The 243,793-nt window shown below is 40.5% G+C and overlaps 10 protein-coding genes across 16 annotated transcripts in view; 3 read left to right on the top strand and 7 right to left on the bottom strand.

Moving 5' to 3' along the window:
* The first annotated feature begins 250 nt into the window (after window positions 1–250).
* Window positions 251–68,303, top strand: tanc1b (tetratricopeptide repeat, ankyrin repeat and coiled-coil containing 1b). Its single transcript, XM_070914005.1, has 25 exons — window positions 251–296; window positions 9,799–9,903; window positions 22,824–22,957; window positions 25,479–25,668; window positions 28,578–28,738; window positions 28,790–28,904; window positions 39,598–39,720; window positions 41,996–42,277; window positions 42,507–42,661; window positions 46,948–47,179; window positions 47,807–47,973; window positions 49,531–50,138; window positions 51,833–51,941; window positions 52,147–52,269; window positions 55,204–55,440; window positions 55,659–55,844; window positions 56,596–56,674; window positions 61,514–61,647; window positions 61,899–62,022; window positions 62,152–62,327; window positions 62,537–62,669; window positions 63,587–63,678; window positions 64,236–64,382; window positions 65,344–65,444; window positions 65,554–68,303. Exons 1-25 carry the CDS (start codon window positions 263–265, stop codon window positions 67,154–67,156), a joined length of 5,550 nt encoding a protein of 1,849 aa, XP_070770106.1. The 5' UTR covers window positions 251–262; the 3' UTR covers window positions 67,157–68,303.
* Window positions 68,304–69,152: 849 nt separating this feature from the next.
* On the bottom strand, window positions 69,153–82,175 carry LOC139292780 (WD repeat, SAM and U-box domain-containing protein 1-like). 6 transcript variants are annotated; one of them, XM_070915157.1, is made up of 11 exons: window positions 81,778–82,175; window positions 80,705–80,892; window positions 80,201–80,287; window positions 78,622–78,715; window positions 78,091–78,133; window positions 77,886–77,977; window positions 77,407–77,504; window positions 76,806–76,832; window positions 73,471–73,647; window positions 69,397–69,531; window positions 69,153–69,304 (listed from the first exon to the last, which is right to left on the bottom strand). In XM_070915157.1, the coding sequence occupies exons 1-11, from the start codon at window positions 82,173–82,175 to the stop codon at window positions 69,153–69,155; spliced, it is 1,491 nt and encodes a 496-aa protein (XP_070771258.1). The 6 variants fall into 6 exon arrangements, with proteins under 6 accessions (XP_070771258.1, XP_070771260.1, XP_070771261.1 ...); XM_070915159.1 differs by having other exon boundaries at window positions 76,806–76,835; window positions 77,371–77,504; window positions 77,886–77,926; window positions 78,100–78,133; XM_070915160.1 differs by lacking the exon at window positions 76,806–76,832 and adding an exon at window positions 73,920–73,931 and having other exon boundaries at window positions 77,371–77,504; window positions 77,886–77,926; window positions 78,100–78,133.
* Window positions 82,176–83,990: 1,815 nt separating this feature from the next.
* Window positions 83,991–124,909, bottom strand: LOC139292094 (bromodomain adjacent to zinc finger domain protein 2B). Its single transcript, XM_070914250.1, has 38 exons — window positions 124,874–124,909; window positions 106,117–106,278; window positions 103,681–103,866; window positions 102,774–102,905; window positions 102,351–102,544; window positions 102,001–102,225; window positions 101,123–101,674; window positions 99,718–100,342; window positions 99,237–99,527; window positions 98,954–98,959; window positions 98,160–98,220; window positions 96,969–97,077; window positions 96,723–96,824; window positions 96,054–96,264; window positions 95,497–95,589; window positions 95,359–95,420; window positions 95,028–95,093; window positions 94,188–94,253; window positions 93,740–93,784; window positions 93,475–93,507; window positions 92,417–92,482; window positions 92,010–92,150; window positions 90,668–90,922; window positions 90,036–90,259; window positions 89,429–89,503; window positions 89,037–89,271; window positions 88,865–88,927; window positions 88,633–88,777; window positions 87,878–88,548; window positions 87,461–87,737; window positions 87,093–87,248; window positions 86,766–86,920; window positions 86,450–86,655; window positions 86,041–86,176; window positions 85,496–85,642; window positions 84,964–85,277; window positions 84,591–84,734; window positions 83,991–84,452 (listed from the first exon to the last, which is right to left on the bottom strand). The coding sequence occupies exons 2-38, from the start codon at window positions 106,274–106,276 to the stop codon at window positions 84,305–84,307; spliced, it is 6,777 nt and encodes a 2,258-aa protein (XP_070770351.1). The 5' UTR covers window positions 106,277–106,278; window positions 124,874–124,909; the 3' UTR covers window positions 83,991–84,304.
* A 12,706-nt stretch (window positions 124,910–137,615) lies between these two features.
* On the bottom strand, window positions 137,616–141,697 carry cd302 (CD302 molecule). The gene is made up of 6 exons (XM_070914768.1): window positions 141,552–141,697; window positions 140,483–140,608; window positions 140,261–140,371; window positions 139,434–139,616; window positions 139,248–139,268; window positions 137,616–139,140 (listed from the first exon to the last, which is right to left on the bottom strand). The coding sequence occupies exons 1-6, from the start codon at window positions 141,640–141,642 to the stop codon at window positions 138,938–138,940; spliced, it is 735 nt and encodes a 244-aa protein (XP_070770869.1). The 5' UTR covers window positions 141,643–141,697; the 3' UTR covers window positions 137,616–138,937.
* Window positions 141,698–144,764: 3,067 nt separating this feature from the next.
* On the bottom strand, window positions 144,765–163,147 carry LOC139291957 (RNA-binding motif, single-stranded-interacting protein 1). 2 transcript variants are annotated; one of them, XM_070914044.1, is made up of 13 exons: window positions 162,964–163,147; window positions 158,675–158,853; window positions 156,648–156,706; window positions 155,446–155,537; window positions 151,821–151,978; window positions 150,826–150,905; window positions 150,113–150,228; window positions 149,686–149,735; window positions 149,503–149,590; window positions 149,162–149,212; window positions 148,385–148,495; window positions 147,436–147,516; window positions 144,765–147,311 (listed from the first exon to the last, which is right to left on the bottom strand). In XM_070914044.1, the coding sequence occupies exons 1-13, from the start codon at window positions 163,012–163,014 to the stop codon at window positions 147,240–147,242; spliced, it is 1,188 nt and encodes a 395-aa protein (XP_070770145.1). In that variant the 5' UTR covers window positions 163,015–163,147; the 3' UTR covers window positions 144,765–147,239. The 2 variants fall into 2 exon arrangements, with proteins under 2 accessions (XP_070770145.1, XP_070770146.1); XM_070914045.1 differs by having other exon boundaries at window positions 147,448–147,516.
* An 11,719-nt stretch (window positions 163,148–174,866) lies between these two features.
* Window positions 174,867–179,683, top strand: tank (TRAF family member-associated NFKB activator). The gene is made up of 8 exons (XM_070915094.1): window positions 174,867–174,985; window positions 175,961–176,102; window positions 176,274–176,382; window positions 176,570–176,640; window positions 177,392–177,450; window positions 177,560–177,678; window positions 178,221–178,618; window positions 179,265–179,683. The coding sequence occupies exons 2-8, from the start codon at window positions 176,004–176,006 to the stop codon at window positions 179,433–179,435; spliced, it is 1,026 nt and encodes a 341-aa protein (XP_070771195.1). The 5' UTR covers window positions 174,867–174,985; window positions 175,961–176,003; the 3' UTR covers window positions 179,436–179,683.
* A 14,646-nt stretch (window positions 179,684–194,329) lies between these two features.
* LOC139291950 (sodium-driven chloride bicarbonate exchanger-like) lies at window positions 194,330–222,549 on the top strand. The gene is given in 32 exon segments (XM_070914027.1): window positions 194,330–194,988; window positions 195,258–195,412; window positions 195,627–195,748; window positions 196,009–196,167; window positions 196,523–196,584; window positions 197,396–198,181; window positions 201,268–201,298; window positions 201,300–201,396; window positions 202,955–203,019; window positions 207,961–208,042; window positions 210,109–210,261; window positions 210,392–210,530; window positions 211,042–211,202; window positions 211,446–211,631; window positions 212,917–213,005; window positions 214,432–214,589; window positions 214,755–214,842; window positions 215,480–215,626; window positions 215,737–215,840; window positions 216,739–216,913; window positions 217,077–217,210; window positions 217,528–217,773; window positions 217,924–218,029; window positions 218,390–218,551; window positions 218,840–218,953; window positions 219,078–219,239; window positions 219,343–219,594; window positions 219,833–219,901; window positions 221,353–221,526; window positions 222,054–222,173; window positions 222,277–222,341; window positions 222,474–222,549. Coding segments are annotated over 32 exon segments (5,280 nt in total). The 5' UTR covers window positions 194,330–194,347.
* Window positions 222,550–226,197: 3,648 nt separating this feature from the next.
* Window positions 226,198–227,747, bottom strand: gcgb (glucagon b). Its single transcript, XM_070914850.1, has 3 exons — window positions 227,653–227,747; window positions 226,558–226,713; window positions 226,198–226,318 (listed from the first exon to the last, which is right to left on the bottom strand). Exons 1-3 carry the CDS (start codon window positions 227,745–227,747, stop codon window positions 226,198–226,200), a joined length of 372 nt encoding a protein of 123 aa, XP_070770951.1.
* An 886-nt stretch (window positions 227,748–228,633) lies between these two features.
* Window positions 228,634–237,505, bottom strand: fap (fibroblast activation protein, alpha). Its single transcript, XM_070914472.1, has 26 exons — window positions 237,494–237,505; window positions 237,202–237,283; window positions 236,650–236,739; window positions 236,473–236,567; window positions 236,303–236,377; window positions 235,646–235,698; window positions 235,362–235,434; window positions 235,002–235,122; window positions 234,764–234,918; window positions 233,953–234,050; window positions 233,726–233,855; window positions 233,520–233,558; window positions 233,330–233,428; window positions 233,184–233,254; window positions 233,038–233,091; window positions 232,642–232,766; window positions 232,447–232,497; window positions 231,737–231,835; window positions 231,022–231,091; window positions 230,744–230,938; window positions 230,516–230,570; window positions 230,336–230,435; window positions 229,663–229,721; window positions 229,448–229,520; window positions 229,206–229,279; window positions 228,634–228,990 (listed from the first exon to the last, which is right to left on the bottom strand). Exons 1-26 carry the CDS (start codon window positions 237,494–237,496, stop codon window positions 228,889–228,891), a joined length of 2,241 nt encoding a protein of 746 aa, XP_070770573.1. The 5' UTR covers window positions 237,497–237,505; the 3' UTR covers window positions 228,634–228,888.
* A 785-nt stretch (window positions 237,506–238,290) lies between these two features.
* ifih1 (interferon induced with helicase C domain 1) overlaps window positions 238,291–243,793 on the bottom strand; it is a 10,090-nt gene continuing 4,587 nt past the window's right edge. Inside the window, exons 6-16 of the mRNA XM_070914231.1 lie at window positions 243,496–243,706; window positions 242,166–242,383; window positions 241,482–241,583; window positions 241,223–241,346; window positions 240,921–241,136; window positions 240,167–240,427; window positions 239,912–240,057; window positions 239,651–239,812; window positions 239,365–239,558; window positions 239,153–239,246; window positions 238,291–238,831 (exon numbers count right to left, since the gene is read on the bottom strand). Coding sequence (XP_070770332.1) covers window positions 238,610–238,831; window positions 239,153–239,246; window positions 239,365–239,558; window positions 239,651–239,812; window positions 239,912–240,057; window positions 240,167–240,427; window positions 240,921–241,136; window positions 241,223–241,346; window positions 241,482–241,583; window positions 242,166–242,383; window positions 243,496–243,706 — 1,950 coding nt within the window. The 3' untranslated portion in view covers window positions 238,291–238,609. The remainder of the gene's footprint in view (window positions 238,832–239,152; window positions 239,247–239,364; window positions 239,559–239,650; window positions 239,813–239,911; window positions 240,058–240,166; window positions 240,428–240,920; window positions 241,137–241,222; window positions 241,347–241,481; window positions 241,584–242,165; window positions 242,384–243,495; window positions 243,707–243,793) is intronic.

Here is a 243,793-nt window from a genome sequence, read left to right as displayed (position 1 = left end):
ACAACGAAATAGGTAGCAAAATGTAAGGACTCTGCTCTTTCTTATGACATTACATGAGGTAATAACAACTTTGTGGTTCCCCTCAACAGGTGATGTCCACAGCCACAGTGCCCAAAGACGATTCCCACCTGAGGGAAACCCTCAACCCCAGGGGCCTGGCAGCGGTCACCCTAATGTCCCAGATGATGTTTTCAGATTAAGCCTTGCCAAGGGAGTGTCCATGTCTCTTCCATCCTCACCTCTTCTGCCACGACAGTCCTACATGATGCCCTTACGCCCTAGCAAGAGATCACCAGGTACTGTTTGTACTTATATTTGAGCTTTTCTTTATGATTCCTGATTTTGTTGCCATTGAGTAAAATACTCTCAGAACAGAAATCTTCTGTACCATACACCATCATGGGTAATAACTGCAAAAATGTAGGTTATTCCGATTCTTTGTACACTATTTCAGTCTCGTAATGGGTAATTGTTGAACATCTGACAGCACTCCAGGAATGACAGTCCCTCTACAGCCTTAAAACACTGCTGCTGCAGCTTTCAACTTAGTCCTCTCTGAAACATGTCAAACTATTCTGAGTAATTGTTACTCTTGGAAGAATAAAAGTCATACGGAAGATAGGTGGATAAAGTATAATATATAATGATAGCTAGACCTTTCTGGATCCCAGCAGTTAGACTGTAACAGAATGTTTTTGTCACTTCATCCTTGTATTTGATCACCTTGTGTTGATGTAGAGGTCCCTACAACTGCACCGTGTGTTTACTCTTTAGTGACTGGTAATGGGCATGTGTTTACACTGGATCTAATTGTCAGTCCTCCCGGGCTCCTTCGATCCACCATGTTGAGAACATGCTTGTCAGCAGCTGTGGGGTGCTTCAAAGCAGGGGATACCTTTTGTAGCTGAACTTGTCTCAACCTGAGTCTTTGTATTCTGGAGACTTGGCAAAGAGGAGAGAAATCCTTTCAGTGGTCAATGTGGCCCCACTCACATGTGGCACTCATCTGTGGGCTATCTAGCCCTTGTTTAGAGTGGTTACAGCTTTGATCTCTTCAGTGTAAAGATGAATTGGTGGGAAGGGGGTAGTATGGTTTAATCCTAATGCAAACTTGCATCATTCAAGTTTACATCTCTGTTAAGGAATTGTCATTTAGCCGTTTAAAATTTGGGTGCAAGTTGTTGTGTTTCACTTAGTTTTAGTTTGTTTTAAATGAGTTTACTTATATAGAACACCATATTCCAATTTCAGTTACAGATTAGGATGATTATATTGTGTTTGTTTCAGTGTTTTACTCCTCAAACCTGATTTTCTCTGCACCTCTTCCACAATTCTCGTCACATAATTCAAACCTAATATTGGAGTTGCAGGCTTGAAATCGTGATGCAGTACATTATGCAAATGTTCAGTGGAAAACCAGATACATAATTGCACGTATGCTTTGTCCCTAGTTTATAAACAAGAAGTAAAACAAAAGGCAATACAGTTTTGAATAGCCAAGTAGAGTTTCCGCCCCCACTCAAGTTAAAACAAATCTATTCAACTATCTTAGGTGAGGCAGGATTTGTGATGACTGTTTTAAACCCATCAAAGAGAGCGCTGATGAAATGTACATTTAGTGACATGAAGGGAGGGACAAGAGAGGGAGAGAGATGAAGAGAGAGAAGAGGCTGGGTTTGTGAAGGTGAAAAGGGCCCTGGAGACAGGGGAAGGGGAACACTCATTACAGGCATATTCCCACTTGGGGTGCTCTGAGGCATGGAAAAAGGGACAAAATGGACTGACAAGATAGGATGCTATGGAGGACAACCAGGGAGAGAGGGTTGGGGGATGGTTTGTAGGCTCTCCTCCACTGTCCTCACAGGTAACTGTGAAAACCCATAGGGGGAGAGTTCACACCTCCAGTTAATAAACACATACTGCAGGAAATGTCTCAGCTCTGCGACGAAAACAACATGGGTCATAATGCTGCATTTTCTCTTCTTGCTGAGCCCTAGAAACCACACAGTATACTCAATTTGATACTCATCTCTGTTGAAATGTTTTCCTCTACCGAACATTGGATGGAATCGAGACAGTTCATTGCCATAATGCAAATGTTCTGCTAACAAAACAAAATTGTTAATGAGATTAGTTCATTTTGATTCACCTCGGACTTCTAGCAGGAAAGCTGGAATTATTGGTACCATTTCAACACAATCATGGGGTAAAGTTCACAAGGGTGCTGGCTTTGGTGGCTGGTCCTATTAAACCAGAGCCAGTATGTATAAAGCCGCTAATACTTTGTTCTTAAGCAGGCCAATATTATGAAAATATAAGTTTGCTGGTATTTTTTGGATAAAAAATAAATACCATGTGTAAATGTTTAAGTGTTATGATTTGATCTCGGCTCCTAATTAAGAGACCTTGAAAGGTGTTCTCACCCAGTTACGATTTACCAGCAGATTGTTGCATCATGCAGACAGTTGTGGAGACCATGGACTTAACAACAAAGAAAAGATGTTTTGGAAATGTATGCTGTCCTGGGAGTTGATAAAAGATACTGGGCCTACCCAATTACAAACACAACACAAAAAGGTTGAAGTCGTCATGTTCGAGACATGTTCAATGTGAACATAGTCAATTCAGTTTGGGTAATTCTTCCTAATGTATGCAATAATGATGTATATAATTGATTAAAATTGATATATCAATGTGTGAAAACACATTCGAATTCAAAGTTTTAAGTCTTTTAAGTCTTAAGAACATTTCCATAAAGGTTTGTATACCAACCCAGGTTTTTTGTCAGCTAGTCCTGTCAACTACTTTAGTTATTTACTGAAGTCATACTACCCTCATTTAATTATACCTACAGCACATCCATCAATGCATTCTTTCACACGCCTATTTGCTCTCCTTCCCATCCAGCCATCGGTGATGCCTTTTGAGGGGAAGTGGTTTCACAGATTCAGACAGCATTTTGTGGCTTTGCTTCATTTCCTGACACATTGGATAATCTATCACAGTTTCGAAGGCTCTGACTTGGTGGTTGTTCTTTTCATGAAAACTTCACAGGGGACAACAGAGAAACATTGAGCTAATTAGGAGTGTGACGGATGCCTGAGCCGCAAAGTCCTGGTGGCGTTGGAGTGCCACAGCTTTGATCAGCTAAGCCCAGAGCTTAACCATGAAACACAGCACCCTGGCATGTGTTGAATAGCACCTAGGCTTTATAGTCTTAATAGTTTACAGGCACCCTGAAGGCTCAGGGAGGGACATTTACTGCAAGAATGTTGCCTGGATGGACCCATCTTGCTCCGACCCTGTGCAGGTCAAAGATCAGGTTTTAAAAAACTTTAACCTTGATCTTAAGTGGGTTGGACATAGTTGATGACACAGTAAATGGGGTTTTCAGGTCCTTTTCAACAGTTCGAAAATCTGTGTGCTCCACCTCTGGCGGTCTCCTGGGTATCTACACAGTGACCTCCTCTGGTTGTAATAGGTTACTGTGCCATTGTGGGATTAAAAGCATCTGTTGTACTCAAGGTTGCATTGCTTGGTGAGTCGCATGTATGTAAAGATGATGCTTTTGCATCTGTTGAATGAGCACTTTGGACCTCACCTCTCTAAAACTATACAACCATACACTTTATACAACAACACTGCATCCCTGAAATATGAGCCCTATAACAGCGTGGTGTGAATGACACTAGGCAATCAATCAGATATTTTAGAATATAAGATCTCAGTGACAGTGGATCTCCTTCTAAGAGTATAAAGAGTGGCGGATACAGAGGTGATTCTGGTGCTGCCACTGTATGTACATTAGATGTGTGACCTTTCTGTAGTCACATGACAAAACGATGTTTTGCCTCTGTGCCAACCTGCAATGGATCATAAAACAGCAGTTCATATGAATTTATTGCTGTCATGGGCAGTGTATAATTTGAATTGGTGTATCTGCAATGAGGCCACAGAAGGAATGGTCTCTGGTAGGCTGCTGTGTATATTGAAAGGAGTTAAGTGCATTTTCTATTGATGGGAGCTTTATCTTTCCGTGGTACAGAGGCTGATTAATTTATCGATCAGCCAAGCAGGTCTGCAAATCACCACCAGGGAGTACAGTTCACTATTGTGACATGATCTCCATATCAAAGAATGTGGAAATGCTTCAAGAGCTTTTTTTCTGTCTTCCAGGCAGGGTGGGGTCACCACCCTGCCTGGAAGAAGATGCTCTTTAATTGGTTAAAACAAACTATTGTGTTTGGACACTTTTGGACCCAATAGACCAACCTGAAAAAATGATCTGCAGGTGACGACTTTCACTGACAGTGGTCTGATGCCGTGACCTCTTTGTTGCTTATCTCCTCTTTATCTCTGTTTTGTGGCAGCAGCCCCACTGTTCACACAGAGCACATTGAATGTTATACATCAGTAGTGTTTAAGCCACTGTACAGTCTTTACAGTGTTGTTTTTGTTGTGGTTATTAAGTACCATAGCCATTAAGTAAAATGTCTGCGTTCTGTGAGATTTATTTTGGAGCACGGGTTAAAGCTTTAGAGGATATTATCACAACAGACCACATAAAACAACACAGAAAGTCATTTTGGTGAAACACTTCAGGATCTCTCTGTGGATTTGTGTGTTTTCACAAAGCCTCATGGTCATAGAGCAGTCATTAACAGCATGTACAAGTTCAAGGACAGTGTCTGCTCAGGCTGAAACCACCTCCTCTAACAGAGACTTATGTCATAGGATTCAAAATGATATAATTCCTTATAACTGTAACTAATTTTCTTCAATCATTTTTCATCCAGACACCTTTCTCCTTAGCAATATTGACTTTGAAATGTTCTTGCCAAATCATTGTTTGATTTAAAACAAGTCATATTATCATACAATATCCTGTGTGAATACAGTGTTCATCCACTAGCATTCTTCCTCTACATTGCCACATGAGTGCAATTCATTTTGCAGTTCTGTCAAGAGGATAGGAACTTCAGCTCTCCTGAAGTCAACTCTGGGGTACTGACAGTAACCAGATAGCCCTGAGGGAATATTGATGCCTTTCTGAGAGCTGAGCTGTAAAAGAGCTTGTGATGCTACAGGAACCCTTTGAAAGGTTCCTCTGATGAGCGCCCAGTGAAAAGTTCTATCCAGTTCTCCACTTCACTGCGCTTCACTACACTCCAGCTTTGGCTCCTTATCACATGCAGTCCCCTTTTTCATGTGCAGTGGAATCCAGATTCACCTACTGCCCAACACTGTCATTGCTTCTCCAGTCAGTCAGTAGAACCTGAATGCTCATATGATAAAGTGGTGTATCACACTGGATTGTAAATGGTTAGGGGAAAGGTGTATTTACTTTACATTGCTGTAGTTATTTTTGTAGGCTTTTGAAAATGTATGACCATGTGAACAGAGGAGAATGATACATAATTCATACCAGCTTGTGAAACAGCATGCGTGAGATTAGTTGTGACTATTAAATATGTAGTCTCATTGTTGTACACTGCAGAGATTGCATTAACCATGAGAATGGCAATATGTCAGGCTGTTAATAGGGAATGAATCAGAAAATAACTTTTCACAAAGCGTTTCACAAAGTTCACAAAGCACTATGCCTGTAATACTTTCTCCGCTGTACCAATCTTTTCGCCATTATGGTTGCACAATAGCTATCACCAAAACCTTGTATCTGTTCGTTAAACGTTCAATAAATAACACTGGTAGCTGAGTTTGACATGCAGCACTCCAGAATACCAATCTCATCCATCGTTTTTTGCCAGAATATGTTATTTTTCACTTTGAGTTGAAGAATGACATTTTGAAACATAAAGAGGGCTGTTGTGAGACTTTGCTTTCATTCTTTTGGCCGCACAAAGAGGACACACTGACTTATTGAAAAGTTGAAATGTGAAGAAGTCAAGAGTCCATCTTGAAGAATGTTCGGAAAACTCCTTGATCACTTCCTGACCACGAACAATCCTCTCTTTCACTGGCATTGACTTGGACATTGTAAGTCGTTGCTCATAGGTATTCGAGTGTTTTGGTATGTGTATGTGTGTGTGCATGTGCCTGCTGATTGATAGCTGGCTGGTCATGGATTCCTGAATCTCACAGTGAATACCGGTGAATAAAGAGTCCTCTGCAGTCACAGCTCGCCTGGCTGCTTTACCCTAGAGATACTCTCTTTTCTCTTGTTTTTCTTCCTTAACCCAACTCCTCCCCTACCTTCTGTTTGTTTGCTTTTCTTCTCACCTATTTAACATATGTATTTACATAGATACACATTTACACATATATTTACTGTACATTGATGGTGAGAAGCGGATGTTTTCAACCAGAATAGTACAGAGTGTGTGCATGAACATACAGTATCATGTGAACCTCATGTGCCGTCTTTGTTTCGATGTAATTTAAGCCCTTGTCTCATCCGTCACTCCCTTATTTGGAAGGTATTCCATGCTTTGCAGTCACTCATAATAAGTGTGTTAGAGGAGTAATAGAAACATTTGAGTTTACTGAGACAAGGATGCAGCATGTGACAAGATCTTGCACGTCTCCCAAACCATCAGAGGACTGTTGAGCAAAGACAAACTGCAGCCTAACTGAGAGGGGAGTTTTGTGGATGGCACAACATTGATCAGAGCAACACAACAGTTTTTAGATAAACTCTAAATCAACGATCCCTCATATAGTACATATTAATACAGCATATTTAACAACTGAATAGTAAACTTTGTGATAACTATCTATACAAACACAAATACAGCAAAAAATATATTAAACATGAATATGAAAATAAGGATCAAGTACTGTAACCCTAATAGCAGCCTGCTCTAATGGGAACTTTCTTCATTTCTTATTTTTTGGTGCTGCAATCCCAAAAACTACTCTTAGCCAGCCCAGCATCTTTCTTTCTCTCTCTTATTCAAGCCCAATATACTTTTGAACCAGTCTTCTAGCTTTCCCTTGCTCTAATGAGCTCTTGCCTGCTTCTTAGAGGACATGAGAAGAGAATGAGATATTTCTCGTTTGTCCTCTCTGCATGGGTTCCGTTCATAATACTGAGATTTAATGCATTTTAATTTGTTGAGTCTGGCTCCGAGATAGAATGTGGAGATGTGACCAAGTTGATAGTTGGGTGAAAATCCTCACATTTGTCCATCTCATTATCATTTCCTCCATGGTTCTTTTATAAAATTTGGGAAATTAAAGTTGCTGAGATTGTCCTACATATATTATTGTTAATTGCGTACCAAGTAATGTGCATGTGATTAGATTGACATTCTGGATTTTGCATCTAGTGTGATAACAGTGAGAGCCCATCAAATTTCTGCCTCTCTCTCATTGTCCTTCAAGGGACGCATGTCTGACACTTCCATTTCTGCGACCTTTTCATGCCTGTTATAAACTGCAATTGCTTATTCGTCAGTGCTTCCATCTAGAAGGGCAGAACGGTAATGACACCCTGTTAAATCCTGAGATGAGATTTTGAATGGAAAAGAAACCCCTGTGTGCTTCATCTGTCATGTGCTGATGTTGAGTCACCAGAGTCTTATTGAAGGACCTTTTGCCTCCTTGCTGTATCATCAGCCCTCAGATGTGGCCTAAAATTACCCTTGATAGCAGGCCACATGTTTGTTATTTCATGTGTGGATCCTGTGTTCCTCTGGGCACTTTGTCTAAACCGAATCTGAACTTAAGCATATGGTTTAAATTACTCAAACTATGCCCCCTGTTGTTTTTAGAGGAAATACACTCAACGGAACATATTTAGCACTGCGCTTTTGGTCCAAGATATTTACCTGAACTAAGTGTGTCTCACACACAGCCCTCTCTGTCTCTGTAGTCCCCCTTTAATTGGAGCCGTGTGACTCCCCGGTAATGGGTTGTGCCTGACCATCCGCACATGAATGGAGGTTTTCAGGACAGACTCTTTAGCTTTGTCTGCCAAATAGCAGGCGGACTTGGATTACTTTTGTAGATGCTTCACTGGATCAGTCCCCTTCAGGCTTAGACCTCATCTATTATCACAAATCAAATAGTGTGGTACATCATACGTGTTGGAAATATAATCTTTAGAGTGCTTTTAACACCTTAATCACCTTTTAAAACTATGTTTCACTACGTACCACGACTACTGCTTCCTGCTCCTCTAATGGACAACTGCATTTGGTTTTTGGGCTTTTACTGTGAATTCTTCGGCTGGCTTTATATCATGACTTCTGCTAACAAGCAAAAGAAGTTGCGGAGGCAGAAGCTCTTCTCGGGTATCAAAAGCACTGTTCATCACTATGCATTTCAAGTCGCATATCCATAGATGGCACTGTGCATCAAGTTGACTTTGACTCTCATGCTTGGTTTGTTGCAATGACACTTCCAGAGCACTTCCTCTCACATGGCTGCTGCTGTAACCCCCTCCTACCCTCTCACTAACGCTGCTTAGTATCTGGGGCCAAGATTGCAGCTGTGGTTTAAAAAAAAATGTTCCATCTGATTCAGAGGATTTCTTTTTTTCTTTAGGTGGGACTGAGACTGGTTATCAAATGTGGTAATAGGAAATGGCTATCTCTACTCTCCCATCTAATCTTTATGTTATGACTGGGGTTACACATACAGTCATCTGATAACAGGAGTCTGGAGGAGGAGGAAGAGGTTTGGATTGGGTTACAGTAGGTCAGGGTTGGAGGAGCATGGAGGAGTGGTGCAAGGGGAGACATGCTGTTGCTGTTCTCTATGGATTCTTGAATCTAAATTATACAGTCTCCTCCTGGTTTCAGATTATTTTCTGCAGTTTCATTTTTGCTTTTGTGGACTCTGGAATGCATTTCTTTTTTACAATTGTGGGATAGATGTAGAGGACTTGAAATGTGCACAGCTAGTTGCTTTGGAGATGTTTGTTTCATGGCTTAGTATTTAGTCTAGTGTCTTTGCTGGATCTCCTGCATGTATAAACAATTACATTGCCACTCTTAGGGAAGATTAGTAGGCCTTTGCTACCACTCAAAGAAAGAATGTTTTGTCTATTTAGGGCAGATTAAAAGGCAATTTTTACAGATTGTTGTAGACAACTGGGGCAAATCTTTTAGCAGGCACAAATGTGTCTCTAGTGGAGTGAGAGACTGAGTATGTCAATGGTCTGTCTTAAAGTTCAGCACAGTGAGCAAGCACTCTGTGTGGAGCTGTGGGATTTTCTAATTCTGTCACGGTGTGAGCAGAGGGAACAGCTAACCTCGACTCCTCACTAACGACAAAGACAGTCCTCAGAGGACTGTACCGCTGTCCCAGATACATCATCGGACTTACACCAGGACCTCAATCTATCCATATGTATCCTTGAGGGTATGCATTCAAGGGACTGCTCACAGATCAACATGCAGAAAAACTCTGTTTTGCCGATCCCCAGCAGAGCATATGTGTGTTTAAACACTCATTTTTTAAAGTTCACTAAGAGGCTAATTGTTGTGGTTTCCTGCTGTAGTTTACATTCCCAGAGCTGGCAAGCTGTGTTTTACTGGGAGTCTCCAGCCATGCAGACAATATTCTGGGTTGTCAGACAGACCAGAGCTGCTATCAGCGCAGGGAGCTGTCAGAGAGAGAGAGAGAGAGAGAGAGAGAGAGAGTGTGTGTGTGTAAGTGAGAGAGTTTATGTGTGCTACAGAGTGCAGCCAAGCCTGTCCAACTAAGACACCACCGCCTCTCATCTCTAGTCCCATCTGGAACACGTTAATCCAGCGAGAACTCTCTCTCTCTCTCTCTCTCTCTCTCTCTCTCTCTGTCATTCTCCCTGTATCTTCGGTTTCGTGCTACCAGGTCCAATCAGGAAGCCCAAATATGTGGAGAGTCCTCGTGTTCCTTCTGATGCCATCGTTTCAGCGCTGAGGAAGGTGGCCGATAACAAGGAGTCCTCGCACAATGGTGAGTTTTGCTTTTCGTTCACTTGTGTATATGGCTGCTTGTGTTTTTGGAGACATTGGAAACAGTTAGACTTTAGCAAACTGGCTTAAGAGTGAGTAACGTACATGTTGTCAGCTGGAATTCACAACTTTGCCCTCATACTGTGATCAGTCTTCATAGCTGTATGTGTGTTTTGTGTTATATATCATTGTGTGTGTCCATGGGGTTGGGGAGAGGTCTCTGTAATTTAAGGGTAGCATCAGTTCCTGCATGAGTGGTCCATGTAAGTACCAGTGCGTTTGAGCGGTGTTCCTTCATGTAGCCCCTTTTACAAACACACAATAGTCTTGTGTTTATTTTAAAATGTGTGTTTAGATTACAGTGAAGTCAGTTTTCCACTGTGTGGGGATTCATTGTCTGACCAAAGCACTGGCTTAATTTTCTCAGTAATTGCACATGTTAACATGTGCGCTTCTGCGAGGTGTGCCTTTAGTGGTATTGCTGCCGACTCTCTCCTGTGTTTAAGTGTGTAGGGGTAATGTTCCACTAAGTGCTCTGTTGTGATTTCCAGCAGAGCAGGACGGGCTCAAATTCCTCCCATTGGCTCAAGTGGAGTTGTAGGATGCGTTATCTTTAGCAAAAGGCAACACAGAAAGCGGTGCCCTCTGATTATACATGGCTCACATACACAGACAGTAGTAACCCACCCAGTGCAGCCTATTCACTATTGACTGCTACATACCAAGCGCGAGGGTGTGTCTGACATTCAGCTGGCACAGAGCAATGTTTCGGCTCAGAGCGAGCTACCGGCAGATTGCAGACGCCAGATAAATGTTATCTCATGACAGCTGGTGTACTGGCACTGTTAGTAAGCTAATTTTATGAGCTGTATAGTCAAAAAAAAGTTTTGAGAGACCTGGTTGGGATTTTTTGAACAGAAATGGGTAGAATCTAGTTTGGTTCGCCATGGTACAATATTTCTGAGTATGAATGCAAACCTACTGGTTGCACGAACAACACCCCTCTACCCCTTCTCACCATCACTCAACACCTTTCTACCATTCCCCAATGCATTTCCTCCCTCTGCAAACCTGAAATCCCCCTTGAAGCATGCGTACAAAAACATGCACATTCACATGCCCGTGCTGTCTCACCTAAGCTTTCCCCCCTCCATCTTGCTTCACAACACAGAGAAAAGAAAAATAATGCTCAAGGTGAGTGTACTTAATGTTAACGAAACTACTCGTGTTTACAGAAGGAATCTTGTTGTGGTTGTTTTAACCTTGTGTACTCAGTGCTGCCTCTTTTCTAATTTCACTCTAGGCTAAAATTATTCTTCAGGCAATATAAACAGGCCTAACTGCATTACAAGTATGTGACAGATCTACTGACCAAGCCTCCAGAGAATCTTTTTGCTACCACCAAGTGTAGATAACCATCCAACTGCTTCAGTCCAGAGTACACAAACTGAGCTCAGATTATAAATTGAATTTTGCATTATGTTATTCTACTGGTCTACTCTACAGTTACAGATCTGGTCAATTTATGACAAATAAGAAATGACATCTCAGTCTCTAGGAGTCGAACCCAGCTTAATGTAGGACATTTTTATTGCTCATAACTGTTGGAACAACAGCAAAAGTCAGTCAGTCTCTCCATGAGCAGCTCCAGGCATTTAAAACATTTTAGTTTATATTGCAACTTTGGTAGTGACTTGTACATGTTCCCAAATATTGACTCAGCACTCATAGAACAGATGAAATAACCAAGCTGTTTATAAGGTCAGACAGCTACTTACTTGTGGCCTTCATTGCTGCCATGTACAGTTATTTAATAACTATAAGCAGATAAGCCTGGAGAAACTATCAACCTCCTTCTTCCCACAGCCATAGTTATCAGGTAAAATAAGTTTACTGCTAAGAAATTACAGGAATGAGCAAACCCAATCAACTAATTATGTACAATTAGGTGCTATATAAATTCTAGACTAATGATGGTTAATTGTGATTGCCCAGCTGTAGTAGGACAAGGCCCCATGCACAGCTGACAGGCTTTTGAGCAGAGCTACACATGCTATGCCTCTCCTTTTCTCTCCCATGTGGACAATTTCACACATATAGGATGTGCATTTTTATTTGAAGTTACACCATACTGTTACATCGACTAGATTCCTTTCTATTAATGTGTGTCACATGTCGCTTGTGACAAGGATGTATCCAGGGTTCTTTTGTCAATAAAGAGAGCATCTTTCAGCCTGTGTTGTCTCCTACTTCAGAGAGGGTAAACAATGCTGGCTTTTTTTTTGTTGCTAACTGCTCAGACAGGACGAGATGGTTGTTTGACATTGCAGCTTTTGTAACAAGGTCAGCGTCAGCATGGAATGTTGATCCAGTGCCGGAAGAATCTGAGTCGGAAAATCCATTGGAAGTTTTCCTGCATGAGAACTGTGTGACATTTAGGCCCCAAGTAAAGTGAGTTCTCAGGAGTTGCAAAGGGGCTTTTTGTTGGGTGTTGTGCTGAAGGATGCCTCTCTGGGATATCAAAAAGCCACGCTTCACATCAATAGTCACATTTTGAGTGCAACTGAGGCTTTTTGTGGTATTTTTAGGCAGTGCACACAATGATTTGTCTAAAATAGTGAATGTCAGATCTTTTTGCAGTATCATTTTTGCATGTGTGTTTCATTTTGGCCATCCTCAGATATGATTAAAGCTTGCATGTGGCATTGTAATGTATTCATTTGTTCTTCTTTTGGGTTGGACTGTCAGCTTTCTAGTGATCTCTGTTGTGGATGAGCACAATGGGCTGTAGGCTAAGAAATAAAACGCGTGTTTGACCTCCAGTGTAACCATCTCACATAGCTCTGTCATTGAAGAAGGATAGAGTTTCTTGTGCATGTGTGTGAATGCAACGTGTATTTCTATTTTGTCTATGTGTCCGCAAGTATATATATGTTTGTTTATGTATGTGTGTGTGTTTGCATGCATGAGTGCATTTGCAACAGGCGGCCCGAAGTCCGCCTGTCAAAATTGTTTCAGCTGTTGTCACAGAGCTCTGTTTCTGTCAATCAAGACTGAACCTCAGGTCCCCTCCTCTCCCACAATTATGCTTCTCTCTTACACCCCCCATGTTACAACTGCAGTGAGACCCGGGTCCAAGCACTTAACACCTGTCTCTTCATGTACTGATTATCTTGTCAGTGCTGAACCTACGGCCCAACTTATATTGTTAAGTATTCTGTGAATTTACACCACTTAAATCTGGCTGTGGTATTGCTTTCACTTCTCTATTGTAACTGTACTGGTACTAATCTGACCTTTCATTGTCATTTCCTGTACAATTCATTTGTTAACACCTTTTGGAGAACATGCCCTCCTTTGTGCTATTCATGGCACTCCCAATGTGACAGTGACAATAATAGTCTTTAAATGTAGGCATCTGTAACTGTCAAATGTGTCGTTTTGGCAAAATGTAGGGCTTAAAAAGGACTAGCCCTGTCAGAATACAGAACTTAATAGATTCAGCCTCACGTCAGTCCATAAGTGTATGTGGCAATGTGTAAATGTGGTCTGATATTTTTCTTAATCCCTGATATGTAAAACATCTCATCAAAGATAAGTAATAGATCTCACAGCCACAGCTGGGGTCCTGGCAGGCTGCATGCAATTAATGTTCGCAAATGTAGGAAACCATGGGGTCACTGGTGACTTCTTTATACACTACAATTTCAATTTACCAATTTAAAATAGTACAGCTAATATCAGATTATTCTTATTTTCTTAGTATGATACTGTATGTGGGTGGTGTGGAAGTGAAATGAATGCAATGGCATAAACAGTTTTACAAACTGCATGTATTGTGTACAATTTATCAAGCCCAATTGTATAATCAAGACCCATTGTTTCCAGTTTATAGAATTTATGATGATAGCCTTCATTCACAGCCTTCATTCACCATCTACCATTTAGGAAAGCAGGGCCTTTGATGTATGAGTGTGATTTTGTTTTTGGCTGTAGTTGGTAGTTTTGTCCCTTTTCTATGACATATATTCCCTCTTTCTATCAACAGCTGGAAGCTGAGACTTTGTATGTTGTCTGTCTTTTCCCTTGTTTAATGAAGAAGCTTCATTAATCTATGATGTTCATCTCTTGGGGATCCACACAGCATAGCCACTGTGCCCCACAGGGCTGAATCGCTGCATGAAGAAGCTTTAGCTCTGCTGGTCAAATGGTTAATGAAATGCCATCTGTATCTACCATTACAACAACAACAATAACAGCTAGATGGTGTCAAGCTGAGATGTCAGTCAAAACTATGATTACTATCACGTTGCCATCCCCACCCTCCAAACCTCATTTTACTGATTATCAACAGTCTCACCTCAGTATGCTGTTAAGTCTCATTGGACACTCTATCTGTGCTCGCAGCAAAGGACATTTGTGGTTTTAACATTGGAATGTGCAATAATGTGCTTCGGGGGGTCACGTCACCTAGTACCTCTGTACTCAAAGGGGGATGCAGGATGCATGTTCTCATCGAGGGTTCATTAAACGGGCTCCACTGTTGTGGTAATGAAACTCCAGCTGCTAATGAGCACCGGCTGGATTGTTTTCTCGGCAGGGAGAGAGCCAAGACAGCTCTGTGGAGCCAGTCTGTCCCCCTCCTTCTTCTGCTCCTCCTCCTTCCGTCTTCAGTCTTCTATCCCTGCACCACACGGCTGCTATTTCACACCTGCTCATAAACTTCCTCAGGCAGCAGATAATGATGTTGTTTTGTTTTTGCCTCCATTTGCTGTACAATTACTGGAATAACAAAAAGCGGCACCAGCTACATCCCTGGTTTTTCCATATCTGCAGGATAGTGTAAGATAGAGAGGACTATAAGATACTGTATATAGCACAGGGAGTTAATTCTGTCTTCCATCCAGATAAATGCAGTCATTTTATCTTATGTATACTGACAAAGTTGCTGTCGCCCTACTGTCACAGTTTTATCATGCTTGCCACAGGATCATAAATAATGTCAGTTCCATTGCATCTTAAAGTGATAAAGTTGTGCCGTGCAAGTTTAGAGCCAGTGTTGCTCTCACAGATAAAGTCATGAAGTCCAATCGTATGGGACTAATTAATAAACTGGGTTAATCAAGTTGAGAGTAGTTAATGAGAGCCATGAGAACAATGCTGCTGATTGACGGCACTCATCATTCCTGGATGGCATTTTATCCACTGCAAAATTACAGGGGGTGGGTCATACTAGACGAATCATTACCAAGCCTGTTTTCCTTCTCATCAAATCATTTACATTGAGGCAGTTTACAGCCTTAAAAAAAGCTTACCTATAGCTCAACAATCCATTTACTGAGCTTGCATGGTCAGCAAGCTTTTTAGTTTTTTCTTTTTACGCACAGGCTACCAATTAGGACTGTGTGTCAGTGTTGAGGGTTGTTATCCATCCAGTTAGCCAAAGACTTCATTCTGCCTTTACACTCCAGAGAACTTCTGCAGAGTTTATTAAATAAACAACAGAAATGGGTAGGTTTAAGTTGTCACATGCATTTCCATGCATGAGAAATGATAATTGAATGTGAATTTTCCATATATGTGGTTGTGTTGCTGTGAAATGGCCGCACAAGATATGTGTCCTAATCCAGTGATGCTGCATTGAATATATATTAACTCATTATAGGGCATTGGTGCCTTTACAGCCAATATAACTAATCTGTCATCTAGTCATTATAGTTTTGACTGGAAACAATCAATTGGGATTATTAGACTGTTGGGGAGGTCTGCTTACTTGTTACAGCACTCCACTGTTCCAATGACACATTATTGGACTGTGATAACATAAAATGGCTAGTTGTCATTTGGTGTAATGTGGCAGCTGCATTTGGTCCACCTCCAACCAGAGAGTTTGCTAGCCTCCATCGAACACACACAAACTGGTAAAGGCAGACAGAGTAATGGACAGATGCCTTCAAACCCATTTACAATCTTGTAATCTGTAGTAATGGAGTGAATTGTGAGTTGACTAGAACCCAATCGATTTTTTTAGGCTGATACTGATATCAATATTTGAATGTAAAAAATCTGGTAACAATATATTAGCTGATATAATTATTGTTATTATTTTTTTTTACATAAATGTTTTTAAAAAAAAAAGGATCCTTTAAAGGCAGAATGAGTAGGATTTGTCGGTTGCAGTTTGTAAACACAACATTCAAAGTTGGCCCCTCTTCCCCAGCTTATAGCTTCCTCTTCGATGCGTGCTTACGATCTGGCACCTGGTCGCTACGTTTTTATAGTCCTGCCATCACATCCTGCGTGCTGTTATTGGCTTGGGGCTACACACCCACTGCCCAAAGGCTGACGCCCAGAAAGACTTCTAGGTATATTTCGTATATCAGCTTCTACGCCAAGTCTAAATAGCAGAACACCAGCTGACCATAGCCCCAGTTTGTGCCTCACTCATAGCTGCTGGTAGTGTTAGCGTTAGCAAGCCTGATGAATGCCGTTGTACTTGAACAAGATGTTTTCCTCCTCAGTGACAGTAAACACAACCCATGAGCTCAATAACTGTGCTATATTCATAGCTTAAAAAGATATTTAGGGCTGACTTACAGTTATGTTAACCATGACAAACAAACTCTCTCAAAGGGACATTGCTTCTAGTGACTGTCAAAGCTTCGCCGGACTCCCTGTCTTTCCAGCAGAGCTAGCTAGCTAGCTGCTCATGGCGGGTGAGCTCTAATTGCCAGCTCTATGTTGCCACACTGAGCTGGGGTCGGTGAGTCTCCCAGTGTCCCCTGCCCCTCCGTGTCACACACGTAGATACAGTAAGTCTACAGTATACATTTTTATGTGAATACATGTGTGTGACTGACCTGCTGTGCCCCAGGTAAAAAAGCCAGTGTACATTAGCATGAAACTAAAGCAGACCTAATCTCTGAACACTGCGAGGGAGGCCAGCAGGTCTGGCTGGTATTCAGACCACTGTCAGGTTATCTTGACAGGTAGACCACTTGCAGTCAGAAGTGCTCCACTGCTGATAGCATTTTAATTCACTAAACCATAGCAGCTCTCTTTCATGCTTCCCTTTTCAGGAATGCGTGACAGCTTGAGAAAACTGATAAACCCCATACCGACGTCTGTCTTTTGACCATGTTGACAGTTTTTTTCTGATTTGGAGTGGATTGGAAAGTCCTTTGTCTAATGTATGAAGTTATCAATTAAAAATGAGACACACCATTGTGGTTCTTGACCTGGGGATGAGTTCTATCTTTCATTGTTGTATTTATCTGTCTCCGATTGAACAAACTGTTATGACAGAGGAAGTAGAGAACAAAACCCAGGGATATAGTTGCCACACTAGAATAGGATGGTTGTCAGATTCATTTTCCTCAAGTGTACCATGCCATCGGTTTAATGTAGTATTGTTCTAGTTGACAATTTTCTTCTCTATTTATTGGAAGAGATGTACAGTACTGTAACACTTATATGGCCTTGAGCCCAGATTACCACTGAATAGGAGACATGCACCATAGTAACATCAAGTATAGTCTGCACTGAATGGACTGTATAGCCATTACTGCCATAAAAAGCCCAAACACCGACCGTGTTTCATAGAAAATCCTTAAGGGAGGAAAACAATGACTAGTAAAGCTAACTGGTAAACTGTCTCATATTTCCACAGACTAATACCATCCAGCACCTACAGCATGTTGTCATCAGTTACAGTGATTACATTGATATCGGCAATGTCATATTGCAGCCAATGGCTGCTCAATAAAGCTTTAGATGCGATTAGATCAGTGTAAGAGCAGTGGTGGCCCTCGCAGGTTGGAGCATAGAGCTTATGACTGAAAGGTAGCCGATTTCCACAACCAGGTTGGAGAAATCTGGCAGGAAAGCGAAAAAGCAGCATGTGTCCGTCCCTCAGTACCACAGCTGAGGTGCCCCGGAGCAAGAGACACTTAACCAACAACAGATAAGACTGGCCTACAGATAAGACAGGTGGTTGGGCAGCTTCTAGGAATGAAAATAAAGGTAAAACAAAAGATACCAGTATTTACTTCACATGAGCCAGATCTACTTAATTTCTTTTCTGCCTGTCGTGTTTACTATGACTTTAAGGTATTTGGCTGTCAACAGACAGTAAAATGGGAAGGAGTGATTAATAGGCTATCATAACATTCATTAAAGAAACTGGTCCCAGGGTTAACCATTTAGCTGTACTAGACAATTTCCCTGTTGTGTCATGTGTATAAACAGAATGAATAGTGAGTCACACAGTCCAAATCCATTCGGAAGTGGCTGTCAAGCTAAGGCCACAGTAGTGTAATTAATAATCCAGCAGTACAACCATAAGCTTAAAACAGGCTTGTCCATGTACTGCATGTGCTATGCTTTTTATTCATAAATGCATGAGCACAGAGCACTGTGAAAGATTTGCTTGCAAAGTGAAGGTTTTGTGTCTAGCAGTGGGTGCAGTCGCAGTGCATCTAATTTGTGTTGTTGGAACAGTGTACTGGTTTGCAGAGATACCACTGGCTGTAGATGTTGTTATTGATGTGGCCCGAGGGCCTCAGTTTTGGCTTGTAAGTGCCATGTGCGTCACATATGTCAGCCTTTCTTTCTGTCATTGTGTATGTCAGATGCCTAGAGGTCCATCACAGCCCAAGCACAGTTCCAGGGCTACTGATTGGTCCTCAGAGGCAGGTGAGTTTAAGTGGTTTTGAGGAACCAGTGATGTAGCGGTCCTGTCAGGGAAGAAGGGAAGAAGCAACAAATTGGATTAGTTTCTACATTGTATTACATTCTAGCCAGAGCAGGTACAAATACAGCACTCTTTTTTTTTGTACTTCTACTTCTATATTTTTCCTCAACATCAAGTGGATGGCGTAAAAATCTCTTAAAGAATGTTAAAGTCTCACAGTGTGTGATTCTGCATAGTTTAGTCTTCGCAAATCCATAATGTTTTTAGAACTAAAAGCCATGCCTTTGACAGACTCTCGCAATGAAAAACATCCTGTCACTGTCTGCTAATGTACGATAGCCATAAATATGTGATGTGTAAGGTGCCCCTTTTAAAGACCTGGGACCAATTCCCATTATTGGTACCCGTCTACTAAAAATTGATGAAGCATGCAATTTGTTGTTGTGTACTTCAAATTACTATTGACCCACAACTGGCACTCAACATAGATCATTTCTGTGCACAGTTGAATTTAACATGCTTAACATAAATCTCAGTTATACTCCTCTGTCACCTTCTGATTTTACTCAAAAGTGATTTAGATTATAGTAGCTCATGAACTCTTCTTTATTCTTTTGTTGTGAAATAGATTTGTTTGTTGTATTGATGTATGTGTGTACATTGACAGCATCTACAGGACCTCAAACCTTAATGACAGAAAATCTAACAAAGATGTCAAAAGTAAGGCCAAAGAGCCACAGCATTTAACGTTTACATTCAAAACATTGTTAAAGCCAACAAAAAACATTTTTGAAGATTGCTACTTGTATGTGTTCTTGGTTATTAAGATTTGTGCATGTTGTGGTGGGTGACAGATGACAATTGAATGTGATTTTCCTTTTTACTTGATTATAGAGCTGAGTGAAGACTTAACAAGATGTATGCTATAATCCAGTGACCCTGAATCTATCAAATCGTTGTTGTCGGCATTCAGGCCTCAATATTGTCTTTGCACCAGTGGTCTTAAAAGGCTCCTCTCAAGCATTTAAATGAGCAGGGTGACATTCCCTGTAAAGAATTGATTTTCAATGTATGGTCTGTTTTACTGCACAGTATATGCAATGGAGAAAAGGTGATGCAAGTATAGCAGCCAATGTGTATTAGGTTAGCATTCAATACTACATAGACAAAAGCTTCAAATTATTCAGTGTGGAACCTTTAGGCCTATTTTATTATTTTTGTGTTTCCTTTCAGGCCTATACAATATTTCAGTTTCTCAAAATGAAAGCAAAGTACTGTTCTTAGAGACGGTGCAACTGGCTTAAAGTCAGTGCCAACATAAAACACACACTAACATCAGAAACCAGGCAACCCAGTGGGCAGATGTGTCAAAGGGTTAACATAAATATTCTGCTCAATTTCAATTTAGAGGTATGTGCTCGTCTGGCATCACTTACAAGTATCTTGTCTAACACATTTTGTTCTTGGCTGAAGGACATAGACTAACATGTGCCAGCCATAACGGCTAATTCTGTTTTGTACAGAAGCCTTTGATAAATTGCTGGCATGGTTTATTCTTCCTTCATGAAACTGCTCTGGTAGTTAAAGTAGACCAGCTGCATGCATTTTAGTCATGACCAGCATACGTTTTCAAGGGAATTCAAGAACCGTTTGGTGTTCTTAAATTAGTGGTGGATGAGTTCTCACCACTTGTGCAATCGGCTTGATTAAGCATGCTTTGTATGTCTGGATAAAAATTAAGCTACTTTTCAAAGACAAGACAGCCAGTCGAGCTGTTGAAATGGGTAGTAGTGGGATCTGTTGCTGAAGTAAGTAGCTCAGGTGGGATACTAGGGTTAGGGTTAGTGGTTCGATCCCTGGCTTCTCCTATTGACATGTGAAGCATCCTTGAGCAAGATGTTGAATGAGTGTAGTAGTTATAGGGATGGTGTGTCTATAATATCCACATGCTTTGCCATTTATTGTCTCCTTGTTTCAATGAGCTGTTTCTGACTACAGCAGCAGTGATATTCACCTCATGTGTTACAAAAAGCCTTCCTCAACAAAGCAACAAAGCAGAGAGATATGACTTGTGGTGTGTATTATGTAACAAATATGCAACTTAAAAATATGGTCTGCCAGTGAGATCATTGTACTGAATAAGGCACAGTAAAGTCCAAGATGGCATATAATATGTCTTTTTCCATATTGGGAGTACAGCTCTATAATATTGCCCTCACTGCTGCCATTGGTGGCTGGTTTAACATTGCATACTGTCCTTACCAGACCGTTGACCTATGACGTTCCTTCATTATTGTTGCAATATAACTTCCTCTGGACAAGTGGCTAGAAAGTATTAACCCTTGCCAAGACAGTAGATGAATAGATTTCCTACTGTATATGATTAAATATGCATTCTTTCAGAAGGGCTCTATGTGGTGCATGACTTTATGAGTGGAAGTTATTAGGTTAGCACTTATGGTCCATGGTTGGTTTGGATTTCCGTACACCAACTCAACCACCATCATTCTTCCTATTCCTTCCCCTTAACATCATGTTCATAGAAGAAACTGACTGATAGTTTGGAGTTATTTTCTTGATTGTATTCTAGGGCTATCCCAAATACCAATTTTGGAGATTTGAGGTGAAGGGGCATTTTCATATGATGACATCCAGTAAGATGTTGTATACTGTCAGATTTCAGGACTGCAAGTGCCCCCAGTGCTAGCACTTGAAATATGATATATTAGCATGTTTGCTGCTGTCTTCAAAGTAGTGCCTTGCACCATAAAGGCACTCAAAACTGTTACAGGGCAAAAACAAGGCTTATTTTCCAAGTAGATGGTCTCTCATGGAGGGATGGAGAGCAGTCTTTTTAATGATTTCTCTCAAGGGAGTCTCCCTTTATTGGTGTATGCTATACATTTTCACCACCATTTCAAGCATTTCCCACTCTTATCCAGTTTTGTCTTCTATAGTGGGTGTTATTTGATGAATTATCCAACCTTCTGAGTAAAAGAATAGCAATTATGATTTAGTATTTAGTATTTACATTCACAATAAAGGAGAACACATTATCTGTATATGGGCATCTCCATGCCAAATATGTATATATATATATGTGTGTGTGTGTGTGTGTGGTGGCGGCGGCTTGATTTTGACTTCATTGGGGCTTGGCAGTACATTGTGCCATTGGACTTGTTTGTATTTAATCAGATTCACTGCCAGCATTATTAATAACTGTGGAAGAAAGAGGGTAAAGGAGAAACTGAAGGAGGAAGGAGGAGAAGGTGCTGACAGAGAGCTGTATAATAAGCTTTTGTACCTTGGACATCTGCCCCCCTCTCTCCCTCTGTCTCTCTCCGTCCGTCTGTCGGTCAGACTGTCTGTTCACTCTCAGGGAATGTTGTGACTCTACCTTAATTAATTTGCCACATCCACATTTGAGTTGCATTCTACATTCATGGTGGTGTTGCAGCACAAGTACATGTTGTTGCACAAAGTGTCTTATTTGTCTCCAGTGTTTTTTGGGAGGGTTTTAATACGTTAATATGCAGACACAGAAAATAGATTGCAAGTGGTCTCTGCCTTGTTGATGGCACCCCAACCTTGAAATTGCACTCTAAACAAGTATTATGCCTTGAGAGTGAAGACTGCAGACAGTTTAAGTTGTGTTGGAGAAAGCCCATGTCCACTCATTGATATTCAGAGGCTCTATGAGTGAGAGCTGTAAACAACCAGAAAGCAGTGGAATTGGCACTCGAGGCGTGTTGCAGGACACACACACACACACACACACACACACACACACACACACACACAGTCTCTGCTTTCTTGACAATGCTAGACATTCACATGTATTCAGACTCTTAGAACACCCTCACCCTCACCCTCTCTCTCTCTCTCTCTCTCTCTCTCTCACACTCTCTCTCTCTCTCTCTCTCTCTCTCTCTCTCTCTCTCTCTCTCTCTCTCTCTCACTCACACTCACACACACACACACACACACACAAGCCATAGCCCCACCACCCTCCCTCCCTCTCTCTCACTCTCTTGCTCTTCTTTCCTCCCCCTCTCCGGGTCTGCACCACATCAGCAGCAGCTGGAGAGTGCAGCATAGCATTTCAGAGCAGAGCCGAGGAGGGCAGGGCAGGCAGAGTGGCCCTGTGTGGGCCATCCAGTGGAGAGAGGGAATCTGCCCGCTAACGCTGAGCATTTCTCTCCCTCTCCCTCTCTCTCCCTCTTCTCTAGAGCTGCAAGCAGAGAAAAAGCCAAGCTCCTCCTCCCCTGCCACTCAAGAACTGATGACAAGGCTGGGCTTTTTACTAGGAGAAGGGATCCCGGGTACGGCACGCATACCTATGGACGACAAGAATGAAAAGAAGGTATTTCATTTTCTCCCTCCCCTCCAACTCCCTCCCTCTTCCAACAGCAGCTGCTGCCGCTGCTGCAGCACACAGATAGAGAGGCAGAGGAGAGAGGGAAGGGATGAAAGCAGGAGGGAGTTGTGACAGTGTAACAGAAGAATGGATATTTTTTTTGTTGCAGCTTGATTAATTTTTTCCCCTGCGAATTATCTTTGGATGGGGATTTAGGAGGCACCTCGGGGAATAATTTGTTTGGGACAACAAACAACGGTAACTGTCAAAGTGTTTTGTTTGAAATGTTAAAGATGATCTAAAGAAAGTAACCGCATATTTAAAATTGACGGCATGCTGTTTTATTTCAGTGCAAGCTCTCCAGTGTGGTGTGCGAGTCTCCCAGTAACTTGAGTGCTATTCCAGGGGCTCTTGAGTATGTAACAAGAGTGTCTGAGCCCAGGTCCAGAAATAGAGTTATGTTAGGTCTGAGCCTCAGTTTGTTTGGCTCTACTAATTAAGCTGGGGCTGTGTGAAGAGAAGAGCAAGCACGCTGTGCTTCCCTCATTCATCTCTTGTCTTGGACACGTTTTAACACTGAACCTGCAATTCTAGGAACGTGAAAGAGACTTACAAAGTAATTTATGACTCATGTTCATTCATTGAGATGTCAAAAAAGAAGACGAGCATTATGGAAGCGTAATGGTTTTAACTTTGTGTGTAAGTGTGTGTTTTCAGAGCTCAGTTGGGGAGGAGCACCTCATCTGCCAGCAATTCTCTTTTCCTCCATACTGCTGTTTTACAACATGTCTTTAACTCGGCATGTTGTTTTTTGTTCTGTCTTACAGTAAATTATTAAATGTCAGGAAGCTGTTTTGGCTCTTACTGTGTATTTGTTAGGTGGCATAAGCTCTGGGCTGCAGCTTTAGGCTGGAAATTGCAGGATAAAAACAACTGGCAAAAAAACAGGTGGGACTTAGAAATAGGAAATGTTATGTAGTTAACATTAGCATTCCACAAGTTGTTAATGATGCCTTAAGCCGTGCAGTGCCCCTCCTGTTCTGCTGTTTGTATTCTTTCAGCATGCCGCTGTACAAACATGTAGACCTTTAAACAGTCAGTACATCTTGAACGAGAGGTTAGTCCCACTTCTGCCTCAAATTTGCTAAGCATTGGTGAGTCTTATTGTTTTGTGAGTTCAGTTGCGTTGAACAAGAGTATATATTTTGCAGAAGAAAAATACTGCAGTAATGTTTTAAGCAGGATAAAGATTTCCATTATTTGACAGGTTCACTTATAATCACTATGTATGTACAGTAAGCACTGTAGTTGTTCCAGTTGAGAGTAAAGATTTTAGTGCTATACCAATATGCAGTATTTGAAAGAGGCTTAAAAAAGGGTTAGGAATGTTTGAGTTCAGGTATAATAGTTAGAAATTGTTTGTAATAGTTTGCTGGGATTTTAATTGGAGTTTGAGAAAAGCCTTGTAGTAAGGGGCTGCTTGAGAAGCCAACTGTGGGTGAAAGTCCCCCAGGCAACAAAATATCTTCTAAGAAGTTGGTGTATTGAGGATGAGGGTTGATTTGATTTGACCTGGGTTTGTAACAGTGGTTTTTAATTGGAGTGTTTTATGTGGAAACAAGTAGTAATTGATTATATGTACAAGCATGTTTACCAAGGTCCCAAAGAGACAGGATTATGGAACATCATGGAGCCATGTTATAGACATTTATGTTTGCTTTGTCTGTACCAATGGCACTGTGCCTGCTAAAGAAATTGCCCCTTGGTGAAAAATAAAGTTTAATGAATGTATTTGACTTAATGTGAATGAAGCATAATGAGGGAGGTGTTCGTTCAAAACTTACTGAGTGATAATCAGGCTCAGTCTCTGCTATGTGAATTTCAGGCTGTGGTTCCTCTTACAGTGTGACAAGGATGACCTTCTTGAGCTACAGTATATTGTGTGAAATCAGAATACAGTTGAAGGAAGATGGGGAAACAGGACAAACCAGCTTTAATTTGGAGTTGTATGGTTGTCAGTTAGCTCAAACAAAGATTCAGCTGCTCTATGGTTGTCAGACAGGCTTGATGACATGAGAAAGGTGTCTATTGTGTCACAACAAAGTAGAGACTTCTTCCCTGTGAAATTGTCTTCAGGCTTATTTTGGTTCCTCCAGACATATGAGTGTGTAATTTTCGAGCCTTGCTCCATTTACAGTGCCTATGCCCTTCGGCTTGTGTGTCATGCTTACGTGTGAAAGGCTTGTTTATTTGTGAGAGAATTTTTTGCATTGCTTTCATACGATCCAGGTCAAATAGGCAATGAACTTAGATCAAATCATTCTTTACAGTTTTCTCAATTCTCCTTCCAACTAAGGTTGGAAAATTATTTTTTGTTGTATTTATTGCTGCTCATGCTGAAAAAATGTGAACATGTTGCCAGCTGACAGTTTATATTGAGTTTACTCCATACTTCATTGACATATGTGATTAGTAGAGCACATTCTTGGTGTACCTTAACCCTTTTTTCTATTCCCCTTCTCCTCAGTGCTCTGTGACTAGCCAGGGTATCAGCCCCTGCTCTACACTGACCAGCAGCACGGCATCTCCCAGCACTGACAGCCCATGTTCCACGCTCAACAGCACGACCAGCCGCCCCCCTCTCAGCCGCTCCAGCCCCTGCGGGACCATCACAAGCCCCAGCTCCACGCTTGAGAGCAAAGACAGTGGGATCATAGGTGAGAAATAACCAACTCCTTCATCGCACCCAAATAGCAACTTGTATGGTGCAGGAAAAACTTGTGAGACAGCACCCATGTCACCCTGTCAAGTTTTTGCACTATAGAGGTATTATATTTTACGTGCAAGTCCCCTTTCTGTTTGTTTTTATGCAAATGCGCGACCATGTGGTCAGTGCAATATGCATTCTTATGTTGTTGGCTGTGGTAATGAGCAAATGAATGTAATAACGGGCCAAAAGAGCAGCAAAACAGACTGCTGGTTAGCAAACATGGATGTAAACACATTTTTATAAAAATCAGCTTTGTAAATGTTTTATGAGGAAGCAAATGCATTCAACACATTTCTCAGGTCTCAAGGGTTCACATGTTTTTGTGAGTAACACTTTTATTTGTTAACAAGAAAACTCCACAGGGCTAGCAGCTTAAAGCTAGCCACATGTGGAAATGGTAGAAATGTTTTACTGTTGTACTGCTTTTGTATGTGAGGCACTTAACTTAAATTGTACAGGATGATGCAAAACTAAACCGTTCAACAGACATTAAGCATGCTATAGAGTGTCTGTCACATAACCATTTACTGCAGTTAAAAGCCACCTGTGGAGGCTTTGAAAAAATGGTCAGTAACCACGCTAGGAATGCCAGTGATGAGCCAAGTCAGCAGCAGATCTATTGGGAAACTGGGCACAGTGTTTCAATAGCTTAGTTAGGGGTGTGAGTAGCCCACCTCAGAGTAATGACAAAAATGTCAGCTTACCAGTGGCTACATGAGTTACTGGGTTTGATAAAAACATAGGTAATGACTCAGGGTCTGCTGACCTCAAAGTAATCTTTTTTTTTTTTTAATTTTGGGCATTTATCCTGCACAATACAACCATCAGTACAGATTCTTCAGCACATATTATTATCACTTATGACAGTATTTCCCAGGATTTTTTTCTGGGTCTGAACAGCATTTGTGTCAGCTTGTATTCATCCTCTGTGTGTTATTGGGTTTTTATAGAGCTGTTCCGGCAAGAGAGAGCATTGAGGTGACAGTTGCCACAGTTTGACGTTGTATTGTGTCTGTATCTCGAGTAATAGCCCTGTAAGACATCTGGGGATTTACACAAGCTGACAGGAATATGATGTAGTTTATATGATATATTAATCTGTCTGCGGTTTCTACTCTCAAAGCTTTCAGTGGCTCTACAAATGTTAGAAATTCATTCTGAATATGGCTTTTGAATATTTGTAGTGAGGATTCAATAGAAAATTGTAACTGCATGATCCTGCAGTTATCCTCAGTTGAACTGAAATCATTTCTGAAGGCACTGGTAGATTTGGGGGAAAGAGTTTGCAGCTGGGAATAAGGTTTAACCTTTTCCTTATCTTTGTATGGTGACTGATTTAGATAATTGTAACTGCAGCAGAAAAGCAATGTGCGCTGAAGCCAGATATAACACAACAATTTGGATTTCCAATACTGCAGAGTTGACATAACTGATTACCATGAGTCAGTCATTCTGTCCCCCCAGAGCAATATCATAGCTAGCTGCTAAATAATTTATGGAAGCTCTGATATAGTATCTTCCAGCATGGAGCATCGACATGCTGCCACCCAGGATGAGACATACAGTCACATCGCATGTGTTGTAGTCTATCTCATTGTAAAGCTACTTTGCTTGTGTCAAATCAAAATGTATTTTGTGAGAGAATGACACAACGTGACGGTGGTCTACAACATCCCACCCACCCGCCTTGATAAGACTGGACATGGAAAAGAACAAAGCTATGTTGTGTCCACAAGTCAGATTTCAGCCTGTGATTAATGTTCCCTGTTCTTTGAAGTTTGACTGATTTCAAAAGCACATTCATTTGGCTTTGTCCTGCGTTAAAAGCTTCTCGGTAGAATTGGGGAGACTTTGCAATGTCCTAACATTTACAGAACAGCTCCCAGAGGAGTTTCTGTACAAGGTGCCTAGAGAAGGACTTGTAACAGCCCTTTAGCAATGACCATAACTAGCTTTTCATGTGGTAAAATGACATGCTCGCCATAGGTTTATATAAATAAATAATAATGTATTCTTTGCCAGCGAGTATAGTTCAACCAAGTAAGCAATCACTGCAACCTCCTCTTCACTGCGATGACTGCTAATGCCATGCTCAGAGCAAGGCTAGACGTGACTGGTGTCATGAATTACTTCATATTTGCCCAGGTAAACAGCACAGGAGCCATAAGGTCCAGGAAGTGTTACATTCATTTAAGTGATGTTGCAACGTGCTGCGGCATTATGAAATCCAGATTAGGAGTGTGTGATGCAAACACAGACAGCTGGCCTGTCAGTTCCAGGCCTGACTGTACTGATGTTTCTCTGTCCAGCTGCGTCATTCTCCGCTCATCTTTTAGGATTGTATTAGAGGGCTGGGTTGGCCTGTCGTGTTAGCAAAACACTTGTCTGAACTCAAAAACACCAGTTTTCAACACTATTCCTTCACTCTACATTTTTTATACATTTAAGTCTGAATTTAGTTTCATGGCACCGTATCCAGTCGCTGTTTACACGGTGTGACATTGGATCCTTCAACTGATGATCCTTTAAAAGAACAAAAGACATTTGACGAGTCTGGGCTCAGGAAATTAATTCAACAAATCCATGCCATCGTGTATTTCCATTTTTCATTAGTGCAAGCAGACTCTCAGTTAATATAAAATCAGGTGGTGAATAGTGTTGATAAGGGTAATGAGGAAAGGCAGGGAGTTATTCAAAGTTAAAAGTTCCATTACAGCTCAGTATCTCACTAGCGATAAAGACAGATAAACGTTTCATAGCTCACAAAGAACATTACTCTCACATTTCTTGCCTCTTTCTCTCACCTTACCTCCCTCACTTTCTCTATTTCCCTCTCTGTTTTTCATCTCTTCTCAGCCACCATCACTAGTTCTTCGGAGAATGATGACCGCAGTGGCTCCAGCCTGGAGTGGAGTAAGGATGGCAGCCTGAGAGGCAGCGGGCGCCATGGGCTGGCACAGAGTGTGCGGGCTGATACCTGCTCTCCGGTGGCTGAAGAAGACTCCAACAGTGCCACTGCAACACCAGCCGACACCCCATCCAGGACAGGCCAGCAGCAGCAGCAGCAGTCCAACACATCAGCAGGGGCACCACAGCCTCCAAGTCACTCACCTGAGGGACCCATTCCATACCCACCACAGATATCTTCTTCCCTCATGATGCCGAGGCCGAACTCTGTAGCAGGTAAGAGCCCTTTGTTTTTGAGCTCTGGACAGCTGGACATCTGGATATCTGGATCTGTATACCTTTCCTCAGTGACTGTGTGTGTTCATTTAGCATTATGTGAAACATTTTACTTGAGCTTTCTTCTTGTAGCCTTGTAACCTTTTGTTATGCTGGCTGTAAAACTGTGTCTCTGGGCTTGCATTGCCAGTCAGTCTAAGATTGTCTGATATGACCTGTGCCTGAGGCTGAGTGGTTGGGTTGTGTTGTGTGGTGTCACTTCTAGTCCAAGCAAGTGACAGATATAGACAGGAAAAAGCATGTGTAGATGTAGAGGGAATGAGAAGTTTGTGTTTTTCAGAAGCCAGGTTGTGCGTTTCAAAGAGGAATGGAGTATCAAGGCAGAAGTTTGGGATTAGGCAGCTGTTGCATGTTGTGCCTCGGCCCTGCCTGCCATGTCGGACTTAAATACAAGCCACTGTCTGGCTGATCTGTTCTGCATTCCTGCCCTGGGACCTCCCTGTTATGGCTCAGCTTGCCATATCCACACAGCTGTCACAGTTGTTGATATCCTTCGCTACCCCCTTTTTCACCCTCTCTCTTTCCCCCCTTTTCTATTCCCAGATCTCCCTCACACTATCTCCCTCTGTCTTCGATGTTGCTGCTTTTGACCTTGGCCCTGTTGTTGTAGCTCACACAGCCATACGTTTTAAATCTTCCTTTAAAATTAAAGTCCAAAGACCAAGTTGATGCAAAGGCCAGCAAAAATCAAGCCTTCACTGAATGCCATGGTTGAACTACTATTTGAAAACTATTATTTTCAGCTATGTTAAAAGAAGGACAGTTGTTGGATTTTAATATGTAAGTGAACTGCGCAATCACCAGCATTGTATTCTGCAGCTCTACGTACACATCACATGCCGCATGGAGTAAGATAATACTTCATACCAGGGTAACATGCTGCACATGCTTTTTGTCAGGCTGACTAGACACCAGAAATAACAGCAATATAAACATCAGGGACGTGGGTTAAATGTTTGATTGTTATAGCGGTTGCAGACTAGAGCGTGATTAGTATGCAAAAGGGAAAGTACCTTAAATCAAATGAAAAAAGCACTCTTCTAAGGAAGGTTAAGATTGTACGGAGATGAGGGTAACGCAGGTTGTGGAGCAGATGAACTGCATGTCACATTGCTTTGTACAAGCCAACGATTCCATTGGTGAGGCGAAATCACAGGAAATTGTAAAAGCAGGGGCAGAAGCACAAAACCGTAAGTGGACTTAGGTCAGACCAGTGGCCAAGACGAAGATGACTCAAAGTAAAAAAAACCTATAAGACTGAGACGACAAATAAAAGACCAGAATCCCGACAGAGCTCAGACAGAGTAGTATATCCATCAACATGTGAATATTCGTTTTTGGCTGGGAGATGATGTCCTTGGGTCATATTGTGTTGCTTGGTAATATGACAGGGTGAAAAGAGTGTTTTACCTATTTCACCTGGATGCTGCCAATGTGTTGAAGTTCAAATGCTTTACTGCTCCTGCAAAAATATGCCTCCCTTGGGTTCGACCTCGATGGAATATAGTAAATGATGACTCCCACCCTTTGCACAGTGAATTTCAGCTTCTTCCTTCTGGACGGAGGTTTGTAGTTCCAAGGAGTAGAACAAAGCGGTATAGAAATAGCTTTGTTCCTGCAGCCATCACTCAGAAGTCATAGCAATATTGCTAGTGCTTATTTATTTTAGTGGTCTTTCTATGCGTTATTTTTCTCTTTTTAAGTCCTCATTACTTGAATACTTTTATCAAGTTTGTCTATTGTCTGTGTTGTTTGTAAAATGCGTGCCAAGATGGATGCCTTGTCTACTGCAAACCAAATCTACCTACAGGTACAAATAAAGTAACCTGACTCTTTACTCATGTCTACTGCCAACTCTCATCTAGCTCAGGTTCCTATTGAGTTCAAATGAACAGTTGTAAATCGCCTTGGACGAAAGCATCTGCCAAATCAATGTAATGCAATGTAAAGGTGCCATGGTTGTCTCAAAGCCATTACAAAATACATAAAGTAGCCCACTTATCCGCTGAAGGTAGTCTGCTGATTTTGTTTGACAAAATGGTCCCTGCTGTGTTCCCACTAAGAGTGGGTACAAGAGATAGAAGCAGAACAAATAGTACATGGTTGGTGCATAGCCTGCTCTCAGACAGTGTACACGCCATAGGTTATGTATGTATTTCACACAGTGTGCCCTGCTTTTGCACGTTACTTTGACAGTGTTTCTACAGCCCACAGTTGAATCTGTGCCCACACAGTAAAAATAAAGTGGTACATGGCATTGTGCTGAACATGCCTGTTCAGTGGCCATTCTATTATCCCATTAATCCATATCCTTTTACATCTCATCATTATTTTGCCACTGACATAAACCTGAATGGCACTGACACACACAGGCTCATAAAGCTAACAGACCAGGACATGCTTGACTGTTTGTGTGTTGGCTTGCGTGTGAGCCACAGTGTGCTCATCTCCCCGTGTGTTCTAAGAGTTTATGGGCTGATGTCATTGTTATGCAGCGTTGCCCTCTATAGACCTGCAGAATTCACACCTCAGATTTTACGCTGTGTGGCAAAGCGCTGGGAGAGGACATCAAGGACATGGTGAGACAACTTCATTTATACCCCAAACCAATCTGTGATGGTGTCAGGGTGTGCCAGGGACAGTGCCTCTTTTCAGGTGATGCTCAAGGAAACTGTATTCAATAAAAAAAATGATTCTAAAGAAGCAATTACTGAAGCAGGAAGGAGCCATATGGAGGAAATACCATTGTACAAAACAAACAAAAGTACATTCATCATTAGTGCATTCACTCCATGTGCCAGAACTTGGTGACTATTTTACGTTGTGTGCCTCTGTATGCTGGATAACTGATAGCTGAGTTGTCTGCTGTAAATCTGCCTTCACTTTGTTAGATAAACATTAAGTAAAGACATGAAGATCCAACATAAAAAGAAATATAATGGCTGATTTTTGTTTGCTTAAAAATACTGATGCAAAACTTCAGATACAATGAATCCCCCAGTCTCTTAAAGATGCAGGGCGCTGAAGATACTGACTCACTTTTTATGACACACTGCTGCTACCTAGCTACCTAATGATCTATGTGGTACTGTAAGCTAACATGACATATCAAACAAAAGACACAGCCAGTAGGTTGTCATCATTGGGCTTTGAGTAAATATCTTTATTCATTCAGTAGACTTTCATTCCTCTGAGAGTCAGCCCCTCCAGGTCTGAGACCATTGAAAACGGTGGATTGGTTGAGAGCGACTTCTGCTCTAAATAAGGTCAAGGCCACAGGTGTATTTGTGTGGAGTGGGCAGTGATGCAGACATAGTGCTGGACTGTTACGGTGAAGAGGGAGCTAGGTATGAAGGCAAAGCTCTCACATTCAAACCGGCACCTATGGTCATGAGCATAGTAGACGAAGAAGAAAGTTTGGACAGCCTGGCTTAGCCTGTTGACACCTTGACCCTGATATATGGTGGAAAATGGAGGGATGGATAGATGGATTTCCCTTGTGGTCAACATAGAGATCTATTTTCCACTGAAAGTAGATAATAATAAACCCTCACTGTTTTGTTGTGGCATCATTTAGCAACGCATGCCCAGGTAGCATTGAAATATCGATGTCACTAAAACAGTTAAGAAACACAAAGTTGCAGAGAGTTGCAGCACAAAGGCCAAATATTCTCAGAGGCAAAGTGGATTTTGTCCATGTGCCTCATGCCAATCAATGGGTGTATAGCTGGGCCTCTAGAATGTTAGCTATGTACGTCGAAGGAATGTCCGCTTATTGCCGGGAAGTGTCATTTGCACTGTCTTTGTGAACACACACACACACACACCCACTCAGCTTGTCCCTGGGCTACTGTGGGAACCTGCATGTGCTGTGGCAAGTTGCTTGCACCACCTGTCATCGCCGACAGAGCTGGATTCAGATGCCTCTTTGGGAGCAGTCTGTAATTATATCATTAGTTGGTAGTCTAAGGAACACCATTGGCCACCATTCTTTATAGAAATATATTTTCTGCCATATTGTAAGGCAGCATTAAAAAGCTGTCACAATGGCAACCCCAACAGGCACCACAGACATTTATCATCCATTTAATATAAAAATATACTGAAAATACAGACTTTTTAAAGGTCAGAGCTGACCAAATATAAGGTGTGTTTGTGATACATAGAAAGCCCAAGATATGTGATTGGCTTTTTACCTTGGGCTTCTTTGTGTTTTCAGTGAACCTGTATGGGGAGAAAATGGTTTTCTCATGTCCTTGCAGCAAACAATCTCTAAGCATTTAACCTCCCTTCATAGTGCAGTGGTCTGTCTACAGCCCTCTATTAATAGCCTGCTGAGACAGTTCTCCTCAAACAAATTACCTTGTTTTAGCTAGGGATGTCTTAACAATGATTCAGTTTGATTCACAATATCTGATTCAAGACCAGTTCTTTCTTTTCAATATGGTGCAATTCAATTCAGTAACTATCAGTCAAATTTGTATAACCATCAAATATGTGTGCAACAATGCATGTCAGACTAGCTGAAAAGTTTGCAACAGCATCACTCTGTAAAAGCGAAGAGAGTAAAACAGGTTTTTCCCCCCTGATTATTTCACTAAATATTTTATTAAATTGCAGTACACCACTCACACTAACACTCACATCTTAAGCCTGCTTCCCTAAAATGGTGCTGTCAATCAATGGTAAAGACTGAATATCTTTTTGTACCTTTGTAATCGGTATCTTTTTGTATGAAAACAATGTCTGCCACATTTTGTGTGAGAAATTGTTTAAATGTGTTTGATGATCTTAGTGTGGACAGTGTTGACCTCACATTTCATTCTGAGCAGTAGCATTAGGCAGCAAGGTAGTTTGCTCCATGGCTCTTGGTGTCTCATATCTTGCAATCCAGCATTGTAGAACATGCAAATGAATCTTGCAATTGATGTAATGTTGGATTTAGCCTGTAAGATCTTTTCTTCACGTGCCTGGTCAACACATTAACAACACTAACCTTTTTGTCCACACTGATGCTTTAAAATGTCAGATGTTGCAGCACCTACCGACCTTCAAATTTTACTTCATATGTCTTGCCTTCTTTGCCATCCTTACTTTTCATTATACTTAGGTAATAACAATTCTATTTTTGAGTCATTCATGTGAAGCTTTTTGAAAAGGCTTACAGAGTCAAAGGGCCATATTAGTTCTGGCCACTGGAATTCCATGGTTTTGAAATCTTAGCTTGAGCTGCTTGTGGTCGGGTTGCTCAGACAGGGAGATTGAGTCAGGGTCACTGTGGCTCAGGAATAGTGCTACACTGCATCTGTGGTGAGCTTTGTGGACTTAGCCACGCTGAGGTACAGTACAGTAGAAAGTCTTCTGTTCTTCTAGCAAAACTCATGCTCTGTGATAACTTTGCCGATGATAATGGATCTAAGATCCTTAGTTAGACAGTGTCTTGACTTAAGGCTATAGGCTATAATTGACAAGCAACTTCAAGGATATGTTGTGCCTCTATCTTGGAGAACAGTGACAAGGTAAGGTTTGAGTGCAGCTCACATCTGTGTTTTATTAGAGGGACTGATCTCATCTCCACCTGGTCCATGTGAACACAATCTGTTACTCAACGATGTTTGCAAAGGTCAGACAGTAATTTTCTCAAATTAAAAAATCATGTCTCTCAAACTGCTGCAGTACTGCAGCATGAAGTCAAGCTATGGCTTTTTAAATTTGATATGCTGTAGTCTCTCTGTAGTACAAAGCAGGAAGGCATGATGTAACTGTTTTATCTTAAATGCTGTTAGTTCATGTGTTCCCTGGTAGATTTCGAGACAATATTGTCTGCTGTAATTTGGACAATGTCAACTTGTTTTTGTCAGTGTTTTGTAATGTCTTCATGTAGTCATGGAACTCTCTTCTGCTTCTGGCTTTATGTAGACATTGGTCTGTTTAGTTTAGAGATTGAAAAGAAAGCAAGAAGAAAACAGATAACCCATTAATTTCCTGCAGTTCTCCGAAAAGGTCACAGTGACATCTTTTAAAATGTCCATTCTCAGAGAATTGTTGGTACCTCTATGTAGCAGCAGGAGACATAGAGAGATGCAGAGATCAATCTGCAATCAGTTTTTAAGCCATTTAAAATTCTGCAAAGTGGGTCTCCATTTACAGATCAGAACCTGCCCAATGCCGAATCTCAAAGGGACAGTGTGTTAGCTAACTACCCTCTGCCCCCACAGAACCATCTGGTTAAGTTTGATTGACAGCCCACGATTGAGAATTATATAATAACTGTTGAGGAACTATGCAACTGTTACGGCAGCATGGATATCGTAATGTCCAAGGTCTCTTTTCTTCTTGAAGTTTTTGCACTGAAATATTGCCCATGCTATTGTTTGTGCTTTTCCAGTGTAGAAAACCCATTTCAAAGCCACTCTCTCTTTATTGTCTATTGTCTGCTTTGTGCAGTGCAGTCTCTTTCGTGAGTGTGTGATTTTTAGCGACGCTAGCAGCCTGACTCTAGGGATGGCTCTGTGAGCCAGTTGGTTGGTTTGTCTACCGCTTTGGTCCAGACTGAAATATTTCAACAAATACTGGATGGAAATCCATGAAAAAAAATTTCATGACAGGTTCCTCTCAGGATGAATTGGTGATCATTTATTTTTTTATGCAGCGCCATCATCAGATCAAAATGTAAATTTGTCCAATAGTTTGTTTTATAATCAAATACTTTTAAAACAAACAAACAAAAAAAACTAATGGCATTCTTTCAGCCTCAGCTGTGCTTTGTTGTTAGCACTAATTAGCAATTGATAGCATGCTAACATGCCAGACTAAGATGCCGGACTTGGTAAATATACCTATAAATATACCCTCTGAAGCACCTGTGTTTCTAAGTACAGCCTGACAGAGCTGCTAGCATGGCTATAGACAACAGCATTTTTCTTTGGAATAGATGGAACTTGTTAAGTCAGCATCATACTTGTATCACGTCACGTTGTGGAGTTCTTGTCAAACCTCGGTAGCAAGCTGCTTCTATGATCTGATAATATTTGGTTTGATTTTTCATCAGCCACCAACTGGCCACCGACCACTGTGAGTCTGTGGTTTTCGTTACACTGAGTGGAATCTCTCAAATAGCTTGTACTCCAAGGATGTGTACTTCTCCCAGCAAGCTTCACCATTCAAAAGGTTTGTTCAGGTTTACGTTATAGATGGTTATGGTTGCAGTACGGCCAATATATTCAAAGAATCCCTGACAAAGGTCTATGAGGGTGTGTGTGTGTGTGTGTGAATTTCTGCATCTTTTTCCACCTTTGATCAAGAAAGTGGACCATAGCAGCTAGAGGAATTTTATAGTTTCCTTGGTAACAATCCACATTTGCGTTTAGGCCACTTAAGATCCCACTTTGTCATCTTAAGCTAAAGGAATTCTGACTGAACAGGTCAGAGAAGGGCTGGACCTAGAGATGATGTTAAGGTATTTAGTACTGACAGTTCACCGCCACCTTCTGAAACACAGTCATGACTAATAGGGATGGGTGGGTGATAATTAAGTATTATTTTTTTAACTGATTGTGTCTCTATATCATGTTATAGTATCAAGATTTCCCATAATTACCCTAACCCATCTCTAACATTTTTTTTTAAAGATATGGCCTAATAAGTTTTAATACATTTTTGAATATTTTGGTAAATATTATAACAAATTGATATCAAGATTATGCTAAGATAATTATCACAGTAATAATTTGTCCCTATCGCCCCCACACTTACTACGGTGGGAATCAGATTTCCATCTCTGTTCTAGCAACTGAACAGTTTGCCTTGCATTTTAGAGAGAATTTGCTTCCAGCCTTACTCTAAGAAACCGTCACACAATGGTTACAATAAATTCCTGCAACTTGAAAAGGCAAGAAATTGGGCAAGTTGATGGGACTACTGATTGCATCCACTGGTAAAGAGGAGAGTGGAGTCAAGCCAGGGAGATAACAGGGGAGGGGGGGCAGTGGTTGGAGCAGAGGAGCTCAGCCCTCTCTTACCTGTTCTGTCATGGGACAAACACAACTGAAGGTTTTCAAAGGGCAGACCTGCCTGAGGAAAAAATCCCATTTTCATCAGAATACAATCTGACACATTTGTGCAGCTTCAAAGTCACTGCAAGCGCAGACTTCAAGGTATCATATGTACGTTTTATCAATGAGTAGCGATGTGTAAGAAAAGGAAGGAATCTGGAGACTGAGGGTGGAAAAGGAACTGAAGAGGGGGTGGAGGGATATGAAATCTTCCTGTGGGAATTCTGGCCTTGAAAGAATTGTGGATATCAAGAGATATGACTGGTGCCGGTTGCATCGTCACAGACAGGAGTGAAAAAGTGTATGCATTTAAGCTACTTAAGCAAGTTAAACTGAGTATTGCCTTCAGTCTTTGCTTATTGGACCCATGGGCAAAAAGATGTGCCTCGTGTAGGATGAGGTTCAGTGTGGCTTTTGCATCGTTCTCCACTTCAGAAACCTGAAAGAAATCAGAGGAGACCTCTTCATGTACTCTACGTGTCAGTATTGGGCTTTAGTGGCAATTTGCTGCATAGAGATGATTTTCTGTCCATGTTCTCTCTCTCCTCCTCTGTTCACACATCTCCCTTGCCCCCACCACCACCACCACAGTATTCGTGTCATGTTCTTTCATGTAATTCTACTGCTTTTTCTCCTTTTTTCGTGCTTTTCTTTTATCCCTCACCCAACTCCAGCCAGGATCATTGATTAATACTACAGTAGCTGCCCATTACAACCTGTAATCAGCTACTGGAGACTAAATCTGTCTATTTTCTATTTATATTTCCTCTAATTCACTCCCTTTTCACCCTCTGCTGCTTGCTTTTCAGGTTGTGTGTGTGTGTGTGTGTGTGTGTGTGTGTGTGTGTGTGTGCGTGTGCGTGCATATGCTTACAGCACATGGACAGAGGTGTATGCATTTGTGTAGCGAGTGTTGGGAGGGCGCCACTCTGGAAAGCGTTGCATTCATTTAGCGAGTGCCTAATGCTGTGGATGCTGTGACTGGCTGTGCGCTAGAGAGGGGGCAGCCAAGCCCACTGCTCAGCAGCTGAATGCTGTCAGTGTGCCTGCATGGGAGCGCTGGGGCAGAGGAATCGCTTTTGTGCCCTCGGTGAGCTCATCCTCTGGGAGCACTCTCCAGAGATTTAGCTGAGGGTCTGCACCCTGCCTACTTGCCTGTATGCCTGCCCCAGTATATTCCATACTGGGGACAAGGGGAGGGCTTTGAGAATTCCCACTGTCCTTCCTGGCTCTGCTGTTGGATGTAAGTAGCTGTTCAGTTTAGCTTTAGAATCAGGTTTGCTCAAGTATTAGTGCTGTATTGCTCTGCACTCAGTGACATCAGATTATGTGTTCACCTTGGTTGATTTCTTTACTTTGTTCGTTGTAAGTTAGACTTTGTCCATTATAGTTAATAGTGAAAACACCATCCACTGCAGTAAAAGTAACCATGAGGGCCTTCTTTTATTCCAGTCAAAGTTGGATTGATGGCAGCTTCCTTAGCTCTGTTGTCAGCAGACGGGTTTTAATTAGTGGGACATTCCAGAGAGTAAGTTAGCGACCAAGTGAGGGCAGAGAGCGAGTGAAGAGAAGAGTTGAGTGTTTGTGACAGTCTCTCCCAGCTGAGGCTGATAAAGTACAAAGCAGAGGCTTTGATTCTGCTCTTCAACAGGGCCAAGAGAGCATGGATCACCATGGTGATAGCACTGTTGAACAGTGAACAGCAATTGGAAGAGAGACCTTGTCGCCCTAGTGCACATCTTTATTATGTTTATAGACTGTGTCTCATAATTCAACCAGGAAGTTGAATAGCTTTGTAAGCACTGGCTCATCAAGTAGTTAATCTACTGAGTTAACTTTCTGAAGGAGACATCCTCCACTTTGGGGTTGAAAACATCTCTTGCTCTCCTACTTCGCCGCCATTTGCTAAAAAATGATTAACAGAATCTGAACGTCACTTCAAACATCCACATTTTTTTTCTGGGTCTATTTTAAGAGGTTGAAAGATTAACCTATAGTAAAATCCTCTTATTTTCTTTGTTGGAAAGTGTTCTCTAATGCCTTATATAGTTTGGCCCTGTTCATGAATGATTGTTGGTTTGCAAATCTTGAGGTCTGTTCTGTATTATGGTGCCGAAATTATAGTAAGTAAGTAGATTCTCAGTAATGAGTCATTTTAAGCAATATGGCAGTGAACCTGTAAAGTGGAACATTTCTATAGCTTTCTCCGATTGGTTATTGGACTTTTATGAAAGGCAAAGGTAATTGGTCCTCTCTGTACACCTCAGCGGGGATGTCTGTGGGGAGAGACCTCTTACTGCTATATTGTGTGTAGCTGTCAGCTCAAATCAAAGAAAAGGGGAGCATTTTTGTCTTGACTTAGGGATACTGGTATCTGCACACACTGCCTCAAGGAAGCTACAAATGTCAGAGCGCACTGGCTTGCCTCTTCTTCACTCATTGTCTCTCAGGGATGCCAAACGTGCCACTAAATTTTATCTTGTGTGTGTTTCTGTCTTACTCTTAGTCAGTGTGACAAATACACTCAAGAAGTGCCTACTTGACATTCTCTTTATTTCTATCTCTGTCTCTGTCTACAGCGACCAGTTCCACAAAGCTGGAAGACCTGAGCTTTCTTGATGAACAGCGCAACACCCCCCTGCGGACATCCATTCGCCTACCCTGGCATAACACAGGAGGAAGGCCACCTCAGGACTCTAAAGGTGGCTACACTGTGTTTGCATTATTGCTGTAGATAGGCATGAGGCTACCAGGGAATGGTGGAAAAACACATCAGCTAATACATATACCAGTCAGTTCACTTATTTTTAGATATTAGTGACAGTAACATCAAATATGTGAAAGCTCACATGGCTAACACTCCGACTGTAATGATAGTGGGATATACAGCACAATATAAAGTGCAGTATTTGGACAGTGAGATGTTTTTCATTGTTATGGCTCCGCTCCACTCCACTAGATTTCAAATAAAACAGTGAAAATTGCTGTGTTTCAGCTTTAATGTGTTCACATCCATATTAGGTTAACAGTGTAGGAATTGTAGCTCTTTATGCTATTTAGAGCTATGTATAAAAGATACTACAGTTAATACACGGTTCATCCGAGGTGGATGTTAACACCCTCAAATTAAAGCTAAAAGTCTGCACTTTATCTTCATAGTCATTGTTAAATTTCAATTGCAGTGTGCATAAGTGCAGAGCCACAAATAAAACTGTCCAAATACTTACTGTATGCACTGCACAGATTTATATTAATGCTGTACTATCAAAAAGCATGTTTCCTGCACGCATTCAGTTAAAATCATGCAACGTTTCCTTGGTTCCCCAGCCGCTATCTGTGGTATATGTTTTGAAACCTCTGCCTCACTGAGAGAAATCCCACAGAGTGAATATTTGATGAGAACATGAATAATTTAATATGACATCATTAGATACTGAAACTATTTAACCCTCGTTTGAAAACGTCCTCTTCCTTTCCCACACCTCCTTAAACATGACGTTGATACAGAAGCATCATGTCAGTGGATTCATTTTTAAATCCCTGCGGAATAAAATTCAGTACTGAGGAATAGTCCATGTCTTTTTTTTTTTTGTTCTGCACTGTATGTATGCATGTATTTAGATTTCTGTTATTGCCAGGGCCTGCTGACAGTTGCATGCTGCTTAATGTTACAGTCTTATGTGTATATAACTGTTCTAGACTTAAGTGAGTGAAGAAATTAGATATGGTTTGTTGTCTTGTTGTAGACGTGGGTGTTTGTGCAGAGGACACCGCCATAGCCCACACAATAGGTCAGGTCGAAAGTCTGCCAACAGCTTACCAACAGAATGTTCTATAAATATGTTGATTAATAAACCTCAAAACTGTACAAAAACCTCTGTATAGATGACTGTGTTATGTAAAGGCTTATAACCTATTTAGATAAATCATTTTTGAAAAAGAAAAACACACATTGCATTCTTTGTCCTATTAAGTTAAAATTGTTACTGAGAAACTTAGAAGTCCTGCCAACCATCTTTCCAAAGTAGAATTATGAAATAGATGTTCTCCTTTTCAAGCAGCCAGTACTTTTGATTTATTACAAGTATTTGTTCCTTATAAAAATAACTTTTAGACATAAAGTAAGTAATCCATCATGGTGATATAGTTATTGGCATGTGGTATTAAGTTGGGCACAGGGACTCATTGTTAAAACATTAAGCCATTCTTAAGCCAAGGCTATGGTTCTTTTCAAAAGGAGTAGGTATTTGGCCAGTATGAAAGTAAGCAGAAATATTATTTTAGTAGTAGTCATAATAGCAGTAAGTTTAACTAGCAACAGTGGTATGAATAATAGCTATAAAAGCAGTAATAGAAGTATCAGTAGTTAGTATACTAGTATTAGTAGAGAAGATCAGAGCTTTAAAAGAGTTCCCGAAGTGTTCTTAGATCAAATTAGTACTGAAGTGGACCAGATAGAAAGTCCTCTTTCAAGCCCACTTACTTTGTGATTCCACTTAAATTGGCATTCATCCAAGCTAAAGCAGACAATGAAAAAAGACAGTTTCCAGACTAAAATGTTCAGGATTTTGATGTACGTGACCCACTCTGGAAAAGTAATACTACAGATAGATTAAGTATTCCTTAAAAACTGGTATACAGTATGGCAATATACGCAGGTTTGTCTGTGAAGGATGGAAGATGAATTTATTCTGGAATAAATTAAGGGTGAACTACAACCCAGCATCAGTTTGAAGCTTTTTCACCCGCAGAAAGGCCCGATGTTGTCATTGCATGGTTGTGTTATTGGCTCATCATTCAGAGGCTGCAGAAGAGCTTACAGTGACATGGTTGATGTTTCAACATGAAAACATTGTCTTACTGACAGAAAGTGGGATTAATTCCAAAAGCAAACTGGTTTGATGTCTAAATTTCTCAGACACTCCATATTTTTTTTACAAACTAATTATTATTTTTTCCCTTATCCCCTTTCTTCAGCTCGTTTTGCTCCATACAAACCTGTGGACATCATGCTCAAGCCGTTGCTGTTTGAGGTGCCCAGCATCACCACAGACTCTGTGTTCGTGGGTCGAGATTGGCTCTTTCAGCAGTTGGAAGATGTCCTGAAGGCCAGCGAGTCCACCGAGAACCACGGCGCTGTAGTGGTGGGCAGCGTGGGTTATGGGAAGACGGCCATTATCTCCCGGCTAGTAGCGCTGAGCTGCCACGGAGGCCGCATGCGTCAGATCGCCTCCAACAGTCCCAGTGCCTCCCCTAAAAGTAATCCATTTTAATATCTGCCCTTGGATGTGAGCACTATATTAGCTGCTAGTTTTTAGCTATTGTTATTATATTTTCTATGTAATATTAGCTTGCAGAGTGAAGAATTGAAGTGAGGATATATCCACTGACAATATTAACTCAAACATCCTCACTTGCAAACACATTAGTCTGTATTTATTTAATGTCTACATGCATATGTGATAAAGTGTGTGTCTTTGTCTTCCAGGTGGTGGGGGTCCAAGCACAGACCTTCCTCTCAGCCAGCCCCCACAGCCCACTCCACCTTCCAGTGCTACCAACACGCTGCGGACCAACAGCTGCCCGGGGACCCCCGAGATGCAGCGACGTAGGGAGGAGGCTGTCAAACGCCTGGCTGCAAAGGTACAACTTTTCTAATTAATGCTGTACCTCAGCATTCAAGAGAAATCAAAGAAACCTGAATGTTGAGAAAAAGATTGTCTCACTTCAATATTATGGCAGTCGGCTTCATTAAAAAAAAAAGCTCTGATAACAATTGTCACCTGAGAGCGAAGTTCTGATAATGAATCAATCATTATTTAAACAAATGCACAGGTATCCGCTGTCTCTGATGAATATTAATTGATATACTGTGTCTACTTTTTTGGACAGTATGCTGTATATTTACCCTTCTTGCAGTTCCCCGTGTGTTCTTGTTATTCTCTTTTATTACAAAGATGTTCATGGTGTGCAGAGTTGCTTTTAGTATGTATGAGATGTGCTGCAGAAACCTGATACCAGCTCTGCTCAGTTGATTTATGTTTATATGATTTATGGTTGTTTATGTTCATTTGTTTGATATTCAGCCTCTGAAATATGGATGGTCTTCAGCAATCTGCTGAGATTATGACAGACAGTGCCTCCATTGGTCTTTCAGAGACCTTTAATATCACAGGCTTCTTTGATTTGAGAAGCAGTGAGCTTAGTTAACGAGTTGGCCTTGAAAGGCAACTTCAATATTTATGTCCGCTGCATCTCAGCACCGCAGTGTGAAGATAGAAAACTTGGTCTCAGGTCTTTAGGATGCCCTTTTAGCTCACAGATGGGAGGCATTTGCGTTGTGTAGGTTGAAAACTACCACAGGGTCTTTCTCTGCGTTGCCATGGGAACACACTAACAGGAAAGTCAGAACTTTTTCTTATACTGCAGTCAGATCAGCTGTCTGATGTAAAGACTCTGATTAGTCTTTTTTTACATCTGTTGGAGAGGTTACATTTTAGCTGCTTTCATTGAACAGTGCTTCAAGTTGCAACGCGTTAGATAGGCTAGACATCAAACATTTGGGGGGGGGGGTTGCATTTTAAGCCTGGACAGCCAACAGTAGAGTGATGACAGGAAATGAGAGGAGAGAGGGATTGGAAATGACAGGTAACAAAGGTCTGCAGCCAGCGTGCACCCCGTATCCAATATATTTAAACTAAATCTACAAATGGCTTTATTGCTAACATTTAGTAATTAAGAGTTATTAGGGCACCAAGCAACAAATGGACATCTAGTAATTGTTATTATTCCCCACTCTATGTGAAAGTCTGCATATTTGGGATAGCTTTAGCTAAGAACAGCTACATACTTCTAAGCATTTGGCCGTGAACTGATCACTTTAATCAAAGCCTCAGTATTAACAGCATTTAACAGCGAACAGGGATTTTTTAAAATATAAAACTTGGTTTGTTATTGTAGCAAGTGAACAGTTAAACATTTCTGCACTTTAGTCAGCAACACAGTCATCATTATTGTAGACCACTTGTCTGTGACAGAGTTGGCAAAAAGACACAAACAGGAGTTGGACCATATTTCTGCGATGCTTTCTCTGATTATGAAGAAAATTGTTCAGTGGGCAGACAAGTCAGCACTGTACCTGTCTGAAATGTTCTCTACTTAATGCACTTTGGCTTGGTTTGTGGAATTGCTGCTCGCAGCTGTCTTTTGGTTTCATAATTATTAGCTCCACATCTTTGGATTCTGCTATTAAAACTGTAATGGTGGTGTTTCTTTGACCAGTTTAATCATCAAATCTTACATTTTTGTATTCAACATCATGAAGTAATTTCAGTGGCAGAAACTTCTCTTTTTGACTTCTGCACGTTTAGTGACTATGGGTTGTTAGCTCGGTTGATGGGTGACAGTTTTATAATAGGACTCCGTCACTGAGCCTGCTTTGTCCTCATTTTTAATGCTACTGATTACATCCTGGTGTCCCTGTAACACCTTTGTAGTGAAATGGGGCATGAGACAACTACTGTGCAGTTTGCCTCTGCTACTGGGAACTCTAAAGTTCATGCACCAGACAGCTGACTTTATGCCGCTGAGGCTCATCTAAATGTCTATGAAACCCAAGCAATATCCCTCAAGCCAATTATTGTGTAAAGTGTTTCCAACAGGCGCTCTCACAGGGGCTCTGTTCCTGTGATGTGTGAGTACTGATGCAACACTGAGCAGCTTCTGTCAAATTCTGTCAGTTCATTTTAATCATTGATTTAAATCTGGTCTCATAACAGGGGCACTGAGGCCATTACATTTTATGGTTTATCGCAAGTTTTATGTCTCACTCCTGTGACAGAGGTGCATTTTTCAGGCATTGTTTCTCAACAATAAATTCATTGTTATGCGAACAGATGAAGTACTGCAGGTGCACTGCAGAATGTTGCATCATAATTTGTTGAGATTCTTATTGCTCATTGATGAGGCAGTCGTCTCCATGACTTGTACGCTAACTATTACTGCAGTCTCTTTGTCAGGCACCTATACAGAGTTATTGTGTTTATACAAACAGCAGGTAACTTTAATTTACTGTATTCACTGAACATAATGTCACAGCCTCCATGTGTTGCTTTGTTATCGTGTCTTTCCAACAAACCCTCAAATTGTGTGACACATAAAATGCCCCAAGAGATAAATGTTCCACTCTGTTTTCTCGTTTGACTGTAATATTGAAGGTAAACCACCACATCACAGCCCTGTTCCTTGTGTGTAATTAATCACAGGTGATTTGACTGGTGAGTCATCATGGCTTAAAAAACTGTATCAAATCCCCCAGTGTTGTGTAATATTTAGTCATCTTTTTTGAAGGGATATATGAATCAGTTGCCGTGTTATTCTTTGGGTTTAATTTAGTTCCTGTTCGCTCACTTTTATGTATTTTTATGATGACATGTAGAGCAAATTTAATGGCAGTCCAAGGCTGTTGTTTTCTTCACTTTGCCGTTGCTGGTGCGTTTAGATTTGGAGTTGCCTACTTTTCTGACAGACTACCCTGCTGTATCCAGAGCACACATCTGGATACAACTAGTCGGTATTGTAGTGATAAATAGAGTTGAAATGTACCATAGACAAAGCTCCAACCCCTGAGCTTTTGTTCCCTTAAATTGCAATTATAGTCCCCTCTTTGAGCACCGCCGTCACAAGGCTTTAAATTGATGTAGAAAGTTTACGGTTTCATTGTTCCTACCTTGCCTTGTTTCAGACCTCTAAATCACTGTCAACATCTTTGTTATTTCAGTGAAATGGCAATTCAGTCTGATTTTCAGGCTATTTTCCTCTCACATTTTAGCCAAACCTCATCATGGTAGTTCAGTATACATTATAGCTGAATATAAGATTTGCCCCATTAGAGTACTAGCAGGTTGTTTCCCAAAGCTGCCAGACCAGAATGTGTTCCTGCAGTGGTATGCACATCCAGGCGATTGCCATGATTCAGTAGGAAGGATTTGAGTCATACATCACATGTAATTACAGTATGAGTCCAAGAAGATGCTGCAGCAAAACAATTTGTCTGTTTGTCTCTCTACCTCCCCTACCTAACAACTCACTTTGGACCAATCCTTCTGTGCCACCTCAACAGATATGGCTTTACTGCAGCTAGAATGCTTATGGTGGATTTATTAGTCGATTTCAAATGAGGAAATATATATATAATATATAATAATATATAATACATTTTCAGATGTCACTGTGGTATGGCTTAGAAGAAAAGTAGGCTTTAGTCAGTGGCTTTTCCAGAAGCTGGTCATCATTGTTGATGGAGCAAAAGGCAGCAGCTGTAGAGGTAGAGCCAGCAGAGGAACAGGTCACCTGCCCCTCCTGCTGCCCCTGGAAGTGTGTCAGCTCCTCCAGGTTGGACTGTAATTAGAACAAAGTCATACATCCCTAGGGCATCTCTCTTTCCTTATTCCCCATGCCTGTCCATCCTTTTCCCTTTTAAATCAGACCTCCTTTGAACACTGCAGCAACCTGTTCAGACGCATGAAGATCCTTCTTTTAGAACTCCACCTGGGATCCACTGCCTACTTTTTATAGTAGAGTTTATCTGAGGTGGTCAGCCATTGCCCAGTTACTTAATTGTCCCTTCTGAGGTATATAAAGTGATGTTCTCATCATGATTGAAGAGATAATATGTGGCTTTATGGAGGATATGAATATAAAAAGGCATCAGACTCAATACTGTATCCATAGAATGGGGTTTTTATTCAACAATCAAGGCTGTTGGTTTTTGCAAATGATTTGAGGTTATTGAATGTTCCCAGCTTTTTATATTTTTCATTACTTAAGGCCAAAACTAATTTACGCTTTTCATTCAATACTCGTGTTTTTAATTATGTGTGAAATAACCCTGCCTTTATCTGTTTTTCTTCCTTCCCTTTGTGTTGCAGGTGGTGGCATATCACTACTGCCAGGCGGATAACACGTACACTTGCCTGGTACCAGAGTTTGTACATAGTATTGCTGCCCTGCTGTGCAGAGCACACCAGCTCAGTGCGTACCGGGAGCTGTTGCTGAAAGAGCCCCACCTCCAGAGCATGCTCAGTCTGCGCTCCTGTGTGCAGGACCCAATGGCCGCTTTCCGGAGGGGGGTCCTTGAGCCACTCGCCAACCTTCGTAAAGGTAAAACACCATTGTATAATATTTCATGTTTGTAAGCTTCTTCTGTTGTGACTTTATTTTCTTGTTTACTGTTTTATTCTTTAACAGCCTTGTGTTACTCCGCAGTACTCCAGGAAATGTATAGTATAGAAAACAATCTGTAGATGGCACAACACGATGACAGAACTGTCATATATACATATACCTATAAAGTGTCAAATTACTGTAATGTAATGTAACTGAAGTGTTAATTTAATTAGCTATGTCATGAAGAGACACTTCAGCTTGCAAACATTATAGGAATGTTTAATAAGACTAATACAAGCTTGTGATGATACCAAAGAATCAGGAAGTAACTCAGCCAGCTGAAAGTATTCACCGTTTTCTTTACAGAGCAAATGTAACTTGACATTTCAGTAGGGAGTGAAGTGGGAGCAGTGGCTTTGTAGTTGATGAATCTAAGTAAAAGCCCTCACCACTCACTCTCACCGCACCACTGAGAGGGAGAGAGGGTGTAGTTACTGCGTTGAAACAAAGCACCTCTCTGTACAATCACCACGGGGCAGTTTAGATGAGCTAATACTGTTATGAGCTGCACCTCACTGCACATCATCTTACCTTTGTTGGTTGTTGTGCGTGTGTTTCCAGAGCGGAAGATTCCAGAGGAGGACCACATCATCTTGATAGACGGGCTGAACGAAGCAGAGTTCCATAAGCCAGACTACGGAGACACCATTGCCTCCTTCATCACCAAGATCATTGCCAAGTTCCCCCCCTGGCTTAAACTGGTGGTCACTGTCCGGGTCAATTTACTGGTAAGGAAGATATATTGGGGTGAGCTTGTCTTACATATGTATATACACAACATATATTTTCTTGGAATATGACAGAATGAATCGTCGTCATTCAGACTCATTAAAGATTTCAAATTATCTGTCTTGTGTTAAGGGAGATTAGTTTATTACAGTAGGTTAGCTAGCAATTGTAGTATAAACATCCAATCTGCTGTCACTTCTTGATACTCTGACTGCCATCAAACCCTGTGGATTTTGACAAGTGTCAGAGTTTTCCTGAGCTGCTTTTCCTTGTCACGCTCTACTCTCTACAGAGTCATTTCTGTCAAGCGTATCCAGGAACATTCATGAAGGAATATGAGTATCAGTGACCCGGGGATCAAGACTGCGTGGCAGGGAAGAAGCAGTCAGTCACTTTGAGCTGACTAGCTTGGAGGGAAAGTGACACTAGGTCAACCAGTTACAGAGATGTGCCGGGCCCATGTTGAACTCACACTGGCAATAGCTGAGGCTTTGACATGAGCCACATGACGGCTGATTGTCTTTGCTGGGACAAAGCGCTAAGCTTGGGATAATGTTGTGATAGCTGACTGACATGACCAGAACTCAAGTTATTAATGCTCAGGCAGAAGCCAGGCCGAGGTACTGTCCATCAGTATGCAGTGCACTACAAACCAAGCTAATCCATTTGTTTTTAGTCTGCGACTGTGCCACAATTAATATTCGGTTTTGGAAGGTCACATAATACTCTCCTCTATGACAGCCATGAACAAATATTACTCAGTTTGCAACCACAGCATCATATTTGTGTGAAGAAGAAGTGTTATGGTATTGTTTTGCACTTTGAGCAAACAAATAGGATTTCACAGAGGAGGAAGGGTTCAGGATATTGGCCTTTGCTTGCGAGACTAATATCTGGCATACCTGTGAGGTGTTGCTAGCACTTACATACACCTCGTGGATTATGATCATTGCATTTCAGGGACTCTGTGCATGTGTGGAGATATGTGTTTGTGTGTCTGTTTGCTGTACCTTGTCATGGTGAGGAAGAGGGAAGTGTTATCTCACTGAGGCAATGTTTCTCTAGCCTTAGACAGGCAGAGGATTGGAGGATTAAGGTGCATTGATTTCTCCAACCCCCAGGACATAGATTGAAATGTGAGCTCTGGCTCAGACCTCTGCTAGAAGTGTTCCTGTTGCCCCACACCACCATGCCATCTATCCCCTGCCTCATAGCCACATTTACAACAGTAACAAGTGTCTGCCTTGGCCTGATAGCTCAGCGTGGTCGCTCCTGTGCTGCTCAAAGACAGTCCTCCGATAGTAAACGAATAAGCAGAATGTCAGGTCTCAGGATGCATGCTTTTAGCCATAATCTTTCTATATGTCTGTTGTGGTAATAAGCAATACAATTTATATTGCAGAGACTATTGTTATTCGGGTATTCAGACCCAAAGATTTGATTGGTACATTTTCTTATTAACGTAGGCTAATATTCAGTGAGAAGGAAATCACACAGCAGGCTCCTCAAATATAACTTAGATGTCACTGACTGTCTTTACCTTGCGTCTTCCATAGGAGATCACCAGCCTTCTGCCATTCTCCCAGATCTCCCTTGATGACTTTAACGACAACAAAGAGATAAGCAACGACCTCAATGCATATATCCAGTACCGCATCAATGGCAGCAAGGATATCATGAACAATATTAGCCTGAATGGCAAGGCTGACCCCATTACAGTTGGCAAGCTCAGTAGCCACCTGATCTCACGCAGCCAGGGTTCCTACCTGTATCTCAAACTCACCCTGGATCTGTTCGAGAGGGGCCACTTGGTGATCAAGAGTGCCAGCTACAAAGTGGTGCCCGTCTCACTGGCTGAGCTCTACCAGTTACAGTGCAACATGAAGTTCATGACCAATTCGGCCTTTGAGCGCTCACTGCCCATCCTCAACGTGGCGCTTGCCTCGCTGCACCCCATGACTGATGAGCAGCTGTTCCAGGCCATCAATGCCAGTTTCATCCAAGGGGAGCTGCAGTGGGAGGACTTCCAACAACGCATGGAGTTGCTCTCATGCTTCCTCATCAAACGGCGGGACAAGACGCGTATGTTTTGCCATCCCTCCTTCAGAGAGTGGCTGGTGTGGAGAGCTGATGGAGAGAGTACGGACTTCCTCTGTGACCCCAGGTCAGTCTTCTGCTTTGTAAGCAAATGCAGTAACTCAGCGGCTCTCCCTTAAGGGCTACTCTTTCAGGCATGACAAGTCTGAGTTGCATCTAGAAAATATTCTTGTAACGCGTCACAATTAGACCTCAAACAATCTGTTGGAAAGCACAAATTAAGCCATGATGATAATTACACGGCAATAGTCAAATAAATTTAAATAAGAACGTTGGAGGCTTTTAATCAAAATGTTCTTCCAGTGGTTTTGAGACTGTGTGGCAGACAGCACTCTAATGTTCACTTTGCACATAAGTGAACTAACATGATGGACTTTGTGTAAGTACAATATTCGAACCGATAAGTGCAACATGACTCATTTCTAAGTCAGGGGTTCAAGTTCAAGATGTTCCAGGTATTAACTGTAATCACAATAACCCACTATTTATAATGTAGTTGCTGTACTGCTACTTTTTATTTTGTGCTAGCAATTAGCAATTCACGAGGACCCTACTGACATACAGAGATCCCTGCCGCAGGCAGAATAACTGAATTTCCTTTGAAAAACAAAAGCTTACAAGTTATATTTATTCTTTATTCTGGAGCTCTGGCTGTTGGTAGCAATACAGTGGCTGCCACCCTAATTTGAAATAGCTGGATGTCAAAAATCTATGGGATTCATTTGTAAAAGCTATGTTATTAGTGTGCATTCCTACCAATATGTCTCTGTTAACTAAAAACATATATTACAAATGTCCTTGGGAAATAAGTTGTTTGGAAAACTGCGAATACCTTTTTTTAATTTGCAGATTAGTTTAGTTGGCCTAAATATTTTACATAATGTATGTAGTCATGTGAATCTACCTTGTATTTCACTTGAGCTGGAATACATTTCCACATGAGACTTCAATCTGCAGAAAAAGATCATCGCTTCCTGCCGTGCCCTTCTTGCCCTGTGAGACAAGCTTATCTGCTTTAGTAGTGCTACCTAATTGTAATTCTGGAGCTCCATCACCCACTTTACAGACTTCAGTCATTCACACTTAATACGTTGGATGACGTCACTTTGGCTGGCTTTTTTTCCTCCCTGTTGCTTGTCAGTATCACCTCAGCTCACACAGTGGTGTCTCTAAATGGACCAGTGGTGTCTCTAAATGGACCAGAGCCGAGCTTCATATTCTGGTCATTCACAGCCTTCCAACTCCGTCATTAAAAAAAACAAAGGCTCTGGCATAGGGAATGCACATGCAGACAAAAGCTTGCAGCACTGCCTCTCTGTTTGTGCCTGGGCACGAATAGAGAGAATTTTAACCAGATCAAAGTGATCTGCAGTCATGCATGTCCTTTTAATGAAGTTCTGCATTAATTAAAACGCCAGAGTGGAGAACCCAATGGTTTTACACTCTTCCTCCAGCGTTAAGTTTTATACCTAATTCACAGTACAAAGGTGCTAAGGTGCTCTTCATGACCACAATGAACAAGTAGTTTCATGTTAAGTGAGGCAGATGAACACCAAATGCATCAGCAGATTTACATATGGCAAAAAAAATTACCATCCAAGGTTTGTCCTGAAGCAGAAGACCAGATGAGAGTATATTATGGAAACATTTTATGAACATTATGTTTTGCACAACAAAAGGAAAACTCATGTCTCCAAGCCTTTTTGTTGTCATTCTGTTTTTTAACTGTCCTTGTATCCCCTCTGTCGTTTGCTCACCCAGGACTGGCCATGCTCTTATGGCTTTCATGCTTTCCCGTCAAGAGGGGAAACTGAATCGTCAGCAGACCATGGAGCTGGGACACCACATCCTCAAAGCACACATCTTCAAGGTATAGCTATCTATCAGCCATCCCTACTTGGAATCTCATGGTGTTCACTCTCAGTATAGTTCACCAGGGGATAAGCCATGGGATGTGAAGAGAAACACTGACGGCTTGTGCAGCTCAAGTTCAAGTTCATTCACTTTACCTATGTATTTGTGTCTTTGTGCATTCATATATCCACTGGTGTGTGTTTGTGTGTGTGTGTGTGCAGGGCCTGAGTAAGAAAACAGGTGTGTCATCCAGTGTGCTGCAGGCTTTGTGGATTAGCTGCAGTGCCGACGGCCTTTCTGCAGCCTTGGCCTCCCTGAGGAATCTCTACACGCCCAACGTCAAGGTAAAGATGTTCCCCAGCTCTTCTCTAGCTCTTGCGTGACCTGAAACAATCAGCCCCATTAGCTAATCAGATGATGAAAATGGTTATTAATTGATGATAATAGCAAACTTGAATGCAGAGGTTTGCTTTCTCAGTTTTATACCAGTATAAATTGAATCATCTCTGGTTTTTCTATTCTATTCAGAGAAAATAAGCAATTTGCAGACATCACTTCCCAATCTGGTAACTTATGATGGACACTTACTATTTTTCACTTCACAGTAGTTCATTGATACATCAAGAAGTCAATAGATTGCTTGATAATTAAAAAAATCAAACTCTCAAATCACACGTCACGATGATGATTAGTATACAAAGTATTATGAGTGACATCTGACATCCTCAAATGTCCCTCCTAAATGCTTTTGTAACTCCACAGATGGCAATTAAGTGGTGAATTATTATAAATGCCACGCTCTGCTCCTTACGATGAGTGTGAGCTCAGCGCAAACTAACAATGGAAACCACCATGAAAAGCAGTATAAAGGCGCTTATCGGCCTGGACTGATGCATCTTGTTTCTTGCCATTTCCTCGATCCATGACAAAGCAAACACTATTAATAGGCAGGCAAAAGTGTAAATGAATACACAAGTAATTAGAGTCAGAGTCAGTTACGTCATTTAAATGGATTGTAAAAATATAAAAGCTTAAACTTTCTCCTTCACTTCCAAACCGGCCTATTTTTTTCCGGTTTTATTAGTCCTAGCTCTTCTACACACAAAGCATTTGCAATTTTCCTCACATTTCCCATTTTCTCACAACAATAATTCACATTTTTCTCACATGACCCTCTTTTGACATTTCTTGCAATGTGTCCCATTTTATTCTTCCTTATATGATAATGATTAGAACATGTCTCAGTATGTTCAGCACAATGATAGATCTAGGGTGTGTGTGTCTTATGTTAGCCATGAATATAGACTAGAGCAAATGACTAGAGCAAATAGACTAGAGCAAATGAAAAGAGTGTGTCAGTGATAAAAGACCGTCTGTGTTACGTTAGTTAATTAACAAAGTTTGGCAGAACGGCACTATCACATTGAAGCCAACCGCTTATTTGAACACAACAAGAAGTTATTTGAAAAAGGCAGATACATTCAGTTTGCATCTTTGGCCAAGTGTAATATAATTTATATCTTGTCAGATGCTTATTTCACACAGTGATGAGCCATTTATGTATCAGATATTACCCTGACCCTGTCTTATTCTCATATAAGCAAAATGGAAAATTAAAAATCTTTGCAGGAAATTTGGAAGTAGATATTGATGAAACGTGTGCCAGGAGGAAGAAAATGGGAAACGTGAGGAGTTAAAAGGTCAGCACAAGATGAAAGAGGGACAGAAAGTCAAAAAGGACAAACTTTTTTCTTCTTTGTTTTTTTACTATAAATATAAATTATTGAACTTACTGCACTTTTGGCTCCTGGGATAGTCTATTAATGGTTTGTTGATTCTGAAACTCCATACAGGGAAGGTGCCTTTATCAAGGATTTGACAAACAAAAGGCCAAGTTAAAGTTAGCAGCAGTAGAGCTTGTTAAACTTCAAAGATTAATATTATCTTAAATTAAGAGAATTGCCTGTGTACTTTCCGGTTTTCTGTTGAGAGGGAAAAAATCGTTAGCCTTTCCTGGAAAGGCCATTATGTCGCAATGATGTATTCTAGCTTGAAGCTAAATTATCCTACTTTTTTCTCTTAGCGTCTCAGTGGTGTTCCATCACTTGTTGTCATCCTCATTGTCTATTTGCCAGTAATTGTGTGTAAGTGTAACATCACTCAAAGAGACATTTACAGAATGACCTTGTTCTGTCCTCTGGGAAAAACCAAGAATCGCTACTAATTTATTCCACAGCGGATCCAACAAATAACATACATTTTCATTTCCTGTTGTCGGATACTTGTTTGGCTTCGTGGCTCTGTTTGACTATGCATTTATTATTGATTTCCTCATCATGGAAGAGAATAACACACTTAATAATTGCATTCAGCAGAATGTGACCACTTCATTTGCTGTCTGACCTTTGCTTGGAGAAGAATCTCAAGATTAGGCTGAAGCAATATGAGCTTCTGCACTGAAATGAGTTACAAGGGTAAAATCAAAAGTATCTTAAATTCTTAGATCTATATTCTTCTCGTTTAAATTAGTCGTTGACCACCGTGTTCACAAATCCTTGAAAGTCGTAAATTGGAAAAATGTATGAGTTTAGAAAATAGTTTGATCTCCACATCGTATTTGACCTCCATCATTACAAACTCGTGTATTGATCAACTTTACTTATTCTGGTCAAGATCCAGTTTTTTAGATGTCTGTAATGCTCTTGTGTAATGTTGTGAAATAGTGTGGAATATTTTACTTTATCTACCTTTGAAGGTACTTTAGAGAGGTTTTAAGAGGAATAATGAGTGCATAAGGATTCACAGGATTATATTCTTCATTCTGTACACACGACATCTAGTGTGTCTGGGGAAGAGGGATCCCCTCCTCTGTTGTCTTTCTGAGGTTTCTTCCATTTCTTTTTTTTCGGGGGGGTTCACTGATCCGAATTGAGGGTCTAAGGACAGAGGGTGTTGTCCTTAAATGTGTGATTCGTGATATTCGGCTATATATAAAAATGGACTTGACTTGGTTAAATATAGTCAGATTTTTCACCCTGAAATTACAGCACGCAGCATGTTGATGTGGCTTTTTTCCCCTCATTTTGCCAATTACATTAATCTTTAATTCAGATAAAAGGAAACATTCAAAAACATCTTTTATTGTCTTTTTACATAAGAGGGCTTATAAATGCAATAAAATGGAATGGTTTACAGATAATATGAGCACAGATGGGAACATTTTGATAACATTGTTCCAAACCAGCTGTCTCTGTTTGCGTTTTCATTTGTACAATCAGGTGAGCCGTCTGCTGATGCTGGGTGGGGCGAACGTGAATTACCGCACAGAGGTCCTGAACAACGCGCCAGTGCTTTGCGTCCAGTGCCACCTCGGTCACCAGGAAATAGCTTCCCTGCTGCTCGAGTTCGGGGCCAGCGTAGACGTGGTGTCTGAAAATGGCATGAACCCCCTCTGCTTCTCAGCCGCTGCAGGACACTTGGGACTAGTCATGCTGCTCTGCAAGAGGGGGGCCAAGGTGAGGAGACTCTTGGTCTATAAATAAAGATGAGTTAGAAATATGGAAGTTGTGATCATACAAACTGAAGCCATGTCTACCTGCACAGACTTTGCTCTGCTGCATTTATGCAGCACATAACTTGAAGCTTTTTAAACATACAGTACATTTACCCCAGGTGTTGGGAATATTTCCTGTGTTTTGGTGCGACAAAACTAACCCTGTTGTATTTCCACCAGGTTGATAATGTAGATAAGAGTGGCCAGTGTGCGCTGGTCCATGCCGCTCTCCGAGGACACCCAGAGATTATCCAGTACCTGCTGGAGCTAGAATGGAGTGCTGAGGGGCAGCAGCAGGACTGCGCTCTGAAGAACAAAGCTCTGCAGCAGGCTTTGATAGCAGCCTCCAGCATGGGACACACACAGGTCTGACTGACACACATGCACATAATTTACTTTGCACAAAATCAGCCTCACCAGTCCCCCCTACACAGTAAAAATGACCAATGAACCTGAGGATATGATAAAGAAAGTCCTCTTTATGAAACCGTAACTCACTACTACTACACTGCATATTGCAAAAATGCAATCCACATTGAATTCTGAAGGTTTTTCGATGCTTCACAGCAGAACAACACTTATTATTTCCTGTGTGTTTTCACAACGACGATCCACAAAAGAATTTCAGCGAGCAGAGGGAACAATAGATCAAATCAGAGCACATCTTGTTCCTCCGTGATGATGACTTAAAGTTTGAAGTGTTATTCGGCCTTGTGTGTCTGAAGGCAGGAGTCAGGGATCAATCACGGTGCAGTGCCTTCAGCTGCTCAGGTGCAATGCAGGCTCAAGGTTTATTTTGGCTTTCTCATTAGTTGGAATGGGATCCCGAGGCCTGGCTTAGAATAACAGAACTGGGCCAAGCTAAGCTGTCAACCCACATGTAGAAGTAGACCCCGTTAAAGTTGAAGTATTAATCAGACTGGACACATGACCTCACACAGTGGTTTAGGGAGCAGTGGTTCTGTGATTAATTTATAATAATTTGCTCAGGCAGCAGTATCACATTTTTTTGTTGTTATTCAGCTACAAAATTAGCATGTTGTATAACCTCTTGAAGGTTTATTTGATATCTTATGCTGAAACAGTATGCCATTAATCTAAGTTTCTTTTTTGGCAGGTTGTGAGGGGCTTGCTGGAGTTGAATAATGAGCACGCTGTGCAAATTGATAGCCACGACACTCTGTGGGGAGAGACAGGTATGTTTTCATCCATCTTTTTGCATTACGTGGCTCTGTTGTATTATCACCTGCTGTTTTAGCATTCTGGACCTCACCGCTGTAATTGCATGCTGAAGTGGAAGGTCCTGTATCTCTCTCCTGCACAATAATGCTCTCTGTTTGATGTAGATGTCACTCATCCCAAATGTGTACATTTTTACGGCTCTTCCAACTTTCCCTGTGCTGTTCTTTCTGGTGAAAGCATTACTTACTATGGGATCATGTGGGTTTCTACTTAGAGTTTGGTCAACACAGCATTTCCTCTGAACAATAATTTTCCAGGATTTGAGCTTCAGTATGCCCTTGGTGTTCCATGTTAAGATACTGCCAACAGTTTAGACATTTTGAAGTTACTCCACCATCTGTTGTATACATTCCTGGCCACGTTTAGGTACACCAGGGGTATTGCTGTAGAATTACGTATTGATTATAACCAACCAAAATTCTTACATTTTGCTGTTGATACAAGTTTTTCTTTCTGAGAAGGTTTTTTGGACTGCTGGTAAGTTTGTGCATCTGCCATCTGATTAAAGTTGAGTGATGACAGAAAGTGTGAGACAGAGTTTGCTAATCAGGAGTAGATGTTGTGGACAATGGCTGTAGTTAATGGCCTGCAGGAGGTGTCTGTCAGGTGTAAAACTGGTTACATGAAAGCTGAAAAAAGTAGTCGAAAGCTGGTTTCACAGGAATAAGTATTCTGGAAGGGTCCAGGCATCTTTTTAGCCATTGCAGAGGTGATGTCATAAGAATATTTATTAGCCCTTTTGCTTTGTTTTCTGGTTACCGGTTTAAGTACTAAAATATTTATATAAAAATATTTCTGCAGTATTTCTTGTGATTTTCAGTGTAGAAGGTTTTGAAATGTTGGACACATTTGAAATGTTGTCTCTCATCTTCAACGGTAGCTTTTGCTCTGAGAGTTTAGTGATCCAGAGCTATAAATGTTCGAATCGCACCCCCTCTTATTTGACAACGGTGTTTGATGCTTCTTCTTTTTGTGTACAATCATACTAGAATAGATTAAAAAAAAGGAGGATTTTAATAATAGTCTCTTTGTGTGTCTGTCTCACTTGTAAGCCAGCAGGATTTAGCTCAAAAAGTTTGGTGCTACAGGAATGTAGGTCAGCCTATTAGTGGAGAGAGACTGTCCACAGTGTGGTTAACTGGTGCTTGTGCCCTGCTAAATGACTGCAGGACTTCAGACCTTATTGCAGTCCTGGAACAAAGAGTTGTTGCTCTAAAATATTATTACATATGGTGCAGTCGAAACAACCTATCTTCTCGTTGTTGAAAACGTAATACATTTGTCCAAAGCTTTGGGTGGTATTACTAAACCTGATATATAGTCTAGATTCCAGCCCAGGGTACTTTGGACATGACTATTGCTGTGAATAATAATAATAATAATAATACTCTCATAAACATTGGAGCCACCTGTAGCTGCTGCAGTATTTAAACCTCAGCTCCATTTACAAAGTGGATGTTAAATCTCAGCCAGCACCCTTCTAAAGTAATGAAATATCTCAGGTAGCAATAGGAAGGCTCTGAGTTATGGCACCACTGATTTAATGAGGCTCATCTGCATTTAGGAAAAATAGGTTAGTAAACACAATTATGACTATAATGTTGATTTTTGTTCACTGGGTCGTGCTTGAAAAAAAAAGAGGCATTTTCTGCAGCCATATAATTAATATTTATAGGTGAACTAGAGATAGAGATGCCGCGTTGTAGTGGAGTTCACTACAGACAGTAAAAATGACTCAGCTTATGCAAACAACAGAAATGATTAGCACTGAGAGATATATTAAATCTCGGTTTCACCTCTAATCCCTTTTCTGCCATTCATGGCGCAGATTTAATAATGCGACCTGGTAGCAGCCGGTGATCTGATGCAGAGAACAGCAAAACTGACAAAAGCTCCTGAAGTATCCCCTTTTAGAACTGGCCGTTCATGCTTGCTTCTGAAAACAATTCTCCGATAACAACCTTCTCTGTGAAAATGTATTTCATATTTAAAATTCAATGGAATATTACATCTCTATGCAAATAGGCCCACTGTCTCCCGTGTTTAAATATAGGCAGATTGGATTGCACATCTGGGCAAGCTCCATCTTTTAAAATCCCCTCTTAGGATGCAAACCTCTTTCCCGTTATGCAAAGAAAGGTAATTTAACTGCACACAATCATTCTCATTGTTGTCAGCACACAGCGGCAGGTTTGGCTCAAGGCAAATGTACAAATTCTTGTGTTGCAGAAGTGTAATCTTCTGTAAATCACACATCATTTCATGATATATTCTGTTGTTGTGGCACAATGTGCACAGATGAGTATATATCATTCTCTGGCATTTTGTGAGGCATCATAAACATAAATAAATATATAACATCTTCTGACTAATGCAGTAGCCAGTGGGTACTTTTGTGTGTATTATTCAGTAGTCAGTAGTTCTTTTATTTGAGTCAGGATTTAAAATCATTTTGGAATTAAGCGTTCATTCAAGGCTCTGCTGTTATTTTCCACATGTACAAAGAATACAAGTTCATACTGTACAATAAGAGCGCAGCAGGAGCTAACCCAGGCAGCTATTTGTGGGTTCACTCAGGTGCCTGGGGAAAATATGCTCTTTATTCTCGCATCAAGTGACAAACACCTGCATATTTCACTGTGTGTGCGTTGTGCACTGTGTTTACTGTTTTCTGAGGAGAAGATATTTGTCTATGGGTTTTACTTATCAGCATTTTGTAGAAAAGATTCAAAACAACACTGATTTAAACAGGAAGTAAATTCTCCGTTCTCTTTATGAGCTGCAGGAAATGTTGCTCCTTTCTTGTCACTAATTTCATTCTTTCAGTTACATGTAAAAGAAAACTTTTCAGACAGTAGAATTAAAATTTTGTTCACGGAGGTGGAGGTGAATGCCTGTGTGCTCAGTAGAAATGCATTTCTTATGTAACTGTGCATCTGCTGTCCCCAGGCAAAGCAAACTTGCCATTTTACAAATAACAATCAATGCCTCAGTGTTGGCTTTTAGAAATTGCCTGCAACCTTTTGAAATAGACATTTTGTCGATAATTGAATCATTCTTAATTGAGTTGTTTATGAATTCTACCCTGAGAGTAGCTTAAGCAACTATAACATCAGCAAGCACTATGGTTAGAAATGATTACATAGAACCAATAGTAAAATGCTTCCAGGTTGTTTATCTGCAAAACTTTGGTTAAAATGCCAGGTCACGGAGCACCTCCTCAGCCAAATGGTTACAGCACATGCCACATGGCCACATGGCTGCAACCGTGTTGTTGCATGCCACACACACACACACACACACACACACACACACACACTTCTGCCTCTTCACTGTTGCTGCCTAATAAAGGTATAAATGCAAAAACAAATAATCTTCAAAAAGAAAGTCACAACCTCTTTGTTGTTGTTGGTGTTTCTCCTGCCTGGTTGTGGATGAGGACGTCATCATGTGTTTACTTTTTAAATCTGTTTTATCAGACAGTGATTTAGAGTCTCCTCCTCAAGGCAGCTTTGTAGGAGGGCTAGAGGAGTAGGCAGAGCAGAACGCTGATGAATAGCTTACAATACACAAGATAAGATTAAGTAAGGCACGACTTATTGAATGAGTAAATAATTAACAATACTGAAGCAGTAAATGAAGTTAGAAAAGGAGCGTTGAGATGTTTTAGTATTAAGAAAAGTGTTTGAAATACTCTGAAGAATTGAATAAATGCTATTAACTTGGCATGAGGACATGGGACTTTTAAGTTTAAAATGAGGCGTCACTTTCAAACATCAACACAGCTGTTGACCGTACGTTCAGTGTAAACCAGGATCATCCCAGGTGCTGCTAATGTTGCTCCCTGGAGCACAAACAGAGCCTAAATTTAGCTGCTCAGAGTCATTGTTCTTTTACCGAGCTGTGTGTGAGGATATCCATATTTTGAGCAGATGGAGGGCGGGGTTGTTTGGCTCTGATGGCTGTTCATCCAGATGGACGATGTCAGTCAGATATGGAGGCTCAGCGGCACCTTAAATCTGAATGTGAGAGCAGAGCTGTTCCCGATTCTTATAGTGGATCACGCTTCGTTTTGACAACCAGCGTTCATTTAAGACCGACCCATCTGCTGCCATACGCAAGCAGCCGCCGATTAACTGTAAGCATCGAACATTTGAAGAATCTGTCTTTGCTTTCTTCACAGACCTGAATAGAAAAACACACATTAATATATTTTATTTTTGTTAGATGTGAATTAGACGCAGTTAATTCCAGTTCATCGTGATCCGAAAAAGAGACAAAATATAAACAAGAATGGGTGTTAAACAGAATTGTTTGACTTTGTTGTCTAATGTTTGTCTGCTGATGCATAAAAATACTGAATTCTCATCTCTCTGTACAAGACTCGGGGAGCTCGAGGCAGGAATTTAATGAGTTTAATAAGCATAACATAATTGTCTGTTTTTAAACTCAATTATCACCAAATATTAGCCTGCATTTCTCTACTCATCTTTGTTCTGTGAGGAATATGAGGGATTCTGGGATTGCAAACACTATTTATATCCAAGCCTTTCCTTTTTCCACATACTTGTGGGTTACTAAAGAGTCGGGATGTTGCTCATGAACAGTACAAGTCTCTGTGTACTGTGCATGTTATCATGTTCACTAATCTTCCTGCTATTCAGTGTCCTCTCTGGCTTGGTGTTGTTAAGAGGGAGGGTTTAAATTCCACTCTTATCTCACTACTTTACTGTATCCTTACCTTAAGTCAGACGTACATCAATCCTAACGTGTGTGTGTCCTCCTCTCTTTAGCCTTGACGGCAGCAGCAGGCCGGGGAAAGATGGAGGTTTGCAGTTTCCTGTTGGAGCAGGGGGCGGTGGTGCAGCAGGTCAACCGGCGGGGGGTGTCTCCTCTCTTCTGCGCCGTCAGACAGGGACACTGGCAGGTGAGACATACTGAGTGGCTCTATTGTCCCAGACAAAACGATCTCTCTGTAACTACAGCAACCACGCTGCTTCAAGCTACAATTACACCTCAACATTTTCTTCTTCTGACTCTTAAAACACTGTGTGGTATTTTGTTGTTGCTCTCCGGGTCATGGTCTCTGCTAAAAGAACAAACTAAAGTTTTGTGTGAGCTCTGTGTGCCTGGATGGGTTTGAGGTCTGTTCTCTGACAGTTTTTGTCTGTTTCCCAGATCGCAGAGCTGCTGTTGCAGCACGGTGCCGACATTAACGTCAGCGACAAGCAGGGCAGGACCCTACTCATGGTGGCTTCCTGCGAGGGTCACCTGAGCACCGTAGAGTTTCTGCTTTCTAAAGGTGAGCCCAAGCAACATCAGTCTCATTCACCAAGAAATGACAAGGCTGTGGATGCTCATTAGCTGGATGTATTCATTTAACAGTGTGAGTTAATATGAAGTGTTTAATGACTAATTGTTTGTCTTCAAGGTGCATCTTTGACGTCGATGGACAAGGAGGGACTGACACCCCTGAGCTGGGCATGTTTAAAAGGACATAAGAACGTAGTACAGTTTTTGGTGGAGAAAGGTGCGGTCATCGACCACACGGACAAAAATGGACGAACTCCGCTGGACCTCGCTGCCTTCTACGGAGACGCAGAGATTGTAAGTGAAATGAGTTTCTGTTTGTTGAAAACATCCCAGCACACACAGCACAGTGAACTCACAGCCACGTGCATAACAACACCTCATTCAGCCTTAACTGAGAGCATCCCTGTGCCATTATTGAACACGTACCGTTCTGCTTTAGGGTTAGGGTTACGGCGCTCAACTGTTCAACACAGTGTTTTTTAACTGTTGGCGCTCTCACGTAGGTCCAGTATTTGGTGGAAAGAGGAGCGGTGATAGAGCATGTGGACTACAGTGGGATGAGGCCTCTGGACAGGGCCATAGGCTGCAGGAACACATCGGTGGTGGTGACTCTGCTGAAGAAAGGGGCCAAGCTGGGTAAGCAGTGGTTATTTATTACCCACATGTACATGTATGTAGCTTTGTGTGTAGACACTCAGCGCTGTCAGTTTGTAGAACAAGTCTTAGTCAGCTGTTACTCCTGTGGTCTCTAGAAACTGTCCGTGGTCTGCGGAGCTCTGTCACGTCTCAGTAAACACTGAGAGACTCTCAGTGTTTTGTTTTGTCTCTGTGTCGAGCTTGTTTCTGTCCTGCTCAGTATCTCATGGTGCTAAGAATAAGCTCAAGCTAATTTTGTGGAATGTTGTGGAAAAACCCTGTTTCCATTCCTGCTTTTCACTCACTGTTCAGAGTGTGTGTGTGGGTGTGTGTGTGTGTGGGTGGGTGTGCGCTCACTTTTCCTGGTATGTCAGTGCACGTGTGTGTGTCCTTCCTCTTCTCCCTTGTGTGCTGCTTGGCTAATTTAAGAATGTGACTTATCACCTAAATGACATTCATAGAGCTATCTGGGTCTGCGGCTTATCTGCAGAGCACTCTGCTGTCTCAGAGTAAAAAAAAAGAAATGGTAATGGGCAGAACCTTTAAATGTTCTTTCTGCACAGTTAACAGTCTGCATGCATTTACTGCTGAAAATACAAGGCCATTTCAAGTTGAGTGACACATAATTTTATATTGTCACACTACACTTTATAACACTTTTTCCTTTCACTACAAATAACTACCCTTGCTGTTGCATGACCTCTTTTCTCTTCGCTCTCTTCCCTCCTAACTCTTTCTTAACTGCCTTCAATAAAAACTAAGGCAACAGAACGTCTCCTTACGATCGATCAGGTACAATCTTTAGGTAACTTTACCTTGTACCAATTTCCAGAGAATACAGTGACCATATGTTGGCACCAGTAACACCGACGTAACACGTCTCCCTCGACTTCTCTCTTTCCCCTCTCCGCCTACAGGGAACGCTGCCTGGGCCATGGCTACTTCCAAGCCTGACATCCTGATCATTCTTCTTCAGAAGCTGATGGAGGAGGGAAACCTACTTTACAAGGTACAACTGGCAAAGAAAGAGCACTTTCCTGTATTAATGAAATGTTTCATTTCACTAAACTGCCCAGCTGTACTCAAAGGCACAAAGGAGTTATTATCAGATGATGGCTTTTTTTTTATAAAGAAATGAAAAAAGCACTGAACAATATAATTTAGTTCAACATAACAATAAAATGATTTCCATAGTTTTGTAGCTCAGTTAAATGCAGAAAATGTAGTAGATGTGTTTGTTCTGCACCGCTTACCAGAGGAGCCGTGATCGATGCCTGACATTTAACAGATTGAGCTTTGTGGCAGAAAGGACAAGCTTGGCAGGTGGTGTGTGTGTGTGTGTGTGTGTGTGTGTGTGTGTGTGTGTGTGTGTGTGTGTGTGTGTGTGTGTGTGTGTGTGTGTGTGTGTGAGATTGATGAGAAGGGAGGGCTCGAGCCAGAGAACAGCTATTGTGGGAGTATCTGGTGAATACCTTGCCCTGCTTCTCACCCCCCACCCCACCCCACATTTTCCTTCTGGTTCTGTCTTCTTCCTCACTGCATGTTTGCCCTCCATGTGTCCTCCAGAAAGGGAAGATGAAAGAAGCAGCCCAGAGGTACCAGTACGCCCTGAGGAAGTTTCCTAGAGAAGGCTTTGGCGATGACCTGAAGGCATTCAAAGACCTGAGGGTCTCTCTGTACCTCAATCTCTCCCGCTGTCGCAGGAAAACCAACGTAAGCCTCTTAAAAGACACTCCACTTTTTTCCCCTTTGTTCCTCAGCCAGCGCTGTATTTTTAGCATGATCCTTTAATGACTTTAAAAACGGCGTTTCACTCTCCAGATTTTTATTTGTCAGTGTAGTGAATATAATATAAATCTGGGAAGTATCCCCAATTGTTTTGAAAATGTTATCGACAAAGAGATAAATCTGTGACTAGTACTCCAGCATGTGAAATGATTTGAGCATGTGTGGGCAGGAGAAGCTTGTTAGTGTTCAGATGGTAACGGGGAGGAAGCTGAACGCGTACTGGGCAGCAGCCTCAATCTACTCAAATCTTCTTGTGAAACAATTTCAGCTCCCGCATGTGCCAGCCTGTCTGCTCAGTGTTAGTGTGCCGAGCAGTTGTGCCGTTTTCCTGTTGCAGTTTTCGCCCAATGTTTTAACAGAATGATGAATTTAAATGACTTAAAAATTACATTGAAGCAAACATGAGGAGAGCGGTCATTTTGAAGTCTTTCTGGATAATTGTTTCTGCAGAAAAAGCTCTTCATAAAAGTTTGTTTACATAAGTCTTAGTCTAGTCATGCGTCTAGCAGGAAGACTTTTGTAGCGGCTGTCACCAGCTGTTGATGTGATTACATGCCTCAAGCAAGCAGGAGATATGAGCAAAACGGGCACCATGAGGTTGTCTGTTGTGTGTTTCTACAATGCCCGGGGTGCCTGCCAGGTATTTTATCACTTCACACAGGGGGCAGAAGTGTTGGAGAGATGTCGCATGGGTCAAATTTATCCATTACTTAGTTTGAAAATGCTGTGTAATGTCCCCAAAGCAAGAAACAAGATACAACCAGCAACAAGGACGGAACATGTATACTGTGTATTTTAAAATGTTCATTTCTGTGATATACTTAGCCACATGTGCTTGAATATGAACTGGTTGACTGTAATTTATTGATTTGGCTCCTTTTTGTAGGATTTTGGGATGGCTGAGGAGTTTGCAACAAAAGCACTGGAGCTGAAACCCAAATCCTATGAGGCCTACTACGCCCGTGCAAGAGCTAAAAGAAGCAGCAGGTAAACTATTCAGGACAGCTCCAGGCCAGCTTCTGTGGTTGTTATTGGTGGTGAATTATGTGGTCTGGATCTGGCAAAGATCTCTTTTCATTTTCTCTCCCATCCACAGGCAGTTTACTGCGGCCTTGGCTGACCTGCACGAAGCAGCCAAGCTGTGCCCCAACAACCGGGAAATCCGTCGTTTGCTGGCTCGAGTGGAGGAGGAGTGTAAGCAGATGCAGCGTACCCAGACGAAAGGAGGCCTCGCTGGGGCTGCAGCTGCTTCCAGTCAGGCGTCAGGAGGCCACGAGTCTGACCAGGAGCAAGACGAAGGGCAGGAGGACCCTTCAGAGCACAGCCTCGCCAGGAGCTTGGAAGGACAAAGAGGCATCCTGGAAGAGGAGGAAGAGGAGGACGAGGCCTCGCTGCATGACAGGACAACTGATGCCTGCTGGTCGCAGAACAGTTATTCCTACAACAGAGTCTTACCCTCCGAGCCTGTCAGCAACAGTATGGGACATCAGAGTCAGAGCCTGAGCCCTGGTTCACCCCCAGGCCCTGGCAGGCTTCCCCCCCACCGGTACCCTCGAGAGCACCGGGAGGCGCTGGCCCAACAAGGCCTGGTCCTGCAGCCCAGCAAGCAGGCCCAGATAGTCAAGACCAACCAACACATGAGCTCCATGCAGGCTGGAGGAGGGGCCCTGGGGGGCCGCGCAGCAGGGCCCAAATCTCAGTATGCTCCCTCCAGTCCCTTACCCAGCCGACACATGTCCAGTATGTTGAAGCCGGGCCCAGGCATCGACATCAGCCCTCTGCCGCCCCCCGCTGACGAGCCTGTATACGGGAACCGCATGTCGCTGGCGGCTGCCTCCATCTCCATAGGTCACAGTTGTGAAAACGAGAGCCTCCATTCCTCCCAGGCTTCCTACTCATCCTGCAGTAGCTCTAAGGGGCTGGGGCAAGACAGGCTCTCTGCCCACTCTGCATCCTCCCTGGATGGGTTGGCCTGCTCTGGTCCTGGACCCCAGGGGAACCACACTGACCCAGGAAAAGAAGGGATGTGTGGTGCAGTGGGATCGCAGGGAGGAGGCAGCAGCATGCGTGTGTCCAGCTCCACCAGCAGCCTGGCGTCCAGCAGCAGTCTGTCAGACAGCGGCAAGCTGGGACCTGATGTCCGCACCAAGATCTCTGACAAAACAAAGCACAGCCAACAGGCCAGCTCTGCAACGGAGTACAAACCCAGACCCTTCATGGGCATAACTGACAAGAAAGCACGCTTTCAGCAACAGCTCCAACAGCAGCAGCAAATTCTACAACAGCAGCAGCACCACGGCCTGCAAAGTCACCAGAGCCTGCAGTCTGCCGGCCGCAGCTGGCTGAACCACTCGTCCGACGGTCTGGTGTGTCACAACATGTCAGCGATGGGCCTGCTGCCTGTCGACTGTGAGCTGCCTTACGCCAAAACAGTGAGCACTTACCAGGAGCAGCACAAACCTCCACCACCTCAGGGTGCCATGGCGATGAGTAGCTTACAAAACGGCATGCACGCCGTGGAATTCAAAGAGAAGTTCTGCCAAGCCGCCAACTGTTACAAAGAGTCCAAGCCAGCGCTGGCTATGCAGCACACTTTCATGGACAGTAAGCCCAAGCAGCCTGGCCTAGCCCGAGATAATCCTGCCATCCACGTAGCTTCAATGAAACCAAAGCGATCGTTTATAGAGTCGAATGTGTAGAGATGTTTGTTTTATCTCTCATACAGTCCACAACGCACACACATACAAAAATCTATAGTGAGAAAGAGTTTAAATTTTTTTAACCAACCCCAAACAGAATACAGTCTCTCTGTTAAGCCTTGTAAGAAGTACAGTATGCAAGCGGCTTGTTTTCCTGTGTGAATACAGACTGCAGGCGGTGTACCGAATGCTCCAGATTTTTCTCCTCCCAACCTGTCGCTTGTGGCTGTCAGCTTCTGTTACATGACAACATGTCCGCCGTCATTCAGCCAAGCTGGAGACATTGCACTGAAGGAAGTATCTGGACATGTACTGTACAGTCCTCATCAACGTAACGGTGGCAGTAAGCACTTTATACACACTTAGGCCGCCCAAGTGCTTAAACAACATATTCAGTTACAGCTTAATGTTATTACAGAAGAGTTTTGAGAGAGTGAAATGGGGTTTGAACTGTGTTCATGACGTCCATGGTGCTGAGAGAGGAGACATAAGGAAGAGGAAGTGAAGGTGTAAGAAAGTCTAAAGGACGGGCATTCCTGTGTTTTACGAAGGATGTTATAGATCCTCATGTTGTGTATATTATATAAATATGTACTTTTCCTTCTTTTCAGTGAAGGTCTATGTTAAGTGTATTGACAAGTTCAGACTTGTGTATTTTGAGTTTTATGCACAATGTTGTTCAAATGGTGTTAAAGGTTCTAAAAAAAAAAAGCATTTGTTAAATGTGTTTGTACATTATATAAATCACCATTAACATTGAATTGAAATCCTTTCTGTATCGGCTTGTTGTTGCTGTCTAGTTTAATTTATTTACAGCGCCAATGGCTTGGTTAATTGTAAAAGCAATATATTTTATATAGTTATTTTTGCACAGCTACTAAGACATTTTATGATTCTCAATGATGTTGAGTTTAAGCGCATGCTACAATTGCAGTTTATATTACAGAGTCAAAAAAAAATCTATGAAAACAGAAATGGTTTTGGGGCACAGTGCCATCAGCTCTATTTTAATATGTACGTTAAATGCAATTGTTGCCATGTTTTCAGTATTGTGAGCTTTATTAGCTGTGATCACATACTGTAATAGAACATTACTGCCATAGCCACCATGGGAGAGAGAAATAAAGACCCACTGAGGAAAACACAAGCAGGTCTGCTGGCTTTTATTCTCAAACACAAGACTGCCTGAGTTAAGAGGACTTTTAACATCAACAGGTGTGTAAACATTGTACAGCTGTTTGGTCACTGCCAAAGGTAACGCAACGTATCAATACATTTTTCTGAACAGTGGCCACAAATGGCAATTACAGGACAACAGCACATTAAATGTACATTAATATCTGGCGAGGTACGGTGCATTGACTTTTTGTTTTTAATTTGGGATAAAAGCCTTGAAATAACTGTAAAATGTTAAAATGTAGCGCAAAAGTAGGGAATAGTCATTCAGTTACACTGAAATATCTAAAGTTTGCTAGAAGTAGCAAACAGCCACCGTTCGCTACTGGTCACAAGGATGAAGCAGCATTAGATGTTTTCCTGAATTCAATTGTCTGAATCCCAATAATTAAAGCGAGCTTTTGTCACTTTTAGCTGAACAGCAGACAAAGTAATGTCAGGTACACAGCAATATCTATCTTTGCTAACAGTAGCCACCCTGAGTGTAATGAACAGTGGTGCGTTTAATTTCCTATGAAGTCAACTTTTTATTTGTGAGAAGAAGAAGCTGTTGTTTCTACATTCAAGTGTTGCTTTAAGTGATAATATATCAGATCAAATATACAGTATATTGCCTTTCATTGGCAGGTATGCAGATATTTTGGTAAACAGGACTAATTATTTACAGAGTAAATATCCACTGACTTATCTGAGATCTCACGTTCTGATTATTTTGTGGTACCCGGAACAGTAATTACTTCTTTCATAATAAGAGCACTTGTTATCAGATGAGAACTTCCTATTTAATGATGAAGTACTTAGTTTAGTTGGACTCTGCTGTCTACTGGCTCGACTTCCATCGTGTTATTGCCATCTTCAGAGATCTGTTTGGGGTGAGGAGCGTGGTCAGTAGGGGCAGGTTCGTCATGGGGCTGGTTTTGTTCTTGCCCCTGATCCAGCTCTCAATGGATTCTCTCTCATAGGAATACCCATCTGTGGAGTAGACACACATTTTGACACCTTATACACACTGAGATAATAGTGTATGTAGACAAAAACGTACAGAAAGAATCGTGCTGTCTAACCTGCAGCAATGACTGGATCCTTCATCAGCTCTCTGGTGATTGGACACAGAAACTCATCTGGGGCCTCTGAACCGCTCTGCTCCGCCTTCAGGGCCTCAATTTTCCTGAGGAGACGACCGCGGAGGCCCACGGACTCTGAGAAACCAACACACTGCTCAGTATGCTGCTCAGTACGACTGGTAAATTACACCACATGCAGTGCAATTTCATGTGACACTTGAAACTTAGTGAAGCAAAGATTGTTTGTATCCCACCTTGAACCACTGATTGATCACCAAAGACTTAGATTTTAGTTGGTTTATGTGAAATACTATCTCATGTTATTCCACTAATGTTTTCTGTGAAACTGAATCAATGAGGCAAAAGACACTCGACAAACACAGGAATAAATCTGAACCTCGTTTCAATCAATCTGTGCTGAGACACCAAGAGCCAGGCACACTCACTGTGTGATGATGGCTTCACAACTCAGGCATGGTGTCTCTCCCCTGAGGAGTTTGTGTGGGTTGTAGTCCAAAAGCTGCCTTTCCAACCAAAGTACCCAGAACTTTTAGTCCCAGGATTTACTTTTCAAGAAAAACCTTCCTTCAGCCAGTTGTTGTCTGCGTTCCAATGCGATCTAAAAACCCTTGAAGATCAGGCAAATTAGTCCCCACCCGCCCACCGAGCAGGGATTTTTGGGGGGTAAAATAATGTCCCCGGAACATTAACTTAAATTTAGACCCTGGTCCCTGTAATGGAAACGCACGAGTTCCTCCAAAGGTTCCTCGTCCCTAGGGAAAGTTCCTGCGGTGGTAACTCAGCTAAAGTTAACATCTCTCATTCTTCTACTCCAGAATAACTCCAAAGGGCCCAGAAGAAGAAAATCACTCTGCACACGGCTGCACGTCGCACTGACAGCACCTTTTGAATTTGTCAAGTTCACCACCAGCTACAATGTTGGGAGGACTTTTACAGCCACACATGATTAGTGATGTGTCCAGTGCCACGGAGGGGCAGGTCTCATACAGGCAGAGGTAAAGTGATACAGTGAGTGAGGGCAGTTGCAACTGCAGGGTTTTTAAATTGTTTAATTAGCCTAAGAAATAAGAGGTTTTTTTCAACCCACAATCATTAAGTTTCTCTTAACGAGGCAGAGTCTTAACTCCCTCATGTTGCTAAAAACCCCAGATTCCCCAAAAGAAAACGTCTCAGACATGAGCTCAGTGTCCTGTAGCTACGGTCCTGGATGAGGGAATGAGAAACAAAGTGTGTCTGAGCTGTATCGAGGTTCGTCATTGACTCACATGCTTAATAAACCATCTGGTTCTAGCTTACAGTTAATGACTTTGGAAATGATGTCAAGAAAGTCAGACCGAAAAGGACGATTTTTGGAACTCGTGATAAAAACGATGGCTTCAAGTTGCATCTGATGACTGTGTGAATGTAACACACGTGGCAGAGATTTCTGGATGGATTTTATGTCGTTTTGTTTTAGAATAACTTAGTCTGTATAGTAGTTTGAATTGAATGAAACTCTTCCTCCTATATGTCATGATGTATAAGGGAAGAAAGAAATTTTGTCCATTTCTAGGACACAGCAGCCTCCAACACACACACAATCAGCCACTGAGGACCGGCTAGTTCTCTTACTGCAGCAAATTACTTGCTGCGAGTCCATCTTCATTTTGCACTCAGAGAGGAGCACATTCAAGTGCACTGTGGCTACTTCTTATCATGAACTCGGTGCCTTGAAAACCCTGCATTCAAGGTTTAAAGTGAAAACAGGCGGACGCAGCAGCGAAGGCCCGCTGTCGCAATCACAAATAATTTGGATCCTGCGGGAAAAGTGATAGCGCTTAATCAAAATGTCTTCTCTCGGTGAAACACGCTGAACCCATTAAGTCCTCTGATTCATCCAATACTTCTGAATAGAAAAACTGCTTAACAACTCTATAGGGTTTAAGAGTTCCCACATTTTTCATGGGATCACAAGCCATTAGTACTATACTGTCCACTTTACATTTAGATTGATAATTTGATGAGACGTTACAATAAAACTGCAGAATGAGGCTGTCTCCACAAAGATACACAGAATTATATCCGAGAGGAACTTCTTTTTTTTCCTCCCTTTACTCAAAGATTCATGAATATTTCATCAAGTAAAGTGCGCTGGAATCTAATTTGCTGCGTGTGTGTCTATTCACACGCACACATTTACACGCACACATGCATGGAGAGTGGTAGTTGTTGGTTTCACAGCCCAAAAAAGGACAGGAAATGTGGCAATCGGCAGTTTCCTCTGTCCTCGTTTTGTGGTAATGATGAAAGCTGTCCTCCATACTAAACGCATGGCAAAGAGATGCTCAGTCTATAGGACATGTTGCGCATAACTGAGCAGCAAGGGGAGGGAAGTTGGCTTTACTGTTGTGTTGTTTTTTTTTTACTGAGTCTACTGCTGTCCAATTAAAGCAAACACAACAACGGCCAGAAGAGCGTTTTTACTGTGATTAAGGGTGGGACTGTTACGCAGCTAGTTACATAATTACAGTCGGCATCACGGTATCCATGCAGCACGTGAACTGTCTGCTTAATTCCCCTCAAAACTGTGTGTGTGTGTAAATAAGGATTAAAAGATCATGCTTAGCTGAAACTACCAGTATTGAAATACTAACTAGAAAGCACGCATACCTCCACCAAGGACACCCACTCCAAGGTTAACAATAACCTAAATGTGTTATTTCAACAGACAGTAATTCAGTTTTAATCTGCAGTGAGGGTGTGTGCGCCTCGTGCATATTTCTGACCAGGTGTACGTGCGGGTTTTCTACAGAGAGCTGTGTGTGATATGGTAATGCTGAATTGAAAATAAGGTGAGAGATCAAATCTAATAAATAAAACATTCCTTTAGGTTTTTAGTCAATTTCACTAATTGTGTTTGGTTATATATTCTACACATGGATCATAACATGTCAATCAAAGGTGCATTCATACATTAATTATATGATTTCACTGTGTTAATGTACTTCTTATTCTAACCTTTATATCCACAGATTGTCTGTCTGATGGTTAATGATGATGATTGAAGTATCACTGCCAAGGACGGGTGAATTAATGATAATACTGGTGCCATAAATAGGCATGTACGTCAATGGTCGTACGTAATGATGGCTGCTCTGGTATTTGCTGATGCCACATAGACACGTGACATAGATCAGTGAAACAGTGTTTTTTCTTTGCCATTCTTTTCATTGGCAGGTCTAAAAAGTGCTGGTTGGAAGTCGGGCTTATGCACGAGCTCCCGGTTTTTAACAATAAGATTTATAAAACAGGACGACGCAAAGAGAGCCTACACAAATGTTTGTCTTTCTTCCCCCTACAAGCACCTCTAAAGCTCACTAATAACACATTATGTCACATTTGTTTAATTCGTCCAAAAACTGAAATGTAAAAACTGGTCTCTGACAGATATAAGAGTGGTATCATTCGACCTGCAAGGACGTGAAAAAGCTTATGTCCCAAAAATGTTAAACTATTCCTTTAAAACATAACTAACTGCTAACATTTGTACATTGTTTGCTTCCTGTTTACTGCACACACTGGTGTCTGCAGTGTGTCCATCCACTCCAGGGAGAAATGTTTTTTTGTTTTCGGGCTGCAGTTCGTACAGTGACTTTCCACACTGAGACCTTGGACGACCCTGAGTGGACTAATCTTATTTTCAGAGGGATTATCATTGTTTGTGACGTAAAGGTCATTCTGTGGGGTGCTGTCCTCACAGCGTGATTTGTGATTGTATAAGCAGATAGAAATGCTGCCGCTTCACGTCCCTAAATCAGATCACTGTTTGGGGAGAGTTTTGTGTGTGTGTGTGTGTGTGTGTGTGTGTGTGTGTGTGTGTGTGTGTGTGTGTGTCGGGGGGGGCATAAATCAGAACATCGATAAAAAGCGGCTTATATCATGCTATCCAATTCAAGCTTGTCATGTTTTAGGATCAAACGGTAAATCCCCACAAAAATACTGAATCCCAGTGTCCCTGTGAGTGTGTGTGTGCTGTACTCTTTTATGTGTGAGTGTTTTATATTCCATCCTCACCAATTCCCAGCTCTGCGGCCGTTTCCTTGTTCAGCTGGCTGAGCTCTGGTCCGTCGATGTTGTTGGCTTTAAAGATGCTGACGAGCTCCTGCAGTCCTTCCTCACACAGCCAAGTCTGCACATCCTCCTCCGACCAATCAGCAACCAGCAGCCTGGAGTGACCCGGCAACTTCCTTCCTGCAAAACACACAACAGGAAGGGAGGAAGTGCTCTGCTATTATACTCCCGTCTCCTGCAACAGAACTTATCTGATGCAAACAAACAATTTCCCTCACACTCCACAGAAAAGGACACACTCCCTTGGTGCTTATCTGGAAGTGACAATTACTTTCCTGCACACACACACACACACACACACACACACACACAGATCCCTGATCTACCAAAGAAAAGAAAATTAAACCCAGGGTTGTGTTACTTCAGACTGTGCCAGCATACAGCTCATCAACCTTCACACGACACTATGTGAGCGAGCAGCCGTCATTTATCATACGAGGCCGAGATAAAGTGGCCTGTTGTGTGCCGGCCCCGTTAATGACACCTCACAGCAGCCTCACGGTACCCATCGCCCATCATTAGCCATGTGAAGGATAACCCTGAAGGCCGGGAGGCTAAACGATACCCAATCGATCTCTTCCACAAAAGATTGTGGTCCTGAATGCCAACAGGGCCGGCACTCAACAGGCCATTTTATCTTGACCTCGTAGGCCAAAATGCGTTTTGATAATCCTCCTATTGTAACTGTGGCTGCACTACATTCTGGTCTACTGAGGCTTCAGAGAAACTCAAATTCATCTCTTTGTGTTGGGTTGTTGAATGGCATGACAGCATGTCTAGACATAAGGACTAGCTCATGGTTTAATATTTACTATTAAACCTTGAGCTGATACTAAACCTTCCATTTACTGTTGATGTTTCAGATAGATGCAAACAAGACTAATGACGAAGCTAACATGCTGATGTTTAGCAGGCAATGTTTACCATCTTAGATTAGCAGGCACTAAAGACAAAGTACATCTGAGGCTGAAGGGAACAGATATTTGATCATAAACTTAAGTATTGGACAAATTAAAATGTGGCGCTAAATGAAAAGTGATTACAATTTGGGATGTAAATGTCATGACAGTCAACAGTTGTTGAGACATTTCACTCAAAACCACAAATGTCAGGTGATCACCAAACTCATTAGGGATTCTTCATATGGGAACCAGAATATCTGTGCTGAATTTTATGGCAATCCATCCAATTAGATATTTCAGTCTGAAAGAACACTGCCATCCCTAGAGCCAAATGTGTTGCTATTGCCCTACATTGCAGCTGAACTGGAAATATCCATAATTGTCAACATGGAGCCAGTTATCTATTAAAAAAATAAAAAAAACACCCAGAACTAAAATTGCAATGTCGTGTTAAAGTGATTTTCCTTTTTTGGGCAAGAGTAAAACTATACAAACAAAAAAACCCTGCCCCAAGCACAGTCTCACTGAGTGGAAATATCCACTTATTGGGTCTGCCCAGCAGCGAGCAGAGTAACACCACCTCCTCTCTGTGTGTGGAGTCTCCCAGTCTAGGAGGCTGAGTCATGGAAACACTGTGCCAAAAGCATGAAAACCTCACAGAGTTTCACTGCAGACTGGGACCGCTCACACTGCAGTGTTTAATTACTTGGACAGATGCACATATGAAGCTCTCATCACCACCTCCATTATTTACAGGAGAAGTCTGGCGATAGTCAATATCTTTTTTTATTGACAACAAATCACATGAAAAGACCAAAACCAACAATGAAGTGATTCTACTAACAAGTATTGTCTGTGCAGATAAAGCCTGATAGCTTATTCCTCTGTGCCATGGACCTCAATTATTGTCCAAAAACTATAAAAACACATTACATTTGCGCTGAGTGACATGCTCCTTCATTGCCATGAACAGTTACTGTCAATGCCTCACATAACTTCCTGCTGCTGTGAATACTCACTAGCATGCCTGATGTGTATTAATCCGTAGCTGAAAATAGTCCCCAACAAATAAACTATTTACTTCTATTTGAGTAACTTTACAAACGCCGGCGTTTTCAACCACTGTGGCTGATTAGACCTTTAGTCAGGTTGAAGCTGGGTGAACTGGGAATCACTTGATGTCACCAAACTCTGCACACTAGTAAGAATGATAACAGGGTAGGCTGTCCTAACAGATGCAACAAAACAGGAGAGTAAAGTCTATAAAGCCAAGAGGGCTAATTAAACGACATAAATGAAAACACCTGTGTGGGTGGTCTATGGTTGTTAAGGGGTTTTTAATCAAATTTTGGGCCATTCGGTCATATCTTACACTGTAATTTTTTATTCTGTTTTACTCCATTTTAGCTTATTTCTAAATCTTATTCTTCTTATATTGCCTTGTCTTAAAGCCTTTCTATATCTTATATAAAGCTGTTGAAAGGTACTATACAAATAAACTTGCCTAAAGAGCTAATACAGCTAGCGGCTCTGTGTCGCTGTGCTTTGGCTCAGCAGCGCCAGCATGCTGACATGCTGACATGCTCACAGTGACAATGCTAACATGTTTAGCAAATATAATGTTTACCATGGTCACCATCTCAGTTAAGCATGTTAGCATGCTAACACTTGCTAATCAGCACTTAATAGAAAGTACAGCTGTTGCTAATGGGAATATCATTAGCTTTGCAAGTATTTAGTCTTAAATCAAAGTATTTTTCCTCTAAATCCTGAGGGGGGAATGAATGTCTGCACCAAATTTCACGGCAGTCCATCTATGGATGAGATATTTCCGTCTGGACCAAAGTGGTGGGCCAACAGACCGACATTGCCATTAATACAGTCAGCCAGCATGGCTAAAAACTACAGTGCCCATTGGGTTTAAGAAATTACTGAGCCTCTTTTGAAAATGAAACTATATATTTGTGAGTGAGTCATTTTTTAATATGGTTTTGGTCTTTTCATGGGATTTACTGACATTAAGAAAAATAATGAATAATGCCACCCTTATCCTTTAAAGCCAGGCAGTCGCTATTTCACTTTATTTCTTTGGATCCCCATTAGCTTCACCAAAGCACCTTTTTTGACGATATACAGTATACACACAGGACAAAGACAATCACAAGAAAAGCTTTCCATCACAAAACACCACAACAACAGCTCAAAAGAAAAGACGTTTTCAGTGGATCAAGACATTAAAGTATCTCAACAGGTGTGCTAGACTCTAATATCTGAACCATCCACACATACACAGAAAGTACATATTAAAACAGAACAGCTCAAAGAATGAATAACTGAAGATTTCTAAGGGCAAAACAGAGTGATGCATTCATTTACCTTGGCACACTGTCTGCCTTGATTCAGCTGCTGCAGAAAAAAAACATAAAAAGGAATAACTTTAAAATGTGGAAAGAGAAACAAGATTAAAGGAAAGGTGAGACAGCGAGAGAGAGAAAGGTAGAGGCAAAAAAAAGATGGAATTTGCTTTGTCAACATCAACCTGACTAATGGCAGATGGAGAGCTGCCCTGATGATGCTTCAAGGCCTGCAGATGTCTGGTGATTGCACCTTTTCATTTAGCATTCCAAATGTTTTCTTTCATGTTGGGTGAAACCTTTTTTTAAAGAGGATTCACCTCCATAACAACAGCAGCTCTCTGAGGCTCAGTGGTAGTTTGCCCTGCTGCACCAATAAACATCAATCACAATTCCTCCTATAGACATCGCAGCCAGACAGCAATACACATGTAATAGGAGCTTCTCTGGCTGGATATCTCCCAAAACACTCTTTTGGGAGCCTTCGGCGCTCCAAATGGCTTCTGGGCTCTGAAGCGCTGCTAACAGTCTGTTTAAAAAAAAAAGAAAAAGAAAAGAGGAGTGATTGTGCATTTGTAGGCGCCAACCTAAACAATTCTCCGTTAAGTATTTACCAGTTGTGCTGACTCCATCTCCTATTCTCCACACGTTTACGCTTCTGTCCATGGAGCCGGTTGCAATCCACGGCATGGTGGGAGACAGAGCAACGGCCGTCACGTACCTGAGAGGAAGAGGAAGAGGAGCAGAAATGTGAATAACAGACTGCATCTGGCACAGGAAGAGATTGGCTTTAAAAGTCAGGTTCCCTCTACCTTTAAAAAAATATATATATATATATATATCCAGTCTTAGATCGTACAGTATCTTAAATCCTTTCAAGCACTTCAAAGCGCTTGGCTGGTGCCTACCTGCGGTGCCACTTCAATGACTGTCTGGAAAACAGCGCTGGAGAATATGCTATTGCATCACTGCACCCAGTGCTTCTGGGAAGAACTAATCAGGCAAAAATTACATGTTTGAATCTGAAACACTGGGACTCCTATTCTGCTGTTTGTCTGATAGCTGAAGAGATTGCGTGGCGGCGGGAGGTCAGGTTATTTACCTGTCGTGCTGTTTCAAAGTGTAGAGCTGGGCTCCCAGGTTCTGTAAACAAATTACAAACAAACATGGACATAACAAGAATGTTTGGCTTCTCTGTGTTTACAGCGGCTGTGATTTATTGTTTAGAAATCTCCTCTGCCACAGTTAACTGAAGCAGCAAAGCTAAACAAAAGAAAAAACTACATTTTAAGTGGTTTTTTTTGTACTTTACTTACTGCATTATAAACTGCAACACTTTTATCCACTGAACTGTTGAATAATCAGAGAGTAAACAAAGTCAGCTGCATTTGCAGAATCTATATGCATGCATTTGCATTTTATAATAATAATAAAAGAAAACGTGTCCTTGCCAAACAACACACACACACACACACACACACACACCATTCAAAAGTGCTACAATCAGAGCACAGATTAACCACACGGAGGCCAGAAACAGCAGGAGGACCCTAACCGAAGCTTAAAGACAATAAAAGACACTCCTCCTGTGGCCAACTGAGGGAACAGCAGGATGAGAGCTCAGCAATTTCAAACATGAAGGAGAGATTAATTTAAAGTTAATGAGCAAATGACTTCACAGCAAATAATAAAACAAATCACATTATGAAACATTTGCCTGACAGGCACAAAAGTCAATATTCAGTTGCCAGCGCAGAAGGTGTTTATTAGTTCTGCTCACACATGTGAAGACAAGAAGAAGTGATTTGTGTGAGTGTGTGTTTGTGTGTGTGTCTTACCCCGAGACCACCAGCTCTCCGTCAGAAGAGAAAGCACAAGACAGAACTGGAGCCGACTGGCTGGTGAGAGTGTGAAGCAGCTTCATGACACAGACTCAGGTTCAACAACACACACACACACACACACACACACACACACACAAGGTTAGAGCTCAAAACAAAATTGTATTTGTTACCAACCTCCTTTGTCCATTATTGACAAAAAATGTGAAAAATTCAGTCTGAAACTGAACACACACACACACACTTCAAAGTGCATCATCGTCTGTATCTGCACTCAAAACTTTTTGTCAATAACTCTCTTCCCTCTCGCTGGCTTGCAGCTGTGCCACCTGCTGACAGCTGCTTGGAAACAAAAGATTTTCTTTTTTGGCAATAAACCTGAGACATTCACAGCCTGAGACGCAAACACACGTCTGAGAGCAGAGCAATAATTCACTGTGCAATAATGTGCCAAAACTAATCGGTCTGTGGCAGCATTTAAATGATCAGCCTGTAAACACATGTGTTATATTAAACCTCTCTCTTCTCATTATAGGAAAAAAATACTGTTTTCAGACTGTGGGAGGCTCATTTGTTATTTGCATGCATATTCATGATGTGATGTGAAACACCTTTTTGCAAAACGGCAAAAAACATTATTAAACCTGACAGAATTGGATTGACCACTTGAGACAAGCAAATGTGATGTGTGATTGAGAGGCATCAACATGCGCTGCTGGGTGGAAGGAAAAGGCCTCAAAACTGACAACTTGATGGATTTGACCCAGAGCCACCAAATGGACCCGGAATAAGACCATTTCCTCTGGATATAGAGCCATATAGAGCGATGGGCTGCTCCACAAAGTAAGAAGGGACTAGAAAAATGTTACAGTGGTCCCAGCTTCTGAATTGTCCCCTTGCTTCTCTGAATCATCAACACTTAAATCTCTATCCCATAAAGTGGTGGAAGAGGGGTTCAAGCATGCAGTCCTCTGGCAAAGATAAATGCTCATTTCAGAGAGGTAAGCTCAGAGAAAAACCCCATTTACAAGACATGAAACTGAGCTGCTCGGAGATGAAAAATCCCCATGCACCTCAGCGGGTCACCATGAGGGACCCGTCATATCCTCCCCAGGAACGGCTGTAACCACGGCAACACATCTTAGGAACTAACAACATGGCGTGTTCACACATACACACACACACACACACACAAACGAAAATACAGTCTGTAGTCTGGTTACGCAATCTATGAACATACACAAAATGTTCTTTCTGCTGTTGATTGTACAAGATGTCACAGAGGATATATGCACCTGATTTCCTCCCAACTCTTCTCCACACACACACAGTCCTCTGCTACTGCTGTATTTCAGCAGAACGTCTTAAAGTGATCCATTATTAATGAGTCAGTCTGCAGCTGATTTATTCCACACACTAATAAAATTCCTCTATTCTGCAGAGAGATTTCAAGGTTAAAACAGTCAGCAGCCTCTCTCTCTCTCTCTCTCTCTCTCTCTCTCTCTCTCTCTCTCTCTCATGGGCGATGGAGTGAGAGAGCTTTCAGTCGAGGAAGCGGGCAGAGGGGTCGGCCTACCTGCTCCTTCACGCTGGGAAACAATCCATATTTTCAGCAGGCTGTCCTGGCCACAGGAGGCCAGTCGAAGCTCCACACAGCAGCCATCTGCAGAACAAAAACAGCTACATTCCTCCTTCTTCCTGAACGTTCATGCTCGACCGAGTTTAATAACAAAAGAAAACAAATATGCCTGTTTGTGAAGTGCAACAACATGTGGCATAAACATATTGTTTGGATTAAAGCCAGATTTCCATAACAAAAATATGCTTTTTTTTTATTCCCCATACTTAGCAAAGAGCAAACAGTGTACAATTTTGATTCAAGCCGTTTCTGTTTATTCTAACTACTGTTATTTTCATCATCAATCTATCAGTGTAATTTCTCCTATTCCATTCACCTCCATTGTTTTGGATTGGCAGCATGAATCTGCCTGTCTAGTCACCACTAGTCATAAGTGAATATAAATGAAAAAAGTGTATATATTTGTGATTTGGCTGAACTGGCCCTTTAAAAAGCACTCACCAACTTTAAACTGGGGTGCAAAGCTGCAGCAGGTGACTCCCAGGTCATGAGCGTCCTTCTCAGCATGCAGGAGGTTGATGTCCACATCCCAGAGTTTGAGGTCTCCGTGGGTGCAGCCGGTCACAAACATCTGGCCAAAGGGAGAGAAGCAGCAGGCCACGACACTGGCCTCGCTTACTGCACTGCATCTGTAATAGACGATGTTGGGATAGACTGAGCAGAAAGTTTACCAGAAAAGGTTTAAAATAAACAAGGAGCAGGACGTAGAATGTAGCTCTTTGAAATTAATTTGGATGAGGTTTTAGACTCATTTTTAATGAGATTCGTTTAAACCACCTGTGGGAGTCTCAATTAGAGAGCCACAGCATGCCTGCGGGTGCTTTTAAAAGCTGTGACAGATCACAGAAATCACATCTTTTCTTGTGGAATCAAAGGATTAAAAGACACATTATTCACAAATGCTCCTCCCAGAGTGTGTTATTGAGTCTGATGCTCCTGTCAGTAGGTGCTTGTCTGGCTGGTTGTGCTCTTTGATCTTCATTAGTCCCACGTGTCTCTACTGTTAAACCTGCCTTAATGTAGACTAGTGCTAGTAACTCTTTATTTAGACAACTGGTTCAGTTAACTCAAGACTAGGCTAAACTTTTTTCTATTTCTTATTTTTATATTTTGTACATACCTTTAGTTCTAAATTATGCTATTTTTCTACTCTTGAATGGGAGCACCGGTACTGTACAATTCCCCCCCCCCCCCCCCCGGGGATCAATAAAGTATTTCTGATTCTGATTCTGATAAATGTAGGATTAATCCAAACCATGTCTAAGATAGCCAAACCAAGCATTTGCTGGTTCCAGCTTCTCACATGTGAGGATGGGATGCTTTTATTCGTAATATGTTAAAGCAAACTGATTTATCTTTGGGTTTTGGACGGCTGGTTGGATTTGTATTGGAGTATTTGCTTTGATAATTGCTTACAGTAGTCATCCTTCAGAAAGGAGTGTCACTTTAAGAATTGGAAACTGGCCCTTGGTTGCTCTAAGTGTTGATGTGATTTACTCTGGGTCACACTGTACCTGCGTAATGCCTTGGAGGGGAAGTCCCAGAGGGCCACGGTGCCATCGCAGGCCCCTGCCAGCAGCAGGGAGGAGTCCGGTGCCAGCGCGCACACTCGGAGCGGACTGCGGCCCGGGTGCTGCAGCACCGCGGCCGGCTCACCTGTCTCCGAGCTCCACACGATGGTGGACCCGTCTGTGGAGCAGCTGAGCAGGTAGCGGCCGCACGAGCTGAAGCGGCAGCAGTGAACCCCGTAGCCGTGTCCCGCGAGAGGAGAGAAAGGAAGCTCCGAGAAGTCAGCGGTGCTATAAACACGGACAGTCTTATCCCCGGAGGAGGTCGCCAGGAGGGACGGAGAGAAGGCACAGCAGCTGACCTCGTCCGTGTGGTGTCGGAGAGTGCAAATTACTGACACCATCGTGCGACAGAGAGGTTTGTCGGCTCTGCTGAGGGAGCCACAAGGTGGCGCCAAATACTCAAATACTCAAATATCCGCCTGAGAAACGGCAGAGAGGAGTGACACCTGACTGGAGGAGTAACGTTTATTTAAATACTGAAACGGCACAAACGGTTGCTCCTCATGTGTCGTCGTTTCTCTTAAAAAGCACTTCCTCTTCCAGCAGCTATAAAGTCTGTCAAGCACAACTTTTATCAGTCACATGACGCTGAGTTATTGAGTTACACAATGATCATAGTCGAGTTTTTCTCTCTTTTGTTATGTAATGTCAGTTTTAGTAGATTTATTATAATTGCCTCTAAAATCACACAATATAAAGATATTCTACAAGTAAGAGTCCATTCAAAGCATTAAGTACCATCAGCTAAGTTTAAAAGTAAAAGTACTCAAATTAAAATAAAAATGAGAAATATAACACTGGATTATGAGTCATAATACAGTTATAGTTCTATTATTGGATTATAATTATTTACAAATGAATGGGAATGCAGCTGATTGAGGTGGAGCTCATGTTAACTGCTTTGCTCTGTTGTGTAGTTTTATCTTTAACAATACTTGTGTTTTATTTGTTAATCATGTTTTGTATGTACATTTGAATCTGCAAAGTACCTAGTAACCGTGAATGTAGTGGAGTAAAATAGTTCCCTCTGTAGTGGAGTAGGAGTATAAAACAGCAACATATGGAAATACTAAAGTACAAGTACCCCAAACTTGAGTACAGTACTTGGGTAAATGTACTTCCACTACTGGCACTGAATAAAATCAAATCATTCTTTAACTTCTATCAGACCATTTTACTTCAGTGTTAAACCAAATAAAAATGTTTCAAATGAAATCCATGATTCAAAAATGCATTATTAAAAATATACTTAATCTGAACTTAATAATAATAATAATAATAATAATAATAATAATAATAATGAGCTTTAATAGGGGAGATAATGAGGGCCTAAGAGTGTTATTTTTGAAAAACAGGTTTATTTTATCTGTGCCACACACCCACTATTTAAAAATAATATTCCCACAAAAGTTGCTACTCATTTCACAATATTCATAATAAAATACAGTTACTTCAAGTCCTCTGACTTCAGCTTCAGTCTTGAGACGCCTCCAGTGGACCGTGACACTGTCCGACTCCCAGCTGGATTAAAGCCCAGTGCAAGTCTCACGTCTGTCTACAGGACGTGTGAAGGAAATGCTTGGAGATGAAAACACACTATATGCACCACATCAATTCTTTTCAGAGGAAAAAAAAACCTCGACAGAGTTTAACATTTTGTGTAAGGGTTTCCTACAGTATATTGTGCAGGACACACATACAGTACGCACACTGACAAATAGAAAAAAACAACAACACACTCCTCCACACACTGTTTAGAGGTCAGAGGCCAGGCACTACAATACTGAGGAGACCACAGTATTTCAAGTGGATATTCAGCACAGGCAGAGTACAGTATAAGACATATGAAGTGCTACAATCATCCTTATGCATTAACAATATCTTTAACTGTACTGTGTGAACTGTACACTCTATACATGTTAGAAATACAACTTGTAAATAGTGACAGTGATACCTCCTTGTATTTCACACAAAATAACAGTAGTGCTGCTGGCACCCTATAGTCAAAAAGCTGTAAACAATTATTCTTTTGATTGGGCTTGTTCAAGAGTCCATAAAACAATATTTAGATTTTTTTTAAAGCTGTGTGCCATTTCCTGCTTTTTCTTAGAAAAGACTAACTGTAACATAAATACTTAAGAAAATAAATACACACATATACACTACGCTAAAGTACTGATGATTAAAAAAAAAAAGAGAGAATGACCTATCTACGGTGGAAATCTGTGTTTCCCAAATACAATATTGAGTCCAGGAATCAGTGCATTTTGATACAGAAAACAGTATTGCACTTTTGGATATTAAAACCATGAAGTGTCTTTTCTCAGCAAAAGAATTTGTCCTTTCACATTGCACATCAGTGTTATTATAACTTTGTATTGATTTAGTGTCGCAGGCCTCCAACACTAAAGATGAAGTCTGATATGTAGAGTAGCGTCGACAGCCCTCACTGGATTACTTTTTTTTTTTTTTATTCCAGCAGTTCAGTCCATCGTTTGTCAAAAAATCTCCTCATGCTGTGGCCAGCCTGTCCAATCTCTGAATCGTCTTCATTAAATTTTTCACAGTTCTCAAAAACCAGGTTCACGTCAATGATGAAAGTCTCCAAATTCAAGTATCTGTAATTATTAGAAAAGGGTTTTAATTTATATGCAGCGTCCAAATCAAAAATAGAAAATCATGAAATGAAAAGAGCACATGCACATCAAAACAAAACATCTGTCTATCTTAAAACACTGAACATAACACAAACATACTGGTTGTTGGTGAGCTTTTCTCTGATGGTGGAAAAGTCCATCGGCTTCTTGATGACCTTCCTGTATCCAGGGACAGCTTTGTGGTTGACCGGCGTGAGGAAGGGCCAAGCGTCCTGATGGGCCTCCAGCTCAGCCAGCAGCACTCTGGAGAGAACAAGCAGCAAACAAAGCTGAGCACTTCACACCACAAATAAAATTTGATTTACTTTCACTCTAGTTTCACCACTTGATTTTAGGGTTTGATATGACATGCAATGACGGTAAATGGATGTTTTGATTGTCATAGATTCATGACTGCACAAGGGTTTTTAACAATGAGAAGATGAAGTAAATGCTGCTAGGTCCTAGGCATGCAGTGTGTGTTCATGCGTACCGGCACATCGCCAGCCCATTCGTGTTGTTGTCTTTGGCCGTTTTGGCTTTTTTTGCACAAGAGACAGGGCTGTCATGCCTGGCCTGGGAGCTGGGCGGGCTGTCGTCTCCTTTCCTCTTCTTGAACTCCTTGGTACCTTTCTTTGGCAGGCTGTTGCTGCTGGCAGCCTCCTCTTTGATGAGCTCTCCTACCGCAGATGGCTTACTATTTCGTTTTACCTCACTGCCTTTCTTCCCTCCTCCAGCTGTTCGGCTCTGTTGCTTCCTGCTCCGAGGGGATTGACCACTTTCCTGAATGACAGAACGCACAGAAGACTGGTGTAGAGACGCACACAACGTATCATATTCAAATCAGAATCAGAATCAGAAATACTTTATTGATCCCCAGGGGGAAATTAAACAGTACTGGTGCTCCCATTCAAGTAGAAAGTAGCATAAATTTAGAAATAAGAGTATGTACAAAAATATAAAAAACAGAAATCAATTAATTTGGGTGTGTACATGGGATACAGTCTCAGGGCATGCTGGTGTACCTTCGCTACACAAGTGGGACAAAACCAGTCGCCGTCAGGTACTGTAGTGATCCTGGGTTTGTGGCAGTATGTGTGGCAGCCTTTGTCACAGCCATCACAGAGTAAGAGCAGTTCTTCATTATCACCCTTTTGACAGAGCTGGCAGTGCTGGAAACACCAAACATATGTAGTTCAAACTGATATACAGTACCTCACTATGAAAACTAGTGATTTATGCTTTTCTGTGCAGCCAGGCATATTGAATGATGTTGATTTGTTACTGATTGGGCTATTATCTGATGTGGTTGTTGGCTGGTAATGATGTATTGTAAATTGATGCAGCTGACACACCTTTCCCTCCTTTTCACCTTTAAAGGGACACAAGCTGTGCAGATTTATTGTGTTATCCTTGATTCGTTTCAAGAGGCTCATGTATTTTTAAATGATAATGCATATAGTAGTTTTTCATGAAATGGAATGAGAAGCCCTGCAGCCTTAAAGATTGATCTTCATGAAGAAGGACATCTTTAGTGTGAGCTATAAAACAATATAAACAATTCACTAACCACTTTCATGATGGATCGTTCCCAAGCAATGGATTTCCGCAGCTGCTGAATGCAGAGTGACAGCTGAGCTGAGCTGCGGACTTCACCGAGGGCTTTATGCCACAACCTCATCCCCGGAGCCACTTCCTCCTCACTGCTTAGAGGTCACAGAAAGGGAGACTGCAGCATAACTGTACAGCATTCACACACACAGTCTGTACCATTATCCCACTGAATGATAACAGTCATAAACATCAACCAGTGAAAAAGTAAGTAAAGAGGGAAACAGTCTTTGGTGTTACACACAGTGAGCAGTTAAGCATCTCTAGAATGAGTGGGATGAACCTTCACCATCACCACGAGAGGATGAACACTGATATTATCCACTCTGAACTGAAAGTTTGTACTTAAGGGTCTCTTCCTTCCCTACCTTCGCTCGATGTTCCTCTCCAGCTCTGCCAGCCTGATGACAGCAATATCAAGCGGGTTGTTGGGCCGCCGCACCACGGTGCCAGGAAGTTCCTCCTGGCTGGTTTCCCTCTGTCCCTTCTTCTCTGGAGTAGGGGAAGGGAAGAGCTTGTGCTCATGATAGACCAGATCCTCCCTCTCTGACTGGGGCTCAGGATGCATCCAGCCCTGAAGAACACATGGTGAAATATGGCCATCGCAACACAGTTATTAACATCAAGACAAAGTGAAGACACAGGAGCCTATCTGAGAACATACTGGTGAAAAAGTAGCAGTACCTTGACCTGCAGGCTGGCAGAGATGACTTTCCTCTCAAGATGTTCGACCTGCTGCAGCAGGCTGATGTCCACCTCCATGGCCTGCTCTTCAACACACCAACTCTCCACTGTCTCCTCACTCACCTCCTGCTTCTCCAGCTCTGCCACATCAATCGCTGCCACCACAGATACATACAAAAAGTACAGCAAATTACCATCTACTGAAAGCAATCTCATGAAATGTAAGGCAACCAAGTGCCACATCACAAGAGGTCAAATAACAATACTTTCATATCACAGCGTGTGTTGACTCTTGACTTAAAGAGAGCAGAGGAAATGTGAACCAACCATCTTTGCTATTGGCGCAGAGCTGGGTCATATACTCCATATGTTTTTGGATCTGTTTCTGCAAGACCTTCTCTCTGGTTCCTCGGCTATGGAGGGCCTTGACCAGACTGTGCAGTTCCTCCATGTCTGACACCCTCCACCAGCCACAAAGCATCTCTGCCAACACACACACACACACACACACACACACACACACACACACACACATTTAAAAACTAATATCACATAATTGTTTAATTTTAGCAACATAGGGATGCTGTATAACTGACTGATGGCCATCACAGCATGTATTCCAGTGCTGTCTGGGTAGTGAGTGTCTTTAGTCCAGCATATTTCACTTGTGCATACTGGCAGCGAGCCATTCTTACCCTCGGGAATAGGCTGAGGACTAGGATAGTCCTGGGTCTTGGCCACCTCCGCAGCAGGGAATGAGGCACAAGCGGGCTTGTCACTCAGGGGCTCTGGAGTCTCACTCTTGTTGACAGAGTTGTTATTTGCCAGAAAGAAGACCCTGTTCCTGCTACCCTCTGCATGCTGGGAGGCCAGATCCAGCATGCGGGGTAAAGAAGTACCAGAGAAGGGCAGGCTGGGACTGGACACGTCACATAGCGTCACTCTGCTCTGATGAATGCCAGACTTTACTTGCTGAAAGGAAAAACACATACTGATCAGACCACTTTTATGGTCATGTAATACGGATTAATACTTGCAACACGTGTCAGTGTTCTAAAAAATATGAAATAATTGTGTCTGAGACGGAGACAGCATTTTTGTTATTCACCGACCTGAAGGACAGATGACATGTTATTGATCCCAGCAGGAGCGCTGGAGCTGGATGTAGCTCGGGGATTAGGGGAGAGGGAGGAGGGGGATTTGGAGCTGATGGTCTGAAGAGGAGAGGAGGAGGCTGGGGGGCTGGAGCCAGAGGTGACAGAAGATTCATCGCAAGGAGAGCGAGGCAAGAGGCTAAACCACTGGTTACTCTTTTCCGTCAGAGTCTTGGAGAGCTGGTCGTCATGGAGGATAGATAGGGGGCTGCAGGTTACCCAGGGGCTGCTTTTGAGCTGGGGGGAACTAAGCAGAGTTGGCACTGAAGTATCGCTTTTATCTGTCAGTCCCTGCTGAGAAGTGGCTGTCTGAGAGGAGGGATATGAGGGATAAGATGCAGTGGCAGGGATTTCAGCAGAATGACTCTTGTGAGAATAGAGGTCTGAATCTTGAGCCATTTTGGCGACTTCAAGGAGTTTGCTGAGCTTAGAGAAGGAGCCGGGTTTCTGGAGGAAGAGATTGAGACTGTCTTTGTCCTGCTGGCTCTCTGGTGTGGATGTATCACCGTGTGTGCTCGACGCCGGGCTGGAGACCACTGGCTTCTTTGTCTCTTCCAGCGGCTCTTCTTTTACCCTGATCACCTTAACAGTCCTCTGTCTTTTCTTCTCTCTCTCCACCTCTTCATAACCTGAGTAACATGAAAGGTAACGTCAGCTCGGGCAAAGTGCACAAAAAAACCCAAACATCTCAGCTTATCAGTTTTGGTTTGCACCTTCACCGCTCTCCATGCCTTCCACAAAGATGGCGCCACACTGCGGAAGGACCCAGTAACGTCTCTTGTAGCGATCCTGTCCAATCGTCATGGAGCGCAGCAAGTGAGATGAGTCAAATAACTTCCGTCTGATCTGACACTGTTGCTAAAGAGAACAAAAAGTACATTTATTATATCCATTGGTGAGCTGATCCTGTGAAAACAAAAATAGTGTCATAGTTGTTTAATTTACCTTGTATGTTTTGTCTATCTGTTTCTCCAGCTCCTCCATGCTGGCGGAGTGTACACTGTTGTCCTAGATGAAAAGATCTCATTAGTGTGAGACCAGTAGACCAGCTGACATTTACTATAACAAACACTGATTTAGCTGCTGGCTCCAGCAAAAGCATCATGCTGTCACTGACCTCCTCCTCACATATCTCTGCTTTCTTCCCTTTCTTTCCCCCTGATTCTTCTTCCTCCTCCTCCTCCTCCTCCCCTTGGTCCTCACTGTCGTCGTCCTCGTCCTCTTCCTCCTCACTGTCGCCTTCTTTCCTCTTGCATTTGTTTCTGGCAGTGGGGATGACAAAGGTGTGGCTGTCCTCTCCGCCCACGCTGCTGTCTCTCTTCCCTGTCTTCTTGGCATGGATGTTCCTCAGTCTTTGAGGACAAACAGGGAGTCAGCAGTTAGCTTGTGGAGTAAACGATCATGTGCAGTTCAGATTGTTTCAGCATCGCCCTCTCATTCACTAACACAAAATGTTGAAGTGTAAGCACAGAATCTTCCAATAACAGCTTAGACGATGCATATACTCACTTGCGAAGCTTTCCCTCGACAACCCACTTATCCTTCCTCAGGTTGGTCATGTGATCTATGTTTTTGTCGATCTCACTGTAAAGTATCAGACGATATTGAAACAGATGTTTTCTCTCACCTTTTTGTATAATGAAAAGAACATGGTGCATTTGTGCCACACTGCAATGTGCATCAGATATGTTTCAAAGTGTTACCAGTACTAATGAAAAATTGATGACACGCAGTTTGATGCAACCTTGTGAAACTGTCTATCAGACCGCGATTTGTCATATTCCTTTTGATACTTCTTTTATGCCATTAAAATTGAAGCCTCCATGAATAAAACAAGCCAAGACTTCCCACTCTCAGGCACAGAGATTAACTTGTTTGCTTCAGGCACATAAGGAACACTTTTTTTTTTTTTTACAGCTCTGATTCATTTTCACAGGCCAACAATGATTTATCTAACGCAAACGTATCAAAGCCTTAAAATGACCAGGATTTATTTTAGTGGTAGTTTAGTTTACCATGAATAGTCAAGTAGAATTACTGCCATACAAACACACTGAGAGTTTGCTTTATTTGTTAAACAGCTAAATCAAAGGACAAAATGAGGCCGGACCCTCACCTGATCACAGCCTTACTGCAGCACAGCTCATTAACCAGGAATGCCAGCATGGAGGCCTTCTGTGCCGGGCTGTGGGCCTGAAAAGCCTTGGTCCTGAGGCTGAGGGCCAGAGCAGCCAGCTCTGTCTGCTCACAGTGACCCTCCATGTAGATCTGCAGGATCTCAGACACATTGTCTCGGTTGATCCCCACATTAGTCAGGTGGTCCCCCAAGGCAGTCTTATTCTGAAAGAAAAAGTGTTTAAAAAAGTTTAGTCACAGTGTTTAACAAACAAATGCTTATTTTTCTTACCAAGTAAGTTAAAACCAGAATTCCTTTTCATATACTGTAGCCCACGAGGGCAGAGCACAGGTGAAGGGTATAGCCCAGAAGAGCACAACAGGAGTCCTTTTGAGGTTTTTCTAAGTAAAGAAAGTAACGTTAAGTGCTTAAGTGACCCCTGGTATGAGCCTGGGACACATCTAGGATTATTATGAAACATGCTTGATGTTTAAGATGACAGTCTTGCTATCTCTTGTCCTTGTATGCTCATCTCACTCAGTGTACACACAGCCTCTTAATATGAAGAGATATAATAATGTAATGTAAAATCACATGATTACCCAGCACAGTATGGCTTTCAATACTCTCACCTTGTGACCTGCAGGTATACCAGGATCACACACGGCTGCAGAGAGCAGGCTCACCAGCAGGTCCTGCACCTTGCCCATACTGTCTCCAATGTTGAGCAACCCCTCTTGAAGGTCACTTAGGTTGAGCATGTTTGGATTTATGTCTAACCTCAGGACCTTCCCAAAGCTGCGTAGAAACTGCAATACCATCAGGCAGTCAGAGAAGGTACTTCCTGGTAAGACCAGACCCGGGATCCGGGACAACTCTGGAAGTGGCTGAGGAGAAATACAAGAAACAAGATTCGAAAAATAAAATACATTATATTTATCATCTCTCAACCATTTGTATCTAGAATCTACATTAAAACAATCAGCTTACTATCACCTGAAGAATATATTAAGAATAAAAGGACATGTGTCTCAGCAGGATTCAGAAAAACCTGTCCATGCGTTTCTCTTCAGTAGGCTCAACTACTGTAACGCTGTCTTTACTGGTCTTCTGATTCAGAGAGTTGCGGCTAAAGTCTTCACTCAGACCAGGAGAGACCACATCACTCCAGTTCTCAGATCTTTACACTGGCTTCCTGTTTGTCAAAGAATTTGACAAGCACTGAATGGTTTAATTTCTGATCTGCTGCTCTGTTATGAACCGTCCAGACTCAGCCCGTCTGGTTCAGGTCTGTTCAATGTCCACAGACTCAAAACTAAACATGGAGAAGCAGCATTCAGTTTTTATGCACCACATATGCGGAACAAACTCCAAGAAACCCTGAGATCAGCTCCAATCCTCAGGTCTTTCTTTTGTTGACCACTTCTTCTTCTTTTTATTAAGTTAAAGTTGGGACTACTTATTCATATCTTGCACTGCACTGTAATTCTTATTCTACTGTTTGATTTGTCTTATTCTACTTTAGCTTCATCTTATCTTTTTTGTTTTACTCTTTTTAAAATACTATTCATGTGTGTCTTTTTAGATATATTTTACAGTGTTTCTCACAGTACTGGTGTTACTTGTTTCAGACTAGTTTATCTGTTAACTGCTGTTACAGAAATGTATGTACAGTCATCAGTAATACTCTGGTTGGTGTTTTGGCATCAGTAGCCACTTGGTGGCAGTATTTTGACCTACACCTGCTTTCTCTTTAATCAATTCCAGATGCTTTCAGTGATATTACACATCTATTTTGGTAGATCTGATAGTGAAACAATGAAACCACAAATTTGTCAAAAGCATTTCTAATCTCCATGCCTATAGCTCCTACAGTGATTATAATGATTGATTTCCACACACACTCCACAGATGGAGACTATCCATGATGGACTCTCATTTTCATCTACCAGCAGCTCCCCAGTGCGTGAATACCTTATGATCTGCTAAACACATGTCTTCATTTGGCTTTTTCAGCTCCTTCGCTTTTTCCAGTTCCAGCCTTCTGAGCTCCAGTTTCCTCTCCTTGTTTAACCGCTTCTCATCCTTCTTCTCTTTCTTCAGACGCTCTTTCTCCTACAGCCAAGAGAAAGAGAAAGTATTAATAATACTGCAGCAGATGTTTGTGCTTTCGCTCAGAATTACAGAGGGTGGACACAATAAAAAACACAAACTATGACCTCAATGACCACATTTGTACATTTATGTTAGTATGTCCCACCACTACAGACTGCAGCACGCGCACATGAAATTACTAAACAAAAGAAAACACAATAAAACAGTGTAGCAGAACAGGGGAGCAGGGATGACCAGAAACAAAGAGCAGATCAGGTGTCACCCACCTCTGCCTTCTTACGGGCCTCTACAGCCTTCATGAGCATCATGTGCTGCCTGCGTCTTTCCCTCTCCTGGCAAAGCACAGACATAAAGTTTCTAATCTATTCACAGTGCCTACTGTTTTTTTGAAAAGAAAAGGGCTCATATATGCAACACAGTATGAACTCCGAGACATGCACAGTAGAAGAGGAAACACACATCACCCATTTGTTACAATCATCACACAATCAAAATGTTGCACTTTGTAAAAACACAAAACAGTTAAACCACATGGAACAAGATGATAGACTAGATTGCGGGTAGTGATGCATACACACAAAGCATAAGCTCCAAGTTAGAAACAGCCATTATTAATATGAGCATGTTGGCAAGCGGCAGACTGAAAGGTACACGCCAAAAGCTTTAAAACTATAAGCAGAAAATAATAAGTGTTACGGGGACAAGCACAACACTGAATTTATAATCAACTGATGTACAATGTCGTATGAAACTATCAAGACATCCATCCATGCTATCATTGCCTCCCTTACAGTTAAGATATATGTCGTGAGAATAATCACGCAAATGAACAACCATGATAAAACATTTAAATCTCAAATTAATAAGCTAAAAAGATAAGAATAATGTTTCCATTAACTCAGTGGTATAAATCACTGGCAAGAGTACACACTGTATATTGACGTTTCTCAGGTGATTGAATGGATTAGACGGCTGGCTCACATGCTGTAGAGTAACAGGATTTTGTGTACCTACATTTAAGCAATCCAAAAGAAAAACAATGTCATAGGTAGTTGGTGTGCGTTCAGGCTATCAGCATGCTTTGCATCCTGTTATATTTCCTGTGGAGTTACAGCCTTTCTGATCATATCGGGCGGATAAAGGATGTGTTTTCTCTGAGAGACAAAGAGCGCAGACGTATGCAGTGCACCGTTCTGGAAAAGCCATGCGGAAAGGATGACTAGTATGACTGCAGCCAATGCTACACTTTACGCATTACTATGATGGCAACCATTTATCACAACACGTTCACAATATGTTGTTAAATGTACAGAAACAAACATACCCATACCATATCTAGTCTATGCCTCTCCAACTCCTGGTAGAAAGAGTTGGCAAAGTATTAAGAAATAGAAAATCACACAAGAAAATCAATGCAAGAAAAATCCAACCAATGGTAAGCTAAAGTAAACATACAACCAAGAACCCCAAAGCGCAATTTGACAGGATATATTGTACAAAATAATTCCATTAGGCTACTGAAAATAATCATTAGTTAGAGAACAGTAAGAATGGCTTTGGTGTAATGTGGTTGTGGACAAGAAACCTACCTGGTGCTTCAGTATGACAGCCTGCAGTCTTCGAATCTCCTTCTCCTTTAAGAAGAAAAGAGGAACTCAATTAGAAACCAAAACATACACATAAAAACATACACGTCTGGCCTTGTTGAACAACATCATGCTAAAGTTCCAGGCCGCTAGTCTTCATTGGTTGAGCTAATATGAAACTTGTTTCAGATACATGTAGAGTGCGAGGAGGTGATCCAAACTCTTTTTATCATAGTGATTACCCGAAGTAAGGAAAATCTCTTCTGCACTGACAAGCAGTACAAATGGAGCAAAAACATTGTAGTGCAGACATACAGGGGCAAAAGATTGAGAGTCAGGGGCATGAGATTTGTGGCAGTTGAACAATCAGACTGACTTATGTTTTAAGCAGTTTGAAACTAGAAGCAACAGTTTACAATCACAGTTTGTTCTTTAATATCATGGTACTCACCTTGTTTCGCTTCTCAGCCTCCATTATTTTGGCATTGGCTGCTTCTTCTTTCTTCCTTCTTTTTGCCTGTACATGCAAACCAGGTTATGATATTAAAACACATACGTACTCTATACACCAGATTGTGTAAACATTGAATTTGATTGAATAAACATTTCATTGGGGCAGCAAATTCTGATGAATGAAAATTAGCCAAGATAAATTAAATCAATTAAAATCATCAAATGAAAATAAAGTAAAGGACTAGGCAAATTATCTTAAATGTATAAAATACATATAAGAATCTAAATAGAGCCAGTGGCTCACTGATAAAGTCAAATCTAACATATTGAAATCTTGAGCAATGAGATGATTATTTCGTCCCATTAACACTGAAAGACAAAGTGGCTGTAGTTATTATGAAACACCAGCAGGCAGTGAGAATAAATTAAGCAAAATTTCTATCAGTAATTATAGCCCCAACAAAATCCTGTTAAGAGCCGCTTGCCAAGCGTGTCAACTGAAATTTGATTTATAAAAAGCTAAAATACTTCACAGCTTCTATTAGTGAGGGAATGCTAAATAGGTATTTCACCTAGCCATGGTAAACTCTGGGCCACCTCTTACTTAATGAAATACTGTATTTTGTATTAAGCTCCATCACGGTCTGAGGAGATTTTCATATTCAATGGCACTTTTGCAAAAAACCAATTAAGCATTAGTCACATGTACTCACTAGATGTGACGAAAAGTGGGACCACATAATTTAGGAATAGCCTTTGGTTGGTTTTTTTAAAAAATCCTATCAACAGCAGAAAGGAAGTGTTTTAGAATGTTTCTGCAATAACTTTCAGGACGAACCTCGAGAATTTGCTGTGCACGGACTTCTTTCTCCATACGAATTTGCTGAATGCGCTTGATCTTCTCCTGGTAAAAGGATGAGGGCAAGATCAAATAAATTAACTGTTAAGTCATGCATGTTATAGAGTGGTGGGGGGGGGTGAAGAAGTATAGTGGGTCTATGCAGATGAGGAAGGTGCAGCATTTTGAAGGATAGCAACTTCCTTGTAGAAAGCAATTCAACTAAAAACATTTTCACCTTGGAGCACACAAACTGTGCTCCAAGCAGCTGCACACAGTCATGAAGCTTTGCATGGAAAATTAAACAATGCACTCAAAGTAAAATCCTTACTTGCTGTTTAAGAATCTTCATCTGCTCCCTCTTTTTCCGCCTCTCCTCTGCAGCCATTATTGCTGGAAGACACAAACAAATTAGGCTTGCACACAGCGTTATGACGCAGTGTTAAGAGACTAGACAGCAGCTGTTTACCTCGTTGCTTCCTTGCCTCCTTGGCTGCTTGCGCCATGGCCTGCTTCTCAAGTCTTCTCATCATTTTGATCTGAGCAGCCTGTCGAGCTATTTCTAGAACATGATGAAATGTGTTACTGAAATCACAGACCCTATTGAGGTAAAAACTTTCATGAAAAACTGACCCGCGGATACTCTTAGTAAGTGCCTGGAGTTTTTGCAACGACCTACTGTCTTTGCAATAATGGCAATATGGCCTTTTAAGAAACCAATATTGCTGCCTCTTTTAAGATGGTTTGTACTATGTGATTCTAGAAAGAATCATTTTTAGCTTGATTTTGAGGAAATGACACAAAAACATTCATCACTATTAACATCTACATAGCTGTTGAACTTCTTTGATGTAGATCTAGAAATATCATGAAGTGACATCACTTTATCTCCAGTTAAAAAAACGATAAATGTACCAAACCACTGTGTAAATAACTGATGCAATATGAAACCAATTGTTGTTGGTGTTTAATGTTTGATTTTCTTGACCCGGGGGCCGCTGACAGTTTTCTAAGATGTAAACTGACCTTGAGCCTCCAGTTTGCGTAGCAGCTTGGCATCGCTGACATCTTGAAAGTTATTTTCACCAATATTAAGAGGATGAGAATTCCATTGTCTGGCCCCAGTGCCATCACCTATCGGCTGGTGCTCAGACTTTGTGCAACGGCTGCGCCTCCCATCCATCGCTATGATACTGGGAGCAATCTCCTCCTCTGCCAGCAAGAACCACTGAAAACCCTGGGTTATTGGATGCAGAAGGAAGACATTCAAAACCAACAAAGTTTGTTACAGTGAGGTTGAGGCTCTGTAGGGAACACTTTTCCTGCATTTAGACAACAGCAGACTGTTTCTCATGCTTAAAATGTATGTGTGGGTGTTTCATCTCTCTTTAACCCCGTGTTTTCAAAACAAACACAGATGTGGGCATTGTAATTTCTCTCAGTGAAATTTCATGAATTACAAATTGCAGCTTTAAGGTGGGCATAGATCACACGACTACAATGATAGATTGAAATATATATTACATTATATATTATTTTACTTTTCCATCTATGATTAAATGACATATTTCTGCAGAATCAATGTTGACATCCTTCAGTGAAGAAACTGATGATGAATTCTAGATAATTACTACACCATGATGAAAGGTCGTGTGACAGTTGTGTTGTGGAGGTAAAAGAAGTAGAAACATTTACCTCTGGTCCTTCTCTGGCTTCATAGAAGTCCCCAACTTTAATTTTTGTACTGAAGCTGAAGTTATCCCGTGAGATTTCAGTTATTCCATTCCGTAGTAAATACTGCAGAAAAAAAGAATAATGCAAATCTATTAAAGCACTGATAAGAACTTTCAGCCATATTAACAAGTCCAATCACCACACGTCATCCTTTACAATTACATAATGTCATGACTAAGCATTTAAAGCTACACACTGTAGAGTTACCTTCATTACATCAGGATACTGACGCAGCTTCTTCCCACATGGAGCAAAGTAAGCAACCTCTCCTTGTAGACGACCTGCCACAGTCCTGATTCGGGTCTCTCTTTGCCACCTGAGGAACAAAGACATGTGTTAATTAATATATTAATATATATATTATATTAATATATATTAATATATAGTTTATAAGCTGAATGTTTTGCTCAAAATTCCCTCCTGCAGAGTAATAATATTGTTCTAGTGTCAAGTGTTGGGACAGATACATATCATGCTCTCATTCACAACAGCAAGCAAGGAAGGAGATACGCTATGTAAATGATGTCTGTACAGCTGTGTATTGGGTAGTCTGTGGCCTTGTCGTCCTCTGACCCTTTCAGTAATCACACTCCTGACTGGCCATGGGCCAAGTGGGGCAACCCCTCAGTTCCCATGAGCTCCGCTGGAGAGCAGCCATGGCTTACAGAAAAAGACATGCAGGCTGTTGTCCCAGACAGAGCAGGGGCTGATATACAGCCTTGTGGCCTCTGTTTCCTGTGAACCTGCTGATGAAAAACATCCCTAGAAGATGAAAGGCACTCTGATCCAAGACTGCAGAAGTTGTGGGCAGGGAGCTGCTAATGTTGCATGTCTGTGTTGAAGCTGGATGCAATTAACCCCTTGATGCTGAACTGCTGGGCCTCATTTCATTTCCGGCCCACTATGACCTCCTGCTCAAGACTTGAGTTTTTAAAAGGCCCCTAACAGATAGGCTAGGATGTTTTTTGTGGTCAACTCCTACGTAGCTCTTGATGAAAAAGCCACTGTCCTCAAATCAGGATCTCCAGCTGTGCTTATATATTCACACTTTTACACGTGGATCTGCCCCAACTACAGGCGATAAATATCTTGTTTATGGCGCAATGACAGTACTTGTTGAGCGAACTGTGTTTCTTATTCATTTTCAAGTTGAATTCAATTTTTATAAAAGATGATTAATTGTCTGTATGTGGCAAACCCGGAGATATGATAATATTTGCCATGGGTGCCTTTTAGGAAAGGTCACTTGTCAGCCTTCAGTGAGCTGACATTTTACTATGACACCAATTGCATAAGCACAAACAATGCAGGAAGTATAATAGTAAGGACAAATTGAACATAGTCAGACCATCAAACCTTTATGATATGAAGGTATGAATTGCTTGCACAACATCTCACCCAAACTCAAGAGGCAACCGCAGAACTCTCTCGTCCGTTACTCTCTTCCTCTTCCCTGATCCTAGAAAACAGGAGAAATGACTCAGCGCTTTTCACACCCGCAGGGACCTGAGAAAATCCACAAACCTGCCATGTTTACAGATATATCCACTATACAGAATAAGGAGGGGGGTATATTACTGCAAAAAAAAAAATCAAAAACCTCCAACCCAGACGCTGTTAGACATATCAATTGATTGTGGATAGTTGTTCTATATATTAAATAGGAAACTTTACTTCACATGACTTCTCTTAAATAACCATACGACCAAGGTCAATGGAGTGCAGCACAGAGTTCACCCTATATGCATGGACATCAACATAAAATATTAGACAAACAATATTCAGACCTTTGGACACATTAGAGAAGTGCCAAACACAGAAACAGAGCTTGTACAGTGACAGCCCTCACTGCCTCAATGACAGTTCAGTGGTTGTAGTATTGCTAGTGTAAAATACACTGATAAATTCCTTCTTTTATAAATGTAAACATTTATAAATGTGTCTTTAAGATCATGAAGAGTAATTCACGGCTGTGAGATGATTCTTCCATTACTCCATTGCAGGACTGAATTGAACAATAAATGAATATTTTCCCCATTATGGGCAGAATCTGGCTCTGTTAGTAACGTAATATGCTCCGTGACTCATCCAGTATCAGATGTATAAAGCATAAGCCTGGGTCATTAAAGCAAAAGCTGCTGGGGACCATCAAAACAATGACAACCAATTTCTTCCAGAGAGCTCATTTTAACCTGGAACTACTGAGAAATATATACCCATGTTTTCATACTGGAAAACCTTTTCCGCTGAACGGTTGGATAGTCTGAAGGAGGGAGCACAAAAAAGCCTGGACCAGCAACAAAATAGAGAGGGGGGAAAATAAACGCCAAGCAGACCTTGGTCATAATCCTGCTTTGTTATCTGACTGAGTAACACTTGTGAATCACACATTCAAGTATCTTATTAAATTGTGCATTGAAGTTGTATGGTAGATTGTGGCTGTATTTGGTCTTTCAGCAAACACAGATTTGTTACCTGTGGCAAACGTGAAGGATGGCGATAGGGAGCTGTGGTTACTCAGTGCCCCTGAGCTGATCACTGCTGTGGGGGCGAGGAGGCTACTAGGTAAACTGGGAGGCTTGATGATCTGCAGGTTGAGCAGGGAGCAGTTGGCTGAGAGGGTCGAGGAGGACTTGTGAGAAGATGAGGACGCTTTAGCGAGTTTCAGAGGAGTCCTTTCTGCATCGCTATCTGCTTCTGTGTCTCCACGCTCCTTCATATCATCCTCAGAGCCATCAGAGTCGCTTTCCAGATTGCTCTCCGACTCTGCAGGGGATTCCAGAGTGAAACAGAGAGAGAGAGAAAAATTTTACCCTAATTAGCATTCATCTCACAACCAAACCATACAGAGCACTGCTAATTTCTAGAAGAAGTCTCATCTAACTGCTTATATCTGCAATAACATGCTATCAATGGCATGTCTTTATTAAATTAAAGACAGGTGTGTTTAATCTACCTGACAGGCTACTGCCAGAATCTTCATCCCCAATGTCCTCTTCATCATCTTCATCATCGTCATCATAGTCATCCCCTAAAGAGTCGTCTGAGTCCTTGCTGCTGTGGATATCAGACTCACTGCTTCTGACCAAGTCTACAGGTGGACAGGATGAGTTGGTTTTAGAGAGGCTCTTTCCTGCATAAAGAGACTTGGGAGTCTTAGCCTTCCTTGGTCTGCGAGCAAGACCCGATGAGGCAGAACACTTAAGTGGGGAAGCAGAGCTGCCCGACATCTCCTTGGTGCCAGTGCTCAAGTTGATGGGCATGAGATAGGGAGGGCTGGCGGCTGCCAGGAGGGGTCTGCGACTGGGGGTGCTGCTCTGGCTGCGGGGTTTAGCGATGAGGGCCAAGGGGGCATCCTGAACTGCGCTGTGGATCACTCCATTAGGCTGGTGGTTCAGGAACAGATTGGCATCATTGCTGTGTGGGAGAGACAGTAAATGACTGCTCAATGTATCTGACGAATATTTATGCGGTGTCTGCAACGATGAAGAGGATGCTGAATTTTTGTGACTTTTATACCAGTTCTTGGTCTTAGGTCGCAGAGAGAAAGCTTGCTTCACAGACTCCTTGGAATGGAGGGGCTTCATAGATAAAAATGAAAATGAAAAGGGAAACAAAGAAAAAAAGGAAGTAATTACACAAACTGTCACTCACATTACATTGCTGTGGGCTGTGAATGAAGGAATTTAAGGTGTAATAAGAGACAAGGACAATGAAGAGCAGGCTCAAGCCTGTCAACAACAGCAAAGAAAAAAAAGGCTGCTGTGTAAAATATTTTCAAATTGTTTGGCTTAGTGCCATTGTGCGACTTTAGCTGTCATCTTGTATTTGTTGCTACTGTCATACTCTGGCAATCAAAAGCCTGTATTTAATGTACCACCATCATATGAATTAAAACCCTCTTGTTATAGACTGCTACATTTTCCCTCCTTTTCAAAATAGTGACAATAAGAGAGTCCTTTAAAAGAGACCGATTTCTCCCTCTTGATAACAAACATCCCAAAGCATAACAGAGCTAATTGCTTGTCAATTTTGTGAAGTATTCCCAGTAGAGCTAAATGCATTGTCACATCTAGTCATGTAGCGGTCAGACTCACATGCAGTATAATAAAAGCCCTGATAATAGTCTATAAGCATTTCTTTTCTGATGCCCACTGAGAACTCACTGATTTTTATTTATTTCTTGAAAGAAACAATGATGGACAATGAATAAAAACAGAGCTCCTTCTATCGCAAAAGAGGATGAGAAATACATTTATGTTTCATTACAGTAATTTGCTTTTTGTACCATAGGCAGATGTCAGGGGGGGAAAAAGAAAATCACCTTCAATGCAGCAATGTAAATACCAAATATAACTCACCTGTTTCAATTTAAAACTGTTCAAGTGTAACGATCTGTCATCCAGAAGGTTTGTTGGTGGTTTGGGTAAAGAAGAGAGGGATAGAGGCTTGGGTGACGAACACAGAGACAGGGGCTTCAAAGGGGGACAGAGAGCAAGAGGTTTGGGAGAGGAAGAGACGGAGCTAGGCTTTGGTGAGGACGAATGAGAGAAGTGCTTTGGTGACGTGGAAGGAGGTAAGTGTTTGGGGGAGTTGGAGAAGGACATGGGGTTGGGCGAGGAGCCGGAGGGCAGAGGAGAGGCCTCCCTGTGGGACTCTCCTTGGGGACTGTTGCCGGCTGCCGACCCTGTGGCCTGGATGACACTGATGTGCTGCTGGCCTTCCTCTTCTGCAGTCCTGGAGCTCTGGAGGAACAGAGCTGCGGACTGTGGCCGGCCAGCAGGATGAGAAGAGGACTGGAGGCGGTACGAGGAAGTCAAAGGAACGATGTCACGAAGACTGTCTAGAGCTGCATTTCCATCAGCAATGCAAGGTCTCTTCTTTTTACTTTCGGAAGTGTTCTGTGTCAGCCGCTGAGTAGGAGGATGAGGAAAAACGGGGAGAAGACAGCATGTCATGTCAGCTCCTACTGAGAGAGTCTCACAGTGGCAGCTCTGTCAGCTAGCACATACATCCAGTTTGCCACCCACCACCATGGCTGCTTCTGACAATCCCAACTAACATTTACTAAACAGAGAGGAGTTTTACACAGGAACACTTTCACTTTCGTACCATCCTAGGAAAAAATGCTTTCATGTGTTATTCTGAAAAGAAACTAAAAAAAGGAATATTTTTTTTCTTTGTCAAGCTTTTTAAAATGTTACTGACAAATTTTATATTTAAACACAGAGACACTTACCTTGACCTTCCTTTTCACCCGACTGTCTTTTTCTGAATCAGAGTCCTCGCTGTCATTGCTCTGATCATCCTCATCTTCGTCATTGTCCTCCTCCTCCTCCTCCTCCTCCTCCTCCATGTCATCAGGGTCACTGCTGCTCTCCTCACCATCACTGGAGCTATCTGACAATGATCCCGATTGGCTGCCACTCATGCTGGAGGTCTCTAGCAGTCTTTTGTTGGGTTTCTAAATAATACGAAAAATTTGCATTTGTTAATCAAGTAAAACAGGAGAAAGGAACGACGGAACAGTGAAGTGAGTTTTCATGCAGGCGTATTGTACTGTAGTGCTTGTGCAAATACAATATTAACCTTTTCTTTTGCTTGCTGAACGGTCTTCTGGTGCAGTTGGCCCAGGTCCTGGCTGCTCTTTTGACTTCGACTACTGTTGGCTTTAGTTTTCTCCGTATTTCCCTTTGTTGGAAATGAACTGGTGTTCACAGCAGAGTTCCCAGTAGGAGAAGAAGCACTCCTACCATTCACTGTTCCAATTACGCCTACAGAAACTGGCAATGTGCATTTCTTTAGATGGATACTCATGAGAACAAGCAATATGAGTCAAACACATTAGAAGGACAACAAGTCTCATAATGTTAACAATGTCAGCATTTTAATATTTAACAAAAATATGTTTATGGAATAAATATACTGTGCAGAGCCTCTTTGCTTTGCCTTAAACTACTATGTATGTGCTACTACATGTTTGACCTTAGGTAGGAGTGAGCTCTTTTTTACCTGAGGTACGTGACTGCAAATGAACGGGATCGTGACTCTTGAAGGTTGATGCAAATACAGGATGCAGACCCAGAAGAGGATGGAAGAAGGCTGCTGCTCCTCTGCTATGTGCCTCAGATGGCCGCCACCATTCTGGAGTGGGGGAGCGATACTGTACAGTTAGGCACAACTAGCCACTTTATCTAGATATGCAGAGAATCCAATCTGCCAACATGTTAAAAGAGCATGTTTTATCCAACCTGTTGACAGTACTAATCACTCTGTTCAAAATATAGTTTTGCATTGATAACAAGCGCATTCCACCGACTGTGATATCATCCCTTTATACTCAGAGAGGAAAAGTTACATTAAGTTAAGGTCATCTGGTGGAAGAGCTGCAAAGATTCACCTCATCTACTAGACATGTCACAGCTGCAACTGTTCCCCAAGAGAAGCATTCCTCTGAAACAGCATCTGCTTTCTAAAACGTGCATTTACTTTGAGGTGAGGGTGATATCACTATCACAAAAGCATATAATCAGATATCACTGAGAAAATAATTATTTTTGACATAAAAATTATATGTCAAAATCAAATTTTTTTTGTGGGAAGATTATAGTGAAGTTTCACATTTTACCTCCTCATTAGAATAAAGGATGAAAACATAAGGTAATGCTTAATGTTGCATGTTCTTGCTTTGAGAGAAGAAGGTTGCATTTTATGAACAAGGCAAATACATAAAGACTTACAGTATACGATTGTCCTCACCATTTAAAAATTATACAGTACTTTACTAAAGATATAATCCAGGAAGACCCCAAAATAATCTCCATGACAGGCTTGAAAAACATTAATTTCACCATGAAGAAAAATGTTCTCCTCATGTACATTAAGAAAATAAAAAAACATGCACCTTGAGCTTCTCTACCTGGAAATGTACCAAACTGGGAGTGAGCAGCCAAGGCAGACAAACCCAGACTTCCTAGGCCTCCAAACTCAGATCGGCCTGAACTTGATGTGTAGAGCCCAAAAGCTGGATGGCTGACTAAAGGAAAACCATTGGAGCTGCCAGACATATTTAAACGTCCATCCCCCGTTATCTGGTGCAAATGACCTAGAGAAGAAAGGACACAGTAAGAAGAATGCTTAAAATATATTCTATTGATTAACATATGAATTCATCAGTTAATCTTGCTATCTAGACAGACAGTCTATCTAGATATTCTATTTACATATACAGTACATGTACAGTGCACAACAATGGATTTAACACATCATGTTTTAATTATTCATTTCTAATCTCATCAATAGTTAATACCATTATACCATTAGGGACGACTTAGGACCGTATTTTATACTTCAAAAGAAAAAAAAAGAGTAAAACTGAAGATAAAGCTGTGGGTTCTGCTTGATCTGTTCGAAATTGATTCAGCAAATAACAGACACAGTCATCTGATGAGTCTGAAAATCCATTCATAGTGATAATCATGAATGATTCAGGGTCTGGCACCCCCACTCATATTTAACAAATTAGAACAAACCACATTATTACTGGATTACCACTGTTAGATGTATACAACAATAACTCCAGCAAAAAAGGAAAAAAAGGACACCTAATAATTAAATAAATAAATAAATAAATAACTAAAAAAAAGACTGAGCTACTGATGCCAAGTTGACCTGTTCCTTTTACAACAGCTAAGGCAAATATATCCAGTATTTCTATCAGAGAAACCAGTCTAGCCCTATTAACTAGAGTTAATACCTAATTTTCATTAAGAACCAGTTGATTTGTTCTGTGAAATGCAAAGCCAACTAGGCTAAACGCTGTGTTCGGTTCTATGCTGTCCTACTGCAGAGACAGGACATCATCAGCTGGTAACTTAACTTAAATTATTAACCCCATCTGGCCAATAAATTTTATGTTCTTTTGTCTGTAACTGCTTATATATCAAAACTATACCCCCTAACTGCAATCTAAACTAATTAACTGAAAAGGCGCTTTTGTATAATGTGCTCCTTAAACCACATCAGCTTTATTCTTTAAGAGTCAGCTACTGTTTTGGCCACTGCTTTATATAATGTACTTCTGCTTTACTGGAACAATGAAATCTTTCACCAACTTCTTTAAAATAACCTGGTCATGCCTTTTCTCAGATGCCAATATGGAATCAGACACTTGTTCTTACTGTGTTTAATTAACTAGGAGGTGCTGCATAAAAACGTTTCACCTCACCTAGTTAAAGCAATTAGAAAGCTTTTAAATACATATGAAAGAGTATGATTCTATTCAAAGGGGTGTTACCATCACTGGTTGTGTAATATCTTTCTTCTACTTCCCACAGGGGATAAGAAATCTCTTAAAAGAACTCAATTTACTTGATACTCTTAACAGCAATGTGACTACAGAGGTGCCAATGTGCTTTCAGCATTTAGTGTTCAGTCTAAAATAAATTACCTGGGAAATTTCTGTGCACGTTCGGTGTGGGGGTCTGAAAATGAATAATTTATGAGAATGTCTCTAATGTGTTCTTCATTGTGATAGCATGGCAAAAAAACACTACTTTTTGGGGCATCTTATCATGAAGGAAAAGAAAAAAATAATCACAAACTGCGGTATGTAAATTTGCACATTATTTTGTGGTCAGGGGTAATCTGACAGCTTATGCATCACTGCTGCTCAATGCATAATGACTTTGACCACAATTAGTATTCAGAGAAAACAAGAGGATGTTGGCGGCTGCATGCACACTGTGAGGCTGACAGACGTGTCAAATCACGCGGGACAAACTGGAGCTAAAGGTTGTCAAAAGACATCCACAAGGGCGTACAAAGCTTTTTAATTGTTGGCATTCATTAATTCAACAGCCTTTCCATTCCTATCAAAATTGTCTGTTACATGTTAAGACTGGGAGAAGGTGTCTTAAGCCCCCTTATTGTTGCACAATTTTAATTCAGTGTTTTCCACAAAATATATTTGGACAGCCCCTCCAAATAGATTTGGCTCTTCTTAATTTTTTCCTCTCAAAAGTTTGTGTGGAAGCGTAGTCATAAAGAATAATAATAAATGTAGACCGATTGTAAAGTCAGTCAGAGTGGCGCATTAATTTACATTTATTAATATCTTGTGAATTTAAGGCTGTTTTGTGGGTGAACATTAATGCTGTTTGCAGCACTGCGCACTCGGACCTTAACCTACTGAAAATCATTTCTCAACCTCGTCTAAAATTTGGCCAGAATGATAAAATACATCAACTTAAAACAAAATGACACATCAAAACAAGTAACCGAGTCATATTTGATCTTGTGCCTTAACTTTGTGCACATCTAAGTAGTGTGTGGGAGTGTGTGTGTGTGTACGTACCACAGGTGGTGAGAGGGGAGCTGCCCTCAGGGCTAGGGTCCGGTCTGCACTTGGTGGAGGGTGTCTGGGGTGGAGCAGGGGAGGAGCTGGCTGAAGAGGAGGCCATGTGAAGGGAGGACGGGGCTGATGATGGGGAGGCCAGCCGCTCTCCAAACTCCATATCTGTCAAACACAATCCAGTCAACACTTAGAGATGCAAGAAGAGAAAAGAAGGGGGCGAAAAAACAGCCCACTCACGCCACACACACCCCACTGAGACTGACACACATCTGAATAACCGTCACAACAACACTGGATTTCAACCCCTGACGTCTCAATGTGTCGGACTCAGAGTCTCTGAGATGGCCTTTGTGAAAGCAACATGTTTCCCTATATTAGTACAAATAAGGCGGGCGATAATTCAATAGTATTGTTTATTGACTTTGAGAGGTATTGAATTGTGATGGTATGATTAATGCTGGAATGATTTGTCAACTACTTAATCAACAGAAAATGAATTGTCCACTATGCAATTGTTTCAGTCATTTATCAAGCACAAATGCCGAACATTTGCTGGTTTAAGCTTCTTAAATGTTACGTTTTTCTCTGTTTCATATTATCGTAAATTAAATATCTTTGGTTTTTGAACTTCTGCAATCTGAGTAAATGGTCAATCAATTGATTGTACAATAAAGTAAATAATACAATAATCAACAATAATCTTCATTTGCAGCCCTAGATAAGATAATACTGTGTCATTATTGTACAAAACTAAATGAATGAGTACATTGTAATTAAAAACTAATAATGAATTTTTGGAGGTCTTGTTTTATACATTTAAAAAGAGTTTTATCTAATGTAAAGCATGACAGTGGAACACTGATTGTAATCGCAATGAACATCAAGATAATTATTTTATATGTGATTTTGCATTCAGTTGCCTTAATATTCACAAATATATAGTACAGAGTGATAGAGTGACACACACACAATAAAACACAGCTAAAACAACATGCACACATTAGACACACACACACACACAAGGTGCTGGTGACAACTCAATCAGATCAAAGATCAGGTCTTCACAGCTCTTTAATGTAAAACTGCAGCCATAAGCGCTGTGATCTGTCTAATGAAGGAGTATGCCTTAATCGAGTCCATACAGATGCATAAACAGAAGCTATAATTAGTCTCCACCATTTTCTGATGACTCTCAGACCACTTCCCATCATCCAAATCACGCCACAGAGATTCTAGCACAACTATACTCTTTCATCAGCACCACATATTCTGGATTGTCCATTATTTATACCACTTCACATCCCACTGATCACGAAAGCCCACATCTGAAATCCATCTGAACACACGCTTTCCAGATTCTGTTTTACAGCCTGCCTTTGTTATAGTGTTGTACATTACCCCAACAATTTCTAGATCTCCCCAGTGATTCTCCTCTGCATGAGAAAACAGGAGCAGCTGATTAATTTGAGGAAACAAAGCTAACCCTCTGAATATCAAGTATCATCCCTCACCAGGAGCAGCACTGATGAGACGTAAATGACATGAAAGCTGCAGCCATGCTTCACTGGAAAGGCCACTGTTTCCTGCGGTTGTGTGAGTGGGAGTTTGTGAAGAACAAAAGGTGCTTTCATATTTAAAATGGGAAATTAAAAAAGAAAAAAACAGTCTGCATCATTTTGACATTGCTACATCACACGTCACCTGTCATGTCCAGTATGCTAATGAAAATCAAAAACCTTAACTGTGTTTCAATTATGAATCTGTAAAAATAAAATGTTCAACAGTGTGGCAAAGATTTTGTCAGGGATTAAAGGAAAAATGTGTCACTAATAAATTCTGCACACTTTAAATTTTAGTGTTGATTTACTTCTTCATTTTACAGTGATATGCTGCAGATATGATCTCTTACTGGGTAATTCTTTTCTACTGCATAATTAAACTGGCATTTCCTATCAATATGAAGACCTGTGGAATAACGTCTGACGTAGCCTTTCCTTTATAAATGTTAAAAACTGATGACAGTTGACTTCACTTCAATCCTGGTATTGCAAACAAATAAAAATATATGAGCAAAAAGCCAAACTGCTCTGTAGGGAAAGAGTGTTTTGGAGCATTTACAAAGCCCATCCTGACTTCCTTACTAGAAATTAAAAAGGGTTTAACAAGCAAATCAGCCTGAATTTATAGGTAATAAACATAAAAACCACAGAGGCAGCAAGTACAGTATTCTGGGTGTTTTACAACCTACATAAACATTTTTAATGAATTTGATGGATGCATGTCCACCAGCTTGAGCTAATGTACGCATGTGAGGTGAAAGATGCTCTTTGAAGCAGCAGGAAGCAGGTCCTATGAAAGCACATACATGCTAATATACTGGAGATGATTCACAGAACAAATGACTCTGATTGAGGCAAAGTCATGTTCACATATATGTTTTCACAAGCTTCATAATGCATCTGAGTAAAAATGTCTCTCAACAAGTAAACGATGAATGTATCAACAGAATTAGATTTGAATGAGACAAAACACCATCCATCATTTCAATGTAGGCTGCTATAACTACTCAAATAATAATACAAACACTCTGCAAGTGTGATGCAGTACCTCAAACTTTCGCGTTAAAACAACACTTTCATACAGTTTGTACTTTGTGCACTTGCGTATTCCTACTCAAGGTCATGGGCAGCTGGAGCCTATCCCAGCATGCACTGGTACAATGGGCAGTAGGTAGGGAGATCTGACTGCCAGTCCATCACAGGTGTAAGGGCACACTCACACCAACAGACTATTTTAGGAGTCTCCAAATCTCTTAGCATGCATGTCTTTGTAATGTAAAGGGAAACTGAAACACCAACAGCAGACATGTGCAAGTAGGCTACAAGGAGAATAAACCCTGGATCAAACACAGGAACTTCCTGCTGTGAAGAGGCAAAGCTAATCAACTAAGCCGACATGTTGCCTTGGATACAAAAAAACAGAAATCATACAGCTGGTCTCAGAGCTAAGCTTACAAAACCACTGATTTAAAAAGTGTGCACTTCTGCTGTTATCTGCTACCTATTTGAATCTTTTTTGTTTTGTTGATGTTATTCTGAAAGCCTTCAGGAAGTTTTCAGTACTTTATTAGCTTTAATAAATAGTTTGAAATTTTGGGAAAAATGCATATTCTTTTGCCAAGAATTGGATGAGAAGACTGATACCACTCTCATGTCTGTACAGCTGAATGAAGCTACAGCCAGTAGCCAGTTAGCATAGCTAATTAGGGCTGCAATTAACAATTACTTTCTTTATCGATCAATCTCAAGATAATTTTCGCAATTAATTGCTTGGTCGACTAATCAACTAATTGACTTACACTGCAAGGTCTGCCTACTAGCATGCGCACAGCTGAGAACAATGTGTTGTTTTTATACTTTGGTATCTGTACAGATTAAACAAACAAGATATAACGTATTAATTCGTGAGCTTTAGAGGTGCTGGTAGGCTGATTTTGTCACCTTTGGACAGAGCCAGGCTAGCAGTTTTCCCCTGTTTCCAGTCTTTATGGAAAGCTAACCTGTTGGTGGATATAGCCTTATATTTACCATAAAGATATGAGAATGGTATCAATCTCATCTAACTATTTTTACTTTTAAACTGAATGCTGAAGTAAAAAATTAAAAACAATGCAAAAGAACAGTTTTGACCCAACTGTGATGAATAAACTAGCACACATTATGTAAATTGGAGAGTTTATCTTTCTGTCTGTGTATTTACTCTTTCCAGCTGTGTCTTTGTGTGTGTGTGTGTGTGTGTGTGTGTGTGTGTGTGTGTGTGTGTGTGTGTGTGTGTGTGTGTGTGATGAAGCTGTGCATATTTCACATAGCGTTGTTATGTTTTGGATGCACGTAAGCATTTGTTTTCCATTGTGTGTTCCTCCTTGTCCATGTTATCTTCTTGCACAATAACAGATGGCTGATGCTAACAATGATAATCCAGTAACAGAGTCATCAGCATGGATCAGCAGTATTTGGAGTGCAAACACAGTGTCTTTCAGCTAATGGAAGGTACATGCAAGCCACAGAAAGAGATGTAACAGAGTATCTTGACACTGTTCTAAGATGATAGAGAGCTGCATCACTCAAAAGGTCCTCTGTCTGCTCTTCATTAATATGTGATGGAAGTGAAGTGATGAAAATAAAGACTAAAAAAAAAAGAGAAAACAAACATGTCAAGTTCTGACATTCCTGGAGGCCTGCTAATTAGCATTACATCACAATGTTAAATCCACCTCCTCAGACATTAACATCTCCCTGATTGATTCTATAGATGGCTGCTTTGACACCAGCTGTAGTCTCCCAAACCTCACAATCACCGCTGGTGTCCATCATCCCACTAAACACAATTAATTCCTTCTGCTACAATGGAAAAATAGCAACACCACTCACTGTTTGGCCTCAGTGATTTTCTGGATGGGAGGAAATAAATGGATGTAAAAAGCACAGGGACAGAAACCTTCCCAGTGGTTGACAGCAGTAAAGCAAAAAAATGAAAAGCCATTCACTCCCCCACTTGCCGTTCTCTCTTTGAGGTCACCCAGCAGGCCAGCTGAAATGAAGACAATGATTTGTGAAGCCCCCCCCCCCCCGACTCATCCCCATTTGTGTGTGCACAAGATGAGCAGGATGAGAGCTGACTGTGGGGCAGGTTCTTATGGTCAAAGAATGACAGAAAATTGAGTGTGGGGTCACTGCAGCTAGGTGCATAACAAGTTCAGCGGTACACCCACAGTTCAGTCGAAATACCATGCTCCTATAAGTTTCAATCAGCTCTTCATTCAGTCCATGTCTTCTGATAACAAGTTATTGTTCTTGGCCCTGACTCCTACTCTACCTGGAAAGTGATGAAGTGGTCTGTCTGACCCATCCCACCAGCTAAGGAAGGAAACTTCAGACTGACCTGCATCAGGGGCGAAACTACAGTAACACACAGCATTACTCACAGTCAGGCAGAAGGGAGATTTCAAGGCCAACTCATGCCTGCGATGAGGTTTATGTGCCCTCTAAAAACATTTTCTTTGTTTCTGTGGAAGTATTTTCAAATAGAGTGTTTACATAATAGGGTGACACTACAAAGTAGGTAACATTTGAGTGTTTTCATTTCAAGTCGTTGAAGTGGTGACTTTGAGCTCAATGTATTTAAACCTCAGCAATCCTGTTCACCTCACAGTAGCAAAGCAACTAAATTAGTGCTGAAATGACTTGATTTTATCAACAGAAAAATTATCAACGCCAATTTTACATTTAAGTCATTTAGCAAGAAAAGAACTGAACACCCTCAGGTTCAAGCTTGTCAAATGCGAGGATGCTTTTCTATAACATTGTAAACTGAATATTTTTCTAGGGTTTCTACAAATAAAGGAGGAACACAGCATGGTGTTCAAGTACAGCATGCCGTCGTGAGATCAGAGTGATTACAAAGGAAAAAACATGGCATTGCTACACAATCAATACTCTGCATTAAGGGCTGGTTTACCATTCCTCCCAGGTTTGCTCTTAGCGAGGGCCCCTTTTTTATGACCATGCTGGGAGACAAAAGAACCCATGTGCTTTGCAGAGCTTGTGTTCATGAGTGTGGGTAAGGATGGTTGTTCAGATGAAGCTACTGGATGTAGGTTGTAAATAAGGAGCAATCTATGGAGGTCTATGGAGCGACTGGTTGACAACCCCGACTATTACTGTTGGGTGGCAGATGGCAGAGTAGTGTTACACTGGGAGGCCTCTGGGATGCTCTGTGACACTGATACAGTGAGAGTCCCACTGTCACTAAATGGGATCCATAGCAAAGCCTGCTCTAGTGATACTAAACACCTTCAGACACCAACTATTCACTGATTTGCCCGTCTCAGCCATGGTCTTTTATGCATCAGTGTAATCACATCTTTGACCTCCTATGCAAGAACACACATGCTGCGAGCCCAGTGAAGAGATCCACCTGGGCTCATACAGACAGGATAATAATCCATTTTTGCTCCTGAGAATTACCACCACAACACAAAGCTTAGGTATTCTTTTATCATCATTCTTCAACACACCCATCTTTTAGGGAGACCTTCACGCCAAAAACTGTATTTCTGTTTGTATCGACTGCTTCAAACAAGTATTGAATGCTACCATGAATATAGTGGAAAGGTTGGTAGTTAAGGAGGCAGATGGACTCTGATGAATGATGTTAGGCCTCAGTATGACAAATGTTTCAAGACACACATTTGTCCTTCACAGCAGTGTTAGCAGGGTTTGCAGTTTGCATGTGGATCATTTTCATGAGGAGTGATCTGGGGGTGGGATGTGGCGCCTGGAAACAGGAGTCCCACATGTTCGGCACAGACTGACATCCATCATGAACACGTTCTTAGAGCTCCTGCCTACTGCTGCCCCATCAGCAGCAGGCATTAGCCATAAATTGTGTGGCTCAGCCTGCAGTTTTTAATTAGACACATACAGAGAAGGAGGAAGAGAGGGGGTAGAGAGGGGGTAGAGAGCGGGAAAAGGACAAGTCATTTCATGCATCTCCCAATCAGCTGCTATTAATTTGTTGTTGTTGGCTTAGAAAATGCAGGTGGTACAGGGAGAATGGCATCCACTGGATGGCATTTTCATTGTTAAGGCATTGCTAAAGCAGCACATTTTCCAGTAGAATGCTAGACTTCATATAAATGAACCCTTAACTGTAAAAATGAGAGCTACTGTAGACCTGTTCATGGCCTAATATGCAGCCAGTTGCTAGTATTTGCATTGTTTTCTAAAAGGGAGGTGGAAAGGCAAGCCAACACTTGTTAAAGATAATCACACGTACACCATAGTATTATCATTACACAACTTCCCACTACACTCTCCTTGTTTACTCCTTCATCATTTGTTCACCATCATTTGCTGAAGGCATCTTTATAATGAGTATTTGTTTCTCAAAAGGAAAAGTGAAAAACTATTGCTCAGTGGGGCATAAAATGAGGATGCTAAATTTATGACAATGTGAATTTCTTGCGTCCACAAGCTTCTATGGTTTGGAATTATTTTTTGCACAGTTTGCGGAACACAGATTAGACATACAATAATGTATTTCAGAGGCAAAAAGAAAAGGTTTCTGCTTTTAGATGGGAACAATTTGCACATACAGGTCTTGACTTTAAAATACTATAACAAGAGCAGGCAAAAAGTTTATCACTGTCAAGGGGAGCTTCTTCAATTAGATGATTGAAAACCTTTGCCATTTCAAAAATATTTACATGCCACTAATAAGAAAACAAACATAATAACGCTTGTTTACTTAGTCCAGACTTCACACTTTTATTTGTTAAAATGCTTTCTGGCACAAATTAAGTGTTCATGTGTATAAAAATATATAAATATAGAAAACATAATTTGCATCATTTCACCTTGCAACTTCAATTATTCACAGAAAGCAAGGAAGTAATGCAGTTAGGCTGTGACTCAAAATGTTAAAGAAATTCAGCAGGTGAACCTCAGTTTACCTCAGTTTAATATTATGGGGGTGTGAAAGGTGTGCATTTGCATGTAAACAGGAGAAAAACAGCTTGAATATAAATCAGGCACAATCATAGCTACATAGCACAATCAGGAAGCATAGCTACAAATTTAACATGAGAGTAGGACGCTGGTGCAAAGGTTATCTGTCACTCTGCACTGTTAAATAACACAGAACAAAAGTAGCTTCTACTAGTTTAGATTCAACTGTAAAAGAAGACAAAGACATCCTTGTGACATTATGATTATTTCTTATTTGCTTGTTAGACAAACAAGCTGTGATGAGGCCATTGGGTGGACTATGCCATAGAATTAAATTATGGCAAAAAGCTACCTGCAGTGTGTTATCAATCAAGTATCTGTTAGTTGACTGTAGGTGGAAGGTGGTGAGGTGTGATACTGGCTATGTATCATGCCAGAGACAGTGAGGGTGAAAAGTCCAAGGCTCTGATAGTCTTTAAAGCTCCACACTGCAGTGTCAATAACACCCTCATGCTTTAGATGATCAAAGAAACAGCATTTATGTACAGGAAAACATGGGGCCTAACAGGGCTTTTAACCCATTTCTCCCCACTGTCAAAGTCCAAGATGAAATAAAAGGCAGCCAGGATCAAGGTAAACATGGCTATCGCGGCTTTTTCATTCCTAGCTCCTCTCTCTCACTCTCCAAAGAGCACAACATAAATCACATGGCAACCGTAATGGGAAGAGGGACTGCGGTGTGCCAAATGAAGCAATAAAACAGATCCCGAGTGTCCCTTTCAAAGCATTAGTCACACAGTGTCCATATGTCCACTGCTTTATTGAAGCAGACGATGCTGGTTACATTCAAACAAACACCTGTGCACACACTGAATGTCCTAAATGAAGGTCAATAATATAGGAAAAGTGAGATGATCAGAAATTTTAACCTCATAATTTGGCACTGCAGCCATACAGCGAGATAATGTCAGGCTGCTAAAAAGGGAACACACTTTTCAATAGCTGGACTCCTAATGGAGATGCATGATGCATGACACGTCCCATCTCTAGACCAGTCACTTTGATGTGGAGAACCATGGGACTATACTCCCATAACAAATTCTTGGAACACAAAGAAACAACAAGGGCCCTCACAGGACTGAGCAAGCATGATTAAGACAACATGTAAAATGATACACTGATAGAAGACCTTCCAGCTTCGACACAATTTTCAGACCCAGAAGTGAGGTCTGCAGAATCGCAGATACAGCTGCACTCCTGGTGAAGTCTGGCAATTACTGAACCATCAGTTTCCCAGCTTCTCCTACAGTATTTTGTCTTAATATCATTAAGAGTTGTCAGTGATGATGCGTGAGTAGCTCAGCTAAGCACCTCACACTAACCTTCCAGTTCAGGCCTAAGTTTTAGGAAATATGAAATTAGTCTCAACATAAAACATTCCCCTGCTCATTTGTTTGCAGCACACAAGGCTGATCTTCACTTTTATATTGCATGTCAATCAAAGCCTTGTCATATCATTTGCTGTGAATGTGGCAGTGAAAATACATAATAAAAGGCATTACATATAGCCTGTAGAAAAAAGAGGAAATGAAATGAAATGAATTGAACACATTTAAAATGGTGTACTTTATAGGTTACACCTGTAGACAAGCTGTCACTGGGTGACAGGTTTTCCTGGCAGCCAATTGGAAGCCATTCACTGTGAAACAGAAACAATTACCTCCTCAAGGTGCACTATGCAACAAAGTTGTCCACACCACAGCTGCACCTGTCTTGTCAATTCTACATTTGTTAAGTTTGGAAATTAAATTCAGTGCATTGGGCAGCAAAAGGGAATGATTTGAGACACTGCAGAGAATTCCCTTTGGAACCAATATACAGGATAAAGGAGACTTCAGTATGTAGATTTCAGAAATTTTTTCTTGGTATGCAAACTGTGGTTTTCAAGAGAGCTCAAAGACACAGTCCTGATTTCACAGTTCATAACAGAGTTTCTAAACATTAAAAGTGAGCAGGGAGAAAATTTTGGGACTGGGGGGCACTATTTGGCACAGTAACAAAATGAGGGAGTGCATCTTTAAACAGTAACATAAGGCAACATAAGCTAGTGAAACATTGAACCGATTTCCTAAATGTGAGAAATTTGCATTTATAATCAAGAGAGGAGATATTCTTATGAAACGTCTCCATCACCAGCGGCGAAACAACATTAGGTGTAACAGGATTAATAACTCCCGCCTGGATAGAGCTGCCTTGAATAACACAGGTCTGATTGGAACAACCTGATTAAAAAATGCAAGCTAGCGCAAAAAAAACACTGAATGCTGAAGATGATTTTCATCTTTTTCTAAAACAGCATTCTGAAAAACATCACTTTGCACAATTTGTACAGTCGACTAACAGTTTCTGAAAGTCTAATCAGTGTACAGCTGGCCACACTACAGTACACTGAAATACAAAACTGTTTCACATATGCAACATGCATGCACACATAATTGTTTATGATAGGAGAGCCAGGTTTCCCTCAAAGGAGACCTGAACTCCACTAATTGTAAAAACAATACACAAAAAACATCTGTTTTTGAATAACAACATTTCTACTGAGGTTATTGACCGTCTTCTGCTTCACTCAGTTTTAATTTGGTCGTACTTAGAGAGATGAATGACGAATGAATGAATGAATTTCACCAGAGCTTTGTATTAGAATATTTCCATTATCGCTAAATCTGTCGACGATTTTGTCAATCTGTTAATCAGCCTAACAATAGTGGCTTTGGCTCAGTTACTAAGACTGTGGCAAATGAAGAAATTCTGCAAGTTTCATTTAGCTCAGCAGTTTTGTTTTTCCCCAAATGCATAGTAAAATGAAACCACTAAGGCAGTACAATTGCAAAAACTAGCTTGCTTCCCTGTGATAAAGTCTATTGCTACATTTCCTGTTATAATACAGCAACCTTATACTTGACAGAGCACAAACAGAAAAGGAGAACAATAAAAGAAATAAAAGTTAAATGTTTAACAGATTACTTGAAAAATGACATTTGCGTTGAACCCAATAAATGTTTTTTTGCATTACTGCATATTTTAGGCTAAATATGGTTGTGATGTAAATTCAAAAATATTGACCCACTTTCACACATGCACTTTTTCATAATGCTGTGGCAATTCTGCATTTTTACCTTTATCTGTGCAGAGGCTGCAGAAGAGCCACAGGATGAACACTTTGGCTCATAGACAGTCCCTGTTGACACTCTGCTTCTGTTCGTCATTAAATCAAAGGTTATCAGAGACTGAAGTGTGAAAGGCAAATATCTAACAGTTTTGCCATCCAGAGCTCTTTGTTCTTGGCGCCAGGACGTAACCGTGTTTCACATCATAATTTTAGGAAAGTAATAGGTGAAGGTTATAAAATTAAATAGGGCATTTCATTATTTAAATATGCTAATTCTTAAGGGATAAAACGCAGGACAATGCCTTTGAGATGAGGAAGAAGGAAAAAAAGTCTTATTTTAATAGTGCTCAAAAACACCTGAAATTCAATGGAGAGTTAATACTAAGCGCACGGTATATGCAGCTGTGGCTTCAATAGATATGGGAGAGTCACTTGGGATACTCAGACTATTTTTATTTTGATGAATGTGTGGGGAAAATAACTAATTTCCTGTCTGCCTCTGAGCCATCTTCACAAAAAGAGCTTCTTCTCCGCTGTTAAATGAATATTTCCATCTCCTGCTTGCACTACTTCAGACACTGTGTACTCTATAGTATCATGCTAATCAGTGCTAACAATGACTATAAAAAGGTACTGAACAACACCGACCACTTGAAGTAACCAATAAATGGACATTTTAATAGATATGAAATATTATTGTACCAGAGATCACTATGGCTACAACCTTGGCCACAGAGTTTGGGTTAACAATGCTTCATTCCTAAAAACAACAAATCAGGGTAAATGTGGATTATGTCAGGGAATATATAGGACGTGCACTGAACATGCTTATAGTTCAGGACTACTGCTACTTCACTTCAAGGCATTCAAATTCAGAATAGCCATATACTATGATACTGCTGAGAGAATTGGCTTTAAATGAATGATGACAATGTGCAAATTGAAACCCAAACAAGGTAAATGCAGGCAGCAGTGCCTTCTACAAATGTAGCAACTGCAATGAGTGAAGGGACAGAGCAGTCCCTTTGTTCTTTAGACTTTTTCTTGGGAATCCCTGTCATTTGCAGACCTGTCAGTGCTAACGTATGGACATTACGTAGACTGTAAAGACACACACACACACACACACACACTAGTGTCTGACACTGATATGTATTTGAGAGTTTAATAAAATTAGATGATATATTAACTTTCCCAGGGAACTGAAAAACCTTTAGTGCATTTTGACCACAGAACCTAGTTCCAGTTGTAGTTTTTGTAATCCATAATTCCTGCTCCCAAAAAGTCCCTTCTCTTGAGCAAGTACTCTCTGACAGGACAGGAGCTATAAGGGTGGAGTTAAACTGAAATGACACAAACCACAAAACTACGCACAAAAACTGAGGTCAGCATTAGGTTTACTATTAGGACTAGGGACGGAAATTTCTTTGATTTATTTTTATAGTTTCAATGTGGTTGTGTACTAAAGCAGAAAAACAACCAGAAAAAAACATTAAGCAAATCATGGCAACGCTTGGAGAAGGTGCTGCTGTTTCTCAATCTCACTTTCTACCGCTGATTAAGGAACAACATAGAGACGCAGACATTCCTAACAGATAGATGGCAATAAAACCACCTACCTTCTCTCCCTAACAACACAATGCTATGACCATTAGTGTCACAAAAACAGCACAACCCCATTCTGGTCACAATACATCTGCACTGTCAGGTTAGATACTGATGCAAAATACAGCAAGAAATATTGATTCAAAAATCTAAAATCAACAGAGATCATCATGTTTGCTGCCATATCTTGCTGAAACATTTCACCATATTGTTATAACCTGAGGGGGAACCTAAAGGCACCTAATTTATCTGCCTGTGGCATTTTTGTTTTTAAATTGTTTTAAAACAGCCCTGCTGTCAGAACAGTACAAGATCAACCTGGCATAGACCAAACTAATATCGATACACATGTACTTTCACTTAAGTAGGTTACCACCTGTAAGCCCAATGAGGCACAGCATCTGTCCTTGCTAATATTGTCATTGCAGGGCAGCTGTATGAGGATGGCGTGAAACAGAACACCTTGCACTCACACAGACCCTTACTAATAGAAAATTCTTCACACAGTTCCTGTTAGTGAAACTCGACAAGCTCTGCCCTCTGAAAGCTGTGTGCAGCCAGGCCTGAAAGAGGAGAGGAAGGCTGAATGGCATCCTCCTTAAAGACAGACACATAACTTGCTTGTATGGATAGTTTCATCACAACGGTCTCAAGTGTATAGGACGCGGACCTTTAGCAGGCACAGAACATTCAAAATCAGATTTCCCACCACATATACCGAAACATGCTTTTAATTATTTGAATACGGAGAGAAGAACACATACAATGATACCTTTACCTTTACAATGATATGTATGGCTACAGCTTTTTTCCCATATATACCATTGACCTAACTGACAGATTACCAGTAACCCAGAAAATTTATATGGATATTTATGGTTAATGTTAATCAAACATTAGAGTTGGACAGATTTAATCAAAATTCTATATAACATTTTGGTTGTAAGGAAATAAAACAACACAATATTAGGAATGAATGAAGATCAATACATTGTATAAATATCAATATAGTGAATAATCAATCTGGAGTAGGAGAGCAACACTTCACTTTTTCTGAAGGATGCCACTCAAATCCAAACATTTTCTCCTGAATATTAAGGCTACGTGAATACAATATTCATTTTACTGCAGGAGGACAGTCAGTGCATAACAATGAGATCTGCTAATGAAATCAACCATCAAGCTGAAATACATACATATTAAACGGGGGTCTCAATGTCATTTGCCTTTTGCATCGTTTGTTCATTTTCCTCATTTTTCCCCAGGTTCATTCAATATTTAGTTTCAAGTTAGATTTGTTTCCAGTCAAGAATAATGACTGCATATCACGGTTTTATTCTGTGTGCCTGTGTTATCTGTGAAATGAGAAGAGCCATTACCAAATTAATATTATTTGCATAAACATTTTCACCTTCGCAAATTATTTATTTTGAGTAGTTAATGAAAACCATTTGCCAAATTGAAGCCGTGCGATACATCTACACTCCTGAGGAATCTCTTCCATTAACAACGTTGTTTAAAGAACTGGTGGAACTCAGTCAAATCAATTACAATAATTCTGTAACAACATAAAATAAATGGAGCTAAACAACTGCCACGTATTGGTTTTCTATGCGATAATCCTACATTGATTTATTTTCTACCGTGCTTAAAAAGGTACAAAAACTTGCTTGTTCACAAACTACAATTTGCTTCCTCATTATGCACTAACAACAGACACCAGTTTCGTGATTACACATGCAGTCTCTCCCTAAAAAATTGACATTTAAATCCTTTTCCACTAGCTTAGTAAACAATGCAAGTGAGATAATTGATCATGTGCTAGGGGATCTCTGTAAGCGGCAGAAGGTCACCGCCCGCCAGCAAAGCTGATAGGGAAAATGGCGCTGGTGCTCTTGAGCTGCCATTTTTCTTCCCTGACAAAGACTCCATCTGCCACCAAGCCATTTGCAGCCTCCGAGTCAGAATATCAATGATTTCCAACCAGTCTACAACTCAGCGACCACCTTGGTGTCACCTCTACACCCGTCAGAGCGCTGACACCACAGATCCTCTCTGCGAAGGTCCTGTAGACTGCCAACAAAACTCTCATACAGCTAAGTGGCATTTATGCTGCTCAAGAACGGTAAGCATTTCATTAGTATTAGACATTTTGAGATCTATGATCAAGCAGCTGCAAGGCTTGAAATTAGTAGCAACATCAAGCCCACCAAAAATGACAAAGACAGCCTACTTTGGAAGCTTTTTTCCAAGAGACACCGCGGGATCTTTATTTTGTGATGCACTATGTTGCTGTGAACTGATGAAAAATCCCTGTTGTGCAATGGAGACTTAATGCAAACAATAAAGAAGGAAGAGCAGACAGCTGGCCATGACCACCCAAGAAAATTCAATTTTCCTCAATGCCATCTGCACACTTCAGAGACGCCCTTGCAGGCCTTCAGTCTTCCAACAAGCTCCCCAGTAGACCATGCCAGCGTTGTCCCAACACCCCGGCCTGCCTCACCTCTCACCCCAGAAGAGAAGAATATATAATGAATTCCACTTTATTGACAACAAACTAGCCTCTGTGACTGCAGCTGCCTGGAAGTCAAACCACTCTCTGCTATACCACCTTCCTCCCAGTAGTCTTATCCCTGTTGAGCAGACACAAGTTGCTCCATATAAATCCATACTGCTGCCTCCACTGTGTTCCCATCTTAAATATTATATTACTCCCTTCAAACTAGCAGGCTAGATGACCTGAGAGACCCTAACAGTACATAAGGAAAATACAGTGTGCCTGGGCATCAATATACAATATATATCACTCAAACACGCACCACCTATGGGTTGGTTTTCTGTACATATCAGGAAGTCAGTACAGTAGTTTTCTTCCTCCAAGTGGACAGACTACATGAATTAATCAATTCAATATTTTGTTCAGTCATTCTCTTAGTTCCACAGGGCAACCACAGCATTTTGGTAACAACTAGAGGGGTCTTCAAAGTTAACATACATCTTCTCAACATGCACACTTTCAACCAAACCACAAAACCCTCTAGAAAACACTACTATTTGGCCCTTCCATGTACTATGCTATGTACTGTGCCATCCTACAAAACAACAGTATAAAAACTAACCTTAAAAACACGAGAAAACATTTCTACAGGTGACCACTGCATGCTGGTGCTGAATTTTGGACTTTTGCTCTGGTCCATCAGTGTCTGCCTTGACTCAATCAGACATGACTTCATCCTTCATTTAAGAGAAGCTGATAAAACGAGTGAACCATCACCATCATCTCTGTGATGTAGTGTAATACCAAAAATTCAGAAGGGCTGATAGGGAACATTCTGAAACAGCCTAATGACTACACAAGGCTAAGATGGAGACAATATCTCTAGATTAGCATAAGTTCTATCTGACTTTCCAGAAGCAAAGATGTTTGCCATAAATTCTATATTTCTGATAAATTATGAAGCAACCTATATCTTGGTTTTGCTCCTCCTTTTTCAGGTTAAGTCTCCTTATAAGCCTTGCAGAGCTTTAAGTTCTCATGGTCTCTTTCTGTTTTATACATGTAGGTGCAGAACCAAGAACAATGTGCCACCTCAGTCATAAACAGAGGATTGGTCATCTGACCTGACTAGTAGTCTGAAAAGAGGCAGGATTTGTATACATTCAATGTAAAGATCCTTAGTCTCATAAGGCAACATGACCTAACCAGTGGTTCTGGATTAGCACCATACAGAAACACATGATGCACATTACTGCTTTTCTTAGAAACTAACTATGGCTCTGTATTCATTAAACTTCTGAGAACAGTCAGTGTCAATGTACCCATACAACTAATACGCCTCATAGTTGCACAATTCACACGAGTCTTTGATTTACCATTGACAGAGTTCTTTCATAACTTCACTTTTCCTTCCTGTATGTATTTTAGTCCCCCTCTGGGCAGAAAAATGTGGCGAGCATAAAGAAGAGTGGACTCTGATACGTGCTACCACATCATATTATATAGCCACGGCAATCTGTTCGCTCCTCTGGCAAAGTCACAAAATATAGCCTACTCTGTAAAGCTACACCATTAACTGAACACATAAATATAAAAAAAAAGAGGGGGAAAACTGTCATAGCTCAGTCCCTCTCTCTCTCTTACACACATACAGAACACAGAAAATGATTATGCATATAAAACAAGCCACTCACAGGTCCATAAAGCTTCCCTCCCTCTCATTTAAGACTGGGAACTGTTTGGGAAATCATGATACCAGTGTTAATAGCACTACTTTTGAAGTGATACCAAATGGGAGATTCACCGAAAATCAATAATGTGACTGTAAGTGATGGATAACACACTTCATACTAACTCAACCCAACAATCTGTAAACTACTAAAAATAATAAAGCTGAATTTGTAAAAATCATTACAATTTTTAAATTTAATTATTAATTCAAAATGCCATTGTACACTAATATGTTTATTGGATTAGACTTTGCCTGACATTTTAACAGTGTAAAGGAGCAGGTCCTGCTTTACTTTGAGTGCTTTCTATCTCCACTGTGTTGAAGTGGTATAGAAATTAATGCAAACCCTTCCAGGCTTTTACTTTAAAGTAGCTGCCGGCACACGGTGCAAGAAAACCACAGATCCTTGTATTTTTACATGAATCAGGTAGCGATCAATTGTTGGAATAATATCACCTTGTACTCCTTTTCCACATCACTCTTTTCACCAATTCTTTGTTGATTCATTTTCTTTTTCCCCCTCTCCTTTACTCTTCCCTTTAGCAGAGAAAGGAGGGGCCCACTGGTAACAACTAAACAGAAACAGCTTTGTGCAGTTTGATTGGGAAACCAAATTTCAACTATATGTAAAGGAAAGTAAACTTTCATCAAACTTGATCAAATTATAGGAGGCAAAGCCGGACTGATAAACAGGAAAGTGCATCAAAGCAATCAGAGGCAGGGATACACAGACAAAACATGAACATAGTCACTCAGCTTTTTCCAAAACCACTACTTTCTACATCCTTATAAACAAACAGCTGTTTTCAGCCTGACCTCACTCTACACAACCGACAAACTTGAAACCATTATTTATCATTCATTAATAATAGAATATATGTTTAATGACTCAGGGCCATGTCAGGACTGTGAAGAAAGATTACTGTGCAGCAACCATTGTGTCAGCTTCTGGCAACCAAAGGCAGCGACTGGCTATAACTTGCCAACCTGGCAGCTGTTCCTGAAACTTACAGTTGGACCCTGTAGGTAAACTGAAGGTTACTCATAACTGCAGTAATAAATCCTGCACACACAGATGAAAGGGAGAGTGCTCAGGTTTAGAGATGATGGGGTTCCTGCGGCGAGGCTCATTTTGCCATTGCAGCTCTGCTTGTCTACAGCGCTACAGATGACCTGTCTCTTTCCAGGGTCACTCACATAAACAGTAGGAGACTTTTTCTCTAGATCGGGAGGTGGCAATGTACATCTGATAAATCTCATGGTGTGATTTCAGCATTCTTTGCCTCATAAAGCCACATCTACTCACTTCTTTTAGGATTTTACTAAATGTTGAAAGAGTTGAGTAGCACAAAAGGAGAGTAGCAAAGACACAAGAGGGAAAAATTGTTGAAGATATTTCACTTGCAACACAATTTTAATTTAATTTCAAGTTTGTCTGCTTTGAAACTGTGTTGATTTAGTGTGAGAACCAAGTGCAGTTGGCCTCATATATTCACTGCTTAACTGTTTCATAATAAATATCTCTCATCAATACACGCCTACTCCATAATGGAGCTTGTACAACAGAGAAAAATTAACTGCACTTGCATGACTGCAAATTACTTCTCTCATAATTTGGCAGCAAGTATTGCTGTCAGAGAAAAGACACGTCACACTTTCTGACAGAGTAGAGCTCAGGCTGGAGGGAAGAGAATTTGATTTACCCACCACCTCTGTCTCGGGGCAACGATTCCATTTTTAAATAGCAGCCAGGAAACATCTGTGTATGTGGAGTAGCCCAAATTAAAGTTTAAAACAAAGCCAAACAATAGGTCCAACCCCACCAATTACCCCTGTTTGGCTCATAGTAATTTATCTTAATATACCCCATAGTCAAAAAAGTTTTCTTTTCTCCCCTAAGAGATTTAAATATGTTCTGAAGCCTTGACAATCTAATTCTAAGAAAGACAGGGAATTAATTAGATACACACAAAATGAGAGCAAAGTGTAATGCAGCACAAACTAATTTCATAAAGGGGGACTTGTTAAATCTCAACCTAATTGGAAAATTCTAATCCTAAAACTAAATAATACTTTAAAATGAGGTGTTCCGCTTAGTCCTGCATTTCCATTCATGAGTTACTTTTTCCAATTTAACAAAGCAAACTGTTTTTTTTTCCTATACAAAATCGAAAGAGGCACTTCAAAGAGCCTACTGGCAGAGATGGACAATGGGAAGCTGATGTAAGTAAAACACTTACTGTATGAAACGGCCCTCAGTTCAGTGACATCACTGCTCTGCACCTGAAACACACAGTCAGATTTATTGCTTGATTCTATCGATTTACTCATTCAGCATCTCTCCTATCTGAAAGCCCCAAGAAAATTAAATAAAGATGGTAATATGGGCCCAAGGGGAGATGAGTTATCCATTCTAAACATCAGCAGAAAATCAAAGTCCTTCTCCAAAAGACAACACAGAGCAATGGGACATGACAAAAACACTTGGAAGAAATTTGATTATGGTCTACAGCATAACAAGAGTAACAACATTTTGATTTTGCAGAAATACAATGACCATAACTGTATCTAATAAATGTCATTTTTGAGTAGAAATTGAAACATCCTTTTCTGAAAAACACCCAAATACTTTTGTTTAAAGTCTACCCCTTCCACTGACATATGCAGAGATAAAGCAATGTTTATCCTTAATGCTGAGAGATTTTATAACTTAACATGCATATGTTGGGCACTGCAAACATTTCTGACCAGCCACCATATACTATCTGTGCATTACCATCTGGGTTCATTTCATTTGGAATGTAAAGGAAATGGAGCCTAAACCAGTTTCAATCTTTGAATCAATCCTGAATCACCTCAATACTCTGCATCACTCAAAATCACTGAGTTTCTAAGGTGTCTCTGGAACCAGAGACGTATTGAAGTCCCGGTCCTGTTTGGTCACTCTGACACTCTGAACTAAATCAAGCCTAGCCACTGGAAATACAACAGGACAACAACCATTTTGAGGTCTATCAACAACAGCCATAAAGGGTTCTTAACTTCTATATTATCACTTAGCATGAGTATGATATGCAGAGAAGTTGCAATTTATCTCACAGGAATGTGTTGTATTTTCCACTTCAAAAACCACCCAGTTTTTCCCTTTACATTATCTGCAGTACACCACCTCTCTCTAAAAACTGGCTACTTTGGGATATTGGAAAAGGAAAAAAGGATAGTCCTCATATGTCAGGTCAGACTATCTGCATTTGATATTTTTAACAGCTGAAGGCTGTGATGTTCGCCTCATAGTTTAGTTTAAAAATGGCTGCAAGCCAACTAATAGTATCAAAGCAGTAAGCTTCTATCTTAATGGGATAAAATTAAAGGGAAGAAAACGACAGGCACTTTTTTTTTTCTTGGTAAGAAACCTGTTCTGAATATCCACAATCCTTTTGAAATGGGGCATTTTATGATTGTTATCAGGTACCTAAAGCTTTATGCTAGAAATAAGAACAAAAAGCTTTCCCTTTAGATTTTCTTTTGACAGGTACATATGGAATTAAAATCCAGCTAAGAAAAATACATACAGAATAAAAGCCTTCCACTAATGACAAACAAACATTAATTGGCTAACACTGTCAGTCACTTGTACTCTTTATTTATGCCGTTTCTATCCAAACCTGCTGCAGGTATGAGAACCAAAACAATGTTAATATTTAAGGCCAACAGTGACTGATCAGACAAATCTGACAAATCTGACTCAACTGTCAATAAGACTTTCTGGTGAGCAAGAATGTTGTAGTAATAGTTAACCATTGCCCACTACCAAAAACTAAGAAACTAATTTCATTCAACTCAAATGAACTAACCTGAGCTTTCTATTCTGCTTTTTGGTGTTGGTTTGTTTGGTTTAATAATTGTAAAGACAATATCCTTTCTCGACATAGTTTATGATTAATAACTAATAAATGTTTCTGTTAAATGTTAATTCATCTCTTTTTGATATATTATTTATGTAAACATATTTATGTAACATATCTAAGTGGACTGCTACTGGAGACTGTTGGTCTAAATGTTTGGTTAAAGCACCTGTATGACGTTTTTAAAAGAGCCTTAAATGCCTCAACATAAAATATAACAGACTGTCGAGAAAGCCTAACAAGCACATTTATTTGGTTATGATTTTAGGAGCTCTTTAATCTGCACATCACAGGTTAACACATCATTGACCCAGCCACATATCTTCAAAACTGACTTGGCTTATGTTCAAAAGTGGTGCAATGGCTTTCACATAAAGCTCACTTCATGTCACAATGACCCACCAGCACAAAATTGATTCTTTTAAAATGTCTAGACACAACAGGAAAAATTGTTCAAAAGTAAAAAAGCTCTGGATTGAATCGACAGATTTGCCACTTTCATCAGTCACATTTACTCTCTGATATACAAATGTTGCTGCCCTCCTACTCTATACTTTGTAAATAAGAACAGTAAACATGAGATGTCTCATAACTTACAAGTATAGCCTCCATGCTCTCATCAGTAGCAGCAACACTTGTTGTGCGTCATCTACATGCGGGTCACCTTACAGTTCCATCTGTGTCAGTTTGTGGTGTGAATACCAGTGTTAAAGAGATTACTGTCGACTATCTTTCGTTCAATATCAGGAGTAAAAAGGTCACTCTCTAGTTTCAGATAATTGGTTGTTGCAACAAGTCTTTGAACTGCTTCAAGGCTGAGCCTCCTCATGTTACTCAGCAGTCCATCTATCTGGATCCATGTCATCGTTTAAAGAACAGATAAAGGCACTGGCCTCCCTACACACAAAGCTGTTTACTAAGACAAGATTAATAACTAACAGGCAACCTGGGTACCAAAAGCAGGCTCCCTCTTCAGTCTCCTTGGCAGTCCTTGTGTTACATGATTTGAAGGTTTCAGCTTGCTAGTGAGGTCATCATGTTTGTTAACACCGGGCCTGTAGCATCTTAATATCTTTTCTTCATTTGTTAATCTCACCTCTCTCTCAGCTCTGGCAAAACAAAGTTTTGTCTCCTAGCTTTTTACATTAGCAACATTACATTCAATGGCAACATTCAGTGCCAACACAGAAAGCAGTGTGACATTCATATAGTGTAGTGAAAAGAAAAGGTGTGTCAGTTGACGTAAACATTAACTACTTGTTTTATTTGCTTTGCCATACTGTGCCTCAGTTGCCATGCTCAGGCGTTTGTGTGTAGAATCAATATTGGTCCAAATATAAATACTCTTTCAGACATGTTGAAGAAAAATCAGAAAACGGGCAGCAGCGTGATTTCCCTCATTTTCCCTCATGGTTTTGCTAATGCAAAATTCTGAGATAAGTGGATATTGTTGAACAGGCTATCAAAATATTACTGTGTTTCGGCACCTGAACAATATCGAGAGCACCCTCCCCAATACAATTCCAATCATCAGAGCCAATGTGTTTAAATTGTAGTTAGCTTACATAATGTTGTGAGGTACTTTAGATTATAGAGATTATTTCTTATAGAGATCACTTCTTATAGATAATCTACTACACCTGAACTGCAGATCGTTTTGAACCACTCAGCTAAAACACTTCAGAGAATTTCAATAAAATGTTAAAATGTTAAAGTTGTACATCATACAATGAGTGGTACGGTCTGTACCTTTATGGTGTTTTTTTAAGTAAGAGACAGCTTTGCAATACAAATATGTACCCACTGCCTGTGCAATGTCTCATTATGGTGAGGAAAGAATCTAGTCATTAGGTTCACTAAGCCTTAGATTTTGGCCTTTGCTGACATTTTTAGGGATGAATTTATTTTCTCCCGTCTCTTATCAGTGAGTAAAAATTAAATATTTAAAAATGTGGCTGCAGCAGCGTGCCTTGCACAGCGGTGGGAAGTGTTTGTGGAAGCAGTGACCAGATTTTAAATGCATGAGGATCAATAAAAAGGGGGCTGCTGAGGCACAGTCTTTGTGTGAGAGTGGTTTAGAAACTGGACGAAAGGCCTGTATTGGTACTGTATCTGACTAAGAATTATGAATATGGAGTCATTCATTCTCAGCTGGAGGAGGTAGATGTATACTAAACAGCCAAACAAATAGACCAGACCACTAGCATTTTAAGCATCAGCCCCATTAACACAGCGGGGAGACTTCAATCTCAGAAGCATCATTGGTTCAAATAAAGCACTGCGACAAGCATCTCCAGGCGGAGAGAAAATAGACCAGGAAGATGAGTGAAAAAGAGTAATCTCCCTGACATATTCCTAATAATCCACCTCCCTCGTGCCGCTCCCCCCAAGCTCACCCAATCATAAAGTGTCAACACTGACCTACAAAGAGGGACTCCCGTCAAGCCTTACATGTTTAAAAACATCAATCACAACAGACAAAGAGGGTATATTGAATTATACAGTATTAACCTTCAGGGCTTGCATATATAGACCATAGATTTATTTATGCGTGTGTGTTAAGAGCCTCTGCACTGTTCCTTACAGCAAGCTGGCTGCCAAATTGATGAACCGGCTCAGCCCTCAGCAGGAGACCAGCACCTTTGATTAATGAGTGCAAACTTGAGGAAAGGGTAAGAGTATAAGAGACAGGGTGAAAATGGGTGAAAACACAATTATCAGCAGTCCTGTTTTTTTATGTTCCTTTGGCCTTTTGAATATTCTGAGAGGACATGCCAAGAGGGGCTACAGAAATGCTAAATATGATCCCCACTTGAAATGGTGAGCTCTGTGACCAGTTCATTAAAAGAAAAACACAAATCTGGCTACATCTAACACAACTTTGTAAACCAGGAAAAGTGACATATTAGACGACTGAATCTACCACTGTAGGTCTTGACCTCATGCACAAAAATCTAACAATGTTGATTTACTATGTGATGCAATTTAAAGGTCTAAATGTTTATAGTAAGTTTGGAATCAAGTGTAAATCATTAAGCTGAAGGTATTTTTTAAATTTGGCTGCTAACATTTAAAAGTGCCCCGTTAAGAAATTCAGCAACCATGAGCTACATTCGTATTTAGCGCCTGAAAGAACAAAACTCTGCCATATTTTTAAAATTCAAATCCAAATTGCTGACTCTTGATTTCTCAATGTGAAAAGCTCATATTAGATTTTTAGTACACAGCACTTCAACATTGTTCTCTCTGCAGAGGTTTTCAAGGACATGTGCTCTGAATAAATATGAGGCAAATTTAGTGACCTTCTACCTGTGTTTTGATTCATTGGCATTTACTGGATGCATGCATAACACATCAAGGCTGTGATCTGATTTATCTTGCTGCCTTGGCTACTGAAGCCATTTAAATGATGGACTTTACCAGGAATCATGTTTACTGCCATTTCACTAAGGACTATGTGTGCAAAGGGCACACACTAGTTCATTACTATCAACTATATCTGGGAAGACAAATCAGCTTCACTTTGCAGCAAACAAAAGATGCCTGCTTAAACAAACTAAATGACGCAAATTAAATTTACGCTGTATGAGCACAATTGTTCACAAATCAAGGTGCACCACATACGTATGTAAAGGGTGGTTGATGCTGTTGATGCAGTTGATGCAAGGTCCTATTACAAGTTCATTTCCAGGGAAGAAATCTTTTCACAAAGGACATTATGACAGGAAAATCACAGGTGTAAATAATAAAAATATAATGGCTGAATTCCATTAAGCAGTTTTTGTTTCAGGGTCATGTTATTGTGTATGGCGGCTCACGGCCATAGCTTACTTGGACACTTGAATAGAACGAAGCCATCGTTACTGTTATTAGTAACAACTGCGCTTTCCCTACTATGACAACCCTTCTGTGAAAAAGGCTTATTGGTGTTTCGTTATCTCAAGCATGGTGTTAAATACTTTCACTTGCAATAGCTTGTAGCATTTTGTAGAATTAATGTTTAATGTTTCACTTTAAATGTAGTAAACGTTTTTTCTAGTCTGTGCTTCTGTGGCCCATGTGCCGGTCCGTGTATGTGTTCAGAGTTGACAGAAAAAGGTCACTGTATGTCATTGAAATAATTGTTTTTTTTTGGTTCCTTAAAATTTAGAGTAAGTTAAAAACCCCAGTGCACAGTAGGGGTGGGGGGAAAAAATCCATTCACTTAAGTACCATGATTCTTTTTCTTTGTTTTACAATTTTTAATCAATTGTTTGATTCCTGAATCTATATTATTTATGTATAGCAATGATGCTGCAGAAATAAAACTGACTGACATGATGTGCGTTGTTTTTGGAAATATGACTCATGATATACAATCTCTAGACGTTTATGATTCAACTTGGTCTAGTGTTAAATAAGCAAACAAAAATTGCAATAAATCGTAACATCGATTCGCAATACTTGTAGAATTGCGATACATATCAAATCAGCACCCAAGTATCGCGATAGTATCGAACTGGGAGCATATTGTTCCAGTTTAAGTGCATAGGGAAGAAATGTGAGCAATGATAAAATGCCCAGATTTCTCCACTGGAAATTAAGCCTACTTTGTGCTTGTGGCACCCAGATTAAGATAGTCACTACAAGGTTTAAAAATGTGTGACATGTCATCACAGGAAGATGAAAGCGGTTTGACTGCAGTTTCATAACATACACAATCAGTGTTGACATCTCACTAGCAGAAATCAAACTCCACAGAACACCAAACCGCATTACATGTGTGAATAAAATGCTGCTTTCAATTTCACTTCAACAGAAATCAACGTTGTATCATTCAGATCTTTTCTCCACCAAAAGTTTCATAACTTTGTCACACCGTTAACACAGACCGTGCTAATTTAAATACCCCAAGATGGCGAATGCCTTGTTGTCAATATGAAAGCAGAAAAATGGAGGGTATTGTCATAATCTCAAAGGGTAAATTTCAGCCCAGACCGCAGCTGCTGCATTAGCTGCGCTCTCCTTTAAGAGGAAGCAACAAAAAGAGAAGATAGAGGGGGGAGACGAGACCAGCGGGCAGCCCCCGGCTTAAACACTGATAACACATAATTCAATGTTAGGACGAATAGACGAAGAAGCGAAAACATTAAGAAAACCCACCTGTGTTATAACCAGTTGTTTGATAATTTCATGTTGTCACACGAAGCTTAAAACCACAACAAGCTGGCAGCCAGAGACTACTTTTAAATGAAACACTCCTACAAGAGGCGTGCTGTGAGCTACAAAAAAAAACCCAAAACAATTTTAAAAAACCTAATAATCTGAGAAGCTAATTTACGTACATGTATTCATCAAACCTCCATTAACGTTTCTGGACAAACGGTGGATCCGCAGAGTGTGGACCAAGCTGGCAACAAAGACGAGATCCACGCTGCAAGGTAGCTAATGTCAAGACTGAGCAGCTCTGCCTGTCTGTGCCAAGTAACGTACCGGTGACATGTTAAACGTTAGTTGTTTCAACTCTCATATCAGAACACTCTTCTCACGACCAAGTTACAAATTCAACATGACAACAGCTATATTCTCAACAAAGTTTACATCCGAAGAACGCTGGATCTACTTTGACATGAACTTTTCTTTTTCTTTTTTATCGCCGTGTTGAAACTCACGGAGCGGATAACGCTTCAATGAGGGCAAGTGTATGAAAAGGATGCTACCGGTTTAGCAAAAGAACGTTAGCTTAGCTGTTAGCTCAGGCGACAGGAATTCGTGAAATAACACATTACTGAACGTACGTTGGTGAGTAATACCTAGCGACCTAAGGTTGAAAACTCCCGAGGGCTAAACACAGACAATTAAACTCACCTTATAGTCGAAAATCGGTGTATTCCTTTAAAAAAAAAAAAGCGAAATTGAAAAAGAAAGCACTGTGTTAATTTACTTCCCAGTTTCTGCGCTGTTTGAGGGATGTTGAGAGAGGTGAATGGAGACTCGGTCTGTGATTGAGTCCGGGGTGGGAGTGTGTGTCTCAGTGTGTTGGTCTCTAATCGCAGATTGAAGAGAGACTCTCTCCTCCGTTTCACTCCAAGCAACTCAAGAGAAGTGACGTCAGCTCAAGGCTTCTACAATGCAAACTTTTGTCCTCCAAACTGCAGCCAGCAAGTGCACAAACTACCTGCGATTACACTTAAACATACATGTAAGGTGGCCTCTATATGCAGAACAGCCACCAATGTAAAAATGTAAACCATACATTAAATGATGATGCAGGCTTTATCAGAATGGTATAGATTAATGATTTATTATTACAATAACTTCACGCTGCTCATTACTCTGACTACATAGATGTGTAAAAGTAGGTAAAGTCCTTCACAAACAGGTGCATACGTTTCAGGAGCTTCTCAATTTGGTGTGACAGTGAAAACACTGTCCTGCCTCCAACTGCTTTGAAAATGTTTAGATGCTACAAAGGGGTTCAGGGTTCATTTACAACCCTTTGAATTGACTTAGCTATATAAGTCACCTATGGTAATTCAAAATACTGCCCATTGCATTTGGTGGTAGATTATACTGTACACACTCTTTTATAGTTTGTTTTGTAATTAATAACCCAACTGATGCAGGCAAAATAGGTCTTGCTGACAGTGACAGTGAGCATTCAGTGTTGTGTACTATGTGAAATGCAAAACTGGCTGACAAAATGTCTTTTTTGGTATAACAGTTCAGTTCAGTCGTATTGTTCCACAAGCAAAACTTGGATTGCAACATGGCACGGGCAGACACCTCAAAACAGACAACAAACACAATAAAAGGTCAAAATTTAGAAAAAGCAACATGCAATAGCAGTAAGAAAGCAATAGGTAAATTCAGAGTCTTTATTTAAGGGATGGTAGGTTTGTCTGGAAGTATGTACTGCTCAGTTCAGGACCAAATGATGCTCAAAATGGGAAAGAGAAACTATTAACAAGGCATTAACGTTTTGATGATGATTGAAATTAAATAAATAAGTAATGCAATAAAGTGATTCCAGTCAGACAAGGACTACAATCCGCTTTTTTTCTGATCATTAAGCAAGCATACAGCCTGCAACAGGAAATGGGGTGCATTTTATCATTAACCTCAGTAGAAAACATTGACAACACAGTGTAATTAAAACAGTGTAGCAGTATGAAAATGTATCGCTCATGTGGACTGATGTACTACTGCAGATCCAGTGTTTAAATATCACAAATTATAAATAACTTTGTAATCAATTGTTGCAGAGTAAGATCAACATTTGCTTTTTTTTCTGGGAGGTTAGAGTCAAGGAAATGAGATTTCTGTGTTTAATTTCTGGAGTCACGTCTTGTAATTACAGTACGTTGCACCATGTTGTCTTTTTTTTGAAAGAAGAAGATGTGTTAGTGTTCAGAGTGGATTTCCATTCATGGCACTGCACCTTTTGCCAAAGCACACTGTACATGAAGTTGAGCTAATTGGATACGGTAATTAAGGCACAAGGGCATGTTTGAATTAAAGATGTGGAGGGGAAAAAATCCTTGATCAGCACTTGTAATTGAAACCAGGTTTATTTGCTTGTTCACCATCCCTTGTGCTCATTGATTTTTCTCCCCCATAATTCTGTGTCATTTTAGATGCTGCAGTCAGAGGAGCTACTGACTGGGCTGAGTGAGACACACGCCCGGCTGGATGAACACACATGGTGAGGGAGGGGGGAAAAAAATGATTTGATAAATTTGTCAGCCGAGCCACAGGATACCTGGGTTTTTAATTGTATTGAACAATCTTCATTAGAGGGAGAATGAGCGATGGGAGAGATGAGAGCAGCGTCACTTTCGAAAGCCTTTTTCCAGCCATGGTTTTTCACATTGTGCAATCAAAATGTCAGCCTACCTTGGTCATTTGTAACATAATAAATCGCAGTCGATGGCTGCAATGCAGCAGCATGCTGGGGGAAGGGCAAACAGTCTGTCCCCTTTAAAGGGATTTTTAAAGAGTCTTGATTAGAAAGTATAATGAGATACCAAAGACACAGCAAAGATGATCTCTCCAGAGACTGATGGAAAACAAATTAAGATGGTGCTTTTGTTTTTAATTATTATTTTTCCATCAGTCCACAGAAAGCTCACTATACCCCTAAGGCACAGAGTTGGACTCACTGTCATTGATTTTTTTTTTTTTGTGGTGACACATTTAAATAATACAGATTTTAATCATGTCAGCACACAATGCTCTGATCCCTTTAACACCAAAGCCTTCCAGCACTGCACATGCATTTGATTTAGAAAATGGCACAGTGTCTGAGCTAAAAAAAACTGGGTACATTCATCGCTTAAGTTTGCATCTCTGTGTGTGTGTGTGTGTGTGTGTGTGTGTGTGTGTGTGTGTGTGTGTGTGTGTGTGTGTGTGTGTGAGAGAGTGTGTGTGTGTATGCTGTTGAAACTCTACTCAGTTACAGTTTTTTGCATTCATGTTGCATCAACATGAATATGTGGCACTCTATATATTAAAAACATTGATTTTACACATCCAAATAGTGACATAATTAAGATTACCTTAGCCTTGGAGGTGGTAAAAGAGTGCAGTATGCCACGTCTTGACATAAAATAGAGTATACTACTGTTTATGTAGAGTGGCTGATCAGAGAGCAGTCATCTAAATACTGGCCGTTGTTTTCCTATGTTAACTGGAGCATGTTCCAGGATAGGGAATGAGGGAGAAACATGAGATTCCAGGACACATGAAACATGTACCCATCTGTGTACAGACACCTTTCCCAAAAAACACTGGAGCATGAATAGAGGATGAGCTGAACAGAAATAATCTGGTATCTGGTAGAATCCTGAGAAAAAGAGACATGAAACCAGAAAGGCAGGAAAGAGTTTGGACTGACTTTGACTCTGGACTTGCTTTTTGTTTTGTATTGTGTTTTATTGACACGCAACTTGATAATTCACAGACTTGATGAACGTACGTCCGTTGTGATCCGGCGTGGCTCTCATTTTCATTCCATCTGTCACGCCACTGTGTGTCATATCTTATTCATGCATACTGATGTCCATTTTAATTAGTCATTCTGGGTCAGCGTAGGCTTCTTCCTGCTTCAAGCAGTGGTGTGGCAGATGTGTGAATGAAATTCATCTGCTATTATTTGAGCGAAAATAGGCCATTACAGCCATTGTGATTGAGACAACAGCCCCTCAGTGACAATACAATTCATACATCCCAGTTAAACTGAATAGATGGTTTGCAAAAAATAAAGGGTTGTGCCTCAAATGTCATCATAAGTTAAATTCAACCCCATTATTTACAGAAAATCAAATGAAGCTTTTCAGTATATTAGTGTTACAATAAATTATCATAATTAGAATTATCATAATTATGCCTTTTGCATGTCAATACACATTTTTTTCCTGTTGTAACTGGTGATATACAGGAGCTAAACACTTTTCTGTAGCATCACAACAAATTACAAATGTGTGGGTTCAGTAGACCTTATACAGTCTAGATAATCAGACTGAATCGCCATTTTGTTTTCACGTCATTATTCATTCTTAACTAATTCTATTTGAATCGCTAAAAAGATCTGAGATGAGGACAGCAATTAAGAGTCCACGACCAGAACGTGTACACTGTTGTGTGAAGAACAGAGCATTTGCAGTCACGCTCCAAGCTTTCTAAATATATCATTCAGGGGTCCTTTCAAACGGAAGCTCTACTCACAGCAATCAGCTATTGTATCTTGAATAAATTATACTTTATTGCATAATGATGAGCGTGAATCACTCTTTGAAAATAAATATCTGCTGAAATCTAACCAATTATGTCATTTTTAAAGGCCCAATCTGTACATTTGAGGCACTGTACATAATTGAATTAATGCATGAAAATCAGCATTTTACGGTAAACAAATGCATAACAGAATAAAAAAAACCTTACAGACAGACATTGTTGCCTGTCAATCACTTCCAGACTGATAGCAGGGTGTGTTTTGGTTTTTGGTGGTCGGGCTTTTGTTCGTATTTGAATCAGGAAACTAAGTGTTTGATTATTATAAGTGGACATTTTAACTATAACTTGACAGAAGCAACAGTTTAACATCTCCCACCACACATAACCTCACACAGAGCCCCAACGGCTCCAGTCCCATACCCCACACTAAAGCTATGGCCTTCTCCGGTCTCCATTCTGCTGTTTGGACCTTTATCTTGCATGGCATGTTAATTATTGGCTACCACAGCAAGACCACATTGCTTTCTTAATCATCAAGAGGACTTTCACCTCAGCCTGGAGACAAGATAATCTTTCTGATCTTGTGTTTCAGTGTTCTTGCAGATTGTTGTCCAACAACAAATATTCTCACAACAGTGTCACAGCAATTATCTTCCATGTTTCCGGACCTCATTAATTAGTGGGAGAGAATCCCTTCCCTGAAGAGACTTGACAGAAATGTGATTCAATGTCCCACCTTGTGGCCGAATCTAGAAATTACCTGGAATGCTTGGAGGAAAAGGTTTTGTTTTTATGGTCCTCTATTGGTGCGCAACATCAATAAATGTTGCTCCGCAAATGCCTTTGATAATTCATAACGAGATGTTAAAAACATCAAGAGAAAGTGCTCAACAAAAAGAGGCATATGCAGCCAAGATTTAAAGAGAATTTGTTAGACGACAGACTTCTTAGAAGTCTAAAATTAGATGTGAATGGGAAGAGAAAAAAGAGATTTCCTGCTGATTTCTCCCAGTTCTGTTTCATCTTGGCCCACGCTGACATGTCAACAGAGCCACTGGACATTTGGAAGGAGTGACACTTTCTCAGATGACAGTGATTTAGATATCCTCTCAGAACTAATTAGACTCTATCCCCAATTTTGGTGTCCTAATTCATCCTTTTCTCCTCAATTATGCATCGACATATATATTTAGCAGAACTGTTCTATATAGATCACACAGAATGGAAAGAAGTCGTTCTTTTATTCTCAACTTGCACATTTTTGACACTGCTGGACAGCGACATGTTACTAGCAGCAGACACTTCCTGTTACTGCCTAATGGAACCTCATGAGTCAGATCAATTCAATAAAGCAAAAAACAACTTCTTATAGTCAAACATACTTTATTATGAAAAATACACAAGGGCTCAGATCCTGCCAAATTAATCTCAAATATTGCACAAAAGCATTCATGCTGCTGAAAATGTATAACTCCCACTCCACAGCCAAAAACTGATTGTCTTTAATGTCACAGGAGGATTTAGTATTTCCAAACACCAAAATCATGACCACACACAAGCAATGATAATGCCAAGATTGGACTTCATAGGGCAGCAAGGGAACACTTAACATACACCCAGAAAATAAGCACTATATCTTTTGACCAGATAAAAAGTACATAAAGGGCAGATAAACAGTGCACATTATTATTTTCATTTAGAAAATATCCTGGAATGAATGAAGACCGTTTCATCAGTCTCATGATTTTCAACAAAATCTGGCTTTACTGGCTTCATTTTGGTTAGCCTACCACCTAGTCAACATGAAAACTGCAGTCTGTCAGGACTCTGGTGGTTTTGGTTTAGGACGGCTTTCTGTTTCAATAAGATCTTTTACCTGGAAAGGAATCTGCTGTATGGACTGTGCAAATCGAACTCACTGGCTACATTTACATGCGTGAAGTAACAATAGCTCACACTCTAGCTGGGCTCTTGTTTGGATCAAGCTATTTACATGTGCCTGTGATTGAGAATTCCTGTTTCTTAATAATACTGCTTAACAAAGGGACACTCCACAAAAAGGTCCGTTTACTCATCATGGTTGTGCCATTTCTACTGTGGCTCTGGAGGGAGCTTTCTAAAGTCTGAGAAAATAACGCTTGATGATGTCGTCAGGGTTATCTCAGCTTGGGCGTATAGACAACAAATGTATAACACAGTTATGGGAAAGCAACACTAAATGGATTTCTGAATTTCTCTCTGTTCACAGCAAAGTATGAAAGCTTTGCTCTTCATCTAATCCCTTCCTCTTTCAATGAGCAATAGCAAGTTACTTTTAATATGCAAGAGGGAAATAGTGATCCCAAAAGTTATCCAAGAAACATGTAGTGCCTGATAATAAGCCGATGTTACATGAAATCACAGATGAAAACGCACCAATCAGATGATTCTTCGTTAGCGCATCATGACAAAAAAAAAGCATAAGTAGTAGGATGTTCATGTGCCACGTGAGAGGTTAGTATTGGAGTAAGCCTGGCATCAGTTTTCTTACAATCACACTACATTATTCTGAGTCATGACGTCGACATGTGTTAACCCAAAACTACTTCTGTACTGTTTTTTCTTTTTAGAGTGGACTTCTCTTTGCACGAACACCCACCCACCCGGTGAGGAGGGGGCCTATTGTGGAAGAGGGAGAAGGTTCTCCTATGGCGCGCTGTCTGTCTCCTCAGCCTCCACCAGGCAGGACTGGTCCGTGTCCAGGACTCGGAATGGAGGGTGGTACTCGAATGCCGTGAGGATACTGGAGCCAATATTGTGCTTCTGGTGCAGGAACCAAATAACTGCTGAGACTCCCATGATAGCTACCACGCTGAGAATTACCAGGGCGGACAGCAGCGCGCTGGGTTCTGAGGAGGACAAGTAACAATGCAAGGAAGGTCACTACTGTAAACACCAAAATCACAGAGGAATAACTAAAGAAACTACCAAAAAAAAGCTCAAAAGGTCGACTTACTCTGCTTGGCTTCGTCGGCCTCTGAGAAAGGAAAAAAAAACAACACAGTGAGACAAGTGGAAAACAATCCCCACCACATCTTCTTAAGTCGCATTAACTAAAATCCTCGCTACATACTCACGGATCAGTCACTTTCAGAAACAGGTCTAAAAGATGTTTTGACTTATATATTGCATTAAATCTTACTCTGATCTGTCTCACAGATCACTCCGTTCTCCACTTCATCCAGGCAGCTGACATTTTCCCACTTTCCCGTGTTGCTGTGCAGAGCCACGCATGTATCCAAGGGCACGAGGTCAGATGGAGAAGAGCTGTCCTCCCAGTTAGTGAACCGCACGGGGTCATCGCCGAACCATTTCATGTCGTCACCTGACAAGATACACCAATCAGTACTCCAGCGTGACGGGCGCCGGGAATACCAGCCACTATCGCAGGTAATGTCAATCATTATTGCCTATGGTCCTATGGTCCTAATAAACTGCACTGAACAGTGTTACAACACAAATCACTGATGTGCATCTTTTCCCTCCTCAGGATTTACACGATGAATCACACTGAAATGTGAGAGTTTCTGGTAGCTTAGCCCCCCCCTTCAAAAAAACTGGATTTACTGAGGTGGTGCCAGGATTTAAAGACAAGGATGAGTCAGTGTTGTCATGCTTTAAAAGTAGCTGGCACCAGCAGAAAATAGGGGATAAGCAAATAGACAGCGTTTCCAAGTTCAAGAATAAACGTTCATGCTTTACTTTACTTACACAGACAATTCGTCATAAAAGAGCTTAGAAATATGTTAAGTTGACCTTTAGTTTAGAAAAGAGACAAATAATCAATGGACTTTGAAACAGAACACTTTACTATTATTATTACTACAACAACTTTAAGATTCAGTTTTGTTTTTCCACCTTGTTATCACCAAACAATAGTAAAAAGCTGTATTTTTCTTCCTGTTTGATTGTCATAGAGAGAAAGTTGGCCTGCATGTTTTCACAGTCCTCCGGTCACACGGTACTTACTGTTTGTGTCATAATACATTCCCAGCCACACGTTGACAGTGCCTTTCCACACCTCGGGGCTATATTTAATGACAAAGTCATTCTCCTTGGCGCTCTGGATGGTCAAAAGCTCTAGAAAAAGTACAGCAATGTATGACAACGGAATCCCACACACATTGAGAATACAGTACATTTGTCATTTTGTCTATGACAAAATATTTGAAAATAAAATATCTCAGGTACCAAATCCTTGGCAGAGGGTTTTTGCTCTTTCGAAAGTGTAGCTTTTGATTTTGTCTTCTTCTCCGTGGACAAAGTGGTAACATTTGTCTTCAAACGGCACCCAGGTGCGTCCATCTGCAGGGCAGTCTGAGGAAAATCATGGTACAAAACATGGTGATGGAAAGATTTGGCACCTGACCTTTCTAAATTTCTTTCCATCTATGTAGGATTATTTTGATGCTAAAGGAAGAAAATTAAGAAAGCCCCTTGACTAAACAAACATAACCAAATCACCATTTTAAAATGCTGCAACAACTTTGCATCATGTTTGGTTGGATAATATATCATTCTACAACCCCCCACAGACTGTTGAAACTACCCAGTGTGTTAGTTTCAACTTGTGACCACTGTTCCTCTTTAACAGTGCAGTTTGTGTCGTGACTTTCTAGACTGTTGTAGTTTCCCGACTGCTGCACCTGTTTTTTTTTGGGGGGGGGGTCAGATTGTTTTCCCTGTATGGAGCTCTGCTGTCTGTCTCAAGCTTTAAAGACTCACAACACAGTTTATCTGCGGTGTCTCATCTTTGTAGCAGCGTTTTACTTTACTAGGTTTTAATCACCTTACTTTACAGTTAATACTTGACAGCAACAAATGACGACATTGGCCCCACTGCTCCACATACAGTTACTGTCCGAAAATATAGTCTATACAATTGGATTTAGTCCCTTTTTGTCGCAAAAGAGCCGTGATTAGACACCTTAGGGCAAAATCAAAAGAAAACCCAGCCTGGGAGGGAAAACACGGATTTCTAATGTTTTATTAACGTGTCGCAGCACAGGCAAGCACACAACTTCTGACTCAAGTTAGGGGCACGAGCTGTGTGTCCAGATCAAAAGTTGATGTCGCCATATCAAAACAACAGTGTCGACATTCAGGAAAGTTGGTTGGATAAACAGTGATACATTAACACTAAACAAACAGAGGAGCTATGGGCACTTACTGTAACGCAGGCCTACGCAATGCTAAATTAAACCACACAGCAGAAGATATCGCGTTAATGTCGAGCAAAGACTCCGTGTTAAACTCTTACCTCCCGTCAAACTCAGCGGCAGCTGGACACACAACACAAAGACACACAGTAACACCGATCGGCGACGGCGGTTGTCCTCCAGAGACTCCATGAGAGCGAAGAAGACAAACCAAAAGAAAAAACAGAAATCATGTAGCACCAAACTATTTTTCTGACTGTTGCACGACTCAGGAGTCCGCAGCAACGTGAGCGAGATCCCACCCACACACAGCACACGGCTCACACACTCACTCACTCTCTCACACTCTCTCTCTCACACACACACACACACACACACACACACACACGTAGACTCAATCGGCTACACTGTAATTCAGAGCCATCAGTCTGCACTGATTTCACCTCATTTAAGTTAATGTTGTTGTTTGTTGTTGCGTTGCTTACACACGTAACTGCCAGCAAAAATTCAAGAGCAGTTTGAACACTGTTATCTGCGATTTATTTACAAAACAATTAATGTAAATGAAGGCTAATGTTTGAAGAAGCTTCCGTTTAATGCAGCCGTTGTGTTAGTATGGAAACAGAAACGGCAGTCCTCCAGGATCAGATGGCTTTGCACACAGGGACCTGTAGGTGGCGCTGTGTGCACAGTGTTCATCACACTGAACGGTGCTTCTGGATTTGCATCGTTTTAAACTGTACAATTCAACACACTCAAATGTGTTATTTACAGCAGTAGATTTCTTTTGAAATGCCCATCTCATACCCATTATTGTGATATATCTGAGGCTCTTAATTTGCTGTCTATAAATTTCATTGGTACAAAGGAATTTTTAAATTTAAATGTATTCTAATTACCCAATTTATTGGAGCAGTGTTTTCATAAAGACACTCTTGTCAGCTTTGCTGCCCTGTTCCCTCAGTCTCTACAGAGACAGGTGAAAAAAACATCACATTGGCTCCCATCACATTTCCCATAATACCTACTATCACACATTTAATTCATGGCATCTGTTGGATTATTCAAAACTTATTTGAACTCAACTTTCTCTTGATTCTAATGTTTGCTTTTTCCTGGCAGTGCTTTTGTTATTGTTTTTGTTTACTGTTTGCCATGGGTTTTTTTTGGTGGATGTTTTTAGTACGTACCACCCAATTACCTCTCAGGACCCTCTTGAGAACAAGACGATGCATCACAACACGCTTATCCTCAAATATATTTATTATGAAATCTTTCGCTTCAAAGTTACTGTGTTTTGTGTAGCCAACAACATGAGCACTTAATAAATGAAGAAAGAAACATATTTGGACCTGAAACAATAAGCTGATTAATCAACTAGTCGATTGACAGAAAATTCATAGTCAAGTCATATATCAATCAAAAACATTCTCTGGTCCCAGCTTCTCAAATGTGAGGATTTGCTGCTTCTCTCTGCTTCATAGTAAACTGAATATCTTTGTGTTTTGGACTGTTTGGACATAGAAGAAGTCATTGTGTTCTCTGGGAAACTGTGATAGACATATTTAATTAATTCATGTAATTTTATAAGCTACATAATGAATCGATTAATTGAAAAAAAGAATCGCTAAATTGACTGGTAATGTATGTTGTTGTCTAAACATACTGTATTACTATAAAATTGCATCATATTGCATTATATTCTCTACAATGGTCTCAACAAAAACTGAAGACTGTAAGATTTGCAGTGGTTGTATTTATTGCTGTGGTAGTGCAGTCGATTGCATTATATTGTATTATTGTCCACTCTGTATCTACTATCATTAATATATGAAGTCAAGCGTCAGTCTGGTCCAATAAATAGCGTTGTAACGAGACAACAGTGATGCCTGAAATAATCACAATCAATATGGTTTTTAATTAACTAACAAAAAGCAGCTTCCTAAGCTCCAGACGTTAGAAAGGGTGTGAATGTAGGATGCTTCCTACCTGAGCAGGTGAGGGAGGGGACAGCAGAGAGCCTCAGCAGCAGGGTGGTCGCTGTTCAGGGGGGAGAGGGGGTTTCAACTCCATAGGCGCAGGTGGCACCAACACAGACAGCTGGAGCGTGAGTTTTGCTCCTCGTCTGGAGCTGGTGGCTTCCCGTAGGGTGGCACAACACCCGGCAGGATACTGTGGGGACCCATCTGCCATGGCAAGGCCTGCTCACAGACGCCCCCATCCACCCACCCTACGCCATACGTCCTGATACCCATAACTCACCCTGTCCAGGCCACGCATGTTGTCAACAATACCATGTGACAGTGTTTATATAGTCCTTACTGGGTCCTCACCCTATGTGTAAATACTGGTAGACCAACTCAACAGAGCTACAACTATATGAACATCTCACTTAGAGGAATACGGTAGAAGAATGCATTTGGACACATGGAACTGCCTGATAGCTATTTATTATGGATTATGGGTTTAGTGTATGTTGAGTATATGTATATATATATATGAATATATATATATGTATATATTCTTTTGTGATGTACAATAAAGAGACACCACATTTTATAGAAAAGCATCGCCCTTGGCTAAATGTTTTCCAGCCAGCTAAGAGATAATAATGCCTCATTATTAACTGAGTGAATACCTGACAGACTGGTTAATGTATGTGTAAGGCAGGAGATGGTCACTGTCACTTTAATGGCGTCTGCTGTCTGGGAGAAAACTGACAGCAAAGTGACCTTTGTCAGCTGCTGCTTAGATGGGGGAACAAAACAGATGTTCCTTTTACTTTTCCATTTTTGAATGTTGGCGCACAGAGAAGAGCTGCTCAAGTATCTTTAGTCTCAAATCATTCAAAGGAAAAACAAAACACAGAATACCACAAAATTAATTTTTAATGGCACTTGTGTGTTTGCCAAATTATCATGTAAAGATAAAATCGAGCAAGGCATTATCTTCAAGCTGTCTCAAGAAAGGTAATTCATTAACGCATGCATGTTTTCCAAATTCTGATGAGGCCAGAGTCCTTATTAAACATAAATTTAATGTGAGAGACAAAGTGAGAGACAGTGTTTGGATTTCAGCCCTTCGAAGCCGCAGCCAAGCTCCAGTAACAACCATCCTCGTATTAAAATTTATTGTTCAACTATTTAAAAAAAAAACCATTTTACTGGCGGACTACACAAATGATGTATTTACATAATTTAATCATTAGCCAATACAAGGTTAGCAACCAGCTATACTCAATAAAAGGGGAAACAGGGGTCCAGGATGAAGAACAGTAGCTCTTCGCAACAATAAAGACGAGGCTTACAACAGAATAAAGTTGAAAGTTTTGAAATTTTTTATTCAAAAATGTCAAAGAAATGAAAAGAATAAACCTTAGGCAACAAATCTACTGAAAAAAAGTCTTTGGCTTTAACAAACACTACAAAACAAAAATACAGAGGAAAGATTCCTTAAACTGTACATGCAAGTTACCACTGGCAATTGTGTGGCACAAGTAAAAAAAAAAATAAAAACAATAAAACTTTCATATAGCTCTATGAAAATCTCTTATTTTCTCAAGCTGTCTGTACAAAAATCTTCATAAATTAGAACTTTTTCATATAACTTAATGACTGTTCAACATGGTGGTTACTTATATGAGCAGTTTTTCTTGGATGCACCTCTGCAACTCTTGACCCAGATACTATGGCACTTGGTTCAGACACCACTAGCAGCATAAACCTCACAAGACAGTATTACTTCTCAGTCTCAGGCATTACACAGAAATCTCAAGTATGATCACAGCGTCCCTCTACATTTGCTGCACACCTAGCTAACTACAGAGGAAATGCTGCTCCGAGTTTGTCTAGACCCAAGACAAAGCAACAAACATGTTTGTTTAAAAGGAGCACAGATCCAGAGGATGCTTTGCTGTCACTGTTGGCCTTTAACATCTTAGATCAGCCTCTGGAATCTACTGCAGATTAAAAGCAGCAGCTCATTTAAAACGATGAAACTGAATGTGTGAATGTGAGTTGAAACATGTTGTCGCCCCTTCCTATTGATTACAATAACACATCATTAAAAAATAGGTTTGAAGAAAAGTATTCAAAACAACCTTTAAGGAAACAGCTGTTATGTGGCCAGCTCCTGAGCGTGGCGTTTGGTCTGGAAGGGCGGGCTGGACCTGCTAACCCGACCTAGTACAGAGGAGAAAGAAAGCTCTGAGGTAGATAACTGGTCTGACTGACCACCAGGTCGAATCACAGGCTTATTGGAGGGAACCATAATCAAAAAGCCTGCTTTAATCCACTAGGATAAAAAAAAATAATAATCTGACTCATTTTCTTTAGTGCTAGTTCATAGCAGATTGCTGTTGTAGCATTGTCCTTTCATTGTTTATTTACTTTTAACTTAATCTTTACTATAATGTTGTCCATGTTTCTCTAAGTATGAAATTCATCTGTGGCACTTGTTGGATCCAGGCCTTCCTTCATGATTGTGTGTGTGTGTGTGTGTGTGTGTGTGTGTGTGTGTCCGCACTGTACTAATACCTATGAAAACTGATTGTACAAAAAAGGCACACTGTCCAAACTGCAATCTAGCTTGCAGAGTCACTTATGTCCTGGTTGTCCTGGAGACAAATGATGCTATTTCCTCAGTGTACTAGCTCACAATCTTTGGTGGAGTAAACTACAATTGAAAGTGCCACTTTGTTTGTTTCCTATCAAAGAGCGAGGTGCAATAAAATACACATGTTCATCTCATGTTACCCCCCAACAAGTTCTATTACAAGGCTTTGATGAGTTTTTTTGTTTTTTGCACAATCATAAGTCTATGTTTTGCTGTTAGTTTTTCAAATAAAAGTGAAAAAAGACACACCCCATCAAAATAACAATTAACATCACCCAAAAAAAGACAAAAACATGGCCGACAAACAAAATTAATTTGCCCCTTCTCATTCCCACACCCCTCCAAGTTCAATTTCAGCTATTCTACAACACCAAGTAATCAAAAAGGCAAGATTCGAAAGCTGCTCTTTCAACTTTCAATTTCTAACACATCCCAACATCCAGACACATGTAAGGTCTTCTTACTAAATAAATATTACATCCAATAAAATCATCAGATGTGGAGCAATTTCATTAAAACATTTTCTCTAAAATTTCTTCTACTTTTCTATCACTTCTGGGAGGGGAAAGCAATAACACATAGATTTCATTAAAAAAAAACCCTCCTACATAGCTCATTTCCAAGGCAATAGCTCTCAACATGTTTTGCTTATTGCCGCCCACTGTGGTGGTCTGTACAACTACTGTATCAAAACTATGAAGGCAAATTTTAATCAGATAGCAAGATCAATCTAAAATACTAAGAGAAATCACTTTACAAGAAAACAACACGGAACACTTCACCATAGCAACACTCACACAGCAAGCACAAAAACATCATTTTCAAAATGTCTGGCTGAAAAAAGAAAAAAAAAAAGATCTGGAAATATTAACAAAAGACATATTTACTATCATGCACTTTGAACAACTAGTCACTTGATTCTTTCTTGTATCCTGCGGCAATCCTTGGTAAAAAATAAACGTTTTCTAGTATGAAAATAAAACTTTTTCAAAACTTTTTTTTTTTATATAATTTGAATCATTTGATGAACTCAGATATTCCCTCTGAAAACGATACCAAAAATAGTCTCACTTAAAACATTTGCAGAACCTGTGCAAAACAGTGAAGATATCTTTAGCATCCATTGCATTTGAAGACATGATTGTTTTAGCTGTTGTCCCAATGTTACCTCAGCACTACTTGGTTTGTTGGTATGAATATGGGGAATGATTGCCGGATGAGTCCACTTGTGACTGTGCACCGTTTTCCTGGAAGAGAGAGTAAAATAAACGTTCTTACCGCCAGTCTGTCAACAATGAGCTGTTGTTTTAAATGAGGAAATGAGGATAATGTTTTACACACATCAGGGTGCAATGACGTTAATGGACGTACCTCTACAGGAACACTTGATGTCTGCATGTGTGCATACTGTGGGATGTATGCTCCCTGCATAGCTGTGTTGGCGGCCATAAACTGCACAGTGAAGGAGAGAGAAACAGAGTCATGAGTCCCTTTCACACATGTAGTTTATCCCTGAAATGTTCAGGAACATTTCCTGCATGGGGTCATGTGTGAATTGAAGCAGGGATATTCAGGGAAATCTGTACCGTCAATTTCCCACTTCAAGACCTAGAAACATTTCAGGGAAAATGCTGGTGTAGCTGTGAACCAATCACAAGAATCCGCTGACGTATTTGAATCAGCGACTTGCCTTGCCAATGCTTTTGCAGTTGATTTTATAACTAACAAGCAATACAAGTTCATTTTTTCAGCAATGGCTGGAAACTGGACAGATTCAGCTCCTCTCAGTCCATACAGAGGGTGACATTGATAGGCAGCTCTCTGGAACAGCTATAGTGCCTCAGTCTCACCCGCCTATCTTCTTCAAATTTGTCTCTACTTCTGTCCAGTTCAGCATCCAACACTCTTTTAATGTTCCTTTTAATGTATCAAATGTGTGTTTCTGATTCAAGTAGATCACAGAAAAAACATTACACATCTCGCAAACATGATGAATATTAAATACATTACAGGAACACTGGCACCAGACAAAAACAAAAACAGCTCCTCTTCCGCTGTGTGAGTATACATCCAGCCTGTCCCTTACCCCGTCTATTCCGGCATTGCTGTTGCATGTGTGAAAAGATGCAAGATGGAAATGTTCCTGAATGTGGTGCCTGAAAGGTTATTCCAGTAATTTCCCAGGAACTCTGTGTGAAAGAGGCTATATATAGAGCATGTTCATGATCTATACATTTTGCTGTTTAACGAAGCACTTCTTTACTTGTTATTAAGTATAATGTGTGATCTTATTATACTCTCCCATGCAGAGTTCTCTCACCGTTCCTGCACTGCCCAAAGAGAGGTGACTCATCTGCTGTGCAAGCGGGGCCATCATGGAAGTAGGTTGTAGTGACATAGACGGGTCCATAGAGGGCGATATTACTGTACCCTGGGAGAAAAGAGTGACCAGATGAGAGAACTATAAGCAGCTGCTGCATATACAAAGTCACTGAAGGTATGTTGTTCTGTAAATCTAAAATGCTCTAAAAACATATTGCATAAAGATAACAGAATGTCAGGGAAATTATGCAGAGTATTTCGGATGTAAATGCGTAATGAGCTTTGCATGATTGGATTTCAGGCAGAGAGAAACTGAGTAATCTCAGACTTCACATGTAATGCCCACAGCAGAAGGAGAATAGTCACAAGTTGAGCAAGTTGTCTATAAGCATCTTGGCTGGCCTGATGCATCAGGCAGTGTTGTCTCATCTATGCTGGCTCATTTTCAAAGCAAGAAAGGACTCTTCTCTCTCAATTCAAACCCATCTGTTATAAAATATTCGGCATCTGTCATCAAATACAGTTTTACACAGCCTCTCTCCAAAGCAGTCGTTTTCTACATTCCTATACAAACACTTTAGTGCTGTAAATCCTCAAGGATCAGTGTCACCTTATGTGTAACTACTACTCTCCCATATTGTGTCTGTCTGTTTACAGAAAAATGTTTCAATTCTGTTACAACCACAGAGGGAAATGTTTTGATGAAACAGAAAAAAAAATAGAGAGGGCAGAGAGACTTGTGATGAAGACAGTGATGATGAGATTTTGTTCTTACCGGGTGCTGCATGATGTAGGGTTGATGAGACACCCAGGATGGGTTTTGCACCTGGAACATCACACACAAACACGCTCTGTAAACATACTGGCACTGAACTGCTGCTATTTCCAGAGATCACATGCTACTGCGACTGGCACAGCAGCAAGCATGAAAGGCCACAGTGCCCTTTGTCATATATTTAACCCACACTCAAAACCCCAAAAGACATGTTTCTGAATCCTAACGGTTTATAAACATAAAGGCTGAGTTACTACATGTAAAAATGATGAATGAAATGTTGTGTCTTTGTTGTATTATAGTTTCAAAGCTACATATTCATTGAAGAAAAGGATTCAAACCTGGTATGTTGAAACCGGAGACATGTAAGGAGACATGGATGTTTGAGCGATCATCCTGTTCGAAATACTGTATGCTCCTGGGAAAAATCTGCAGACACAGGAGTAAGCAAATTAAAACAAGTGAAGTACAATGAAATATATACTGACCACAACAGTGGGATCTGATCTGTAGTTGTAGCTTACCCATTTTGCATAGCAGCCGCACTGGGGTCATATGTCAGTGTCAACCCAGCCTGGGGGCAAAAGAAGTCACAGGTTTGGCAACTTCACTGAAGCACGCAACACGAACACTTCACCAACACACAATCACACAACAGTCTATTGTGTATCTATTGTGCTCCAACATGAAAGAGGGCGCCCTTGACTACAAAAGACTTTACAATAAGCAGCAGAGAACATAACCAGGATTACAGCTCAATAAAAATCAAAAGCACTTTAGAGCGACAGATATGATGCATGTTAAGTGCCTCTGCTTTAGTCATCAGGTTTTAATACTTGTTATACTTTCTGTTGTTTATCATACAACACTTTCGGTGCCCCTGAAATTTGTCCTTTATTAATCCTATCAGGTCAAGGATTGGTTACCATCAGCCACTCACTCCATCCTTACCAGTCTGGAGTCACTGTCCCTCGCCCAACCTCGGCCGTTCTGGGCAAATTTATTGTGACTTTGTCTCTTTTTCTGTCCACCATCGGCAAACTTGCACAGCAAGGGTTCAGGTGGCGCTAAAGTGAGAGAGGTGGGGAGAAAATAAAATAAAAGGTTTGTCTTAAACAAACACTACCACACACACACAGTGCTGTCTGTCATTGCTTGCTATACAGTCATTCACTCCCTGAAGCCTGGGAGTGCACATTTACTAGCCAGCCTGGGAACACAGACATCTAATTTGGCAGCTGTGGAGCTGTAATCCCCTCCCCTTCCTAAAGGAGGCAAGGCCAGCAGAGACTATTTTAGTCTAATAATCCAATTAAAAAGCTTAGAGAGGGAGTGGAGGCCACACAGAGCAGCTCCCTCTCCCTCGTTTTCTTTGTCTGCGCTCTGCCACTTAGGGCTGAGTGTATATGAGCGCTTAACCAGCAGACTTGCTGACTCCTGTTGGAGGCATGAATCAGTTGGCTGACCACTTCATCCTGCCCATTCAACACTGCCCATTAACATTGTACACATTATAGCTGTTATAATTTATTATTAGTTAAGACAAATCCACAAATTATTTTCTTTCACATATTCTCTTCATGGCATGGCAATCTACATCGCTTAACATTATCTTTCTGCAGTGTGTGCCTGCTAATATGAGATGATTATACAGTATGTCTTACCTGGAACACCTGCAGGTGTCTTAATAAACTTCCCATTGAAGTGAGAAATGACTGCATCACACTTTTCAGTTGACTCCATCCTGAAGTTGTAGAAGACACACAGAGCATAACTACATCAGTGATAACAAGTATCAAGGGGTGAGCAGGTTGTTTCCAAGAACTGCTTCCTCTCTTCGTGGGTGGAAGGGGTGGTTCAATATAAAAGATTGCAAGCCTAAAGTGTACATACGTTGTGGAATCAACTTGTATAGGCCACACAGACCTATTAGTGCACACCCACCCACACACACAAACATTCCTATGATGCATTATGATATTTTTATTTCGTCAATCATGACCCTGGCCTTGCCTGTCAGGTATTGCAGTCAAACGTCAGGTTATGCGAGTACGACTGGCGGAAGCCGGCATTACCACTATAATTAAATCACCCAGTCATTGTGAAAGTATTTTTTACAGGAGTTTCCATTTGTCCATACACGAATGGTTCTTTCTGCTTTGTTATCTGATCTACGTGTTTTTAAGTTTTCATTCTTATGATGAGAAATCAGCAAAATCCAGTGTGTTTTAAATCTTTTTTAACAATTTGAAAGGTGTTATATCACTGTGTAACATCACTTTATCATTGGTAACTGGTATCATTGATTTCAATCCTTTGGTATTGTTAGTGGTGTTGTATCTGAAAATAAATAGACTTTGTTGCCTAATGTTGTAAAAAGGATATTGCCATTTGTCTCCCTTCCCCCACCCCTGATATCACTTTCATTTCACTGGCTGAACAGGTCTGTTCCTGTTTACTGCTGTTGTGGGGTCTCTTTTGACCATGAAGCATCCTCTCAGTTGGATATCATTTATTTAGTTTAATCATACCAATGTGTCATATTTGACATAGTTTAGATTGATTGATGTTGAAATCCGATATGTAGTACCAGTAACAGTCTCTTAATATTGTTTCAGGACCATGAGTCATTGACAACACATTTACACAAGGATCTGACCTTGCAAAGCCCACTCCTCTGCTGCCTCCACAGGAGTCCCTCAAGATGCGTGTGGATATGACCTGGCCAAAGTGCTTTAACATGCTCTCCAGTTCCTGCTCATCCATAGACAAAGGCAAGTTGGAGATGTACAGATTTGTTGGGTCTTGTTCTTGTTGCTGCATGGTGAAAAAAGGAGAGAGAGGAAGCCAGAGTTAATGTAATTACACTACAGGAAATGCTTGAAACACACCTGGAAAACAAAAAACATTCCTTTGAAGTGTCACATTAACACTGGCTTTAGTAACATGTAGAGGAAGGAGAAGTTTCCATGCAATTCCACACAATTTATACCTGGAAATTGCTAAACATTTAATAGACTTCAGTATTAGGATTAGCATGTCTCTGCTTATCTCTGCTTCTTCCTGTCCGTCTCTGTTGGGGGTTTTAGGTGGTAAAGGGTCACTATGTTCAGTGATAAATAGAGATTTGCATGCAGCCCACGGTGGCTTAAGGCTCACATCAGCTGATTTCTTGCTGTATTTTAATAGCATCAGCAGAAACATAAGACATGGCTACGAGACCCCGGGGAGCGGCCTCTCACCATTAATATTCATCAGCGCTGTGTTGTTCAGAGTCAGCTACAGGGACAGGTTGGATTACTAAAAGTAATACACTGACAGAAAAATCAACATTTCAGAATTAGAGGACAATGAATGAGCCACAACAAAACCCAGGGAAGATGTTTGGGAAGGGAATTGATAAACTGTTCATTGTCACAGTTTCTATTCCAGAAGAAATCATGCTACATGACTTATTCAAAGAGGGGTTGAGGGTGAGGTGAATGACCACATGTTTTATTGATGCAGTAGGTCAACCATAACAGCCCCTCTGTTTTAATACGGACTCTATCATCACTTAAGAAAACTGCATGTCAGAGAAATGCAGGGACGGAAATATGGCAGTGAGGTAATACAATTGTTTTTGTGCTTTGAATGGGTCACCACCCATCAGTCAGTCATTAACTGGGACTGACGCACGCCTGTGGATGAAAAGCTGAGGGAGAGAGGTGCAGCTGATGGAGGGGTCTGCCTTGCTACAGAGACAGGGAGGATGAGATGTTGTAAAAATGATGTCACCTATTGCCGTTTGATTAAAGGATTCAAATTGGGATATAGCATGGGTGAATGTAAACTGCAACTCCTAAGCTGTATATACAACATGTATGTACTTTTAACCTTCATATTAGGTTAGCATTTATGCTTTAGGAACAACCTACTCCACATTCACACCTGGCAGGTGCCCAGTACAGCCTCAGTCTTATCGGTTGAGCACTGAGCAGCTCCATTGGGACATTAAGTGTCGTCCTCAAGGGCACTACAATGGTGGTAATGAGGGATGGGCATGTGCTGCTCTTTCACCTCCCCCACCCACATTCATCCTGCTGACCCAGGAATTGGACTGCGACTTTACAAGAAACAATGCTGTTCCTCTATACATTTCATCCACATAGCTTGATAAAACGATCTTAAAGAATTCCATGATATACAATTTTGCCTATATTAATAACTCTAGGTGAATCCCTTGCATGTATATAGAGAAAGGAAAGCACATCATCAAGTATCACTATACACTCATTGATATTAACATAAGGTAAAAAGAAGGGAAACTCTTATCTGGCCACTTCCCACCACCTGCCTTTGAAATAATAATGAGAGAAAGCCCACTGAAAGGCGCCTGGGCAGATAAAAAAAACAGGAAAAGGGACCTTTGTCAGAGAGTCCATTAAGCCCAAACAAGCTTCAGCTATAGTGAGCTGATAATAAAGCTAGAGTGAATGGCTCACACTTTATAATGGCATTTACGTTCCACAATACAAAGATTAAACTTTGGTATGCCCCTCAAAGCTGCTCTATTTTAATTAAAAAAGTAAAATGGGTGCACAGAGGCATGTCAAGAAGCTCTGCAGATCCCCAGACAGGGAAATGAGGCCAAGGGTTCTTGCTCAGCGCTGTATGGGAACTAATTTCTCCTGACTGGTTCCTGTTACCATAACAACACACAATTATTTACTTCCTTTTCTAGTGTCAGAGAGTGTAGACGCCTAAAGTAATACAGTCCTACTTTAAAGCCCTTCATCTGAAAATCTCCTATATTATACAATAAAGCTGCATCAGTAGTGTATTGAAAGACTGAATGACTGTCTGTCCACAGAACACTGGGTACCATTAAAGCAATAGTCTAAACTATAAACTATTTCTTTAAATTGATAATCTACTGTAACTCCAACTTGTCCAGTGAAGAAGAGGAATTTGTTTATTTGTATTTCCTGCAATGTTTTCCAATGTGTTAAAGTGAAGTTTAAGTAAAATCATTTAAATAAGAATTACTAAATGTAAAATGTAAATGTGTAATGGTGCTTTGGAGGGGACAGAAAGACTGGTCTCAACTCCTGGACAGGCTTACCGTAGAAGCACGTCCACATGGTGTATAATTTCTCTGGTACGTCATCCCACTGTCAGTAACACCAACCTCTGCACCCTATAGTCTAACTATTGGCGTCTCTCACGTCTGAAACCCTTCTAAAGCCTGCCTGGGAGCTGTCGGCTAACAGAATACCTTTGGGAACCATCAATGATGTATATGCACGTAGCACTTGCAGGGAAACACCCACATATACACCATATATGAACAGCAAATCTGCTGATGATGCACATTTAATCATTGGGGGACTAAGAAAGTGGTGCAGCACAAATGAGCACTGTATTGACACTGTTAGCTATACTATTAATGCAACTGGAGTCAAACAGACTTTCAAAATTCAAAAGAAATGGAATGAGATGAGACGAGAGAATAAGACAAATAAGAAAGAAAGAAAGATTGAGCACCAGCTCAGAGTGCAGCAGGTGGAGGGTGGAGACGCTGTTGATACAGTGAATGTCTCACAGTTAAAATGCCAAATGCCAAGTGCTCCTTGTGAATGTCTTGTCAAAAGAAACTAACACTGTGACCTCACAGGTCATTAAACCTCAAGTTCAAATTCAAGTTTAATGAACTTAAACCACAACAGCCCCTCCACCGTTTGTTTGCTGTTACACAATGACCTGGTGTTCATTAACAATTATTGCAAATTACTGTAGTAAATCCTGGAGAATACAGAATCAGCCTGTGTTAACATACAGTATCTCCACCTATTATTTCTGCAGACCTCAATAAAATGCATGTGCAATAGGGACAGCACGGCATGGGCGGCATCGTGGCACTGTCGCACAGGAGGCAAAGCTGGTTAGAGCGGGTTGGCGATCCCCAGCTACCCCCTGTCATGTCGAAGCAAGAGCAAGACACTGAACCCTAAGTTGCTCCCGATGGAGACCAACACCTTGCATGGCAGCTCGGTCTGCGGCTGTATGAGTGAATGAGACTTAGCTGTAAAGCGCTTTAGGAAAAGCGCTATAGAAGTGAGATCATTTACCACATTGCAAACACAAGCAAACTGCAACAACCTGGTGTCACAGACTGGGGAGCATACACCCTACAGTCACGTTCCAGTTCCTGTTATTTAATACAAAAACTAGGTTTAAGTTGCTGTGCTACTGGGTGACTTGTATGGATGTGATATCAGGATTAGACCGTAATGAATCCTCACCTTTGCCATCTGAGCTTGGACACCAGTGGTCTTCAGGGCAGCCACAGCTTTCTGTGCTGCAGCGGGGCTGTCAAAGTCCACAAAGCCATATCCTGAGGAGACAAGCAGCACAGTTAGGACAATATTCTAATATTCCAGCACAAATAATGGCTGAGCCTCCGTGTTGTGTGGGCTGACCTATGCCTCGCTGAGGGGGATGGTGACGGGATGTTTGTTCATTAGTGGGTATAACAAAGCTTTACATACATATATACATACAGTGTGTTACTTTGTGATTTTACAGTGTGTATGTATGTACTTCTGCATTACATCGGTCTATGTGTGCTTTTGTGTGCGTGTGTGTGGGGAAGTAGAGGTAGAAAAGTGCTGAGGATGCAGATACCAGTGTGATGTTCATGGCTCAGGTCAGCTCTTTGTCCTGGGGGGTACAAACAGGGTGAACCTATAGTCCCTCACCTCTACTGCAGCTGCTATATTTAACCTGTTTAAGCTAAATTACGGTGAATATGTCAGGGCTGAAAGTTTAATGTGAATCCCTGTTTTAGTTACTACAAATTCTTGATAATTCTGAAATGAGTAAAACAAAAAAGGCTAAAGAAATTTGTGAAACTCAAGGTCGCACACGGTTATTGCTAAAGCCATCTCTGGCTTCCATCTAAAATACAGTCAGAGCTTTACAAGGTCTTTAACAGTGTCCCCTTTCACTGGGAGCCTTTGATTAACTGGCATCTGTATAATCCAGAGAAGAGTGACAAAGCATTCTCTTAATCCCATTGGCACAAGAGAGAATCAGTAAGTCCCTCTTTAGTCGGATGGGCAGTCTACTAGAACTGGACCAAGACCAACACTGTCAGTCAGCAGAAAGAGGAGGAGTCGGCCGCTTCTTCCCAGGAACCACCCACCGCAGTGACACACCAACAGACAAGGGCTGAGGCTTAAAATAACATGAGCTGGGAGGCAGCTTTAAGCAGCCTGGCTGTCTGTTTCCTGACTTGCCCGGATCATCTGACAAAACTGCATAGCTGCTGAATGACATGATGTTTGGATAGAAATCACACACACTAAACGTCGACCAATTTTGGGGAAGTGTAGAAGTAAGGTGTTGAAAATCCTGCAGGGCAGTTTGTGAGGCTTCTTGATCCTTAGTTAGAGGAGAGATAAAAGAGGGCGGTGTTGGAGAGAGGAAAAACAACTTCACACACCTTTACATTTGTTTGTAGTCTTGTCCATGATGGCTTTTGTTGAAACAATTTTGCCATACCTAGGGGAGGAGCAGAAAGGCGAGGCATTGTTAGCTGGATTATGTACCAGACAGAGCCAGTTATAAAACACACAGAGAGGGAGGGTTGAGCAACAATCTATGACATCACTGTGAAAATATGAGAAACAGGAAGTGGTTTCCATGGGGTGCTGAAAATCCCCACCATGTGAGTGCAAAGCTAAACAGTCCCTTTTTCTTTAGCCACTGTATCAAACTTTATACAGTCACCAAAGTCTCTCTTAGAAGAAGTTGGGATTATCAAAGACACCTTTTCAATCTTTTCATGGCACACATTTCACTACACTTACAGATGCTTGTTCGCATATGCAAACCACTGCCTCACAAAACACAGAGATTGTAACATTCAAAAGTCTGGTATGGTTCATGTCGTTGCCATGGTTTCAACAGATCAGTCATGGTATGTGTGTAGACCACAGGAAAGTACCATATTACTTCACTGTCACCTCTTAAAAAACGCTTTGATGTGTGTGTTAAAAAACTGACGGTATTTTTTACACACACAAAGATTTTAATATTTTTAATTTAACTGTGTATTTTTCGGTTAGGGTTATATTAAATGCAATCCTTCACACAAATGGTTGGCTTTTGGTTGGTTTGGTTGGTTCCTCATCATGTCATAAATTCATCTGTTGTATAGTTTTCAATCTGTACAGTAGTCTCTATGTAATGTAAGTAGGCTTCTTTTAAAATAAATTTCTTCCATTGTGTAATTTCCACTGTGGACACAATCAGTCCACAGGTATCGTGTGTTAAAAGTGACCTATATGATCTACAGTGACAGTGATACAAGCCTGCAGTCAACCAGGAGATTAGGCTAAATACTAAACTGGGTGAAAGAGCATGAACTTATGACCTTTCCTTCATCTCAACTCTAATCTCAACTCATGTGTTTGCTCTGACACCACCAACAAAATGTAGTATATGGACATGTAGTTACTTAACACTCTTTAGGATATTCAGAGTGACCTGTGAGATACAAAAAAAAGGAAGTCATGTTTGTCCACAGATTCAAATAGGAAGTGATAAATAAACACATCCTATACTTTAGGCCACATTTGTAGTATGAAGGGCATTAAAACAAGTGAAAAATGAATGCATTTTGGTTGCAATGGCATTCGAGGGAGCTTTGAACTTCAATCGAAAGTTCTTCCACTTAATTCCTCAATAAAATAATGGTGTATGTCACTGCCGAGGCCAATTTCAACATGTAGTATATTTATAAAGAGCCATAGAATGAATTGGCAGCTTTGTGTTGCAAAGTTGGTATCACATTGTGAAGATGGGGCCTCAGAAAAAAAGCAAATAAAATGTATGAGGCAACAGGGTGGTCTCTCTGCTTGGCAAATATAAAACATTCAGCGCACAAAGAGAGCTGTGGACGAGCCCAGTGCTGACAGTGTCTCCCCTTTATCCGCACACATGATATATGAAGTAGCTCATCATCTATGCTCTGTCCTTGTCTGGTCTTCAAGATCATTTTTCATGTCATATTCAAATGAAGCCTGCAATACTGCTGCATTTGTTATAATCTCAGATATATATAAGAATCCATATGTGTCTCACCATGCTCTCTACATGGTCCGAAACTACTCTATTCATTATAAAAAGCTGATTAAATCTTTTCTTAGAAGACATTTAGACAGACCTGTAGGGCTCAATTTCTCATTTAAAGACAGCTTTTTAGAAAGGAAGAAAATGTACTATAACAATAAATTGCAACAAAGACAAAATTATATAAATCCTCTGATCTGTCAATACAATACTTGTGCAATTGTACTTCTAAAATATCTACAGCTTACTTTTTTTCACACCATATTTGTATTTTAACAAATGTATGTCAAAAAGTGACTGTCACTGTAAATTTAAGCTAGACACTAAAACTAAGTAGGCCAAAAAATCAATAGCTGATCAATAGCAGATACTGATGGGAGGAAGTGTGGTACTCACGGCTGACAGAGCTTGACCAGGTCATGGTCTGTGGTTGAAGGGGACAGGCCTCGGATGTAGAGGTTAGTTTTGCTGAGCTGATCCCAGCCTGCGCAGCTACTGCTGCTGCTGTTGTTGGTGCTGCTGTTGGTGCTTGGGCTGGGTGGAGCCATGGGATGTGACGATGGGGCGACAGGTGGCTGGAATAGGCAAGGTTGAATTCAAGTTCAGGCTGGGTGGTAATTAAATAACATTGTTTACCATCCCTCCATATAATGTGCCAAATTTAACATATCAAGATATCATCATGGCTCAAAGTTCTCAAGTCTAAGTGAATGATAACAAATCAAAATATTCCCAAAATGTGCTTAAACAAGTGAGCTACCGAGATGCACCAAGGTTTGTTTCACCACTGACCACAACTGGCATCTGTGGTGTGGTTGGTTGTGGTCAGAAGTGTGCTTCTGATGTCACAGTGTACAGGAACACCCTAGAGTACACTTGTGCATCACTGCAGCAAGGTGAGAAGTTAAACCACTGGAGGTCAGCAGAAAAAAAGATTTTTAGGAGGTGTTAAGTTACTGTTTAAACCTGCAATAACTGATTTGGCTGCTGCAGCAGAAACAAGCTATAAATATTATATTATCACTTATAATATTATCACCTTAAAAGGTTGATATAAGATCTGTCTTGGACACATACAGTATGTGCTATGGTGAGGTTGTTAGCAAACAGTTGCTTATTTACACATCCAGCTGATACGGAGTAACATTAGCATTCATTTGGAGCTGTATTTCTGCTGACCTGATGAATGCAAGTCCACTATTTACTCTCTTTTAGAACTGTTTTGTTCTCCACCAACTCTGCAGGAAATGTCTAGCGCTTTAGTAGCAAAAGGCCCCACTATGTGCACTAGCGAGTTGCTAACTGTGTCTGTCTGCGGATTGGTGCTGTGCAGGTAGCAGGTAGTGGGTCTTTCAAGCTGAAAACAGCTGACTGCTGCGTCTGGAAATGACGCTGATGGGAGCAATGTGAGTGAACCAAAAACCAGTAAAGTTGCAGGCTGCAAAACCAAAACAATAAATTAAAAGATGCTGAAATGCTCCGTAGAGCTGAGGGGAACCGCATAGTCGGGTGATAATTGTCAGTGGGAACGTTACTACAAGTGAGCCCTTTCACATACACACCGTCCTTGTTCAAGTCAGGAAAAAACAACAACTTGCTGCAAAATGTCTGCACTTTTTTAGCTTCAGTATATTTTGGATTTTCTGACAAAATATTAATATTAATATTTGAATGAGCTGTATCACAATATAATGACCCTTTTGCATGACATTTCTGCATGAAAATTCAGTCCAAGAAAGTCCAGCTGTGTGCCCTCACTACATATAGTCATATATTAGGTGGTGAAAAAAGATTAACTGTCTGGACACTCCATCATTAGTATCATGTGGGTTTCTGTCCAGTGTGAGGATTAATCTTTTACAGAGCAGGGATCCATATCTGCAGAACAATCTCCATCACACCTTCGCAGTCAGCGAAATCAGGGTCCACTGGGGCTTGTAGCTCTGACATCAGTGTCACACTGATGTCACACTGCCCCGGGGCGTCGAATAAGCTATTCGCAGGTCAACATAAACAATCATCTCTGGCGTAGTGCCAGACTTCTTAACCTTAGCACTCTCATAAATGAGTAGCTTTATTTACTGTATATATTCAGAGTGGTTTGAGTGTCTTTTCCCTATTAGTCAAGAAAAAACAATTACTAAGAATTAACTACTTTTTGCTCTGAGATGATGTAAAACACAGCCAAACAACTGTCACTGCCATTTTCAAAAGCTATTCAGTTTTGGTTCACTTTCTACGTATTGCTCAAAATAGCTGCAGAGGGCCTGTCCATGGGAGCAAAGGGAAAAAAAGCAAAAAACCCTCCAGTGATTGAGCAACTTTGTAAACTATGTTTACAAGATACAGATGTCCTAGCCTGAGAGAGCTGTCCCCTTCAGGGATTTGTCTTCTTCTTTACAATCCGACATTGATCCCCCTCCCCCAACCCCCCTCACTGAGGAATCACAAGCTGAGAGGAAGCTGATGGAATCCCAAGCATGAAGTGTTGACAGGCTTGAGCAACCCAAGTCTGGACTTCAGTCTAGAAGATCTTCTCTTGTGACCGACTGGTCGACCACCTCACATCTGACCCACAGTTTGACCTACTGTTTTCCAACTGATTTCCTCCACAGTTAACTGTTCTTTGTGTCACAAAGTTAAAAATTGTGAATACGCTTTCAGTGTTTGGAGCAAACAAAATGGTTCCATAAATTGAAAAGGTGAAGTATTACCTGGGGAGTTTTAATCAAACTGAAGATTATGGCCTTGCTCTTTAATAGTTGCCACAAAAAGAACAGCAGTAATGTTGCTACCGTTGCTACATGAATATGCAACAGAAGAGTAGTCAAGAAATCTCTGGCAGCTCTTGGAAAACTAAAAAAACTAAAACTCATCAACAGACCTGAACTATAATAAATGTGAAATACGTCACAGTTGCTCTTATGACTAGCCCTAAATTTCCCAGAATTTATTACCAGGAAACATGGATCACAGATTCGACTACAGTCAGGCCAACAACCTACCAAAGAAACAGGAATTACTTCCTAAGTTACGCTGAATTAAACTTAGTTTGGCACCAAGTGCGGAAAAACTTCCTCACTGGTGTGCCAAAATAATAGTGACAGGTACTACGTCATCATACGGTCTTCCGGTAATGCACATCCTTTAACGTGGACAGTGTATCCCTCAATTTTCACAGGGTTTTCATCCAATCACAAGAAATAACACAATGAGTTTTGAACGGAAAATACTGAATAATGACACATACCCTGAAGAAAATGCAAAGCTCAGGGTATTCCCCCATTTACTTGAGTTGGGTGGTTATGGTTTCAGGCATGAATTTCAAGTAGATGCTATGGAGATCAAAACATGTACCTTTATAATGTCATCATGTCAGTAATAACTGACAATAAACTGTAGGGCAGGAGATGAGAAAAGTAAACGCAACCAAATGTGGGAAACCAAAGGGGTTAGAGATAAAAGCTTTAAGAGCTAAAAAAAGCTCCATGTTGCACTTCTATTTAACTTTAAACCTTTGACAGTCACTTTCATTACAGTATCAAATGCATTTGTGAGCTGTAAATATGTTAAATAACATGCCAACTAATGACTTGGTAAAAAGACTAAATTATGCATTATATATATTCCAGTACTAGTATATAACATATGTAGCAACACACCAGACAAGCCAGTCTTTAAAGAGAATGCCTGCCACAGATTACTGAGACCCCTTTTCAGAGTCTGGGCTTCAGGTGAGCACAACTTCCCTTTTCTGTGAGACTGAAAGGCAATTTTGTTTTCATACGTCTGCTAGCCCACTCTGATGCAGGCCTGCGAGAGACTGTGATGGGGAGAGGACGGCATCTTATCAGCCAGCTCCAGACCAGCAGAGCCCGTCATATCCGAGCTGGAAATACACAGGGCTTCCAGTAACAGGCCTCGCCCATGGAGCTCTAGCCACAGGATAGCAGCATGAGCACGACAGAGTAAATATGCTTATTCAAATTATTTGGCTAAAGGGAGTTTTAAAAATCTATATGTAACTGGGACAAAGTGAATGCACCAGTGGACAATCGGTCATCCATACTTTGTAATTCTGTACAATACAGAGACACCGAATCAAGCAAGACGATAGGATGTATGAATTACATTTTACTGCACATATTTTAGGTAACCTATGGCTTATATCACTGAAAATTAGTTTGATAAAATAGAAGCCAACCTAAATGTCCGCTGGTCTAAACAAGAATATATTCTGTAGAAATTGCAAACTTTTGTGAAGTGGTGGTCGTTACAAGCCCATGTGCACTTCATTTATAATCCAAAATATCTAATAAGTGATGCTATTGGAAGACGTTAGCCCACTATTTTGCTATGTGACCAGCCATTACATTAAGCATCCACTGAAGTCACAGGCCTGTATCTCTCCAGCAGTATCGGACCTGGACCACAGCCCGAGCAGCAGGTATTCTCATTTTGCACAAGTGGCCTATCTGAAACTCATATCACACACCGCAGAACAACACTGAAATTTCAAACGTCTTAAGTGTTAAACCAAAGTAAGTTTTCTTTCTAGTACACCGTCGGCAAGTTTATTTAGGCTGTGAGCTCCTGTCAAATAGACCTTTTTGCGACTTCCATGAAGTCAGCTTTGTGGACATTATGTCTTGAGGCGGGTCTTTGATAAATATTAGCGTTTTTACCTGTTTGCGATACGGAGTCCTCAGTGGGTTTCCAGTATTAGCAAAAATCATCCTCAGTTCGAATAGGGAGGGTAGTTTTTCTTTCAGTTAAGCTACAATTTTCTAGCGAAATACATCAAACTCCTCGTATAAGTAGAAAATAATTTGACGTGAATATCCTCTTTACTCCGACAAAGGACACAAAAATAGGATTCTATACATATTAGCTGTATACATGTCCTTATTGTCGTCGACTATCCGGCAACAGAAACCTCCGTAAATTGTCCCAACTTCGATTGCCCAGCCCCGTTTGTTTGCGTTTGTTTGACTGGCTTCATTGATTTGCAGTCAGCGCTGCGCAGGACAAACGCCGCCACGGTGGGAGAAACCATTCGACCCTTTGGTGTAGGGGTGGTATTTTAATAATGTTACCAAAATACATAGCAATTTGTATGTGTTGGCTCTAATGAAGATTTAAAAGTAGATTATTCACTTCTATAAAAAATGTACTCTGGCATTTATGATTATCTATACTGTATTTGTTATCTGAACACATAATATAAAGACAATGTTTTCACCCCTGTTGTTGTTCGTGTATTAAAGGACGCATACCAAACATTCCACCGTGCGGCTGTTTCTGGATGTGATATTCTGACAAGTTTCAGTGCATTTTTGCGTTTAACTCGCACAGGCTACGGAGAATAAAAAAGTAGTGAAATCAAGTTCTATGTTTAGGTATAATGCTAATTATTAATGGCAGTGAATGGTTCCATTTAGTTCGGAGAAAGCTGTCTACCCATGATTAATATGAGCTCTTATGGCCACGATAAATTGGTGGGGTTTTACAGAAGCCTGAATAAAAACGATCACTCCATGTTAGCAAATTTTTAACAGACTCTGTAGTACAAATGCACCTCTCTCCCTTTAATTTAAAATTACATTTGATACACACATATAAGCATGGGAATAGACTATTAAGTCACACTAAACAGCCAGAAAACATTGTGAAAATGGACCATCCCTCAATATACAAATGTAATTGCTACATTATGTCAAGGACGAGTGAAATGGTTCACAATCTGAGTAAAGGAGCAGTCCACCCAAATTACACAACGACATATTTCCCAATTAAAAGAATGGTATACTTACGCAGATATTTAAAGCTAGCTCCCCCTGTAACTTCTGCCACCATTCCAATACAATGGGGATTAATGCAATTTCATTTGTGGTGCTAGGGCAATCATTTTCATTATTAACAACAATTATATTAAACTGCTTCCACGTAAGGTAAAAATACTGTATTTTCATTATTTTATAATGAGAACAGTGTTAACAGTGATTTTTGCAGATTATCCAGGAGAAGACTCACTGAAAATTTAATAGAAACTATCTGCATGGCTAGAAGCCACCAGAGGACATTGGGGAAATATGCTTTCAATTATTTTGGTGAACTAATCCTTCAAGGATTAGGATTTGTACTTCTATTATGGATTGTGTGCAGTAGGACCCTCTTAATGTGAGTGGCAGGTGGTTGTGGTGGTGTGTGTATGTATGTGTGCGTGTGTGTGTGGGTCTTTATGGGAGCAGGTAAGAGGGGCAGGCTGGGCTATAAATCAAAGGCAATCTACCCACCACTGTCAACGGCTGATTGGAAAACCAACACTGGTGGCAGAAAATGTGAATTAGTGGCGACCTTCAGCAAGGTACAAGCACCGTGCTATAACCACTGTCTTGTTCTGCCGTTATAGTCTCCCTAAACAGTTGTCCCTTCTGGTCTTCCTGATTTTAGTTAGCAGTTGTTGATAGCAGTTGTTTTGTGTCACCACTGTCAGCTAGAAGAAATAAGACAAATAGGATCCAGATCAAATGTTATCTGGTTAAAGACCTGTATTCACTTTCACTAACTCATCGACCCACACATGTGCAATGTGCTAATATCTAGAAAGACCATAGCTGAGAGACCCTCCAATTGTGGCTCTGCTCTAGCTGTATAATGAAACACTGGGTCCCTAATGCTTAGTAATCACTGAAATTACCCACTGTGACACCAGTGTCCTTTCATTTAAGGCATCGGCACAATGTGTATACGTAGGTGTGATATGTGATATGTCACCCCTAAAGGAAAGCAAAGGTCACCAGTAGAGCATGTAGAGAAGTTCACCAGGCCAACAGGAGTCAACGGGTCAGCATTAGAGGAAAGGGAGAGAGGTCTGATTCAGCACTAAAGGGGGGGCAGGGAAGACAGAGAGGGAATTGAATCACCACCTTTTATGAAACAGTGAAAGCAAAGGTTATCTCTGATCCCTGCGTTTGTGCAGCACTATAATGACACCTAAATAAACCTGCACATGGATCTAATAATACTGGAAATTAATGTTATTATCAAAGGTAGAATCATTTTGAGTGTTTATCCATAATTAAACAAATCCCACTGCTTTCCATATCACAAACTAGACCTGGAATGAATGTCTCATTTAAATGTAAAGGCTATAGCACATATAATATGCCATTAAATCACTTCAAGCAGGTTGTTTTGATATGAAAGGGCAGCCTTTGCCAATGGAGGAACAAACATTTATCCAGAGAGAGTATGCCGTTCCCCTGAAGGAGATCTCCTTTCATTATGGATGCAGGTTTAGATTGCACATGCATAATCACACGAACAGGCACAAACATGCATCGATGCAAAGACTGTTAAGATCACTAAGACACAAACCCATAGACACACAGGCACACAAGCTCACACACACACACTGGGTATTTCCAAGGGAAATAAGAGAGTGAGGTTATTTTAGGACATTGTGCTACTTGTTCTCACTCTTCCCTGAACTAATGAAAACAGTCTCTACCAGCAAACAACTCTGAGGTATATGAAGAAAGCGTTGCTCTCTGTTTTGTCCTCACAAATCAAAACAGCAATTACAGTCTCACAGCTCATTCTGTGAAAGGCAGAGAGAGAGACGCTTCTCCTCACTTCCTCTGCGTGTTGGATTCCTGAGTGGCACCGCCTCAATCAGTGTTGGACAGAGTTTTAGCAGCTTCAGGAAGCTTTTAGTAACAGCTCTGCGTCTTCCTGCCAGGATGGAAGGTTTTGGGCTGGGGTGTGTAACCCCTCTTTGGCAGCAGCGGATTCATTTCCCCTGAATCTTGACTGTAAATTACCCACAAAAAAAGAGCTGCGAGTGCCTATGTGTGTGTGTCACACAGAAAGAAATGCCACATTCACAACTCTGGTCTTTAATTGAGGTGCTGATGTGGGGGTGGTGTTCATGACAGCCCCGCTCAGTTATCCAAAAATGAATGACTCACTTTACTGGTTCCGTGTAATAACGAACAATCGAGGATGCTGTTTTTGAATGTCTAAGAAATATGTCATAGATTATGGTAAGATGTTTGAAATGACTAGATGGTCTTTCATAGTCTTTATTACAGCAACCTTTGGAATCCCTCATCTTGCGGTACATAATCTATGTTTGATTTACAGCAACGGAGAACTTGGATATCATCACACTGGTGGGGGCAGCTGTGTCATCATTGCACTCCAATTCTGTATTTATAATTTTGTTTAGGTGAGTAAATCCTTCCAGTTATAAGCATTATACAGCATTAGAAAACTTGGCACCTATCTATTTATATATATATATGTATGTGTATATATATAAAGACAGCTTAAGCGCATAATTATGCACCATTCACAGCAGCTGTAGGATAATGTTGGACGTACTAATTTATTTTAGAGTGACTTTCATAGTATTAACTCAATGTATAAAACATGTGGCAACGCTATTTAGAAGTCAAGAAACAGGAAATTAAAAAATCACTGCCACCATCTGATGTGAAATGGTCTTTATTACATGCCATAAAAATGTTATTTCTTTTTGAAAATACATGCTAAAGCTTTGATGATAAATGACAACAGTTTTATTGACTTCACTTTTCCTTAAACCCACTTTATGAAGGAATATAAAAACATTATAAAAGACAGGGTTGCAAATACAAATGTTTTGACACATTATATGCCCACATGATATCATGACAATCACATGATTCTTTTTCTGTGTTAGCTTTTAAAAATTGTCCCGGCATACAGGGGTTTGCCTGATAAAGTGGTTTTTGTTCATATTTCTCACTGACATTTTTACACACATATTTGACGCTTTTCTGAATACTTTCTAATATATGAGAGGAAATTCTTGACAGCAGCGGGAAAGGTTTTATTGTGCAGCTTGGCCCTCATTTTTGCTCATGGTGAACGTCCCGAGAATGAGAGTCATATGTGTACAAAGGCAGTTCTTTCAGGCCTGACAGTGACATAAAGAGCAGCACTACTGGGCTGTTTCATTGTGTACATTCTGCTGCCAGGCAACTCTCCAAACTTTATTGTAAACATTGTATGGTGCTGTTCAGCCTCAGCATAATGCCATTGTCCACATTCTCACCATGGCAGTTAATGCATTCACCTTGACAATGATTTAAAGTTTACTTTGGTGGAGGCAGCCTGCCATCAACTCTCACCACAACATTACCAAATTAGCACTTAATTGCTAAGAGATGTTATCTCTGAACATCTATATTCATAGCATGCTTTATTTTAAAATAATCTTGAGCAAGAATGAAATTGGCACAGTCCATCCTCCAAAAACAGAATCATAATTGTAATGTATAAAAATGTGAGGTCAAATTCATTATTAAGATAAGTACATGTTTATTTTGATAAGGAAAACCAAGAAAGTGTGTGACTTGGACACAGTAACATTTCGCACATCAGTTTATGTCACAAAAGGTAGCGCACTGCTACTTTGTGGCAACATCCGAAATCCCCTCAAAAACCCAACCTGATTTTGTAGCCTGCATTTTCACTTTCTACACACTAATGTTTTGTTTGGTACTCTGGTAAGCAGTTAAATTATCTCAGATGAATCCTACCATCCCTTATAATCATAAGAGCCGCCATGAATGAATGGTCCCATTCTATAGTCCATTCACTGAGAACCCCTCTGGAAGTGTGTTTAAGGGTGTGCCAAAAAGTATGATTTCCACTACTTTCAATGTAGGATAACTGATAGTGTGAATGCATGCTCTGTGTTTCCTGTTGCTGATAGAAATTGTCTATCTGGAGCCTCATGTCTCCTGCTGATAACATTTTCATGAGCTTGAGTAATGAAGCACACTAGAGGGCTCTTTATGTGAGCTGAGATGCCTGCAGGTCAGCTAGGGACTTTCTTCTTAACCTCATGTGCCCTTCACTGACTTTTTGTGTTTTACCCTGCAAAGCAACATAAATTACCTTTAGTCTGCTCAGGCTATTAACTTATAGACTGTTGTTACAGTAAATAAATGAGAACATTTGCAAAATTAACAGATGCCAACTTGTGCTCAGTGTTTAGTGACAAAAGAGCAAATACAGCATCTATTTCACAACTGCAACAACAAGAATCCAGCTTTTTGCATGCTGGGTTTGTACAGCGTATAGAGATGAGATCTATATACAGTCAGCCAATTGTGAACATCCCACATGCCTCATCAAGTCCAACCAATCCCCTGAGAATGTACAGGATATGCAACCCAACATACCGTACTGTGGTTTGCAGGTACTGGAAATAGTAACAGAGGGAACAGTCAGTGGGTCACATCCATATCACCTCACCCTCTGTGGGAAACACACACCGCCGTGACCCTCCCCGTCCACATGACCATTGATTTTGGACATGTGAAATGCCTTATCTTATACTGACAAACTAGAAATCAATGCACGCATTTGAGGACAACTAGTAATTAATGTTGGCTCACTCTGGGGGAACTGGACTGTTGACATCGGTCAAATAAAATGACCATTTGGATAAAGTTAAATCAGCTAAAATATCATTTAATTTGACCAAAAGTAGACGTTTTGTGTTTACAATAAAATCTGTTGACAGAGGTGACACAAAACTTAACTCAATAATACTTGAAGTAGCACGATATATGGTTAATATTAAAGAGATATTCAGGAATGTTAGAATTAGCTTGGTTGTTCCTCATTGCCTTGCAATACAATGTGAACTACATTTTGTTCAATGAGAGGTTTGTGGTTTAGCTCTTATGTAACAGGAACAGGGAGAGAACTTCCTCTCGCTATCAATCAGGAAATTCTATAAGCTGGCAGGAAAGTGTTCTTGCAGTATTTCTGCACAGTCGGAAAAAACTGTTAAGAGCGACATCTTATTTAGGTCACTGTGGAGGTACAAATAAATGTGGTTGTGGTTTAACACACAATAATACTCCAAAGGTCTGTTGCATGCTTTTGAGCCTCCCTGGATTTTGGCATATAAAAAAATCCCTTAGCCTGCAAGAGTCTATATATGCATCAACAGCTGACGATCATAAAATGCCCCATAAAGATTCAGATTAAAATCAAAATTGTGAAAGACTCTCAGAACTACAGAATCTTCTCACAGTTTCTCAACATACTCATCCCCACCCCAACCTCTTCAAATAGCAGGAAGCCCCTGAGGCCAGAGCCTCAACCAAAACAATACAGAGTGCGGCTTTAGCTTCTGATGGAAACCAAAGTGGCTCAGTGGTCCGCTCTGATGTCACACACACACCTACTTTCACATATTTGAGGAAAAAAACACAAATTGCTCATAGTGAGATAACATAAATAGTTTTGGCACTACAATTCGGATGAATAACTAACACAAAAGCACGCGCGATGCAAGCTTTTGTATGAAGAAAATATGTGAAAGGACAAAGTAAAGAGAGTAAAGAGGAACTTTTTATACATTTTATTCCCTTACATTTGTAGTTTCTTGGTCTTTTGACAGCAAGGTTTCTCTCCATTCTCCACCACCTCTCTCTAGGCTCCTGAAATCTGATCTACGCGTTTCCCCCTGCATTCCCCTAACCCCCCCCCCCCATGCCTGAGTCCTCAGCTCTGCCCTCTGTCTGATCTCGCGTTTCTGCAGACCTACAGCAGATTGTTTATTTTGCTAGACACAGAGGAAACATGGATGGACCCTTCATTGGCTGAAGATTTACTGCTGAGCTCCAACCAGGCTCCAGTGTGATGTGCATCTAGAACAGGGCCCCCCGATAACAGCAAGCTTAGTATTCTTTTCACCACTGACAAGGACAATTGGATTGCCTGATTGGGGAATACAACATTAGATGATCACATTGTGGTATTCAGCATAAGAATAATCCACTCATTCTACTAATCGTAGATATAGAGGATCATTCAATAAACCACATACACCATATACATACATACACCAATGTCCTATCATGGACAAAAAAACCCACATCTGACCCTTTCATATGTCTTCTTCAGGGTGAGCTTGATGATGCTGGAAAAGCACACCGCATTTCCCCAGAGATCATTTCCGCTGAAAATGTATGAGGCCTCTCTGCACCACTGATGTCCTCTTGTAAGTGGTGAGGTCAAGGCATTAGACAAAAATCACTTTGAGAGACTCATTTCTCAACAGCAAAACATTTCTCTGCTCACTTTATTGTGCACATTTAGCGTATATATCTGTCTTAATTGGCTACATGTGACAAAGACTGATTACAGGTCTGAAGGCCACAATAGTTTATAATGAACCCGAAGCAATCAGTGTATCCCTCCTCTTCTTCTTCTTCTTCTTCTTCTTCTTCTTCTTCTTCTTCTTCTTCTCTTCAACATTTCGGTGTGTATGGGTTATTGAAGTGCTCATACTGTGGTCTCACAATGTAGATACACATATTGTTGACGGAAGTGCTTCACTGTGAGCACACATTGCCTTTCAGCCTGTGTGAGTGTTAGCTGATAGTAATGCATGGTGGAGCTTTGTGGAGGCCATTATGATTCATGAGTCACACGAGGGAGAGTGAAGTAAGTGCATTCAGTTCTTACTTTGGAGGAAAGAAAGAAGGAGAGAGAGAGCGATCAAACAGAGCAGATCGCCACATGAAAGGGATTCATAAATCTGTCTCATCATGTTCGCACTTTTCTCATCTTTAGTGTGGTTCACTCTCACCCAGGCACAGCAGGTGAAGTTGATAAAGGATGCATTGCAGAATTTTTTTTTTCCTTCCATCTAATATTCTGATGTTTTTTTTGTAACATATCAATATCCTGAGCAGCCGGCTGGGTAATAGAATTTCCTCCTCAGGAAAGATGAACAAAGGGAGGATTGAGGACCGAACAGAAAGAGAAAATGGTATGAATAGTTATGGTCAATGAAATGACTCATATGCCTCACCCCATTTTCAATTATCAAATCATTGCTTATCAGTATACCACACTCTAAATGACTTTTTTCTTTACCAGAACCACAAGACAAGAGTTATGTCAGATTGCTGTAAACCCAGAGTTCAAAGCAACCATGATGGCCTGCTGTTCTAGGAATTCCCAAAGTTTTTCATATGAATTGAGGTTGTCCGTAGCACTCTGGGAGTGTAAGTCATTCTTAGCAGGAGCAGAGGTTGAGGCTGGAATGTCAGTGAGGGTCAGAGACAACAACCTCTGTGGCAGGACCCCGGAAAACGATCCCTGGAGGAGCCAGGCCGCTGGAGTCCCACTGTTCTGCACTAATTCACACTCAAACTGATGATGGAGACAAGAAATGCTCATCTGCTGATGCTGCTCCGCCATTTGTAGTCAGTTCTGAATGGCTCATTTTACCAAACACATACCTCCCTGTGTACAGCGATTAAAAAAGGTATGCATGTTAGTTATTAGAGTACATCCAAGCTATTAATATTAGTTGATTTCAGACTATAAACTGCTGAACATTGTGGTGTCTCACACAAACATGAGACCTATAGTTTCAGTTTCTTTCGTAGAGAGAAAATAAATTTGTCAATCAGAAATTCCAAAATCTTTGGCTGTTACCATGGTGAGATAACAGACACAGCCATGTGGTAAAGTTAGGTAATGAAATATGCAAAATATCCCAGGAGACGCTGTTATGCATCCATGAGGAAGGTACAAAAAGTGTACTGTCGGCCAACTGATCAACATATTTCAAATGCATCATGAGGAAAATCTGAAACAAGTAGAGCCATATTTGGAAATTTCACTAATGATAAATTATTATCATTGTTTATTGTAATCTTTATTGTATGAAGACATTTTTCTTCATTAGATCAACTTCTAATTTTGTTATTAAGAAAAAAGGCAAGTAATGTAGAGTTATCAGTACCAACATATTATGCTAATTTGTTATAAAGCTTATTTACTGCACCTTTAATACCAACTGGCAACATATTCATATACATTTGGAAAATATTAGATGGAAATTGTGGCTATCAGCACAAGGGGGATCTGATTTTTGATTTTTACACTGCCACCACGCTGACACTTGAAATTATCAAATGAGATTTACAACATAAATGACCAGTTTCACTTGGTTTCGTAGCTTCAGTGGGTTGTATACAATACTCTGCCTCTATGCTCTGAGAATCTTCAATAACTAAAGGTTAAAGACGTTAAGACATACCTGCATCTCAATAAGTCACTCTTAGCTGCCATCTACTGGTCATTCTTTTTGTACCGATAGTATTTCTTGGGTTGCTCTTTGCAGGGGAAAGAGTTCTCACTGCGGCACATAAAGCATTCTGGGACATGAGTGCATCTAGGTAAGGTCAGAGGTGATACACACATCAGAAATATAAACCTAAACCATGTGCAGCCATACCTCTACATATAACAATAGAGGTCTGGTGAAGAGAAAAAGCATTAGTTGTGTAGCAACAGGAAGGACATTAACCCTAATGTCACTAGAACAGAATATTGCATCATTACTCACTTACTGCAGGCTGATGCTGAAAAAAAAGGATGCATGCAGGAAAATCACTATTATTATTTTATTTACTTACTATTTTAGCACATTTTGCATGAATGTATTAAAAAAAACTGAATGAAAATACAGTGAAATACAGTGCCTGAAACAGTTGAGTACATTAAGTTACGGCAGTATTCATGTATGAATGTTTATGTTTATTGCTCAAGCATAAACATAAGGTTAACAGTCTACATCAATGCCAAATTTAGAAAAAGAAAAGCTGCAAAAGAAGCACAACCATGTACAGTAAAATGAACTAACTGTCCAATGTGTGGCCCATTTTCTCCTAACAACTGAATATTCTATCATCATCATTCAGCATTTCTTTCTCATCAGGGATTTCATAAGTTTGGCTCTGAACGGGTTTTTAGAAGTGCGTTGGAGGGAGCATATGAAGCCTTAACATCACATGTTACTGAGTCTTGGCCTCAACATAATAGCCTGATCCCATGTGGTATAAATTGTGGCTACCAAATTACTTTTTTAACCATAAATATCACCAGGGGGCACCATAGCTCAGCAAAGCACACCTTTATACACTGCTAATGTTTCTTGATGAACAGTCAAGGTACTCTCACTGAATGTAAACGTGAATTGTTTTGTCCAGAATATATTTCACAGATTATTTTTCATTAAATATTTGTGATATTTGTTCTCACATTTGCAGAAATGTATCGTAGGAGCTTACGTGTTGGCTGAGGTTTTGTTTGTACTTAACTCATGCTTTACTAGCTAACCTGGTGTCAGTTCACTGCCTCTTTGTCTCGATTTTATGTGGTGGAAGCCAACTTAACTTCTCCGGAAGTAACCCACCAAGGCTAGGAATTGTGGGTTTTCTCTTCATAGTGGTGGTTTTCAAGGAGTAATGTGGAACAGATGGGAATGTCTTACCTGGACGGTTGTGCTTTCACTGTATGGCAAAACCATAGAGTCTTTATCAACAGTCTGTGGGATTCTTATTCCTTCTGCATATGCATCAGGGTGAGGTGTCCCTCTTCATGATTAGTCTAATTCTTATATTTGCTTAGTAATTAAAACGCTAACTTGTGTTTGCTGACCTCCAGTGGTGATAGTTGTCATTGCTGAGGTGATGTAAAAGTGTACTCAACATGTATTCAGTACACACTGACATCACGGTTGGCTGTGGTTAAATGAACAATGCACAGAATTCGATTTTGAATAGACCTATTTCACAGCAGACATTTTGATTTGTCATAGTATTAAAATCACAGGTGTTACTAATAACATTAACAATGGCGCTGCTCTATTCAAGTGTCCCAGTAAGCCATGACAGTGTGACAGAGAGCCAGCATGCACAACACCAGGACCTTAGAACAAAGCAGCTAAATGAAATTTAGCAAAATGTCATGTCAAAATGTTTTCTGTGAAAAAGGCCTCAGGTATGACTCAGCAGTCATACAGATCCAGAAATAACATCAACAAAAGTGAAAAATTAGGAAATATGTGTTAAGAAGTTGTTTTTAGTTAAAATTTCAGTTTAATGATCTAAAATTGAGAAATAAACTATTCCAAAGTTTAGGGGCTAAGACAGTATATAATATAAAAAAGATACATGTTATATCTTGTCTTCATGTCTTTTATGTCTTACGTAAAGCACTTTGAATTGCCTTGTTCTTGAAAGGTGCTATACAAACAGGCTACGCTAGAATAACCCTAACCTAGCTCCCAAACTCACTGTATGTCAATAGTTTTTAGTAATTTAATTAATTGCACAGATGGTACAGATGGTAAAGTGGTGTTTAATAAAATTACCACACTTGGGCCCAGCAGCACATTTTTTTTGCCTGTGGGGTCCCTATGAGGTAAATCCGGCCATGCTCAGGCAGGATCAGTTCTTTCAACAGAACTTCTTGAACGTTCAATAATGTAAGAAAAACATGTTGGAGAGTAAAATGAGCACAGCGCAGCTCTAGTTTGGGGACAGTTTTCATGCACGACAGTCGGTTTGCAGACGCGTAGGCTGGAAGAACCCTCACCAGCTAAACACCCAGCTCTCCCCTGAGCTGCGCGCTGATTGGCCGGGCTCGAGCAAAGGCGGAAGTCTACAGAGCAGGGGGATTCCCCGAGGGAAGTTCCCAACTCGACTAGGCTATGTAAAACATACATTGCCATATCCTCTCCAGCGCTTCGTAACTTTGCATCTGAAGATTAGGCGACGACGCTGAGGTGGTGTCAAAACAATAAATTCGACTTTAGCAGTAACTCGAATGAAGGTAAGAGGACTCTCATTCACTGGCAGCGAGGGGGAACTGATCTGGGGAGTTGTTGCTCGGTCGCTTTATCCACCGCCGGTTGAATGAGCTATGGCTGACCGGTCAGTTACAGTTTAAAGAATACGGAACTGTGCGGATTAGGTTTTGAATGGCACTTTAAAGCGCTCCACTGCTGTGTCTCGGTCGGCTCCGACGTTAGTGTTAATGTCCTTTTCTAACTCAGCCTGTGGGCTTAACTGTGGCTTCACACAAGAGCCGTTGGTTTGCGTCACTGACAGGTACCGCGTTACTATGACATTCATAATGAAGATGGATCAGTAATTGATGAGCAGCTCCGGGTGAAACTGACACCAGCCTCTTTCTTGCTTTGCATCGTCTCAACGCGTCCGTGTTAACTATCACAACAGTTACGTGTGGGGTTGCAATTGTCCCAACAATTGCTCAAAAGTTGTTTGAATGTCAGTGGACGAGAAATGGCAAAAATGTAAGGATTGCTCAGTGGTCTGATAGTAGTTGTGCAAGAAATTGCAAGTGCACTTTTACTTTTGAGTAGCTCAGCTGCTCGTCAACATCTACAGCACATCATTTCTCACAGAACTAGAACAAGGCATCGATTGTTGAAATGTGAATATAATTTTGCTTCTGTGCGTAAGCTGATATTCCTCCGGAACTGCCAATATTCTTTGATAATAAGTACAGATTAGTACAGATTAGTACAGATTTTACTCAGTTTTGTCATTGCATCAGTAGTTTACTTAAATCAACCAAATTACTTAAGGAGTTTTGACCTCTTTCTCTAACTTTAAAAGTGTGTGAAGACAAGTTGGCCGTGTAGAAACCTTATAAAACAAGCCAAAAGGGCCTCTAACTTCATTTTCCACTATTCAAATAAAAGTGCTGTGTTAGGTATTGTGTTTCTTTTGGTAAGAATAGTTTTTTTGTATGTTTTAAGACGTTTTGTGATTTCACTCACAGGGCTCATGTCTGCTGTGTCAGTGATGATTGTGGAGCACACGGCATGGAAAGGAACATTGGAGACCAGCTCAACAAAGCCTTTGAAGCTTATCGCCAGGTCTCCATCGAAAAGGACAATGCTAAAAAGGAGCTGCAGCAAATGGTAACGACGTGAGGAGAACAACTTTTTCAAACTGTGTGTGAAATGGGCCAAACATGCAGCACAAATGATAAGCCACAGAGTAGCTTGCATTGCCGGGTTTCACAAGAAAGATTTTGTAACTAACTTACTGAAAATGTAATTATAAAATAACAGAAACCTCATTTTTTACAGACTGAATATTATGAGCGATACACTCAAAAACTTCAGAAGCAGATAGAGGACCAGCAGCTGTTGATTTCAAAACTTGAAGCTAAGTTATCAGCAACGAGGCAACCACCAGGTTAGTGAGACTCACCAGATGATCCCTCTGCTTATGTGCCGACAACATAATGTACTCTTGCACTGCATTGCTTTCTGGGCATTGAAATTGTCAGCAAATTGTAAGTGTAAATTGTGATGGATCTGTGTTCATCTAGCATTGCCTCCCATACAAACCTAACTTAATTTTCCTTGTTTTGGATTCAAAGGAGAGATGAAATGTGAGCCTTGCAACCATCTCCTCGATGGGGCCGGCGCTTATAGGAAAACACAGTACCCGGTATGTTCGCTGTGCTACAGTGTGCTCTTTCTGTGTCTACACTATGGGAAAACTCCAATATGATGGCCCCCCAAACTGGTTTTTCTTTATTCTATGTGTGTGTGTGTGTGTGAAGTTGCACACACACACACACACACACACACACACACACAGCTTCCTCTCGCTTACAAACACACAAGCTGATAGCACTTCTGCTTGATGCTGTTGCACGTTAAAGGGACAACAGCAGCTTAATTTAAATAACTTCTTCATTCACCACAGTGCCTCTCTGGCTGTACAGCACAAGTCAGCCTGCAAATAGAGCATTTTTTCCGTGTTTCTAACCCTTGTTCACACAGCTCTAAAGCAGTGTGCAGATAATCACATGATAGTTAAGAGGAATTCTGTCCTTGTTCACTCAGTTGCTCTGATCGGAAGTGAATGTCTTGTTTTCATTGTTTTATGCTTCCACTCATTTGTTTCCCAAAGATTCAAGCAGTAGCGGAGACTTAAGATGTTACATTGCTGTTGTAATATTTTACTCCACACAAGGTGTATCCACTTTCACTTCACCAGATGGTGCTAGAGGATAATATCGCTGCACAGTTCAGCAGCTTGAGCTTTGCTTGTTATTTAACCGGGCCTGGAAACATTTTTCACGAGTAAAGATACATTTTGTGATGTGAAAACAAAATTGCAGATGTATTAACAATATGCCCTTGGATAAGTGTTGCTAATGACCACTATAAATGAAATGTGTCTTGTTTTCCAGGAGAATAAAGGCATTGTTGCTGTTGCTCCTAAAATTCCAGTCAACAGCAGCGTTGACTAGTATGTGTCTCTTTTATTTTTTTCTGTTTTTTTCTGTTGACATTTTTGACATTACAGTTAAAGAAAGTTTTTTTTTTTCCCCCTCACTCTTCATTTATTTGTTTGTCAGTCAGGACATGCTGGATGAATTTGAAGCAATTCAAGGGAAATTCCGGCAGATTCGGTCTCTAACCAGACAACAAAAAGATCACCTAAAAAGATTCCATGGAGGAAATGATGCGTCAAACGGTAATGTTAATATTTACCAAATATTACCTGCCGTTTTTTTTGTTTTCCTGTCTTGTTTCCTTAATTGAATTACTTTAAAGAAAATGTGTTGAATTGAAATAGGTTTGTATATGTCATAACAACTTATGAGTTTACTAGCTTTTGCTTTGTTCTTTAAGATAATTAGAAGGCGACACCTTAACTAGCACTGTACTTGAATGCTTCATTGCCCTTTTGAACCATGGCTGGCCACCTCTGAAAATAGCGCGAATAAACACATTTGAATAATTCCAGTGACAAATGTATGATGCTGGCTCTGGACACCAGCTGTATAATTAATAATATAACATAATTATTCATATAATAATTTATACAAAGGTGTGATAAAAATATTTTCTGTGATAAATGCGTGTCGAAATGGCCTGGATTATATTTTAATGTTTGCAACTTCTCGAATCGTTGCAAAGCTCAAATGTCCTTAAAGCCAGCGCTGGAAGACGTCAACATGTTGACTGAGACAGAAAAACTGTGTAAAAATCTCGTGTTTTTCTGCCGTCTGACAGATCAGCGGTTCTCCATGCCCATCCAGTGCACAGACGGTACAGCAGAGGCAGAGGCACCCTTTTCCTCAGCGCTCAGGTCAGCAGTGGATATCCCACTCCTACCCACGTCGCTGGCATCCCGTGGCGCCAGCCCCGAGGACAGGGACTTAGTAGACTCTCTCACCAAACTCAGTGTCAAATTCCCGCCCCCTGCGGACAGTGAATATGACTTCCTGAACAGTGCTCCGGAGAGACACATTGGTCTGACCATGCCCATGAAGCAGCCTCTAAGTAGTGTCCCCTCCACACTGGTAGAGGAGGAGCCCGTGCAACTGCCCATGCCTTTTGTTTACCCTACATCCCCCTCCCACTCTACATCACCCTCACTCTCCCAGGAGAGCGTGCGGGGACCCCAGCAGGTGAGAATCACAGGAGAAGGTCTGAGAAAACTAGTAGCAAATTATCAGTTTCTGATTGGTCTTTGCTAATGGAGGAGTGAAACGGTGTGAAGTCCAAAAAAAAAATCCCCTTGGCTTAATTTGAAACGTATTACTGTGTAATGTGTGCTGAGTCTTTTTTTACTTTAAGCATGGATGCTCTGGTTATATTTGGCATCTTTGCTGGAAAGTGTGAGCCAGATGGAAGCACATTACAGTGTCTGAATCTGATGAAATGAGTATGATGGTTAAGTGGGATTTTATTTGCTGATGTGTATATATGTGGAATAAAAAATTGTGAATGACACGCAGTAAGATCTAAAAGTTGGTCCAGTTTTTCATAATATGATTCTTTCCCTGGATTACATCAACACAGGCATTTATAATAGGCAAGGCTGTTTTGATAGTTTGGATGAACACATGAATAGTAAGATAATTAAACACTTTTGCCTTTACTGCTGCTGAGTATTTGTGCAGACTGTTGGGTTGCCAGAGGACATGTTCCTTAAAGCAACAAGCTACTTCAACTTGAAGGCCAAGCGGTCCAGCATGCTTTAATCGAGTGAGTGTAAGGATTGTTTAGAGCATGAATAATATATTATTTTCTTTGATTCATCCTGCTCTGCAGCCTCTCTGGAGCCCTGAGCTGTGTGATGCAGTTGACGCGGGGACAGAGCTGGCGACGCCTCAGAGCAGCAGTCCTGATAAATGTGCTTTCTGCCACGCTGTGGTTCCTCAGGACCAAATGAACAGCCACCTCTACTTGCATTTCTCGCCTAAGAATGAAGCCGACAATTGACAGTGGAAGCAGAGACTGATGGGCCGAGGCCACAACTACTCCAAGACTTACTGTATTCATGGTCTAGTCCTTCCTGCCATGAAGTATATGCGCTGTACTGGATTTGAAATGACACTGCAATAAGACTTGAATCCATTTATTTAATATTGAAGAATTGAATGGTACATTCTCTTGCCCATTATATTTTTCTAATATCACGCTGAGATTTTACTCTAGTACTAAGTGACGATGATGCATAATATGGTATATATGAGCAAAATAAAGTCGACATTTACTCTTGCAACATTTTTTTTTTTATCATTTGAATCGTTTCCAACATGCAAATGTAAAACAGGTTGAGATACTCTATCCTTACATGAAGACATAAGGTGGACGAGATGTGTATTTATTAACTTTCCTTCTTTAACACGTTTATACAGTTTTATTTTAAAACACCATTTGCATTAATAACATGCAACCGTTTCTTAGGCAATTGATGAAGATTTACTTTGTGAACATACATTTGCAGTAATTTCTGCTGAAATAAGACACCTTTGCCTCCTTATTATGTTATTTACAACTTTGAGATTTGAAATTTTAAAAGTTAGCATGCCATGTGTTCATTAAAATTCTCCACACAGATGGCAACACATAACATTAGGCACAAGCCCATTGTTCAATTAGATGCCCAATTACCTTGCTATTTATATAGTAATGGTTTTTACCGTTGACAATATTGTACTATGTTTATTCTATTAATATTTACTTAATAGGTAAATTAACATGATATGACGTTTTTATACAAAGTGATAAAATGAGACTTTCTAGTTTCAAAGGCTACAAATGAATAATTATGGGAAAATATGACAGTTTCACACAATGTTAAAGAGACTGAACAGTGAAATACAGGACATTTGGAAATAGAACAGATGATGTTTCAGTGACTGTGTGAAAGCACATATTTTACAGTATGTGCAGTACCTAACATTTGACTAAACCTGAACAGCGGCATCAGCGTTTGACTTCCACAGTATTTATTCACACCTTTGCAAACAATTGCAGTGAGTTTCACCATTCAGTGAGATGATGTTTGAGGACACTGTGTGTGTTGGAACACGTTCGATGTGCAGAGAGGACCTCGCAGCTCTTCAGCTATGGGCTGGTAACACTTGTGCTGGGTAGATGAGCTGGTGTGAAGACTGCAAACAGCCATTTTTTCCCTCTTTATAAGTGTTGGGCCTTGTAACTCACTTCTCATAATCAAATACTGCTTAATAGACTGATTGATTTGTTATTTCAACCTTAACTGATACTTGGCGTTGAGCATTTCACTGTGTTTCATAAATAAAAACTGTGTAAAAACTGTGATGTAGTAATGCCATCAACTATTCCCAACTAGTAAGTCATTAGACTAAGATAGAAGAGCACTATTAAAACACATCGTCTACGTGGTCATCATACATGTCATTTGGTGTATTAACAAAGGTGAATATTACATATTGATCTAATGTAATGTGCTAAATATAATGCATGTTCATTTTGGAGTGACATAAATCACATCATTTTACATTTCACATCACATCATGTACACTGAGGGGAGAATTTATTCAGATTTTTTTTTTTTGGCAAATACATATCCCTAATGATCCTCTCTGGTTAATCTGTGAAGAGTCGGACATTGTGCAGCCTGCATGCTTTTCTCTCCGGGATCATGAACAGCTGCTTGCTCATAATTATGTTGTCATTCATTGTTATTTGGAAGAGGAAACTCATACTGACAGCTAGGTTTTGTGTGTGTGTGTGTGTGTGTGTATTTCTGTACACTGTATATTTACTCGCTGGTGTATACATTTGTGAACTTTTTGAGAAAACTCCACTTTAGCTCTAAGGCATTGTTATTGCCATAATTTCCATCCGTAGAATATGAGGGCCATTTTTCTCCTTGGGACATTTGCTACCAGAGGCAGCAGATTTGAAATAGATTTAAGAGCTACAAAAAAATGAAAGAGGACAAAAAAAAGGAAAAGGAAATGGATTGAGATGGAGAAGTAGCAGGCTGATTACAAGGTGTCAAAATTGCCAGGAGCAAAAAGGTGAAAGCAATCAGGGGTGAGAAGAGTGCAGCATTCGTGAGGGGCAACTAATTATCCATCTCATTTGTGGAGAGAAGCATTTGAGGCAGCTCTAGCCCACTGAATGGTGACAGATTGGTGCGGAGGAGAGGGGAGGTGTTAGAACAATGGAGCCCAGCTCACCATCATTACTGCATGCTAATCAGCAGTGCTTCTGCACCACCAGTCGGTGCTGCAGAGAGTTCGGGGAGAGAGGGAAGTCACCGGCTTCAGGGGACCACAGTCATTTTCGAGCCGAGTTGAGAGGGAGGATAGTGACGCACAGTATAGCTGCTGGCTCTCTTCCACCGCTTATTTGAGCTTGTAGGTTATCCTATATGCAGAGGCTGGTCTGTGTGGCCTGTTATCAGCTTGTACTTACAAGATGAGCTGATTGTACTGGAGTGTTTTTTAGTGGACTGAGTGGAATAATAGGCCACTATGGTGTAACACAGAATATATACGTGTGGCAATGTCATTAAAAGATCAGTAGAATAAGTTTTGAGATTTTAGACAGTGACAGAGTAATTTAAATCATACACCCAAATGACCATGACACTTAATAAATGCACCCACTGTCTACAAATTAAAGTTAAAATAAAGAAAATGGACAATGACAGAAAAAAACGGAAGCAGTAGAAGAAGAATAAAAGGAACATGAACATGCTATATGAACAGAAAAAAACACTATGCTTCAAAAAAAGATTATTCTTTGCCACAGGTTTTGAATTAGTTCCTGCAGAACTCATTGATTGAAAAAAATCAGTCATATCATATCAATATGATAACACAGCTAGTTTGTATGTGAGCAGCACATCTCCTCAGATGTGTTCAGACTGAATTAAATACTGTCATATGTGGCTTTAAGCAGGGCCGCTACAATAGTGTTTAAAGATGGAAAATGCAGCTGTGTATTTCTGAGAGCATTTAAAATCTACACTCATTCATAACCACAGTCTTGTAGTTTAATGGTAAAGTTGAAAGCACTATTACATTAAATGTGCAGCCCATAACCCAGCTGCCACAAAAGACCCCCCCCCCCCCCCAAAAAAAAAAGAATCAAACTTGACTTCCACTTACCTTTGTTTACTGATGGTTTGTTTACATCCACAATGGGTGTAGACACAGCTGTTTTGGGGTTCGCAAAACACTGAAAATGAAAATAAAAATTAAATTAAATTTCTAAGTTGTAAGTGCAAATTTACTTGAATCTAATGTGTTAAAGAAATGACGTACTTGTCCTTTTTAGTTATTATTATTTTTGTTAAAAGAATGGCTTTTCACAGTACTTTTTCTTTCCTCCTGTTTTACACCTATTGACAGTTTTTATATTGTGTATAATAAATGTACATTAGTTTTTGATTCTCAACAGTAGTTTTTCTTTTCCTACAGACATCAAATATGTTTATCTCTGTCTTGTTTCTGACATTAATTGATATCAAGAACTCATTGCTTAAAATATATTATTTCAACAACAATGTTAAATACCTCAACTTTTAAACAAACATATCTCTTTTTTTCCTCTTTATTGGCCAGTAATTGGATCATAATTGCAGTAGACAATAGACAGATGAGGCACCACTCCACCAAGTCATTATTTTCAACAATTACTCTTCTAAATATTTAAACAATGTTTATCAGATCGTGCCATTGCCAAGAAGATACAACACAAGCTGGGGGAAAAAAAAAGAGATTGTTAAAGGGTTTAATCAAATGGAAACAAAACAGAGAGATAGCAAGTGGATTAAGGTCACCTGTCTAGAATGCCCTCTTCACATCAATGTCATTTCGATAATTAACAACTTAGGAGAGAAGCATATTCAGCTGTCTGTGCACTGGTCACCGTTGGCATGAGAGACTGCCAACTCTCATGGCGTTGCGAGCTGAGAGTATCACCTCACAGTTGTCTTGCCATGCGTTGGTTCTCCTCGTGCTCTCCCGTGCAGAAGTGGTGGAGCTGACTTTGTGTTCGATTAAACGTGTTGAAGCCATCGCTGCCTGTGCAAAGTCTCAGAACAGCCCCGCTTCCATTGTGTTTGTCGCGGTGCTGGTCTGAGAGCCCTGATTTCTGGAGCAGAGATTTGGCAGTCACAGCAAGTGATGACAGAGGCAGTGGTGAGATCGCACCCAGAACCCCAAAGGAGGCTCACATTTCATGGGCTCGTTCAATACACAGAACACCCAAAACAAAAAAAAAAAAAAAGCACCGATCAGTGGAGTCTGATGATGCCATTGTTCTGAAAATCACATTGTTCAGCCACCGCAGCAGACACTACTTTTTTTATTTTTTATTGTTTACTTGTGGAGGGTTGGAGTGTTGGGCATTTGTAAACTTCTGAACTTTTTTGAAGACATTTGGCTGCCAGTTTGAAATAATTGTACGACTGAAAGCCTGGCTCTCAAGATGTCATCCTCCTGTTATTTTATTGTCGCCGTTACATCAGCGTAGGTTGTTTTTTCTCCTTGACACATGGGGGTGGGATGGACCATGGGGATGTTTGTGGAATGGTAACTCGCAATTCAAGGGTTAAGGCAGCATGAAAGAATCCATTCTCGGTTTAATGACCTAGCCTTGCTGGGCGAGGACGACAGGGAACATGCTCTTGACTTGTACTGAATTTGCCAATTAACACCTCCAATAACAGGCTGCCTCTGAACATCACAAATGTAGGGAGAGGAGGAGCAACCCTCATGCACTTTGTTTTTCAGCCTCTGATCCTGTAATGATAAGGTCTGTGATTTCTTCATATGTGGAAAATGATTTTGCCTCACAAATTTCGTAGTAGAATAGTAGAATATTTGTATGAATTGTTGCAATTTGCTTTGAGATAAATCCTCACTCCACGAGCTTGCGTGGTCACTGCCTACCAGACTGGCAGTGATGTTGGAAATATTTTATTTTTCCACGTGCTGCTTGAATCCTTATGTAGTTGTTGGACATTCTATTTTTCCCACATGCCCATATGGCCATGTGCAGCTTCAATTAGACACATGGCTGGTATCTAAGATACACCGTGCTTGATTAGCTTTGTCCCTTCTCTTATTGTTACGCATTAGAAATACAAAACAACAGTGCCGTCGTCGATGGATATCTCTGAAAAGATCTGTCCCCTCAAATAAGGTCCCCATTCGAGTCGCCCCTCTGGTTTCACACATGCTTATCAGACTCCCAAACAACACCTAGTGCAGGTGTGAATATCAAAATCCCCAGTGAAAATCACAGTGGGTACTCTGGTGTTGTCCTCGGAGTCCTCTTACATGCAGCAGTGGCTTTGCATTGGGGCTGAGAAGCTGCTGGCTAACAGCTACTGCAGAAACACCTTTGGCTAAGTGTAAGGTGGACATCCTTACACCAAATGTGCTTAATGACTGAAAAAACACCACATAGATCTAATTGAAAAGTGTACAGTAGCTGGTTATTGCTCAGTACAATCACACCGTACCACAGTAGTTTCACAATTCATTAGCAGGTACTTTAACAATATACAATAATTGAAATATGGCTGCATAATTGATAGCAGTTCACACTAGAGGGAAAGTGCAGTGATCCATCTAATGATAGTAATAAAGTGTAGTGGGTTAGGACGCAGAGGATAACACTTGAGGTGTGAGCTGTGTACAATTGTGACGACAAAGGCCTCGTCCTAGTGCTTTGTCAACATAACAGATACAAACGCTGCTAAGATGTTAGTCATATTTATGTTGGAAGGACTGAGGAGAGGTTAGCGGCTCTCTTATTCTCATGCTGACCACCTTTGTGTCATGCGTAGAAGAATATGAACCTTGTAGAGAGATGCTACATACAAATCAATTCATTTATTCAGTGTTAAGAAACCATCTGGCTTGATTAGAGCTGAAAGTCATCCTGGCAGGCCAGTTTCCTGACTGACACCTCATAGAATTAGTGGGAGGACGGCTTCATTTACCGTCTTTGCTCGGCTCAGACTACACGGCTCAGCAATCTCTCTGTGCTCTTAAGCTACAGATAAGCAGTGAAAAGTCTCCCTCCATTTACCCCAAGTCTTTTGTTACAGGATTAGACAGATTCAGCATATCTGGGTTGTTGTTTATTAGTCTTAGATAGTGAGATATAACACTTTTTGTGTTCTCTTTGTGGAAGCTGTGAAAATGGCACGCCATATGTAATACACTTGCTTGCTGTTGGTCTTGCCAATTCCCCCAAGATCAGTAATTCCTGTGCCAATGCTCACACTCTCTCTTTGTCCTTGTGATTTGATTGAGCTCGTTGGATTGGACGGGTTTCTTCTTGATGCTGTGTCTGCCGTTTAGTTGTTGATTTGATGTCACTCGCGGCTCAGTTAAAATAACCATTTGAACCAGAACATACGTGTCTGGATATACCTCCAAGCACATTTGTTTTAATCAGAGCAAATATAGTTAAAGCTGATGAAAAACAGCAAACCCAGATAGATATAGATAAACCAAAACATATTCCTGTAATGCCCCCCCGTTCTAATTCTGCACAAAACAAATTGGCTGCATATTTTGTTCACACCTTGTGTAACCTGGGGATAGCAAGCACAACTCTCCCTCGTCATACCTGTGACAACAACCTGCAAAGTGCTCCCAGTGCCCTAATCTGCAAGGCAGAGACCTGCTGCTGCTGCATGTAGATGTTGTTTTCTTCTTCCTTAGCTGCTTGTCCCTGTGGTTTTTACGTTTACACACCCACCAGAATCACACAAGGTAAAAGAGAATATGCGAATGTCTCGCAAGCTACCAATTTTTTTTTTCTTCTCGAAAACATGTTAGCGTTCAGCAGAAAGCAATAAAGGCATACTGATGGTGTTTGATTTAGAAATGGCAGTCAGACCATGATTTTAGCATCAACAGATGGCCAGTAGATTGGTTAAAATGAGTAACACCACTGCCTGCTTTAGAGTTGGCTCAAGTAGTAGAGTAGTGTACTACTGTCTTATCATATCTCCCTGTGTGAATGATGATGTCACCGTGATAGATGCTACTCAAGTGGGATCAGACCTACTCAGTGATGCCTGTAGAGACCAGCTCAGGGAGATCCCTGTCTGGCTGCATTATTCAACAATACTCCTTACCTCTCCCAGGGAAAAGGGACTGTTGAATATTTGAAAGATAGAATTAGATTTTTTATTTAAGTGTATAGATGTGGAAGGGAGAGGGGGAAAAAAATAGAGATAGTGCCAGGCGGTGCAGCCTGGACGGTCACCAAGGCAAGTTGCCGAGTTTTTCTAACTGATCTACGGGACTTCTTGGCCGTCTCACTGGGGGACGTTTTGGAAAAGCGGGCTTCTTCGAGCGCCTTTTGACTGCGACTACGAGTTGACGGATCATTGATCATTTTAGTCTCCTAATTATGGCCACCAATTAGTTTAGAATTTGATCAAACCTTCTTGCATAGAGCTTTTTTTTAAGTCACCTGGGTATCTATCTTTTTACGGCTGTACCAGTTGCATCTCTCATCGCACCTCGCGGAACATTTCTAGAGCTCAAACTGTAGCCGAAGCTAAACCATAGTGTAAAAAGGTAATAAGTAAAAAGGGTCTGAATCTCCTCTGGACTCCTGGGCTGTTTTGCTAAATTGAATGTATCAATATTTCAGTCGCAGCATAAGAAAGGAAATCTGCTCATTGATAACGTACCAGACATTGTGCTAGACAGAGATAGCTTATTTTCAAAACGGCAGCGTAAAAAAAAAAACAAAAAAAAAACATGGCTGCAGAACCACTGCTCAGATCCTGACGAGCCAAGCTGACTATCGATCCATCTGGCTCTGAAGACACTGTCATGTCACCTTTGCATTTAAGTGTTATCTTGTCAGCTTCAAATGATCTAGCTGTCAGACCTGGAAAAAGCTGGCCTGTGTGATGTTGCTTTGTCTCTAATGTCCAGCTGTTGATACAACAGTCTGCACCAGCAGGATATTTTAATCCAGTGTTTAGACTGTGTTAAGATTTATATCTAACCTGCTGATATCTGATCATCTACATATATATATATCTGTATAATCGTTACATGTGATTGAGTGTGCACCTGTTTCAACAAATATACTTGTGTATTCATAGAATGCTATTAAATCCCACATTATGAATGACAGTTGATTCTTAAGTCCACACTTTCAGTCAGTCTCTATCTTTCCTTTCCTTGGTGTCATCTGCGCCCTCAGATAATTAAAAAGACAATTTACAATGAATGTTATCAGAAGCTCGGTCGCAGCTCAAACCAAGTGCAAATTGCCTCAAAACTGATTCCTTCTTTTACAGCAGACACAACTGATAGTTAAAGGTTGGGAATCCAGCTTTGTGGTGAAAAGGGCACAAACTCACTTTCAGCCAAGGTGTGGTAACAGGGTGAAAAATTGAAAGCAAATTCACTCCCTGCTAATGCAGTCCACAGTGCCCCTTAATGATAACACACCCACTGTATAGCACTCACAGCACTAATTTTCATGTTTTCATTCACACTCACATCGCGGCAAACGTTTTTTAGTCGTTGTATGATTTATCTTTTCCTTTTTTTTCTCTTCTCAAATCAGTGTACGGTGTCCACTGTCCAATTTAGTCCCAGCGTAGCGGCTCAGTGTCCTGGTCATTTAAAGTGTGGATCAGCTCCTTAAGGCTCTTGGAAATGCTGCAGGCCGGAGAGTATGTCGGGCTGCTATAAAGGCAACAGTAGGACACCGGCCAGTAGTTCACACCTGTTGGAGCAAACCAGTGAGGCTGTGAAGATGGACTCTTTGGACTCTCTGGAGATTATACGGTATTGTCTGCTTTTCCTCATCTTTCTAATTAGTGTGAGATAGTGGCACTGTGTGATACATTCTTCTCTCTAAGCCATTCTGAAACATACAGCGTCCTGTGGCACTTGTGCGGCTGTATATGGATTAAACATTCACTTATTTCTTTATCAGCCTTACCACTGGCAAAGTTTGTCAAGAAAATAAGCTGGTTTCCATGTGTTTGTTTGTGACAGCCAAGATGTGAGTGGTGGAGACATAAAATCATGTCACATTTATTTTTCCTCTCAACTTGGAACATGGTTCTCTTCCCTGTAGAATTCAGAACTGATCATTAACCTTTCCTTTAGTTCCTTCCCTTGCCTGGTCACATTTCCTCTCTATTTGGTTCCTGGCCCCATATGCCACTTTCCTATTTCCTGCCTGCAGACAGCAGGGAGTAGCTCTATTATCACCTTCCTAGAGCTGTCTTTGAATGTGAGAGGCAATTCCATTTCACTCAGCCATGGGGAGGAGGAGGAGGTGGAGGAGGAGGGGGGAAAAAACACACCATAGAGCACACAGAAATTGGTTTAGGGTTACTTCTTATAGTCGAATGTAAGACTATTTTGCTTTCCTGCTCGTCTTGCCTTGATTTAAGGAGCACACAATGCACAGTCTGCTGTGAAGGTGCAGGTTTTTGTAGAATAGTTCCAAATCAGAGCAAAGGTTAAGTGCTGTGTATCATGTCTGGTTGTTGTGCGAACACTTTACCGTCATCTCCATTTAGAAGTCATCTTTTGAAATATTAACAATCCTAAAGCAGCTATATTACACTGCTGTGAAGCTGCGCTAAACATATCGAAGATGTCTCTCATGCTTCCACTCTCAAGTGTGTTCACTCCATTTTGCGACATTTTACTCAAAGCCTGTGTTATTTTTGGGCTTCCCTAAGTCTTATTCCAGCTTTTATCAGCGTCTTGTTCCTTGGACTGGTAGGGCTCTTGACAATATTGCTCCTGGATAAATTAAACATGAGTTACGTAGAGTGATAATCTGTGGGCCTCTCTTTTCACACTGCATTCCCAATGAGCTGCGTGTTGGCCTGGTGTTGTTGCCTGTGATTTTAATGAAGATTATTCTTGTAACACGACAGTCGCCTGTTTGCTCCTATTCTCCTCAAAATATTTTCTCTTCAAAACGGAGAATTTTATTTTTCCTTTCGAGGGATCCGTGCAGCACTTGTGTTTTATTTTAAAAAAAGTATTTCTGTTGCAGATCAATCACCAGTTTGTTGTGGATATAATTAAAGATATTTAGGTACCAAATCGAGGATGTTGATTAACCAGAAAACAGGTTTCTGAGTTGTTTTTGGATTAAACATGTCATGTCAACGTAGTTATCGATTAAACAATACACAGCTGTGACTGGGTAATTAGTGCTTATTTTCATCCTGTCTAAGCAACGAGGGCTCGCATCAAAAAAGCCAAAGCTTAAGCCACTGGATTGGAGCCTTCTATTTTCTATTGTTCGGAGGTTTAGGCTGATAGGGAAACCTCAGAGGATTCTCAAAGGAATAAGTGCACACACTTCATGGCATGGCTACTCTTAAAATGGAACTGATGTTTTATAAATAATTTCAAAGTTACAAACATCAGCCTCACAATCACAGCGATCCAATGATATTCATTTGGCATAAGTCAGTTTCATTTCTGCGTGCTTTTCATCAGAAATGGCTTAAAAAGTAGAGTTAGTCTGAATTTTTCATGCCATGGGCCTACTGGGGACAGTGGCCATGTTCTTCACTTGCAGACGTCTGACAGTGCATGGCAGCAGAAATAACAAAATGGTCACAAACCCCAACTGCACTCCCCGGGTCACACAGGCTCTTTAAAATTTAAAGAGACTAGCAACAAACCAAACAGTTGATAACGGGTCAGTAGCAGGTGATAAAACAAGTTTTCGTAGGGACATTAGCCCTTCCACTAACTTTGCGATTCCTGACATTATATCCTCACTATTTGCTAAGCCAAATAATGCACACCAGAGTGCATGAAACTCTCTGGGATTGTAGCACCCAGAGGATTACAGCATTTCACAAGTGTTACTTTGCTACAGGATTGGAATGAGACAAAATTCACACATCTATAATTATGCATGAATTTGACATAGCATCATCTGTATACAAGTCATTCTCGTTCTTTTTGAAGGGGAGAGCTCAGTTGAGTGGTGTGGCTCCATAACTTGTGGTTCATGTTCATACTCCCGTAGAATTATACAATTATTTCCATAGGAGTGTGTTAATTATCATACTGTAATTGCCTTGCGAGGAAGAAACAACTGACAGGGACAGAAAGAATAACGATAAAAATAACTCACGACAACGTGCTTTATCCTGGTACGAGTAGTGAGTTTACAAAACAATAACTGAACAAAATATTCAAATAATTTCTTAATGTGTATGTCTCAATGTCTATTATATTTCTATATCAAAGCTAAATTGCATGGGAAAACAGCGTAACGTTGTTCACTTAATAAGGAAGTAATTGGAGGATGTATTTAAAAGGTTAAATACTGTAGGAATAAAGGGATAAACTGTTGGCTTTTAATAAGCTAAAATCACTGCTTTCTTTCATTGTACTCTTGATAGTGAATCACATGTATAAATATTTGTTGTGGGCAAATAATCACTCAGGTATGGCATTACCACAGGAGCCGTGTCACTTGTTTTCCCACTGAACACCATGATCACCTGTTAGAGGTTAATTTGCTGTGAGCTTTGTGGTAAGGAATCACAGGGCTGGGTCTGGTCTGGCTGGGCGACCCTTAAAGGACATCAATAATGAGCAGGTGTAGGAGTGCACTTCTGCGTAGACGCGTGTCTTAGTGTGTCCAGGGAGGACGGCTAATAAGGGTTTAAAAGCCACAACTGTCCACTCCGCCCCTTTGCAGGCCTCCAGCTGTCTTTTCTGTCAGAGAGCACCCTGATTCTCTCTGACAGAGCAGATCGCTGATGGCAGGAAACCACAGGGGGCAATAGTTATGTTAGCATATAGCACAAAGCACCACCACACTTGACCAGATTAGTCATGCTACTTAATTAAAGGCTTAAGGTAAATACAGGTTTTGTCTCTGTTTTTGGTTTTAAATCAAAGAGCCAGGAAGAAGGGAAGAAATACTTCACTTTGATTTATTGATGGAAATTGCAATGTGACGTCTGGCAAACAACATATAAATAACTTAAAGGCCATCTTAAATGCATTCCCATGAAATTTTTAGTGCCGCTGTAATATAAGCCACTACCTGTCATGAATCCCAAATAACCTTGGCTCTATCCTCTTAGTTCAGCCCAGTGTGCCTCATTCCTTATTACTGGCCTGACAAGGAAATGTTTACCCATCCGACAAGAGACAAGCCATTTCATAGTCGGAAAAAGCAATTTCACCTGACTGGAGTAGCACACTATGTCCCCATATCCTTGCTGGCTATAATTTTGTTGTCATTTTGTGTGCTGTGATCATATCATTGAAGTGACAGTACTGGGCATTAGGTAAAGTCCCTAAGCTGGTGCTCACTTTCAGGCTTTTTCTCTCCTTGTCATTCACATTGATTAGATTAGACCCAGGTGGCAAGCAGATTTCTTTGGCACAACAATAAAAAAACTGGAGATACAGCACTTGGAAACAAAAAAAAGGCACATTGCTTTACGCTCAACTGAACATTGAACAATTAAAATGTGGTTGTTTTTTTTTTTATATTTTTTTTGTATTTTCACAGATTATTGAAGGATATTTCTAATGGAGATCTTTCAAATGTTTTTGGTTTTTTTTGGCAAAAAGGTTAGGATCTATTTTTATACTACACCTGCACTGACAAATTGTAAACATGCGCTTATTAGAGTTTAAATTAAGAGGTACAATCATTCTGGAGTAGAAATCGCATAAATACTGTTCATAGGGACCCAGTGCATTAAGCTCAGCTGGTCAATGGAGGGTGTGTAGGTGGCAGGAGGCAGAGATCCTAACCTGCACTATACTATCTCCCCGAGGGATGAGGCTGGCCACGAGCTTAACAAATCAGCCCCTCCTCTCTTTGGTTATGTCCACTAACTAGCTGAGCCAATCGAAAGGGAGGATTTAGTCTAATAAGTAAACACCAGACCACCTGGGGAAACAAACTGAGTTGCTGCACGGATGCTCAACAATTGGTTTGTTGAGGGGGGGGGGGGGGCATTTTGCTTATTAAAGATCAGTGATGGAAGTGAACCATAATCCTGTAATGAGGAGAGCAGAGAGTGGCCTCTTTTTCTTGGGCACAGACAAGCCTGTGCTTGCATGTTTCACAGGAATAGATTGCTGGACCCTATAGCCCTACAGTAATGACCCCTCCTGTTAGCTTCAGAGATTCATGGCTGTTCATTAGAGATACAAACTTGTGGATGTGATGTACCCACCAGTGAAAGTCTGGTTCAGATTGTACAATGCACAGTTGCTGGTTAATGACACTTCAGTATAACTAAACCAAAAGTTGTTCAGTGAGGTGGAAATTATCCATTTTCTATGCTATAGTCAAATGATGTCATACAGGGCGGCTTTATAGTGAAAGGTGTTTCTAATATTTTGTCTATCCTCATTTACATGCATGAGAAGGACATATAGAAACACCTTTTAATGTAATGCAATTGAATACATCTCCATAAACTACAGTTTAAAAAATTACCATAATGTTGAATCAACACCTCTCTGACACAGTATATGCTTCATAAAGGCTGTATTGAATACATTATTGTTAAGGTAAATTTGACATTTTAAAAAGGTCTTACAATCATAGAATGAACTGCACATCAAACCACTCCTTCTTTAAAAAGCAGTTTGTGTTAACTTGATAATAACCTTGCTAGTAAGTTAAGCAGGAAGGTGCAGCCGCTCTCTGCACTTGGGACTGAGTCACTGAATCAACATCAAGTTTCATAAAACTGCAGTGAGGATTGGAAAGGTCTGATTAAAGGATGGGATCTTTTGTGGTTCCTCATGCTCTTTTCTATTTTTATTCATGCACTGAACTCTAACAATAAACGGACTAATTGTCAATTATCTCAGAGACCTGCATCCCGCTGACGCCAAATTTGATCTTTATTTGAATGTAATTTGGTGGGAAATGCTTTCCCCAGAGGGTTATTTTTTCTTAGGCAGATCTCATTATGCATAAACCAGTCAGATTTAATATTAGTTTTATTATGCCTCTCACTCTTACTTCTCCAAAAAGACAAAAATGGATTTTATTAAATGATATCAAAATAATTGTGAATCAGACCCAATGTGGTGTTTTGAGATGTCCCTTTATTTTCTGTGAGATGCATTTGCCACAGCAGCCCTGTTATCAGCCCGCTGCTTCATAACTTTATAGGCATAAAATATTTACCAGCACTGGGACTCATAAACACATCTTCAGTGGGACGCCATGATTTCACGCTATATCACAAACATTTTAAGGCATCAGATGCACTGCCTGTCATGGACTGTCATTTTTGGTGTGTTAATAATATATCTTGGTCTCTTCGGCAGACATACTTTGGCACTCATGGCGCATAAATAGGTAAATAACGCGGATAAATAGGTAAATAACGCGGCGGTAACGCTACAGCAGACAGCAGAAAACACGCTTTATAACCCTTATACTCTTTAACTTTATCTTTTGTGCGCTTCCCTTCATATAAATTCGAAGAAGCTGTCGGAGTCCATATGTTTTAATCAAATATAGGCCCATGTCACACTACAAATAAATCACTTTGCTCACAGCGCTCCACAGATTGTCCTAATTAAGAGCTGTCTAATTAAATTACAGCCTTGAGTTAACCAATGGCGATACTTGTTTCATTAGCAAAGCAGGGAGAGTGATGGAAAGAAAATCCTTCCTGATTGCAGGATGGTGTCAATTGGCTAATTTGCTGCCTTCGGTACCTCAAGTCATAGCAAGGCGTTTTCATAGTGTTAGATTAGGAAAGGCGTGTGCAAAAGCTTGTGATATAGGTTGAGCTAATAGTGGCTTCCTATTGAGCTATGCAGGTCGAGAATTGCATCTCGCCAGCGAGTGAACTCTCCAAGAAATTTATGAATGTGGGTAGTGGCTTTTCGAGCTCCGATGGATCAGAGCTTTCGTTGCAGGACCATCCTATTATATGTGCAAGTGACAACCTGGAGAGAAGTTCACCTCTGAAAAAAAACTCTAGGGAGATGACGAATCAGTCAGAGGCAGACAATTTTCCCGACTCCAAGGACGCATCAGGGGACGTCCAGAGGGGCAAACTCTCTCCTGATCTTCACGGAGTCTCTGACATCCGTCATAATTTCGATGGATCTGCAGGAGAAAGGTGCATCTTTTCTCCATCTACCCAGCCGCAGTCAGTCTCAGCAGCTCCCAGTGCCATGTTCCCTTACTCGAGCCAGCATGGACCAGCGCACCCGGCTTTCTCTATCGGAAGTCCCAGCCGCTATATGGCCCATCACCCGGTCATAACTAATGGAGCTTACAACAGCCTTCTCACCAACACTTCTCCTCAAGGCTACCCGACCGCGGGCTACCCTTACGCGCAACAGTATGGACACACGTACCAAGGAGGGGCTTTTTACCAGTTCTCCTCGGCGCAAGCAGGACTGGTTCCGGGGAAGGCGCAGGTGTATCTGTGCAACAGGGCCCTGTGGCTGAAGTTTCACAGACACCAAACAGAGATGATCATCACAAAGCAAGGACGGTAAGTGCGCGCACATTGGCTCATCTGCCACACACCTGCAGAATTAGTCGATTTTCGGCTACATCACTGTGAAGCTTTTGTTCCCAAAGTTCAAAATTGACGTGTATTAACATCGAATCACTATTTCCCCAAATAAAAAAAGGATAATGGACTTTGAATTACACCAAGGGAAGCTCATGACAAAAACAGGGAATTGAATCTGATATTTTTGCGCCTTTTGTTTGTTATGAGAGGCGTTTTCTAAAACTGTGTTCCTCCATTTTCCACAGACGAATGTTCCCATTTTTAAGCTTCAACATTTCTGGCCTCGACCCAACTGCTCACTACAATATATTTGTGGATGTAATACTCGCTGATCCAAATCACTGGCGATTTCAAGGAGGCAAGTGGGTGCCATGTGGGAAAGCAGACACAAATGTAATAGGTATTATATTTGATTCATTCCTATATTTACTGCACAATTAACAGTTTTAATTCCATAATTAAACTTTTTTGTTTTTGTTTTGATACATTTTGTCCCTGGATGTGGCTGGAAATTCAGATTTTAAAAATCCTGGCAAACGAATGTATTTCTGATAATAAACCACATATGATGTGTTTTATTTAGCTGTATTTCTGCGTATTCTGTTTTTGTTTAGGAAATAGGGTGTATATGCACCCGGACTCACCAAATACCGGTGCGCACTGGATGCGTCAAGAAATATCATTTGGAAAGCTAAAGCTTACAAACAACAAAGGTGCTTCCAACAACACGGGGCAGGTAATGCAACATCATACCCGATGCTTCAATGGCAAATATGTTTTGATTTATTTATGTAATACCAGTTGAAAAAAATGCTGTTTACTGCATAGCCTAATTATTATTTTTATTATTTTTCATCTGGTATCGTTTACAGCGCAGCAGCAGTGGTGCAGTGTTATTATAATAATGATTATAAATCTGTTCAGTGCTCTGCGTTAATCATCCATCCAAAGTTTGAAGCCGCAGTTTCTAACGTGCGTCTTCAATTGGATCTCCAGATGGTGGTTCTCCAGTCTCTCCACAAGTACCAGCCCAGGCTCCATGTGGTGGAAGTGAACGAGGACGGGACAGAAGACACCAGCCAAACAGGAAGAGTCCAGACTTTCACCTTCACAGAGACGCAATTCATCGCCGTCACAGCTTACCAGAATACCGACGTACGGCCACTTCTTATCTGACACAACACCCAAAAGTCTCTTGACCATTTTTTAACAATTTCAATAGTATTGAAAGAACGAGACAGAATTTTCTACATTTTAAAATATTTCTTATCATTATTATTATTATTATTATTATTATTATCGTAAAACGATGCGGATTTGAATGGGATTCAAGAAAAAAAAAGGCTCAAATTCTAGCAAGACATTGAGAGGGAATGACCTCATCCTATTGGCACAATTTCTCACGCAAATTAAGACTCACTACTAAAATAAGAAATATTATTTTTGAGATTGACGCCACAGTGCGATGATCTCCTTTGTTTTCTGATCAATGCATTATTTTTTCCCACAGATTACGCAACTGAAGATTGACCACAATCCGTTTGCTAAAGGATTTCGGGACAACTATGACACGTAAGATTTCCTTTTCCTCTTTTTTTGTTTTATTTTTTAAGATTTTTTGGGGCTTTTATTCGATTGCAATTTTGTTAATTGTCGACTTTTTGTTTTATTCCATGGTGCTGTAATTCTGAATCCATAAAAAGTCTTCAGCAACAATCAGGTTACCTCTTATCAAAAAGCTGAATAATTCTATAATTCTGCTGAATATTCAGTGAATTGCTATTAAAGTTAAAGGGGGCTCATGAGATTTCGAAAAGTAAAAATGCCTAAAAATGTGGTTTTGTACTTCTGACTTGACTTCAACTGAAGCAAGGCATTTTCAATTCAACAGCCAGAGATGTCACTTAAATATTTGACAACAAATAATCATTAATATCCAAATATTCGTTAAAATTGTTCCGTTATTGTATTGACAATATCCCTCGTTCATGTGAGTTCGGCTCGTCTTACACTGAAAATAACTGCACACTGACGAGCGATTCTAATATTGATCCGCAAAATTCAGATGTGGACAAACTGAACAAAGCGATAACCTTCGGGCAATGCAACTTTGCATGTCAGGATGTTTTCTTCCTTGGTAGAAGGCAGTGGGCCTATTTCCAAACACTCCGCTTGCGTAAAGATCAGATTTGATGCCATAAATGTTTTGAAAGCCTGCAGTTATCTCTAGAACAGTTCCCTCTCATGGGATGTGAGACTCTACTAAATAAAGTCACTGGTGAAATGGATATTGACCTTAATTTCTTTGATTTTTTACAGAACCAGCAACAGCGCGCAGTTTAGTTACTGAATTGTTTCTCTGTTTTTCTCTCCATCTTTTCAGTGTCTACACAGGCTGCGACATCGACCGCCTAACTCCATCACCGGGTGACTCTCCGCGTTCACAGATCGTGCCGGGTGCGAGATATGCCATGCCTAGCTCTTTCCTGCAGGACCAATTTGTCAGCACTTATGCCAAATCTCGCTTTCACCCTGGCATGGGGACTGGTCCTGGCACGGAGCGCAGCGTCCCACTCGGCAACAGCTTGCTATCCCCGCAGCAAACCGAGGAGCCCACTGTTGCCACCCCCCCGCAGCGATGGTTTGTCACCCCTGCCAACAACCGACTGGACTTTGCTGCCTCGGCATACGACGCCGCTGATTTCGCCGGTAACGCGGCCACCTTGCTGTCCTACGCAGCGGCCGGAGTGAAGGCTCTTCCCCTGCCGACTGCAGGCTGCTCCAACCGGCCTCTTGGCTATTACGCAGACCCGTCAGGCTGGGGAGGACGCACGCCGCCGCAGTACTGTGGCGTAAATAGCAAATCCAGCTCGGTCTTTTCCTGCTGGCCCGCTAACTCTATCGCTGGCAGAGCGGGCGCCAACTACCTGGCCGAGGAGGGAGACTCCATCCCGACGGAGAGGTCACCGATCGGCGGCTCGGAGGAGACCAAACCCAAAGACATGACATCAGAGTCGAGCTGGATAGAGACGCCGTCCTCCATTAAGTCCATCGACTCGAGCGATTCTGGTATCTTTGAACAGGCCAAAAGGAGACGAATCTCACCTTCTGCCACGCCAGTTTCAGAGACAGTGTCCCCGTTAAAATCTGAGCTGCTGGCACCCAGAGAGTGTGAGAAGAACTGCACAAAGGACATTGGTTATTACAGTTTCTATGCTCACAGTTAAAAACAATGAAATGTGAATCTATCTATCTATCTATCTATCTATCTATCTATCTATCTATCTATCTATCTATCTATCTAACAAACAGGTTAATCAATACAAATAAAAAAAGATGAGAGGGACTGTCACCTCCACAGTTAATGGCCAAAGTGTAAATTCTTCCACTACTGACTACCCAGTTCTGTCATGGGTTGGGCGCCTTGTTTCCACACTGTTCAGTAAAAAGAAAAAAAACCCCACTGTAATTATGAATATAATGTAGATAATATTGAACATTTTGGTGATAGTGATTAGATGTACACAAAATAGGTCTGATTCATGAGTAGTGTTTTAAAAAGCCTCTTCTGTTAAGTAGCCTATAAACTGTCAGTAAAGAAACATATTGATGAATCTGTACATGAAATGTTCTTGTGTAGCATAATGCTGGCATAATAACCCGTCAGTGGAAAAAAAAAGAAAGTATTTTGTACTTTATCAAAGCTGTAGGCTACCAAAAGTTTATGACGTTACGGATCACTGCTACATCCATGACAAGTGTGGTTAAAGAAGTTATAAATGTTGGTAATGTAGACTTAGAGTCTTTTTTTTGTTTTTATATAAATATTTATTTCATAGCCTGTATGCTATGCTGTTGTGGAAATCTCTGTATCTGCTGTAATGTGATTGAAACGTAATAAATGATGTTATCATGAGGACAAGTGAGCAATGTTTTTTTGTTTTATTTAACATCCTGATTTGCATTCAAAATATCTTTAAATTAATTTAGCTCTTTTTTCATGAACGCATCATTTAGAGCATCTTTCCAGGAATTCATTGATGAATTGAACGAAATGGTGAATATTCTAATCTCACTGTGATCAATTAGAAATGATCCCAATTAGCTGCTGTTTTTTTTTGTTAAATTGGAGACTCTCTTGTGTGTCCTCTGATTGGTCCAGAATATGACACACACAAAACACACAAAACACAAAACCTACTCGCGGATTCAAAAGGTCCGTTTAATGAGACTTCCACGTGGCAAAAACGGCGCAACCCAGCAAAAAAAGTTCAATTAAAGCGGGCACAAAAATAATTGCTGCCTAATAATGGGAGACACTGTGAATGGAGCTGTTATATCCGTATGATCCATGAAACGCACCTGACAGAGTGGACTTTTAATCTGACTCAACAATAAGCATCGTAAGAATCTTTTTTCTTTTTTCTTTTTGCCAATATAAGAGTCTTTTGGTCTTAGTTACACACACTGAAAAAAAAAGTTTTCTGCTCGGCAGCCAAACGAAGTGACACATGAAAAAGAAAGAAAGTCCTGCCTGTGTGAAAATGTGCAAAAAGGGACCAGAAGAGACCCGCAGAAGACAACACGTGATTCTTATAAAAGACGTGCTGAAAGTTAACATTCACTACAGCCGATAGCAGGTTGATTGGTTAGTTGCTGATTGGATGATTCTATTTGTGCTCTGCTTTAAATCATCAGACTTGTAATTGCGTCGTCAAAGAATATTGAACTCTAATATCAAATTAATGACGTTCAGGAATATAATTAAAACAGATACATAATCGGCTCAATGTGCACTTAATTGGAATTTCAGTGTGAAGGAGGTGCTCACAGCTGTCAATAAGATGTGTGGCATTTAGCGTGTGTGTGTGTGTGTGTGTGTGTGTGTGTGTGTAAATGCTCACTCTGACAGTCAGCTATAGGCCTTCCCAGGGATAAACAGCAGATGGCGATAACTGAATGCGGGTCCTGCAATCACACAGCTTTTCATTATGTGGTTCGTGGTCCGCAGCTCTCAGGAGGGCAGGAATCTGAAGCGCACTGATCATAAAAAAAAGAAGAATATAATATATAATATATGTATTAATAAACTAACTTCTATTTATGACTCAATTAAAGGCCGCACTGCGGTTTGCCTCTGGATTCAACCACACGTGGATTGTGATCTACACCAGATGGCGATACTTTACTATTATTATATCAAATCAAGGAATCCCTGCTGTTAAAAACACACGATGAACACATCAAAGAGGGAAGTACACTCTCTCCCTGATCAAAAGTATAAAAACTTAAACAACAAAACAAACAAAATAACAGCTATCTTCATGTATTGGCATGAACAGTCCGGCACCCAGATGGACCAAGTTGGACCCTCTAAAGGGCAAAAGCCCACATTCATCCTCCAGTTCAGTTACTTTAATACAAACCTAGTTCCCCATCCTCCTTATTCCTCAGTCGTTTAGCAATTATTTGATAGATATTAATTCGGTTACTTAATTAAAAAGGTAGAGCTGTGAGTGTTTATTGTCTTGATTGTAGGCACCACTGCCACCATGGCCTAAGATAAGGACCCACATCATCTAGAAAGGGGGGCAGAGAGCCTTTGTGTTGTATATCATATATGCATGTTCTTATTGCTCCACCATAATATCCCCAAACAATAAAATTGATCAAATGTCTCTCTTTTATTACTTTACTTTTTTATTATTATTTAATCGCTTCTTATCTGAGAATTTGGGTTTGGTCCCTTAGTTACTTCCTGTGTTTATCCCCAGTGGGGGACTTGACGCTGTCTCAGAGTCATACAAGTCTAACTTTAGTGGGACAGACAAAGTCATTATCCCCAGAGAACTTGTAAATATAATTCTGCAAATCATAAGATGACTGTATGTCAGTACACTAACACTTTCTTACTTTGCATGGAGTATGAGTGAGATATTGTAGGCAGTGAGTAAGTTTATGCACACTGAGTCACATACTAATAAAAACCAAAAACTGTTACATAACTTGCAGTGACAGATAGCACACATCACATGACATTTTACACGGAAAACGTGGTCCCTCTCCCCTCACCTCTGCGGCTCAAACAAAGGCTAAACATTTCAAGAGTGACGCGTCCACGTCAGCTTGCAGAGATGCGCATGCTTTTTTTTTTTTTTTTTAATGAAAGAGGAGAGGAGCACGAGAGGCTCAAAAGCATCACCGAGCTGCTGACCGACGACGATTTAAACATGTGACCGCTGGGTGGTCGCTCAGTTGCTGCTGCACCTGCCGGATTACACACAGCGGAGGTCTCTGCTCCATCTCTCTGAGACGGTGAACTGCGGGGACAGCAGGATGGAGCCCGCGGACCAAGGCGCTCAGATAGAGCCGCTGCTGCCAACGGTAAAGAGCCCTCATCTCTTGGGACACATATTTACGCATGTAGATGAATATTTCAGGACGCCTTTTTTTTATCCAGACTGTCGAGCTTCATCTATGTGCTGTATATCTGCCTCTATGAGGTAGACACAAAATGTTTAAGTCAACATCTCTCCACCTGTGGAGCTTTGAGCAGTTACAGAAAATGACTTTGTCTAATCAAGAGTGATGTCCCATTACTTTGTGCTTTATCATTTTATATATGACAATTCCCTGATGTGGCAGATGTCCTATTAATATAGGAAATTCAGGCAGAGGTGACCTTGTGTCATCTTATGTTTTAATGAAATTGTGACATATAGATTAAGTGAAAATGTATAACGGGGTAATGCTGTATGTAAATATTCCTACGGCAGCAAGCTCACACAGACATGCTTTCAAAAACATATATGACTATAACAGAAAGTCTCTAAGGGGATGATCTGAGAGAGGTGTGGGCCCATCCCTGTTGGTCTTTGCTGAACACTTTGGAGGAGATTTGTCGTCATTATCCATTTGCTGTTTACACCGAAGCAGATTTTTCCATTTAGCTGAAGGTTTTAGACTGACAGGCTTTTGGCTGAGAGTTTCTTTGCTCCAGCACTATTTTTTTAGAGCCACGTGGCTTTGGTTTCAAAAATGTAAGGTGGCGACCTGACCTTATAAGTCACTGATCATTTAAGAATCTAAAAATAACATTTCACAGTTAATCTTTATCTGATTCTGAGAAAAATAAATCTTTGACTGTGAAAGTGTTTTGAGTGGCTGATTCCTGAACTTTTGAACTTTCTAGACTACACTGAACACTGACATATTCGTACTATATATATATATATATATATATATATATATATATATATATATATATATATATATATATATATACATATATGTATATATATCTCTATATATCTATATGTATATATATATACATATATATATATACTGTATATGTGAACACTTCTACATGTAAAGTGATGATTTTTGAAATTTCAGGTCACTTCTTCCTTTGGCTCATCAGTTGGCCGTGGAAGTTTGGTGAGTTACATTCCCTGGATTTTATGGCGTCTATCACTTTGAGGATCAAAGATAAAATTAAAAACTAGCATATAAAATGCACATTTTTGTGGCATTGAGGTAATTGATTTGTTGTAGACCAAACTCTAAAGTCTGTAAGTATAAGTCGGACTCACTGGTGGAGCTGCAGAAACACTCTGTAGTGACAAAGTTGACCTGATGTGACATGACAAGTTTATCTATAGCGTTACTTTACATACTTATAAAGAGGAAAGAGAGGAGGCATGGTATGAATCACGCTTTGTCTTTGATAAGATGCCTCTGGGCAGCAGCGATGATGTCACAGCTATAATCTCATGATGAGAGACTGGTGGCTCTGTTGATAGATGCTCAATCACAAATTACAGTTGTTTGACACGACAGAAGGGCAACGGCATCTATGAGGCATGGTGTGAAGCGGGGCAGCAGGAGTTTGTACTGCAGAGGTGTTGCACTCTGTCCAAACTGATTACATAGCAGAGGACAGACACAGAGGGAAAGCTCATGCATTCTGAAAAGTCGGAGTCTCCTTATTGGCTCTTCAAATATCAGGTAGGACAAGACTCGATCTTCATCTTCACTGTTGTAACGTTATGGCTAATACACTCACTGGTTTGACTGAGGAAATTCAAATTGTCATGTGGTTAACAGAGGTCATGGTGCGTTTTTTTTTGGACATTTTGCAGATAAGGACCTTTCTTTCCAAGTGTCTAAAATGAGCGTAAAATCCTGGCAAAAAAATAAATGGGAAAGAGCTTTTTTCCCGCTGACCAGTACTGACCCATCTTACAGCTTGTAGATGGATGCAGATATTAAGTCTGCCAAAATGAGGGATCAAAGCTGTAAAACACCTTAAATAGCAGAATTTAGAGCGTATGTGACCTCTCACAGGATGCTGAAGTTTACAGCAGAGACATTTAAGGATTACAGTGCATTTTGTGCCACATGAAAGCCTGTGCGGTTAATGATATTGCTGCCACTGATGGTTCCAAAATCGCCACAGCCATCTGCAGGGATCAGATCCAAGTGTGTGCCACATCCTGTGATATCACTTCAGCTGTGCGGTGTGCCAGTCCTTTAACATGGTTTTGCTGGTGAGTAGATGATTATTACTGGGGTGTAGTTTTGCCTGGGGTGTAATTAGACCACTATTTATGAACTTTTCTTTGGATTCCTGTTTTTTCTTTAGAACCTGTTTTGTCTTGCAAACCGAGTTTATTGATCTGATCTTGCTCTGATCTCCATGATGGGATTAGTAAATCAATATGTCACGATTATGTGTTAACATCCTAGCATCTCTTTGTCCAATCAGCCCTTTTAAATGGCACAAAAACACGGAGTCTGTTCGTGTGGGTTTTATACAGAACCATCACGGCAGCTGCTTCAAGTGGATCTGTTTTTAACTGATTATGGTGCACTTATTAAGGAATATCATGGTAAAATACATGAGGTCCTCCAGGCCTTGGGTGACATGGGCCTATAATTGACCATCTGTCAGGTCAGAGGTGGGACCTTGACAAGTATTTTTGAATGTGCATTGTTTTCTTTTGTATGTAGCCTACTTTTAGAGGTATCATTTCTTTTTGAGGACTCAAAGAATAAAGTATGGAAACTTGATATTACATTTGTAAGGTGCCTCTCTCTGATTGGTAGATCTGTTTATCTTTTTACAAATAAATATAAACACAGGAAGGTAAGAAACTGTAAGATACTGTAATGCTAGTACTTAAAGTACATATAAGAAATGGTAAATTGATGCTATTCGGATGTGTGTGTGTCATACACGTACTTCATGCCAGCCTGCATAAGTCAGTGCCCCACTTCAGTCACACCATGTGTGGACTCGCATCACATTACAGTTTTTAAACAATTATTGGTGTCACACATTTCTGTATACTGAATTCACTTTTTCAAAATTGTTCAGACAGTTCTCTTTACCGACATGCAGCTCAGCAAAACAGTTAATCTAACTCCCAAAATGCACTAATGCAACCAAAACACTTGATACACATCTCAGGATCAACTCTTGTACCTTTGTCTCCCAACAGTAACACTTTGTCACTCATCACTTTGTATTTATCTGATTAGCATAAACCAAGATTGCATTACAGCAACAAGAGGCGCACTTCTTTACTGCATTGGTTGTGTTACCTTACAGTAAATGTCACAGAAATTAATCAGAAATGCTGCTATATTCTTCAATATGCTTCATAAAATAAAGTCAATTTTTACAATTGTATGTAAATATGTGCAAAATGGACTGTAAATACACAGAGTTATGGTGGTGGTTGAGTTTGAGTGAGAAAACCGTTGATGAATTTTGAAAGATGTGGCCATTGAATGCATTTTGTGTCAAAGCAATGAAAATTGATCTTCAGTTTAGTCCACACTGATTTCTGTTGTGCTGACTGTTTGAAAAAGTGAACTCAGTGTTGTGAAATATGTGTTACCAATTGTAAAAAACAACAACTGTAATACTGTTTTTAGAAGTGTAACCATTGTATGTGAGCATGGTGCACATTTAATATAGGCTAATGTGGCTGTTTTAGTAACAAATACTGACACTTTAATCTGAGCAGGGATATGTCGATCTATGCCCTGTATATTTGTAGACAGATTATCAACCGCAGCCCATGTGGCACTGCAGCTGTGAACAGCAGTGCCCTTCATTATCATAATGCCTCGATGGTCAACTGGTGGTCAAGATGGCTCAGGGAAAAGCTGATCCAAGCAAGCTTTCAGGATAAAAATACCTACTGTGATAAGTGCTTTGAATCTGGTTGTAATTTCCAGCAGACAGGGTTGATCCTGCACAACCCAGTTGTATGTTTGTATTGCTTTCTCAATCCCAGCTGTTGCTGCTTGGATTTACAGTAAATGACAGTGTCAAATGAGTTTTACTCTTAACCACTGGTGCACTAATCAACACCAGCATGTAAGCAATCATGTCTGAACATTTGCAGTGTTTAATAATATGCATTAATTTTTTTCCCGCCAAGTGGCCATAGGCAACTTTTCGCCCTCTAGCGTTTGCAAGTGGTATTAGTGTTGGCGCAAAGACAACCAGAGCCGAGCAACAACACTGCATTTGTTCCAAGAAACGTTCACCATCACTTTGGAAATGTAAGATAAGAAATAAGCATGTTAACTGAAGAGGTAAAATGAAACTGTTCTAATTTTATAGAGTAATAACATAGTTTGAGTATTGATTATATAAAGTAAGTACTGCTAGCAGCAGCTAGCTAGCTACTGCCCACAGCAAGAAACAACATTAAGAATCCCAATTTGATCTAGAAACCCAGATCTCGGTGCTCTGATAAAGGCAGGGTAAAACACCCGGTAGTGTTAATAAGTAGGCAGGTTTTGTTACTTACTGATCTAGTAGGAAGAAAGCCAAGACAAAGTCGGTTTGGGACCCCCCTCAGGTCCCCGGAGCTCTCTGCCAGTCCATGGTTCACTCTTGTTTTACCTCTGTTTTTAAGACTTTAAGACTCTTCGCCTTCTTTGCCTCCTCCATCAACGGGACTCACCGGATGTATAAAGAGAAAGGTAAAAGCGCTATCCTCTTTCTGTTTTGGTTGCAATGGTTGACACGGTTCCTTTGTGCCGTAAATCGAGCCTTCATTTTGCCGGGAGATCGGACCCGAGACTTAAAGGAAACCCACGAAATCGCCGATGGTGGAGTGACCTTTCCCTGAGCCGATAAGGACTAGGTTGGTGCACCACGAGCGAAAAAGACACTTAACTAGAAAACTTTACAAGAGAAAAGACTTCAAGGATAAAGACTAACTCATTGGTTTGGCAGCTGTACGTCTGCTTAACCGCCCAGCCGCTAATTGGGGCTAATGTTTTTAGCTTTAGCGAGCAAGCTGTGGTGAAGAAAGTGTTGTATATACCTACACCAGGTGTTGCCTCTCATGTATTAGCATACTTTGGGTCACAGAGGTTGCAAATAACGTTAGAGGCACCTGATGTTAGTCAAAACCACTGCAGGTGTTAATACTGTGGGTCAGAGTTTTTTTTTTAATGTATTTATTTATTTGCTAACATCTTCTCAGGTTTGCCTGATAATGACGGCGCATTGATTTCACAGGTAGTGAGTGGGCTGTTGGTTTTGTTCCTGCAGACTGAAGAAGTACAGTAGTGGCCTGGTGCCTTCATTAGCATGCCCGTCCACTGTTTCAGGCTGTATAATTTAGCTGTGAATGTTCATATCGAGTTGTGATAGTGTGTTGGCGTTCAGATTAAGAAATCATCTGTGTAATGTTGAAAAGCTCCAAAACTTTAATGAATCACACTGTTTTTTTTCTCTCCATAAAAGAGATAAAAACTGGTGCTGAGTTTTTATCCTTTCATGCACTGTTAAATGAAAAATAATGATTTCTGTTCCCCCTTACCACCTACTCCCTCTCTCTTCTTTCACGCGTGTTACATAAGCAGGCCGACATTCACACCACAGAATGCTGGTTCTCTCTGTGATCTGACTCCAGTCAAGGGGATCCATGTGCTCTAAGCCGTCTCCTGCTATAGCAATGACTGTATGCCCTGCTGTCTCTTGTTGAGCTGTCACGGGTTGTGATTAACTGCTTATTAACTTTTTCCACATGTGGAACAGGTGTCCAGTACTTACGAGGGTGTATCAGCCTGGTGGTTCTGTAGGACAGGAGGGTCCATGGGAAATCTCTTATGCTCAAATGGCCTTAATGACATTTTTAGGGGTCATTCAGTATTCTGTCTTGTAATCTGACAAAAGCTCTGCACTGGGGATTATGTTCTTTTCGCTATGCTTGTATTCTGTCACTTCTGTATTTCAATGTCTGTGTGGCCTGCTAAAAAAACATGAGAAACGCAGTTTGGATAACCTCCACGTGGACCAGTCTTCCAGTCTTAACTCTCATGCCTGTTGCAGTGAAAATGAGTAACATGATATCAAAGCTGATAATCTTAAAACTTTCTTTTATTTGGAATAATAAAGAAGTGTTTTATCTCTCTCCTCAAATTAATAACAAGGGTAATGTATTGTTGTAACTGGATAAGAGTGGGTGGCAGAAGAAGATGGGTACATCAGTGATTAAAATTTAAAAAACAACAAAATAAATGAAAGTTAAGGAAAATACAAACTTCATTTATCCAACTTTTTGTAAATGAAGTCAAGCAGTAATTCAGCTTTTGAGCTCGGGTACCATTAACAAAGCAGCTTTCTGTTTGGACTAAGATGATACTCTTTCCTCTTCAAGATTAGACGTGCAATTAGTTTCCGTGGCAACCGCGCTATTCGGTTGGATGATGTGTTTGTTCATAATGCCCTCGGCTGTGAGGCAACACCAGGTCAACAAACATTTTATTTCACGTTACGCTCAGGATGCATTAGTCTACTGGAAGTACTGGAAGATATGTGGTTTCACATTCCAGTTCCAGCTGTGATAAGATATTGTTTGACTGTGATGTTGATTAATGTTTATGATGTTGAATATGTGTTTGTTTGTCCAACAGAGGAATGATGACGAGGCCGTGGTGGACAGAGGAGGAACACGGGCCCAACAGGGAACCAACTTTGGGCAGGAGGATGTTGAAGGTACCTGGACGGACACTGAATGCATCTGGAATACAAAAAGCTTCAAGCAGTGAAAGGCTGCTATGGCTGAGTCCGCCTACTCTGTCCTAACAACTGCTGCTTTCCTCTTGACAGCTTTTGGATATAGTTAAAAGACAAGAGCAGAGTGGGAGGTAGAAGCTGTGGGTGAGCTGAGTTTGCAGCAGTAATTTCATAACCACTGAAAAACATGGACAATCAAAACAAAAACAGTACGATTGAGTAACTTTGGGTAGCTAAAGGCAGACACAGAGAACAATACACTGCTTTTCAGTGAAATTAAAAGGCTTCAGCTTTTTAGTTTTTTAAGCCACAAAACTTGGCAGTTGAGATGCTGAAAAACACATGAGTGTCATTTTGAGAGCAGTTGTAAAATAGATTATACCGTGTGTGGCCTTTCCTTAAAGAATGCAACTATATTAACGTTTACCAGTAAATTGATTAAAAGAAGGTGTGTCAATAACTATTACTGTGCTTCTTAACTGACAATATTCAGAACATCATCCCATGTAGAGTGCATGGGTAATGGGATGTTTGGTTTTAAACTTAAAAGGGTTTGTTGATGAAGTAATATTTTATTTTTCGTTACAGAATACCTTCATTAAGTCCTTGTGTTGTGCATATATCCAGCACATTGGCACAGCTGTACCAGTCATTCTGGAGAGCACTGTACAGTATGTGCTGTATGCTCTGAATCTTCATGCCATACTGCAGTGAGCTGAGTGGGCTGACTTACTGAGTGCAAACACAGACATGCTTTCTCTCTCACTCACATTATCTCATACCTGCACAAACACAAACATGGACACTCACGCACACACATACACAGGCATAGTTGTGACGTTTAAAAGGTAAAAAGAATGGCTACGCAAATTAGCAACCAGGCGACACAAATTCACACAGCCACGAGTATATGCACAGTCATTTACAAACAAGAACAGTAGATACAAACATAAGTCCCTCATTTGTAGATAAATACAGCATTACAATTTACACATCATGTATTTGAACTGTAAATTCACACTTTCCTTGTCACAGCCATACGCACTCACATCATGCAATATGCTACAGGAAAAGGATTCTATAAATAGATACTACACTCTATATACTATAATCTCACTATATTACAGTGTGATTTCATGCCATACAAATTGTCATTTGTGTTTGTATATTTGTATGTCAGATCACTCTTTCTTTTTCACACTTTTTCATACTCTATTATAATATTATAATTATATGCAGCTGCAGACTAAAACCAGTTTCGACATGTTTTCTTTTTTAGTTGAGAGCTTATTTGAACACACTTTGATTCATGTATTAATTCTTTGTCGATAAAATATCATAAATTAACTCACATTAGACACATTACATAATGGCCAAACATTTATTTGCATAGACCCAAAATATATAATGATATGTCCTGTTTTATTTCATACATAATCAGGAACAAGATGTTTATTTACAATGTGGACTATTAGAGAACTTTTTCATGAAGGTGGCACAGTGGATTTCTGTGGCTTGTTACTCTTTCCTTTTTCCATTTTATTCTTTAGAAATGAACTAGCCTATAATAACTATCTTTTTACTAAATCTCTAAATCAGCAAAAAGAGGTGTTTAAATCGTCTTCTCTTCTTTTGTTTTTTGTTTAACAGAACCAAACTAGAAAACCTTTCAATAATGTTTTTTCTCGGAAAGGCAATTCTGATAATGTCTCATTGCACATCCAAAACAGGTGGTATTAACTTGATGCTCAATGTGGCATGGTACATTATATAGCATCAGTAAGCATTTTATTATTATTATAACATATTATCTGTTCGAGCAATGCACCACATCACAGTAAAAACACTCAGCATGTAGCAGAAACCCATGATGAATGATATAAAGCTTGATGGAGTAACACAAAGAAGTAGTGCTAAACCATGATCAGTGAAATAATAACGATTATCTGTAAAGCTCCTGAAAGCACACACACACACACACACACACACACACACAGGCATGTTGCAGTTGATCCTCCTCTAACCTCTGTTGGATGTGTCCCCAGGCCACAGGACTCTCTACATCGGGGTCCACGTCCCCTTGGGCAGTACCAGGCACCGCAGCCATCGCAGGCACCATCACCATGGAAACAAACACAGGAAAAGGAGCAGGGACCGGGCCCCCACCTTGGTGGAGGGTAGAGAGTCTCCTGTTTATGGTACTGGCCACAATCATGGATGTGCATGCATTATAGCATAGAAAAAAAAGTATTTATACTTTTGCTGAAATGATCCTTGTTATGAGTATTTCAGTTTGAACCACTCACTGCAATCCCCTTGTGTTCCCAGACACTCCCTCGCAGAGAGTGCAGTTCCTGCTGGGCACTGAGGATGATGATGAGGAGCATATTCCTCACGACCTCTTCACAGAGATGGATGAAATCTGTGTGAGGGATGGAGAGGATCCTGAGTGGAGGGAAAGTGCCAGGTACTGCTAGACTGTCGTGTCATTATAGCATGATGCAGACATCGTAGCATCTACACACAGTCATGACCTACATGACAGAAAGCTCTGATTGAATGGACCATGATTGTGAAATTCCCATGATCCCACTCATACTGATGAGAGATGCAGCTGTGTGTCTAATGTGTGTGTTTCCATCACATTAAGTAATTGCAATTCATTGTTGTAATTGCTAGGGGAATTAACATTTAGTTTGTTTCTTTGATATTTGTCAAGATGTAGAACTGATTTATCATATGAATTATGGCCTTCAGTTAAAATGGTAAATCTGACATATTTTATTTATAGCGATGCCCTGATGAAAGGCAATAAGGAAGGGGAGTAAATAAAAAAACTAGCGAGGGAGAATGGTATATTGGAGCTAAATGTGAGGAGAGGGACCCAGAATGAATGAGTGTTGTTATTGCAGCTAGAACAGATGGCCTGCCAGTTTGCCGTCTGCTGGCCCCTCCTGACTGGTACTCACCTGTTACAGGTGGCTGAAGTTTGAGGAGGATGTTGAGGACGGAGGAGAGCGATGGAGTAAACCCTACGTAGCCACTCTGTCTCTACACAGCCTGTTTGAGCTGCGAAGCTGCATCATCAACAGCACTGTGCTGCTCGACATGAGGGCTAATACCATCGAAGAGATTGCAGGTAATGAGGCAGTTGTAGTGTTTTTGTCAACTTAAGACCTCTGAACTGAAAATATTTTCTTAGTGACTGTTAAATGTTGTAAAGCTCCTTTCTAAGTAAATTAAGGAGGAAAATTTGTGGTTTGTGCTCCTTACATTTGTTTGAGGCGCTGTTTGTAATCTAGGAATATGAGCTTAATCTTTCTTTGCACGAAATTCAAACCCTGAAACATGAATCCAAACGGCTTGTCTGTGTCCGCCTCAGACATGGTGTTGGACCACCAGGAGTTATACTCACCACTGGGAGACGAGCTCAGGAAGAAAGTGCGTGAAACACTGCTGAAGCAGCACCATCACCAGAACCACAAGAAGCTGGCTAATCGCCTGCCGATTGTGCGCTCCATTGCTGACATGGGTCGACGGACGTCGGAGCTCCACCTGGACAAGAATGGTGAGAAAGATTGCTGTGATACCTTCTTCTATCGCAATGGTACCATCTAAGAGGTCATGAGATGATGAACAGAATAGGAGAGCAGAAAAACATATTTCTGCAATGCAATGTATATATTTTCTAAATTAGCATTTTTTTGTGAATTGTTGGACAATTTTACTTCATAATTATTTAAATAAAACATTCTGAGAAGGTAGAATCAGTCTTTGGTTAAAACTGGTCACATCATGTTGACATACTATATGCAAACTGTGAGACGGGTCCCAAGTAGACATAACTTTGTTTTAAGGGGTCGCAAGTCAAAAAGGTTTCAAATCACTGCATTACTGTATTCTGTAAAGAATCTGGTTGGTAGTGTTTAAGTGTGGATTCTTTGTAAATGTGCAATATGTGCATGTGTCTTATAAGCATATGGTCTTAACTTGTGTATGTTCCCATCTTTTCTTCATTTCTGATTCTATCCACCACCCACCATCTGCCCACCCACCCGCCGCAGCCCCGCTCAAGTCAACAGGTGCTGGTTTATACAGTACGCCCTTTCCCCTTTACCAGCTTATACTTAAATAACATATTGTAGAGGGGAGTAATCTCATGATTTGTGTTCATACTGGCAACTCAAAATTGGAGTGGTTGAGTTAAAAAGAAGATTAAAAAACTATGTTCAAAAGTACATTCTATAAATATGCAAATTCGTTTGCTGTTGATCTTCACAGTACAAGAAGTATTTGTTTGAATTCTGGGCTAAATTTAGTCCAGGACAGGCTCGTAATTGGAAACATTACTTACCTATATCGTTGCCAACTGCATTTTATAAGCTTCAGGTTTGCCAACATTCCACATGATAATATTAGTTACGCAGAACAAACTGTTTGTTAAATCATTTTATAGTTTACTAGAAGTCTTGGTGGCACATGAGCAATTTGTTTTCACTGGTGTTGCATTTTCAAGCTAATTTCAAAGCAACAATCTCTGATAAGCTCCATGTCATGCTTCCTGAGCGTATTAAATAATATAATTTGTGTTCATTTTTGACCCCACTGTTTAATGAATACAGAAATTAGGCCAAACCTGTCAGGCAGCATGGCAGTAATCACGTTAACATGAGCCTGGGTTTTTTTTTTTTGAGACAACAGTGATGAAAATCTGGGTGGTTTTATCCACAACAGCACCGGTAAACGCTGGCTTCAGTCTCATTATATTTAGTGAAATCATCAGTTGCTAGAATGCTGAATTGTTGAGACATTTTTGGGAATTGAATCCTAATTCTCCTGTCTGGATTATCCAGGTCAGATGACGTCCTCCCAGTCGCAGTTAGCGGGTCCAGATGGGAAAGGGGACGTCAGTAGAGAGAACAGTTCTGTGGACTTCAGCAAAGTAAAGTACACACACTGTACAGCTGTACTGTAATACAAATATACATGTGTATAAAATACGTATTTCCATTTCATACTACTTTATACTTTATACTATATAGGGAGACATTTGACAACTATAGTTACTAGTTAATTAAGATTTTATTTGCAAAACATGTGGTCATCTTATAAAACACAACATATTTTTATATATGAAATACCTGCCAATATGTAAAGAACTAGCTACTACTCTACTACTATAGAACTATTTCTTTAGATATATTGATACTTTACTTGTGCGTCACTGTCAAAAAGGACTGATTGTACTTTTGTCAGAGTGGGTACAATGGTGTGGAGCGGTCAGGACATGATAGTGTATATGTAACAGCAGCCCAAACGTAATTCTTACTAAAAGTATGTAATATTTGACGAATATGAGCAGTTATTTAATGTGTGTTTCGAACAACAAACAGGGGCTCATTGTTGGGATTTTTAATGGAAAGGTCATCTAGTAAGGGATTAGGATTATAACCATGTTAAGCATTTAGCACTGATGATAACCACATGACAAACCACACACAGCAAAGACAAAAATCCTTGTTGAAACCTTTTGCCTAATGTATATGAGTTTAACCTTTTGTCCCGGTCAATATTTGTCCTGTTCGCTTAAACATTTAAAATGTGCTCTGCGTATATGGAGTGTGTTTTTAGAACTGTTGAACTGAATGAACCACAGCAGCCTTTTTCTTATACAGACAATGTATCTTGCAACTTATACAATTATGAACTCGGCTTTTGCAGCAGCTGCATTATTCTGAACATTATTATTTACTTGATGCAGTATTAACTGTGAGGCGGCCCCATCAATATATCAAAAATATTCTTGTGGATGGTTCTGAACAGCCGTCCTAGAGCCATATGAACTCTATGAAGGAACAAACAACACTCCAGTCAACACTTGTCAACTCCACATAATTATCGCTGAAAAATCAACACCTTTAATATTCCAAAATTTTCTGTATTATGCATCAAAGAGCGGAAAGCAGATATAGCTACTGTAAGAGGATCAGTTTCATAGTCGGGGTCAGCTTTTATACGCTTTTAGGCATCATACTTGTGGGAAATGAAAGCTATACCTCATACTTGTGAATTATTATGCAACATATCAAATCTTTTGTAATATTTTGCTGTAACACATCTGTTGATGTTACGTCGTATGAAACACAATGCCTGGACCCCTGGACTATATTTAGACTAGAATCCAGTCAAACTAGTTCATTTGGGGCTCAGTGTGAGGACAAAATAATAATTTATTTATAGAATGCGCATGAATGATCTTCTTCTATCTTTTCAAAGCATACTCTCAGTCAAAGCAGTTTAGACGATAAGCTAACTGGAAAGGGAGTCCAGGTCTAGGAAGAAACACTGCGCTTTGTGTCCTCTTTCAGATAGATCTACACTTCATGAAGAAGATCCCCGCAGGGGCCGAGGCGTGTAACGTGTTAGTGGGAGAGCTGGAATTTCTGAACAAGCCGGTGGTGGCGTTTGTTCGCCTTTCACCTGCGGTGCTGCTCAATGGGCTGGCTGAAGTCCCCATCGCCACAAGGTTACTGCAGGCGGATTCAACTAAACCAGTTCAACTTCTGCTATAAATATCTCTTTATTTACCCCTCTGAACCCTGTCTGACATTTAGTAAATATGCATCTAAGTTAGTTCTGATTCAAATTTGATTTGACAATGTATTAAATAATATAATGTTTTTGCCTTTAGGTTTCTGTTTATTCTTTTAGGGCCCTTGGGTAGAGGGCCTCAGTATCACGAGATTGGAAGGTCCATTGCAACACTTATGACAGATGAAGTAAGAATTCACTCAAGAACACCTTATTACCATGTTAGCATCCTTTAGGGGTTTATTTATTCATTAATGTTTCGAGGAGGGCGGGTTGGTTTGAATGTCAACCAGATGTTGTACTCAGATTTTCTGCAGGCACTTTGCATAAATTCACAGTCCAGCAGAACTCAACAAATTCCTGAAGTGATGGAACATTTCTCAGCATGAAACACAGCTCAGAGCTTTTTATGACATGCTTTTGGCGATTAGTCAGTCCTCATGTCCTCCTTTTTGTCTGGGATTTAGGCTGCCATCCATCATCACGGAGGGAAAGATGGGCTTTGACAAAGTCCAAACTTTGTTATACACTCTTTGGAATGAGTAGATTTGATGGAACTGGATATTTTATAGGGGAGCATTGTGAGCCAGTGGTTAACACTGCTGTTTCATAGCAAGTCTGAATATCCTGGCCTTCTGCACATGTTTATACAGGGTTAAGTTAGTCCGTTTAATTACAGTTAACGTTGTCAGACATTCCTGCATTTAAATATCCATGAGTCTGTGTATGGTATATAAGTATATGTATGCAAGTGCATTGCATTTAGTCAAGGTTTGAGTCAGGAGTTGCAGACTTAGTCAGCCTTCCATATGTTTTTATTTCCAGGTTTTCCATGATGTTGCCTATAAAGCTAAAGACCGCAATGATCTGATCGCTGGGATTGATGAATTCCTAGATCAAGTGACAGTCCTGCCTCCAGGAGAGTGGGACCCGTCCATACGGATAGAGCCTCCAAAAAATGTACCATCTCAGGTTAGTAGGAGTTTAGTTAGCTGGTTGCCTTCTTTTCTTCTTTGATTTCTATGACATTTCTCTGACTCCTGGTGAAAGAACCTAACTGTTGTGGATTGTTTGTTAAACAGGAGAAGAGAAAGAAAAGTAACATTTTACCAAACGGATTAGTAGAGGGTGAGGAGGAAGAGGAGGAAGGTGGCCACGGGGGTCCAGAACTGCAGCGCACTGGAAGGTGGGAAAACACAAAGGGAAAGAACGTGCAGTGCTTTTGTTTAAAGTGAATTCTGATAGCCAGTAGAATAGTTTAAAGTCTTTATACAGAGGTGAAGAGTGCCTCATACTAAAATGTGGAAATGCAATGCTGTGGCAGTGCAGCATGCAGCCTACTCACTACACTCACTACTTATTTACAGCTGTACTACTCATCCGCCAGAGCTTCACACTACACTACATTTATTTTATGTTTTGTAATATATAAAGATGAATTTAGAGCCTGCAGTGCAGTTAAATATGATAGGGGATTTTGAAAGTGTGCTTCTTCAACTGGGTTATTTAAAAAAATGTTTTTAGTGCTTAGAGTTGTTCTGAAGGTGTTTGTAAAACATCTTTTCTATGTATCTAATAGAAAATATATTAATGCGGACATAGGGCACTAAGTAATGCCTGGTATGTGGAAGAATTTTACATAAATAAATTACAATATTAGAAAAGAGTATTATTTGAGATGATACATTGCTTTTGGGTTATTATTATGTTTTCCAAAATGTACACAGACATTTGTAAAATCCAGCCAGTAAACTGAAAACACACTGTAGTGCTGAGCAGCTTTTTCTGGGCAAACTTGGTCTGCAGTTGTAGTCATAAAGTGGTTTCCATAGAAACATCCTGCCTTGAGAAGTCTATTTGCAGCTAGACTTTTCTATCATAGAGGCATATCACACTCAGCCGTATAGGGTTGAACATCAGGGTAGAAGGCAGTGGAGGTAGAGCGAGTCAGGGAACAAGAAAAAGACTTAGGCTGTCAAAATGAAAATGGATTTTGTAGATTTTTGGTTTGTTATGGTTTTGAAAATGGAAATTTCACATTGGAATAAATGACACGAGTGTCACATTTCTTTTTATATTTCCAGGTGGTTTGGTGGTCTCTTTTTAGACATCAAGCGCAAGGTACCGCACTACCTGTCCGACTACACTGATGCTTTTAGTTTACAGTGTGTGGCCTCTTTCCTATTCCTCTACTGTGCCTGCATGTCCCCTGTCATCACCTTTGGAGGACTACTGGGCGAGGCAACAGAAGGACGCATAGTAAATCACATCCCTCTAAATGTTCACAGTGTTCTGCCAAGACTAGCTGTACACTGATGCACACTGCACATAGCCGCTCAGTACATTAAACCAGACAAACAGTTGTAGTTCAGTGTGGTAAAGATGATTTAAGCTAATCTCTCTGTCCTTTCCCTTTCCTCAGAGTGCAATTGAGTCCCTGTTCGGGGCCTCACTGACTGGAATAGCCTATTCCCTGTTTGCCGGGCAGCCCCTAACCATCCTGGGCAGCACAGGGCCAGTGCTTGTATTTGAGAAGATATTGTTCAAATTCTGCAAGTACGTTTTCTTTTCATGTGACTGTACGCATGAATCATCTCACTGAATGACCAATAACTTCAGGTTCATTTCATTTATACGTTGCATCATTTTGCGATTGCATTGTCTGATGTTTATCGGCTTGCTGTGGGATGAATGAACCATCTGGCCTCCTATAGACCATTAAATGTTCTGATTGTATGGATAAAAGACCATTTCATTGTGATAATGACTTCCTCCAATCCAACACATTACAAACAGTACATAATCAATATATGATGTGGCTTGATCTCACATAGGTTCCACTGTGATTTTTTGCTCTGTTTATCTCCACATAGGGAGTATGGCTTGTCCTATCTGTCACTGAGAACCTGTATTGGTCTGTGGACAGCTCTCCTCTGTATCGTGCTGGTGGCTACAGATGCCAGTTCCCTCGTTTGTTACATCACGCGTTTTACGGAGGAAGCCTTTGCCTCACTCATCTGCATCATCTTCATCTACGAGGCCTTGGAGAAACTTGTCCACCTGGGAGAGCACTATCCCTTTAATAAGAACAACAACCTGGACAAGCTCACCATGTACTCGTACGTGGACACTTAATTCTCACACAATATACTGTTTAAAGTAGTGAGAGAAAAAATGGAGTAATTACTAAGTACATTTCTTGGAGGTTCTGTAAATCCCTGACAGATGAGGGATTATTTAGTCACCCAGATGTTCGTTTGCTTCCACAGATGTTCATGCGTTGAGCCTTCTGACCCCACCAATGGCACCCTGAAGTATTGGGAGATCAACAACGTCACTGCCTCAGAAATCTACTGGGAGGCACTGGAGGCCGAGGTATTACTCACGCCAACTTGGTTTAATAAAGTCATAGGGAAAAAATAAGAAAAAGAAAAATATGTTTATAGGAATCATTGAGTTTCACAAAGACACAAATTTGGGTTTTCCACCTTAAAGTGGCATGCTCTCCCAGATGGAGGAATCTGAACAGAGGAGATTAAGGGCATGTGGGCTGGATTATACGGGATTACTCATTGCAAATCACTATAAAAGCACATTTTTGGTACTCTGTTAAGTTATTTGTGGACATGGATGCTCATAAAACCTATTTGTGGGACCCTAGAGGCTACCGACGCTGCCGTATTGATAATCATATGATAAAGTTTGAGTACATCTGCCCTCCACCTGTTGTTGCAGGACTGTATTGAAAAGCGTGGGGAGTTTGTGGGCAGCGCCTGTGGCCCTCATGGACCCTACGTTCCTGATGTCCTCTTCTGGTGTGTCATCCTCTTCTTTTCCACTGTCTTCATGTCTGCCTTCCTCAAGGAGTTCAAGTTCAGCAATTACTTCCCCACAAAGGTACTGTTCTTCATGCATTATCACTACATTAGAGTGCATTATGCATGAAGCATGAAGACCAAGCTACTACAGCTGCCAAACATGGCTTTAGTTATGCAGTGTAGTGCAGTGATGCACTCTAGTGGTCAAATATAGGTACTGCGTAATAGAAACAAAGACGTTTGGAAAATGAAAAGGTGTCGTGTGTCCTGTAACCTCTTTGTTTTGCATTTACATCAGGTTAAATAAATGAAACTGACTGATTTAGGGGCATTTTAAGTCATTTCTGTGTGTTTTCCTCTCTATCAGGTGAGGTGCATCATCAGTGACTTTGCTGTTTTCTTCACCATCCTTACCATGGTCTTAGTTGACTATGGCTTAGGCATCCCCTCTCCAAAACTACAGGTTCCCAGTGTGTTTAAGGTGAGCTAGTCCACAAAATAAATTCTTTACCAGAATTGGTCAACACATTTCTAAGTAACATCATCACTTTTCAACAAGCTACTAATTATGTCTAACCAACAGCAATCTTTTTTATTTTTGTCAGCCAACCAGAGATGATCGAGGTTGGTTCATCAACCCGCTCGGGCCCAACCCCTGGTGGACCGCCATCATTACGGTGGTCCCTGCTCTGCTTTGTACCATCCTCATCTTCATGGACCAGCAGATCACAGCTGTCATCATCAACAGGAAGGAGCACAAACTCAAGGTACTTTAATGTCCCGGCTTTGAGCTCTGGTTGCAGGATGCATTACTAAGATGGCTTGTAGAGCATCTTCAACTTTATTTACTGGTGTCCCCCCCCCCTTCAGAAAGGCTGCGGGTACCACCTGGATCTGTTCATGGTGGGGGTGATGCTTGGTGTGTGCTCTTTGATGGGCTTGCCCTGGTTCGTCGCAGCCACCGTCCTGTCCATCAGCCACGTCAACAGCCTGAAGCTTGAGTCAGAGTGCTCGGCTCCCGGGGAGCAGCCCAAGTTCCTCGGCATCAGAGAGCAGCGCTTCACCGGCCTCATGATCTTCACCCTCATGGGCTGCTCTGTCTTCATGACATCCGTGTTGAAGGTCAGATGCTCTCTTTTTGTTAGTCGTGCATTTTGGTTCATGTGCAGTTACTCTCCCAGTATTACTGAGTGTGACATAAAGTGTCCTGCTGTAACTGTTCTACACATTTCTCAGTGCTTCATCTTGAAGAAATTTAATATTCCTTGGACAATTATTGAGTGCAGTAGGTCTGCTAAAATAGAGCATTTACTGACATTCATAATATTGTTACTGACATAACACTTTTATTGCTCTTCAGTTCATTCCTATGCCTGTGTTGTATGGAGTATTCCTTTACATGGGAGCGTCTTCTCTCCGAGGCATTCAGGTAAGATGATTTGAATTTCACTGTATATTTAATGCATCTTTTTTAGCTCACATTATACTGTATCTCTTCAAGAGGAAACTCAAACCTCTTATGACATTTGATAAGACTGACTCTGCATCACACACATAACAATATATTTTTTTATCACATGGATTTTTTCCTGTTTCTCAGTCTTAATGCTAACCTGGCATGAAAACAGTGACCTCCACTCCCAAAATTGAAATGTGATTATCTCACACGTTTGTTTGTGAATATGAAACTTTTGTTGAGATTATCTGCATGGCTGAAATTAGACAGACAGTCGGTCAGTGTGGTTGAATTTTAATTTGTAGACTCTCCTACCGGATAATCTGTGTAGACAGTTAATTCTCACCAAGCCACAATAGGGGAGCGCCTCCATATTGTCTGGCTGCCCAGATAAAAAGTGTTAATTGGCCTCTAGTGTGTTCCCAGCATTTACAGAACACCTGACTGTTATTTAATTGCCCTGTTTTTTTCTTATTTTCTTCACTTTTAAGTACTTTCTATTATTGGTTTTGAAAACTATATTTGAATTAAAACAAATACTTTTTGGAAAAAACTCTTTATTGCAAAGGGTTTCTTCTATGTTTTTCAGGTCCACATCCAGCAGACACTGAGCAACTTTTAGTTTAATTTAGTTTATTTATTTTGCACAATTAAAAAAAAATACACAAACTGACAAAGATAACAAATAATATGCAGTGCAGGGAGAGACAGAAAACCCAAGTGGGCTTATTTGAAGCCTCCACCTAAAGAAGGTTAAAATTTCACAGTTACAAAGAACACAAAATTAATAATAATGAACAACAGTAATAACAATATCAATATAAAAGCAGAAAATGTAAGTGTGTGATGTGTGTGTGTGTGTGTGTGTGTGAGTGTGCGCGTGCGTGCATGTTTGGGGGCATTTTGTTTGTACACCTGTATTTGACTACTGAGCAATGGTAATAATACATGTCACTATGAGTGAAAAAAAACATGGAAACATGAACAACAATACACAGAAAGCAGTTACAAAATAGCAGTTAAATGTTTTTTTAAACATCATTTTAACGTTTCAATATTTTATAGAGGAACAGCTTTTGGCCAAGTGGGAAAAGCCATTCCACAATTTGGTACCCCTAAGTCTTATCGAAAACTGACCTCTGCAAGTGAGAACGTCGATGTTTAGCTTGATAGGTGTTGGACTTTGTCCACCAGCTAGTCAGTAATGTTGTCTGATGCTGGGGAGGCAGTGTGTTGTTGCTTTATAAGAGCTTTTTTGTTAAAAAAAAAAAAAGCTGCCAAAGCGATGACCTTAAAGATGCTAAAAAGCTGCAGAGCTGCTGCGTTGGAGGATTATTCTCTGTGGGTTTTAGGAACATTTATCCACCCCCAAGTGACCAAAGAAAGTGCAGGTTTAAGACTTGTTTATCATCTGTCCCCTCCAGTTCTTCGACCGTCTGACACTGTTTGGTATGCCAGCTAAGCACCAGCCAGACTTCATCTATCTACGACATGTACCCCTGAGGAAGGTGCACCTCTTCACCATCATCCAGCTCACCTGTTTGGTTCTGCTCTGGGTCATCAAGACCTCCAAGGCCGCCATTGTCTTTCCCATGATGGTGTGTAAACAGTCCGATTATACCATCTGCAGGACCATTACACTGGCAGCATACCTTTCATACCACACGCCTAATCTAAGCGTTAACAGGGCTCAGTGTGTGAGTACAGTCAGTTATTGAAGGTAGACAAAATAATGGAAACACTTCACTAAAATGGCTTAATGTTTGGTCAGGATCATGGCTCTGTGGGTATGTTTCATCTTGTGGCCTCCTTGGAGTTTTGTTAGTTATTTCATATTGTTTTCTACTTTCTTCCCAAAATAATACATGAAACGTACAGATAATGTCATACCATCAACTATATCTTGTGTTGTCAAAAGTGTATAGAGTTTTTGCTGCGTTACATGCAGAAGTTGTTTATACTCATGTGTTCCTTCCTTAACAACAGGGAGGTCTATTTAAACCAAGCTGTCCTTCATGCTGCCACTTGATTTAAATCCATCTCCCTCTTCAGCACTGCTTACTCCTTTATTGGGACGTATGATTTTTGAGGACTCAGATGTTTCTATTCTGTGTCTATTCTGCAGGTGTTGGCGCTGGTGTTCATCAGGAAGCTGATGGACTGTTTCTTTACAAAGAGAGAGTTGAGCTGGCTGGATGACCTCATGCCAGAAAGCAAGAAGAAGAAGCTTGAGGATGCTGAAGAGGTGCTGTTGCTCTCATAAACAAATAACACTGTGCACTGTTTCTTAGCAAAGTAATTTTGTTAATAGTCACATGCATTTAAACTGCATTTTATTCAACCTTCAGGATGAAGAGCAGAGTATACTGGCAGAAGATGAAGGAGTAGTGCAAGTGCCATTAGAAGGGTACAAGTAAGTTATATTATACTTACAAAGTTTCACAAGTAACATTTACACAAACCTTTTTTTGGTATGGTATTTTACATATTTATTTGTTGCATAAAGATGAAAGAGTAACTTGTTTCCTGGCTTCTCCTCTCACAGAGGAATACCCATCATCAATATCACAGATGAAATGTCAAAAGGTTCTTTTGGAAATACCTGGAACGCCAACAGTTAAGACACCTGAGAAATAATCAAGACCTCAAAACATTATGGTAAGACTTTTTGCGTTGTTGAATATACAGTATACTCACTCATAGCTTACAGTTGGTGTTGTGTTGACAGAGATGAAAATGTCTTTGAAAGGTTTCATAAAGTTAAGTAATATGTAGATGTTTCAAACATGTTCTCCATTCATGTGTATTTAATGCACTGAAAATCTCCAACATACTGTAGGTTAACTGTTGTTTAGTTGTTTAGGTTGTTGAATTTTAGATTGAAAGGAATAGACATTTTGGGAAGGATGTCTGTTCGCTTTTATTGTCGAGAGTTAGATGAGAGGATTGATACCACTCTCATATTTGTAGCTTAAATGGGTTATGTGCTGGACTATGGTGCTGGTACAAAGCCAGGCTAGCTGTTTCCCCCTGTCCCCAGTCTTTGTGCTAAGCTAAGCTAACCAGCTATTGCCTGTAACTTCAATTTTACTGTGCAGACATGAGAGTGGTATAACTATTCCTTTAATTAACCTACATTCACATACTCACCTAACTCAAGCGTAATAAAGGTAATCTACACTTCAGTAACTAAGTAAACTAAATGTGCTTTAGACAAAATATGCTACAGGCATCTAGTGGTGGAAAAAATAGAGTACATGTATTCACTTAGTTTACTTACTGTAGTAAGTAACTGCTACTTTATACTTTTACACCAATACATTTCAAAGGGTATTACTGTATTTTTCTTCACTGTACTACTTTTTTTCTTTTTACAGCTGTAGTTGTTAGTTACTTTTCAGATTTAGAGTTTTGATTCATAACATATGATCTAAAAGTGTAAAATAATATATACAGTATATAATGATACAACATTTTACAAGGGGCCATTCTGCATAATGAGTTCTTTTACTTTTGATACTTTAAGTACATTTTTACTTACTAATTTTGAATTTAGTTTTTTCACTCTGATATTACTACTTCTGCTTAAGAATCTGAGTGCATCTCCCACTGCCGGTAACAAGTCTTCTTAAAAGACAATATAGTCTATAGAGTGATATATATCTACTAATTATGCATCTGTCTTTTCTTTCGTGATACTAACAGTTCACTACAACACTCACAGACTCTCACCACGCTGGTGTTTGATAAAGAAGAATAAGATGGAGGACAGCGCTGTGAGTCTTTGTCGCTGTCCCTTCTGTGTTATCGTAAACAAATCCGTATCGTATTTTATCAATCCTTCGAGTTTTGTCCTGTAAATCTCTGTGTGTAATAGAATAACTGTGTTATCTGATGTGTCACAAGTATTTTGCCTCTTCATGAACCAGTGAAACCTCTCGTGTTGTTAATGTCGATACATAAATGTGTACAAATTCCTGTAACATGAAAATCCTGCACAATACACATTTCTGATGTCTGTTTATGGGATGGGACCATATAGAATCCCATTTAAAGTGTTTTAAAGTGATTGATGAAGGGCAATACATCTCTTAAGAACCAAATGCAATAGCACTTTCTGCTAGAATGCCAATACAATATTTATACGAGAAAGGATTTATCTATATTTATTTTGCGGAATATAATGAATAAGTTGTTGCTACCTTGTTGCCCAACAGAGACTTGCAGTATTTTGCCTCCTGGTGTCAGTGTTTTGCTTATATTGTAAATGTACATTTGAATAATAATTTGTTTCAATGTTTGTATAAAGTTTAGTGAATCATAAAGGCATTTAACCCTGAAAAAAACATCCCAATTATGATACGCATCTGAGGATTACAACGAAGCTTTAAAAGAAATAAAATTTTGTTATGTATATCTTGTCAATGTTATTTTAACTTAATAAATTTGTATGAGCACTATGAGTTTGTCTTGTCATTGTCACACACACACATTCAATCCTAATAGTGTTTGCACAGCAACAATGGAAAGATGAGTAAAACTTAATAAGGGTACAAAACACATAAGTCAGCCAGGTAAGTGACAGTGATTGTGTGTGTGTGAAGTTCTGATGAAGTAATGATGACGTCATGTGACTTATTTACAATACTTACAATAATCACTTTAAGTGATTAAGTCCTGTGGCTATTTCTGTTTAAAGATGTCTGTTCACTGTTTGATTTGTCAAATAGAAATGGAGACTACTAGAAATATTTGGTTTTAGTTCATCCATTCTCGTGTGTCACACTCCACTTCCTATAACAACAACACCCCCTAGCCTCTATGTGACTGGAGTCCAGACAATTTAATGGCTTGTAGATTAATGAATGAAGTAACAGAGTAAACATTCTCCAACTGATATTCCATTAAACTTATCACATGAAGTCATAGTGACTTTATCATTGCTTAAAGGTGAACAACAGGAATTCATTATGCATCCTGATACATTCAATCATCGTGATTCATGCAACAGTTACTGAAAGATGTTTAACAAGGCTTGATCACTAACTGCAAATCCTTTCATTGTATCCCCAAGACTCAGGAGGATTATTTAAGCTCAAATCACACATCCGATGAACTGTCAAATAATTAGGTAGGTGCTCACGCCGTGACATGATAGAAGCATTCTATATTAATGCTGCTAAGAATAAAAAAAACAAAATCCAATTTATAACCCTTAGAGATTAGGCCTACAAATAGATTGAAGTGGGCAGTTGTTCTTGTAATCAACAGATGGTTTGATGTGCTACGGATGACAGTTTAGAGAGGTGGCACATTCCAAAACATGTCAGGCTGCTGGCTCATGTGAATTAGTTTTGTCTCAGTGCCAGGGAGGCACTCGAGAGCGTCGACCCAGTCATTGTTCCCAACGAGTCTGACTTGATTGACATGATTTCCTTTTCTTTCATTTAGCAGAAGCCCTCCTTGGTGTGCTGCCAGAGCATCATTGGGAAATCCTTCTCCAGTGAACAGCTGACAGGTGACACACATCATCCTGTTACCTGGGAGAAATCCCACCGCACATTTCTCCCTGGAGAGTGAGTGTTCATTGCTTATTGTGTTTATTTATTCTGCCTCAATAAACAGAAGGATTAAGAAAGCATGACGCTGTCAAATGACGTGTCTTGGCCAAAAATTAACACTGATGTTAACAATAATAATAAAGACTTTTATATTCTCATTTACCAATAGACTATGTAAGAAATGTTCTCTTTGAAATGAGTATTGATTAAAATGTTTTTTGACAGGTGTATCCTCTTCATGTAGATGTATGTAAATATACGTACATGTATACACTGAGATGTAGATATTTCAGAGGGAGCTCATAGATTGTACACATTTCTTTATTGAAAACTAAATATGACTTTTATCTGAATAATAAGAAAACTGAGACTATCTACAGATGTAATTATCGAAGTTGCAATTCAGATCAACAACATGACTGTAACATAGTCTTACAAATTCATGTGACAAGAAAAGATGAAAATACCAAAATGTGAAAAAAAAACGATGTGAATGCTTGATAAAAATTCACACAGCGTTTATGACTGAGACACATTTCAAAACATACTGTAAATGTTTGCATTTGAACAACATTCCCTTCAACCACTGAAGGCCAAACAAAGCTTCTTATGAGGGGAATTTAATAGCATGACGAAGGAAAAGGCTAGTACAGATCGTGGGACACATAATAGCACAGAGTCAGTGTGAATTTGTCGCTCTGGTTGAGTTTACTCTCTTCTGCCTCGGCCAGTCTTCAGCCAGGACACAAAGTCCTTGGCTGCCAGGTCCTGCAGGTAGGAGCTCACGTCACTGGTGAAGGTGCCGTCTGCATGGCGTCTGAACAGGCTCCTGTAGAAACAGACACATTTAGATGATACAGTCACAATAACCGTATATGTAATCATGTTTCAAAAGGCTAGGTAAGAGTAACATTCATATTAGTTAAAATCATAACTATAGTTCTCATCCAAAACCGGAGGCATACAACAATCTACAGTACTAATGCAATGAAAGCCAGACTTGTGGTTTTCTGAATTATGTTGTTATATTCAACATAATTCATAGTGTGAAGAGAAGGGCACACTCACCCGTTCCTTTTTGAGTTCTTTAGCCACTGGACAAAGTCTTGTGCTCGTCTTGTCTCCAGGTATTTACTGTAGTCGTTGGAAAACGTTCCCTCTGAATGCCTCTTCATGTTTGGGAGCTCAATGGGTTCGGCCAGCATGGAGTTTTCAGTCAGTAGCCTAGAAATGATGGAGATAATTAAGCTTAAGGTGACACCATCTCTTCTCCAACACTCCCCGTCATATGTCTGTAAATGCCTACCTTCCCTTCATACATTATTGCCCAAGCGTCCCTGCCCTTTGTTCTCTGTTTTTTCTCTCTTCACCACACCACAACTGTGTATCCTGCTCCATTACTCTCATCCACCAATCACTACTCACACATCTCATAATCAGTAATCATCACTGATGCTGTCATTCTTGCTTGTGAAATTGAACGCTCAAAAGATCCAGTTTCACTATGCGATACCGTTGTAAATTTAGTTTTGCATCAACAAGCACTACAGTTGCTAATCAGCAACAAGAGAAACCAAATTATAACTACAACAAATAAACATTAAAATGCCAAAACATAAAAATAACACAGCAAGGAAGGTATCAAAATACATTGAACATAAAACACATAACTCCTCCCTAAAGCACACATTAAAACTAACATTCCCCACCAGTTTTCTCATTAAGAATTTCAATTGACGTAACGATAAATTACATTTGGTCTATATGCACTGTAGATCCTTTCCCCCTGTGGCAACACATGGAGCTGTCAGTGGCAATGCAGTCTGCAAGCACAAGTGTTCTTTGCCTGTCTTCCTTAAGAAATGTTTGGCCAACTGGAGCCCTCTCATCGAAAAAACAAAATACAAATTTAACAAAAAGACTCAAAAGAGTGATGCTGTTTGATTGCTGTTGTGCTGCAACACTCAGAGCCATATTTATGAAGTATCTGAGCCATTCAATTATATTAAATTACGTTGTTTGCTAACGAATATTTAAATCTTTGAACAAACAAAATGCACTGTTGCGCTTAATTTTTTGCATGATTATGCATGGCTCAGGAACTTCAAGGCTTCAAGGTTTTAGGCCAACGTGAGTGAGACAAAAGCTGAGAGTTGATCTTACATGTTGTTTCGGTCTGTGTCCTGGTCAGGCACCTGCCAGCTGCTTTGGATGATGATGAGGAGCAGGATTCCAGCCAAAGAGTGAGCGCTTTTCATTGTTTCAGCTTCTGAAAGACAAAAAGAGGGACAGAGAGAAAGACACCATGAGGATATTTCAATACAGAGAATGAAATCTCATGTAGACAGTCTGGATGTTTGAAAGGAGGTAGTTACGAAAAATTCCCACCTGTGCTCCTTTCTGGCGAGCGTCTGAGAGAGAGATTGTAAAGTGCGTTGATTGGTGCCCTTCTTCTCTCTTGGCTTCTGAAGCTGTTTCATGGTCCCCTCTTTATCTGCTCAGTCTTATATAACGGAGCTGAGGAGCATTCTCCCAGATGACTCCTCCCGTCACAGAAACCTCTGCATTACTCTCAACCCATTAGTCAGCTTCCCTCTCAGTCCACTGAATGTATTTGAACGCATTATTGCTGGGTGGTAAAAGCTGCTACTTTAGGTGTTACAATCAAACATGACCTCTAACCTGACAAATAAATCCTGGCACTCATATGTGTTCAAATGACTCTCAGTGGCATGAAACAAGGGTCAGTAATTTTGAATATTTTTGTTTTTATCACGCACAGACAAAGCTATATTTTACAATAGTGTCCCATATTCTCTCTACACTACTTGTATGTGAAGTGAGCTTTAAAACTTTGGAAAATGTTGTTATTTTTGTAAAGTTCACTGTGACTTGATGTGACCATATGAAAACATGTTGGGTGTTTATTGAGAGAGACAAAATATGCATAACTTTGTAATCTATGTTTAGACAGTAAGGATGTGTGGAAAAATCATTTGGACGAAAACAATGTGATATCATAATGAAACTGTTATATTTCAAAATTATGTTTATTTCACTTTCATTAGAATATGACTGCAACACAAATGATAACACTCCACAACTAATCAGTGCAGTGCAACATAGTTAATGTATGTTATCATATTCACATAAAAATATGCGTTCAACGATAAATGCATGCAATGGCTTAAGTATGTTTTAAATGTCAGATATTTTAACAAAGGTTCCATAATTCCACATAAAATATTTTTTGCGAGCAATTGAACGTCCATCGCACATAAAAACAAATGTACAGAGTTAAACCTGACACTTCAGAATATCAGTAAGATAAAATATACACAAATTAGGAAAAATAAACTGTGGTAATGTTCACTATAAATGCTGTCACATTCTTCACATCTATTTGGGATTGAGGAGACATTTCTGCAGGAAGTGACTCATGAGGGTGTATACATGATGGTAGGATGATCCTCTCAGAGCATGGTTCTTGTCAGTGTACCACTGAAACAAACACCAAATTCAGATTAGTGAATATATGGAAAATAACTGTAAAATTCTGAATTCCATGTAACATTGTCAAATTACACACATTTTAAATCTTACATATTATAGACAGTGCATAATAATACATGGTAGTTTTTTTTCCATTTGAAACTTTCATTAAATCAACACCATCAAGGCCAATATTAGTCCCACTTCCCTGAGCCAATATTTACCATCGCCTCAAAGTCCACTTGCTGGTCCACCAGAGCTTTGGAGATCTGTGCTGCCTGCTGGAAATGTACATTGTCTACAGGAAAGACAGTGCTTTCACTACGTGACTGAACATCGAAGCTCAAGTTTCCATCAAGGCAAATAGATTCCTATTTGTGCAAGGCTTTACTGTGTTACCTGGTGCACTGTTGAGAAATAGGGCTACCGCATGCTCACAAAACTGCAGATAAGAGTCCAAACGTACCATCCGCTGTGCCGTGAACCAATAGATAGTCCACTGTTCTGAAGTTCCTTGCTCTGGCCGTCACTGTGGAATTCTGTTAAAGAAAATGTCATAGTTAATAATATACTGTATGTCTAAACAATCTTTTAATAATAATAATCCATAATAAATATATATTTATTATGGATTATTATTAAAAGTTTATTGCAAATTGTATAATATTGTATATTATTTACTTTGTAAGAGTCTGAATTCTCTGCGGGCTGGCCCATGTAGCGTTCAGTGTACACTGCATCTGCAAAAGGAAACTCAGTCAATGCCACAATTGTACAGTACATACTGTACAAACGCTAAAATAAATCACACTTATTCAAAGGTTTTCAGAGATTTCAAGAGAGACTTGAATCCTTAAAGGGGAACTCCACTGACTTTGCACATCATGTTGTATAAAGCCTTCCGTGGCAACAGAGCTGCACAAAGCCTGATGAACCGTCTCAAGTTGGTTGGGACTGAAGACTACAATTTTGAAAAAACAAAAAATCTCTGGGGGTGTGGAGTTAGACAGAACTGAGCCTGCTCTCCATCTCTGCTTGAGGCTAGCGGCTCGAGGCTACTAGCACAACACACCTGAAACCGCCAACAAAACTGTCTGGTAGTCAAGTTGCATTGTGGGTAATGCAGGCGCCAGATTTTGACAAGGAAGAAGAATACGTGAAATAAAAAAAGACAAGATCTCTGGTTCTGCTGCATCAATTTTGATCCCTTTTTAATTTAAAATGTCCGACAATGTTATAGGAGTGCAGTGCTAAATTGGTGGAGTACTCCTTTAAGAAATGACGTCAAAGAAGGAATATAGTTCTCACAGAACAGACTGTAGAAATATATACTATAGTATGCGTGTACACCAACCATAATATTCCCACTTGGCGACTGGGGCAACTGCTATTCCACACTTGAAGAGTCCAGTTCCAGCACCCAAGGCCATTGACGTGACATAACCTCCATATGACTGAAGTCAGAATTAATCACATTTAGTGAATGCACAAACATTGAGTAAAATATGAGAAATACAGAGAGAGTACAACTTACCCAGCCCCATATTGCTATTCTGTCTTTGTCGATAAAACCCATGTCGATGAATTTCCTACAACACAGAACATTTATTCTCTGGCAAAATCAATGGAAACATGTTTGGAGATTCCCTATAGCAGACATTTACCTTTATTATAAATTCTTCATCAATATAGACATTTCTGCTCACCACACAGTGGGGTAAAGCCAACAAATTATATCACTTCACAGCGGCACACACTTTACCTCACAGCTGTTATCTGATCTTCCACCTCAAACGTCCCAAGGCGCCTGTAGATTGCGTGCATTATTTCATCCCCTTGGTAACCGCTTCCCCTTCCATCAAAGCTGGCGATGATGAACCCGTGTGAACTGGAGAGGTACGTGCCCCAGTTCAGCTTGAAGCGATAGTTCACCTGCTGACTACAGGGGCCTCCGTACCTGCAGAGGCCACAGCACATATCATCACTGAATCATATTGTGTGTTATATTGTATATGTCATATTGGGATGGTGTTTACTTACACATCAATGAGAAGAGGATATTTTTTAGACTTCTTGAAATTTGGTGGTAACATCATTTGATACCAAAGATCTGTTGGCAAAACAGGTGTCATTACAAAATGCAATTACATCCATTCAATATCTAATGAATAAATGCTTCAGATGTTTTTACTTCAAAACTAATCTACCAATCACAGTCCATGCTCAAAGTCGATAAGGGTCATTTTTTAAATGGTTAAAGGTAAACCTAATATGAAGCTGCCTACATATGACTATATTAATAAAATTATTATGAATTATATATATATATATATATAATTATTATGACAAAATGCATCTAAATCTAAAGTCCTCTTATTGTTCCTTCCCTTGGATGTTTGACTTTCACTGTGCAGAATGTGTGACACGCATTAATCTGCTTAAGGGGGAAACTCTGTTCTCACCTTAAACCTGAGTTTCACATGTGTACGCACGAGCAGGTGTGATGTGGAAACTTGAAACCTTCAGTACACACTGAGAATGGACTTTACAGTGAAGCGGGAGACATCTTGTGTCTAGCAGTTCAACTTTTGAAGTGAAAGATTAATAGATTTTGTTTTTTTCATAGAGGAAAGGAATGTTTTTTTTTCTCTCTGTGTGGAAAAACCATATCAGAAACAAGCATACTATGTATAGTATTTTTATTTATATGTCTTCAAACACTCTGGAAGGGATCTTTAAACATGTATTGTCTCACCAAATCCTGCAACCTTTAGAGTGCCATACTGCATTGTCGGCATTTCGAATTCTGACAGAATATTTTCCAGTGCCTTGTTGTCTTCAAGAACGGAGAGCTCTGAGAAAAAGATCATTGAACAACAATTATTGTCATAACAGAAATGACTGATGTGCACAAAAACCTAATATTAGTTTTAACCATTTCTTTCCCTGGCCTACTCATGTTCTGCATCTGCATGTTCAAGCCAATCTATACCGAACTGTACATGTGCTTACAAAGGGGGACAAATGAATGAAAATAACAAGAAAATGTACAGTCTGCAATGCTAAATGTCAAAATGTCCAGCTAATAGAAATGTCTGACCGTGTTCCCGACGCCACTGTTCTCAGAAGTAAGAATGAGTGCAGAAAGTACAGAGCAGATCAAATATCACCATAACACGTTATGGCCTTTACTTTTGCAGAGCTGACACTGAGGGAGGACATGTGTAGTTATTTTTAGATGACAAGAACAGAACTTCATCTGGTGTCCAACCAATCATGTGTTACAAAAAGTAAATTAGTAATAACATACGTATATGTATTATAATAACATTTAATATGTGCACATTCGTATGGCACGCAAAGTGAGATGAGAAGATAATGACTTCAATGTAAAATGATGCAACTGCAATAATATAAATATAATGAGTTTGTGGTTAGTACATGTAGTACTTTAAGTGTACAGACCTGCCCCTTGGCCCCTGTTATCCATGAGAGTGTAGAGGGGCAGCCCAGGTCCTGGTAAAAACGAAAATAGAAAATGAACGGATGAAATAGAAGGGACTGTTTTAGCTCAGATTGTTGTTCGCAGACGCTCCCCAACACAACACATAGGCCACGGATGATTTATTGCTTTAGAGGAAATGTGGCTGTGTAACTGACCGTCGCAGTCCATCCGGTAGTATGAGGCGTCGAAGCTGAAGTAAGCAGAGTTGTACTGACACCTGTCCTCATGCAGGCCACAGGTGAGGCACTGAGGGGCCGAAGGGCTGCTTCCAATCATAACCCTGATCAACAAACAAGTAGCAACTCACGTCAGTTGTGTCATTCACTTCACACCAGTTCGTGCTAACATTTTGTGCTCTTGTTTATTGTTTATAGGATCCCAATGTTAATGTGTTTGGGGCCCATGAATACATACTCATATGGACATTAACTGGTGCAAAAGAAAAGCGAACGTGAGAAATGTAAAAGGCTGCAAAAATAATAGACAAGAAAAAGAGAAGTGATCTGAACAAATCAGTTTAGCCATCACACAGAAGAAGAAGAAGTCCTTACTTGTAAAGATTTCTCTTTACGGGTATTCCTTGGTACTCATTACTCACATAATATCTGTAGAAAATAATTTCACACAAGTCAGATTTACATGTATTTACTTTCTAATATTCTTTAAGGTTTAATAAATGTATGGTATCATCACTCACATGGCATCTTTTGTTAATTTGGATATGTAGATGACTTCCCACTTCCCAGAGGTAATAGGTGTTGCTTTGCCCTTAACAACATGCCCTCAGTGAATATAACACTCGACAACAAAAACGTGATGTAAATCTAATTGAAAAATACTTACGTCTTTCACATAATGAATATGTTTGTAGCCCTGAGTGTCACTCATCACTTTGTAGAAACTGAGTTTATCTTCAGCAAAGAAAAGGGGTAAGGGCACGTACTGAAAAAAGGTGATATTTCACAGTCATACACCAAATCAATCTGTGAATTGACAATTAACAATCAATGCTGGTAACTTTTTGGAAACTTACATGGCCGACCCAGCCTGTCTTGCTCGTTTGCTCAAATTTCTAGGGAGAGTACAGACAGTTATTGCAGTTAATTAGCATTTACGCACATGATGATGGAGTCAACACATACGTCATGATTATGTATGTGTTGACTCCATGATGATGAAAGGATCACAGTCATGGTTTCCAGATCAGGCAGGCAGGTAAACCAGAGAAGTGACAGCTACCTGCTTTTCTTTCCAGCTGCTTCCATCAAAATCATAGATCTGCACGACCACGTAATTCTGTTTTCTCGTGAGCCACTGCACAGCGACGCGTTCGTCTGTGAGCCAACTCACTGAGCACAACATGTGATCACTGAGCAAAAGGCGACAGAAAGTGACAAGGTTTTCACACAAGGCAGACCAATGAGGTTTTAATTTAAGTGATGATATAAACCCAAGAATATACAGACCCAGAAGCGACAGAAGCGGGGGCGACCACCTGCGTGCGGCGGGATGGATTTGTGGTGTCGACCACAAACAGTTTCACCTTAGTAAGGGCGGATCCAGCCTACATCAAATACAATGAAATATAACATTCCTGATAAATAGCTCCATATCATGAGAGTGTGAGGAAGATAAAATGTGAAGTAGACCAGTGGTTCCCAACCCTTTTCTTATATTATACCATTGTATATACACTGACGAACGGGGAAAAAGTAGCCTCCTTCTTTTAAAATATCTTTATGTATATTTCATTATATTCATTGCATAAAAAAACAATAACAGCACAGAACAATTAACTGCACAATTAACCTAAATAGTGAACGTAATACCTGCAGGAACGTTGTGTAAAACTAGCAATTTGCATACAATTCTGAATAGACTATTTTATGTATCAGACTATTTTTCCTTTTTTTCTTTTTAGGAACACAATTCTACGTCCGTATTATGATTCTCTTTTAATTTCACTATCATACATATGTTTTATGTTTTTAGTCCAAGCAGCCTGGCTATATAATAAATTAATAAATAAATATATAAACTTCAAAAATAACGCTTAGATTTAATTGTCCTCTTCACAGAAATTAATTACATGCATGTATATTATATTTAATATATTTGTAAAAATTCTTACACCCTTAAAATCAAGAGGGCTTCACGACTTCCCATGGAGCTTTGGTGACCCATGATTGGGGTCAGGACCCCCAGGTTGGGAACCACTGGAGTAGACAGTGTGAACTGCCCATATAATTTGTGCTATATAAATAAATATTGTTTGACCTTTGGGTACGGAACAGCCACTGTCTTAGGGTACTGCTCAGATCCATACCAAGAGAACTCCACTTTCTGAACGTTTGTATCATTAAACTCTGCATAAGCCAAGAATTTCCCAGTTGATGACCACCACATCGCCTCGTTTGACGCAAACACTTCCTCTGAAATTGTTGGAGAAAACACAAATCTGTAACCATGTTTCGTATAGAGACACAGATGCACACCTCAGAAAAACTTCACTTACCCTCATACACCCAGTCAGGGATACCATTGAGGATCTCATTCTTTTTCCCGTTGTGGGTCACTTGTACAGCTTCAGCAGCCACGTCGGATTTGAGAAAAATGTTGAAGTCTGAGACGTAAGCCTGAAAAACAAGTTGTGGTTATAGTCTTTGATTATTTTAGTTACAAATATAGTACAAATCCATACTCACATGCATACACAGTAATACTTCTTGCAGACTGTTGTAGAAAGTATATTTGATGTGTATTTAGTTTGCAAAATATGTTGCTTCACATACCAAGGCAGCATATTTCAAAGCCAGTGATGTTGAAGTAATATTATGTGAAGACAAGGGAACATAATAACATGGTATAAACTTACATATTTGTTTCCTGTTGGGGCCCAGGAAAAGTACTGCACAACAGTTGGAAGATTAGCAGGCATAACAAATGTTCTGGAAAGAAATATGAAAAGAATTTAGGGTCATACCAAGTAAATCACTTCCTATTAGTCTGATGTGTCTGTCCATATAATGATAAATGATGTGATGTATCACTGCGGAAGAATTTAATAGACTACCACAGTAAAAACATGTGTTTTCCTTTGTTTATGTTGAGGAAATCCTGCAGTTTATGATACTATCACAATAAAACATGGCCACTTACGAACTCTCCCTGTCATAGATGGAGTAAGAGGCTGTGTATGAATGTCTCCAATTCTGTTGGATTGCAAACACAAAACTTGTTTTCAGACTTTTGTTATCAGCAGTGGTGGAAGAAATAATCAACAACAATTTACTCAAGTAAAAGTAGCAGTACCACAGCATAAAAATACTGCAATCAAATTTTCACATTAGTACAGAAGTATCAGCAACAAAATGTACTTTTAGTATCAAAAGTACAAGTATTCATAGTGCAGAGTGGCTACTGTCAGTGTAATACTGTTGTATTATTGGATCATTATTACTTTAATGTTGTTGTTGGTCAAGGTGGAGCTCATTTGTACTACTTTAGTAGTTTAATCTGTAACAATGGATAATGTTTTTTAACTCATATATTTTGTAAGTAAAATCTTAATTTGAAAAGTAACTACAGCTGTAGTGAAGTGAAAAGTACAATATTTCTCTCTGAAATGTAGTGAAGTAGAAGTACCTCAAAAGTGTACATAAGTGCAGTACTTGAGTAAATGCACATAGTTACATCCCACCACTGGTCATAAGGTTTTTTTATGATCAAACTTTAGGTGACATTTACAATGAACTGCTGGAAAAGAAAAACAGATATAAAAAGCTAACTGAGGAACATTCACTGGGAGTTTCTCACCTCTGTGTAATTGCTTTCAAAAGCGATGTATTTATAATCACCTGACAACATGTAACCTGTGGCATCCACTTGAGCCTACAATGAAAATGAGTATGGAAATATTAGTATAATTAACGAGTTATTATTCTGCACAAAAAGGGTTTATTGTTGTGAAAATATATGTATATTACAAAGGTTGAATTGCTCAAATATAGTGACTCCTCTTGTGTCTCAGCATTGTGGAGGAAGACATTCCCATCTCTTGTTTTATGCAGATAGTCCTTGTCTGCAGATATAAAACACAACATGAAGATCCACATATTGTCTTTCCCAAAAGAACAACCTGTGTAATGGAGGTGAAGCGATACCTGATATCCAATACAAATTGTAGGACTTCCTTCTCATGGTTTCGTTGAAATAATCGTCAAGGTTGAAAGGCCTTTTGATGCCACGAGATTCTGAAATGATGCACATGCTGCGTTAATTTTAGCTGACATCAGAGCTTTAACAACATCAGAAAATGATGTTGCGGTTAAATCAGAGAAATGAAAACACTCCTCCATCTGTGCGTCACGCGGTGGCGCTATTTGAATCGCAACTTCCACTGGTGATCAACACAAGATCAGCTAATGAGTCATGCCATCATCGCCTGTTCATTCACAACTTTGTTGCTGACACAAACGGATAAGTAAAAAACACACACATTTAGACTGCTTGAAATGAATCTATCAAGAGGAAAAAAAGTGGTTTGTAAAACATGATTTAGAGCTTTAGCGTTGCACAAGATGTTTCTGGTTCTTTTCACACTGAAGTCCAGCAGGAAGCGCAGACACACACACACACACACACACACACACACAGAGAGAGAGAGAGAGAGAGAGACATGCACAGAGAGAGGCCTGAGCTGGCCTTTAACTTACTGCTGAAATAAACCGCTGGGATCGTTATTAACGTGATGACGACAGCCGCCCCCACCACCCCCCACAGCACCTTGCTGCAGCCCTGCGAAAGGTGACACAAAAGTTACAAAAACATCCCCTGAAATCACACAACACGAGCTGACGCTGCAGGTTCTCCTAGACCATGTATCCCAACAGGGAGCTTCAGTCGGCCCACAGTAAGTGATCCTGCTTTTACACGTCTCTCTGTCTTTGTGGGCTATTTCAAAACATTTCTCTTTTTCTTCCCCCTCTCTGATCAATTATTACTGACCATGATGCAGAAGAAGCGTCGCCGCGAAGCTCTCAGTCTTTAACAATCCTTGAAGGTCGATGATGTGAAGTTTAAAGTGACTTCTTGGACAAGCAGCCTGGTTAACATTACTCTCCCAAAAAAAACAAAAAAAAAACAAAAAAAAAAACAATGGCTTTAAACTAAATACAGCAACATGAGAAAAAGCGAGCTCCGTCCTACTTTAGCAGAAGCGGGCTTCTCACACTTCCCGCTGCATTCCTGAGAGGAGTCCGACACCAGACAGATGCCTCCCTGAAGTCAGCAGCCTGCACAACTTTCCAAGAGCGCACAACTTGCTGGTATTTAGGAAGTGGCTTTTTCACCGAGGGCGCGAGTCATTCCCCCAACAAATGTGAGAGCTGGAGCTTTTTTTCCTCCCCGCATGTGCTCCTTCATGTGCTCCAGTTGTGAAAATAAACATGATAATAGTGTTGTTTTCACTCTCGAGGAAAGGGACAGTTTTATGACATTGTGGATTCATTGTTCAGAATAGAAATGTAGTAAAAAAAAAAAAAAAAAAAAAAAAAGGATTCACACAACTTGTCTTTTGCTTGTCCCAGACAATCAATGTGATTGTTACAGGTAGGTTATGTGTGTGTGTGTGAGGAAACAAATCTTAAAAAAACATTCTAAAAATAGCAGCTCTGCCTTGCTCAACAGTAGTGACTCACTAACAGTTGGATTTCATGGAAAATCACCAGCACCTGTTTGTCTGCATGTGTGTTGACAGGTGGGCTCTCATGGGCCCAGTGGATACCATCTCCAGAGACCACAGGGCTTTTTAAATTTTTTATTTATCATTTCTTCCACTTCATACATATATTTCAGGAGTGTGCCAGAATTTCAGCAGTAAATTCAACACGATACACCTACAATCGAAGGGCAAATTCATATTTTTCACATTCTTATATGTTTATGAAATAAACCTTTCACCAATAAAATGCTAAAAACACTCCATATTCCGGACAAACACAGCACATGGTCAAATCCACCACCACCACCAGTGACCCCAGTTATCCAGCTCAGAGGAACCATTGCATCTACCGGGTTCAGTAATTCATGCTGTGCGAGCACATCAGTGTTTTTACGTGATTATTAGCGAGTATAAGTGGATGTCATGGATTCGGTTTCTTCATCATCTGAGCTCTCCGCCACCTGGCTCGCATGTTCTGTGTAGTCAAAGGCAGAGAACCTGACGGCGAGCTCGCTCCACTTGGTGCACTTGCTTATCTTCTTTCCATCCAAAGCCACCACGAAGTTCTTCACGTGGAGGCAGGGACACTCGATCCCGCGGTACAGCATCATAGAACCCCATCTCTGCAACGGGCAATCAGCGGTTAAAACATAAAAGGGATGCCACTTGGCTATCAGAAAATAATGAACAACTTTATTTAGTGTTGACTGGTCTTAAAGAGACAGCTTGTACAGACACTAGTCCCTCTGAATGTAGCCATGCTGGCTACAGCTTCATATCTATAAGAGCGGTATCAATCCTCTCATCGAGCTCTCCTCAAGAAAGCAAGTAAGTATATTTCCCAAAGTGTATACAAGAATAAGATGTGATTTTTTTTTCTCTATACAATCCCAACAAAAAACAAAAACAATAAACAACAGCTGAAAATCCTGAAAAACATTTACCTGCCCACATTCTTTGCACGCGATGAAGCCATTGGTCTCATAATCCAGAAGCCGCTCTTGAAGAGTAGTGTTTTCTCTCCGAATGAAAAGCTTACTGTAAAAAAGAAAGAAAGAAAAGAAGTCAGCATTTGGTTTGATTTTGGACAAATGACATACATTTTATACATCACTAAACACACAGAAAAGGTTCAGAATAATGTAAAAGTCAATACCTAAACTGTGTTGTAACGTTGACTCTGTGCATGTTTTCGATGATCTCGATGTCTTCGCCGCTGCAGACATGTCTGCTGCAGCCTCGGCAGCTGAGCTTCACGTCAGACGGGCTCTCTTTCTTCATGCCTTTCTGCTTCTTCTTTGTCATTCTCACCTTGTCCTCCATTATAGCCTGAATCTGAAACTCTGAGATCTGATGAAAGGAAAAAAACCAATCAATGAGAGCCGTCTCACAGCAATGTAGGTTTCAAAAACAAAAAAGACAAAAAAAGTTTGAAGACATACCCTTTTGTCATAGTCCACTTGATTTAAGGCTCGGATTTTGTCAATGGCTTTGTTCATCATGTTCTTGCGGTACTCGTTGACGCACTCTTTTTCAGCCACCCCGGAGTTCTTCACCTCGACCAGAGTGTAGCTGCTGTCGTCGGCTCTTCCTCTGCCTTGAGCCTGCAAAAGGTGACGATAGAGTCAAGGGTAAGCAACCACTTATTGGACATACAAGTGATAGTCGTTAATACACACCACAGGTCATTTGACATCACTGACCTGAATCATAGCAATCTCATTGGTCACAAGGCCGTATCGGATAACAAAATTGCACGCTGGGATGTCCAAACCTTCCTCTGCCACTGTGGTTGCAATCAGCAGATTGACTTGGCCGTTGCCGAATTTGGTCAACACGTCCCTTTGCTCTGCCTGATTGACACAATTTGTATTGAGAAGGTTAAGTGTAAATTAGATTTGAAGTACGTAGGATGCTAGAACGCAAATGTGCGGCAGTTTGTTTAATGTAATGTGCACTCGCCGAGGTCATTGGTTTAACAACACTCTGGTCTCCTCCTCCGATGACATGCGAGGCTTTCACTCCAATGTCAGCAAACTTGGGGTTTTCCTGAATCCACTGACTCAGAGCGATGGCGCTGCGACGTGTTTTGGTGAAAATGATCCCTCTGGCCTCCACCCTGGTGCTGAACTCTTGAAGAATTTTAGCTCTTAGTTTTGACAGGCTGTCATTTTCATACTCGGGATTTTCTGCGAGACGCTGCAGCTCTTCCTTGTTCTCTGCAAAGACATACGATTTGATAGAAGTGAGGTCAAAGGAATCATTTGAAATTTTGGGAGATGCGCTTATTTGCTTTTTCCAGAGAGTTAGAATAAACACCGTGCTCATATATGTCTGGTAAATATATGGCTACAGCAAGCAGCTGGTTAGCTTAGCTTAGCAGAGAGACTGGAAAAAGGGGGAAAGAGCTGGCTAAAATCCACCTACTAGCACTTCAAATCATCAAGCTTGTTGCTCTTGAACAAAAAATAGTGCGGCACATAACCCCCCATAAAACCTCAACTGGCTAGCCGTTTCCCCGTTTCCAGTCTTCATGCTAAGCTAAGCTAAGATAACCAGCAGCAGCTAGCCTTATATTTACCAAACAGATATGAGAGGTAAGATTCATTTAACTCCTGGCAAGAAAGCAAATAAGCGTATTTCCCAAAACGCCTAACAATTGCGTTGCTTTTGTTGGTCATACAAGAAGTTATTGGGGCTTTTGTACAATACCTTTAAACAGATTGAAGAGGAACCTCTCAGTATCTGTGATGCGTATGGTCACCTCCTCGTCTGGTGTTGTTTTTCTCTTTATCTCCTCCTCGTGGTACTTGTTCAGGAAGCTGAAGGCATCGCACATGCGTATGGTGTTGCTGAGATTCAGGCCCTCGCTGTACTGCCGAAGATGCTCCGCACAGACCCGCACTTTCTGATCTTCCTTTGTGGCGGCTAAAATGGATTGAGACATGTTTTTTTAGATCCCCACAAGCCAGGCAGGGTCATTATACCTGAAGCATAAAAAAAGTTGTGCTCACCTTTTCGCTCTTTTTGAACAACCCACTGTTCATAGTTTTGAGAGCCGAGGTCACAGGTGGGGCTCAGATCGGCATGGGTATGAATGGCATTCATGATTTTCTTGATTACATCACCAAAGGGATCCTAAAAAAGGATATTTGGTTGTACAAACATATAAAACTGCCATTCCTTAGAGAGAAACTGAGAAAAACAGCAAGACTACATGATTAAATAAGGTTATCATGAATCATGAAACCATCTGCTGTTGGACACACTTACCTCTCTTCTGTCTTCAACAGTTAGAGTTATTTTCCTTTGTTCCTTTTTGTACTCCCCAAGGCTCCTTGTCATGATTTTGAAAGCGTCCAAGTTCGCACAAATCTATCAAAGACACACACACACACACAGATTTACAATGTTAGAATAAATCAGAATCAGCCATTTTTATCTTAGTGTAAGAGACTCTTCCTACTAAATCTCTGCATGTCAGACACAGAGTTGAAGCCAAAAGGCTGTTTTCAATTTTTTACTTTTGTGGCGGTAGGAAACTTTATGGCTGCCCTGCTTGGGTTAGGGTTAGTGTGGAACATTGGAAACAGCTTGGCTGGAAGAAGAAGATCCTCGATGACTAAAGCAGCGAAACTGGGGCAGGATTTGGATGAACAAAAGACGAAGAAGTGAAACTAAAAGAAAGAAAATTATGTTTATGGTGAATATAGTAGGCGTGGGAACAATTAAAGCAACAGCTTTAACATGTAATCCAATGGAAATACTCTGTAATGACTTCTTCTTTTGTGAAGTGAATTCATCTCTTCATTGCTCTTTAAGGCCGTGGTCTCTGTTGTTGTTGTTATAGTAGATTGCATTAGATTGTAAGGTGAATCTAATATTTTGTACACATGGGCTAATAGGTGCTAACATTTCTGTCTGCATGGGTGCAGACAGAAAGAGGATGGTATTTACGCGCAGTATGTGCTCCTCAGCTTTCTCCATTTTTGTGGCTCCCCCGACGCCCGGTGAGGCAGTCAGGCCCAGGATCTGAGGGAGGGGCACGGGCTCCTTCTGCTCCTTCTTCAGCCTTTTGTTCTTGTGCTTCTGCTTCAGGTAGCGCATCATTATGTGGTTGTAGACTCCTCCCTTCTGAGTGTGGTGACACTCATCTATTACGATCAGCGTCAGGTCTACACGAGCAGAAGACAACAATTAATGAATGCACTAAATGGGATACAAAGTAGTCTCTGGATAATATGCTAGCTGTAAAAAGCAACATGGAGGAACAAAAGATGCAGTCCCATGATGGCAGCATTGCAACAAGCAGAAGAGAGATTAGAGGTTCTTTGGTAAGAATATTGCTCAGTAAGATTACAGCTTGCTTTGTTAAAACGATAACATTTACAGGTCTGCATTTCTCACCGTAACATTATCGTCCAGGGACAAAATTGCAGAGAAGAAACACTACAATTTGCTCAGTCAAGCCGGGTTATTTTTGTGTCATTTATTTATGTTTCTTAAATAAATAGAGGTGACTTTCACTCACAGATCATAACATCTTTCTGTAAGAGAGATCCTCCCACACAAACCAGCACTTTTCTAGTAACCTGACGCAGCAGTTTGAGCCACACAATAACACATGCTGGAAAAACGACTTCTAATTTTGTTTTATTTTTGTTTTATTTTTTTACTATAATGTAAGGAAGGTGAATTATAATCATTCACGTGTGCGAGTTTAACCAGAGTGGTACAAATGTGCCCCTGGAGGAAAAGAGTATGGAGAGTGGCAGCTTGATGTACTGTGGGTGATAGAAGCTCTCATGTGAATTTGATCAGCCACACACTGATGGCTTGAACAGACGTGTGGCCTGGAAAGCAGGAGATAGAAAAAAAAAAAAAAGGAGAAGAAGGACACGCTCTCAGGCGTTTCAACAAACAGCATATGTTCCACTGAGATGGCTATTCCACCTTGGACTGGTGAGTGCCAACAAGAGTGAACAGCAGAGCCGGAAGACTTTGACAAGATCCTGTCAGGTATCATCAGGGGAGATGTTATGAGTCCTCTGGGTGGCTTTCTATTCCAATGCCTGTCAGTGTCTGTGGTTTAAGCCTGGATAGATTTTAACTCAAGGTTTTAGGAAGCCTTTTTTTTTTTAAATCTAGAGATGTCGTGACCTTATTTCATTTTGAATGCTGGTTTGTTTTTGGAGCGATCGAGTTTACTGAAGCCAAAAGAAAATGAGTGAGCCAAGGGAAAGTCCTTGTTGGGTTCTTTTGTAAAATCACATTGTTAAAATCATACCGCTTAAGTCCACCCCTTCGTCCTCTCTGTTGTTAGACCTCTCCAAGTAATTCTCAAGAATCTGGGCTGTGCAAATGATGACATCATTTTTCCTCACGATCTCTGTGAAGGAGATTTTCAGCTGGCTGTCTCCGCTGACTCGCTCCAGTTTATATGTGCGCTTCAGGAACGGCGAGAACTCGGCGGAATAGTGCTGCTCAACGAGAGGAATCTGCAGGATACCAGAGCATGTTACGTTTAATGATGCTGATGTTGCAAAGTCAAGAGATTGAACAAATAGAAATAACTGTCAATGAAA

This window comes from Enoplosus armatus, chromosome 11 (assembly GCF_043641665.1).
Source record: "Enoplosus armatus isolate fEnoArm2 chromosome 11, fEnoArm2.hap1, whole genome shotgun sequence".
Classification (NCBI taxonomy): domain Eukaryota; kingdom Metazoa; phylum Chordata; class Actinopteri; order Centrarchiformes; family Enoplosidae; genus Enoplosus; species Enoplosus armatus.
Note: the sequence above shows the minus strand (reverse complement) of the source record. Positions and strands in the feature narration are given on the sequence as shown.

Excerpts from the sequence above, each read along its gene's own strand:
- tanc1b (XM_070914005.1), top strand. The coding sequence starts at position 263 with ATGATGCCCTTACGCCCTAGCAAGAGATCACCAG. Across the intron at positions 42,278-42,506 it reads TCCCAGTGCCTCCCCTAAAA|GTGGTGGGGGTCCAAGCACA; the intron begins GTAATCCATTTT and ends TTTGTCTTCCAG. Across the intron at positions 55,441-55,658 it reads TCTGCAAGAGGGGGGCCAAG|GTTGATAATGTAGATAAGAG; the intron begins GTGAGGAGACTC and ends TATTTCCACCAG.
- LOC139292780 (XM_070915157.1), bottom strand. The coding sequence starts at position 82,175 with ATGGTGTCAGTAATTTGCACTCTCCGACACCACACGGACGAGGTCAGC. Across the intron at positions 77,505-77,885 it reads ACTTTGAAACAGCACGACAG|GTACGTGACGGCCGTTGCTC; the intron begins GTAAATAACCTG and ends TCTTCCTCTCAG. Across the intron at positions 73,648-76,805 it reads AAGGCAGACAGTGTGCCAAG|GAAGGAAGTTGCCGGGTCAC; the intron begins GTAAATGAATGC and ends TGTGTTTTGCAG.
- LOC139292094 (XM_070914250.1), bottom strand. The coding sequence starts at position 106,276 with ATGGAGTTTGGAGAGCGGCTGGCCTCCCCATCATCAGCCCCGTCCTCC. Across the intron at positions 96,825-96,968 it reads AGTATCCTGATGTAATGAAG|TATTTACTACGGAATGGAAT; the intron begins GTAACTCTACAG and ends TTTTTTCTGCAG. Across the intron at positions 95,421-95,496 it reads GGAGGCAAGGAAGCAACGAG|CAATAATGGCTGCAGAGGAG; the intron begins GTAAACAGCTGC and ends TGTGTCTTCCAG.
- cd302 (XM_070914768.1), bottom strand. The coding sequence starts at position 141,642 with ATGGAGTCTCTGGAGGACAACCGCCGTCGCCGATCGGTGTTACTGTGT. Across the intron at positions 139,617-140,260 it reads AATGTATTATGACACAAACA|GTGACGACATGAAATGGTTC; the intron begins GTAAGTACCGTG and ends GTATCTTGTCAG. Across the intron at positions 139,141-139,247 it reads GGCCGACGAAGCCAAGCAGA|AACCCAGCGCGCTGCTGTCC; the intron begins GTAAGTCGACCT and ends TGTCCTCCTCAG.
- LOC139291957 (XM_070914044.1), bottom strand. The coding sequence starts at position 163,014 with ATGATTTTTGCTAATACTGGAAACCCACTGAGGACTCCGTATCGCAAA. Across the intron at positions 147,517-148,384 it reads CTTTGGGCAGTGCAGGAACG|TTTATGGCCGCCAACACAGC; the intron begins GTGAGAGAACTC and ends TTCACTGTGCAG. Across the intron at positions 147,312-147,435 it reads CATCAAGTGTTCCTGTAGAG|GAAAACGGTGCACAGTCACA; the intron begins GTACGTCCATTA and ends TCTCTCTTCCAG.
- tank (XM_070915094.1), top strand. The coding sequence starts at position 176,004 with ATGGAAAGGAACATTGGAGACCAGCTCAACAAAGCCTTTGAAGCTTAT. Across the intron at positions 176,641-177,391 it reads ATAGGAAAACACAGTACCCG|GAGAATAAAGGCATTGTTGC; the intron begins GTATGTTCGCTG and ends CTTGTTTTCCAG. Across the intron at positions 178,619-179,264 it reads GCGTGCGGGGACCCCAGCAG|CCTCTCTGGAGCCCTGAGCT; the intron begins GTGAGAATCACA and ends CCTGCTCTGCAG.
- gcgb (XM_070914850.1), bottom strand. The coding sequence starts at position 227,747 with ATGAAAAGCGCTCACTCTTTGGCTGGAATCCTGCTCCTCATCATCATC. Across the intron at positions 226,714-227,652 it reads GACACAGACCGAAACAACAT|GCTACTGACTGAAAACTCCA; the intron begins GTAAGATCAACT and ends CATCATTTCTAG. Across the intron at positions 226,319-226,557 it reads AAGAACTCAAAAAGGAACGG|GAGCCTGTTCAGACGCCATG; the intron begins GTGAGTGTGCCC and ends CTGTTTCTACAG.
- fap (XM_070914472.1), bottom strand. Across the intron at positions 236,740-237,201 it reads CCCAGCGGTTTATTTCAGCA|AATCTCGTGGCATCAAAAGG; the intron begins GTAAGTTAAAGG and ends GCATCATTTCAG. Across the intron at positions 233,092-233,183 it reads AAATTAACAAAAGATGCCAT|ATATTATGTGAGTAATGAGT; the intron begins GTGAGTGATGAT and ends TATTTTCTACAG.